The 227,124-nt window shown below is 47.1% G+C and overlaps 3 protein-coding genes and 3 long non-coding RNA genes across 27 annotated transcripts; 2 read left to right on the top strand and 4 right to left on the bottom strand.

Annotated features, from left to right (window-relative positions):
• Window positions 1-4,332: 4,332 nt before the first annotated feature.
• On the bottom strand, window positions 4,333-20,172 carry KCTD11 (potassium channel tetramerization domain containing 11). The gene is made up of 3 exons (XM_080979938.1): window positions 20,092-20,172; window positions 11,905-12,999; window positions 4,333-5,374 (listed from the first exon to the last, which is right to left on the bottom strand). Exon 2 carries the CDS (start codon window positions 12,975-12,977, stop codon window positions 11,994-11,996), a length of 984 nt encoding a protein of 327 aa, XP_080836064.1. The 5' UTR covers window positions 12,978-12,999; window positions 20,092-20,172; the 3' UTR covers window positions 4,333-5,374; window positions 11,905-11,993.
• A 13,713-nt stretch (window positions 20,173-33,885) lies between these two features.
• On the bottom strand, window positions 33,886-79,379 carry LOC308462437. The gene is made up of 2 exons (XR_013979162.1): window positions 79,066-79,379; window positions 33,886-34,002 (listed from the first exon to the last, which is right to left on the bottom strand). It is a non-coding gene; the product is annotated as an uncharacterized lncRNA (long non-coding RNA).
• Window positions 34,162-71,928, bottom strand: LOC308462325 (asialoglycoprotein receptor 1-like). 4 transcript variants are annotated; one of them, XM_080979978.1, is made up of 10 exons: window positions 71,780-71,851; window positions 52,765-52,873; window positions 47,859-47,963; window positions 45,898-46,023; window positions 44,670-44,765; window positions 42,641-42,712; window positions 41,374-41,466; window positions 38,689-38,831; window positions 37,322-37,428; window positions 34,162-34,770 (listed from the first exon to the last, which is right to left on the bottom strand). In XM_080979978.1, the coding sequence occupies exons 3-10, from the start codon at window positions 47,929-47,931 to the stop codon at window positions 34,620-34,622; spliced, it is 861 nt and encodes a 286-aa protein (XP_080836104.1). In that variant the 5' UTR covers window positions 47,932-47,963; window positions 52,765-52,873; window positions 71,780-71,851; the 3' UTR covers window positions 34,162-34,619. The 4 variants fall into 4 exon arrangements, with proteins under 4 accessions (XP_080836104.1, XP_080836106.1, XP_080836105.1 ...); XM_080979980.1 differs by lacking the exon at window positions 52,765-52,873 and having other exon boundaries at window positions 71,780-71,884; XM_080979979.1 differs by lacking the exon at window positions 71,780-71,851 and having other exon boundaries at window positions 52,759-52,970.
• LOC308462435 lies at window positions 44,083-44,584 on the top strand. Its single transcript, XR_013979160.1, has 3 exons — window positions 44,083-44,102; window positions 44,190-44,302; window positions 44,572-44,584. It is a non-coding gene; the product is annotated as an uncharacterized lncRNA (long non-coding RNA).
• Window positions 79,380-83,179: 3,800 nt separating the features above from the next.
• DLG4 (discs large MAGUK scaffold protein 4) lies at window positions 83,180-213,532 on the bottom strand (the record flags this gene model as incomplete). 19 transcript variants are annotated; one of them, XM_080979686.1, is made up of 22 exons in its annotated part: window positions 83,180-85,881; window positions 87,883-87,974; window positions 89,933-90,042; window positions 90,682-90,854; window positions 91,001-91,102; window positions 91,312-91,359; window positions 92,141-92,168; window positions 93,876-93,912; window positions 94,015-94,191; window positions 95,452-95,566; window positions 96,537-96,639; window positions 98,001-98,157; window positions 98,923-99,061; window positions 99,454-99,598; window positions 100,805-100,941; window positions 102,461-102,630; window positions 103,739-103,863; window positions 104,858-104,908; window positions 105,068-105,121; window positions 130,489-130,653; window positions 210,769-210,839; window positions 213,416-213,532. In XM_080979686.1, 22 exons carry the CDS (start codon window positions 213,507-213,509, stop codon window positions 85,775-85,777), a joined length of 2,400 nt encoding a protein of 799 aa, XP_080835812.1. In that variant the 3' UTR covers window positions 83,180-85,774. The 19 variants fall into 19 exon arrangements, with proteins under 19 accessions (XP_080835812.1, XP_080835816.1, XP_080835818.1 ...); XM_080979690.1 differs by having other exon boundaries at window positions 103,739-103,889; window positions 104,860-104,908; XM_080979692.1 differs by having other exon boundaries at window positions 103,739-103,889; window positions 104,860-104,908; window positions 130,588-130,653.
• Window positions 213,533-216,452: 2,920 nt separating this feature from the next.
• Window positions 216,453-223,453, top strand: LOC308462405. Its single transcript, XR_013979120.1, has 2 exons — window positions 216,453-220,668; window positions 222,227-223,453. It is a non-coding gene; the product is annotated as an uncharacterized lncRNA (long non-coding RNA).
• The last annotated feature ends 3,671 nt before the right edge of the window (window positions 223,454-227,124 follow it).

Genomic DNA, 227,124 nt, shown 5'->3' with positions numbered 1-227,124 from the left:
AAGCTTTGCTGTGCGTTACGCATGAAAAGTGTGCCGGCGTGACAGGCCTGCTTTGAAGAAGATTCAATATTGAAGCAGTGCGTGTTGGGGCCTGTTGCCGAGAGCTTAAGATGGGCCACATCAGAGCTTGCGCATAGATCCACAGAGGAGGAGGGGGAATGTGTGGGCGTTGAGAGCCTGAACAGGTTTAGCAGGTACATGATGACACGCAGGTCTGTAAATAAGTCTAATGTAATGCCTCTTTTGTGCTTTGACCTGCCAAGAGAGAGAGAGAGAGAGATTTTTCTCCCTCTACCGGTCAGTTCCCAGAGCTGCAAGCAGCTCCTAAAGGACACAGCAATTGAAAAAGCTGGCCAGGAGAGCCCTTTGCTGGACATGATCTAGCCCAGTACAGCGGTACCTTGGTTCTCAAATAATAATAATAATAATTTATTATTTATACCCCACCCATCTGGCTGAGTTTCCCCAGCCACTCTGGGCGGCTTTCAATCGAGTGTTAAAACAATACAGCATTAAATATTAAAAACTTCCCTAAACAGGGCTGCCTTCAGATGTCTTTTAAAGAGAGGATAGCTGCTTATTTCCTTCACATCTGAAGGGAGGGCGTTCCACAGGACGGGTGCCACCACCGAGAAGGCCCTCTGCCTGGTTCCGTGGAGCTTCACTTCTCGCAATGAGGGAACCGCCAGAAGGCCCTCGGAGCTGGATCTCAGTGTCCGGGCAGAACGATGGGGGTGGAGACGCTCCTTCAGGTCTACTGGGCCTTTGAGGCCGTTTAGGGCTTTCAAGGTCAGCACCAACACTTTGAATTGTGCTCGGAAACATACTGGGAGCCAATGCAGATCTCTCAGGACTGGTGTTATGTGGTCCCGGCGGCCGCTCCCAGTCCCCAGTCTAGCTGCCGCATTCTGGATTAGTTGTAGTTTCCGGGTCACCTCCAAACGTAGCCCCACGTGGAGCGCATGGCAGTAGTCCAAGCGGGAGATAACCAGAGCATGCACCACTCTGGCGAGACAGTCTGCAGGCAGGTAGGGTCTCAGCCAACTTAATCCATTCCGGAAGTCCACTCCAAAACCAAAGCATTCCAAAACCAAGGCGTGCTTTCCCATAGAAAGTAACACGAAACGGATTGATCCGTTCCAGACTTTTAAAAACAACCCCTTAAAAAACAGCAATTGAACATGAATTTTACTCTCCGATGAGACCACTGATCCATAACATGAAAGCAATAAACAATGTATGGCAGTCACACAATCAATTCATCAGTAGCTGAACTGCGTTCCACACAGCCGCAAAAACAGAAATGCAAAATAAATAGCAAAAACAGACAGACCTCGGCGTAACACTCAAAATGAAAGTGTGGCACTCAAATCGGAAGCGTAACACTCAAAACGGAGTACGTTCGGCTTCCGAAAAATGTTCACAAACCGGAACACTTACTTCCGGGTTTGCAGTGTTTGGGTTCCAAGTTGTTTGGGTACCAAGGCGTTTGAGAACCAAGGGACCCCTGTATATGGCTCCCAAGAGGGGACAGCCGCATTTCTCTGGGAGAGCCTGTGAAGACGGCTTAAAAGGAAACACATAAGCTCGTGGAAGAGATGTGGGATTATAAATAAGCAGAGCCTTCACGATGAGGTTTCAGCTTTTCACTTGAAGACGTTTTTTAAAAGTGCAGGTTGCGAAATGAGGAGGGCGAAATGGATATATTGAGGAACACGTGCATTTCTGGGAAGGCAGAGAAAGGGAAGCAGGGCTTCCCACTGGGCCAGGATGTCGGCCTAGCTGAGCCCCTTGGCCTGATCCTGTACAGGGGTCTTCTCATTTGACCACCACTCCCCTTTCATCCATGAGGGTGGAGCTCTGCAATCAAGTCAACCGCGCCAAACCTTGGCCATTGGGGGAACCTCTAAAGCAGGCATAGGCAAACTCGGCCCCTCCAGATGTTTTTGGGACTACAACTCCCATCATCCCTGACCACTGGTCCTGCTAGCTAGGGATGATGGGAATTGTAGTTCCAAAACACCTGGAGGGCTAGAGCTTGCCTGTACCTGCTCTAAAGCTACTCAATAAACACACAAGACGTAACCGGTGTAAGGTAAAGGTAAAGGGACCCCTCACCATTAGGTCCAGTCGTGACCGACTCTGGGGTTGCGGCGCTCATCTCGCTTTATTGGCCGGGGGAGCCGGCGTACAGCTTCCGGGTCATGTGGCCAGCATGACTAAGCCGCTTCTGGCGAACCAGAGCAGCGCACGGAAACGCCGTTGACCTTCCCGCCGGAGCGGTACCTATTGATCTACTTGCACTTTGACGTGCTTTCGAACTGCTAGGTGGGCAGGAGCAGGGACCGAGCAACGGGAGCTCACCCCACTGCGGGGATTCGAACCGCCGACCTTCTGATCGGCAAGTTCTTGGCTCTGTGGTTTAACCCACAGTGCCACCCGCATGCCTATACTTTTGAATAAATAAGGCATACTATTCATAGTATCAAATTGTAGATTTCAACGGAAGTCTCATAAAGTTCAACGAAGAAAGCCGAAGACCCAGTGGATCAGTTCATTCTCTAGTCAGTTCATGCATAAGGTCCATACATATATAAGTGTCTATTCCACCTATTCATAAGAATCCAATAATCCAAATGAAGGATTGTTACAGTTCCACAGAATCCTTTCACAGAGTCTAAGACAAGGATTTCTGGAATATTAGCCTTGTTTCGCCATCCTAGGCTTCATCAGTAGAACAGGCTCATACAGGTGAAACTCGAAAAAATAGAATATCGTGGAAAAGTTCCTTTATTTCAGGAATTCAACTTCAAAGGTGAAACTAATATATGAGATCGACTCATGACATGCAAAGCGAGATATGCTTCTACTTCTCAGAGGTCCAATCTTGCTCGATTTGCAATCCTTGTTTTGCTGATTTCCTTGAATATTCTAATTTTATGAGATTGTTAATTTGGTGTTTTCATAAGCTGTAACGCCATGACCATCGCAATGATAACAAATCAAGGCTTGACATATCTTGCTTTGCATGTCACGAGTCAATCTCATATATTAGTTTCACCTTTCAAGTTGAATTAGTGAAATACAGTGGTGCCCCGCAAGACGAATGCCTCGCAAGACGGAAAACCCGCTAGACGAAAGGGTTTTCCGTTTTGGAGGCGCTTCGCAAAACGAATTTCCTATGTGCTTGCTTCGCAAGACGAAAATGTCTTGCGAGTTCCTGCGGGTTTTTCCCCCTTCCCCCCCCTTTTTCCCAAGCCGCTAAACCGCTTATCAGCTGATCAGCTAAGCCGCTTAACAGCTGATCGCTAAGCCGCTTATCAGCTGATCGTTAAGCCGCTTAACAGCTGATCGCTAAGCCGCTTATCAGCTGATCCGCTAAGCCCGCTAAACCGCTAATACTGTAGCGCTAATCCGCTAAACCGCTAATGGGCTTGCTTCGCAAGACGAAAAAACCCGCAAGACGAAGAGACTCGCGGAACGGATTCTTTTCATCTTGCGAGGCACCACTGTAAAGGAACTTTTCCACGATATTCTAATTTTTCGAGTTTCACCTGTACGTAGTATTACAGGATAGTGGATCATATAGCATAGTAGTGGTTAGACAGGTGGAATACAGTGGTGCCCCGCAAGACGAATGCCTCGCAAGACGGAAAACCCGCTAGACGAAAGGGTTTTCCGTTTTTCAATGCGCTTCACAGGACGAATTTCCCTATGGGCTTGCTTCGCAAGACGAAAATGTCTTGCGAGTCTTGAGATATTTTTTCGCTCCCCCCTCCTTTTTCCAAGCTGCTAAGCCTTTAATAGCCTTTTAGCAGCTAAGCCGCTAAACCGCTAAGCCTTTAATAGCTGCTAAACCGCTAATACCGCTAATCCGCTAATAGGGTTGCTTCACAAGATGAAAAAACCGCTAGACGAAGATACTCGCGGAACGGATTTATTTCGTCTTGCGAGGCACCACTGTAGATACTTATACATGTACGGACCTTATGCATGAACTGACTAGAGAATGAACTGATCCACTGGGTCTTCTGCTTTTTTCGTTGAACTTTGCGAGACTTCCGTTGAAATCTACAATTTGATACTATGAATAGTATACCTTACTTATTCAAAAGTACAGCCTGTTACGTCTTGTGTGTTTATTATGTTTCACGTAACCATCGGTTTGTTGTTGTTTTGCTCTAAAGCTACTGCAAGGGTGCTGAGATATATGGCAGGAATTTATTTTTATGTTTGCTTCTCCGCACATCCACAAACAAAGGTGTGCATTTTCTGGGAATTCCCAATTCCCTCCATTCCCACCCCCCAATATCCTCACCAAAGTCTGTATACTTTTATTAAAAAGCAAGCTTTATTCTACTGCGACACCGCGGTCAACCTCCGAGGCCGACACACCTGCTCACCGTCAGCGGCGGGAGGAGGATGGTAGTGACTCTTATCCCGAAACAGATGTTTGGCTCTCTAACCGAGGAGAATACAGACCACACAAAGGGCACTAAGAATAATGGGGCATCTCCAGGTGTGCTGAGAACCACCGTGGCAAATGGAATATTTTTCTTCCAACAGGCCCAGGCCGTTTCCGAAGGAGGGGGTGCGCATCTCCACCACCACCACCGAAACACAGCTTCGAAAAGCAACTATCTAGATGTTCTCGTGTCGAGGGAATGATGTGAGGAAAATGTGAAGTTTTTACCCACTTAGCAACCAGGAAGTCTGCTAGACCAGCCTTAGCCAACATGGCGGCCTGCCGATGGGACTACAACTCCCATCATGCCCCGCCAACGCGACGCTGAGGATGATGGGAGTTGTAGTCCGGAGGCCGCCAGTTTGGCGAAGGCTCGCCTAGGCAGTGGCCAACATTCCCACCACCTGAGAAGTGTTTATGTGCCTAAAAAAAATATAAGGTAGTCAGAAACAAGACAACAGGTCTAAATCCAAAAAGCCACAGTGCTCCTTGCAAAACCAAACCAGATTGAAACCGGTTTCATCATTAAGACTCCAGGCGCACCCAAGAAACCCTCAAAGGTTCCATTTTGTGAGTGTTAAAAAAAAAAATGCTTTTTGGGTTTTCCAAAAGGCACACGATTGCTAAAGCCAGGAGGCAGCCCGTTTCACCCTAACGTCGAAGTGTCCTCAGTGAAAAGCGTTAACAAATGTCTGTTTGCATGGCGATGAATCTTCCCCCTAAAAATGCACTTGTGTGTTTCAAAACCCATCCATCCATCTGCAGCCCATTCTCCCCTTTGTAGGGCTTTTGGTTGCTGTGGTTCTAAGGTGGAAGATTTGGGTGAGGTGAGGCAGGACGAAGAACCCCAGAAATTCAGTTCAACTGTGGGAACTGGAAGCCGAAGGCACAGGAGACTTTAATAAAAACCTAGAAGAAAAATAAAAAAGAGACTGTTAAACTTTGGGAATCATAGAGCTGTAGAGCTGATCTAGCCCAGTGATGGCCACACTTGGCCTTCCAGCTGTTTTGGGACTACAATTCCCATCATCCCTGACCACTGGTCCTGTTAGCAAGGGATGATGGGAGTTGTAGTCCAAAGACAGCGGGATGGAACAACGACCCTTAAAATCCGTTTCCAGTTGCCTTAGGAAAAACTCCTTGAAATTACCACACAGATGGCATTGCACTCCTTTGGAAAAGTCTAAAATGTTTTCTTCCGTTGCTGCTGGAGGGGTTGCGTTAAACTTGGCACATATCATCACTTTAATTTTGACAGATATGATCAATATTACAGTGGTACCTCGGGTTACATATGCTTCAGGTTGCATAAGCTTCAGGTTACAGAGTCCGCTAACCCAGAAATAGTGCTTCAGGTTAAGAACTTTGCTTCAGGATGAGAACAGAAATCGTGCTCCAGCGGCAGCAGGAGGCCCCATTAGCTAAAGTGGTGCTTCAGGTTAAGAACAGTTTCAGATTAAGAACAGACCTCCAGAATGAATTAAGTACTTAACCTGAGGTACCACTGTACTAAAGAAAAAGATTGTTTGCTGCCCAAAATTAACATTACTGATGATTTTTTGATGACACAGATGTAGATATGTTGTCAAAAATATATATAATGGTCTTATGTGCGACCGGTGCAGCACAAATAGGAATTGCAACTCAACAGAAAACAGTCCCAAATCTTATCCCAGAGACTTGATAACACTCCCTCTGGAATATGGCTATCATAACAGGGAAAAAATAGGGATAATTTGAGATTTCAGAAAGGACTGGAGCCTGTCTCTCAGGTCTCCCGATGTTCTGGGACTACAACTCCCATCATCTCTGGCTAGGAATGATAGGATTTATAGTCTGTCTGGGAACCCAAAGCTGAGGCTGGCACTTTTCATATAACTGAATTTGATAATTGGACAACACGGATATTCTTCACTTTGTTATTCAAAACCATGCGCCACGATACTCATTCCGCGTGCCTATTTTATAGCTGGAACGCTTTTCACCTTTCAATTTCCATCTGTTGTCATGGCTGTTACAAAATGAAATAAATCTCAACCAGAACAGAAGGGAGAGAGACTGTGAGCCCCATTGAACTGAGCTCCCCACAGGACAGACCCATAACAAAGGCTGGCATTCTGGGAGCAGGCAACCCATAATACAATAGCCTGCTTGTCAGCCCAGAAAGACAAAGATCAACCTCCCCACCAGCCATCTGGCCTGCCCGAGGTACCACTCTGAAACGAACCCGAGTTCTAAAGACGCCAATAGGAGAGCCAGAATGGCTCAGTGTTCGCCTTGACACACCTCAACCCATCTCTCCCCCTGTTTGGAACAAGACATGCACAGTTCTGGTTGCCTCGCCTCAAAACGGAGATTGTTAAGAGTTGGAAAAGGTCCAACCCAAACAGTCAAGGGGAGGGAGCAACTCTCCGATGAAGAAAGGCAGTTTCCCTGTTTGTTGTTGTTGTTTAGTCGTTTAGTCGTGTCCGCCTCTTCATGACCCCCTGGACCAGAGCACGCCAGGCCCTCCTGTCTTCCACTGCCTCCCACAGTTTGGTCAGACTCATGCTGGTAGCTTCGAGAACACTGTCCCACCATCTCAAAAGCAATGACAAACCCAGACAGCATCTTAAAAAGCAGAGACATCACCTTGCCAACAAAGGTCCGTATAGTTAAAGCTCTGGTTTTCCCAGTAGTGATGCATGGAAGTGAGAGCAGGACCATAAAGAAGGCTGATCGCCGAAGAATGGATGCTTTTGAATTCTGGTGCTGGAGGAGACTCTGGAGAGTCCCATGGACTGCAAGAAGATCAAACCTCTCCATTCTGAAGGAAATCAGCCCTGAGTGCTCACTGGAAGGACAGATCCTGAAGCTGAGGCTCCAAGACTTTGGCCCCTCATGAGAAGAGAAGACTCCCTGGAAAAGACTCTGATGTTGGGAAAGATGGAGGGCACAAGGAGAAGGGGACGACGGAGGGCGAGATGGTGGGACAGTGTTCTCGAAGCTACCAGCATGAGTTTGACCAAACTGCGGGAGGCAGTGGAAGACAGGAGGGCCTGGCGTGCTCTGGTCCAGGGGGTCACGAAGAGGCGGACATGACTAAACAACAACAACAACAACAAACAAGCTATAGCTTAGGGCCTCACTCTCTTGGGGGCCCCCAAAAACTTTAAAGGGAAAAAACCTGGATGTACATTTCCCAAATATAAGATAAAAAGCAAATAAAATAAAACCTGCCTGCAGCAACAGGGTTTTGTGTTGTATAGGCTCCTAGGATGTAAGTCATGGGCCCCGCCTGCTCCCTAAAATATCACTGGTTTGCTCCTTTCTATATATAGGGTGCCTACATTCTGCATGGACTGGTTGCAGGGCAACATGGGCAAATGGCTTGAGATACCTATGAGGTCCATCAATGACCATATAGCATATAGTCCAACACAAAAAACAGTGACAATTTGTTGTTGACAAAGGACAGCTGGACGTATAAAGGGCCCCGTTACCTTCAGTAGCTTAAGGCCTCATCAAACCTAAATCTGGCCCTGTGGGTGGGGTATAAATTTATTATTATTATTATTATTGAGAAGAGGCATGTTTGAACAACCATGGCAGGAGTTTATAAGATTTTGCCTGGCGCGGGAAAAGAGAAAAGTTCTCCTCCCTCCCTCTCATAATGCTAGATCTCGCGGACATCGCGCGAGGCTGAAGGCTGGCCGATGCAGGGCAGATAAAAGGAAGTCCTCCTCCATAGTTGACCTGTGGAACTCCCTGCCACAGGAAGCGGCGAGGGGCAGCTTTCAAAGACAATCAGAGAAATTCACAGAGGAGAGGACTCTCGTTTGGGAGGCAGCAAATGCTTCTGAATATGAGCCGCTGGGAATCGCAAGAGGGGAGAGGGATCTTGGGTTCAAATCCTGCGTGTGAGTTTCCCTATTGGTTGACCACTCTGAGAACAGGAGCCTGGACTAGATGGGCCTTGGCCTGACCTGGCAGGCTCTCCCTATGTAATAAATAAATAAATAATAATAATAATAATGGAACCACAATTCAGGTGGAAGTCCTACTCTATCGCCCAGACTCCCCACCCCCATCCTTGCTGCTAAACCCACTAAACACAACCAGCTCATCTTGCTTGGGCTTGGGAGGGGCCCAGGTGACCGGCCCCCTCCTTCCCTTTTGTAAAGACAGGTTGGCCGACTTTGGAGGAAGCGACGCCCAGATCCTAGCAACACTCTCGCCCAGGTGAGTCAGCGCTCCCTGGTATCCGGCCTCTGAGACAAGCCAGAAATTTATCTCGAACACTTTCAGGAACAACAAGGGTACCACTGCACACGTGCAAAGTTCCTTTCCCTCTTAAGGGAAGAGCCGTGTCGACAACATTAAGCTCAATTGGTGTGACTCCATATGAGGTCGCTTTGAGCATTCCAACCCAGCCAAATGGGCAGGGTATAAATAAATTTATTATTATTATTATTATTATTCCTTTCATTCCCTTACTATACTTATGCTATCTGAAAAAGTGTGCATGCACACGAAAGCTTATACAGTGGCACCTCGGGTTAAGTACTTAATTCGTTCTGGAGGTCCGTTCTTATCCTGAAACTGTTCTTAACCTGAAGCACCACTTTAGCTCATGGGGCCTCCTGCTGCTGCTGCTCCGCCGGAGCCCGATTTCTGTTCTGAAGCAAAGTTCTTAACCTGAAGCACTATTTCTGGGTTAGCGGAGTCTGTAACCTGAAGTGTATGTAACCTGAGGTACCACTGTACCAAGAACAAACTTAGTTGGTCTCTAAGGTGGGACGCGGGTGGCGCTGTGGTCAAAACCACAGAGCCTAGGACTTGCTGATCAAAAGGTCGGCGGTTCGAATCCCCGTGACGGGGTGAGCTCCCGTTGCTCGGTCCCTGCTCCTGCCAACCTAGCAGTTCAAAAGCACGTCAAAGTGCAAGTAGATAAATAGGTACCACTCCGGCAGGAAGGTAAACGGCGTTTCCGTGCGCTGCTCTGGTTCGCCAGAAGCGGCTTATTCCTGCTGGCCACATGACGCGGAAGCTGTACGCCGGCTCCCTCGGCCAATAAAACGAGATGAGTGCCGCAACTCCGGAGTCGGCCACGCCTGGACCTAATGGTCAGGGGTCCCTTTACTTTTAAGGTGCTACTGGACAATTTTTAATTTTTAAAAATATATTTACAGTCATACCTTGGGTTACAGACGTTTCAGGTTGCGTTTTTTCAGGTTGCGGACTGCCGAAACCCGGAAGTACCGGAACGGGTTACTTATGGGTTTCGGCAGTCGCACATGCGCAAAAGCGCTAAATCGTGCTTTGCGCATGCACAGAAGCCCCAAATCGCAACCCGCACATGCGTAGACGCAGCGCTGCAGGTTGCGGGCGTACATCCTGTATGGATCACGTTCGCAACCCGAGTGTCCACAGTATTCTTATGCAAACATTGTTCAGCAGGGAGAACGCTTGGCTTGCTGCTCTGACTTTTGACTTCCGATATTTTGAACTCTGAACCTAGATCCAAGTCCTGACGAAAGTTACTGATTTGCCGCATGGCCTCTTAGTTTTTCTGTCCAAATTTGCCTCCGTCTCTCTTCCGTCTAACTGTTCTGAAACATCCACCACAGGTTGAGGAAGTGGGATGTTGGCGTCCAAATTCAGAAATATTTTCCCCAGACTTGAGAGGACCCTGCCTTGCAGAGACCATCTCTGATTTAAGAGGAAGGAAATATTATATACGGTATACCCATAGAGGGACCACGGATAGTTCTTAAAAAACAATTAGTATTCTTTATATATTTTGCCTTTCTCACACACACACACCGCCGAGACCGCGACTCAAGTTGGCCAAGGAGGGAGCAAGTCTTTCTTCTCTCGGAAGGGAGTTCCAAAGTTGTTTGGGGGCAGTCACCACCGAGAAGGCCCTGTCCCACGTCCCTGGGAGGGTCGAGAGACTGAAAAAAGGGTATCCCCCAAGAATCTCAAGAATCCAGGCAGGTTCACTGGGGAGAATGGCAAAAAGTTCATTTTGCATTTCATAAACCGCTTTGAGGTTTGTTTGGAAAAAATAAAAATAAATGGTGCGTACATTTCATGAATTTTAATTTATTTCATAAAACCTATACACCACTTAATTGGTTGTTGTTGTGGTTTTCTTTTTACAAACACACTTCTAGGCAGTTTATGAAATACAAAATACAGTGGAACCTTGGTTGTCTAACACTTCAGAAACCAAACAATTCGGAACCCAAACGCCAGCAACCCGGAAGTGAATGCTTCCTTTTTCGAACAATTTTTGGAAGCCAAAAGCTGCGTTTTTCATTTTTTCCCCCCATTGACTTTGCAGCCAGCCCATTGATCCTTGGTTTCTGAACTTTTCGGAAGCTGAACGGTCTTCTGGAACAAATTAAGTTCAAAAACCGAGGTTCCACTGTACGTTTATAATTTCATAAGGTTTAGGATTTTAAATCCACCTCATTCCTCCTTAAGCCACCCAGGGTGGTTGGGGAGGCCCAGCCAAATGGGCAGGGTATAAGGAATATTATTATTATTAGTAGTAGTAACTTGTCAGGACTTTGAGGTCAGGACTTTCCACTTCCGAGTTCAGAACAGAATTTTACACTGCTGGTTTTGCTGGGTGAAGGTTGACAAGCGTTTAAACATTGAAAAAGTCCTGCCAATGGCCTACTTAGTCCAGAATCCTCTTCTCAACAGATGCCTCCATGGGAAACCTGCAAGCAGGATTCGAACACAGGCCTCTCCCCTCATGCGGTGTTGAGAAGCACTGCTGCTTCCTGCAGAAGAGAGTTTGACCGTTCAGCGCTATGGAACTCGCCCAGCAGATGAAACTGACGGACTATGCAGAATTAGATAAACTAACAGGAAGGATTTGAAACCTGCGGAACCAGAGATTCTCAGAGGACTGGAGTAAATTTACGGACTATTTGAAAAGTGATTGTGATGAGCAGATTACGCTAGTAGGTTTGCAAGAAGTTTTGTAAGGTGAATTATTAGAAATAATAATGGCCGACTCTGGGGTTGCGGCGCTCATCTCGCTTTATTGGCCGAGGGAGCCGGCGTACAGCTTCCGAGTCATGTGGCCAGCATGACTAAGCCACTTCTGGCCAACCAGAGCAGTGCACGGAAATGCCGTTTACCTTCCCGCCGGAGCGGTACCTATTTATCTACTTGCACTGGTGTGCTTTCGAACTGCTAGGTTGGCAGGAGCAGGGACCGAGCAACGGGAGCTCACCCCGTCGCGGGGATTCGAGTCGCCGACCTTCTGATCAGCAAGTCCTAGGCTCTGTGGTTTAACCCACAGCGCCACCCGCGTCTCAATAAAAATGTGTGTGTATATATATATATATATATATATATAAAGGAACTTGCCCATCAAGCTGAATTCAACAAGCACCAACCTTCCCTCCTCTTCCATCATGTCCCCTCCAGTTTCTTACCATCTCCATCTTCCTTTAAGACGGCGCTGATCCTCGCGCGGCGCTGCTACTCTCCCCATTCCCGCCCCCGGCATTTGGTCACATAAGGCTCAGTGCCGGACGAACCGCAAAGAGCGGGCGTTCAGGATATCCGCCGGGTCGGGGAAGACGGAATCCACGCGGAAGCCTTGCGCCAGCGCCACCTTCAGCACCTCCTCTAGGAATTCATGGCCCGTACGGACCTCCCGCCCGCCAACCGCCAGAGGCTGCAACTTCTGCTTGGCGTACTCGGCTACCGGAAGTTCGGCTGGGCGCGGCGCCCACTCCAGGCAAAGGTGGTGGCATGTCTTGGTGTCCACAGGGGAGTAGTCCCACGCCTCCTCGTCCGATTCGTCTTCGTCCGTGGAGTCGCCCGGCCAAATCCCCAGCTCGCCGCCGGTCTCCGAACCGCCCAGCCGCCCCTTCTGCCCTCCGAAATCTCCGTTGCCGACGACGGAATCCCTCACGGAATTCCTCGGGAATTGTCCCACACCCTTCCCAGAATGCCCCTCTTCCACACCACCGCCAGACTGGCCCAGCCGCCTCCGCAGCAAAGCCAGGAAGTGTTTATCGGTGCAGAAAACGTTGGCCGTGAAGATGTGCAGGCAGCTGGAGCTCAGCTCGTAGTTTTGCGGCCCTCGGCGGACGTTGAAGTGCACAAGGCGTTTCCGCACGTCCACGTCGGCGTGCAGCACCGCGTTCCTCCTCTGCCGCCAGCGCTCCGCCTCCACCCGCCGGAGCTCCTCCAGGAGCGGCCGGATCTGGTAGAAGTCCGCCTCGGCCCGCAGGAGGGAGAGCTCAGCGTAGCCCTCGGGCAGGTCCAGCCGGCCGAAACGGAGGAAGTTGAGGATGTGGCGGAAGGCTTTGCCGTCGCGGTCGATGAAGTAGTTGCCGCAGCTGTCGGTGAGGGCCGGCTGGGGGCCGCGGAACATGGCGCCCAGCATGGAGTCGGGAAAGCGGGTCAGGGTGTCCAGGGTGGTGCTGTAGAGCTTGCCGCCGACGTTCAAGGTCACCAGGCCGGGCGTCCGCCCCGGGGCCTCACAGGTGCCTGGCATCGTTGCGAAGGAGGGATTTCACCTGGCGAAAGAAGCATTTGTGATCAAGGTGGCTCACCTGCCAGGTAAATATCAGTAATATCCAAAGGCAACACGATGACCGAGTACAACAATACGATGTCAATATACCGTATTTTTTGCTCTATAAGACTCACTTTTTCCCTCCTAAAAAGTAAGGGGAAATGTGTGTGCGTCTTATGGAGCGAATGCAGGCTGCGCAGCTATCCCAGAAGCCAGACCAGCAAGAGGGATCGCTGCTTTCACTGCACAGCGATCCCTCTTGCTGTTCTGGCTTCTGAGATTCAGAATATTTTTTTCCTTGTTTTCCTCCTCCAAAAACTAGGTGCGTCTTGTGGTCTGGTGTGTCTTACAGAGCGAAAAATACGGTGATCTCTTTATATAATCTATTCAGAACATTAAACAATATAAAATATATACTCTCTGGAAAGCCAAATGAACAGAAATCTTATAAATCTCTGAAAGTCACAAAATGTGTACTCTTGATGGATTCTCTTGAAAACGTAGAACCAAATAAACAGAAGTCTTTTAAGTCTCTGAAAATCTTAAGCAATAGGTCAGAATCGTATCTGGTGAAAACAAGCCGAAAAGCTTTGTTTTATGATGTCCAACGCTGCCAAAGTGGTCCGCAAACAGACGTGGTGAACAGTGATTCCGGATATAACCACTGTTTCGTGGAATTCTTCTTCAGCACAGCAGAAGGATACAGAAATGCTTCAAAAACCCATCTATATGGTCAAAATAAAAAAAATTCTTCCAGTAGCACCTTTAAGAAGAATTTTTCAGTAGCACCTTTAAGAAGAATTCTTACTACTGGAAGAATTTTTTTTATTTTGACTATGGCAGACCAACACGGCTACCTATCTGTAACCCATCTATATGGTGAATGTATAACAACAATTGCTATGGAGCAGTGGTCATAAAGTATGTAAGGAAAGTTGCGAAGGAGGGATTTCACCTGGCAAAAGAAGCATTTGTGATCAAGGGGTCTCGCCTGCCAGGTAAGCATGTCAGCTGCCAGAACGCTTGCAGCCCAGAGATTGAAAGACGCCGAGGTCCCTACCAGAGAGGAATGGCAGACCAAACTGCCAGGCTTCCTCAACCTCAGCCCTCCAGATGTTTTGAGACTACAGTTCCCATCATCCCTGACCACTGGTCCTGCTAGCTAGGGATCATGGGAGTTGTAGTCCCAAAAACATCTGGAGGGCCAAGGTTGAGGAAGCCTGGACTATTAGAGACGACAAAAAAGGCCGCAAAAAATAAATAGATCAGAAACCAGGAAGGGCAAAACTTTAATAAAGAATAGGGGGAAATTCTATCGTACTAGGAAGAACACTGTAAACAACTGAACTCTTTAACAGGACTCAAATAACACTTGCAATATAACAAAGACTTTCGATGTACAGTAATGGATAATTAACTGGATGATGTAAAATATGCAGCAGAAGTCTATAGATTCGAAAGAATCTTGCATTTGTTTTTTATCTATACAGTGGACGCGCGGGTTGCCAATGTGATCCGTGTGGAATGCACGTTCGCAACCTGAAGCATTCGGAACCCGCATCTGCGCATGTGCAAAGCGCGATTTAGCACTTCTGCGCATGCGCAACAGCCAAAACCTGGAAGTAACCCGTTCCGGTACTTCCGGGTTTCGGCGGTCCGCAACCTGACAAAACACAACCTGAAGTGTCTGTAACCCAAGGTATGACTGTATGCGAGTCTGAATGTAAACATTAATTGGAAAAACTGAATAAAAATAATTTAAAACAAGAAAGAATGAAGAATTTGTGGACTGAGTTGTACGCATCGGAGCGGAACAACAGCCTGCTGGGATCAGGCCGGTGGCCCACCGTCCTGTTCACAGGGGGCAACCACACGCCCAGAAGGGAAACCATCTATCAGGATTTGAACACGAGGGCAACTCTTCCCTCCTGCAGGAATCTAGAAGCAGGAAGAACTTTCTGACAGCAAGAGGCGTTTGACAGTGGAACAGACACCCTCACGAGGCGTTGGAGTCTCCTTCCTTGGAAGTTTTGACGCAGAGGTCGGATGTCCATCTGCCATGGATGCTTTAGCTAAGATTCCTGCATTGAAGGGGGTTGGGATGGATGACCTTTGGGGGTCCCTTGCACCTCTACAATTCTGCCTGCAACTGTGAAGTCAGACCACAGCCATCACGTCAAGTAGCCATAAATAGCCACGGCTGGTTGGCGACAGGAGCAGAGACTGTTTGCCCACAAACGCCGAAGGATGTGGAGACAGCAGGAGACTTTGGGTTTAGTAAACAGGGAGTCGTCTTTGTCTATGGAGTTTTCTTGGCAGGGATACTGGAGTGGCTTGCCGGTTCCTGCTCCAGGTGGATCGCGTTTGGTCAAAACTCTCCACTATGACCTGTCCATCTTGGGTGGCCCTGCATGGCATACCTCATAGCTTCTCTGAGTTATTCAAGACCTAGACAGCATCTTGAAAAGCAGAGACATCACCTTGCCAACAAAGGTCCATATAGTTAAAGCTCTGGTTTTCCCAGTAGTGATGTATGGAAGTGAGAGCTGGACCATAAAGAAGGCTGATCGCCGAAGAATGGATGCTTTTGAATTCTGGTGCTGGAGGAGACTCTGGAGAGTCCCATGGACTGCAAGAAGATCAAACCTCTCCATTCTGAAGGGAATCAGCCCTGAGTGCTCACTGGAAGGACAGATCCTGAAGCTGAGGCTCCAAGACTTTGGCCACCTCATGAGAAGAGAAGACTCTCTGGAAAAGACCCTGATGTTGGGAAAGATGGAGGGCGCAAGGAGAAGGGGACGACGGAGGACGAGATGGTGGGACAGCGTTCTCGAAGCTACGGACATGAGTTTGACCAAACTGCGGGAGGCAGTGGAAGACAGGAGGGCCTGGCGTGCTCTGGTCCAGGGGGTCACGAAGAGGCGGACACGACTGAACAACAACAACAACAAAAAAAAACAAAAAACAGGGAGTCTGGTGGCACCCAAAACAACCCCCGGTGCATTGGGTGGGTCCCAGTCTTGTGCCCATGACCACCTCTCTGGGAGAGGCCGAGGACGGGTCGAGGGGCGGAGGGAGGAGAAGGAGCCGATTCTATATCAAGGAGAGGTGCTGCTGGAACAGAGTGCCAAACAACATGTTGACTGGTGTGCGCACACCATCTCCCAGGAAGGAAGAGGGAGAAAGACGCAGAGGTTTGGGCACATGGATGCGTACAGGATTTCTGGAGCAGGGCCTAGAGCCTTGTTCCCTCGCTGCCTTTGCTTTTCCCGTCTGTCTAAGCACATCAACGCACCACCAAGCAGCCGTCCCCAAGGAGCTGCCCTCCAGGCGCCGCTGAGCTACAACTCCCAATGGCCCTTGACTCTCCCCTCCTGCAGTTTCCAACAACTGGGATCCAGAAACATTGCTGCCTCTATTCATGGAGGCACAGAACAGCCATCGTGGTTGACAGCCATCCATCACCCTCTCCTCCTTCGTGAATTTCTCCAATCCTCTTTTAAAGCCATCTAATTTGGTGGGACGCGGGTGGCGCTGTGGGTTAAACCACAGAGCCTAGGGCTTGCCGATCAGAAGGTCAGCGGTTCGAATCCCCGCGACAGGGTGAGCTCCCATTATTTAGTCCCTGCTCCTGCCAACCTAGCAGTTCAAAAGCACATCAAAGTGCAAGTAGATAAATAGGTACTGCTCCGGCGGGAAGGTAAACGGCGTTTCTGTGCGCTGCTCTGGTTCGCCAGAAGTGGCTTAGTCATGCTGGCCACATGACCCGGAAGCTGTACGCCAGCTCCCTCGGCCAATAAAGCGAGAGGAGCATCGCAACCCCAGAGTCAGCCACGACTGGACCTAATGGTCAGGGGTCCTTTTACCTTTAATTTGGTCTCTGCCTGCTGTGGCAGGGAGTTCCACAGTTTAAACCATGCGCCGTGTGAAGAAGGACTTTGTTGTATCTGTCCCGGCTTTGCCGACGTTCACGTTCCTCAGATGTCCGCATATTCTATTGTTATGAGGGAGGGGGAAAAGCTTTCCTCTGTTCTCTTGCTCCCCATCATTCGTTTTATCAACTTCCATCCCGCTGCCTATGACCTTTTCTCTAAACTAAAATCTCAAACGCTGCAAACTTTCTATCCAGTCAGTAGTTTTGCTTGCCTTCTTCTGAGCCTTTGCGTATGAGTAAGCAACTATTCTGACGCATTAAACATGTTGTTAAAGGAGGGGGTGGGAGCCTGTCTGGGGCCCTCCCAATGTTATTGGACTACAACTCCCATAATCCCTGGCTCCCGCCTGTCTGGGGCTGATGGGAGTTGGAGTCCAACAACATCTTGAGTTCCCAGCCCTGCCCCGCAGATTCTTTTCTACAAATAGACCAGAAGAAGCTGAGGTCAAGGCAGTGATTAAGAGCTGAATGCATTTATTTTCCCCGTCCTTTTTGACACCTCGCTATGACACATGCGTGTTTCATCTCAAGACAGGTACTGTATTTTTTGCTCTATAAGACTCACTTTTTCCCTCCTAAAAAGTAAGGGGAAATGTGTGTGCGTCTTATGGAGCGAATGCAGGCTGCGCAGCTATCCCAGAAGCCACAACAGCAAGAGGGATTGCTGCTTTCACTGCGCAGCGATCCTTCTTGCTGTTCTGGCTTCTGAGATTCAGAATATTTTTTTTCTTGTTTTCCTCCTCCAAAAACTAGGTGTGTCTTGTGGTCTGGTGCGTCTTATAGAGCGAAAAATACGGTAATTACTTTTTGCGGCTCGGGCCTCCAAGCAGCAAACATTTAAAAACATAAATACATTACGCCGCTGAAAATTCATAGGGAACTTTTCGCATTCCTCACACAAACACCGACAATGTCCGGGCCTCAGAATCAGGCTTCTGGGAAAGCTTGCTTGGTTGTTTTGCTGTTGTTTTCTCTTTTTTTTTTCAGAGGGGGAAAATGTTTCTAGACCTCAAGGTTGGAAATATGTGACAGGAAGTTGCACAGGTAATCTCAGAGCCCAGGCAGGGGTGGAAGCTCTGCCCCAGAAAACTTGCAATTTTATTTAATTCAATTTCAACAAAGGGAAAGGGGGGAAACTGAAGCAAGTGTGTAAGGAAAATATAATAATAGGGCATTCACTAGAGCTACACACTGGAGGGTTTTTAATCTTCACTGGAAGTTTTTAAACAGAGGTTGGATAGCCATCTGTCAGATTCTTTAGCTCAGGGTTGAACTAGAAGACCCTACAATTCTATTTTATAGATAATAATAATATATTTATACCCCGCCCATCTGGCTGGGCTTCCCCCGCCACTCTGGGCGGCTTCCAACAAAATATTAAAATACTGTAATACAACAAACAATAGATAGATAGATAGATAGACAGATAGATGTGTATATATACACACTTTGTATCATTTTAACACTGTCAATTTTGGCTTCTCCTTTTTTGAATAAATTTTACATCTCCTTGTTTGTAAAGTTTTGATTTTACCAGCATTTTCTTGTGCACATATTACGGGATTTCATGTACAGATTTTCATTGATTAAGTGGCATGTATAAATACCGTAAAATAAAAAGAAGGGGTTTCCTTTGTGTGACTTCCTTCCCAGAGAGCCCTTACAGTTGACTAATCACCTTTCCCCCAAAATAAATTGACTTTCCCTTCTCAAAGATTTCAAAGTTTTGAAGACAATTCATCTAGGCAACCGACCAATTTAAACGTTGAAGTTCTGTAAGGCTGGAGGAATCCTATTTTCAGTCCCTCGGCTTGGAATATGTTTTTTTATTTGGACAGGAGGCGGAGCGAAATATGGGTTCCAATACAATACAACTAGCTTGGGGTCCGAACAGGAAACCTGCAATAAAATTGGGAGTTTTGACAAGGAGCTCAGGGTGTAACTTTCGTGGGGCAGTTCCACAACAATTGAACCAAGCTGAGTCAGCGTATTGGGCGTTGTAGTCCAAAACATCTGGGGAGGGGCGCCATGTTGGCAAACGCCGCACTCAGCTGAGGAAGGGGAAGAAGGTCTGATCAGTTTAATATCGGGGTTGTGGGTTTGAACCCCATGTTTGGCATTGAAAGGGGGTTGGACTAGATGACCCATGAGGTTCCCCTTCCTAACTCTACCCAGTATACCTGAAGGAGCGTCTCCACCCCCATCGTTTGGCCCGGACACTGAGGTCCAGCGCCGAGAGCCTTCTGGTGGTTCCCTCATTGCGAGAAGCAAAGCTACAGGGAACCAGGAGAGGGCCTTCTCGGTGGTGGCGCCCGCCCTGTGGAACGCCCTCCCATCAGATGTCAAAGCAATAAACAACTACCTGACATTCAGAAGACATCTTAAGGCAGCCCTGTTCAGGGAAGTTTTTAATGTGTGACATCTTAGTGTATTTTTGGTCTCTGTGGAAGCCGCCAAGAGTGGCTGGGGAAACCCAGCCAGATGGGCGGGGTACAAATAATAAATTATTATTATTATTATTACAAACTTGTGAAACTTCTTTTAAAAAAAAAAATTCCCCAAGCCAGGAGAGACCCCCCCCCCAAACTTACGGTCAAAAACAACCTTTTCAAAAAGAGATTTTTTCATGGCATACTCTGTAAGCTTTGTGTATAGGTTTTACATGAGTTGAACTTCTAAAGGTCACATGAACAAGGTTTTGAAATTGGATTAAGATATAAGATTATAAGGACGTGAATAAGTATAAAATAATGGAACCAGGAGGGAGAGTGGAGCGAAGCCAATTAAGATATATGATGTGGATTTCTGAATGTGTGTGGTTTTGTTTGGGTTATATAAAATGAATACACTGTATCTAAAACGACAACAACAACAACCCGAAGGGAATGAGATCAAAGCACAATAAGTTGTTAAAACAGAATTAAAAACCTGATCTTCCAGAAAGAGGCTGGCTGTACCAGGAAAAGACTTCAGGGATGGTTGGTGGACTAGAAATATTTCAGCCCAGGAAAAGGCCCCCACCTATCCAACCCAAAAGGGCCTGGGAGTGCCTGGGGGGCGGGATCCTTTGGAGGGGGGTGTCCTAAGGGGGGGGGGAAGGACCACCCAAGAGGAAAACAGGACAGGGGGCCCCGATCCTGCCCGGAGGGGTCGCTGTACCTGGAGCAGAGGCGAGGTCTCTGGGCGGCTCCCGGTGCCGGCGCAGGAAGTGGAGCGCAGCGCTGCGCGCAGCTGAGCTTATCTCGGCGCCGGCCGCGCTTTATAAGGGAGGGACCGGCCGGGGGGGCGGGCAGGCGCCGGTCTCCGCCCCGACGGACGCCCGGGAAGGAGGGAGGGAAGGGACCCAGGCGTCCAGGGCGGGCGTTTTCTCCGCCCCCGCCCCGCGAGTCGCGTCTCACAGGTCTCCCCAGAACAGGTATGGGGGATCCGGGAGCGAGGAGGGGACCCAGGCGTCCTGGCACCCCCCCGACCCTCCAGGACCCCCCCCCCCGTTTCTGCAAGAGGGGGGGAAATGGAGGGGAGGGAATGGGATGGGAAATCTGCAAAACAAAAGAAAAAGCTATCATGTCTTGGGTTGTTTATGTGAACTTTTTGGAATGTCAATCAATGTTTAATAGGTTGTGTTTTAGTGTTTTGTTGGAAGCCGCCCAGAGTGGCTGGGGAAACCCAGCCAGATGGGCGGGGTATAAATAATAAATTATTATTATAATAATCAAATATATGTTTCGAAAAATGGAGGGGAGGTCTTCCAGCGCTCAGGTAGGGGAGATCCAGGAGCCCCGCCGCTTCTGACGTCTCCCCGCTTGCAGGAGCCTCTTAGAAGCGAGGAGGGGACCCAGGCGTCCTGGCACACAACCCCCCTCCCCCACGATTTTCCAGATACCCCTGCTTTTGCGAGGAAAACAATGGAAGAGGAAACATCACAGGAAATGGGATGGGAAGTCGAAAAAAAGAAAAGAAAAATCTATCATGTCTTTGGTTATGTGAACTTTTTGGAAATTTAATAAAATATGTATTTGAAAAATGGAGGGCAAGTTTCCCAGCGGCCAATTCTGTGAGCCGCTAGCCGTGGAAATAAAAAACTCCCTCCTGGATCTCCGCAGTTGGTTTAACCCCCCCTTCTCCAAGCATAATACTTCACTTTCTGCTTTCCATGAAGTTAGAAAGCAGTGTTTCTGAGCATGTGAAGAGTGCCTTTGCCAGAAGCCCGGAGTCTGGACAGGTTGGATAGCCACCTGCCGTCGATGCCTTAGTTGAGATTCCTGCATTGCAGGGGGTTGGACTGGATGACCCTGTTAACGGAGAAATCTGAGGGCTCCCTTGGGCAAGAAACAAGGACACCAGCCAGGAATACCAGAGCAAAACAGCAGCCAGTAGGCTTGGTCTTGATTGAAGACTGTTGCGACAGGACTCCCACCTGCCACCAGGTGGAACAAGATGGAAGCCCCGAACATGAGAGAACCCAAACTTTTATTAGCTGCTAATCCCCATATTAAAGGTAAAGGGGTAAAGGGACCCCTGACCATTAGGTCCAGTCATGGCCGACTCTGGGGTTGCGGAGCTCATCTCGCTTTACTGGCCGAGGGAGCCAGCATACAGCATCCGGGTCATGTGGCCAGCATGACTAAGCCGCTTCTGGCGAACCAGAGCAACGCACGGAAACGCCGTTTACCTTCCCGCCGGAGCGGTACCTATATATCTACTTGCATGTTGACATGCTTTCGAACTGCTAGGATGGCAGGAGCAGGGACCGAGCAACAGGAGCTCACCCCGTCACGGGGATTCGAACCTCCGACCTTCCGATCAAGTCCTAGGCTCTGTGGTTTAACCCACAGCGCTACCCGCATCCCAATCCCCATGTTACACCCCCCCCCAAACTACATCATAGTTACATCATGAAAGGGGAGGTCTGGTGGCAGTAATCTGAGCATCCTGGACCCTGCCCCATGGTTCCCCTTGCCCTCCACCAAACACCCATCAAGTGAAACAAAAAATATATTCACATTTCCCTGTTTCCCAGCCAAGTTAATCACATCCTTTTGTCTTCATCTGGGTTTGTTATTTCTGGAATGGCTACCTGTCTGGCAATCAGGTATCAGGATGCCAGGGATTATCACTTAGGCAGAGGGGCTGCTGAGTAGCTGAGCTCACATGTCTATATGAATTTCTGAAGTTTTCCCAGTGAGTCAGTAATATAGATACATTGATCAGTGAATTCTACATTTGGTATCGTGCAGCAAAGGCCCTTTGAATAGATAGAAAGAAACTGTGATGAAGTGTTTAGTGGGGACAAATCACCAAAGTCACAAAAGCGATTGTGCTGGTTTTGGTAGTGGGCTGCATGTGCATGATATCTGCTGGAGGGGCAACCCCCCCCCCCAACCGATACATAAATTCCTGCAACAACCCTCAGGGTCTCCTCCAACTATGATTCTATGAATGGATTGGGAATAGGAAAGGACCGGCAGGTCAGGCGATGCAATGACCCAAGCAGGATTCAGGCCCAACAGCGCACCTCCTGTCAGAAGCACAAGGAAAGGGGAAAAGGTCTTGTTTTTTCCTCTGCCCTCCGCGAGCCCCACTCCTCTCCTGCTGACGCCGCCCAATATGACCTCTTTCTCGCCTAAGATGCCAGAAGATTAAAGGAGGCCACTCTTCCCGCAGGCTGCTTGGGATCTAAAAGACTGCAGCAAAGCATTGTTTGCAGAATCTAATTATATCTTCTCCCACATTCCTTGCTTATCTTCTGTTGCATCAGTTTGGGAGCCCAGAATATGAATTATTCCCTTCGCAGCAAAACCTGAAGGGAAGTGGCGTCAGGAGTGACTGAGATTTCTGAGTCCTGTTTCTTGGCTATCAAAAATATTCTTCTGGATTGAAAAAAGGGGAAGATCCCTTTTCGTCAGCTTGAGGGCGGAGGTTGTGAATCATGTCCTGTACAAACTCAGGAAGGCCCATTTACTCCCTGAGTAAACAGGTGGCGTCAGATCACCTTTAAAATCCAGAACAACGGGGGCGGGGATTATTTTTAAATGATCCTCAATGCTTTAGTTGATTTTCCTTCTAAATTGAAACGCCTGCTTCTTGGGAGAAAAGCAACGACAAACCTAGACAGCATCTTAAAAAGCAGAGACATCACCTTGCCAACAAAGGTCCATATAGTTAAAGCTCTGGTTTTCCCAGTAGTGATGTATGGAAGTGAGAGCTGGACCATAAAGAAGGCTGATCGCCAAAGAATGGATGCTTTTGAATTCTGGTGCTGGAGGAGACTCTTGAGAGTCCCATGGACTGCAAGAAGATCAAACCTCTCCATTCTGAAGGAAATCAGCCCTGAGTGCTCCCTGGAAGGACAGATCCTGAAGCTGAGGCTCCAAGACTTTGCCCCCCTCATGAGATGAGAAGACTCCCTGGAAAACACCCTGATGTTGGGAAAGATGGAGGGCACAAGGAGAAGGGGACGACGGAGGACGAGATGGTTGGACAGTGTTCTCGAAGCTACCAGCATGAGTTTGACCAAAGTGCGGGAGGCAGCGGAAGACAGGAGTGCCTGGCGTGCTCTGGTCCAGGGGGTCACAAAGAGGCGGACACAACTAAACAACTCAACAACAACAACAATAGTGGTTAGAGCAGTGGTTCTCAAACTCTCTTTTTTCCTGGGCCGCACTTTCAGAATAAAAATTTGCTCGCTCCACGCTCAATTTTTTGATTGATAAGAAATACAAAAATAAACAACTCCAAGTAGTGCTTGATTTGTAACATCCAACACAACTCCTTTATAATATGATCAGAAAATATAAGACAAAGCAGCTACATGGTAACATTAACCGTTCCAAAAATATAATTATAAACGAGTCTTCTCTAGCACTCTGTTCGAACGGTGATTCTGGATCAGAACTAGAATTGTCCTAATGATCACTTAGAAGCACAGAATCGTAGAACTGTAGAGCTGGAAGGGAACCCAGCGGTCATCTAGTCCAACCCCTTGCGATGCAGGAATCTCAACTAAAGCATCCATGACAGATGGGCAGACAACTTCTGCTTAAAAACCTCCAAGGAAGGAGAGTTCACAACCTCCCGCAACTTGATGCTCTTGCTCTCATTTTGAAAAGCTCTCCATCCATATTCTGCAAATAAATACAATTATTTTGATACAATGCTCTGCTAAGCTGAAATCTTTAAATGTTCCTTTGGTTGTCCTCGAACCTTTCCGCCACCCTTGCCGTCCTCTCCTGACACACCAGGGCAGAACTTCCCTCACGCCATTTGAGATCCCTTGGGTTGGAGCGTAAGACTAGAACCAGGGACAGGTCTGGGTTCAAATCCCGTCTCGGGAGTGAAGCTCACTGGGTGACCTCACTGAGCCAGTCGTTCACTCTGGCCTGACCTGTCTCACAAGGTTGTTGCTGTTGCGGGCATTAAATGAGAATCATATAAGCTGCCTTGAGCTCCGTGGAGGAAAAAGAGTGAAATATTAATGCAATAAATAAATAAATAAATAGAGGTTGCAGGCCTTGTTCTGGCTTGCTTTTATCTTGTACGCCAGGGATGGGGAATATTTTTTCAGAGCCCAGGGGCTGCGCCATCTCCTTCTAGGTGTGTACAGGGCAGAAGCAAAAGGCTGCGGCGTAATAAATGCAGATGTTTGCCTCTGGACGGAAGCCTAGTTTCTCCACCCACACTCTCACCCAACCCTCCCTGCCCTACATCCGAGGGAGCAAGCGCAGAGGTGTTATCGGAATTCAATGTCACACTCAAAGCAGGCCCAAAATAAAAAACCCTCAAGGAATGTTGGGAGGAGGGATGGCTTTTGGGTGTGTGTGATTACGCAAGGGGAAGGGTTGTGTGATGAAAGTTTTGAGGGCCACGTAGAAAAACCTGTGGGGGCCGCGTTCAGCTCCTGGAAGTAGGGTCCCCCTGTTCTAAGCAAGGGCATTTTTGTGGGTTTGCTGTAGGGTCAGTCTGTTTTTTTAAAAAAATATAAATGCTTTATTGAAATAACAAACAAAGGGCTTAGCCAGAAAAAAGAGAAGTAAATGGTAATATTTGTTATTTCACATCACAATACCTAAGTAGGCATGCCAGCCATAACAGTTGTCATGTCCTTCCAGGTCTAGGTGGTCTGTATTTTGAAGTGTACACCATTCCCTGATCCAGGAGAGACAGTCTGCCTCGTAATAGAGTTTCAAACCTGACAGTGAAAATCCCCCTCTTTCTTTGATATCAATTAATAGTTTGTGACAAACCTACACAGCTTCTTAAAAAATAGCGACATCACCTTGCCAACAAAGGTCCGTATAGTAAAAGCTCTGGTTTTCCCAGTAGTGATGTATGGAAGTGAGAGCTGGACCATAAAGAAGGCTGATCGCCGAAGAATGGATGCTTTTGAATTCTGGTGCTGGAGGAGGCTCTTGAGAGTCCCATGGACTGCAAGAAGATCCAACCTCTCCATTCTGAAGGAAATCAGCCCTGAGTGCTCACTGGAAGGACAGATCCTGAAGCTGAGGCTCCAAGACTTTGGCCTCCTCATGAGAAGAGAAGACTCCCTGGAAAAGACCCTGATGTTGGGAAAGATGGAGGGCACAAGGAGAAGGGGACGACGGAGGATGAGAATGGTGGGACAGTGTTCTAGAAGCTACCAGCATGAGTTTGACCAAACTGCAGGAGGCAGTGGAAGACAGGAGTGCCTGGCGTGCTCTGGTCCAGGGGGTCACGAAGAGGCGGACACGACTAAACGACTCAGCAACAACAACAAAAATAGTTTGTGTTAATTGGGATTTTCCCCTGCCAGATATATTTAGAGATGCCTCGCTGCCAATTTTTGAGGCAGCCTGTCCCTCCAATCACAGGGATTGTCTGAAACAGGAAAAGCATTTTTGGTAAAACGTTCGTTTTGATGGTGGGTATTCTCTGCTGAGCCTGGAACGCTTGGGGTCTGTCGTCAGTGGTTGGGATGGCATGAAAAACTATCAATGGCTCCCAGCCGCAGTGGCTCAGCTCGGCCTCCACACTTGCGAGGCATCAGTGCTTCTGAATGCCAGTGGCTGGGAGCCGCAAGAGGGTAGAGGGCTCTTGCACTCGGGTCCCGCTTGCAGGTTTCCCATCTGGTTGGCCCCTGTGGGAAGAGGATACTGGAATCAAAGCGCCACTGGCCTTATCCTGCAGGCTCTTCCTTGCGTGCTTCAAGGGAGTGCCATTCCATCTTTGCCCACTGACTTCCTTCGAGCGGTTTCGCCAGGGTGCCGTGTGTTGCCACGACAAGTCCGGGCAAAGCCAGGGCTGTGGCATCGTGGGTGGAACCAAGCTTCCGAAAGACCTCGCTTTCCATTCGGTAATATCAACAACAGATATTCCATTTAATAATACAGTGGTACATCGGGTTACAGACGCTTCAGGTTACAGACTCCGCTAACCCAGAAATGGTAGCTCGGGTTAAGAACTTTGCCTCAGGATGAGAACAGAAATGGCATGGCGGCAGCAGCGGGAGGCCCCATTAGCTAAAGTGGTACCTCAGGTTAAGAACAGTTTCAGGTTAAGAACAGACCTCTGGAACGAATTAAGTTCTTAACCCGAGGTACCACTGCAGTAATAATAAAAGCAAGTTTCTGGGTGCATGAGTGGGTGGTCAAGGCCTGCTGAGGATGGGGTGGGGGCTGTGCCAGATTTACGTATAAACTAAACAAGCTATAGCTTAGGGCCCCACTCTCTTAAAGGTAAAAGTACCCCTGACCGTTAGGTCTAGTCATGAACGTCTCTGGGGTTGCCCATTCATCTCGCTCTATAGGCCGAGGGAGCCGGCGTACAGCTTCCAGGTCATGTGGCCAGCAGGACTGAGCCGCTTCTAGCGAACCAGAGCAGCGCACGGAAACGCCGTTTACTTTCCTGCTGGAGCGGTACCTATTTATCTACTTGCACTTTTGACGTGCTTTTGAACTGCTAGGTTGGCAGGAGCAGGGACCGAGCAACGGGAGCTCACCCCGTCACGGGGATTCGAACCGCCAACCTTCTGATCAGCAAGCCCTAGGCTCTGTGGTTTAGACCACAGCGCCACCCGCGTCCCTATATGTATAATCTTAGACAGTTTTTCCGGGTAGTGTGGCCAGCATGACTAAGCTGCTTCTGGCGAACCAGAGCAGTGCATGGAAACGCTGTTTACCTTCCTATTTATCTACTTGCACTTTGACGTGCTTTCGAACTGCTAGGTTGGCAGGAGCAGGGACCGAGCAACGGGAGCTCACCCTGTCGTGGGGATTCAAACCGCCGACCTTCTGATCAGCAAGTCCTAGGCTCTGTGGTTTAACCCACAGCGCCACCCGCATCCCTATATGTATAATCTTAGACAGTTTTTCCGGGTAGTGTGGCCAGCATGACTAAGCTGCTTCTGGTGAACCAGAGCAGCGCATGGAAACGCTGTTTACCTTCCTATTTATCTACTTGCACTTTGACGTGCTTTCAAACTGCTAGGTTGGCAGGAGCAGGGACCGAGCAACAGGAGCTCACCCCGTCACGGGGATTCGAACCGCCGACCTTCTGATCGGCAAGTCCTAGGCTCTGTGGTTTAGACCACAGCGCCACCCGCGTCCCTCCCACTCTCTTGGGGGCCCCCCCCAAAAAAATTAAAGGGGAAAAAATTGGAAGTACATTTCCAAAATATAAGATAAAAGGTGAATAAAATAAAACCTACATACGGCAACAGTGTTTTGTGTCGTGTAGGCTCCTAGGATGTAAGTCATGGGCCCCGCCTGCTCCCTAAAATATCACTGCTTTGCTCCTTTCTATATATAGGGTGCCTACATTCTGTATGGACTGGTTCCATGGCAACATGAGCAAATGGCTTGAGATACCTATTAGGTCCATAAATGACCATATATTCAACCCAAAAAACAGCGACAATTTGTTGTTGACAAAGGAAAGCTGGACATAGAAAGGGCCCCATTGCCTTCAGTGGCTTAGGGGCTCATCAAACCTAAATCTGGCCCTGTGTATATGGTGGTCTTGTAGTAAGGTTAAAATTTACTGGGAAATAAACAAGTACCTGACTTTTAGAAGACATCTGAAGGCAGCCCTGTTTAGGAAAGGTTTTAATGACTGATATTAATATATTAATACCCAACCCATCTGGCTGGGTTTCCCCAGCCACTCTGGGTGGGCGGCTTCCAACAAAATATTAAAAATACATTAAAACATCAGTCATTAAAACTGTCGGAGACGATTGGCTTGTGCTTCCTGCACAAGTCCCTCCCTCCTATGCGCAAGTCCCTCTACCATCCTATGATTTTAAGCAATGCACCTGAATACCAGTTGCCAGAAGAATGGGTGAATGGTCTTGTGTTCGAATCCTGATCACTGGTTTCCCACTGGGGCACTTGTTTGGCAACTGTGGGAACAGGATGGTGGCTCAGACGGGCCCTGGGCCTGATCCACCAGGGCTTTTCTAATGTTAATAATAATAATAATAATAATTTGTTATTTGTACCCCGCCCATCTGACTGGGTTTCCCCAGCCACTCTGGGCGGCTTCCAACAAAGACCAAAAATACACTAAGGACCAAGGCCTTCACGTCCTGCTTTGTAGCTCCAAACCAGCCTTCCCAAAAGCACTGACGAGGAATCTTGATTGCTCTCCTACGTGCCCCTTTGTGCAAACTCCACCGAAACCAATGCCAGGAGCTGCCTCGTTTGGCTGTGTCTCCTCCTCCTCCCAAGGCAGCATTCCACACTCCTTGCTGTTATTAAACAACACGCGCCAATTACTCACCAACCTGGTTTCCCAGGCAGGAGACAAAACATAACAAACTGGATCGAGGGTGGAAACAAGTCCCAGGTGAGCAGAAAAACAGGATCGGGGTGGCAGTGGAGGAAAAAGTTTTCTCTTCCATCATCACAGGTTCGTTTCCTGCAGCACGTACTCGGGATTTGAACTCGTACCCTCGGCGGCTAGCCACAGATTTGCCGCCACTTGCCACGGCCCGGGTTGATTTGGGCAGGTTTGCTCACACCCACAACGTGAGTTATCATTTTGCGGCTTGGCAGCAGGTAAAATCTGAGGCTGGTGCGGCTATTTTTAAGATGTCGGCCAACTGCGACACTTGAATTTCCAGATCTGCACACTCAAGGTGGAGGCGACTGCAAAATGCACAGCCCTAAATACTGCTGCAATTACTAAGACAGACATCATTTTCCAGCCCACGATCCCTCAGACATTCGTGGGGCCGTCCTTTTTGAAAATAATAATCAATAATAGTCAATAATAATAATAATAGTAGTAATACCCTGCCCATCTGGCTGGGCTTCCCCAGCCACTCTGGGCGGCTTCCAACAAAGTATTAAAATACCGTAATACATCAAACATTAAAATCTTCCCTAAACAGGGCTGCCTTCAGATGTCTTCTAAAAGTTTGGTAGTTATTTTTCTCTTTTAGATCTGGAGGGAGGGCGTTCCACAGGGAGGGTGCCACTACCGAGAAGGCCCTCTGCCTGGTTCCCTGTAACTTGGCTTCTTGCAGTGAGGGAACCACCAGAAGGCCCTCGGTGCTGGACCTCAGTGTCCAGGTAGAACGATGGGGGTGGAGACACTCCTTCAGATATACTGGACCAAAGCCGTTTAGGGCTTTCAAGGTCAGCACCAACACTTTGAATTGTGCTCGGAAACGTACTGGGAGCCAATGGAGGTCTTTCAAGACTGGTGTTATATGGTCTTGGCGGCCGCTCCCAGTCCCCAGTCTAGCTGCCACATTCTGGATTAGTTGTGGGTCACCTTCAAAGGTAGCCCCACGTAGAGCGCATTGCAGTAGTCCAAGCAGGAGATAACTAGAGCATGCGCCACTCTGGCCCAACAGTCTGCAGGCAGGGAGGGTCTCATCCTGCGCACCAGATGGTGCTGGTAGACAGCTGCCCTGGACACAGAATTGACCTGCGCCTCCATGAACTCCCAGGCTGTGCACCTGGTCCTTCAGGGGCACAGTTACCCCATTCAGGACCAGGGAATCCTCCACACCTGCCCGCCTCCTGTCCCCAAAAAACAGTACTTCTGTCTTGTCAGGATTCCACCTCAATCTGTTAGCCGCCATCCATCCTCCAACAGCCTCCAGACACTCACACAGATCTTTGCGTCTCACCGTTTTTCTTCCATTGCCTCGTCCTCTCCTCTCTCCTCCAACTCCCAGCATTCACGGAATTGTAGAGTCGAAAGGGACCCGAGGGTCATCTAGTCCAACCCCCCGCAATTCCATCTCCTCCCAAGGCACTGCCACCTCTGCTCCTGTTATGGGAGGGTTAGATTCCAGCAGAGCCACTCTCCCCTTCTCAGACTTCCCTCTCCATCCCTGGCAGGAATTCTGACATCCTAGCTGACTATAGGAAGGAAGTTGAGCAGTTGGGGGAGTGGTGCAGGAAAAACAACTTATTCCTTAACTAAAAGAGATTATTGTGGACTTTAGGAAATGTAAATTGAATATTCAGCCACTTATTATCAAGGGGAAGTGCGTGGAACAGGTCTCAGCGTTTCGATTTCTGGGAATGGGGTTGAGAGATGACCTAACCTGGGGAGAAAACAGCAAAGACCCGATGAAGAGAGCACAGCAGAGGTTATATTTTCTTTTTCTTTTTTAAAATAATTTTTATTAACCGGCCAATCAAATCAAATTAAATCACATCACATAAATTCCGAATTACAAAGCCGAATTTTAAATTTTGTTGGGGGGACCCCATATTTCAAGATCCGAAGGGGGATTCTGATCATCTTCTTGCTACTGCGTTAATGTCCAAATCAGTCCAAACAGAGTTCATAATTCTATCCAGTCTTATCTTGCTGTTTCAACATCACATCTTGTTCATATATTTTCTCTTTTTTCTTTATGATCTCTTCTGATAGTCTCCTTAAGCCGATAAACACCAATAATAATCCTGTGTGAATTTTTCCGTTCTTCCAATCCTCAAATCGAGATGGTTTCCATATATCATCGCCTTCATAGATAACATCGCTCTTTCCATCTCACAAAACTGTCGCTTTTAAGTCCCTCTGAGGAGTTTCACCCACAATATATAAACAGCTCTGTTTCTCTCTTTCTCCTCCCAGACTCAAGACCTCCGACAGAACTTCCCAATATAGCGACGGCATTTTTAACTGCATCATTCCAAAGCTCTTATACATTCCACGCTCTTCTTAGAGGTTATATTTTCTGAGAATCCTCCAGAAAAACAATCTCTGTTGATGGCATTTTACCAATGTACTGCTGAGAGTGTATTAACTTATGGTCTCTGTGTGTGGTTTGGGAGCTGCAGGGTCAGGGGAAAAACAATGCTGTCCAGGGTTGTAAAGACTGCAGAGAGAATAACTGGGTGCACTCTTCCCACCTTGGATCAAATCTACGCTTCCAGGTGCCATAAGAAAGCTGCAGAGATAGTGCAGGATAGTGTGCACCCCAGAAATGATCTCTTTCAGCTTCTGCCTTCTGGAAGAAGGTAAAGGTAAAGGTAAAGGGACCCCTGACCATTAGGTCCAGGCGTGGCCGACTCTGGGGTTGCGGCGCTCATCTCGCTTTATTGGCCGAGGGAGCCGGCGTACAGCTTCCGGGTCATGTGGCCAGCATGACTAAGCCGCTTCTGGCGAACCAGAGCAGCGCACGGAAATGCCGTTTACCTTCCCGCCGGAGCGGTAACTATTTATCTACTTGCACTTGACGTGCTTTTGAACTGCTAGGTTGGCAGGAGCTGGGGCAGAGCAACGGGAGCTCACCCCGTCACGGGGATTCGAACTGCCGACCTTATGATCGGCAAGTACTAGGCTCTGTGGTTTAACCCAGAGCACCACCCGCGTCCCTTTCTGGAAGAAGGAATAGCTGCCTGAGAAACAGTGTCTATCCAAATGCAATTTTGGTTTTAAACGCAGTGTGAGGTAGTCTCTATGGGAGTATATTGTATTCAATATACTAAACGGCCTCGGCCCAGTATACCTGAAGGAGCGTCTCCACCCCCATCATTCTGCCCGGACACTGAGGTCCAGCGCCGAGGGCCTTCTGGCGGTTCCCTCATTGCGAGAAGCAAAGCTACAGGGAACCAGGCAGAGGGCCTTCTCCGTAGTGGCGCCCGCTCTGTGGAACGCCCTCCCATCAGATGTCAAAGCGATAAATAACTACCTGACATTTAGAAGGCATCTTAAGGCAGCCCTGTTCAGGGAAGCTTTTAATCTGTGATATTTTACTGTATTTTTTGTTTCTATGGAAGCCGCCCAGAGTGGCTGGGAAAACCCAGCCAGATGGGCGGGGTACAAATAATAAATAATAATAATAATAATAATTATTATTATTATTATTATTATTCAATTATGGGGTATGAGAGTTTTTAGGGGGCTAACCAGGCTGGGATAGTTGGCATAGCAGGCTTGTTGGTTTCTGAATGTCTGGTGTAGATTTTTTCAATTTTGTTGTTCTGTATGGGACAATGACAATAAACGTTATCATACTGTATCGTATCGACACCTGAGGAAGATTTGAGAGGCCTGGCTGCATGCCAGGTCACCTGGCTGGGCTCCACCTGAAACCATGAGGCAGTTGGAGCAGAGAGCTGGGTGCTCCTTGGGTGAGACAAACCAGTAATTTAGCACAGCCCTCATTAGCAACAAGGGCTTCACTCTGACAAGCCTGCCAGCCAAGCCGATCGCTCCAGGTGAGGAGGCACGCACATGCAAGCACACCGTGTCTGTTGGGATATTCCGTTCCACATTAAGGAACAGGCATGTCTGTTTACACTCCAGCACAGTTTGCTGGGAACTTCTGTTTGTGTATAGCTTTTGCTTATGCTGTTTTGCTTTGGACATGAAAGGGATCGGGGCATGTTTTCCTTTTGTCCTGATATACACTGAATAAAAGGGACGCGGGTGGCGCTGTGGGTTAAACCACAGAGCCTAGGACCTGCTGATAAGAAGGTTGGTGGTTCGAATCCCTGCAACGGGGTGAGCTCCCGTTACTCGGTCCCTGCTCCTCCCAACCTAGCAGTTCGAAAGCGCGTCAAAGTGCAAGTAGATAAATAGGTACCACTCCGGCGGGAAGGTAAATGGCGTTTCCGTGCGCTGCTCTGGTTCGCCAGAAGCGGCTTAGTCCTGCTGGCCACATGACCCGGAAGCTGTACGCCGGCTCCCTTGGCCAGTAAAGCGAGATGAGCGCCTCAACCCCAGAGTCAGGCACGACTGGACCTAATGGTCAGGGGTCCCTTTACCTTTACCCTTTTACGCTGAATAAACTGCTTGTAAATATGCTCACACAACTTCTCCTGCTACTTCTGTTTGTGTGGCATTTACTCTGCTGAGTAGTGTGCCCAGCTTCTGAAGCTGTGGGTCGCAGATGCTGCAACAAGGACTGGAGATCGCCTGGCACACCGGCCGGTGGGCTGGAGCCAGCTGGGGGCCTGCCAATTGCCCCCATTCCTTGGTTGTATGCCAACAGTGGTGTAACCCAGGATTTTATTCCGTTTCCCTGATTTATTATTATTATTATTATTATTGCCAAGAAGCCCTGTGCCCATACTCGGAAGTTTCCCCAGCCAATTTGCAAGCACAGAGAGAAATGGGGCATCGCTCCCCCCCCCAATAAAACACACACACCTTCCCTGTTCCACGTTTCAGAAACCGTACGTTAATTGCTAAAAGCCACACAGTCAGATCTTTTGCCTGATGAATATAAGCTCAGCTTGCCCAGGGACCTAAATGATAATGTGCGTTCCCAGGGCGATGAGGGAAAAGGACAGCAGCAGAATGTTCACAGACAGAGCAACTTCTGTGAGGGAAGTGAAAGGCCGGAAGGAGAGCCCAGGAAACGAGGAAAGTAATAAAGGAGAAAGAGATGTTGGGGGAATCTCACATACAGCCAAGGGGCAGAAGGGTTTGTGTTCAGGGCTGGGTCAACCATTAAGCAAAATAAGCCCGTGCTTAGGGCGTCAAGGGAAGTGGGGGCAGCACAGAAATGTTGCATTGCCAGATTTTTAATATTAATGGTCACAAACTGCTCAGCCAAGCTTTCATTTTCTCAGCTGAAGTCCAACCGAGCAACTGTGCAACGAGGCAGGCTGGATTCCTTATCTCTACCAAGTATAGAAGCAGATGTGTTACGTAAGTTTAGTTTTGAGGATCTGATCAGGGACTTTGTAATCGGAAAAAGCAGGATAATTTTTTCCCAAATGCAGATAAAGTCGAAGTATGCAAAAGTAAACATTATTTCCCACCCTACTGTAGGCTTGGTTTCATTTCGAAAAATAAAATTTTATTTTGTGGTTTATTCTTGTTTGCATTCTGAATTAGATATCCGTGGGGGCACCAAAATCTTTTAAGTGCTTAGGGGCCTCTAAAGGTATCAATCCGGCCCTGGCTGTGTTGTTAATGGTTGGAGCCAGAGTCACAACAGGGGAATCGAGGCTCCGCGCTGAGGTTCTGGGTGCCTATTGCCAGTGTAGAAAATTAAAATTTGGGTTAAAAAAAATGTGAAATAAAGCAGTCAGGTACGGAGGGCTTTGTATGCCTGGCTATGTTTTAGGACACAGTAGGCAAGAGGGGTTGTTTGAGAGGAAACTGAAGACCCTCCCCAGGGGTGAAGGCAGCAAAATTGCTTCCGTTGCCCCAGGATCCCTAGATCCTTCAGCAACTGGTGAGAACTCAGTTTCATGGAGCCAGGGGTCAAAGGGAAGCCTCTCCCCCCCCCCTTAATCCACTGCCTCCATCTCGCAGACCCAGCCATAGTTGCGAGAGCAGTGGTCGTCGTTCCAGGTGCCGTCGCGATGGAGGTGGGCGCAATCCTCTCCTCCCCCAAGTCCGTGGCCGTACCAGTTATCTGGTTGCCCTGGGGCCCAGTCCCTGGAAGGCAAAAAAGAGAAACCGCAGGTTATGACGTTCAAACACCTCCAGGTTCAAGCACGGAAAGGAAGGGTGAAAAATGCACGTAGGTTATTTTTCTTATATTCAACAACAGCGGCAAGAGTATTGTTAGCCCAGAAATGGAAGCAAGAAGAAATTCCGATGAAAGAAGAACGGCAGACGAAATTAATGGACTCTGCAGAATTGGGCAAAATGACAGGAAGGATTTGAAACCTGCGGGACCAGAGATTCACAGAAGATTGGAAGAAGTATATGAATTATTTGAAGAGCGACTGTAACCAACAAATTACCCTAGTAGGACTGCAAGAAGTTTTGTAAGGATAAATATACGAAGTGCTACAAAGTAGAAAAAGTAAAAAAATTCCTTCCTGTAGCACCTTAAAGACCAACTAAGTTAGTTCTTAACTTAGTTGGTCTTTAAGGTGCTACAGGAAGGAATTTTTTTACTTCGACTATGGCAGACCAACACGGCTACCCATCTGTAAAGTAGAAAAAGATAGTGATATTGGTTATGAGTTTGAAATGTAATAGGGAAGATAAGGAATGCATACTAAGAGATTAGATTGGAAAATTTTCAGACAGGACTGATGGCAGCCAAAAAAAATTGAATAAGATGTAAAAGTATGTTTAATTACTGTTGAAAATGATATGTTAAAAAACTAATAAAAATTTATATAAAAAGAAAAATGCACTTAGATTCTTAGCGAATGGGCACAGAGGTTGAATTCTAGGTCAAGAGGGACAGGTGTTGGGGTTAGGTTCTTATAACAAGGCTAAAGCACATACTTTGATGACCACCTCCCCACGCCCTTGTTATAAGAAAAACTGCTTCTTTTTCCCTTACGGGGTATCCAAGAGCCCATATAGAGTCCTCATGTAGGTTCTCTATCAGTAGGAGAAAATAACAGAGGCCAACCAGAGAATATTGAGAAGCAAAGCAGCTAGCAAGCCTGATCTTTATTAAATTGTTGCAACAGGGTCCCCACTCACCCCACCCAGGGAGGGTGGAGAGGAACCTAGAACAAGCTCTTATATAGACCTTTGAAACTGTCTCCCCTGTAGCTCAAGACCGCCCGCCAAAACATCATACATAGATCACAGAAGGAGGTGGTCCCCAGCAATAAATCCTCCGTTAATTGCCTCTTGCGTACAGTTTTCTCAAGCTGGCAGCTGGCCAGCTCCTGACAACTATGGTGCCATGGCTTCCCCCAAAGGATTCTGGGAGCTGTGGCTGGTTAAGGGGGCTGAGAGTTGCCAGCAGACCCACTCCTCACCCCAATTCCCTTCATAGAGCTTTATAGAGCTACAATGCGCAGAGTAGTTTAACAGTCAATTCCTCTTCCCAGGGAATTCTGGGAATTGTGGTTCTATGAGGGGAACAGGCTGTTGGGATACTGCCAGGGAGACAAAGTCCATCATGGCCCCCAAGCCGCCTCCGGACGTCCATCGATCTCCCGTAGACACGCAGTATCATTCAATTAGCGACACGAGCTTCCAGAAATAGCTTGCCACATTCCAGAGCTGATGCACGCTCTATCAGCAGATAATGCACAGCGAAAGATGCACGCAGGAGAGCATTATTTACAAGTTTATTCAGCGTTGATCAGAACAAAGAAAACATGACTGCCTGCTTCAGTGTCTCTGGCACAGAGAGAGAAACGAAATCATAGACACAACAGAAACATCCTGTGAACAGGAAATACGCAGGCTGTGACACAAACATCCTGCTCCCTTTTAAGGTGGAACGGAAATATCCTAACACAGGCATCTCTTCAGAAGTCTCACCGCTCTGAACAAGCTCCCAGAATCCTTTGGGGGAAGCCATGACCATTGAAAGTGGCATGATAGCGGAAGCTTTTTTGCTGGGCTTGACGGGAGAGGAAATTGCAAAGGTAGATCAGAGACTATTTATGTACGCAACAACTGCGGCGAGAACTCGATTAGCTCCAAAGTGGAAGTTGCAGGAATTATCAGCGATGGAGGAGTGGCAGACAAAGATGATGGATTATGTGGAATTGGCAAAGCTGACCTGCAAGGTTCGAAACCAGGACGATAGAAAATTCCAAAGAGCCTGGAGTAAATCCATTGACTACATAAATAATAACTGTAGAAGTGTGAAGACACTAGCAGGATTGAAATAAACCCTATGACGTGGACTTTATAATATAAGATTCAACTGTGAGATATAGATTTGAAAAGGGAAATCTTGTTGGTGAGATGGAGGGAAGTCATAAACTCAGCAGGGAATGAGAGTTGTAGACGAATATTTGAAATTACTGTTTAAAGTGAAAATTTAATAAAAATTATATTTTTTAAAAAAGGAATTGGCATCTTAGGGGGCTCTGTGGGGGGGAAATAGGTGTCTTTGCTCACATCTCTCAGCGCCCTTAACAAGCCACAGCTCCCAGAATCCTCTGGGGGAAGCCAGGCTCTTTAAAGTTGTATCACAGGGCCTTGAATTTATGGTGTGAATGTGGCCGAAACCCCACATTGCATTATGGGCTGGCCGCACTGCCGTCTGCGAACTTACGATCGGCGAACGGTGTAGGGCGTTCCGTCCACCCACTTCCAGCTCCCTGAAGCATCACTCAAGCCGATCCACGTATACTGGGGGTGCACACGGACGGCCACAAATCGCTGGCGTGAGAAAAAAAACACAAAAAGTAGAAAATGCAAAGAGAGGTAGCACTAGGATTGGTCAGCTCTGTTTCTCATTTTTTAAATCTTAAACCCAGTTCTCAACATTTTGCAATTAAAAACAACAGCAGCAACTATGAAATTCCGTCAGGATTTTAGGGCAAATTTGTCCTGCTAGACTAGTTATTTTTTGTATGCCATTGTGACTAACAGACACATTTTTGCAACAACAACAAAAATCCCTAATATTATGGTGATGATAACCTACCTTTTAATATGCATTCTTATGCACACCTTACCCTAGTGTATGTATTTTTGCAGATCACACTTGCACTGAAAATTGCAGGATTTGTCAGCAAAAAATTTGCAAAATTCACCAGCATATTAGATTTCACCTAATATTTTTGGTACATTTGCATCAGATGCCCATTTTTGCAAAGCAATGTTCTGCAATAGAATGGATTCTTTGGTATGTTATTATCACTAATACAGTCAAACCTCGGTTCTCGAACGCCTTCGTTTTTGAATGTTTTGGCTCCCAAACGCCGAAAAACCGGAAGTAAATGCTCTGGTTTTCAAATGTTTTTCGAAAGTCCGACACGGCTTCTGTTTGAGTGCAAGAAGCTCCTGCAATCAATCGGAAGCCACGCCTCGGTTATGATTATGTCGATTATGATTGTCGTTTCAGATTATGTTTGACAACCAAGGTTTGACTGTACACACAACTATGACCATCAGGTTCCCTTCCAATTTTACCATTCTGTGATTTTAAGAGGGCCTCCACTGCTGATCTTAGCACCCGGTAAGGTCTGCAAGGACGGAGGCGACATTTTACCCCCCCTACCACCAAACCCGGGATGCAGGTGGCGCTGTGGGTTAAACCACAGAGCCTAGAACTTGCCGATAAGAAGGTCGGTGGTTCGAATCCCCGCGACGGGGTGAGCTCCCATTGCTCGGTCCCTGCTCCTGCCAACCTAGCAGTTTGAAAGCATGTCAAAGTGCAAGTAGATAAATAGGTACCGCTCCGGCGGGAAGGTAAACGGCGCTTCCGTGCGCTGCTCTGGTTCGCCAGAAGCGGCTTAGTCCTGCTGGCCACATGCCCCGGAAGCTGTACACCAGCTCCCTCGGCCAGTAAAGCGAGATGAGCGCCGCAACCCCAGAGTCGGCCATGACTGGGCCTAATGGTCAGGGGTCCCTTTACCTTTTAGCACCAAACCCACAGCGCAGGGAGCAGACCTGCAAACTCCCCAGGGCCCCTACCTGTTCCTCATAGGAGTTGATGATCACCAGGTGAGCGTCTCGGGCTTCGCAGTCAGCCTTGGCTTCCTCCCAGGGCCTCCCGAGTCTGGACTCCCAGTAACAGCTTTTCCGAAATATGTCCCACCCTTTGGGGCAGCAGGCCTCTGGGGGGGGCCAGGCGACAGAAAGGAAAGAGGGATATTCAGTGTTAGTCAGACTCCGAGCAGTACCAATGAAACAACCAAGGTCCACTGATTTCATTTTTTAATTTTCTTTTATTGGAAATTTTATTTACAACATAACATAACCCCCCCCCCCATACAGAAATCCACCCTCATTAAACATGAACATAACATACAACAATACAAACAGCCAAATAAAAGATTTCCTTTATCCTATATCTGGCCTCCTTATTTACTTCATATAAGCTGTTTCCTTTATGAATAATTATTAAGATTTTTCTAATTGTAACTTAAATATCCACAAAAGTCTCCTCTTCATCCTGGAGAAGGGCTCTGTCTTGGGCCCGGTCTTATTCAGCATCTTTATCAACGACTTGGATGATGGACTCAAGGGCATCCTGATCAAATTTGCAGATGACACCAAATTGGGAGGGGTTGCTAACACCCCAGAGGACAGGATCACACTTCAAAACGACCTTGACAGATTAGAGAACTGGGCCAAAACAAACAAGATGAATTTTAACAGGGAGAAATGTAAAGTATTGCACTTGGGCAAAAAAAAGGAGAGGCACAAATACAAGATGGGGGACACCTGGCTTGAGAGCAGTACATGTGAAAAGGATCTAGGAGTCTTGGTTGACCACAAACTGGACATGAGCCAACAGTGTGACGCGGCAGCTAAAAAAGCCAATGCAATTCTGGGCTGCATCAATAGGAGTATAGCATCTAGATCAAGGGAAGTAATAGTGCCACTGTATTCTGCTCTGGTCAGACCTCACCTGGAGTACTGTGTCCAGTTCTGGACACCACAGTTCAAGAAGGACACTGACAAACTGGAACGTGTCCAGAGGAGGGCAACCAAAATGGTCAAAGGCCTGGAAACGATGCCTTATGAGGAACGGCTAAGGGAGCTGGGCATGTTTAGCCTGGAGAAGAGGAGGTTAAGTGGTGATATGATAGCCAGGTTCAAATATATAAAAGGATGTCACATAGAGGAGGGAGAAAGGTTGTTTTCTGCTGCTCCAGAGAAGCGGACACGGAGCAATGGATCCAAACTACAAGAAAGAAGATTCCACCTAAACATTAGGAAGAACTTCCTGACAGTAAGAGCTGTTCAACAGTGGAATTTGCTGCCAAGGAGTGTGGTGGAGTCTCCTTCTTTGGAGGTCTTTAAGCAGAGGCTTGACAACCATATGTCAGGAGTGCTCTGATGGTGTTTCCTGCTTGGCAGGGGGTTGGACTCGATGGCCCTTGTGGTCTCTTCCAACTCTATGATTCTATGACATTAATCGAAACAAGTCCAGGTATATATTTTAGGGCACTGTTTTGTGAGGTCCACCGATTTCAGTGGGACTTCTCTGACTAACGTTGGATCAAACCAGGGTTGTGTAGTGGTTAGGGTTAGGGGGTTCGTGGTTCGGGTTTCCTATATACATGTTTAGCTTACCCAGTTGTTTAGAAAACTCACGCGAGCTTTCATCTGTTTTTAGCCGACTGTTATTTTCGACTTTTCGATGTTGAAATCCCTTTTCAAGAGCCTCAAATTGCTGTTGTTAATTCTTCTTAGTCACAATATTACCCTTTCGTCTTTTTTGTAAACCGCTTTGTGTGTGGTTTTTACAGACAAGGGATGCCTTAATCTTATGAATTGATGTATAAATCTTAGGAATCAATCATCCCATCATCCCTGACCTCTGGTCCTGCTAGGTAGGGATGATGGGAGTTGTAGTCCAAAAATAGCTGGAGGGCCAAGTTTGGCCATCGCTGGCCTCAAGCCCGCCTTCAGGGATCACACTGTGCTCTGCCTGATCTTGAGTAAACTTCCTTTTTATTGCTTATGAATAAGACTGTGGTGTCTTTATTCTTTTAGGAGGGATTCAAGGGGAAATGTTAGAACGCATTTCAGCGTATTGTCTTAAGAAATTGCGTATTGTCTTAAGAAACTCACATGAGTTTGCAACAAGTTTTCTGCTCTGTAAAGGGAAATGAACTCTGCTAAGTAAATGATGCTTTTGATGCTTTTGAATTCTGGTGCTGGAGGAGACTCTGGAGAGTCCCATGGACTGCAAGAAGAACAAACCTCTCCATTCTCAAGGAAATCAGCCCTGAGTGCTCACTGGAAGGACAGATCGTGAAGCTGAGGCTCCAAGACTTTGGCCACCTCCTGAGAAGAGAAGACTCCCTGGAAAAGACCCTGATGTTGGGAAAGATGGAGGGCACAAGGAGAAGGGGACGACAGAGGACGAGATGGTGGGACAGTGTTCTCGAAGAGACCAGCATGAGTCTGACCAAACTGCGGGAGGCAGTGGAAGATAGGAGTGCCTGGCGTGCTCTGGTCCAGGGGGTCACAAAGAGGCGGACACGACTAAACGACTAAACAACAAACAAGTAAAGGAACTTGCTAGTGCAAGTTAGGAATGATATGAATAAACAATATATCCTCTCCTGCCACCCTGAACATTCCCAAGTGCCTTGAACACTCAGGCACTCTGCTTTCCAGACCCCGACTCCCCGCACTCCTGACCTGTCCGGTTGTTTTTGAAGTTCTGCAAGTCGCAATTCATGCCTCTAAAACTCCTTTGCAAGGTTGTCATCTGGGACAGGAGTCGTGTCTTGGCTGGCAAAGGCGAGAAGAGAGGGAGGGGAGAGAAAGGGAGCAGCAGCTGAATGAGGAAACCGGTAAATAAAAGGAGACCCACACAAGCAGCTCCAAATTCACACTAAAGTCCGGTGCAGATGAAACCTCCCCTCTCCAATTTGGGACCGCTTGAAAAATAGCAATTGCACCAGTTCTCAGTGGACTTTTTTTTTAATTGCATCCTGTTTTGGTTTTTTTTAATTTATTTAATCATTTTTTCAATATAAACAACAACCACAAAAAACACGTACAACAAAAACCGCAATAACACTAATAACACAATTTAACATTTCAGATTTGAGTTCTGATATACCTAAGACTACACCTTTTTAAACAATATTTCCCCACCTCTCTCCTCTCCCTATTTCCCACCACCGTCCGCCTTATTGCTTAAATATTCCTTCCAGATTTCTTCATATTTATCCATTCTTAATTTGTAGCGATATGCAATTTGTTCGTATGTAACTAGTCTGTCCATATTGTCAATCCATGTGCTCAATGGGATCTTTTTGCGGCTCTTCCAATTCATCAGAACAAGTTTTTTTGCTTCTAATATGGCACAGTACATCCATTTTTTTTGACCCCTTGTAATCTCCCACGTTTCCGGTATATAATCTAGAATTAAATTCAGTTCCCCTAAATAACAATTTCTTTTTATTACTCCTGCTATATATATCTTCACCTCGCACCAAAATGATCTTATCATCGGGCAGTTAATCATCCTATGTACTAAGTTCGCATTTTTACTTCCACATCTCCAGCAGTTGTCTGCATTTGTTATTTTCTTCTGGTAAGGTTTTGCTGGAGTCCAGTGGACTCTGAATATTATGTTCTGCTGAATAAGTCTTAGTCTTAGATCCATAGAGGCTATTTCTGTTGATTTTATACTCGACTCCCATATAATATTTGTTATCTGTACCCCTAACTCTCCACTCCATTTTTGTCTATCATATTCTAAATCACATTTCTTCCTGTTGAGAAGGGTTTTATAGAGTGCAAGTGTAGAGTTTTTTGTTTTTGCTGCAGAAATTAAATCTTGTAGCAGCAAGGGTGTTTCCGATGGTGCTATAGCGTCAGGACCAAACTTCCTTTCCAACATATGTTTCAATTGGATGTATTGCCAATTGCATCCTGTTTTCCCTCCCCAACTTACCTGCTTCTGCTTCCTCCGTAAGCTTTTTCACCTTCGCCTCCAGCTGTGTGATCTTCGCGGCCGTGTCCGTCCCTGCAATGCACAAAGTGGGGTTGGGTGGCAACGTGGTCCGAGCTGGAGTCTTCTCTTGCGGCCCCCCCACCCCGCCAAAGCCTTCCCTGTCGCCTGCCTTAGCCCTTGGGGACTGATCGTGGCGCATTCAGCATCATTCTCTCCTTTTTTAAAATCATTTTTATTAAATTTTCCACTTTAACAATCCAATCAAATCACATTAAATATTCCACCTTATACATATACAGTGGTACCTCGGGTTACATACGCTTCAGGTTACAGACTCCGCTAACCCAGAAATAGTACCTCGGGTTAGGAACTTTGCTTCAGGATGAGAACGGAAATCGTGCTCCGGCGGCAGCAGGAGGCACCATAGGCTAAAGTGGTGCTTCAGGTTAAGAACAGTTTCAGGTTAAGAACGGACCTCCAGAACGAATTAAGTGCTTAACCCAAGGTACCACTGTACATATCAAATAATCTGAATATTCTGCCAAATTATAATTTTTAAAATAGGACTTCCCATGCTTCAAGTTTGGAGGGCTCTGATCATCTCAAACTTCTACTGCTTTTCATAGTCACTTCCGATGATTCCTCTAATTCTTTCTGCTGTTAACCTTCCTTCTTCACAGCCTCTGCGTTGTTCCCACAAGCGTGTTAAAACAAGCAATGATGTGTTTCTGTGTGGGTTTTATGTCTATGATTCCCCTCTATACGTTCGCAGCATCTCCTGCGTTCAGCATCATTCTCCGGCAACACTGCCATCGCCCTGAACGGGGAGCGATGAAAGGAGCGAAAAGGAGTGGGAAGCTTCTAATTAACATGGTAGGGGACCTTTGCCAAATGGGGCTTCGGTGGGAGAGAAACATTGCAGGAGGACTTGGGCTGTGGTGTAATACTGCAAGAGCCACCTTATGCCGAATTGGAGACCCTTGCTCCACCTAGCTTAGTGCTGCTGACACAGACTGGCAGCAGCGATTCTCCAATACAGGAATCACGACTCAGAGAGGCTGCAGTTGCTGCCTGCAGTTTTTAACACACACTTAAAAAACAACAACACTCAATTTTTAAAAAACCACGTCACCCAAATAACCAGGGATGCTATTCCCGGTTGTTGCTAAAAGTTTTTAATTGATTCACCTAACCAACTACAGTGGTACCTTGGTTCTGAAACGCCTTGGTACTCAAACAACTTGGAACCCAAACACTGCAAACCCGGAAGTAAGTGTTCCGGTTTGCGAACTGTTTTTCGGAAGCTGAACATGCTCTGTTTTGAGTGCCGCGCTTCCGTTTTGAGTGATATGCTGAGGTCTGTCTGTTTTTGCTATTTATTTTGTGTTTGTGTTCTTGTGGCTCTTTTTTCTTTTGTGACTGTGTGGAACCCAGTTCAGCTACTAATTGATGGATTGATTGTGTGAGTGCAGTACATTGTTTATTGCTTTCATTTTATGGATCAACCGTCTCGTTAGATAGTAAAATTCATGTTAAATTGCTGTTTTAGGGAGTGTTTTTAAAAGTCTGGAACGGATTAATCCATTTTGCATTACTTTCTATGGGAAAGCACACCTTCATTTTGGAACAGACTTCCGGAACGGATGAAGTTTGTGAACCAAGGTACCACTCTAGTGATTTTAACTGTTTACAGGGGTCTTTAACAGGCTTCCTCAACCTCAGCCCTCCAGATGTTTTTGGACTACAACTCCCATGATCCCTAGCTAGCAGGACCAGTGGTCAGGGATGCTGGGAATTGTAGTCTCCAAACATCTGGAGGGCAGAGGTTGGGGAAGCCTGGTTTTTAAGATAAGTTATAAATTCTCCCCATTCCTTATTAAAATTTTGGTCTTCCTGATTTCTGACTCTTCTGGTCCTTTTAGCCGTTTCAGCATATTATAGCCCATCAGCCTCACCTGCCATTCTTCTCTGGACGTCCCTATTTCCATCGGAGAAATGTTGGAGGGTACGCAAGGCGTCCTTTACTTACCCTTCTGCTGGAGGGAGACGATCCCGTCACCAATACTTTGATTCAGGCCCGTGAGCGTATCGCGTATTCCCGATAGCTGAGAGCTGCGTTGACTGCCTGCGGTGGAGGTAAGAATGCAATAACATAGTAAGAGGTTTGCTGGATCCAGCCAATGGTTCGTCCAGTCCAGCACCCTGTTCTCACTGTGGTCCAGCAGGTGCGGCTTAGAAGAAGCCCACAAGCTGGACATCAGCTCAGCAACACTCTGCCAACTGGCGAATTCCGGTGTTATAAGAAAAACTGCTCCTTTGTCCCTTATGGGGTCTCCAAGAGCCCATAGAGAGTCCTTATGTAGGTTCTCTATCGGTAGGAGGAAATAACAGAGGCCAGCCAGAGAATATTGAGAAGCAAAGCAGCTAGTAAGCCTGGTCTTTATTAAACTGTTGCAACAGGGTCCCCACTCCCCACATGCAGGAGGGAGGAGAGGAACCCAGAACATTCCACAGGGCAGGTGCCACTACCGAGAAGGCCCTGTGCCTGGTTCCCTGAAACCTCACTTCTCTCTGGGAGGGAACTGCCAGAAGGCCCTTGGAGCTGGACCTCAGTGTCTGGCTGAACGACGGGGGTGGAGACGCTCCTTCAGGTCTGCTGGGCCTTTGAGGCCATTTAGGGCTTTCAAGGTCAGCACCAACACTTTGAATTGTGCTCGGAAACATCCTGGGAGCCAATGGAGGTCTTTCAAGACTGGTGTTATGTGGTCTCAGCGGCCGCTCCCAGTCACCAGCCTGGCTGCCGCATTCTGGATTAGTTGTAGTTTCCGGGTCACCTTCAAAGCTAGCCCCACGTAGAGCGCATTGCAGTAGTCCAAGCGGGAGATAACTAGAGCATGCACCACTGTGGCGAGACAGTTCGCGGGCAGGGGGGGTCACCGTCAAAGGTAGCCCCACTTCAAAGGGCAGTCACAACATGTGGGGGAAGAAGAGAGGGAGGTGTAGGTGGGGCGCCCCACAGCTGCCACCCCCATATTCTCCCTTCCTGTGTCTGCATAGGACTCCAGCTGTTCACACAGACCCTTCATTGCGCTCCTCAACCTCTGCCTGAGGCCTTTTCACTGAACACGCATCCCTTCCTTGGACATCCACCCACCCCCTTGATCTTCAATATTCTCCCACTGCACCCCGCCCTTTTCTCATTATTATTTTCTTAATGTCATTCCCCCACATCATCCCTCAATCCTTGAAGCACTCACCTTTGGCGCCAAAGACAATGATTGCGATGGTGAGGATGGCACTGACTCCCAGCAGGATCAGGACCAGGCGACGGCTGGGGCAGATTCGTTGCCTCCATGATAGTCCCGGGGAGCGTTTCTGGGAAGCTGAGGAGAAGGTATATCGGTCAGGAATCCACCCTCAACTTCAGCTTGCGTTTTAGATCTTCTCCAGTAATTTATCTCTCAACGTTGCTTGACACTTCTGACACCACTTGGCTGCAACGCTGTGATGTTTATGAGCATTCCTAGCAACCAGGCAGCAAAAACAGTCAGGATGTTTGCAGGCCAGCTTCTTTGAGGGAAGGGGAAATTGTCACCCGGGGGGAAATGGTTTCACAGAAGCCCTAAAGGAAAGGAGGAGTTTTGTAGGGAAGGTCAGGGAGTGAGCAGAGTTCATAGATGGAGGGGAAGCTCAGAAAGAGGGTGACTGAAGGAAGGGTGGAAAGCAGGCCAACGTTTGAGAGGAAGAGGAGGTAGAGAAGTGACAGGGATCAGAGACAGAAAGATTATGAGACAGGGGAAAGTGTGGGCTGAATTTGCCATACTGATTTGTTGATTTACAATTCCTAGTACGGTATGGTCCGAAGTAGCCCATAATTACATGGCCACAGAGCTATTCCCGTAGGCTCTTTAGGAATGCGGAGACATGACTTTGCCACAATAAGCTGGAAGTGGACTTAAAACATATCGCACATTTTATCCAGCAGCGTTTTTCCACAACTCTTTGAAATGTTTCCTCCCCAGTAATTACAAGGTCCCCTGTAATCTTAATTATCGGCTTTCTCCTTACAGCTTCTGCCTCTTTTACTGCTGACTAATCACATGACAAGTCATGACTAATTTCCCAGTGTCACTGAGCAGGAAGCACTAAAAGGCAGAGCAGGTGCAGAGGGAGGAAGGAAGGAAGGAAGGAAGGAAGGAAGGAAGGAAGGAAGGAAGGAATATTTTAACTGAAGGCACAGTAGCCCCAAGGAACCCCAATCCCAATCCCAGAGAAAAGGACTAGTGGAAAGTCAACCTAAGTTTTATGGAGTTACAATAGGAGTTAGATCTGACCGTATGGTGTGCTTATTTCTTGGAAGGAATCAATCTCGAATTAGTCCTTGCTCTTTTGGAAAAGTGGACACTAGTCAACATAGCATTGCTAACTGTCACGATCCTGATCCATCTCGCGAGGACCCCATTAGTACAGTGGTACCTCAGGTTACAGACGCTTCAGGTTACATACGCTTCAGGTTACAGACTCCGCTAACCCAGAAATAGTACCACAGGTTAAGAACTTTGCTTCAGAATGAAAACAGAAATCGGGCTGTGGCGGTGTGGCGGCAGCAGAAGGCCCCATTAGCTAAAGTGGTGCTTCAGGTTAAGAACAGTTTCAGGTTAAGAACAGACCTCCGGAACGAATTAAGTTCTTAACCCGAGGTACCACTGTATTGTCTTGCAGCAGGTCGAACAAGGTATATAAAACAGGTAAAGGACCCCTGGACGGTTAGGTCCAGTCAAAGGCAACTATTGGGTTGCGGCGGTCATCTCGCTTTCAGGCCGAGGAAACCGGCGTTTGTCCTCAGACAGCTTCCCAGGTCATTTGGCCAGCAGGACTAAACTGCTTCTGGCGCAACGGAACACAGTGATAGAAACCAGAGCGCACGGAAACACCATTTACCTTCCCGCCGGAGCGGTACCTATTTATCTACTTGCACTGGTGTGCTTTTGAACTGCTAGGTTGGCAGGAGCTGGGACAGAGCAACGGGAGTTCGCCCCGTCGCGGGGATTCGAACCACCGACCTTCTGATCAGCAAGCCCAAGAGACCTGGGTCCCTTCCACCTCTACAATTCTACGATTCTTCGCAAGCATGCCAGAAGGAGACTTCTTACGAGCCTTTACCTACGCGGACCTCGTTCCCCACACATCTTTTCGAAGTCCCGTCTGGACTACACACCTTTTCGGAGCTGTATTTCGTCGTCGTCATCCTCCACCTCCACAGCTGTGAGATCTCGGTAGTCCTGACTCATCGTGACTCTGGCTCCAGAACGAGACCAGGCTCCTGGAAAGACACGGAACAGTGATGCCTGCATGTCAGAATCAGGCGAGGAGGCAGAACACGGTGCTAAAGGATTGGTTAAGCTAGGCTTCTCAACCTGGTGACCTCCAGCTCAGTTGTTGTGAATTACAGCTCTCATCGAACCTTGCATGGAGGGAAGGAGCTTTTAACTGAAGGCACAGTAGCCCCACAAAAGGTAGATAGATAGATAGATAGATAGATAGATAGATAGATAGACAGATGATAGATGATAGATGATAGATAGAAAGATTTCAATCACACTTTCCCAGTCCACACTGCACAAGACACTTGGACCAGGGGTCAGCAAACTTTTTCAGCAGGGGGCCAGTCCGCTCTCCCTCAGACCTTGTGAGGGGCTGGACTATATTTTGAAAAAAATAAAAAAGAACACATTCCTATGCCCCACAAATAACCCAGAGATGCATTTTAAATAACAGGACACATACTACTCATGTAAAAACACGCTGATTCCCGGAGCGTCCGGAGGCCGGATTTAGAAGGTGATTGGGCCGGATCCGGCCCCCGGGCCTTACTTTGCCTATCCATGACTTAGAGGTACCAGGCTGATAAAGCCTGAATTAAACACACATTAATGTCTGATGCTGTATTGTTTTTAATATTCAGTTGGAAGCCACCCAGAGTGGCTGGGGAAACCCAGCCAGATGGGCGGGGTATAAATAATAAATTATTATTATTATTATTATTATTATTATTATTGAGGATCTTTCCAATGAGACACAGGAGACAAAGGGGAGAGGAAATCCAAAAAAATTATTGGTTTGCACAAAGCAACTGATTCAGTGTGGGACGTTTCCCAAAAGATGAACCATGAGATGTTATCCACCTGGACTTTTTACAGGGGTTTTTTCAGACAAAGAATTCGTATAAAGTCCCCCCCAAAAAAACAACTCCAGACTTCTTCAGAGGGTGGCTTGCAAAAATACTCATTGGCTACAATGACAGCATTTTGAGAGCCCCTCGCTTCTAAAGTTCTGAGGACTACCTAGACGCAAGCCCAGTGCCGGATTTACATATAAGCTAAACAAGCTATAGCTTAGGGCCCCACTCTCTTGGGGGCCCCAAAAAAATTAAAGGGGAAAAACTGAATGTACATTTCCAAAGAAGGCTGATCACCGAGGAACTGATGCTTTTGAATTCTGGTGCTGGAGGAGACTCTTGAGAGTCCCATGGACTGCAAGAAGATCAAACCTCTCCATTCGGAAGGAAATCAGCCCTGAGTACTCACTGGAAGGACAGATCCTGAAGCTGAGGCTCCAAGACTTTGGCCACCTCATGAGAAGAGAAGACTCCCTGGAAAAGACCCTGATGTTGGGAAAGATGGAGGGCACAAGGAGAAGGGAACGACAGAGGACGAGATGGTTGGACAGTGTTCTCGAAGCGACCAGCATGAGTTTGACCAAACTGTGGGAGGCAGTGGAAGACAGGAGTGCCTGGCGTGCTCTGGTCCAGGGGGCCACGAAGAGGCGGACACGACTAAACGACTCAACAACAACAACATTTTCAAAATATAAGATAAAAAACAAATTAAATAAAACCTACCTACAGCAACAGTGCTTTGTGTTGTGTAGGCTCCTAGGGTGTAAGTGATGGGCCCCGCCTGCTCGCCTGCTCCCTAAAATATCCCTGGTTTGCTCCTTTCTATATATAGGGTGCCTACATTCTGCATGGACTGATTGCAGGGCAACATGGGCAAATGGCTTGAGATACCTATGAGGTCCATAAATGACCATAGGGCATATATTCAACGCAAAAAACAGAGACAATTTGTTGTTGATGAAGGACAGCTGGACATAGAAAGGGCCCCGTTACCTTCAGTAGCTTTGGGCCTCATCAAACCTAAATCCGGCCCTGTACAAGCCTACATGGGGAAAGGGAGAATTGTAGCCTCAGATTTATGCCTACACAGATAACAAGTCTACGTAAGGGAGTCGCCCTTGGGAAGCTGGCACAGCCGGACTCACGGCCAGACGCCCATAAGTTGTCTACTTCAGAAATTCACTCGCCCCCAAAATGCCATTCTCCTCTGGTGTCTGGGCTGTGTGTCTTTTGTGAATAACAGCAAACTATTACAAACCAAGGATTTCAACAGAACTCCAATGTCTCATTCAGTGGGGGCTTTTACAGACCCCAGACCCCCAGTGCCTCAGTTGGATTCCCTGTAAGGGAGATCTCTGACACATGACCCAAGAGGGTGGGACTCCTGGAACCAGTGGATCCAAGTCCCGAGAAAGGTAAAGGGACCCCTGACCATTAGGTCCAGTCGCGAATGACTCTGGGGTTGAGGCGCTCATCTCGCTTTACTGGTCGAGGGAGCCGGCGTACAGCTTCCAGGTCATGTGGTCAGCATGACTAAGCCGCTTCTGGCGAACCAGAGCAGCGCACGGAAACGCCGTTTACCTTCCCGTCGGAGTGGTACCTATTTATCTACTTGCACTTTGATGTGCTTTCAAACTGCTAGGTTGGCAGGAGCAGGGACCGAGCAACGGGAGCTGACCCCATCACGGGGATTCGAACCGCTGACCTTCTGATCAGCAAGCCCTAGGCTCTGTGGTTTAACCCACAGTGCCACCCGTGTCCCACTCTGAACATACAGTAGGCAGGAGTAAATCCCATAAACATTTCCGCCCGATGATTATGATGATTAAAATCTGTTATCTGTCCTTCCGCAGCAAGTCACAGGACTCAAGAAGGCCTCCATTTGCTGATCTCAACACTAGGGGGGGTCTGTCAGAAAAGAGGCAGCCTCTCTGATTTTATTCCTTTCCGACATCAAACATGTAGTGCAGGAGGAAGACCTGCAAAATCCCCAGGGCCCCTACCTGTTCCTTCTTTACCTTCCCCCCCGGAGCGGTACCTATTTATCTACTTGCACTTCGTGCTTTCGAATTGCTAGGTTGGCAGGAGCAGGGACCAAGCAACGGGAGCTCACCCCATCGTGGGGGTTCGAACAGCCGACCTTCTGATCGGCAAGTCCTAGGCTCTGTGGTTTAACCCACAGCGCCACCCGCATCCCTAGACCCTGACAAAACTTCAGGGAGAGCTTTCTGACGGTAAGAGCTGTCCAGCAGTGGAACGGACTCCCTCCAGAGGCGGGTTGAGCTGGATGACCCTCAGGGTCCCCATTCCGACCCCACAGCTTGTTCTCCGACCACGGAAGGCGGTGGTCAGCAGAGCCTCAGACGGCTGTCTGTCAGGGACTCTCCAGCTGCAATTCCTGTGTTGTGGGGGGCGGGGTTAGACTAGATGACCCTGGGACCCCCTTCCAACTCTACCATTCTAGGATTCCATGACTTCAAAATGCAGCGAGAAGCCCGCTGGGAGAAGATTTATAATGAATTGGAAAAAATGTTGAAATATACATTTATTAAGAAACCAGAAGCCTTTCTTCTTGGAATAACAGGTTTGGAATTGCCCAAGAAAGATGTCAGATTGTTTTTGTATGCCACAATTGCAGCTAGAATTTTGTTAGCCAAGAATTGGAAAACACAAGAAGTCCCAACAATGGAGGAATAGCAGATAAAGATGATGGACTTTTCGGAGCTAGCCGACCTGACGGGAAGAGTCTGCGACCAGAAGGAGGAGGAGTACCAGGAGGAATGGAGGAAATTCAAAGACTATGTACCGTATTTTTCGCTCTATAAGATGCACCAGACCATAAGACGCACCTAGTTTTTGGAGGAGGAAAACAAGAAAAAAAATATTCTGAATCTCAGAAGCCAGAACAGCAAGAGGGATCGCTGCGCAGTGAAAGCAGCAATCCCTCTTGCTGTTCTGGCTTCTGGGATAGCTGCGCAGCCTGCATTCGCTCCATAAGACGCACACACATTTCCCCTTACTTTTTAGGAGGGAAAAAGTGAGTCTTATAGAGCAAAAAATACGGTAGTTAAATATGCTAAGATAATTTAAATAGAAATACTTGCAAACTCTAGATAGGCTTAGGATTTAAATATGTGATGTTATAGAATAACATGTTTAAATTTTAATTGAAGAGAAAGAAAGACGTTAATTGATTACCGGTAAGTAAATTTTATGAGAAATTTGTTTTGGAAAACCGTTATAATGATATATATTAAAACTCACCCAGGGGGATTCGAGGTAGTAATATAACAATGTTATTAAGAGTGGAATAATTAACAATATAAAAAATTAGAAATCACTTGAAAGAAACAAATAGGCCTAGGATTAAACTAAGTTATAATTAAATAAATGGGATTTAGAATGTTAAGAAAAGTGAGTAAGATGGACTATAATTGGAAATTGTTTTAGTTTAATAATGATATTGGAACGCTGTTACTTTTAACTACAAGGAAACTCAGAAGGGAGGGACTTGAGGAAGTCAACCAAGATCTTTAAAAGGTTGGATTTGTGAAGAATTAAGTTTGTTGTTATTATCTGTTTATTGTTCCTTTCCCCCCTGTTTTTGTGTATCGTTCTGCTTTGTGGCTTGTGTTATCATTGTGGAAAATCTAATAATTTTTTTTTAAAAAATAGTGGAATAATTACAGTTAGGATTTATGTTTGTTTGTTTATAAATTTTGGAAAATCAATTAAAAAATTGAAAAGAGAAGCCGGGTCCGGTGAGCAGGGACCCGGCCGCCTGCCCTGAAACCCTGTCATCAAAATGGCACCTTTGTCCTTCTCGCCACGAGAATGCCACCCAGCCAAATTCCAATTCCTGGGTGGGTGATACCAGGCAGCCCTTTTCCCAGCAAGCAGCCCCAAACCCAAACTGGGATTAGGATTCCCCCAGTCCTACCTTTACCTTTTTCCTGGTCTCCCGGGGGTGGGGGGAGGGTGTTCAGGGGCGCCTGACGTCTCCCAATCTGGCCTGGCGCTGGCTGGTGATCTTTGCCCTGTCAACACGCCGCCTTCTGCAGGGAACGGTCAAATCTGAGAGCTTTCCAAAATCACAGAGCAGTGCCAGCAGCATCACGGGGGCACCCAGTTTCCGGGGTTTGCCCCCTCCCTCCCTGATAGCCAACTTTACCCTCTGGCTTCCTTTTAAAAGTGGAAGTTTAGCCAACAGAGGAGGACCAGGGAGAGAACAAAACGTACCGAGTTAAACCCATTTCCCCACCCACAAAGATACAAAAATGAGGAAATGTTTTATTATAGATTATATATATATATATATATATATACACACACACACACACACACACACACACACACACACATAAACACACACACACACAAATACAGTGGTACCTCGGGTTACATACACCAGGTTACACACTCCGCTGACCCAGAAATAGTGCTTCAGGTTAAGAACTTTGCTTCAGGATAAGAACAGAAATCGTGCTCTGGCAGCGCGGCGGCAGCAGGAGGCCCCATTAGCTAAAGTGGTGCTTCAGGTTAAGAACAGTTTCAGGTTAAGAACGGACCTCCAGAACAAATTAAGTACTTAACCCGAGGTACCACTGTATTTGGAATAGGTTTTATTAAAGTTTTTTTTAAAAAAATCTTTGATAAAAAGATCTTGGATTTTTTTTTTATTCAAAATTAAAACAAGACATATTATCCAAAAACATATCATCCTTGTTTCCCCCCCCCCATATTGTCGTACGTTGTTTTTAAATTGTACAATGCTTTTAAATTTATTGTTGTACATTGTTTTGATTGATTGTTTTCCTTCTGTGACAGTACCCCCAAGTGTGTTTGATAAGCTGGTCTCCAACCGTAATAAATTATCTATCTCATCTAAATAGAAACACAAACTAAAAGGAAGAAAATAAAGGGGAAAGGAAAAAAAGAGAGAGAATTTCCAAATCTTCGTTTGTCAGCTATACATCGAAAATTGTTCAAAACATCCGTTCCAAGATAGCACCCGTTTTCTATAAACCAATACTTCCTTCAGTTCTTAAACCCAGATATCATAATTTTTGTTTTATTTTTCTCTCAAAAAGTCTACAAGGAGTTTCCAGTCTTTAGTAAATATTGACAATGGTTTTTCTCTGATTAAACACCTCAGCTAAGACCAATCATTTTAACAATAATTCCTCCATGGTGGGTAATGGTGAATCGTTCGATCTTTGTGCATATAAAAGCCCCGCCGCTGTGCTCATGTATTGAAATAATGTTCTATAGTCTTTTTCCAATTACATATCCATTATTCCTAACAGGAAAAGTCTTGGCTTCAACTGAATGCTAAGCTTTAAAATCGTCTGCATTGGTGTATGTATTTGTATCCAAGATCTCTTAGCTTTTTTGCAAGTCTACCAAGCATGATAAAACATCTCTTCCTATTTTTCACACTTCCAGCAAACATTTGGAACATTCTTGATAATTTCGCCAGAGTTGGGTACCATGGATACACTGTTTTATTTTAAAAGTTATTTAAGATCACAACACAATGTGAATTTTAACCCTGTAATCCATCTGCAATTTCTTTGCCCATTTAATCAAATTCCCACATGAAAGACATTTGGAGAACTGCCGGATGAATTATTTAGTTTGTGTGTGTTATTAAATTTTCTGTTTTACAGTTTAAAATACTCATTTCACATCCTTAAGATATCAATGACTTCCCATCTTCTCTTTCCATGGATAAATTTAAATATCACAAATCCCTGCATATTTTACAAAAACTATACCATTCAGTATTTCACTACAGTCGTACCTCGGAAGTAGAATGGAATCCGTTCCGGAAGTCAGTTCGACTTCCAAAACGTTCGAAAACCAAGGCACGGCTTCTGATTGGCTGCAGGAAGTTCCTGCTGCCAATTGGAAGCTGCGGAATCCGTGTCAGACGTTCGGGTTCCAAAGAACGTTCGCAAACTGGAACAATCACTTCCGGGTTTGCGGCACTCGGGAGCCAAAACGTTAGAGTCACAAGGTGCTTGGGATCCAAGTTGCACCTATCAAAACTTGTTTACACTGTTGAATTTATCAGAATGCTGCCAGAGTTTTCACTGGATGAATTATTTGCGTTTCTCCCTATTTATCTGTTATTTATTTAACGTACTTCTTTACCACTTAAGGCAGTCTCTAAGTGTTTTAACAAGTGGGCTTGGGGTAAAAGGACATAAGAACATAACGAGATGGTGGGACAGTGTTCTCGAAGCTACCAGCATGAGTTTGACCAAACTGTGGGAGGCAGTGGAAGACAGGAGTGCCTGGCATGCTCTGGTCCAGGGGGTCACGAAGAGTCAGACACGACTAAACGACTAAACAACAACAACAAATCCTTGAACTCTGATCATTCTTGCCTAGATAGGGGCTAGAGATGCACGCTTGAGTGTGTGTAGAAGCCAACCTACTGTACAAAGGTAAAAATAAATAAAAGTTGCTTCACCCACTTTGGCTCCTGGCTCCACCAATCCTGTCACCCCACGGGCTGAGAAACCTTACCCACCCCTGCTCTACAGCAAGGACAGGGGACTTGTGGCCCTCCAGATGTTGCTGGACTGCAACTCCCAACATTTCCTGAGCGTTGACCATGCTGTCGGGGGCTGATGGGAGCTGGAGTCCAGCAATATCCAGAGGACCACAGGTTTTTCAACAATAATTTCTGATGCAGAGTAATGGTGTCTCCCAACTACTTAAGCTACAATGCTTGCTGTTGGGGGAATGGAATTCTGCTCCTTCTCCCAGACGGCCTTGTACTGAAGTGTGTGGTACGTACAGGACACCAAACCAGTACAGCCACGCATTGGCCAGTGTCCATAATGTCACTGGTAAAGAGAAGCATAACTTTTCTTCTCTGCTGGGGAAGGGTGCTAGCTCAGTGGTAGAGCACTTGCCTTGTATGCAGAAAGTCTCGCATCCGATCTGTGACTGCCTCTCTAGATAGGACTGGGAGAGATCCTGAAATCTTGGATAGCCATTGCTGCCAGTCAGTCTCAACAATATTGAGGTAGAAGAACCCCATTATCTGATTTGATACAAGGCAGCATCCTATGTTCCCACATAAGTTGTTAAAAAGAATTACAGTGGTACCTCGGGTTACATACGCTTCACGTTACAGACTCTGCTAACCCAGAAATAGTGCTTCAGGTTAAGAACTTTGCTTCAGAATAAGAACAGAAATCATGCTCCGGTGGCGCGGCAGCAGCAGGAGGCCCCATTAGCTAAAGTGGTGCTTCAGGTTAAGAACAGTTTCAGGTTAATGACGGACCTCTGGAACGAATTAAGTACTTAACCCAAGGTACCACTGTAATAGCTTGCTCCATCAGGCCAACGACCCATCTAGTCTAGCGTCCTGTCCTTGCGGAGGCCAACCAGACATCCATTATGGGAAAGAGGCTGGATCTGACCCCCAGAGCCACTCTCAGCTCCTGCAATTTCCAGCAGCTGATTTAGAAGCATCGCATCCTCCAACCGTGGAGGCAGACCAGAACCATCATGGCTAGTTGCTGTCAATAGCCTTCCTTTCCATGAATTTGTCCAGCCCTCTTTTAAAACATTAAAAGCTTCCCTAAACAGGGCTACCTTCAGATGTCTTCTAAAAGTGAAGTAGTTGTTTATTTCCTTGACATCTGATGGGAGGGCATTCCACAGAACAGGCGCCACCACCGAGAAGGCCCTCTGCCTGGTTCCCTGTAACCTCACTTCTCGCAGGGAGGGAACTGCCAGGAGGCCCTCGGAGCTGGACCTCAGTGTCTGGGCAGAACGATGGGGGTGGAGACGCTCCTTCAGGTCTACTGGGCCTTTGAGGCCGTTTAGGGCTTTCAAGGTCAGCACTAACACTTTGAATTCTGCTCGGAAACGTACTGGGAGCCAATGCAGATCTCTCAGGTCCGGTGATATGTGGTCTCGGTGGCCACTCCCAGTCCTCAGTCTGGCTGCCGTATTCTGGATTAGTTGCAGTTTCCGGGTCACCTTCAAAGGTAGCCCCACATAGAGCGCATGGCAGTAGTCCAAGCGGGAGATAACCAGAGCATGCACCACTCTGGCCAGACAGACAGCGGGCAGGGAGGGTCTCATCCTGCGTACCAGATGGAGCTGGTAGACAGGCCGCCCTGGACACAGAACTGACCTGCGCCTCCATGGACAGCGGTGAGTCCAGAATGACTCCCAGGCTGCGCACCTGGTCCTTTGGGGGCACAGTTGCCCCATACAGGACCAGGGAGTCCCCCACACCTGGCAAGAGGGGGAGAAGAGAATGTTCCTGTGCCCACTTCCTCCAACCAGGCTCAGCTTCATAAACTCCCATCCCCTTTTCCCCAAACCCTGTGACCTCAGCAGTGGAACAAGCTGGAAGTGGAATTATTTATGCCACATTTTATCTGGCAATGTTTCTCCATGTGGCCAAGAAGCTTTGTTCCAGCTTCCTCTTTTGCGCTGAGCTGGTAGGGGAAAGCTGCTGACGGAGACACGTTTGGGGTTTGTCATTTCCCTAGAATTCAGGGGCGCACCTACAGAAGTCATTCTAGGTCATGTAGGACAGCCGGGTCATGATTCACAACAACACAGAATTAACTTATGAGGTTCATTCCTGCAAGACGTGACTGTGGCTTGGGGAGTAATGGTGCATTTTGTATAGCGTGCGCACGCTCAGAGGATGACCTCCAAACCATCCTAAATATCTTCTCAGAAGCTTACAGAAAGCTTGGCCTATTGCTCAACATCCAAAAAACCAAAGTGCTGCACCAACAAGCAGAAAACAACCCCTCTGCAGCGCCACAAATCCAACTCAATGGTGTAACGTTGGAAAATGTAAATCGCTTCTCCTACCGGGGCAGTTATCTTTCCACAAGGGCCGACACTGATGCCGAAATCCAGCATCGCCTGAGCTCTGCGAGTGCGGCTTTTTCCCAATTGAAGTGCAATGTGTTTGAGAACTGGGACCTTCGCAGGGAAACCAAAATGCTCGTTTACAAAGCTGTTGTACTGGCAACCTTACTGTCTGCTTGTGAAACATGGACCACTTATAAACGCCATCTCCAACTCCTCGAAAGATTCCATCAAAGGAGTCTCCGGAAATTTTTACACATCGCTTGGGAAGACAGGCGAACTAATGCCAGGGGACTGGAAGAAGCAAAATTCAACAGTGTTGAAGCAATGATTCTTCAACAACAACTTTGTTGAACCGGTCATGTTATTGAGATGCCTGATTATCGTCTTCCAAAGCAACTACTCTATTCCGAACTTAAAAATAGAAAGCGTAATACTGGTGGTCAACAAAAGAGGTTTAAGGATCCCCCAAGGAAAATCTTTAAAATATGTAGTATAAACACCAACAACTGGGAAACACTGGCCTGCAATCGCTCCAATTGGAGAACAGCCTTTACCAAAGATGTCGTGGGCTTTGAAGACACTCGAACTCAGGACGCAAGGGAGAAACGTGCTAAGAGGAAGGCACGCTTGGCAAATCCATACCGTGATCAACTCCCGCCTGGGAACCAATGTCCCCACTGTGGAAGGACGTGTGGATCCAGAATTGGCCTCCACAGTCACTTACGGACTCACTGTTAAAACCGTGTTTATGAAAGACAATCTTACTCAGCTACGAGGGGTCGCCGAAGAAGAAGAAGAAGAAGAAGAAGAAGAAGAAGGGGGGGAAATGGAATTTTTAAGTGGAGGTGCTCATCAGGATGGCTCACCCTTCCACATTCTCAAGGAGCACCCCAAAATGTAGTGGGGAGGAGAGGGGAGAGAGAGATTTGTGACTGAGATTTGCCCTAAAAAGCACCTGCAACTTCTTCCTTCTGACTTCATATGCTGTGACCATCTGTAAATGATTACAGTTGCATTTTAATGCCGTTACAGTATAAGAATTCATAGGTGTCATAAATAAAATGAATGCTCCTAAGTGCACACGGAAACACCTATGCAGAAGTACATAAACCACATGTGTGTACGAGTACAGGAGAGCAATCCTGAAGCCATTTTGACTCTGAATGACCCCAAATAGTTCCTCTGCAGAGGGAAATATCTTGGGGAAACCTCTCCCAATGATTCTTTTCCTTTTCAAATCCTTCAAATCTTGCTTTAAGGGCATATTCTGTATATGCACAGGGCAGGCCTCTGACATGGATTCAAGAACTAAAATATTTACCATCTCAAAAAACTGGCTCAGACTGGCCAGGTAACTGGTGGCCATTATCAGGTCTCTTGGCAGACAGGAGAGAAGCCATGCACTCAAATTTCTGTCGTAGACCGCCTCTTTCTGTGGCATGTGTGGCTAGGGGTTTGGGCAATTTCTAAAGTCTTTAAATGTTCTTGCACATCTTTGTTCTGGGTCCTCACCTGCTTGCACGGTGCAAGGTGTGGCACTCTGTTGCAACAGAAAAATAAAAATCTGCTTTGCTTTGACCAAATCCTGCCTCCATCCATTCTTCTCTGACTGATAATAGGCTTAGGGGACACAAAGCTCCTCGATAGAGCGTTGGGCTGTAAAAGCCAACCCCAAATTTTTCTATAACAGCGCGAAGGTTTACCATAGCATATGCATTTGTGAGCATATTCCTTGGGCGGAGAACTTCAAAAATAATGTAATATTGACAGATAGCTGTATTTGTTTCATGTACAACTTTGGCAGACTTGTCTTTAGATGAGAACTGAATCGAATTTATTCAACCAACGTGTAATATATATTTTTTAATTACAAAGTTTTATTTATATTACATGCAAACAATAACCAATGGAAAGAGACAACACCAAAAGCTGGGAAATCATCAGTGAGACAGTTACACGACGGTAGTGAATACCGTACTACATTTTAAACAAGGCATGTCCAAAGTCCGTTTCCGGGGCCTAATCCAGCCCATGTGGCAGTTTATTTGCAGGGGTAAAATCCTAAAAAAAAACCCTCAACAACTTCAATCCTAAAAAAACCTCCACAACCACAGTTGGCCCTTTGGTCGGCCCTCACGGCCCTTCACTTCATCAAATCTGGCCCTCTTTGAAAAAAGTTTGGAACGAACTCATGGGTTTGGAGAGCCAAACTTCATTTTTGGGTGCCAGGGAGGATTCAAGCAGATCTGAAACGTAGGATACGAAACCCCACCAAATTGCACAAAACGGTCCTCTTTATTGCTTGCCTTTTATCACCCGAATCTTGTGGGTTATCTCCTCAGCAATTGCAACCATTTTTGTACCACCGTTCCAAAACCAGGTCTGTTAATTCTCTCTCCCCATTTTGGGCAATAGAAAGTCTGGCAGCTACTAAGAACCATGTTGAGAGGGGTTGGTTGGGGTCTGAGTTTCTTTCCCCCCCAATTTTTAAAATTTATTTTCCACATTTATAACAGACATAACATATAAAACACACAAAAGAAAACACATTCCAATACTAACGAATGTATTTTTCGACATTTTTTTCAACTCATTATAAATCTTTTCCCAGAAGTCCTTCACCTTGGGACACGTCCACCACATATGATCAAAGGTGCCTTCTTTTTCTAACATAAATTATCGTTCGCATGGTAAATCTTTACTAATTTTACTGGAGTTAAGTACCATCTATACATCATTTTCATACTGTTTTCTTTTAATGCAGTACATGCAGTGAACTTAACCCCTTTCTTCCGCAACCTTTCCCAATCTTCTAACATTATATTGTGTCCAACATCTCTTGCCTAATCTATCATTACAGATTTAACTTGTTCATCCTTTGTATGCCACTCCAACAATAAATTATACATTTTGGATAGGTTTTTAACATTGGTATCTAACAACTCTGTTTCCAATTTGGATTTTTCCGTTGCAAAACCTGCTGGGGTCTGAGTTTCTGCTGGAGGTCAGATTTCTGTCGTATGGGCATAGCTGGGGGGTCAGGGGGGCAGCTGCCCTCCAATCAAGTAAATAAATAAAAATACTTAACTAACTGACCAATTGCATTGTATGTAACTCGGTTCTGAGCCCCACTAACTTAAAGCCTGCCCCCCTAAAATAAATCCTGGTTACACCCAATTTCCGCCGCCTTAATCGGTCATCTCCATCTCGCAGATCCAGCCAAAGTCGAGAGAGCAGTGGTCGTCGGTCCAGCGGCCGTCGCTGTGGAAGTGGACGCAGTTCTCTCCTCCCAAAAGTCCATGGCTGGAAGAGTTATCTGGCTGACCTGGAACCCAGTCCCTAGACGGGGGCACGGGGGGGGGGGGAAGGAGAGTTGAAGACACAGGTCGCGATCCTCAAAACCACCTGCAGGTTCAGGCCCGGGAAGCAGGAGCGCGGAATCTACTTGGTTACTTAGCAAAGGGGTTGAGAGGTTGAAATTCTAGGTCCAGAGAGACAGGGGCTCAGGCTGAGGCTAAAACCACATGCTTTGATGAACCATTGCCCTCAAATTAGGGTTCCCAAATCAGGAGCACCCCACATCCTGAGACTGCAGGGCCTATATCTGAGTCTTAGGGGTGGCCCCTGGTGAAGTCCTGGAGTGATGTCACAGGGGGTGGGGCCTAGAGAATCTATGCAGTAATTTGGTTCAGAAGCTTCAGCTGGTGCAGAATTCAGATTGCTCACTGGAGCAGACGGTTTGAGCATATTTCACCGATCTTGGTCCGAATGCACTGGCTACCGATTAGTTTCCAGGCCCAATTCAAAGTGTTGGTTTTGATCTATAAAGCCTTAAATGGCTCAGGATCGCAGTACCTCAAGAACCAACCCAGACCCTAAGATCATCTTCTGAGGCCCTTCTTCATGTGCCACCTCCTCAAGGGGTCCGGAGGGTGGCAACACAAGAACGGGGCCTTTTCTGTGGTGGCTCCCCTTCTGAGGGATGCTCTCGCCAGGGAAGTTCGCCTGGTGCCTTCATTATACACCTTTAGGTGCCAGGCAAAAACGTTCCTTTTTCACCAGGCCTTTGGTTGATCTTATTGACATCCAACATCCTTTTAGAATGTGGCTTGGGGGGGGGTTATTGGGTTACTGCTTGTGGTTTGATTTTCTATGTTGTGCTCTTGTTGTGAACTGCCCTGAGACCTCCGGGCATAGGGCGGTGTATAAATTGAATTAATAATAATAATAACAACAACAATAATAATTTGCAACAACAGAGGTGAATTTTGGTTTGATTTTCTATGTTGTGGTCTTGTTGCGAACCACCCTGAGACCTCCATGTATATGGCGGTGTATAAATTGAAATAATAATAATAATAAAAATAAAAATAAAAATTTGCAAGAGGAAAGAGGGAGGAGAGGAGGCAGACCCCGCTGACCCCTATTCTGCAATTCCCAGAGTGGTTTAACAATCAATCCCTCCTCCCAGGGAAATCTGGGAATTGTAGTTCTGTGAGAGGAACAGACATTTCCTCGGAAGTCTCCCGAACATGCCACAGCTCCCAGAATCCTCTGGAGGGAAGCCAGGACTGTTTAAAGCTGTACCCCAGGGCTTTGAACGTATGGTGTGAAGGTGGCCAAAGTCTTCGCTCCAGAAGGACTGTGGCGGGGCCTGCTACTTTACGGCACCAGCCCCTAGCGTGCCCCGCATTGCATTATGGGTTGGCCACACTGCCGCCCGCGAACTTACCCTTGGCTAAATGTATAGGGCCTTCCGTCCACCCACTTCCAGCTCCCGCCGGTGTAAGTCAAGCCGATCCACATATACTGCGGGCGCACACGGACGGCCACAAATTGCTGGCGTGGAAAAAAAGCACAGAGGGGAGGGAAACAGAAGGATCTCTTAACTTGCTCTCAGTTTCCCCCATCTTAAATTCAGTTCTTTACATTTCCACATCGATTTTTTTATTTTTGGAGAACCCCAATGAAAACTCATTAGCACCCTAGCGCTAATGACACATTTTCAACGCCATTTTGCAAGGGGGAATCTTTTTCTTCTTTGCTTTACTGCCAACAGATTTGCTTTACTGCCAACAGATTGTGACTTGTTGGCTGTTATGCCTGGAACTCTGTGAGTAAAACCTTCACCTATTTGCAAAGCCAAGCGCCTGTGATTTATTCTAGCCTAGGTATTTTTGTGGGGAACATCTGTTTAAAGGTGGAAGTGGGCAGATGTAAATCTAACCAAGTTTCAATGTGCTTGGAGCAATCTTCTTTGGCGATCTCTCGTAGCCGAGTAAGATTGTCTTCCATAAACACGGTTTTAACAATGAGTGCATAAGTGACTGTGGAGGCCAATTCTGGACCCACACGTCCTTCCACAGTGGGAACATTGGTTCCCAGGCGGGAGTTGATCACGGTGTGGATTTGCCTGGCGTGCCTTCCTCTTAGCATGTTTCTCCCTTGCGTTCTGAGTTCAAGTGTCTTCAAAGCCCACGACACCTTTGGTCAAGGCTGTTCTCCAACTGGAGCGCTCGCAGGCCAGTGTTTCCCAGTTGTCGGTGTTTATACTACTTTTTTTAGTGCTAACTCTGCTACACATCTCTTCCAAACCGCTCTCTCCAACACAAAACCTACTGGGCACCTACCTGTTCCTCAATGGAGTCGATGATCACCAGGTGGGCATTTTGGACTTCACAGTTGACCTTGGCCTCCTCCCAGGATTTACTCTTTCCAGACTCCCAGTAACAGCTTTTACGAAAGAAGTCCCACCCTTTCGGACAACATTCCTTTGGGTTAGCTGGAAGATCAGACAACACAAAGGGAGGAAGATAAAGGGAGCAATAGTCAAACTCTGTATAGACCCAATGAAACAGCGGAAGTCCACTGATTTCAGCCAGAAGGCAGACTATCAGGTCATGTGTCCCCAGCAGTGACCAGAGGAGGAATGACCGCAGGGAGGAGCACAAAGAGAAGAAATGCCACGGTACATTTGCAGCAGCAGAACCTGACACCTTCGGTCGCCCCAGCTGCAACAAAACACATCTCTCCCATATCAGTCTCTACAGCCACAACAGGCGCTGTAATTCTCCAACATCTTCAGCCCAGTAGACCTGAAGGAGCGTCTCCACCCCCATCGTTCTGCCTGGACACTGAGGTCCAGCTCCGAGGGCCTTCTGGCGGTTCCCTCGCTGCGAGAAGTGAGGTTGCAGGGAACCAGGCAGAGGGCCTTCTCGGTGGTGGTGCCCGCCCTGTGGAATGCCCTCCCACCAGATGTCAAAGAGAACAACAACTACCAGACTTTTAGAAGACATCTGAAGGCAGCCCTGTTTAGGGAAGTTTTTAATGTCTGACGTCGTATTATTTATTATTATTATTATTATTATTATTATTATTATTATTATCCCATGCCCTTGTAAAATGTGGCTTTGGGGGGGGCTTATTGGGTTGTTGTTTTTATTTTGATTATATATTTTGTGGTTTTATATTTTAATTTTGTTCTGTGCACCGCCCTGAGACCTCCAGGTACAGGGCGGTATATAAATTCTATTATTATTATTATTATTATTATTATTATTATTAATATTAATATTATACCGCCCTTCATTGTAAGATCTCAGGGCAGTACACAGGATAAAAACCATGAATACAGGATAAAAACATGAAGCTAAATGAAAGAAAACAGCAAAATGATACACCCCCCCCCAAAAAAGGCACATTTAAAAGGCTGTAGAATATTAATCAGTCAAAGGCCTGAGGAACTTTTTTGCCGCGCGTCCCTGGGGAGAACATCCCACCTCTTTCGCCCCCCACCCGCTTTCCGGCTGCCCCCCTCCTGACCTGTTCGGTTGTTCTTGAAATCCTCCAGCTCGCAATACATGAGTCGGAAGCTCTTTTGCATGTCTTTCAGCCGGGTCAGGAGTTGCGTCTTGGCTGGTGAGAGCGAAGAGAGAGAGGAAAAAAACATAAAAGAAGAAGAAGAAGAGTTTGGATTTGATATCCCGCTTTATCACTACCCAAAGGAGTCTCAAAGGGGCTCACATTCTCCTTTCCCTTCCTGCCCCACAACAAACACTCTGTGAGGTGAGTGGGGCTGAGAGACTTCAGAGAAGTGTGACTGGCCCAAGGTCACCCAGCAGCTGCAGGTGGAGGAGCGGAGACTCGAACCCGGTTCCCCAGATTACGAGACTACCGCTCTTAATCACTGCACCACACTGGGGGAGGTGGCTAGTTAGGCAGCCACATTTGACTTTCAGAGGGGGGAAATGCACACAGACCAGGAACATTTGCAAAAACGTCGAAAGCTCCACGGAGGAGCAGGAATACCCATTCCATCTCGGAAGCAGGAAAACGGTTTCTATCGGGACCTCCTGTTTGTCTGCCATGGCGAATGGCTGTACCCATTCCTTTTCGTGCTAATCGAGGATAATATGGGAGTAATTATCCTCCCAACTCTTCACCCACAGATCGTCCGATACCTGCCGCCCACTCTGAAGGAATGTGGGGGGCAGGAGGCGCTGCGTGCATTTTACCGTGTGTTTTGGCAACTCTCCAAAGCTGTCGCCATGAGCAGCGGACACCTGCTTTTTTAAGATAAAATTCGGGCTTAACTAAAAGACATGCTCTGAACTAGGGGAGATAAAGTACTCTGCTGATTCAGCCACTGGGTGCCAAGGATTCGACCTGGAGAAGGACTTTCCTTGTAACTATCGGTATGTTGGAGGAAGCGAGCCTCCATTACGTTCTCTTGATATATTTCGCATTTGCTGTTTTTTCGGCAAATCTTCCCCGAAGGATGGTTTGAAATAAGCAAGCGGGACTGAAAGAGTGTCTTGCTAACGTTATTGTTATGGTTTAGCTACAAAATTGACTGTGTGAAATCTGGACTATGATTCTGGCAAAGACCTTTAATGGAATGATAAAAAGAATTCATGATGGGAACTGTGGCGTGTTTTTTACAGAAACATCAACTCGCTAGCAGCTGGAAAAAGATGACAGGAGGGAATTTTGGATATCTGCCCAGCGCCAATGGCAAAAAAGGCGACATCTCTCTCAGTCTTGGCTGTGACGCATTAAGAAAGTGAAAGTGAACGTTGGATTACAGGACAATATTTCACACAGAACTACAAAGGACTGACCCGCTTGTTTAAACGAACTGTTAAAAATAAATGAAGGATCAACATCAGAAATGTTTATCGGGACTATCTTTTTTTTTAATCATTTTTATTGATTGTCCAATAAAAACACCCAATCAAGATATCCGAATCATAATCCAATTAAAAATAAAAAAAACCCACCAAATTATAGTCCAAATTGTAATTATTAATTTTTTCCGGGCTCCCCATAGTCTGGACCTCTGAAGCATATCTCCAAATCTTCATTCCTGCCTCTTCCGTTTATCAGGTCTATCTGACTAATTAAGGATGCATTAACAATATTAGATCATCACTCCCTGAACTTCAGAGCGTGGGAAGTCACCCAAAGATTTATAATTTGGCATGCTTCTTTGGCCGTTTTGTTGTATTTTAATTTGGAATGATTGAATGTGGTTTTTACTGGATTGTCAAATTGGCAAACTTAATAAATATCATTTATAAAAAGAAAAAAGTTTCTATCCCCTGCTCTCCTCCCTCCTGAAACTTCCCCACATGATGCAGCAAATGAAATTATTTAACACCCGCCTAGCATACATTCCACTAGCTATAAACTAGGATTGCAACGCTCTCCCATCAGAGTCAGAGGAAGCGATGCTTCTGAACACCAGTTGCTGGAAACCCCAGGACGAGAGATTTGCTCTTGTGCTCGGATCCTGCTCGCAGGTTCCCATAATAAAACATCTACAGGGGCTTCAGGCTGCTGCTTTATTACATCCTGAAGGTGGAGGATTGTCAGCACTGGGAGAGGACATGTAGTTGTTGTTGTTTAGTCGTTTAGTCGTGTCCGCCTCTTCGTGACCCCCTGGACCAGAGCACGCCAGGCACTCCAGCCAGTGTGGTGTAGTGGTTAAGAGCGGTAGTCTCGTAATCTGGGAAACCGGGTTCGCATCTCCGCTCCTCCACATGCAGCTGGTGGGTGACCTTGGGTCAGTCACGCTCTCTCAGCCCCACTCACCTCACAGAGTATTTGTTGTGGGGGAGGAAGGGAAAGGAGATTGTTAGCCACTTTGAGACTTCTGAAGGGGAGTGAAAGGCGGGATATCAAATCCAAACTCTTCTTCTTCTTCTTCCTGTCTTCCACTGCCTCCCACAGTTTGGTCAAACTCATGCTGGCAGCTTCGAGAACACTGTCCCACCATCTCGTCCTCCGTCGTCCCCTTCTCCTTGTGCCCTCCGTCTTTCCCAACATCAGGGTCTTTTCCAGGGAGTCTTCTCTTCTCATGAGCTGGCCAAAGTCTTGGAGCCTCAGCTTCAGGATCTGTCCTTCCAGGGAGCACTCAGGGCTGATTTCCTTCAGAATGGAGAGGTTGGATCTTCTTGCAGTCCATGGGACTCTCCAGAGTCTCCTCCAGCACCAGAATTCAAAAGCATCCATTCTTCGGCGATCAGCCTTCTTTATGGTCCAGCTCTCACTTCCATACATCACTACTGGGAAAACCAGAGCTTTTACTATACGGACCTTTGTTGGCAAGGTGATGTCTCTGCTTTTTAAGATGCTGGGGAGTGGGCATAGGAAGAGCCTTTAGCTGGATCAGGCCAATGACCCACCTAGTCCAGCATCCTGTTCTCACAGTGGCCGCCCAGTTGCCTCAATAGGGAAACCCACAAACACGATCCGAGCACGAGAGTGATTCAGAAGTATTGCTGCCTTCAAAAGTGATTGCCCAAGTTCTCCGTGGAGACATTTTGCACCAGGTGGTGCCTCCTCAACTCACCTGCTTCCTCTTTCTCTGCTAGCTCTTTGACCTTCCCCTCCAGGTCCTTCATTTTCGCTTCCGTGTCTGCCTCTGCAAATGCACAAATTGGGGTTGGTAGCTGTTGTAAAAAGGTAGCTATTGTTGGAGGCTATTGTAAAAAGCTGAAGACACCAGCAGACCTGACATAAATTCTGCAACACAGTACAGTGGTACCTCTGGTTGCAAACAGGATCTATTCCAGAGGCCTGTTCACAACATGAAAAGCCTGCAACCTGAAGCGCCGTATCTGCGCAGGTGCGCGGTGCGATTTGGCGCTTGTGCACATGCGTGAGCAGTGAAACCCGGAAGTAACCCTTTCCGGTACTTCCGGGTCACCGCGGGACGCAACCTGAAAAAACGTAACATGAAGCAAACATAACATGAGGTATGACTGTATAGTAGTAGTATCTGACCATAGACAATAGAAGGATTGGATATGTATTAAAGGACAGAAACGGACAATAGAAAGGTGTGTACAATTTATGAGGAAGAAGGAAACCAGTTGAAGGGAGGGAGGGAAGTCATGAACTCAGCGGAGCAAATGCATTTGATTGATTATTGTAATGTTGTTATATTTTATGTTTTATTAATGAAAATAATAAAAATATATTGAAAAAGAAAAGAAAAGAACAGGTTTCACTTTCCTTTGAACCCACAGTGCTGCCTTCACTTACCCTTGTGCTGGGAAGCAACCATCCCTTCACCAACACTTTGATTCATGCTTGTGATTTCATCCTTCAACCCCAATAACTGAGAGATGTGGTCACTGCCTGGGGTGGGGGTAAGAACATAAGAACATATGACATGTCCTTCTGGATCTACACAGTCCTCTTTTAAAGCAATCCAGACTGGAGGCTACGACAGGCTTAAACGTTCTCCCTTCAAATGATGAAGAACTCACCTTTGGCGCCAAAGACAATGATTGCGATGGTGAGGATGGCGCCCACTCCCAGCAGGATCAGGACCAGGCGACGGCTGGGGCAGATTCGTTGCCTCCATGATAGGCCCGGGGAGCGTTTCTGGGCGGCTGAGGAGAAGGGACATCGGTCAGGAATCCACCCTCAACTCCAGCTTGCGTTTTAGATCTTCTCCAGTAATTTATCTCTCAACGTTGCTTGACACTTCTGACACCACTTGGCTGCAACGCTGTGATGTTTATGAGCATTCCAAACAACCAGGCAGCAAAAACAGTCAGGATGTTTGCAGGCCAGCTTCTTTGAGGGAAGGGGAAATTGTCACCCAGGGGGAAAGTGATTTCACACAGGCCCTAAAGGAAAGGAGGAGTTTTGTAGGGAAGGCCAGGGAGTGAGCAGAGTTCATAGATGGAGGGGAAGCTCAGAAAGAGGGTGACTGAAGGAAGGGTGGAAAGCAGGCCACAGTTTGAGAGGAAGAGGAGGTAGAGAAGTGACAGGGATCAGAGGCAGAAAGATTATGAGACAGGGGAAAGTATGGGCTGAATTTGTCATACTGATTTGTTGAATTACAAATTTTAGTTATAGCGTGATCAGTAATAGTTCATAATTATATGGCATAAGGATGGGACACGGGTGGCGCTGTGGGTTAAACCACAGAGTCTAGGACTTGCCGATCAGAAGGTCGGCGGTTCAAAACCCCGTGACGGGGTGAGCGCCCGTTGCTCGGTCCCTGCTCCTGCCAACCTAGCAAGTCAAAGTGCAAGTAGATAAATAGGTACCACTCCGGCAGGAAGGTAAATGGCGTTTCCGTGCGCTGCTCTGGTTCGCCAGAAGCGGCTTAGTCCTGCTGGCCACATGACCCGGAAGCTGGACGCCGGCTCCCTCGGCCAATAAAGCGAGATGAGCGCCACAACCCCAGAGTCGGCCATGACTGGACCTAATGGTCAGGGGTCCCTTTACCTTAATCACTATAATCCCTCAGCAACACTCAGCAGGAAGTGCCAAAAGACCTCACAGCTACTATGGCATGTGGTGGAGAGAAGGAAGGAATATTTTAACTGAAGGCACAGTAGCCCCAAGGAACCCCTATCCCAATTCCAGAGAAAAAGGCTAGTGGGGAGTCCGCCTACATTTTATAGAGTTGCAGTGGATTTGTAGGTGTCGGATGTGACTGTATGGTATGCTCATTTCTTGGAAGTAATCAATCTTGAACTAGTCCTTGCTCTTTCGGGAAGGTAGGCATGGGTCAACAGAGCTAGCTTCACTAACTTCCTTGGTCCTCACCCATCGCACAAGGACCCCATGGCTATTCTTAGCTGACAGGCCAGAAGGAGACAGGCCAGACTGGTGACTGGGAGCAGCTGCCGAGACCATATCACACCGGTCTTGAAAGACCTACATTGGCTCCCAGTATGTTTCTGAGCACAATTCAAAGTGTCTTTGCTGACCTTGAAAGCCCTAAATGGCCCCAAAGGCCCAGTATACCTGAAGGAGCGTCTCCACCCCCATCATTCTGCCCGGACACTGAGGTCCAGCACCAAGGGCCTTCTGGCGGTTCCCTCATTGCGAGAAGCAAAGCTACAGGGAACCAGGCAGAGGGCCTTCTTGGTAGTGGCGCCCACCCTGTGGAACACCCTCCCACCAGATGTCAAAGAAAACAACAACTACCAGACTTTTAGAAGACATCTGAAGGCAGCCCTGTTTAGGGAAGCTTTTAATGTTTGATGTATTACAGTATTTTAATATTTTTTTGGAAGCAGCCCAGAGTGGCTGGGGAAGCCCAGCCAGATGGGCAGGGTACAAATAATAAGTTATTATTATTATTATTATTATTATTATTAGCCTTTCCCTATGTAGACCTGCTTCCCCATATCCCTCTTTGCCCACGTCAAAATCCCACCTAGCCGACATACCATTTCGGAGCTGAATTTCACAGTCACCCTCCTCACTCATAGTCGCAAGGTCGTTGTAGTCCCGGCTCATTGTGAATCGGGCTCCAGAACTGGGTCAGAGATGCCTGTGTGGAGGGCAGAAGGAGGTGAGAAGTAAACGAAGAGGCAGGATGAAGTTAAAGGATTGGTGGAGCTAGCCTTCCCCATCCTGGTGCCCTCCAACTGTTTTGGACCACGACTCCCATCCGACTCAGCCAGCTGAAAGAGGGCAAGCTTTTAATTGAAGGTACAGTAGCCCTGAAAAACAGTCAACACCCCAAAACATCTAGAGGTAGCCCTGGCACACGGAGAGGCCAGACCAGGGGCCACCAAAGAGATTTGGGTCTGCCTGGTGTGGGTCATCTCTGCTACCCCTGAGTTCTACTCCATTCCCATAAACTCCTTTGTAATGTCAACAAGACTGGCTTTAAAGGTCTTTGTGGAGTCCCCAGTCGTCTCACGGACTATTGACCCGTACACCACTAATCCGCTGCCACCAACCAGGTCCTCCCTGGTAAAATCACTTAATCTCAGTCAGGTTCTCAAGGTAACAAAGAAGAGTAGACGCAAACAAAGTTTAACTGCATTCCAAAAGTTGTTACTCTTTACCTTCTTAAAGGTAAAGGGACCCCTGACCATTAGGTCCAGTCATGGCCGACTCTGGGGTTGCGGCGCTCATCTCGCTTTACTGGCCGAGGGAGCCGGCAAACAGCTTCCGGGTCATGTGGCCAGCAGGACTAAGCCGCTTCTGGCGAACCAGAGCAGCGCACGGAAACGCCGTTTACCTTCCCGTCGGAGTGGTACCTATTTATCTACTTGCACTTTGACGTGCTTTCGAACTGCTAGGTTGGCAGGAGCAGGGACCGAGCAATGGAAGCTCACTCCATTGCGGGGATTCGAACCGCCAACCTTCTGATCGGCAAGTCCTAGGCTCTGTGGTTTAACCCACAGCGCCACCCGCGTCCCATGTATAGTATAGGTAGGTATTATATAGAGTAATGTAGGTATGTTTTACATTATGAAAATTAAGTAGTGTGTTGTGTATGTGTATTGTGTAAATGCATGTGTATGTGTTTTATATGTTATAAAATAAAAAAATTAAATAAAAAGCGCTATGAGACCACTTTGAACAGAACCGGCTTCCCCCAAAGGATTCTGGGAGCTGTCTTTTTCTTCAGGTGCGGACAGTTGTGAGGAGACCCCCTTATTCCCCTCACAGAGCTCCCCCCTGCTCGTCTTGAAGTCTTTTTCAAAGTCCTGCCCCAAAAGGCACCCTCTGCGCATGAGAATTTGCGAGGACATCGCCCACCCAATCCCAGTTCCCTAGAGTGCTACCCAGCAGGTCCAAACTGGGATTAGGAGCCCCCCCCCCAGTCCTACCTTTGCTTCTTTATTTGTCTCCCAGGCAGGGGTGGGTCAGGGTTTCTGTCCGTCTGCCTGACACTCATGGGTTATCTTGGCTCATGTGCTTCCTTCTCCCAGGGGACGGTCATATTTAGAGCTTTCCAAAACCGCAAAGCGGTGACAGCAGGGGAAGCCCAACCTCTGGGTTGGCCCTCCCCCCCCCCCCCATAGTTGAACTGGGGCTAAGTTCCCTCTCAGGCATTCCTTGAAAAGTGGAAGTTGAGCTGAAAGAGGGGAACCAGAAAGCAAACAAAGCATAGAAGCCAAGATCACGTTTCCTCTTTTGAAACAATTTGGTGTCTCCAGTGGGAATGAGTTCCAGAGTCTGCGTGAAGAGGCCCTTTCTTTTATATACCCTAAATCTTCCAAGGCTCAGCTTCATTGGGTGTCTGTAAGTTCTGGAGTTATGAAAGAGGAAAACTTTTTACTGCAGAAGCTCATCCCCTCCAACGTTCCTCGGTTCACATAGACGTCGTATACACATCACATTGAGCAGAAAAAAATTGTTGTTGAGTCCTTTAGTCGTGTCCACCTCTTCGTGACCCCCTGGACCAGAGCACGCCAGGCCCTCCTGTCTTCCACTGCCTCCCGCAATTTGGTCAAACTCATGCTGGTAGCTTTGAGAACACTGTCCCACCATCTCGTCCTCCGTCGTCCCCTTCTCCTTGTGCCCTCCATCTTTCCCAACATCAACGTCTTTTCCAGGGAGTCTTCTCTTCTCATGAGGTGGCCAAAGTCTTGGAGCCTCAGCTTCAGGATCTGTCCTTCCAGGGAGCACTCAGGGCTGATTTCCTTCAGAATGGAGAGGTTTGATCTTCTTGCAGTCCATGGGACTCTCAAGAGTCTCCCCCAGCACCAGAATTCAAAAGCATCCATTCTTCAGCGATGAGCCTTCTTTATGGTCCAGCTCTCACTTCCATACACCACTACTGGGAAAACCATAGCTTTCACTATATGGACCTTTGTTGGCAAGGTGATGCAGAAAAATGGAGTGAAATAAACCTGCCTTGAGTCCTTGTCAGGGAAAAAGGCGGGTAATACTACTACTACTACTACTACTACTACTAATAATAATAATAATAGAAACATAGAGAATGATGAGGAACATACCAGAGAGTAAATCCTATTGAACTCAGTGGGATTTAGTTCCCAGTAAAAATGCTTAGGATCGCAGTGTAAGGCCGCCCAGTCTTTACCCAGTTACCTGGGAGTAAGCTCCATCGAATACAGTGGTGCTTACTTCTGAGTAGACAGTGCAAGGCTCCATTTACAATAAAGGAATCAACACGTCACGTGTTTCTTAAAAAAACTTCTAGCTGCTGAAGCGTTGCAGTGAAAGAACTGGTGACATTTTCCTTCAAAATTATACATGGGAAGCGCTTCACCATTTCCTTCCTTTGGCGCATGGATTTTATTTTCAGTATGGACAGGACCCTGCGCTAAAAGAAAAAGTAAGATATTCTAGGCTCTGAATAAGAAAGCAGAAGCTGATGGAGGAAAATGAGGTTGAGGAGAGCATATTTTGATCACGACGCCATGCAGGGGTCTGTAAAAAGCGGGTGAACGAAGACTGCTTATTCTGCAGGAAAACATCCATTGTGGAACTATCCTGAGGCTATTTAGTGTCATGAGGGAAGTCATCTAGGCAAAGGTAGGGCACGGTAGAGTTTTATAGAACTGTAGAGTTGCAAGGGACACCCAGGGGTTATCTAGCTCAACCCCCGCAATGCAGGAATCACAGCTACAGAATCCCTGAAAGTTGGCCATCTACCCTCTGCTCAGAAACTTCCAATAATAACATGGTGCCTGGTAAGAGGCAAGACAGGGGGTGAGGAGTTTCTCCCTCTTCCATGGTGTGATAGGAGTTTTATGGTCTTAGATATATGGTAATGTTCATAACCGCACATACATAGGTCAGCACACGAAGACCAACCTGGAACCATTTTGATTCCTAAACTGACCAAATGTTTTCTCTGCAAGGTCAAACTGGAAAAGTCTCCCCATTGTCTATTTCCTCACAAATCCTGTCTTAAGGACACATTAAGGACCTGGCCCAGGAAATAAGTATTTATCATTACAAAAGACTGGCCAGGCTCCCCAGGAAATCCAATCAAGTAACCTGGTAGACGGAGATAAACAAGGACAAGAGATAAACAACATTTAAATTTCTGTTTAGACCGCCTATTAGACCACCTTTTTTGTGATGTATGCATGGTGTATCTGAGGGGTGGTCTTAGGTTACACCCCTTCTGTGATGTATGTATAATGTTTCTGGGGGTGGTCTTGATCTACAGGATGGGAATTTCAAAAGTCTTTATAAGCCCTTGCACAGCATTTTTCTGGGTCCTCCTCTTTTCCTGCGTGTGAGGGGAGCACCCTGTTGCAACAGATCAATAAAGATCAAGCTTACTAGCTGCTTTGCTTCTCAGTATTCTCTGGTTGGCCTCTGTTATTTTCTCCTACCAATAGGGAAACTATGTAAGGACTCTATATGGGCTCTTGGATACCCCATAAGGGAAAAGGGCATAATTTTATTTACAACAATGGTACTAAAAGTTGAAATTCTTGGGTGGTGGATTCAGGACAGCCAGGGCCAGATTTAGGTTGGATGAGGCCCTAAGCTACTGAAGGTATTGGGGCCCTTGATATGTCCAGCTGTCCTTTGGCAACAACAAATTGTCCCTGTTTTTTGTGTTGGATATATGCTATATGGTATATTTATGGACCTCATAGGTATCTCAAGCCATTTGCGCATAACAAAATATGCATTTTATCAAAGTACCACATTTTTCTGTGTATAAGACTATATTTTCCCCCTAAATTTTTGAAGTTTAAAATAAAGGGTCATCTTCTACACAGATAGTGCATAGTTCATTTTCTTAATTTTGAGTCCCCCCAAATAGGGGGCATCTTAAACATGGAAAAATACGGTAATTGTTGAACTGAAATACAATTAAGAAGTATATTAATAGTGAAATAATTACCAGTGATATTTGAGGGAGCAGGCTAGCAGGCGGGGCCCATTACTTACATTGTAGGAGCCTACACAACACAAAACACTGTTGCTGTAGGTGGGTTTTGTTTTATTTGATTTTTATCTTATACAGTGGTACCTCGGGTTACAAATACTTTGGGTTACAAACTCTGCTAACCCAGAAATAGTACCTCGGGTTACAAACTTTGCCCCAGGATGAGAACGGAAATTGCACGGCAGCAGCAGGAGGCCCCATTAGTGAAAGCACACCTCAGGTTAAGAATGGTTTCGGGTTAAGAACGGACCTCTGGAACGAATTAAGTTCGTAATGCGAGGTACCGCTGGAAACGTACATCCAGTTGTTTTTTTCCCTTTAAATTTTTTTGGGGAGGGCCCCAAGAGAGTGGGGCCCTAAGCTATAGCTTGTTTAGCTTATACGTAAATCCGGCACTGGGACAGCCAAAAACAAAGTGACTTTTCTTCAGACAATGGATTACTACATTACGCAATTTGGTGTCAGAAGATGGAAGGAGGACGGCAGCCACAGACTTAAAAAATGTTGACTTTCAATTTGTCTGACAGGTTTATCCATGTTTGTATCCAGCAATTCACAGCTACTGTAAGTGGACCCTCCATCTTCAGGGACAGTCTACCTCTGAATAGCAGTTGCCAGCAGGATGAAAAGCAAGTGGTTAGGTCAGTTGTCTTCTTACTCTCCAGGGAGCTTCCTAGAAGTACGGTATCTCTCATTGCCTGGGAGGAGGCTGCGGTCCTGATTCATCCGGCCTCTTCCAATGCCCTTACTTTGCAACGGCAGGATAAATCACAGCTCTTTTTCACAACAGGAAAGGCCTGCAAAATGCCACCAAATTTTACTGGAATGGCATGTGCCACGATGGCATTGAGTCCATGAAAACCACAAAGGGGAGTGTTTTGCTCTAGCTTCCCCTTTCCCCCAAGCTGGAAGGAGAAAGTTGCTGATATAAAAACAATTTCTTGTGTGTGTGTTTCTGTGTATAATCTTCTCAGAATTCAGAGTTCCACCTACTGTACAGAAGTCATTTTCGGTCACATAGAACAGCAGGATAAAGGTAAAGGGACCCCTGACCATGAGGTCCAGTCGTGGCTGACTCTGGGGTTGCGGCGCTCATCTCGCTTTACTGGCCAAGGGAGCTGGCGTACAGCTTCCGGGTCATGTGGCCAGCAGGACTAATCCGCTTCTGGCGAACCAGAGCAGCGCACGGAAACGCTGTTTACCTTCCTGCCAGAGCGGTACCTATTTATCTACTTGCACTTTGACGTGCTTTTGAACTGCTAGGTTGGCAGGAGCAGGGACCGAGCAACGGGAGCTCACCCCGTAATGGGGATTCGAACCGCCGACCTTCTGGTCAGCAAGTCCTAGGCTCTATGGTTTAGACCACAGCGCCACCTGCATCCCAGAACAGCAGGATAATGATGCACAAAAGAGGGGGGGTCTCTTCTCCCCACAACACAGAATTCACTTTTGGGTTTCGTTCCTGCAAGACCTTCCAGTTTCCCCATTTTAAGCAGGGTGACTCTGCTTTCTTTGAAGGTGCCCCAGGTTCTGCAATTGTTCCAGGGCTGTGACTATCATTTTTTGCCACGGGGCATAGGAAATCTGTCCCTGATAGACCACCACTGTGGTCTATGTGATACACCACTGTGATACTTGGAGGCTGTAGGGTAACGCCACATTCAGAAGTGCAGGTTCCCTTCATGGTAGTAGTAGTAATAATAATTTATTATTTATACCCCACCCACCTGGCTTTGTTTCCCCAGACACTCTGGGCGGCTCCCAACAGAATATTAAAAACACAATAAAACATCAAACATTTAAAACTTCCTTAAACAGGGTTGCCTTCAGATGTCTTCTAAAAGTCAAATACTGTAGTTATTTATTTCCTTGAAATCTGATGGGAGGGCATTCCACAGGGCGGGCGTAACCACCAAGAAGACCCTCAGCCTTGTTCTCTGCAACCTCACTTCACGCAGGGAGGGAACCACCAGAAGGCCCTCAGTGTCCGGGCAGAACGATGGGGGTGGAGACGCTCCTTCAGGTCTACTGGGCCTTTGAGGCCGTTTAGGGCTTTCAAGGTCAGCACCAACACTTTGAATTGTGCTCGGAAACGTACTAGGAGCCAATTAAGGTCTTTCAAGACCAGTGTTACATGGTCTCGGTGGCCACTCCCAGTCACCAGTCTACCTACCACATTCTGGATTAGTTGTAGTTTCCAGGTCACCTTCAAAGGTAGCCCCACGTACAGCACATTGCAGTAGTCCAAGTGAGAGATAACCAGAGCATGCACCACTGTGATGAGACAGTCTGTGGACAGGGAGGGTCTCATCCTGTGTCCCAGATGGAGCTGGTAGACAGCTGCCCTGGACACAGAACTGACCTGCGCCTCCATGGACAGCTGTGATTCCAAAATGACTCCCAGGCTGTGCACCTGGTCCTTTGGGGGCACAGTTGCCCCATTCAGGACCAGGGAGTCCCACACATACACCCTTATAAGATTATACACCCATCTAAGATTATACATATAGGGACACAGGTGGAGCTGTGGGTTAAACCACAGAGCCTAGGACTTGCCAATCAGAAGGTCGGTGGTTCGAATCCCCGCGACGGGGTGAGTTCCCGTTGCTCGGTCCCTGCTCCTGCCAACCTAGCAGTTCGAAAGCACGTCAAAGAGCAAGTAGATAAATAGGTACCACTCTGGCAGGAAGGTAAACGGCATTTCTGTGCACTGCTCTAGTTCGCCAGAAGCGGCTTAGTCATGCTGGCCACATGACCCGGAAGCTGTATGCCGGCTCCCTCGGCCAATAAAGCGAGATGAGCGCCGCAACCCCAGAGTCGGCCACGACTGGACCTAACAGTCAGGGGTCCCTTTACCTTTACCTTCAAGATTATACATTGCAGAAACAATGCCAATTTTGAAAGAGGGCTGTATGCTGGCTGGTGTATTGCTTTGGAAAGTGCAAATCTGTAAGATTTGCCTTTAAATGAGAAGGGAATCAAATTCCACTCCTCTCCACTGGGTGATCGGGAAACCCAGCTGTTTCTTCATGTAACTTGGCTTATGACACTCACTGCTGAGAGGTGTACTTAAAATCCAATAGCTTAAAAGGCTCTGTTGTTCCCCCCTCCCCCCCAAAACCCCTTCCTTGCTTACTTCCATTATACTGTTTACACTCTCTCCAATTCTCCAAGGCAGTGAGATGTTTCTGGTGTGGAGCACTCACCTGAGTGCGTTTTCCTTTAGAACGCAGTCGCTGGAGGCTTTGGACGTCTTGCAATATTAGTGCTTCACCTACAAATATTCAGGCTCAGAATGGGTGGAAATGGTTGTCCGCCGCTGAATGCCAAACTGCAGAACTGGCACTTTTACAACCGGTTGCAGAACATTCGTTCCTCACTTGGGAGATAATTGATCTTTTAGCGTGGCGGCACCTAAACCTTGGAACTCCCTGCCTATTGATACGAGACAGCTGCTTTCTCTGTACTGTTTTCAACCCCTTGTGGAAAACCGTTTTGTTTGTTTCTTTAGGCAACTAAAGAGTCGGAGGGGACCTCAAGTTTCATCTCGTCTAACCCCCTGGAATGCAAGAATTGCAGCTAGAAAATCCTTGACAGATGGCCTCTGCTTTTTTAAAAATGTTTTTATTTATTTTCCACAGTACAGAAGATGCATTTTGAGAAAACAGTAAGCAACAAGATGGCCTCAGCTTAAAGACCCACCATCTTCCAAGGAAGTCCATTTCACTGTCAAACAGCCCTTCCCATCAGAAAGTTCTTCCTCATGTTTAATAGGAATCTCGTTTCTTGTAATTTGAATGCACCGTAATCTTGTTTCTTAGAAGTGTCTACTATTTTTAAAGTCTGCTTTGATGGCTAATTTAAATGAACATTTTGCAAGCTGCATAGAGATTTTCCGATTCAGCAGCGTATAAATCTTGCTAAATGAACGAAGCGCTCAGCGGAAAACCAGAGTGCAGAGTCATGCTTCTGGGGGTCACTAAGAGCGCCACCAGTCTGTGGGCATCTCAGGGGTCCAGGACTGCTTGGGCGCCTTCAAATCTAAGTCACCCACTGCAATGCCCTCTCAATTGAAATAAAAAAAATAAGGTCTTATGTATATAATAAAGGTTTATAAATGTACCAAGCAAACACGTACAGTCATAACTCAGGTTAAATATGTTTCGGGATGAATATTTTCAGGTTGCGCTCCATGGCGTCCGCATCCAGAGGTACCACTGTACATAAATATACAGTGGTGCCTCGCAAGACGAAAATAATCCGTTCCGCGAGTCTCTTCGTCTAGCGGTCTTTTCGTCTTGCGAAGCAACCCTATTAGCGGCTTAGCGGATTAGGGCTATTAGCGGTTTAGCGGTTTAGCGGCTATTAAAGGCTTAGCGGCTTAGAAAAAGGGGGGGGGAGCGAAAAAAATTGCAAGACTCGCAAGACGTTTTTGTCTTGCGAAGCAAGCCCATAGGGAAATTCGTCTTGCGAAGCGCATCGAAAAACGGAAAACCCTTTCGTCTAGCGGGTTTTTCCCCTTGCGAGGCATTCGTCTTGCGGGGCACCACTGTATAAACCACATGTCTGAAGCAGCACAGGAGAACACCCATGAATCCATTTTGACTCCCAAACTGACCAGGTGTTTTCTCTGCAAAGTCAAATGGAAAAGCCTCCCCATTGTCTTTTCCTTCAAAAATCCTGTCTTAAGGGTATGTCTGTGTATGAATAGGGTGAGCCCGGGACCTGGCTCAGGAACTAAGTATTTATCATTACAAAACACTGGTCAGGCCCCCCAGGGTATCCAATCAAGTGACCATTAACAGGTAACCTGCCAGACAGGAGGTAAACAACACACTCAGATTTCTGTTGTAGACCACCCTTTCTGTGATGTAGGTATGATGTGTCTGGGGGTGGTCTTCGACTCCAGGGCAGGCAATTTAAAATGTCTATATGAGGGCGGGCATACCTTGGTTCGGGGTCTCACTCCTTCTCCTGCGTGTATAGGGGGCACCCTGTTGTAACAGATCAATAAAGATCAGGCTTACTAGCTGCGTTGCTTCTCAATATTCTCTGGCTGGCCTCTGTTATTTTCTCCGACCGATGGAGAACCTGCAAAGGACTCTATAGGGGCTCTCGTGTCCCCCACAAGGGAATAAGGGCAGATTTTCGTTTATTACACAAAGCACCTTTCTTTTTGTGCTACCTACACCTCCGCTCTGCCTTGGGCTGGGTCAGGGCTTCAGAGAAGCCATTGGCAGTGCAGGATGATCTTTGTCTCAGATGCTAGAGAGGTCCTGATCTGAGCTGTGGTCCCTGGGATGTCCTGCTAGGGCGGTGGTGGCTGGTGCCCATTTGCAACTGGTAGGGTGGGAGGCTGGGAGGCCAACAGCAGGTGGCGCCAGAGGCAATGACAAGCAGAAACACGCAACTCTAGCCTGCTACTGATGAATTCCACAAAGGCAACGTTGAGACAGAGGAGGAGGAAGGTTCCCAGTGAGGAAAGGGAGCTTTCAGTCTCGAGAAAAGGCGGGTAAGACATGACACGATGGAAGTTTATAAAATTATGCGTGGGGTGCAGAAAGCAAAGAGAGAAAAGCTTTTCTGTCTTGCCAGAGTGGCACATGCTCTAGTTATCTCTCGCTTGGACTACTGCAATGCGCTCTAGGTGAGGCTACTTTGGAAGGCGACTTGGAAACTACAACTAATCCAGAATGCGGCAGCTAGACTGGTAACTGGGAGCGGCCGTTGAGACTGTATAACACCCGTCTTGAAAGACCTACACTGGCTCCCAGTTGTTTCTGAGCACAATTCAAAGTATTGGTGCTGACCTTGAAAGCCCTAAACGGCCTCAGTCCAGTATATCTGAAGGCAGCCCATTTTAGGGAAGCTTTTAATGTTTAATTGGTTATTGTATTTTAATATTCCGTTGTAAGGCACCCAGAGTGAATGGAGAAACCCATCCAGGTGGCTGGGGTATAAATAATAATAATAATAATAATAATAATAATAATAATAATTTTCTCCCTCTCGTAATAGTCGAATTTGTGGACATCCCATGTAGCTGAATGTTGGAAGATTCAGGGCAGATGGAAGAAAGTGCTTCTGCACAGAGTTAAACTATGGAACTCCCTGCCACTGGAGGCAGTTATGACCACCAGCTTGGATGGCTTAAAAGAGGAATAGACAAATAGACACCCTGGGGGTGCCTTGAATGATGGTGAGGGGTGCCACAGGCCACAATGGCCTCCGTCCCTCTTTCCTTCCCTCCTTCTTCTGATGCCCTCTTGTGTCTCTATTGGGCCACTAATCCTGTGAGAGGCTGTCGGCTCTGCAGGCAACGGGTGACCTTTCCGGGCTTTTGAAGCTTGGAAGGTGTTTCCCCAGTGGGGAGTTGATCAAGGGAGCCGTGGACTGGAAAAGGTTGAAAACAGCTATCACCACCACCTGGACTGTTCTGTAAGCAGGCAGGTGAGAAGCTACCTGAAAGCAACACGAGTGGATCAGACTGCTCCCCAGCGACCGTGGGATCATTGCACCCTTCGTGTCCACAGCTACAAGCCAATCGCTTTAGAGAACGGCTGCAAAAGAGCTGGCCTCTCCTGACAAGGTTTGGCAAGGATCCTTATCACGAGTTTCCAGAAATATGGAAGTACATGGCTCCTATGGAGGTTTGTGGAACAGACCCTACAAAGCGGGTCCTTCCATTTCCTTTTTTCAGCTGTCCAGTGTCTCCCTCGGCCCTCTTCCGCCAACCTTCCCCAGGCCCCCTCAAGTGATCTTTGCACTGTCAACATACTTTTGTTCTCTCTCCAGGGAAGGACTGCATTTTCAGCTTTCAAAACAGCCGATCAGGGTCAGGAACGAAGTTTTTCCCCCCCATTTTCTTCAAAATAAGTGAAATTAAGTGCACAAAACAAGTGACCGTTTATTTGGATCCTACCGCCTTCTTTGTTTGGCATGCAAAAGGGCCCAGCTTTCATTTTTAAGTGAGAGAAGTCAAATACGGTTATTTATTGATCTTTGTAGACACCAACCATTCCAAACCTGGGCACCCCAGATGTTTTGGAATACAATTTCCAGCAGCACACACGCCCCTGACACCTGTCTCACACCTCCTCAAAAGCTGCATCCCTCTGAATACCTGGAACACCTGGTTGGCCACCATGAGAAGATGCATCATCTGTGGCCTGATCCAACTGCAGGGCTCTTCCTATGTTCTTGTTTTCCAGAGGTCCCACTGGGATGACAGTAGCCATTGGCACTGAGAACTTGAGGTTGCTATCATTGTACGTGTCACACTGCACAGAGCTGCTTGCTAAACGACTGCGTGAAGGGCCTTTCCCTACCCCCAATTAAATCTCATTGCAGGCACTGAGGTGGGAGGAGGCGAGGTGCTCCACACAGCAGCTTGCAAAACTATGGTGTAAATTAAACCCACCCCTCAACATTGCTGCAGGCCCATTTAATGGAGGGAGCTTCCCTGGACCAGCCTGCTATCCCGCATGCTGCAGTTGGTGTGGCCACCTAGTGGCAGCCATGCAAATTGCAGAGCGTGATGACACCTTACATTCTTATGTATATAGCAGGCACATCCAATAGGTAGATCGTGATGTACCAGTAGATGGGTAGATCACTGGTTACCCCAGCTCAACACTTTTGCCATGAACCCCCCCCAAAAAAATGGGGTTTAAAAAGGTAAAGGGACCCCTGACCATTAGGTCCAGTTGTAGCCAACTCTGGGGTTGCAGCGCTCATCTCGCTTTACTGGCCGAGGGAGCCGGCGTACAGCTTCCGGGTCATGTGGCCAGCATGACTAAGCCGCTTCTGGTGAACCAGAGCAGCGCACGGAAACGCCGTTTACCTTCCCGCCGCACTGGTGTGCTTTCAAACTGCTAGGCTGGCAGGAGCAGGGACCGAGCAACGGGAGCTCACCCCATCACGGAGATTCGAACTGCCGGCCTTCCGATCGGCAAGCCCTAGGCTCTGTGATTTAGACCACAGTGCCAACCGTGTCCTCCCTAAAAAATGCTCAACCACTTTGACCTGAACCTCCAAAAAGGGAGTAGATAACTGCCAGTCTTTAACTCTGTGAGTAGATCGCAGTCCCTTGGGAGTTGGCCACCCCTGGTATTTAGGAAGAAAACAGAAGTGATTCTGAAGTTAACACAACTATTTCTCCTCTTCCCCAGCCGAAGCAAATCACACAGCCACACAAGCACATGGGTTTTTCATTGGTTTTTAATTATTCGTTGCCGAAGGCGATAATATTTCTATGCAAAATACTCTTATATCTCCCCACCCACCCGCCCACCCCAAACAAACTTCACGTGCCCCCCAGCAAGAAACAACCTCCAATTACATCCTGTTTTGTTTTTTTTAAATAATGCCCCAGGGGAGGGGGAAGAACCTTTTGCGTCTGACCAACCCCTTCCATGCCAACACACTGGTGTTTTTTTGGGGGGGGGAGGGGGTTGGCACCAGGAACCCCATTCCCTTGGGAGGAAAGCCCTTAACAAATCAGTGTGACGGGAGGCACCCATTGTGTTCAGCGAGCGTTACTGGGAGGGGAGGGGGGGCAAGGAGAAGAGACGCAAAGTGTCCGATCCCTTCTGGGCCCTCTTAGAAAACCCAGGGAGTTCAGGAGTCTGGGCTGCCCTGCTTGAAACGGCACACTTTTTAGAAGGGCCTGAAGAGGGGGCGCAGAGGGCCAGATCAAACTGTTTAAATCAGGATCAGAGGCCACATCTGCCAGCCGCCATCTTGCCATGGATGGGCATTTTCCCCAGGGTAAACTCCCCCCTCCAGCTTTACCCCACTGGCCTGTGGGTGAATTGGCATATTTAGTCGTGTGAGCTGGGGCGACTTTGGGGGAGGGGGGGGCAAACACAGCCCTGGGATGCCCCACCCCCCTCCAAGCACACTGGTATCCTTGTGCTCTGTCCCTCCATTCCAGCTGCATCTTTCCCTTTGTTTTCTGTAGATTATCCTTGTTTTTTGCCTCAATTCAGCGGTTGTTAAAAAAAAAGACATTTGCGCTCCTTGGGCGGGGTGGGGGTGGGGTGGTAGCCAGCCTTCGGAGCTTTTGGACCAGGTCCAAAATATGCTTTTCAGGCATAATTAAAATGTCAGATTCAACCCCTGTCATTTTAAAAATTATTCCTATGAACGGTCAGGGTGAGGCTTGCTTTTGGAGGGTGGGGCAGGGGAGAACCCAGTCCGAGCAGAAGCTTACGTAGTTCAGGCATTTGGAGAAGAATCTGTGTTGCTTAACTTCCCGGCAGCTACAGAAATAAACTTCTCCACTGACACACCAGCAGCTCTTCCTTCCTAGAGTACAAGTGTGACCAGGCACCTTCCTCCTACCCCCGACAGGCTAACTTTTGGAGAGTTTTGTGTCTTGCCAGGGGCCAGCAGTGGCTGGAGCAGTGGGGTTGGGGGCTAAATATCTCCAACTCCCCCAACCCCCAAGTCCAATCTCTGTTTTTTTCTTTATATACAAAAAATAATAATTAATCCATTAGATTTGGAAATTAAAATCTTCAAAGTGAACTTAAAACAGCCCTCCGAAATATATCTCCCACCCACTAAAACTGTTCTCCTCTGTGTATTTTTTTTTCATACATCACGCACAGCCGCACCAAAATACTTGATATGACCCCAAAAAATAGTCACAGGACATCAAAAAAACTCTATTTCCCTTTTTTCCCCAACCTTTCTCTTCTTTTTTTCTCTCTCCTCTCCCTCCCCCAGAAAGAAAAATATAGATTGCTGGATTAGCAAAAATGGTTCCATGATTATTGTTATTATTATTTTTTGTTATCCTTTTTCTGCTAAATTTTGAAGCCACAAAAGTAAACTTCATGCACTGAAGAGGAAAAAAACAAAACAAAATGAAAGAGAAAATCAAAAACAGAGAAAAAGTCAACTGAAAATAATATATATCTATCTATATAGAGATATATAGATATAGATATATTATATCCCAAAGTCATCGTCATCATCAGGCCATTCTTGCAAGCGAGGATTATCTTGGATTCATCAGTCCTGGGTCTGTGCTTGTTTCAATCGTAGAATATTATTCAGCCAAAACAAAAGAGGGAAGGAACGGAAAAAGGTATCTTGTTTCCTTCCAAGGGGAAAATAGTCAGGTTTTTTATTTTTTAAAACAGCAGAAAACTTAGCTTGGTAAATTTGTTTTGATTCTTTTAACAAGTGTGCAGTGTTGCTCCTCCTTCCAAAATTAAAAAAACCCTCCGGAATCCCCATCCCTCTTCTCTGCCCTAATGATCAAACCACAACCAGGGAACTTTAAAACTCCTCAGCAACAATGCCTTCTTTTCTTCTGAATCACTGGGGAAAAAAGGGGTGGAAGTCCTGGAAAGTAAACTCATCAAAAGTGGCTTCCATTTGCAGAAAGTTTTTCTTAAAAAATATCTCTCTCTTCTCTCCCACAATAAGTTTGTTTCAGTCTTTCTCTCTCCGAGTTCAGAGTCTGTGTGTGCCTCCCCTCCACCTTGCTGCTTGTAAAACGAAACAGACCAGAATCTAAGAACCCCCCCCATTCTTCCCCTGTGCCACCACCTGCCCCCCCAAATGACAGCATGCATGCGCTAGCGCTGTTGGGGATGGAAGAAAGCCCCACATTTGCTGCAGAAATTAAAACGGGAGCGGTTTTGAATCAGGATTAGGGGTGGGGGAGCCGGATCACGCAAGAAGAAGAAAAGAAAAAAGAAAGGAAAAAGGAAAACAAAAATTGAGAATATTAAAGAGTCAACGGAAGAAACGAAAGAAGCCTGTCCCAAGACATCCCCACCCATCCCCAAAATATTAACCAAACAGCTAAGTTCAGTGGCAAGAGACAAGAGTCGGTCCCCCTCTCCAGAGAGGACAGCTCTGTCGCAGATTCGGTGGTGGTTGGTTTTGCCATCCCTTCCGGGAAATATCAGTTCACATTAAGCTCCTAAAGTCTCTCACGAGCCGGGATCCAAATGTACGGGCCGGAGAGCTCCTCAATGATTCTTTTGATCTTGTGGTAGATCTCTTCGAAGCTGTCTCCTTCTACAATGGCTGGGGGTAAAGAGGGAGAAGAGTGTCAAAGAGAGAGAGAGTCTGGGGTTGCTTTTAGAACCCGAGAGATCAGCTAGTAAGAACACTGAGAAGAGGCTGGCTGCTGAACCCGGCCAGGGGCTCATTCCGGGATCTTGAGGATATTTCCGGGATCTAAGAGCCCTGCTGGATCAGGCCAATGGCACATCGAGTCCAGCATTCTGTTCTTACAGTGGCCAATCAGATGCCTCAATAATAATAATAATAATAATAATATAATAATAATTTATTATTTATACCCCGCCCATCTGGCTGAGTTTCCCCAGCCACTCTGGGCGGCTACCAATCAAATGTTAAAAACAGTACAGAATTAAATATTAAAAACTTCCCTAAACAGGGCTGCCTTCAGATGTCTTTTAAAGATAGGATAGCTGCTTATTTCCTTCACATCTGAAGGGAGGGCGTTCCACAGGGTGGGCGCCACTACCGAGAAGGCCCTCTGTCTGGTTCCCTGTAACCTCACTTCTCGCAATGAGGGAACCGCCAGAAGGCCCTCGGAGCTGGACCTCAGTGTCCGGGCAGAGCGATGGGGGTGGAGACGCTCCTTCAGATGTACTGAACTGAGGCCGTTTAGGGCTTTAAAGGTCAGCAGCAACACTATGAATTGTGCTTGGAAATGTACTGGGAGCCAGTGGGAAGAACGGAGGCAGAACCTGAGCAAAACACCACTCTCTCATCTCCTGTGGCTCTCAGCAGCTGATATTCAGCTCCTGGCAAGAGAGGATTCCCAGAATGCCTGTTGTAGCAGATGCATCCAGGGCTGGGCAGACCTGGTCAGAGGCCCACCATATGGGAAATGTAGGCCAAAGGGTCCCCCTTTGCCTCTACCAGGGGACTCGGATTAGGCCTCATGCCCATTGGCCCCACCATCTCTGCTCTGGCCTGGATACATCAAGAGTCTTGTGGCACCTTAAAGACTAACAAAACTGTTGTGGCATAAGCTTTCGTGGGCTACAGCCCACTTTGTCAGATGTAGGCTCCTGCCCATCCACTGAGGCCTACACAGTGGCCTTGGTTAAGGGACAAACCTGGATTATGCAAGTCAAGCCCACCTGCATGAATTGTATGCCCACAAATCCTGCGGCGGGAAGGAACTGGATAGCTGCTGAAGCTCCTTCCAATAGGAGGAAATCATAGGTATACTGGAGGATGAGGCCGCTAAAAGGTAAAGGTAAAGGACCCCCTCACAGTTAAGTCCAGTCGAGAACGACTCTGGGGTTGCAGCACTCATCTCGCTTTACTGGCCGAGGGAGCGGGTGTTTGTCCGCAGACAGTTTTTCCGGGTCATGTGGCCAGCAGGACTAAGCCGCTTCTGGTGAACCAGAGCAGTGCACGGAAAAGCCATTTACCTTCCCGCCAGAGTGGTACCTATTTATCTACTTGCTCTTTGACGTGCTTTCGAACTGCTAGGTTGGCAGGAGCAGGGATCAAGCAACGGGAGCTCACCCCGTGGCAGGGATTCGAACTGCCAACCTTCTGATCGGCAAGCCCTAGGCTCAGTGGTTTAGACCACAGCGGCCACTACTAGTTACTAATCACAATGACTATGCACGCTGGCAATCAAAGGTAAGGAGGGTGCTGTTGTGCTCAGGTCCTGCTTGTGGTTTTCCCATGGTTGGCCACTTTTGAGAACTGAGTGCTGGACTAAATGGTTCCCCTTTGAGCTGTTCCAGCTGCAGGGTTCTTCCCATGTTCTGATGTGCCCAGTGACTGGCAGCAATGGCACTCCGGACTTCCAGGCAATGGACATTCCCAACTCTTACCTGGAGATACTGTCAGGGATTAAATCTGGGACTTTCAGCACACAAGGCAGATGCTTTCACCAATGAGCCACTTCCCTTCTCTGAAAACTCCAAAAGCAGCCTGAGGCTGCCCCTCCCCCACCTCCACCAACTTAAGCCTTCTGTGAATTGTGCCCAGGGCTGATGTACGGAAAGCAAGAGGGGGCAGGAGGTGACCTACCCGAAAAGCACTCTGTAAATTCCTGCTCCAGTTTTGTAGCTCTGTCGAAGGCTTTCCGTGCCTGCTCCTCCGTTATCCGCTTGTTAATTTCTCTGGAGAAGAAGGAAGGGGGGGGGGAAAGGAGGACACAAAGTGATTATGAAGATTGTGCAGCCCCAAAGCTGTCTCTTCCACATGCCTGTATTCTGCTGGGTTTCCCCCCTGTGCTTTGGGTGTGCACTGTGTGTGTGTGTGTGTGTGTGTGTGTGTGTGTACACACATGCTTCTGCTATTTGGGGAACCAGCTTGGGACAGCCTGGTTCCCACCCTGTGGCCAACCAGATGCTTCTGTAAATCTCACTAAATAGGACATGAAGGGAAAAACCCTCTCTAGTGGCTGCTCCCCAGCAACTGGTGTTCACAGGATATATCTGGAGGTTCTCTTTAGACATCACAACAGCTATCCCTTGCCTGCTTCCATTAATGCATCCATTCCGGCCTTTCCCAAGGTGGTGCCCTCCAGCAGTTTGGGACTACAACTCCCATCAGCCCCAGCCAGCTGCTGCCAAGACTGACCGGCAGCAGCGGCTCTCCAGGGTTTCAAGCAGGGAGTCTCTCCTGGCCCTACTTGGAAATGCTGTTGGGGATTCGACTTTCCGCATCCAAAGCAAATGCTCTATCACGGAGCCTTTCCTTTTGAATGAGCATTCCTTCTGATTTGTTTTCAGGGAGGTTGTTTCAAAGCACCCACCACATCCCCTATAGAAAAACGCCTATATATTTTTGGAGGGAGGGAGGGAGGGGTAGAGGAGAGCAGGTTTGTTGCACAAGACCTTGCCAATAATTGTGCAACCTGAATTTGCTGGTCTGTGATTGAATCCCACCCGAAAATAGTGACAGCATGGGAGTACCCTTTGTTGCCTTCTCTTTTTAAAACAAAGACTTAAAAGCCCCTGAACAATTTTGTCTTTCTTCAACGGCGCGGAGGAGATTGTCTTGCTAGGTGCTGCTTAGAAATGCTAAGGATTAATCTTGTTTATTTATAGCATTTATATCCCACTTTTCCTCTAAGGAGCTCAGTGTGGTGTACATGGTTTTCCCTCTCCTACTCATTTAATCTCCACAACAACCCTGTGAGGCAGGGAAACACCAAGAGGCAGTGGCTGACCCAGGGTCACCCAGCGAGCTTCATGGTTAATCAGCATATACTGTATTTTCTGGCGTATAAGACTACTTTTTAACCCAGGAAAATCTTCTCAAAAGTTGGGGGTCGTCTTATACGCTGACTACAGCAGCAGCTCCTGTAGCAACTCCCTACCAAAGGATAAAACGACAGCAAATTAAATTAGAGGACACCAAGCTCTCTAGATGAAGCAGAAATACGCTTGAAAATTGGCCCCAGAAGCCCCTGGCCATTGGGAAGTGGAGCGGATTTCCGAGCCGGACTGGAGACTGTTTTTTAAATTTTTATTTGGTGTGCATTGGAAGAGGGGTAGTCTTATATGGCGAGTATATCCCAAACTCTATATTTTAACTGGAAAAGTTGGGGGGTCGTCTTATACTTCCAGTCGTCTTATACGCCGGAAAATACAATAAATGCCTTAAGTAAATAAATGGTGAATGATAAATGAAAGCTTTGGCTGATCTCAGGCCACATCCCATCCCCTTGCACACTCCAACCTTTGTGCAATATCTTACACCCTTCTGGCCCTTGCAGACCAAAAAACCAAGGCAAAGATGGCAACAGAGGGCTCATCCACCACTTCTGCTTGTCACACCACTTTTCCCTGGGAAAACCTGCTTTTTACCATTGAGTTGGAACAAAACTCTATCGGGTTTTCCACAGATTAATGTCGTCTCTGATTCAGTGGTCAAGAGTGGGGTGTCCTTGGTGAAAGCAGCGGGGCAAATGGAAAACTGCTCGGAGCACCCGTACCCAGGAAGCACAGGGGCAGGCAGAAAACCTCTCAGCCCCCTCGTGCTTCCTAGGTGTGGGACAAGTGACGTGTGGACACCCTCCTGCCCCCGCCCCCCATTCCACAGCCCCTGTCCACCCCGGGGGGCCACTCACAGAACATTCTCGAGGGAGCGTGGCCGGATAAAAACGGCGATGGGGTGAAGTTGAGCTGCCTGCAGCCTCCGCACGGCATTGGCCGAAACGTCCAAAATGCAGTGCTTGCCCTGGGCGGGGAGAGAGAAATGTGGTCAAGAGGTTTCAACACCAATTTGTATTCCACTTCCACTGGTCACGCAAAGCCACAGCTAACCCATGGCCTCCCCAATCGCTTCCGCCTGCCAAAAATTTCCACTCCACTGGCAGGACAATCGCCTATTCTGTCCCCTGCCCTGCCCATACACAATTGAGGGGATATACACAGCATATTGTGGATGTCAACCTTCAGGGATCCTCTGCTACCCCCCCCCATAACAACCAGCCCCCAGAGACCCAGTCAAACAGGGGAAGGGGATAATTTGAGTCTGGTGCGTTAGCACTGAGCGAGACCCTGGCTGCGTGCTGCTGGAGAGCATCTAAATATCAATGGACTCTTGAGTTTTTGTAACCTCTCCCTGCTTGCTTTGTCCATACCTTTCTGTGAGGGGGAGGAAGACCCAGGAAGTTGCCTATTCAGTCAATGGTCTATCTAGTTCAATATTGTCTATGCTGAGTTGCTTTCCTCAGTATCAGGTAGGAGTCTCTCACAGTCCCTGCTGGGGACTGAACTTTGGACATTCTGCATGCAATGCAGGTGCTCTACCATGGAATGATTTCTCAGAAACTCTGGCATTTGTTTGATTCTTCGACTCTGCATTTCAGCCTACCTGCTCAGCCACCTCGCGCACTGACTGGACGCTCGTCCCGTACAGGTGGCTGTTGTACTGCCCGGCCTCAATGAACTTGTGGCTCTGAATGTCCTTCTCCATCTTCTCCCGTGAGGCAACAAAATGGTAGTCCCGCCCATCCACTTCGTACTCCCGTTTCGGCCGAGTGGTGTCTGCAGAAGCGGGAGTGGGGAGTCTCCGTCAAGCACAGGGGAGCAAGAGTAGCCCAAGCCAAGGCTTCCTCCTGAAGCAGAAATCCTTCCCATCCACCACCCATAATTTTATCTTGGGGCAGGGATAGGGACCCCGTCAGACTCACGTGGGACACAGGAGCCAAATTTGTCAGGGAACTCCGAGAGGAGGTCATCGTTGACTCGGTCCTTAGTGGGGCCCAGGATAATGATGGGTCGAGCGTAGTGAACTAGGGGTGGAAAAACCCAAAGAAATGGGAAATGGTCTGTGCTAGTGGAGAACACAACTCAAAAAAGGGAAATTGAAACAATCAGTTGGTTACAACCAACCACAAAGCAATGGGTGAGCTTCTGAGCCTTCCTCATTGTACAAACAACAACAACATCAATAATAATAACGTAATTCAGGGCTGAGGAAGGGAAGGGTTAGGGTTCTCACCTTCCATTTGTACAACGGTTTCATAGCTCAAGACAGCATCTTCTCGACCTGGAAGGGAAAGAAGGAGGCTGTTAAGTACAACCTGTTCAACCCAAGCCCCAGAACAACTGCTCCTTAACAGGGAAAACAGCAAACTACAAAGGGCCTTCCCCAAACTGTGCCCTCCAAATGTTTGGGGTTCAATTTTCAGCAGACCCCAGCCAGCACAGCCAAATGATGTTGGGGGCTGATAGGAATTGTAGGCCAAAACCCATCTGGAGGGTGTCAGGTTTGGGAAGGCTGCTCTAGAGCAACAGGGAACTAGGGGAAAGTTTAGAGGCAGTGTGGCGTAGAGTGTCAGTTTAAGACCTAGGAGAACCATGGTTGAAATCCCCTCGGCCATGAAGCTGACTGGGTGGCTTTGGGCCACTCACTGTCTCTCAGTCAAATCTACCTCACAGGGTTGTTGTGAGGATCATATGGGAAAGGGGAAAGAACTGCACATGTCACTTCAAGTTCCTTGGAGGAAAGGTAGGATATATAAAAGCAGAAATAAATAAAATGGTGTGGAGAGAGAAGGGAGAAAGGAAAGGGGGGAAAGCTCCCACTCTTGTGGATTTCAAAGCATGGAAATATTTCTCAAAGGACAGGTTGGGGGGGGGGGAGAGTGAAGAGGAAGGCCTGAAGCATCCTTCCTCAACCTGGTGCCCTACAGCTGTTTTGGACTACAATTCCCATCAGTCCCCAGTCAGTATGGGCAGATGATGGTGCTAGGGCCCAATGGAAGTAGTAGGGCAAAACATCCAAGGGACCCAAGTTGGGGATGGGCAGCCAAGAGACAGACACCCACCTTGAGAGCCTGATCCCGGCACCCGATCCTGGAAGGAGAAGAAAGAAAGAAAGAAAGAAAGAAAGAAAGAAAGAAAGAAAGAAAGAAGAGACAGTGGGAAGAACCAATTAGTCTTGGAATTTCTGTCAGTATGGGGGGCACCAGCAGAAGCACCCCCACCCCTGTGTTTAAATGCAAGAGTTACCAAACAGGGAGATGGTGTGGGACTCTTATCTCAGGCTCCAGAGGGATGCCAGGAAATTTTAGGGTCAGAACAAACACTACAAAAGTAGCTCACATTGACTCTGGGGACCATCCCCAGGATGAACAGGAGTGGGAAAGCAAGGCCCTTGTAACTTAGACGAAATAAACAAATGGCATTTGTAAGCTGCCCTGGGAGCTTTTGGGGGGGCTGAGAAGCAGGGGGATATTGAAATAACTATTGCATTTCCATAATTCATGCAAGTGCTGAATCTCTATTTTTGTTATGTAACACACAAACACAGGAACCCCACAATGGAGCTCAAGGTTATCTGAAGAGACTGGCAGCAGATTCAGGACAAAGAAAAAGAAACACGTCCCTCACACTATGCCTTAACTTGCTTATGGGATCCGCTCCTAAAAGAGGCATCCACGGCCCCCAAATTGGACAGCTTGAAAACTGGATTAAACCAGTTGATGGAGGAAACGTACTTCCTGCAGGATCACAGAGTTGGAAGGGTCCTCGAGGGTCATCTAGCCCAACCTCTCTACTCGAGCCTCTCTTTGAAAACTTCTTCACAAAGGAGAGTCTGCCACCTTGTGAGGCAGTCTGTTTCACTGTCATACCGGTCATATAGCCAAGAAGTTCTGCCCAATGTTTAGCCAAAATCCCTTTCCTAAGAGGCTGATTCAGGTCCTACAATCTGGAGCCATAGAAAAAGATGCGTGGAAAAAAGATTTCTACTGAATCTGACCGCTGGTCCATCTAGCTCAGCACTGTCCACACTGACTGGCAGAGGCCCTCCAGCATTTCAGGCCAAGGGCATTCTCAGGCCCTACCTGGAGATGCTATCGGGGCCTGAACCTGGCACCTTTTGCAGGCAAAGCAGATTCTCCACTCCTGAGCTATGATCCTTCCAAGATGTGCCCCTCAAACGTGTGGTCATCATGACGCCTCTTAATCCACTCTTCTCCAGGCAAAACACACACCACTCTTCTGAATGCCAGTCATTTGGGTACAACAGTGGGAGGGGAAGGGAATTTGGTTAGCCCAGTCTTCTCTAACCTGGAACCTTCCAGCTGCTTTGGATTACAACTTCCATCCTGAACAGCCAGTGCAGCCGTAGGATGGTGGGGCTAAAATGGGAGCTGTACTCCAAAATATGTGTAAGGCATGGGCGTAGCCGGTGGGGGGCAGGGGTTAGCTGCCCCTCCTAAATCAATACAAATCAATACAAATCTGAGGTTCTACTCCCCCTCTAACAAAAATCCTGGCTATGCCCATGGCGGAGGGTGAGAAATTGTGGAAGGCTGGCCTAGAGGCTAGGGATGGAGACAAGCGAGTTGATCGGCAGGTCCAGTTCCCTGCATGTGGGGATCTGCCTTGTGTTCAAATGGCGCCCGCTGCGTGTGTGAGAAGGCGAAGCATACTTGCACACTGGGGTGCAAGTGGGAACCTTTTTCATCAGGATGAAGTTCTCCGTCTTTCACACACGCACACAAGAGTGCCTTTTTTCATCTTCCACAAACAAGAGAGGGATGGAGCGTGAGTTACCTTTGCTTTTAGCCGTGTCCATTCCCGTCGCTCGACCCTGCGAGAGAGAGAGACAAACAGAGGGCGGAGGCTTAGGGCAGTGACACAAACAGCTTCCCTCTGATCCCACCCCCAGTTGCCAAGACCCCTTCACACATACCGCCTTTTGCTGGGGATGAAGCCAATCTCATCACTGTCGCCATCCGGATGGACGCGCCGTGCCTGCCACCACTCCTCGTCGGAAGCGTCGATCACGTGCAGGACGTCGCCAAAATGGAAGCTCAGCGCTTGGCTCAGGAAACCGCAGTCCTTGGTCTTATCATAGTCAAAGAGCGCCCTGGGAGTGGGGAGGGAGAGGAGGTTGGCCGGGGGTGAACACAGGAGCAGTGGGAGCTGGTGCCCATTGGAAATGGTGGGGCAGAAGGCAGGGAGACCCAACAGCAGGTGCAGCCAGAGCCTTCTGGGCTGGGGTCACAGTTATACCATGCATTTAATGCAGTCTAAAGCTACTTTAAACAGTCATGGCAGTCCTCGACAAATTATGAGCGCTTTGGTTCTTTGAGGCTGATGAGAATTGTTAGGAGATTCCCCACCTACCCCCCTCTTCAGATTCAAAGTGGTTTGACAGTCAGTCTCTCTTCATGGGGAACTCTGGGAATTGCTGCTATTGGAGGAGAATAGGGGTCTCCTTACATCCCTCACCACCTTTAACAAACCGCACTTCCCAGGATGCTTTGGAGCAAACCATGAGGGTTTAAAGAGGTATTATATTGTTTTAAGTGTCGACAATCAGGACATAGCTGATTCCTGCATAAGGTTGTCTGGGGTGGTTGTTGTCTCTCTAATTCTGCATTATGCCACGTTCTCAATGGCAGCCATTTTGTGTTATGTCATACCCCCTGGAAGCCACTTTGTGACTGGCACCCCCAGCACTCTCCCAAAATTCTAAATGTGCCCACTAGTCCAAAAGGGTGGGCAACAGCTGATCCAGAGGGAACACGGTATGTAAATTCTGAAAGGGAACATTTTCTGCATTGACAGAATTGCTCGGATGGCCTGGGGATATTTGCAGTACTTACTTTAGGGAGGGCTAATCTGTGGTCACTCAGAAGTTGTTGGAAGACTCCAACTCCCATCAGCACAGACCAGGTTCAGGAAAGATGGGAGTTGTAGTCCAGCAACATCAGCAGGGCTATACTATTTTCCAACCCTGGACATAAAGAGACACTAAGTCTGGTTATAGGTGTCAGACTCAGAAACAACATAAAACGGATGGTTTTAGTTAAAATGCCTCTCTGTTTCAAAGGAAAGAGGTTATCATAATTCATAATTGCTTATATGGAACTCTAGCTGAACAGAGCCCTTTATCATTCTTATCCAGCCGTAAGACAACCCTGACATGCTCCCATTTTGCAGGTGGGAGAAAGTGAGCCCAAGGAAGAAAATGGCTTTTGAACCCAGCCCCCATAGATCAAACTCAAAGGGACCTGCAGTATTATGGATTCTGGTGGTGCTCAGATGCTAAAATCTAGTAGTAATTCAGGAACGGGGGCGGGGGATGGCCAAGGTATTGAGGAGAAGGCAGCTGTGATCTCACCGGATGTAGAAACCCCTCTTGGGGTTGCTCCGCAGCGATGCTGTCCCTGAGCCCAAGCTGCTGTTCATCAGCTGCTCCCGGAGGTCGTGGATCTTGGCCTCAAAGCGGCTGTACTCTGCAGTGGGTGGTTACAGACAGGGTCAGGGTCAGTATGACTCAACTTCCCTCACAGAATCATCTAGTTCATTCAGCTACACAACTGCCCAAATGCCCACCCAACTCCACAACCCAGTCTTCCAAACCTTCCACCAGTCTCCACAGATCAAACCATCAATTTAAAGCACTATGATACCTCTTTAAGCAATCATTGCTTCTCCCAAAGAATTCTGGCAGCTGTGATTTGTTAAGGGTGCTAAAAATAGTTAGGAGACACCCCATCCATTCCCCTCAAAGAGCTACAGTTGCCAGAGGGGTTATACAATCCCTCTCTCTTCCCAAGGTAGCCTTGTGAGGGGAAAAGAGGTCTCCCAACACCTTTTAGCACCCATAACAAACTACAGCTCCCAGGGTTCTTTGGTGGGTGAAGGAAGCCATGACAACTTAAAAGTGGCATGATACCGCTTTAAATGCACAGTGTGAATGTGGCCCCAGCCCCCCCACAAACCTCTGAACAGACCCCATTGCACAGTTTCCCTCTCACCTCAACCATATTGGGCTCACCTGGGCCATGCAACTTCCAGCACCTCTTTAGTCTTCTCAACCCCATTGAATCCTACCCATCTACCTACAGACTGCCCCCTCCCTTGGACACACATGGCCTTGCCCTACATGTGCCTGCAACCAACCTACCCAACTTCCCACCCTCCTGTCTTTCCATTTTCCCATCAACAGGCACCAATCGTCTCTCATGTGGTTCCTTGACCACCTTTCCTTGCAACCTTGCAACCTCTCCATTCATTCATCCCTGAAGGTGAAAATGCTGAGGATTCTCCCCTAGGACATCCTCATCGCCCCTTATATTGCTCCTTGGATAACAGGCACCACTGCCCCACCCCACTTGGCAGCGACAGGACCATTTCCCAGGCAGTTCACACACACACAAATCTCTTCCCACTCAGGAGGGGCTTCTGCAGAACAGAACTCACCATCCGGTTTGTACTGAGCAATGATGGTGACCGTCTGGCCGGCGTTTTTCAGAGCAATGGCTGCTTGTTCGTGTGTGGCGTTCCTGAGGTCCACACCGTTGACCTGGGAAGGAAAAGGCAACCAAAATGTTCAAGAGGCTGGGCCAACTCTCCTGTGAGATGACAACATCTGAGGCTATTTGCCTTAGAAAAAGAGGAAAGTAAAGGAGGGAACATAATAGAGGTGTATGACATTATTCAGAGTGTGGGAAAGAAGTCCCATCAGGCTGGTGGTGGCTTTTTGCGGGGGGTGGAGCTCCTGCAACAAGTCATGGCTGTGATAATAGAGAATTAGCAGTGGATTTATAGCAGGCTACCAACACATCATTCCACTTTATTACTGCCATCTGGAGTGCTTTAACTTTAGAGTGCTTTAACAACCACATCTCTGGGAATTGTAGTTCTGCAAGGGGTATAGGGGCCTCCTAACAACTCTCAGCACCCTTAACAAACTACAGCTCCCACAATTCTTTGGGGGATGCTATCACTGTGGTATCATGGTGCTTTCAATGTATGGTGTGAACATGACCAAACATGGGACAAAAAAACCCAAAAAAGCCAGAACATTTGTGGTATAAAAATATACAGAATTTCAGGAGGAAGTTATGGAACATGAACTAATTAGAAAGAAAGCAGCATGTCCACGCCAAAATATTTGCAGGAGCATACCATGCTGAAAGTGGGATTGAGTATAAAAATCACCCCAATACAATCATGAGCACAAATAATCATGAATGCAGAATAAAAAGGAAGTCCAGAGGGGACCAAAGTGGACAGAGAGAAATTTTTCCCTTTTGTAATACAGGAACCCAGCAGGATCATAAAACAAAGTTGAATGTTGGATGATTCAAGACAGACAAAAGGAAAGATGTCTCCATAGAGCACAGAGTTAAAACTCTGGCTTCTGCTACCACAAGATGTAGAGATTGCTTTAGAAGACAAATTCATGGAGGAAGAAAACCCTGGGATAACTCAGTTGGCAGAGGATGAGACTCTTAACCTCAAGGTCGTGGGTTAGAGCCCCACAAAGGGCAAAAGATTCCTGCATTAAAGGAGGCTGGACTAAACGACCCTCGTGGTCCCTTCCAGCACTACAGATCTCTGATTCTATCAACAGCTACTAACCAGGGTGGCAATGAGATGCATCCAGGATAAGAGGGAGCTGGTCTCTGAATAACCATTTGCTTGGGGTTGTGAGAAGGGGATGGGTACTGCGCTCATGGCCTGGTTAGGGACTTCCCTTTGGGGCACCCGATTGTCCATTATGGGAAACTGGACTAGATGGGCCTTTGATCTGATCCAGCAGGGCTAATCTTAATTCTTATGAAGGGAGGTGGGCATCATTTAGGTTTAATCGTAGGGTACCAGCCGATTGCCTCTTCCAACCAGGCACCTGCCAATGCAGGGATAAGGAACGGTTCTTACCGAGAGGATCTGGTCCCCTTTCCGGAGCTCCCCACTGAGGTCGGCCGGCCCCCCAGCCAGGATGAAAGAGATGAAGATTCCCTCGCCATCTTCACCCCCAACAATGTTGAAGCCCAGCCCTGTTGAGCCACGGTGAATGACAATGCGACGCGGTTCCCTGCAGAAGGAAGGAGAGAAACAGGGGGAAGCTGGAAGCAGCTTGCTGACTGCGGATGCAGCGGCAGGCAGCAACGAGCCACCAACTCCAAATGCCCGACAGGACTGTGACCTACACAACCCCCACAGGAAAGAGGAAGTTTGGGGCTGGCTGCATTACTAGGTAAGGGGTTTAAATGGGGTTTAAAAAGGTAAAGGGACCCCTGACCATTAGGTCCAGTCGTGACCGACTCTGGGGTTGCGCGCTCATCTCGCTTTATTGGCCGAGGGAGCCAGCGTACAGCTTCCGGGTCACGTGGCCAGCAGGACTAAGCCGCTTCTGGCAAACCAGAGCAGCACACGGAAACGCCGTTTCCCTTCCTGTCGGAGCGGTACCTATTGATCTACTTGCACTTTGAGGTGCTTTCAAACTGCTAGGTTGGCAGGAGCAGGGACAGAGCAATGGAAGCTCACTCCATTGCGGGGATTCGAACCGCCGACCTTCTGATCGGCAAGTCCTAGGCTCTGTGGTTTAACCCACAGCGCCACCCGCATCTGGCTGCATTACCACCCTGTGCCAAAATATTCACAACTCTGGCAGCCTTGAGTAGCTGGATATAGGATGGATGAGATGCACACAAGGTGATGGGGGAAGAAGGGTGCAGCTTTATACTGGGCAACAGAGAGAAACTCTTCAGGACCACGGACAGCAACTGCTGCTTGGTGGTGCTATGGGAAACCAGAACAGCCACACCAAGAGGGAGGAGCCAGAAAGGGCACAGCTTACCTGGGTATATCCTCCTCACCCATCAGCTCCTTAGGGATGGGGGAGTACCTCCGAGGGGAGGTGGGGGTCATGGCTTGTGGATAGTCTGTGCCCAGGTAGCTCTGGTGACCAATTTCATTGTCGAGATGCTGGGAATAGGCTGTCAGAATGCATGAAAAAAGGAAAAGATAAAAGCTTTAACAGCACAGTGGAAGGCAGTGAAACCAAAGTTATGAACGCAACATTGAGAAATGCTCTTAAATCAGGCTGGACAACAACAGATCGTGTCCCACATTGTACGTTAAACACTTTGCTAACTTTCTAAATCACCCAAAATCCAGCAGTATTTATAACTGCAAATGTGGCAATAAAAATGAGAAATGTGTGGAACACAAAAATCTACAGTTTTTCAAGCATCTTCGGTTTAGGATAATCTTCCACCATCAAATCCAGTTGTGTCCCAGACAGTGTCTGAACTGACACTCCCTTTTAACCGGTTCTCCACAAGACAGTGGAACACAGACACAGTAGGGAGAACAGGAAACCACTCACAGGAAGTGATGTCAGGCGGGGCGTAAGAATCATTCAGGTAAACATTTGTGGGTTTGGCCACCTTCAAGTACACGACATCGTATGTGTTCTTCAGGGCTGCAACGGCATCTTCGTGCATAACATCTTCAAGGCTCACATTGTTTACCTGGCAAGGTGTGGGCATGGGAAAGCATATATAACAATAATCCCTGCTTATAGAAAAGTAGCATTTCAAGGAGAAGGGTGGGCTTTCAGTCCTCTGATTCCTAGTTGCAGGCTGGAGTGATGCTCAGTGATCTGGGGAAGTTCTCTGCTTCCAAACCTGCACAAGGTCCGGCTGATCACATGCCTTGCGTCTGCCTTTGCCAAACTGGTGTCCTCCAGATGTTTTGGACTGCAACTCCCATCAGCCCCAGACTGGGAGCTGTAGTCCAGAACATCTGGAAGGGACCAGATTAGCAAAGGCTGCTTTATTCACTGCACGTCTCCTCTCCCAAAAATCAACCTACCCACCCAACACCCAGTCTCTAGTTACTAGTGTGGGGTATTGTGCAGAGGTTTAGGCCGAGGAAAAATAACACCTTCATGACTCCAATGGGATAAGGCGGAGCAGCCGTTTTTACTTAGGTTGGTAAAAATAAATAAAAATAGACACTACAAGAAGAGAATTAAGCATTTCTGTGAGATGCAGAATTGGGGCAGTCAAACATTCACAGGGCCAAAGAAACTCAAGACACAGGACAGCTGGGAATGAGCCACAAAATGGCCATCCAGCTTACCAAGGTTTTGGTCTTCAATGAATTCTGTGGGTTTCCAGGGCTAACAAATCAAATTACCCAGATTTGTGCAGAGAGGTAGTTTGTTTTGCATTGTATACCATTTTCAACAGTCTAATATTTTAGGCCCCTTTTGACAAGCCCCAAGGCTGCACCCCACTTGAATACTTAGAACCACTGGCCATCTCTGTTGTGTTTTTCACTTTTGGGGGTTGGAGTTCTTGCGAGACCCCCCTCCCCCCCTCATTTTCTGTTTACCCTCAGAAAAACCCCAGGAAACCACTCAGTCCATTTAAATTATTTTTGCTATTTATTCCATTTATTCAAATCCCACCTTCCTCCAAGTAGCTCAACGTGGTGTACATGGTTCTCCCCTCTTTCCATTTTATCCTTACGACAACCCTGTGCAGTAGATTAGGCTGAGAGGAGACTGTGACTGGCCCAAGGTCACCCAGCAAGCTTTATGACTGAGCGGGGATTTGAACGCTGGTCTCCCAGATTTCCCTCCCCTTCTTCCCTTCCCTGAAGTCTGGGTATGGACCAGACCAAGAGGCCCAGCTGCTCTCTGGCATCAGGCCTTCTCCACCTATCCTTACCGCCAGGATCTTGTCCCCAATCTGCAGGCGCCCATCCTTGTGGGCTGCACCCCCCTCTATGATTTTGGTGACGTAGATACTATTGTCGCCGGGGATGTGCTGGTTGCCAACGCCACCTGCAATGCTGAAGCCGAGACCTGTGGGGAAGGAAGGAAGGAAGGTGGGAAGAGAAAGAATAAAAGAAGAAGAAAATCAACAGGTAAGGAAGAAGGTGGCATCAGCAGAGGCGGAGACTTTTGAAGAGGGTGAGGTTTACTCCCCCATGGGAGGAGCCTTTTTAGAAAGATGATAATTCTCCATAGTGCAAGGGGACAGAGTCATTGAGACAAGGTGGAATTCTCCATAGTAGGTTGTTTCCAGTTTTCCTAGAGCAGTCTCCTCCAGCTGAATGGGAGTTGTAGTACAAAATATCTGGAGGGCATCAGGCTGCATGGAATAGATCAGTATATGTCCATTCACGTGCGGCAATTCATCCCCAAGAGGGGGATGAAGTGGGAGAATTTATTCCCCCGCCAGGCTTGAGTTCCTTGCAGATATGCAAACAATGTCCATGCATTTTGCAACTGCATACATCCAATTTTGGATGCAATTCCATTTTGAAGTTGGAGGCTTTGAATACTTGAAAAGCAGAGCTTGCAGTTCGGCTGAGCATGGATTTTATTTGCATTATGCTCCTGTGGTTTACTAAGCTCTTTTTGCCTTTTGCACAGTAAGGAAAAATAAGGAGTGCTTGTTTTTAAACAAACTTTTAAAAGTCCACGGAGAAAATGGGAAGTGAAACTGGAATTAAGTTATTTAGGGTTGTATCTAATGCTAGCCCTACTCAGAGCAGACCCACTGAAATTAATGAGCATGACTACACTAGTTTCATTAATCTCAATGGGTCTACTCTAAGTAGGACTTGAATTGGATACAACTGAATATTGGTCTCTGTTTCCACAGGAAATAGCTGTGTGTGTGTGTGTGTGTGTGTGTGTGTGTGTGTGTGTGTCTGGCCCCACCTACTACTGTTTTCAACCAGGATAAAGTGCTGCTTAGTCCACAAAGGTGGTATAGATATTTGATAAATAAATAAATGAACTAACCTGGACCCTGTAATCACCTTCTGAGGCTGTTCTTAGTGTGTTTCCTCCACGAAAGGTCTGGAGGGCGGCAACACAAGAACGGATCTTTTCTGTAGTGGCTCCCCATTTGTGGGATGATCTCCCCAGGGAGGCTCGCCTAGCACCTTCGTTACATATCTTTATGTAATATTCCTCTTCTCCCAGACCTTTGGCTAATTAAACAATCTATGGCCTTTAAAACTGCAGCGGGCGGCTTATTGTTTTTGTGTGTTACTAAGTTATGCATTTTTGTGTTTTTATATTGTAAACTGCCCTGTGATCCTCAGATGAAAGGCGGTATAGAAATTTAAATTAATAAAGATAATAAATAAAGATAATAATAATAATAATAATAATAATAATAATAATAATAATAGGTTGCCCATCGTTGATTGAGGATTATGGCTCTTCCCCTGAAATAAGGAGGGAGGATGCTTCTAAGGGGAAAAGCCTCTGCAAAACAGCTTTCTGCAGTCCCTTCTCATGCACCTGAAGGGTTGGGTGCTCTTTAAGGAGTTGTCGGGGGGGGGGAGGCAGAGCTAGGTTCCCTCACCTTTGGGGCCTTTGATCAGCTTGATCTCCATGACCTTCTCGGCCAGGGGCTTCCTGCGCATGACATACAGACGCACAATGGAGCCGGCCTCCTTCAGGGCCTCAACAGCCGTGCTGTGCGTTACCTCCCGCACGTCCACATCATTGACGAAGAGGATGCTGTCGTTCACCCTGTGTCACAGCCAGATCAGAAAGACACGTTTAGCGCCAAGATACTGAGAGCTACTGAAACATGTGGGGGCACTGCCCCAGGGTAAAAGCTTCTGGACAAAAGTCTTATGAGATCTCATTGATAACCAGACAAACAATTCACCCACCCCCTCTCTTGAAACTGGCTCGTTGATCCTCATCCCCTTTTCTTTTTTGAAATGTGAGATGATAAGGACTGAACCTCAGAACCTTCTACACGGCAAAGAAACTGTTCCAACAGAAGCCCCTGCAGGCACATAAGGGGCTGAAGACACCTTTGTATTGACTGAGCCAATGAAGGAACATAGGATGCTACCTTGTACTGAGTCAAATCAATATTCCCCACGCAGACAGGCAACAGTGGCTCTCCAAAATTTCAGGCAGAAGTCTCTCCCAGCCCTACCAGGAGATGCCATTGGTGACTGAACCTGGGACCTTCTGCATGCAAAGCAGGTGCTCGATCCCTGAGCTGTGTCCCTTTCTTCAAAACATAGGAATACAGAAAGCTGCCTTATATTGAACCAGACAAATGGTCCATCTAATTCAGTATTGTTCACACTGACAGAGTGGCTCGCCAGGATTTCAGGCTGCGTTCTCTCCCAGCTCCCCTTGGAGATGCCATTTATGCTGTGAACCACCCTGAGATCTACAGATAAAGGGTGGTATACACATTTAATTACTTATTTATAATACCAGGGGATTGAAACTGGGACCTTTTGCAGATGTTCTATGATCTCTGAGCCCTTTCCCAAACTCCCATAGGACCAGCTTATGGAGCATTCATCCTGATTTGCTTTTGCAGGGAGTTTATGGGCAATGTGGGCTATTTAATGGGCATTCATTTTCATTTGCATCAGAGCAAGCGTTATCCCACAATTTCCAATGCATCTCTCCTTCACTTTCCTTATGGGGGAAAGCAAGTTTGCTGCAAAAGAGGACAAGCCCACTTTCCCCGTGCAGCCTGAAATTGCTGAGATGAATCCCACGTGGGACTAACGGCCATCTGGAAGTGCCTTAGAAAAAGACTCACTGTCTCCAGCCCAGTCAGCATCCTCCCTACAAAAAAAGCTTTCCCCAAAGCCATTGGTACCTTAGCCTGCCATCTTGTGCTGCTGCCCCACCAGGGATGATCTTAGTGATGAAGATGCTGGGGTCATCGCCAACATGGGGGTTGTCAGTACCACCGGCGATGCTGAATCCCAAACCGGAGTTACCCTGGAGGAAAAAGTCATGCCCCACCCAAAGGAAGAGGCCAGAATTTAATTAGAGCATGAACAAAGGCTTGGGACCCCCATTTTAAAAAATACATACTCTTCCCACTCTGGAGTAACTTCCAAATAACCTGTTTATTGTTCATTCATCCTGATTAAGGCTGCAATCACATAGGTTATTCAATTTCCCTGATGTTTCTCTATGTGTTAATTGCTGCATTATATTTGAGGTTCCACATAACGTAAGAGTCATTTCTAGAAAACCGACAGAATATAATTCCACATTTAATGCTGATTTCCATGTTATCTGATTCCAGAAAAAAAAACACCTCACAGTTTGCAGCCCACTTAACCCAGAAAGTGGCGGGAGTAAAGTAGTGAAATTTGGGGTGGCATATGGTAGGTACACTGGCATATGGTTCTTTCCTGCTGTTTTCATGGGGTAATCATGGAGAGAAGAGAAGCAGACATGTGCGGAAAGGGTGGGGGAGCAGCGATGTTGCCTAATGACGTTCCCTGGTGTGAATGAAATTTAGCGCGGCATGTCGGTACCTTGGTCAAAAAGCCACAGTCCCATAACGCAACAGGTACTGCAGCATAAAACGGAATATTAGAAAACAGGATGGAAGCACGAGCATTATAATCAGGAAAACTAACACAATATTCCCCACATTGAAATGCACCTTAGATGATGCTGGTTATTTAACAAACATTCACTCCAATTTCTTTGAGGGGAGGTTAGATGACGCTGCATCAAAGCAAGCATCACCCACACTTTCCGGTGCTTTTCCCCATCACTTCCATTAATTGCAAAAAAGTCTGATCTTGGGGGGGGGGGCGGGAAGCAGGTTTGTTGCACAAGACCTCCCAATCAACTGTAACTGTGGATTTGTTGTTAAGTGATCAAATCCTTCCTGGAAAAAGTGACCGTCTAGGTTCCCTGGCCTAAGTAAAAAAATCCCCACCCACCCAGAATCAACGATGTCTATAAGAATTACCCGCTCTAGAGTTATTTCTTCGTATTCCATTTCTCCTTCCGTTCCATTTACCTGAAAGAGAGGGGACAGAGAGGAATTGTGTTAATGCAGCAATGCAAAAAAAGAAGAAGAAGCGAACAAAATAGGGAGGGGGGTGTTTTGGAATATGTTAAAAGTGTGAAAGGTTGTGGGGAGGGGGAAAGAAAAGGAAGAATTCATCCAGTAACTCACATAAGCTGGTGCTTCTAAGGTATCTGTGTTGACAATTACCGGTGGGGAGTTGGCCTAGGAAGAGAAACAGACAGAAAAGAATGATATGGACAACTGTCCCTAAAGCAATATGGTCCCTAATTGTGGTTGTGGGGCTGTTTCACACAGGTAGGAGAGGCCATAGGTAGCAAATTGAGGGTGGAGGCCGAAGCTCCCAAAACCCTCAACCTGCCTTTTGCTTGGCTTGCAGACAGCAGAAGCCCTTGGTGAGGCTTTGAAACCACACCCCAAAGATGGCTGTTATCTTCGAAGGTTTTAAGCTGAAAGATGAACCTTCTTCCCCTGCCCCTAAATTTGTGCTCTTTCTTCCACACCACTGTGGTTTGGCAAAACTCCTGGGTCATTTCAGTGCGGCTTAGGGAAGGAGAATGAGTTTTGCTGGCAGACATGAAGAACTTGCATGACTGTTCTCAGCCAGAATAGCTTGCTGTGAATTTTTAAAAATCCCTTTAAACTCCTTCCACCCTGCTAGCATATGAAAACCCCAAATAAGCCAGGCAGCACCCGAACATTTTCTGTATGGATAACCAAATCCACTTTGAATTACAGACTGAAAAATTGAGTTCCACCAACACCACACACACAAACACACATTTCACCCTCACAGTTTCATTTCCGTATATTTTAATGCATAGATAACAGCAGAAAAGGTAGGGGCTAAAATTATGCATTTAAGGACAGCTAGCTGGATGAGCTGGGGTGAAACCGAGGTCACCAGATATCTGGTGAAAAGAGATCCAAAATCCACAAATCACCATTTCAAATTTTGACATTAGGGGGCAGTGTGCTTCTAGGAGGAGACTGGCTTACCTCCTGGCTCTGAAAAGGGTATTTCTGACCCCCCAAACCAGGAGTGTTAAAATGCCCAAGAAGGACCCAACCTCTCTCCCCCACCCCCATCCTCTTTCATTCTCTTTTCCTCTCTCCCCACCACCCAAAGAATGATTCCTCCACCTCCACTGTCCGCTGCTGACTACGGTAACCACGGCAATGCCATGGAAACAGCATCTGCCTCAGGGGGAGAAGGTTACTGTGGCAACGCGGGTTTCGCCATAGTTCAGGATGTTCTGGGGTGGGACTAGCACCCACCCCAATCAACCCCACACCCCATTCCTAGTGGTGGGAATGTGGGGTGGGTGTTTATTCACAGGGGATATTTGAAGTAATGTGTTTCCTTGGCCTTTACGCATCAGAACAACTCCACTTGAGGCTGCATAGCACAACCGCTTGCATTAAAAAAATCAAGAAATATATTTAAGATTGGCAGGGGGTGGAGAAACCAATTTTGGGGGTGAGCATGGGGTTTATTGTTATTATGGTCCACATTTACAGAGAGAGGAAATAGCTAAGGCTTTTAATAACAGCATCCAATTTTTATATATAGATTTCATCGCCAGCTCTAGGCTAGGGGTTGTAGGATGGGCTGTCCTCCAATTTGATTGCCAGGGGTGTGTTTGTGTGTGGAGGGAGAGAATCCCAGAGCAAAAGTTTCATTGCATAGCTGATCAGGGGTATGCCTGAAATTCAAGAAAGGTGCAACAAGAGTCTTCATGGTTTCATTTCTGCAATTTGTGGAAATCAGGATGGGTGTGGTAGTGTCTGCGCTGAGGACCAGCAGAAGATTTAAGAAGAGTAGAGAAGCCCTCGTGATCCCCTCGCAGTCGCCAAAAGGCACCTAGCATCTGATCCTAGGAACACTATACATTGCCACCATGACTGACAGCCACTGATAGCAAGAATTCCCTGTGAAACCCTTAGCAAGACATTATGAAGCTGCAGTATGCACAAGGCAAAGACGTGACTAAGATTGATTTATTTACTCATCGTGAGAGCTAGAAACTTATTTGAATGTAAAAACCACACCCACAGAACTCTGAGACCCTGAACTTGTAAAAGAGGCTGTTTGTGTATCTGGGTATTGCATCTGGACAGATATCTACATTTTTTAACATGGTTGGTGTTGGTTTGCTTTTTAGGGTACCCTAAAAGCTGACCCCCCAAAAAACACACAAATGGGGCCAGGACTGCAGTACCGCAAAGACCACCTCTTCTTGTGATGATCACCTGAGGCCCTTCTTTGGGTGCCTCCCCCACAAGAGGAGTCACAAGGGTGGAAGCAAAGGAACTGGCCTTTTATGCAGTGGCTCCCCGTTTGTGGAATGCTCTCCCCAAGAAGGCTCGCCTGGTGCCTTCATTACATATCTTTAGGCACCAAGCGAAAACATTTCTCTCCAACCAGATAAATGTTTGGCTGATTAACATTCTATGGCCTTCCAAATGTGGGAGGGGGGTATTGGTTTGTTTTGCTTTTGTTTCATTATGTATTTTGCATTTTATGTTGTGAACCACCCTCTGATCTTCAGATGAAGGGCGGTAAACAAATAATAATAATAATAATAATAATAATAATAATAATAATAATTAATAATAATAATATGCCCCGTGACTAGTTGCAAATGGGATAAAGGTTCAAGGCTGTTCCACTGCAGCAATTGTTTATTTTTATTCCATTCCTCCTTGTGTGTCCCAGCTGCTCCAAAAAGCCTGAAATATTCAACTCAGTGTGGGGGGTAGGGGCAAGATGAGCAGCTGAGGGAAAGAGGGTGGGCAAAGTCCTGGGGGCTAGGGATGGCAAAGCCACTCACCTGTCCTAGGTTGAAGCCCTCCTCTTCTAAGGCCTGGCTCCCTAAACTGAAGCTTCTCAATCTAAAAAGATGACAGGCTCTCTCCTCTCTCCATCAGTCAAACAACGCTTGCCCTTTTGCTGGCTCAGGTCCTCTCCCCCCCCCCCCCACCGCTGACTGCCAGTTCTCTTCCTCCACGCTTGACTGCAATCGGGTTTCCCTGGCACATTTTAATCTCAGGCTCTTCAAATTTTCATGACCCCCAATGCTCAGCCAGCAAGGCATCCTGGGAAACGGGCACACTTAACTAAGAGGCGCATGCTCGCACGTGTACACACACACCACACACACACACCACTCACACACACATTGCTCTCTCACCCTAAGCCCCCACTTTCTCACAAATTTCCTGGGGAGACCCTCCATTCATCCACCAGGCAAGCAATGAGGGCATCTGCAGGAATTTTTCTGGTGGGTGAGAGGGACATATATACCACTTATATATAACTAGCGTCAGAGAACAGGTCTATAGTTTCTTGTATACGTACTGATCAAGGGGGTAGCCAAAGCCTGAGCCCCAGAAGGATACACAAAGTTGGTTTACACCTTGGTCCTTTCCACCAGCAGCTGAGGAAAAACAACAACCCTACGTTTTTTTCCTCTGGATCCCTTCACTCCCTCCAGCCCTTAATTAATTGCATTGCTGCTACAAATCAACAATTAATCACACTGCTGGTACAATCAACTTCACAGCATGCCCTCCCTGGAGGAAAAAAAACTTTAAAACCCCAGTCTGTCAGGATGCGGATGCCAGACTACACTGCAAGGTTATTGTACATTACTCCAAGTCTGTCCTTGTTGTTGTTGTCCCCACCCAGCAAAATGGGTGCAACATACCGGCTGACTGTGCCAGACTCAGGTACCATTCAGCCCTGCCCTCTGCAATAATGGTGTAATAACGATGGATAGTTTTTACACGCTTTCAAACCTGGGGGTGGGGTTGCCATATGGGTGGGGGGTGTTATGAAGTAAGACCTGGAGCCAACTCCTGTCCTTGTGGCTATCTTTCTATCGTTTTTGTGAAGACTGCAGTTGAATTAATTCTTGGATTTCTGAATGGTTTTAAATGAAACACAAATCTCCTCTCCACCAGAGGGAAGAAGGTGGGGGAAAAGCTTGGGAAACGAACCATGAAGTTGATGGGGTGCATCACTTCTAACCTTCTTTTTGACTAATGGGCTAGCTCTGGCTTTCCCAAATGTCAGTCACTGCTATGACTTGCATTGCTGGTTAAGCACTATAAGGTGGGGGTGGGCCAGTTTCTCACAAGGCAATTGGGCAGAATGGCACTTTCACATTTTGCAAAGACCTAGAGGTTGAAAGGGCCAGGGGGAAAGACATTTAGCAGGGCAGGGGAATAATTAGGAACTATGAACCTCAGAAATAATGGTCCTGGGCATGTACAGAGCGCAGTTCCTTTACCAGTGAGGAATCTCTTCACTGAATAAGAGGATTCCACAGGACAAAAGCATTCTGTGGCAAGGCTTCTTTTTATTGCTTATTGCTAAAATATTCACTTGATTTACTTCCTTGTTATGATTCCTAATAATGGTGACTGGTGATTTCTAAATACTGATTATTTCTTTACTTTATGTCATTTACATTCCTGCAAATTTGGGTTGGGGTCAGTGGCAATTTTATAAGATTATCAACAAACGCAGATGTTTGAGGAACCCTGACCTAAACCAAGAGACTCCTGGCAGCTGGTTCAGTTGCATCCTGAACTGCTTACACTCCACTCCTTGTCCAGGGAATCCAGGATCCAGGCCCCATCACCCTTTCCCCATTTGACTGCTTTTTGCAGAACAGAAGCTTCTGTCAAAGAAGAGAAAATATAGATTTTTAAAAAAAATTAAAAGGAAGAGGCAATTTTTAAAAATGATTTGCTCCAAGTGGAGAGTGAAGCTTAGTGAGTTGATGAGGAAAGAATAGGTGGTCGCTGAGAGCAAACCCCCTGGGTTTTCTCCCCACCTTGAGGAGGGGTGGAACCAGGTGGGGGAATTTGAAGCCAGTTGAAATAATTAGGGTGTTGCAGGCTAGATGTAAGGAATTCCGGGGCCCTGGGCTCCTGGGACCCTCTGGGAAGGAAAGTGGCTGTGTCTAGCAGGTGAGGGCAGAGAGGATGCCAGGACGTCTGGGTCCCCTTGGGGCCTGTGGCATTACAGGAGGAGTGGGAGGAAGGAGGGGGGAACTTCCTGTACTGTGGGCTCTGCCAGGTTGGCAGCTGCATGTGGGTGGCTGGGTAGAGGGAACTGTGTGGGAGAAGGCTTGTGGAAGAGCTGGAAATGTTCACACACGTGTGTGTGTGTGTGTGTGTGTGTGTGTGGCGTTGGATGATCTTTGCATGTGTTTGTCTCAGAGCATTAATGGCGTACATGTGCATGAATCTGCGAGTGTTAGGAGAGGGGGAGAGAGAGAGAGGCTATGGCGTGGGGTTGAGCACAGTGATGCATGTTTGCAACAAGCGTCTGTGCTGGAGAGGGCAACGTGTGTGTGCATTTAGCTGCAGCTTGCTCAATTTGTATACAAGTGAGAGAGAAGGAGAGAGAGAGAGAGAAAGAGAGAGAGAGAGAGAGAGGGGGGGGGGGGGCTGTATTCAGCAGTGCAGTTAGGTAATTTTAGACTTAATGGTACATAAGGAAACTGCCTTGTGTGGAGCCAGACCATTGGAGTCCATCTAGCCTACATTGAGTGGCAAAGTCTCTCCAGAATTTCACGAAGAGCTTCTCTAACCCATACCCAAAGATGATGATAATAATAAAAATACTTTTATTATTTGTACCCCACCCATCTTACTGGGCTGCCCCAGCCACTCTGGGCAGCTTCCAACATATATAAAAACATAATGAAACATTAAACATTTTTTTAAAACTTCCTGAATATGCCATCAAGATTGAACTTGGGACCCCTTGCGTGCCGAACAGATGCTCTGCCACTGAGCTAAGGCGCTTCCCCTCCAGAAGCGTGCACTTTGGCTTGCTTTAATGACTACAGAACATGTCTAGTGAAGCTTGAGTCAGACCACCTGGTCAATCAAACTCTGCACTGTCTGCTCTGACTGGCAGCAACTCTCCACGATTTCAGATGGGGAACATTCCCAGCCTAACCTGGTATGCTAGCAATCCAACCTTGGATCCACTGCATGCAAAAGTGAGGCACCACCTCCTTTAGGTGATGATATGCAGTAACTTCAACATGTGATATGGAAACCTGCACTGCTCATTCTGCTCCATGGGGCCCTGGACTTCTGACCCCAAAGCCCCACCTTAATAGCACCACCATATGCATTTATGTGACAAGACATCTGCATTTTCGCTATGTTTAATTTCCTCCAAGAAGCCCAAGGTGGCAAACACGGTTCTCATTTTATCCTCACAACTATCCTGTGAGGTAGGCTGAACTGAGAGGCAGTGACTGGCCCAAGGTCACCCAGTGAGCTTCATGTGGCTGAATGGGGGATTTGAACCCTGGTCTCCTAGGTCCTAGCCTGATAACGCACTAACCGCTACACCACACTGGCCCACATTGAAATGTATGTCACGCAGCAAGTATGTCTGATCACCTATGTCATGAAAGGGGGGTTATCTACAAAATGCAGCGAGCTCCCCAATCAAGCTGCACAGATGGAGAATCTGGCACCGGGAACAGAGCTCTTTAACTCTGAAATTACAGGTTTCTTTTCTTTTTTTAAAAAAGCAAGTTCCTAGCCCCTAAGAATAGGTTTCTTTGCTACATCTGAAAACTTGGGGGCTGAGGAGGATCGGGGGGGGGGGTCTGAGAACACTTCAGCACCTTGGATAGCACTTTGCTCCTTCCCATGATCTGCAGTAATAGAATAAATTATGCACAAACATGCACACACAGACTTAATCGGCATACATTATACAGGACATTTAGCTGTGAATGGCGCAGAATAACGCAGAGACGGAAGATACGCAGTCTTGGATACCAGGGTACTGCTGATGTTGAACTGTCTACAGTGTGTGTGTATGTGGGTTCAGGAATGTAGACATCTAAACAGACACAAACAATCCACATGCAAAACCAGGAGACACATAAGCCACAAAACAGGAAGCCCACAGGTGTTTGGCTCATACAAGGAGCATGCAAATGGCACAGATCCTCAAGCAAAGCACGGCCCCCAGGGCATTGAACATGAAATACACATCGCCTGTAAATTACTGCAACCAGGCAACACAGCACACACTTACTCCAAAGAAGAGTTGCGGTGCTGCACAAGAGGCCACGTCTCCCTGCTCCACACCAGCACACGATCAGTGACGCACACTGCACCAGCACAGCACACTGGGCCACAAGGTGCACTACAAACGCATGGCCCTGAGAACGAGAGGCATTGTGTGGCTCCCCGACCGACAGCTGCAAAGAGGCTGAGCGCACAAGAGGCTAAGAACGCCCACACACACAGTCCCAAGGAACACCGGCCATGCCACAAGAAGCTGCGGGCACAGAGCTGAACAAACATGGTGGCGATATCAGGAGAAGATGGCGTCAACACAAGGACACCTAGGTCTCCAAAGCTCTGTGTACAGGAATCTTGTCCATCCCTAAGTCACACACGCCTGCGAGGCCTATGCTGCAAATCTTATATCAACCTTCACTGCTGCCCAGCTTTTTTGGGGACTATGAATCCCATCAGCCCTGGCCAGCACAGTTTGAAGATTTGTTTTCATGAATCTCAGGGTGAGGAGAGAGATGAGCTATGCTAGATATTATGTATAAGCGGAGGCTGTGCTGGATGTCACATGTAGGCCAAGACTAGGAAGTGCAAAGCATACTAGTATTGCTCTCCAGATGTTGCAAGACTACAACTCCCATCACCCCTGATTATCCCTGCTGTAGAGTGACAAAAGAAGGGCTAAAGGGCATTTAAGGCAACCTGCTGGCTGAAGCTGATGGGAGTTGTGGTCCAAAGCAAAAGGAGAATGCTGTCTCAAGCAAAAAATAAAAAATAAAATCAGTTTGGTCTAGATCCTCTGGAAGGGATAAACCTGTATCTAATTAATACCACTTTCAACCTGCAAATGGGGAGTTTCACAACTGAATATTCTGAATATTTCACAACAGAAAGTTCCTGCTGTGTAAAGGTAACTTGCATCTTAGGGGAAGGCTATGCTGGAATACTTTTCCCTGACATGCTAAGCTTCTGCATGCAGGGATTTGCTGATAGGTTTGTTTGTTTTTACACAGAGGCGTTCAGCTGCATGTGAGATGCCGCACACAGTTTAACCATCTCCCTGAGAACTGGAAGCTTAGATGCAGCACTCTCTGCAGCTCACAGATGCGCATGATATATATATAATTGGAGGATGCACCAGCACAAGATAACCAGCCTCTTAGGGAAGGGCTACGCTGGAACCCTTCTCCCTGACACACTAAGTTTCTACATGCCAGGATTTGCTGTTATTTGTCTACACAGAGAAGTTTTCTACTGTGTTTGAGATGCCACTGGTGACACACAGGTTAGCCACACACACACAAAGATATACCAGGAGGGTGCACCAGCACAACACACAGACGGTACACGCATATATTATAGTTCAATTACACCAACAGCTTAAAAGTACCAGAAGAGAAAAGAGATTTAATGCCTCTTAATGCAGACCACAGGAGCTAATCACAATGAAGTCAGTATTGAGGTCAGCGGTGGGTGAAGGAAACCCCTTTATGTAAAAAAAAAAACCTGCCCAAGGAACTGACAAAAAGCCATATAGATATCCCTGGCAGTTACCTTCAGCTGACCAGAACCATTAACCATTCTACGGTCAATACCCACAGCCTTTAATCCTCACATTCAATTTCTCTTTTTTAAAAAATGAAAGTAGGTAAAAGCCAGCCAGAAATCCCTTCTCACCTCACCTGTACATTCCCGAAGATGGACGGGGAGCTCTGCAGCGTCACAGGAGAAAAAGCATTCTGAACATGCTCAGAAGTATCCTACTGTGCAATCACATTTTCTAGGGCTTTCATTTTAAAACCAGGGCAGGCAGGAAGAGAGCAAACAGGGGGAATCAGGGCTGCAGGGTCTGCCATGCGGAAGGAAAGCTGACCATGTGGAGATCAGGGGCAGGGCGGCTGACACCCTTCCCCCCATGTGGCTGTGCTTTTTGGGCCACGGGAAGGCCCAGATTTTAAGGAGTTACATCACTCTCGCAGCATCCAAGGTCGGAGAAGAAAACTCAAGAGGGACCTTTCGTTCCCAGCCTCCTCTCCCCCTCTCCCCGGCTGCACCGCCCTCTAGAAACACCGCCCCCTGGATCTCCTGGGGGTGTATTTTTAAAAAGTCTTTCTGCCCGCAACCCACTTTTTCCTTCTTCGGAGAGGAGAACAGCAGGGAGGGGTGGGGAGGCAGTAAATCCGCTTCGCTCCAAACGGAGCCTTGGCATGAATTATTTACAGCTGCTAATGAGGGCTGCCTTGTTCTGTTCTGAAGACATGACAAGTTTCATTTCATTTCATTAACTTTCTTTTTTTAAAATGGTAGCCTCCCCCCCCCTCTGGTTACCCCTCCACCCACCCGTCTATGCCAGCAGCAGCAGCTGCATCAAAAGCTTTGTATAAAACGGCTACCTCCACCCCAGAGGAGACCTGCGTGGCAGCTGCAGATTCTCTTACGAGGACCCAACGTAAAGTGGATTGGGAAAGGGTTTTTTTCTTATTTTCTCCCGGCACTAGAACTTGTGGACATCCAACGAGGCTGAACGCTGGAAGATTTGGGACAGATAAAAGGAAGTCTTTCTTCGTGCAACGCATGGTAAAAACTGCGGAACTCACTCATGCAGTAGGCAGTGGTGGTCACCAACCTTTAAAAGAGGATTGGACACAAAAGCTCTGCTCTGGAGGAAGCCACACTTTTGAATACCAGTTGCTGGAAACCACAGGAGGGTTCAAATCCTGCTTCCAGGTTTCCCATGGGCATCTGGCTGGCCAGTGTGAGAACAAGACGCTGGACTAGATGGCCACTGGCCTGATCCAGCAGGATTAACTTACTGAACAAATAAATCCAAAGCCTTCTGCTCTCACCTCTGAAATGTTGCATATCAGAATTCCAAATAAACCAACACTCCAGCACTGACTGTCACTAAAGTTCTAGTTCTCATTAAGGCAGCTAGTCAACTTCAGTCTCAGCATCTGGTTCTCATGATGGTAAGTCCTTGCATGATGGCTCCTTTGTCCCAAAAAATAAAAACCAGAAAAATAGGCAGGAATTCTCCCCCTCCCTGCCCAACGTCATTTTTCTGCGAAGGGACTTTGAGGAGACAGAGGTATAGCCCACACACAAGTTGACTGTCTCCAAGCAAACTATCATTCATTCATTCATTTGGTCACTTATGCTGCTGTTACTTATGCCACCTTTCCTCCAAGGCGCTTAGGATGGAATACAGCTCTGCTCCATTTTTATCCTCAAAAACAACCCTGTAAGGTAGGCTAGTAGGGTAAAAGAGAGAGAGAGCACACCTGGCCCAAGGTTGCTTTATGGCTGAGTGAGGAATGGAACCTACATCTCTCCAGTTCTAACTCGATACTATCCAGTGTTCCACGACATGGACACCCTTAAGATGTTCACAGACTACAGGCCCCACCAGCCCCAGCCTCAGGGTGGCCAAGGATGATGGGAGTTGAGACCCTTAGAGAAATAGTGAGTTTGTGTCGGAAACACACACAAAATCTTCAGCCACAACTTCCTGTACTAGGCCCTCATGGCTGCTTTCCTGTTCACAAATGTAACTGATGCAATCTCAGGAAAGGTATAAAGTAGGAATAACTGTGATTCATCTCTGAATGGAAGCCCTTCTGAGCCCTGAAGGGTCTCTGGCAGAGAGAGGGGGGAGAGCTTTTCCCCATCACCTCCTACTTGATGCTTTTATTATTCAAACAACAACAGCAACCCTGGAGATGCAGGGGATTTTTTTAGAAAAGCATCTCTTTATTAAGAAAATGGATAAACCGTTTGAACTAAAAAGCTCTCCAAACTACGTGCAGATAAAATTATAGGTAAAAATATAGCTGAAACCCACAAACCAGTTAAATATATATAAAGAACTACCACTGTTAAAACAAACAAACAAAATCAATTTATATTTATAAAAATATAAGTAACAGAATCATGGGTCCAGATTAAACCTTGGAATCAGTGTTCAAAACTCCCGTTGTTCTAGGCACATTTTGTGACAGGGAATTTCATTAGAGTGAGCAGTTTCTGAGCTCTGGGCGCAGTACTGCACCTAAGATTTCAGATTAAAACTGCAGAGTGGAAGGAAAGGAGGACCTTTTTCTGCCTCCCCACTTCCAGCTACACTCTGAAGAATGGAGAAGAGACCCTCTTAAGAATATTAGCGGGATAGGCAGGGGAAGGACTAGACCAAATGAAAAACGAACATAATATTTTAGCTGCCGTTCATTCGTTTTCAGCTTTGTATTCTTGTTATAAAAAAAGTGCGCCTAGACATTCTGTTGTTGTGCCCAGAACCTAGGTTTAAGGTGCCATTGAGCTCCTAGCTTTCATATCCCAGTTTCTAACACCGCTTGGAATATCAGAAGGTGCCTTATACAAAGTCAGAACCTCTCGTCCGTCCAGCGCAGCATTGCAAACTCTCATTGGCAGTAGCTCTTCAGGGTTTCAGACAGGGGACGTTCCCAGCCCATACTTGGAGACACTGCCGGGAACTGAACCTGGGACCTTCTGCATGCAAAGCAGCTGCTCTACCACTGAGCTACAGCCCCACCAGCACTGTAAGTGCAAAGCTCTAGGATACCAGTTTAAAAAGACATGGCTTCCTGTGAATATTTCCGGGAGCTGTGGTTTGTTAAGAGTGCTGAGAATGGGTATGAGACCTCTATTCCCCTCCCAAAGCTACAATCCTCAGCGTTCCCAGGGAAGTGGGATGGACGGTGAAGCCACTCTGGGATTTGTAGTTCTGTGAGCGGAACAGGGGTCTCCCAACAACTCTCGGCACCCTTCACAAAGTTTCCAGGATTTTGCGGGGGAAGCCATGACTGTTTAAAGAAGAATGACACTGCTTTAAAGGTATAGTGCAGAAGTAATAGGAATCTAAGAAGCTGCCTTATACTGAGTCAGACCCTTGGGGTCCATCTAAGGCTGTATAGTCTACGCTGACAAGCTGTGGCTCTCCAGAGTCTTGGGCAGGGGACCTTCATTCACAGCTCACCCAGGAAATGCCAAGAACTGAACCTGCAAGCAAGGCAGCTTATCTGCCAGAGTTCTGACCCCTCCTTCCTTCCACATTTCCCCAGTCCTCCGATTACTCTGCAATTGCCACAGGAGAGGGGAGCATTATCCACATGTCACAACATCAGCACCAGCTCTCAGACTCAGAAAGAGAACGTAGGGTTAGCTATCTAAAACAGGGTGGGGTGAGAGGTTGCATCCCGAACAAGGGTCTCCTATGTCAAGATGGCTGCATTTTAAAGTGGCATTCAGAGGGCACCAATACCCCCCCAAAAAACCCCTCACAGCTCTCCCTGCACCCCATAAACAAGCAGGTAGACCCCTGAATTCTGCTCAAGTCATGGGCAACAGTTGTGCCAAGGACCAAATTCCTAGCTCCAGCAGGCAAAAGGCCTCCTTTAAGGACGGCTGCCCTTCTCCCCCCACCGCACACACACATCTCCACAGAGCAGGCCTTCCGCAGCTGCGTCCATCCCCCTGCCAGGCAATGCAGCAATCCCAGGGAAGGTCTGCCAAGGCAAATTGGGGGCCTTTAATCTTCTAAATGCACCCTCCTTCGGGATCCAGAGCCGGCCCTGCCAGCTGGGCATGGAGGGATCTAGAAAAGGCCACGACAACAGGAGGCAATGCCGTTTCCAGAAGGAACATGGTGGTGCTGGCCGCTGCAGTCTTGCTAGGAGCCTTGGGGGGGGGGAAGCCTGGATAGGGAGGATCTAAATTAAGTTGGGATGGGGTGACACAACTGGCTGTAGTCCTGATAGGCAGGGTCAAGCTGGGGCAGCAGAGCCTAGTTTGGGGGGTGGCAGCCCAAGGATGAGTGTAGCACACAGGGATCAGACGCTAGGATTCATTCACCTTTTTTTTAACAACTGCAATGCTTCTACAAAAAGGGAATGGAGGGGAAGGGAAGGGTGGCTCTCTCTCCCCCCCCCCCTTTATTAAAAAGCAAAGCACATAAAAAACAAACTGAACTGATCAGGAACCCAAGTCATGAAAGTCCTTCTTCACTCTCCCATTCATAACTCAGGAAAATTTACAGTATAAACACTGACGCCATCTGTCTATAAAGCTGACGCACAACCTCCCCCCTCCCCTGCTCCCCCAACACACTCATATATATACACACACTGCTTACTTCACATAGATCCCAAAGGGAACTGAAAGGGCTGACAGCCCTCTAATCCTGACCCTCCAATATTCCTGGCCAAAGGACTACTCCCCACCCCCACCCCAAATCATCCACCCCTAGATAATTATCTAGGAGATGACCTGTGCTTTTCCTGGGGGTATCCCTTGCAACCCATCCACATCCAGTCAGACGCACATATAAATACCCTGCACCCCAATATTCTGTTGTCCAGGTCACAAATTTTCATCTTCTATCCTTTCCAGAAAAATCCCAGTCATGGTTAGTTTATTCACAGACCCTCACACCCCACTTTGAGTTCCAGATGAGATGGGCCTTCTGAAGAACATCTACAGCCCCTCCTGACCCACACCCCCAATGCCCTGACTATCATGAAGCCCCCTAACCCCACTATTTCAGCCCCTCTTAATCTCCTTGCATTCCAACTCAACCACAGGGACACCCCTCCAATACAGACTTTCCAGAACCCTAAGGCTCTGCTAAGACCCTCAAATGCTGCCCCACTCCTGACTTTTATCTCCTTCCCAGCCATCTTATCCTGCACCCCTGGGAATCCTTGTATCATTTATTAGTTGGGGGGGTTAAGGACAAGGCCATCTATGGGCCTGGGCCCAGAGCGAAGAGCCAGATGGGCTGAGAGGAAAAGGACGTTCTGCCTTGTGTCTGTTCCCACCCACCCACGCAGACAGAAAACCATTTGTTTACCACCATTACCCCAAAGCCACCCCCATCCCGCCCCATGGAGCTCAGACCTCCCAGAGAACCCAGGAGTCCGGGTTACCTCCCACTCACTCGCTGTCTTGCAACCCAATCAACCCCAGGAGAAAATAAAAAATTCACCTCCCCTCATTAGCCTTGGAGTCCTGGCTCCCTTCCCATAGGCATACCTCCCCCTCAGCCCCCCCCCAACCCAGGAGTCCTAGGTCCCACCATTGCCCCTTTTCACTGTCCTCTGAAGTCCCTATCATGTCACACCCTGTCTCTCCCCCTTGCGCCTAGAACTCTGTCTCCCCCCCCCCAAAAAAAGTACCCTGTTCCTTCCTCCAACCAATTTCTTACTTTCCCCCACCCCAAACTATCTGGCTTGTACACCCCCCCCAAAAAAATACAAGCTGCAGCCCTAGTGGCTTTGAACCATGCCCCACTTTTTAACCCCAAACTCCACAGAGACCCCTAACTCCACCCTTTCCCCTCCTCCAGCCCCCTCACTATTCCTCCCTGCTGCTGATACGCCCCTCCCAAGCAAAACTGAGATTTCTCTCCCTCCCCATGTTCACCCATCCCACCCACTCCAATGCCATGACAGGGGTGCTCCCCCTCCAGCCCGCTCCCCCCCCAAACCCCGTACCGTGAGCAGGTGCCTTTGCCTCTTCGCCTTCCGGACGTTGCTAATAAACCTTCGCCCCATTTTCTTGGCATACCACACGGACACAAACATGATGCCCCCTGGGGCGACGCTCCAGAGGGTGGCAGGAGGGTGGAGAAACAGGGAGAATGCCCCCTTCAAGTTCTTTGTATACCTCCCCCAATATTTTCCTTTTAAGACCACCTAAACTGGCAGAGCAAGACCAAAATATATTTTAGGGGACGGGGAAGGGGTTTTAAATTCACCAGGCAAATATTAGGGGAAAGGGGGCATTGTTCCCCCCTGTGCCCCCTTTCTCTCGGCTCCCCTCTGCCGGGATGCAGACCCGCCTCTCTCTCTGGATGGGGTGGGGGGCACAATGTCCCCCTCTGGCAGAAGGAGGTGGAAGGAGCAAGCAGGCTGCTTAGGACCCTGCCGTCCTCACCACCATCATCATGCCACCCTCACGCTCTCTGCCTCCTTCGCTTGCTCCCCGTCAGGTGGACGGAAAAGATGCAGGGAGGGAAGCCAAACAATCTCCCTCTCTCTGTGTGCTCAATGGGCCAGAAAGAATTCAATGAGAAGGGGGGGGGGGTGGAGAAGAAGAAAAAAGAGGGAGGGGGAAGGAGGAGGGGGAGGGAAGGAAAAGAAAAACAGGTGGAATAGGAAATTTCCACCGAGGGAGGAATAGATTTGGAGGCCAGCGGATGGATGGATGCCGGCGATCCCTCTCCGCTCACCTCTGGGGGGACCACCGATGGGCAAGGGGCCCGATCCACCCCGGCGAGAAAGCACTGTTTGCACCCCCTCCCTTCGGGGCTAAAGGCTGTTTGTGACTCCCAGCATCCCTGAGCTTCTCTCTGCCCCCCCCCCCCGTTCCACACACACACACACTCACGCAGACTGCCTCCCCCCTCTCTCCTTCGCTCGCAGCGGATGGCGAGGCAGACGGCTGCCCAGATGGAGCCGGGTTCGGGTTCTACGTGCCTGATGGGGCCAAGGAGGCACGGCGGCGAAGAAAGGAGGTTTTTCCCTCTGGAAAGGATGGAGTCTTGCTATTCCTGCCTTGCTAGAAGGCAATGATCCCCCGCTCTCTGGTCCCGGGTGGTTGGGCTCAGGTTTGGCTTTTGGAGCGGGGGGAGGGAGGGAAAGCTAGCGGGGTTGAGGGGCTCCATCCCTCTTGAGCATCCTTCATCAGGCAGGCAGAAAACGGGAAAGGGGGAGGCACCTGGACTTCCGGTGTGTGTTTTTGTGTATGTGTGTGTGTGTGTGTGTGTGTGTGTGTGGAGGTTGGGGGGCGGCGCTGGGGAAGGACGCCAGGACGCCTGGGTTCTCAAGAGAGCAGAGGAGGTTAGGGCAGAGGGGAGCAGGGAGGAGTTGGGGGAGAGCTGGGAGCTTGGGCTCTTAGGGAAGAGGGGGAGGCATATTATTATTATTCTAGGAGCAAGGTCTCCTGGATTCTTTGGGAAGGGAGAGCAAAGAGGCGAAAGGGCGAGGAGCAGGGAAAATCCGGTAATCTGGAGGAAGAACGGGGCACAATGGGTTAACAAAAGAGATGTTCCAGAACCCCGGGCGCCTTGTTTCTCTGGGGCAGTATGGGGTTGGAGAGAGCCCAACCCCAGGTTTTCCGGATACAAAGTGGAGTTCTGCTTAGATTAGGACACATGGGGAGGTGTGGGGGAGGGGATGGGGCAGAACTCCTGAGTCCTGGAACAGAACGAGACCATGTCCTTGTGGAGCTGCAGGTGTCATGAGCAGGCACCAGGTGGCGCCCTTATCACGCGGAAAGGAGGCACTTTGGGGTGCTAAGCGACAATGGGGCTTTTCCTGGAGGCAGGGAGAAAGGAAGAAGAATAAGGGGCAGAAGGTGAAGGAAGCGGGGGAAAAGAAGAGGCCTCCTAGTTATTAGGGGAAAGGGTTTTGAAGGGGCCAGACACCTGCTTAAAAAGTGCAGGGATGGCGGAAACCTCGCCGCAGTGAGCTTTGCACAACCACGGCAGGCTCTCACTGAGCCCCAACGATGCAGCTCTGCCGAAAAGACGCTGCTAAATATCCCTTGCTCAGGCCTGCAGCACAGCACCCCCTAGTGGCTCCTTCTCCCTCCTCCTCCTCACGCCCTCTATCAGCCCTTGGTCTGGCGCTCAGGTTAATTGGATTGGGAGGAGGCGGCTTGTGTCAGGACAGGCCTCTTAGGTCACCTCTCTGATGGGATTAGAAGCACCACAGCAGTCCCCTGCAGAAAGGTGAGGGCGGGTGATCCGATGAGCCCCAGGAGATCTGCGCCCACCACACCACATGCCAGGCCCGGCTCTGTCCCGGGAGGAACTCTCCCCACTCCAAAGAGAAGATGCGTTAGCAACCTTAAAAAATCACAATCCGACAGTTTAGGATAGGGCATGTGTTGAACTACCGTATTTTTTGCTCTATAAGACTCACTTTTTCCCTCCTAAAAAGTAAGGGGAAATGTGTGTGCGTCTTACGGAGCGAATGCAGGCTGCACCGCTATCCCAGAAGCCAGAACAGCAAGAGGGATTGCTGCTTTCACTGCGCAGCGATCCCTCTTGCTGTTCTGGCTTCTGAGATTCAGAATATATTTTTTTTCTAGTTTTGCTCCTCCACAAACTAGGTGCGTCTTGTGGTCTGGTGCGTCTTATGGAGCGGAAAATACGGTAAATAGTGCAGTGAGCTCCAGCCAACAGCTGTGGACACTGTGACTTTGGTGGGGAACCCACACGTCCAGGACCCCATGTTCCTATATTCTCTATAGGCCTCTTGAAGGGTCAAACAAGACAAGGGGTTTCTAAGGCTTAAAGCCAGCTGCAAGGACTAAATCAGGCCAGGGTTACAGTCCTGTGGGGTGGGGAAGGGAATACACACACACACACACACACACAGCCTTTATGTTGTTTCCATGGTTTAAAATGAAAGAAGCTGATATTGAGTCAGACCACTGGAGTCCATCTAGCTCAGAATTTCCCACTCTGACTGCCAGCAACGGCTCTCCAGGGTTTCAGATAGGGGGTCTCTCCTACCCCAACCCGGAGATGCTGTCGGGGATTGAACCTGGCACCTGCACGCGAAGCAGATGCTCTGTCACTGAGCTGCAGCCAAATCCCCTAAGAATAAAGCAAGATTCTAGCCCTCATCATTCAGAATGAAGGGCTGGAATAGAGAAGAACATGGGAAGCTAGGTCTGTCTAGCTCAGTCTTGTTTACACGGACTGGCAGTAGTGGCTCTCCAGAGATTCAGGCAGGGAGTCTCTCCCAACCCTACCTGGAGGTGACAATGGGGATTGAACCCAGGACCTTCTGCACACAAGGCAGCTGCTCTGTCACGGATCTTACAGCCCTCCCCACACCACCGCAAGGCTACCATGAGGCCCGCTTATTGGGGTGGCGTATGGTGAGGGCAGGGAGCCCCATTGCAACAAGATGAAGTGTGGATGAACCCCCCCCCCCCATCTCTTCTGACAAGTCATCCATGCTTGGCTCTCACACACACAGCTGTTAGGGGGTGGCTGAGCCCCATGGATTCTGCACCAGACCCAGATCTCCTTCACCTTCTCTCCTTTATAAACTTTTTTTTTAAAGAACCTTTGCTTACAGGGGAGCTGAGCCCCCAACAAAAGGTGAGACTCCAGCCCCTTAGTTTGCAGAGAGGGGCCAATACACAGAGTCCTGGGACCAGAGAATCTTATTTCCTTCAAATGTGTGTGATTGCATACATACATTTGAATTAGCAAATGCAAGTAATTTGTGCCATGGACCTGGGCTTAGAGTCTTTGAAAGACCTAGCAGCACTTCCTACCCTCACCCTGCCCCAAACCTCTTGGATTCTGGTGTATCCTCTTCCAACCTCCTGCAAGAAATTCTGCCCCACACCCAAGTGCCTCAGCTCCCGCTGGCCTCTGCTAGGAGGCTTCCTCTTCCTGCACCCAGAAGAGTTTGACTAACAAAAGGATCTTGAATTCTCCATTGAAGGTTTATTGGTTGCCATTATCATTACTAGAATTAATTTATTAATTGTCTTCTAACCCACCGTCTCAAAGCAATTTACATATAAGGGAATTAAAATCGTTCATAGTAAAGATTTATCCAGCTGTGAGAGACAGTTTTAGGGTTTTATACCACAACTAAAGGCATTATCGTGTCTGTAGGAAGTACAAAATCGGTATATTTTAGAGCAAGGGACAGGTTCTCGAAAAGTTCTACTCTGCCCCACTGCTCCCTGGGTCTGCTTGTGCCCAGTCACAAAATGGTGGTGCAAGGGGCAGAGTCAACCACAAAATGGCGACATCTGGAGAATAGGTACAATATAGGCTGGTAAACACTGATAGCATTTCCTGCGGCTGTCTAATCCCTCTGCGGAAATGGCTTAATTCTTTGGTGCAGCAGTTTCCTTGTGGCAGGGAGTTCCACAATCCAGCTAGAGACTTTAACTCTGGAGGCATTGGGGAAACAGCTTCCACATTTTAGGCACAATTTCCTGACCCTGAGTCTTTCAGACTGGGCATGCCTTCCCATTTAATCTGCATCTCATTTGATCGCACCAAAGGTTGGGGAAGCTGTGGACACATTACATTAAACACAATCCATATCTGTCCCGTACCTATCCTGTCATTTTTTGGAAATACTGCATTTTGACACATATCCCTCCAAACCATTTTCAATCTGAATTGAGAAAAGGACCTAGCTGAATTTTAAGAGAGTAACCAGTGCACAGTTGTAGAATGGAGGAATGGGACCCTGTGGCCTTCTAGACATTGCTGGTCTCCCACCTCCCAGCATCCCCAGAAGTCAGCATGGCCACGGGCCAGGGATGGTGGGAGCTAACAGTCCAACAACACGTGGGAAATCACAGGTTTGGCTTGAAAGGATCAGCATCTAATGGACCCTTTTTGGTTTTACACTTTCCCTCCCTGCCAGCTGACACCAGTGCTTATCAGCCATCGCTGCAGTTAACTTGCACCTTACTCCCATCCCGAAGTGCCTGTTTCTTTCATCGCTCATCCCTGCCCATTTTACTGTCATAAGAACATAACAGCATTAGAAGAGTCCTGCTGGATCAGGCCAATGGCCCGCCTAGTCCAACATCCTTTTCTCACAGTGGTCAGCCTGTGAGAAACTTGCAAGCGGGATCCAAGCACAAGAGTACTCTCCAGCTCCTGCAGTTTCCAGCGACTGGCATTCAGAAGCACAGTTACCTCCAACTGCGGAGGCAAAGCAGAACCGTCATGGCTAGTAGCCATCAACAGCGCTCTCTTCCACGAATTTGGGGATACGGTATAGGGGATTCACTCCATTCCTTTGATCATTGTGGTTGCCCTTTTCTTCCTCTTATAGCACCTTCCTTTTCTTATACCCTTCTTCTCTATTCCCAGTTTGGTATTACAGTAAGCCCACAATTTATGAGTTTGTTACGTTCCAGGGATCACACCTAAAGCCCAAACTGTGTATAGTCAAAACCCATTGAGTTCAATGGAGGGAGGGGGGGATTGCCAAAGTCATTTTTCCCGGAACCCCAACCCCTTTCCGCCTCTTTTTATTTTTAAATTTGCCACATGCATAAAGTCGAGGGTGAACAAGTTAAATGCACGCAAATTGTGGGCTGGCTCACTGTATTACTTTAAAAAAAAATAATTTACACTGTTATCTCTCTTCATCGTCCATCTTTGCCTGCTACAGATCCACTCTCACCTCATGCTCTAACTGTCCTCTCCCGTGCGCCTATGCGCTGTGCATGTGAGGAGCTGCTGCTGCTGCTGCTGCTGCTAGCGTCCCTCCTGTCAAAAGACTACTGCATGACCATGGGGCGGACTGCAGTGCAGAGGCTCAATGGTGGTGGCCTTTGACGCACAGTCTGAGAAATGTTGATTTTTGTGGATCTGCAAGGAGCAAGTTCTGCATATATGCTACATCAAGCAAAAATAAATAAATCTGGGTGTTATATAACCGGGGGGGGGGCTTTAAAATTTGCATACTTACTCCTACACCAACCTAAATTGGTCACAAGAACACCAGAATATGTATATAATACCTCTCTGTTCAGATATCTGTACTGGTTGCGCCCATTTGCTATGGGACCAAATTCAAGGTGTAACTACTATTATATAAAGCCTTTAACAGCTTGGGACCAGTATACTTGCAGGATCACCACACCCCATATATGCCCACTTGACTGATTTGATCAGTGGAACTGGCACTGCTACACATAACACCTGCTAAGCACTTGTAGAAAATCTATTTTTTAGCATGGCAGCACCCACACTTTGGAACTACCTGTCTATTGAGATGAGGCAGGTGCATTCGCTGTACTCTCTTCAGCACCGGCTTAAAACATTTTAGTTTAGGCAAGCCTATCCAGGGCCAGGCACCGAGAAGTTACACCTGTTTTATCTCCTGTTGATTTTAACTCATCTTTCCAGTGCTTTGATATGCTTGCTTTTAACTGCTTTTTTGCTGAGATTTTTAATGTTTTCACATTTTTGCAAACTGCTTAGAGGGTTGGTTGTTTTTCCTACAATCAAAAGGTATATAAATTTGGTTAAGTAAGTAAAATAATAATTGAGCCCTGCTGGATCAGATCTACTGAAGTATGAAGGTAACCCGAAAGGTACAATGCTTCTGAACACAGAGGATCCACCTAGCTACCATGATTACTGACCTACCCATCCACCATGTCCAAAAGAAGGTAACATTTCCTGTGCTATTAAAAAATATATATGCACACATACATTTTAGAATAAAAGGAGGGGAATACAAACTGACAAAGACCAGAAATTCATCCCTAGAAAGATGGGGGAGAGGGGATTCTGCAAGGCCTAGAGCAGCCATTTGATTAGATCTGTCAAGCGGTCCTTATTCACCCTTTGTCAAAAATTATTATTCCAATAATTCACAGGAAGGGGCCAGTTGTTAGAAAAATGGCCCTCTCCCAGCCTGTCTTCCCTCATTCCTCGTAAGGAAGGTAATTCATTGAATTGCACGCCAGTCCAGGCCCTAAATCAGCCAATGCACCAAAGCCCATACACAAACACCAGTTGAGAAGGAGGTTTCGATTAACCAGGATGCTCTCCTACACAAGTTTCACTGAACAGAAGATGCACACCAATTCACTTCTTCGAGAGTCCATCTTTCCCTTAAGCGTAAATTTCCCAGTACCACATTTCCCAGTACCACATTTCTCTCCTCAAATGTGTTTCCTGGCCTTGCACAGTTATGCCCCCACCTCTAGTCTGACCTCTCTCCCTCTCTCACACAGAAATGGTGCTGTACGTAAGCATTCTCTGACCTCTTCTTCCTCCTAGAGCAGTTATGGGAGCATTCTAGGGAGCACAAGACTGCGGTGAATGGGGATGGGGTCAAGCGGCAGGCTGAGTCTTTTATATCCTTACAGCATTTGATGTTGGGGGGAGAAAGCTCACTCACAACAGAGACAGGACCGCTTGTAAATTTTTGACAGTGTCAACCACACAGATGACACTATATAAATAATACACAGCAAGAGGGATGACAACGGTTTTTAAAACTGGTTAACTCGCCAGTATTTCAGCAGCAAATTAAATTTAAATATATTTGCATACCGCCTATCCCCAGTGGAAAAATCCCTGCCGAGGTTTTCAAGAGAGATGCCCATTATGTAACTGTAGATGTAACTTACAATTTCTGCCAACTCTGCACAAGCCATCTCAGCATCTTCTAATCCTGACTATGCCAACCTGGCGCCCTCCAGATGTTGTTGGGCTGCAACTACTGCCAGCCCCTGGGGCTGATGGGGAATTTCAGTCCATAACATGTTGGGTGAGGGTGGGCACCAGGCTGGCAAAAGCTGTTGTACTGGAATACAGTGAAGACTGAGTGAAACATCAACATGGCCCTGACAGTGACACAACCTTCAACAGCCCAAATCCCAGAGTTTTTGCTCTTTACTAAACTCAAGCTACCAGCATGAGTTTGTCCAAACTGTGGGAGGCAGTGGAAGACAGGAGTGCCTGGCGTGCTCTGGTCCAGGGGGTCACGAAGAGTTGGACACGACTAAACGACTCAACAACAACAACAAGAAGAAACCCATTGATTAAGTGGGGTGGGGAATGTCACCCAGTTAATCAGCTGGTGATTAGTCACACCAGACTGAAGTCTGCAGTCCTCAGAAAGAAGGACAATTTGCTGTATGGTTGCAACTTGCTGGCACATTTCCCCTGACTTAGCCTGTGCTGTTCCACATCAGAAACAGGAGTTTGGGTAGGAGAGGCGAAAATTATCCAATCCCAACATGCTCTCCTTTCAAGCATGGCAACGCTCACCAACCTTCTGCCCCTGTCCCATTCCATCCCTACCCACCCCCTTTGTACAACGGCACACTGTGCCACATCCCCTGCCCACCCCATGCTATCTTGAAAAGGTTCCACAGCGGATGGGGGTAATACATGTCTTCTTTTAGGTTCTTCAATGACATGGGCAATGTGGATATTTTAATACTGTCCTACCATACAGGGCTGTTGTGAAGAACAACCAGAGACCACTTCAAAGAGTAAAAGCAGCAGCAAGTAAGCAACAACCCAAGAAAACCCACACCACCCATCAGCAGCTTTAAAAGTGTTTCTAAAATGTTTTTCAAAACTTTGGAGAGAAAGAAATCCCGGTGCCAAAGGATGATAACAAACCGGCAATTTTCCCTGAGGAAAGCATTCTGCAACTAGGGCCCCACCCTCCTCTGAAAATCTTAACAAACAAGGAGGTGCATCTAGAGAACGGCAGCCCTTCCAGTATGCATAATACTCCTATTTATTACAACAATTGATCAAAAACCACCACTTCACTCTGCACAGCGCTGACTAATTAATTTCAGGATAATTGGCCTTTCTGGATTTGAACCCACCAACACTTAGGATGAATCACGTTCTGCAGGCCACACACCATCAGGCTTTGAAACAGGGTGGATCTGAGGTGTGAGGGGGGGTGAGGCCTTCCTCCAATTCTTCATTCCTCTCCTGTTCACCAAAATCACATGTGCTGCTGATTCACAGATTGTTTTGCCGGTCACCCTCCACTGTGAGGGGCTACTCCCTCACAACAACGTCCCACAAAAAAAACTTTTTGTCCAAGAGACAACTCCATATCCGTAACCCACACCCCACCCCGCCACCCATCGCAGCCCTCCCCACCACTTCTCACAATGATAAATACCTCTCAGTAGGGTAGAGCGGAGGCTACGTGTGATGTGAGGTTCTGGTGTCTCTGTGTGAGGGTCAGCTTCCAATATGGTGGATACAGAAGCCATGCACCACAGCAGACAAAGACACAGCAGGCACACAGACTAGGGCTTAGCCTGAGCCCAAGTAACATGCCACAAACCACAGAATTTAAATGCTGGTGTTATATCCTGGAGACAGGGTGGTACACATTCAGCAGTGTGAAGCTCACTGGGTGACACCTCAGGCCAGTCACTTATTTTGCTTATAGGGACCTGAAATTTAGACGGGTTCCAAAATTTGGCTATTGCTGAATTTGAAATAGCAAGCTTCTTTTCTGGGAAGGGTTGGTTGGTGCAGGTGTGAGTGTGTTTGTATTCTAGGGAGCAGCCGAGACACTGTCAAATGCCAATGGTGCTGAACGACAGGATCCTCGTGCAAATGCTTCAACACAGTGGGAGGAATGCCCAAGAGCCTGGCGGCTGGATCAGGCAAAGGGGGCCCATCCCGGTCTCACAGTGGCCAACCAGATGCCCATTATGGGAATCCCACAAGCAGCTCCTGAGATTCCCAGCAAGACCTGCTTAAATGAGTCTCGCACCCGTGCTCGTTTTAAGGAAGCAAAAAATAAAGAAACAAAGGTTTCCATTTCAGGGGAAGAGCTCCAGTCGAGGGAGCATGATCCTTTCAGGTCTAGCAAAGACACAAACCATAAGCTAATACGCCACGAACTCTCACAGTGATAAACGGACACACTAAAAAAAGCACCCTTGAATGTAGCACACGTGTAACTGTAGCATGCCCAAAAATATGCAAAGATGCCCAAGTTACACCCTGTACACTAAGATGTCACACCCACCAGCGCTTGTGAAAGACCACAAGTGCTTCAATGAACGTAGGCAGATGTCTCCAGTGCCACTGATGTTATGATAACAATATTCCTCCTGCCCAGGGAGCAAAGCACGCTTTCAAAAGCATTTTATATGCTCAGGCACACCCTGCTGTTCCAGAGATGCTTTATATTGTTAAGGAAGACCCGCAAAAAATGTGTCTATGTTTTAAAAAGTGATGTGTGGTGATGCACAGGGAAGGAAGCATTTGTGTCTCTTTCAGTCTTTCCCAACCTAGTGCCCTCCAGATGCTTGAACTACAACTCCCATGTGCTGTCTGGGGCCGATGGGAATTGTAGTCCAAAACAGCTGAAGGGTGCCAGGTTGGCACAGGTGATTCTATTTGCTAAGGCACTGGCACTCCCCCCTCCAGAAGCATACAGTTGGCGGCAAACACTCATTAGCTACCACATATTATAGGAAGGCACACACTCCTTCCAAGAGCTCCCTCCATACAGAGCAGCACACAGACACATTCGCAGTCATGACAACCCTGTGCTGAGTCACTGTGCTTTGAAAAAACAAAAGGGTTGTACAGTTGCACTTGCCGTGAAATACACACACACACATGTGCATGGAGAGCTTTACGTGGACGAATAACAACCCCACACAGAGAAGCGAAAACAGCGCCACACACTCCCTCACTCGCACACCTATCAAAACGCCAAAGTCTAAATCTTACCACCACCAAAAAATCACACATACGGCCTACTACAGAGACAGCAACAGCCAAACGCCACCTGACACACGAAACACACACATGCTGCCACGTGGACGGTGGTGTCCACGAGCTCCAGTGCAGGCCACAGGTGGGTGTGGGTGTGGCGGAGTGCGGGTGTGGCAGGGGTGGGCAGGGCCGGGTGTGGCAGGATGGTGTCCCCTCTCCTGGCCGGGGCACCCGCGCCCCCCCTTCCTACCTTCATGGGGGAGATGTGCGAGTGAGACACATAGCCGTGGACGCTCTCGATCTGGGACAGGTTCTTCTCCGCCACGTGGACCAGCTCAGGGGCCTTTACCTGGTTGGGGAGGTGGGCGGGGCTGTGCTCCAACGGGGGGCTGTCTTCATCTTGGTAACGATATTTCTGAAAGGGAAGAGGCAGAGCGTCAGTGCCACGGCACGCCATGGAAGCAGAACACTGCTGGGTCGGCATAACAGTGCCATGTCAGGATGCGCACCCAAGCCTCGTCACCTGAAACCGGGGCGGGGAGCAGCAGAGACCACTCTGCTCACTTGGCCCTGCGCCTCCCCTCCCAGAAGCCTTTGCAAAAGGAAGCAGCCACTGGCAGGCTTTCACCCCCTTTCTTTTGCCCTGTGCCCCTAAAGAGCTGTGTGGCAGGCTGAGATACAACAGGTACTGAACCCCTTGAGATGTGGGGATAGGAAAACTTTTACCTGTGCCCCTAACAGCTTCATGGCAGGGTAAAATCCACGGCAGACTACAGAATCCCTTGGGGAGACTTTTACCTGTACCCCTAAAGAGCTGCACACTGGCCTTGAGAATAATAGAATTGTAGGGACCACAAGGGTCATCTAGTCCAGCCCCCTGCAATGCAGGACTGTTTTTACCCAACGTGGGGCTTGGACCCACAACCCTGAGATTAGGAGTCTCATAATCTACAAACAAGGGAGGTGGGTGGCGCTGTGGGTTAAACCACAGAGCCTGGGACTTGCCGATCAGAAGGTCGGCGGTTCGAATCCCCGTGACGGGGTGAGCTTCCATTGCTCGGTCCCTGCTCCTGCCAACCTAGCAGTTCGAAAGCACGTCAAAGTGCAAGTAGATAAATAGGTACCACTCCGGCGGGAAAGTAAACGGCGTTTCCGTGCGCTGCTCTGGTTCGCCAGAAGCGGCTTAGTCATGCTGGCCACATGACCTGGAAGCTGTACGCCGGCTCCCTCGGCCAGTAAAGCGAGATGAGTGTCGCAACCCCAGAGTCAGTCACGACTGGACCTAACGGTCAGGGGTCCCTTTACCTTTACCTTTACCTTTAATCTACTGAGCTATGGTAGTGGGGCTTTTACCTGTTGAATCTCCATCTGCCATGCAGTTCAAGGCTTGGCAGAAGAGGCAGAAGGAGGCCACCTGCCCATCTGTCCTCCCTGTATTGTATTCCACCTTTACGGCTACCATTTCCTCTCCTGTACTAGCAGTGGCCAGTGCTTCAAGCAGCAGTCTCTCCCAGCTGTATTGGGCAGCTGAGCTTGGAACCTTCTGCATGGCAAGCAGATGCTTAGCCACTGAGTGACAGCCCTTCCCCCACGTTCTCATGGGCTGTTTGCCATGCATCCCATCCCCAATAAAGGCTGGCTATGGTGCAATAAAGGGACGTGGGTGGCGCTGTGGGTTAAACCACAGAGCCTAGGACTTGCCGATCAGAAGGTTGGCGGTTCGAATCCCCGTGACGGGGTGAGCTCCCGTTGCTCGGTCCCAGCTCCTGCCAACCTAGCAGTTCGAAAGCACGTCAAAGTGCAAGTAGATAAATAGGTACCGCTCTGTCGGGAAGGTAAACGGCGTTTCCGTGCGCTGCTCTGGTTCACCAGAAGCGGCTTAGTCCTGCTGGCCACATGACCCGGAAGCTGTACGCCGGCTCCCTTGGCCAATAAAGCGAGATGAGTGCCGCAACTCCGGAGTCGGTCACGACTGGACCTAATGGTCAGGGGTCCCTTTACCTTTTTATGGTGCAATAAATCCAACTGCACAGAGCAAAAACTGTGCAGACCCAGTGCAGTTCATGTTTCATTGATTTATCTATTGAGCAAGGAACTGAAGACTGACCATGGGCCAGTCACTAACTCTCAGCCTAACCCACCTCACAAGGTAGTTGTGAGAATAAGCGGAGGGGGACGGCTGGACCATGTTCACCACCTTCAGCTCCTTGCAGGAATATTGGGATTTGAACAGAATAAATAAGTACCGTACAATAAAATGTTTGGGATTCCCAAGTCTCCCCCTCAATCTGAGATCCTCTGAAGGGGCATCTGGTGGTTCCCTGTACCTCTGAAGTTTAATTGAGCTTTCAGTGTGGCAGACCTTGCTTGCCCTTTCCAACTCCCTGCCTGTAGAGGCAGGAACAATACCTGCCTTCTTTCATAAGTCTTCTGAAAATTGTGCTTTTTAAGACAGGCCTTAACAGTATGTTTTTCCCCCCTTTTTACCAAATGTATCTATTGGTGTTTTATTAGCTGTTTTTTTTTTTTCACTTTTTACTGATGTTTTTAGTTCTGTTTTATATGTATACAATGATTTTTTATTGTGCTCTATGTTGTAAGCTGCTTTGATGTATTTTATGAAAGTGCAGATCATAAACATTTAAATAAATAAATCATCCCTGAATATAGGCTAAAGCTGGCTGGGGCTTCTGTGAACTGGGATTCCACCCACAGGTGGTGGGCGGGGGGCTCCTATGGTGGCTCCCCGCCTCCCCTATTGACTAAGGGTTGCATTTATTATTTTAAAAAACCACTTTCACACACAAAAAGCATCTCAATTTAAAATTCACTTCTCCCACCCCCCATAAGACCACTTCATACACAAGAGCTCAGCACCTGAAACTGCAGGATCCAAGAGTACCTGTGTAAGTGTAAAGTTCCTTCCTCTCACTAGAAAGCAGCCGTTCACATCAGGCCTGAGATTAGTCCATGCCTCAGCAGCCTTGCATGAGAGGTGTTAACACAAGGGGAGAGACACCATCCGGAGCCAAACCACCTGCCTCCTCCTTTTCCTTCCTTTCTGTGCTTTTCTACAGATAAACCACATTCAGGGGAGAGGATGGGGAGGGACTTCATCCAAATCGCTTCTCTCTCGTGCTCAGCTGATATTTCTCCAGCTCTGGAGTTTCTTTTCTAGACAGACATTGGGGTGTTTTCGTTCTACCACTAAGCACTTTCAACTGCTCAACTGTCATGTTTTAATTTGTCTGGGTACCCGCTCAGGATGTGGCACCTGTGGGATAGATGCTAAAATCACCCAAGAGTATACATAAACACATAGCAGCACATTATGCGTATATAAACTATGGAACTCCCTCCCTCAGGAGGCAGTGATGGCCACAAACTCAGATGTCTTTAAAAGAGGATTGGAGGATATGGCTACAAGCCTCCATGGCAATGCACTAGCTCAAGTGCTGGAGGCAGTATGCCTCTGAATATCAGTTGCCAGGAATTGCAAGTGGGGAACCTGGAACCTTCTGCATGCGAAGCATCTATCCACTGAGCTATGATCAGTGGGTAGAGCAGGTAAATATCTATCCTTGCCTTCCATTGAGAATGCTTTAACAATCAACCCCTCTTCCCAGGCAGCTTCGTGAGGGGAACAGGGATCCCCTAACAACTCTAAACACACTTAACAAACTACAGCTCCCATGATTATTTGCGGCAAAGACAGGGTGAGCTCCCATTGCTTGGTCCCTGCTCCTGCCAACCTAGCAGTTCGAAAGCACATTGAAGTGCAAGTAGATAAATAGGTACCACTCCGGCGGGAAGGTAAACGGTGTTTCCGAGCGCTGCTATGGTTTCCCAGAAGCGGCTTAGTCCTGCTGGCCACATGACCCGGAAGCTGGACGCCGGCTCCCTCTGTCAGTAAAGCGAGATGAGAGCCGCAACCCCAGAGTCGGCCACAACTGGACCTAACGGTCAGGGGTCCCTTTACCCTTTACCTTAGCTTTTAAGTGGTGCATGCTTGTCATCCACCAAAAGTGAATTATGAGTAGCGGACGTATCTTTTCCTCCCACCCACATAAATAATAATAATAAAATTGGTATCTTGCTGTAATTAAAAAACTAACAATTTTGTTGAGATCAAAAATCTTGGATGGCTTTAAAACAGAATGAGTTAAATTCCTATTGGAGAGGGCTAGGGATGGTTACTAACCACCATGGCTATCTGCTGCTACAGTTGGAGGCAGCAGTGGTTCTGAATATTGGTTGCTGAGAGTCACGGGATGGGAGAGGGCTCTTGTGCTCGAATCCCGCTTGCTGGTTTCCCACAGGCATCTGGTTGGTCACTGCGAGAAGAGTATGCTGGACTAGATGGACCACTGGCCTGATCCAGCAGGCTCTTATGTTATTATGCTGCAGCTGGCAGGCATGAACATTGGAGCCTGAATTGCAGCGCCCAAGAGAGAAGCAACATTGTGCACAAATATAAACAGGCAATCTAAGCTTCAGGTCACCATTCTAGCACACACACACACACACACACACACCCCTAGATGCAATGAACATTCACAGCAAGCCTCTCTCGATACGCACATGCACACATTTGCCTCTGCACTGCCTCCGCATCAGATTCCTTCAGATCCTAGGCAGTGAAGGAGAAATCAGTGTGGGCTGGGAGTGGGTGTTTAGGAACAGGCCCCTCCCCTCCTCATCCCAACAAGATGCCCCAAAGCAGAAGAAAATAATTAAGGCGGATGCCTCACCACTGCTCAATCCTCTGGAGCCACCAAAGCCTTTAAGAACACAGGACGGCTGGGAGTTTTAAAAATGCACATTTGCCAGGAATCACGGATGAATGGGGAAGCAGAGAGCTGTGGAGGAAGGATTTAATTGGAGGGGGGCAAGTTCCTGGGCCCTGGGGAGATGAATCTCCAGCAAGAGAGTGAGTGTCACCTACTGGGGATGATTCACACATACATGCAACACCAACGTGACATTGAATTAACTGGGAATTGTCAGCTGTCCTTGCAAGAAAAGTATTTGGATCGGGATAACACAAGAGAATGGAATTGTGGGATCTGACCGGCAATGGATGCTTCACATGTGCAAAATATCAAGCAATGATATAGGAATGTGGTCAAGTGATATTAGATCTTACAACTTTCAGCTAATAACAATGATGATGAGGATGATGATAATTCTTTTTAACAACTTATGTGGGAACATAGGATGCTGCCTCGTATCAAATCAGATAATGGGGTTCTTCTACCTCAGTATTGTTGAGAATGACTGGCAGCAATGGCTATCCAAGATTTCAGGATCTCTCCCAGTCCTATCTAGAGAGGCAGTCACAGATCGGATGCGAGACTTTCTGCATACAAGGCAAGTGCTCTACCACTGAGCTAGCACCCTTCCCCAGCAGAGAAGAAAAGTTATGCTTCTCTTTACCAGTGACATTATGGACACTGGCCAATGCGTGGCTGTACTGGTTTGGTGTCCTGTACATACCACACTTCAGTACAAGGTAGTCTGGGAGAAGGAGCAGAATTCCATTCCCCCAACAGCAAGCATTGTAGCTTAAGTTCTTGGGAGACACCACTAGTCTGCATCAGAAATTATTCTTGAAAAACCTGTGGTCCTCTAGAAATTGTTGGACTCCAGCTCCCATCAGCCCCCGACAGCATGGTCAACGCTCAGGAAATGTTGGGAGTTGCAGTCCAACAACATCTGGAGGGCCACAAGTCCCCTGTCTTTGCTGTAGAGCAGGGGTGGGTAAGGTTTCTCAGCCCGTGGGGTGACAGGATTGGTGGAGCCAGGAGCCAAAGTGGGTGAAGCAACTTTTATTTATTTTTACCTTTGTACAGTAGGTTGGCTTCTACACACACTCAAGCGTGCATCTCTAGTCCCTATGCAGGCAAGAATGATCAGAGTTCAAGGATACATTCTAGCTAGGCAAATACATTCCAGAAATGTCCCAAGCAATGCTGCTGAAATGTGTAGTCTGCGGAGCATTCGAAGGGCCAGATAGGGAACCGAGGAGGGCCACATTCACCTCCTGGAACAGAGGTTCTCCCACTCCCGATTTAGAGGAAGCTGCCTTGATTCACTGTGACAACCGACTAAGGACTGAGATTAATTATATAAAAATACCACACAGGAAATGGTGGAAGAGCTGTGTGAAACTCAGACGCTTGCACCATTCTTAAGCTTCTGGATGAATCTTTCTGTGGACTGGCCAGACAAAATTGGTCCAGGGTTATGTCCTGTACAGTACTTAGCATGCACATACCGCTGGCCCCAGATAATTGTCAAACAGTGGCAGTAATGCATTGTATAAACGGAAGGGTTAAAAGAAAAAGAGATTATAGGGTTCTTCCTGCTCAACACTCTTCAAAGCCTCTTTTTTTCTCTTTCAAGTACTAGGAGTTTCACAGGAAGCAAAAATTCTTGCCTGTTAACAGGAATAGAACATCCTCACTGGAGTTGGGTCGTTATCGTGTTGATTAACAAAAAAAAAAATCAACTGAGGAGAGGGGACTAATTAGCTCTGTTCCTGACATGCGGTGGGCATGTAGAGTACAGGAACAAAGCCTCTGTGAAACGAATCCCAAATGGAAAGGAAGATGAAGATGGAGAGAGAGAGTTGATTTCAGCAGATTTTCAGATTCCAGCAGCATAAACACCAATACGTATATACAGTACTGGATATGTTTTCCAGGATGTCAAAATGGTCTAGAGAAGCAGTGTGTACAAGAACTACAGGCCTTACTTTTAATGGTTAGTTGGCAAACCAACTCCACCCATTTCCTCTGCCATCTTGCAGTTTTCCAGGGCCTGACTGGTTCCCTCCCAGTCTGCTTTGCTGACTGGCTGGGTGCTATCATAACCCTACAGGCAACTGTTCACTCTCAACTTGACGCTTAACACTTCACCTGAGTACAGGTGACATGGCTGTGAGGGCTGGGGCTCAAGGGAGTTGTAGTATGAAACACTTGGAGGGTACCAGGTTGGGTGGGGAAAGGTGTGATTTACTTTTGCCATGACTCTAAACCAGGCTTCCTTAACCTCGGCCCTCCAGATGTTTTTTTGGCCTACAACTCCCATGATCCCTAGCTAGCAGGACCAGTGGTCAGGGATGATGGGAACTGTAGTCTCCAAACATCTGGAGGGCCGAGGTTGAGGAAGCCTGTTCTAAACAGAACTCTGCTGTTCTGTTGGGTGGGTCCAGCCGGTCCAATCAGATGCCTCCAGGAAGCAGGTGTCTGAAGGCAACATTCCTCCCCTGGTTTGGATCCACTGCAAATGGCACTCATGGGTAGAATGCCACTGAACATGGATATTCCATTTAGTCATATCACAGCTATAAGGATGAATATAGACTTCCCTTCCTCCTCAAATTTTGTCTAATCCCCCTTTGAAGCCATCTAAGCCAGCGGCAGCCTCCACACTTCGGAGGAAGCAAATTCCTTAAACAAATTATGCATCATGCAAAAAACACTTTCCTGTTGTCGGTCTTGAATCGTCTCCTATTCGATTTCACTGGACGGTGTCCGAGTTCCGTTCTTATAGGAGAGAAACAGGGAAAAAAGCTTATTCTGTTTTTCTCTACCCTACACATAAGTTTTACAGACCTATGGGAGGGATGGATTGAACCCTGGCTCAGTGGTGGAGCATCTTCTTGGCACGCAAAACCCCAAGGTCCAATCCTTGGCATCTAAGGGAGCAGGCACTAGGAGAGGCGTCTGTCTGGGTGAGACAATATAAGCTAGGTTAGATTTTGATGGTGCCCCACCCTGGGCTCCTTTGGAGGAAGGGCAGAGTATAAATTCAATAAATAAAATGAGTGATAAATAAATGTCAGGAATTCCACATTTCTTTTTCTTTTAAAATCGTCTCCCCATAGGCGGGTCAGATATGCAAGATGGTCAAAGAGCTGGCATCCATCACCATGTGGTTAGTTTCTTGATGAACAGAGCAGACGGTCCACTCCCCACTCCTGCCCTCCCATCACAAAAAAGCCTCTCATCATTTTGCTTGGAAACTGGTCAAAACCGACATACTCCTTGCAGGGGTTGGTGATGGTTTGAATTCAGTTAGGATTTTTCAACAAGACACTCCTGTTATACACACACAACTTGACAGCCTGCTTGTGTGTTAATTTTGCATTAACAGAGCAACTTTGGAAAGGAACAGCTAAATTTTCCAGGCATTTGGGGTTGGTATCTCCATGAATTTTACAGGCAAATTTGAAATGGATATATTAAAAGGACAGCATATTTATTTGTCTGTTTGTTTTAAAGGGAGGGATGAATTGCAAGATACACACACTTCTCCAACATGGCTATTTTTCTCCCACAATCTTTCGCATGAACACAAGTAGTCCACTCTCATTCCACCATCTCTGAAAAAGAACTTGGGGGAGCATCACAAAGTTTAACATGTATCAGAAAAAATCTCTCACAGGTCATAGGAAGCTGATTTGTACTGAGTCAGACAAGCCTCACAGAGCTCACATTTCCCAGCACCCTATTATTGTTGTTGTTGTTGTTAAGATTTAGTTCTTAACAATACTACAATGATGTGTTCAAAAATATATAAACCATCCTTTAGCAATTTAACATTACATTCAACATACATATATCCAAATATTATTATTTATTTTCACCTTTTTCCCCAGTGGCTTCCCTCCACCCATGCTTGGAATTATTAGCTCTATTACGGTATCTTTTAGGTTGTATTAAGCGGTATATTATTGCTATTGACCATGAAACCGTGTACCTTTTACCTCTTAACTTTGTGGGTTTCAGTCTAAACATATCAATAGATCACTTTTGGAACATCGTTTTACCATACTTTCATCTACGCTTAACCATTCTTTCTTTAAATTTTGATTAGATTGTAATCTGATTGCCGCCGTCATTTTAGCCAATTCAATAAATTCACAAAAATTAATTTGCCATTCTGATACTGTTTTCCCCAGCACCCTTAACTAACAGCAGCTTCCAGGATTCTTTGAGGGGGAGTCCCGTGCTTTAAATGTGTGTTAAATGTCCTTTAAATGTAGGGTGTTACTGTTCCCACTGACTGAAGTGCTCTAGGGTTTCAGACAGATCATCCCCAGTCCTACCCTGAGATGCTAGGCGCAGGGGTAGGCAACCTAAGGCCCGGGGGCTGGATCCGGCCCAATCGCCTTCTAAATCCAGCCTGTGGACAGTCCAGGAATCAGCTTGTTTTCACATGAGCAGAATGTGTGCTTTTATTTAAAATGCATCTCTGGGTTATTTATGGGGCATAGGAATTCATTCATTTTCCCCCCCAAAATATAGTCCGGCCCCCCACAAGGTCTGAGGGACAGTGGACCGGCCCACGGCTGAAAAAGGTTGCTGACCCCTGTGCTAGGGATTGAACCTGGGACCTTCTGCCTACCCCCTGAGCTACAGTACTTGAAACCTGAAGTCCTGAAGTTAGATTCAGCTCTTGAAACCTGAAGTCCATCCATTCAGAATCATTTCTATGGTGATTTACCACAGTCTGCATCTAACAGAGCCCTGACCCCACTGGATGAACTTATGTGACGTCATCAGAGCTTCAGCCACACAACAGCAACAAGTGCTGCTTCCAGAGAGGGAAGCAAAGGTTAGCTTGACTGGGCAGAGGGGGGAAATCTCACAAAGGGAAAGCATGGAAAGCTTTGGAGTCGAGGGGACAGGGAAGTCAAGGAGGCACCTCATGGAAGGAAAAGGTACATGCCTGAAAGTCACATCGTGATTGAACCATCATATAGTTTGACCCTAGCTCTTTGTCTTGTTAACTGCAGCCAACAAAAATTGGCTACAGGTAGCAAGGAAAGTAAGCATTCATAAAATGGAAGATTCTGTATTTCAGGATGTCAATGTATCTCTGTGACTAAACACAGGATGTCAGGGCCAGTAACTTTTGTAGACTCCTCTGGAAGGATGAACCGTACTACTAATTAAAATCAGACTCAAATACTGCAAGAAGCACCATACAACTAAAATCTAGCAATGATTTCCAGAGGTTTAGTAGTCGTGTTAGCATGTCATGGATTGTACAAAGCTGATGCCATAATACTGCTTTTTTAAAAAAATGTATTTAAGATGCCACAACAGTCTCCCTTGTTTAAAATACACACAAAATAAGTTGAATAGCACATGGAGCAGATGGCAATTAAACCTCTGTTTTAAACCAATATTTTGCTTTATTAGAACATGAAAAATCACCAGCTCTGCAAAACACGGGGACAAAAAGTAGTCACTCGCTGTCTCACCACTGTAAAAGTCTCTAAGAAGATAATTTTGTTCAAACTGTAGGAAATTGTATTCAAACATAACTATGCATGAGTACTAGTTAATGCACAAAGAGGTTAAGACCACAGAGCTGTGTTCCTAGACTCAGTTTAAGTCAGGCCCCCACACCGCTGGTGAGGGAGGAAGTGAAGCTTCTTCTCTTCCTTTCCTCACTCTCTCGTTGCACCATGTAACCAACCAGGACATGTTTGAAATGAAATGCTGTATTTTGCACCTGTTATGTACTGAGTTGAATAGGATCCAAACTGCAGCAGTCTGATTGGTCCTAGAACAATAGGATCCAAATTGCAGCAGTCTGATTGGCCCTAGAACAATAGGATCCAAATTGCAGCAGTCTGATTGGTCCTAGAACAATAGGATTCAGAATGCAGCAGTCTGATTGGTCCTAGAACAATGCAGCAGTATGATTGGTTGGCAGGAACCACCCAATCATGCTCCAGATATAAGTGAATCCACAACCTGATTGGCTTACAGTAGAATTCCAGAATTAGCCAATCATGTGCAGCCCATTGTGTAAATAATGTATATAAAGCAGATACTTTGAGGGGACTTTCATTTATTCCTCCTCACCACTATGAGCTGAATAAAGAGCATGAAATCACTTTGCGACTCTGAGTATATTTCACTGGCGACGAAGGTGGGATCCCGCTGAGCTGACTGCCACACACAGCACCGCAGCACCGCCACCTGCCGCACCGCTGCCTCGCACCGTGTATCCAGGCTTCAGCTCCGGAACACAAGCGACAGCAGCTTCTCGCCGTTCAACCCAGCATCTGGAGACTGGGAAGCGTACGCCTCCCATTTCACCGTCCTCCTAGAAGCCAAAGGGGTCACCGATGAAGAAGACGCCAAGAAGAGGGCGATATTCTTCAGCATCTGCGGAGAGGAGACGTTTGAAATCGCCCGGGCTCTCCTTGCACCTGAAGACGTCGCTACTGTTCCATACAAAACAATAATGGAACAGCTGAAGGGGCACTTTTCGCCGCAGCCCTCAGTGGTGGCTCGTTGAAATGCCTTCTACGCAAAGCGGCAAGCCCCTGGGGAAACCATAACTGGGTTTGTGACCTCTCCCCGGTTCTGCAACTTCTCAGAGCTGGAGAACATGCTTCGGGACCACCTCATCAGTGGCCTGAAGGATGAGAAGCTGCAACGACGCCTCTACGCTAAGAAGGACCTAACGTTCCAGGTTGCTCTGGAGGAGGCCCTGGAAACAGAAGCTGCCAAGAGGTCGACGCAAGAGGCATGGCCGAGCCTGCCATCCCAACCGAGGGTCCACCACGAAGACCTCACCGACGACTCAGGATCTGACAGGGAGGAGGTGCACCGAGTACAGCAGCGCACTCAAGCAGCCCACATACCACAGCTGCCTCGACGAGAAGAAGGGAACTGCGCAAGCTGCGGGGAAAGTCACGAGAGGAGGACCTGCCGTTTCCGCAACGCAGAGTGCAGGCAGTGCAGAAAATCGGGACACATCGCCCGGGTGTGTCGAGCTTGGCCCACCCAACACCAGGCATCAGATGACCAATCCAAGAGCCCCAGGTCCCGGGGCCCAACGCACCAAGGCAACTCGACGGAGCTCACGGACTTCCAGGTATACCAGTTGCCCCACCCCAACGTACAGAAAATTTATGTAGAGGTACAGATAGAGGGGGCCCCATGCCGCATGGAGCTTGACACGGGTTCAACTCTATCCATAATCTCGGCAAGGACCTTAAGGAAACTGTGTCCTACTGGGGGTCCCAAACTCAGGCCGGCCCCATTCACCCTCCGGGACTTCCAGAAACGTAAGGTCCCCACAATAGGGGTGGGGACCTTCAGGGTGCAATATTGAGGGCGGACACGGCAACTGGACTTGCTTGTGGTCAAGGGCCCCTACATTAGCTTACTGGGATTGGCATGGTTTGGACCACTGGGGGTAGCCATCACCGGGGTGAACCACACTACCTTACAAGTGGACGTGGACGCCATATGCAAGGAATTTCCAGGGGTTTTCGATGGGAAATTGGGACAGTATACGGGGCCCCCCATTGCTCTACAGCTTGACCCCACAGTACGACCAGTCAGGCTCAAGGCCCGCCGGGTCCCGTTCGCCCTGAAACCCCGTATAGACGAGGAATTGGACCGGCTCGTGGAGCAAGGAGTGCTGGAGCCGGTGCCTAATGCCCCCTGGGAAACCCCAATCGTCACACCCGTCAAGCCTAATGGTTCGGTCCGCATCTGCGCAGACTACAAATGTACCATAAACAAGGCCCTCACGGCCCATGCATACCCAGTGCCAGTGGTCAGCTATGTCCTTGCCACCCTGGCTGGGTCGAAAATTTTTGGCAAGCTGGACTTGGCCCAAGCATATCAACAGCTGCCAGTAGATGAGGCCACAGCAGAGGCACAGACGATTGTGACGCACAGAGGAGCGTTCAGGGTAAAGCGGCTGCAATTCGGTGTCAGTGTGGCACCAGGCATATTCCAGAATCTAATGGACTCCCTCCTTAAAGGGATTCCTGGCGTCGCCCCCTTCTTCGATGATGTGTTGATTGCCGGGCCCACACCAGAGGAGTTTGAGGACCGCCTCCGCACCGTTCTGCACCGTTTCCAGACGGCGGGTCTCAAGGTGAAGCGGGAAAAATGTCTACTAGGAGTGCCTCAGGTGGACTTTCTGGGATTTATGGTGGACGCAGAAGGGGTCCACCCGACTGGGGACAAGGTACGGGCCATTTGTGATGCCCCAGCGCCCAAGAGCAAGACTGAACTTCAGGCCTTCTTGGGACTATTGAACTTTTACCATTCCTTCCTTCCCCACAAGGCGGCGGTAGCGGAGCCCCTACACAGACTCCTGGACAAGCGGGCCCCTTGGGTGTGGGGCCAGCGCCAGGAGGCTGCATTCCAGGCAGTCAAGGACTTGCTTGTCTCAAATTCGGTCTTGGCACACTTCGACGAGAGGCTGCCGGTGGTGCTAGCATGCGACGCCTCACCCTATGGCATTGGCGCTGTCCTGGGACACCAACTCCCGGATGGAAGAGAGGTACGGGTGGCATACTTTTCCCAGACACTCAACGCAACCGAGCGGAACTACTCGCAAATCGACAAGGAGGGGCTGGCAATCGTGAAGGGAGTAAAAAAATTCCATGATTTCTTGTACGGGCGGCCCTTCACCGTGGTGACTGACAACAAGCTGTTGCTTGGCTTGTTTGCCCCCGAAAAGCATACCCCCCAAGTGCTGTCTCCTCGCATCCTCAGGTGGTCAATTTTCCTTGCCAGCTACCAGTATGCACTGATTCACCGCCCGGGGAAGGCGATGGGCCATGCGGACACCCTCAGCAGGCTACCACTACCAGAAACAGGCCCCAACCCAGCACCTGCACAAGAGGTTATGAGCCTGGAGCTGCTTCCCGACCGCCCCATTCAGGCACAAGAAGTTGCACACCATTCCAAGAAAGATAGGGTCATCTCCCGGGTCCTGGACTGGGTGTGGAGGGGATGGCCCAGCAGCAGCCCTGGGCCAGAATTTGCTGGCTACACAACCCGCAAACATGAACTGTCGGCCCACAAGGGGTGCCTGTTATGGGGAAGCAGGGTCATTGTTCCCCAGCCCCTCCGCAAAAGGGTCCTCACAGCCCTACATGAGACACACCCAGGGGTAGTAAGAATGAAGGCCCTGGCCAGGAGTTATGTGTGGTGGCCGGGGATCGACGGAGAGATAGAGGCCTGGGTCAAACACTGCCAGGCCTGCCAAGAATCCTGCCCAGATCCCCCAAGGGCCCCAGTCCAGTCCTGGGAGTCCGCCCGAGCACCATGGTCACGCCTGCATGTGGACTTCGCTGGCCCCTTTCAGGGGAAAACATTCTTCATAGTGGTGGACTCCTACACCAAATGGCTGGAAGTCGCACTGGTACCGTCCACTCCAAATCCGCAGCCATCCGGGTACTACGCAGGCTGTTTGCAACCCACGGGCTCCCTGACACTCTCATCTCAGACAACGGGACTGCATTTACGTCAGGAGAATTCCAAACCTTCACAGCGCAGAATGCCATCCGCCACATCCGTTTGGCACCATTCCACCCTGCCACCAATGGCCAAGCAGAACGCATGGTGCGGACCACCAAGGGCACCCTTCGCCGCATGACGCAAGGGGATTGGGAGTACCGCCTTGCCACATTCCTCCTAGCACAGCACAGCACCCCCAGCTCAACGACTGGCCGGAGCCCCGCTGAACTACTAATGGGTCGGCGCCTTGCAATCAGATTGGACCGCCTTCACCCCAATAGAGCTCAGAATGAGGTAGTAGTGGGGGGGGAGGCAGGAACCCCCGGACCTTCGAGGCCCAGGACCCAGTGTACGCAAAGAATTTTGGGGCAGGCCCAGCATGGGTACCCGCCACAGTCACCAGGGTCACTGGCCCCGTGTCGTACGAGGTGCTAACGGATGGGGGGCAATGCTGGCGCCGCCACTGCGACCAGATACGGCGACGATTCCCAGGAGAAAACCAGGAGGAGGAAAGGTCAGAGGAGTCCCAAGGGAAAAGAGGGGCAGTGAGGCCCATAGAGCAGGAGGGGCCAGCGGGAGAGGCAGAATCAGTAAATACAGAGAGGACCCGCGAGGCCGAAAGGACACCGGAACCAGAACCACGACTGAGCGAGCCGGTTGCGCCAGACCAAACAGGCCCATCACAGCCAGCATCCTTGGAACACGAGCCAGAACCTGAACCCCGGACCAGGGAACACCACAGGCCGCAACGCACATGTAGGCCGCCGGCGTACCTCGAGGACTATGAATGCGACCTCCCGGGCAGGACTGGAACTTAGAGGGGAAGGGTGTTATGTACTGAGTTGAATAGGATCCAAACTGCAGCAGCCTGATTGGTCGTAGAACAATAGGATCCAAATTGCAGCAGTCTGATTGGTCCTAGAACAATGCAGCAGTATGATTGGTTGGCAGGAACCACCCAATCATGCTCCAGATATAAGTGACTCCACAACCTGATTGGCTTACAGTAGAATTCCAGAATTAGCCAATCATGTGCAGCCCATTGTGTAAATAATGTATATAAAGCAGATACTTTGAGGGGACTTTCATTCATTCCTCCTCACCACTATGAGCTGAATAAAGAGCATGAAATCACTTTGCAACTCTGAGTATATTTCAGCACCCAACAGTAATCTACCTGTGTTCTCCTTGCTGCTGCATGGAATAACACATGAACTGGACAGTGAGTGGTGGTCTTTTCATTGCTAGAGGGGTAGAGAGAGGTAGCAAGTGTTTTCAGGCAGACAAAAGGAGATATGTAAAAGGGTTTAACAACCTATATTCCACACTATGCTGCTGGTCAACTCTGAGAGTGTTTTTAACTCTGCTGGGGGTTCTCTCCTGCGGGAGAATGTGCAAAGCCAATTCTTTTTCTTGCTTACCCACACATTGGTCAGATCTATATTTCCACCTCCACATACAACATGCAGCACGTAAAAGCAGCACGTACATAATGCTTGATTATAATAAATCCTTTAAGTGGTTTTCAATAAATATTAAAATTAAAAACAATTACAGATGTTTAAAATTAAAAGATTAAATTAAAAGATTAAAACACATCAACATCAATAAATCTGGATAGGTTTCCTAAACAACGTTTTAAGTAGATACTGAAAGGCGTATACATCATGAGGCCATGGTCCAGATTATTCAATAAAATGAAATGTGGCTCTTGCTCAGAGGTTCCAGAATATTTTTATGGAATACAGGTGTATCAAAGAGAGGAGGGGAAGCAGCATGGGAGTTTGCAGGTGGAATTGATCAGCAGATCCCACACAGCACATGAAACCCTGTGAAACTGCTTAGCACAGAGGTTCTTCTCTTCCCCAAGCCCTGAGCACCAGAGCTGTAGGAAGCTAATGCAAGCAGAAATGTTCATGATCACGCCAGCACACAGAAATACACCTCTCTCTGATACAAAATACATGCTGAGACCCACAGAAAACCAACCATCCCCAAAACCCAATAATCAGTGTTTACTGGACATGGAGGACATTTTCATGCTAACAAAGACAACAGGGAGCATTACATACTCCTGAAGAGGGTTATTCAGGGAACTGAGGCTCACTTTACTGCGTCACCATTTGCACAAACTTAAAGAATGGGAGTACATTACATTGGTTTGTATTTCTCACTTCCCCAAATGGTCCCGTGTTTTGGGGAGCAACCGACGAAGCAAGAGCCCTAGAGATTGTTATAGGGGGGAAACTGCTCGTTTGAAGTATTTCTAATGTATTTTTATTTATTGATGTAGAAGCTGAGTAGGGGGAGGCAAGCAAAAACTGCTGAGAATCAGCAGGCTACCCCAAAAGCAAACATCAAATTCTATACGGAGCTCAAAGGCTGCTTCTAACTCCCACCTACAAAAATTCAGATAGTTACAAAGCCTTCTTCCAGTCCTTTGCTGGGCAGTGGCTAATCATAAGCTTCTCCTGGGAAGACCAGAAGCAGGACATGAGCACAATAGCCCTCTCCCACATGTGATCCCCAGAAAATGGTAATCAGGGGCATTTACTACCTCTGATCCTCAAGGTACCATACAATCAATATATGACTAGCAGCCATTCTGGGCCTTATCCTCCATGAATCCATCCAGCTCCCATAGCTGACGGCCTCCACACTTTGTGGCAGGGATTTCCATAAGAGCATAAGATGAGCCCTGCTGGATGAGGCCAACAGCCCATCTAGTCCAGCATCCTGTTCTCACAGCAGCCAACCAGATGCCTGTAGGAAATCTGCAAGCAGGACCCAAGCGCAAGAGTACTGTCCTGCGGTTTCCACAAACTGGTATTCAGAAGCATCACTGCCTCCAACCATGGTGGCAGAACACAGCCATTGTGGCTAGTACCCTTTGATCACTTTCTCCCCCATGAATTTGTCTGATCCTCTTTTAAAGTCACCCAAGTTGGCGGCCAACACTGCCTCTCGTGGAAGGGGGTTCCACAGTTTAACTATGCACTGTGTGAATAATTCCTTCTTTTTGCTGCTCCTAAATCTACCGCCCATCCATTTCAGTGGATTACCTCAATTAATTTATCACTTATCCACTTTTGCCATCCATGCCTTGCAAGTTTCTGTCACAGTTTCCTCCCCTCGCCCCCCACCCCGCTGGTGACCTTGAGATGTTCTGAATTACAATGGCAGTGCTGACTGGGGCTGATGGGAGTTGTAGTCCGAAACACCTGGAGGGAACCAGATTGGCTCTATCATTCCCTGCTCCCCTCCAGTTAGCCTCCCCACCCCTCTCAAGCTAATGAGTGAAGAAGAAGAAGAGTTTGGATTTGATATCCCGCCTTTCACTCCCTTTAAGGAGTCTCAAAGCGGCTAACATTCTCCTTTCCCTTCCTCCCCCACAGCAAACACTCTGTGAGGTGAGTGGGGCTGAGAGACTTCAAAGAAGTGTGACTGGCCCAAGGTCACCCAGCAGCTGCAGGTGGAGGAGCGAGGAAGCGAACCCAGTTCCCCAGATTACGAGACTACCGCTCTTAACCACTACACCACACTGGCTTTAAGGTGAGGATTTAAAACAATGTATTTGTAGATCATTCCTCCAAAGGGACTGTGAAAACATCTATGGGGTGGAGTCCACTTTATCTTCATAACAACTCTTTAAGGCAGGGCAAAGGCCAATGAATAGGTCTGCTAGGTGAGCAGCAACCTGAGTATTTCATGCTCTACGCTGGAAACCCCACTCTGCTTTTTAGCCAGGAAATGGTTGCTGCCTCTAGAACACTGGCTCCCAAACTCTGCCCTCCCCGCCTTCCCAGGCAATGGACCACTTGAAAATTGCTGAGAGTCTTGGCAAACCACTTAATGCTTTTTCTGCCCCACTGTAGCAACGGTAATGAGCTAAGCTAGATGCTCTATGGCTTTTAATTGTGTTTTGCATTCCTTCTTTTACTCCTTAAATTGTATTTGATTGAATTACAATTTGCATTTCATAGAGTTCAAATTGCAATACAGTAAAATATAATTTAAGAAATAAAATAAGCAATAAAAATGCAATTATAAATCCATGTGAATACTTAATGCAGGCCTGCTGCGGACCACTTGAATGAAGCTCGCAGGCTGCTAGGGGGTCCATGGACCACAGATATGGAGCCTCTGTTCTAGGATGGTCTGCCCACCAAGGAATGGCAAAGCATCATAAAGAAATCAGTCCAGCAGGAATGACACTCAGAGAAGAACCAAATTTTCAACGCCAGGTTACCAATCATGTGCACTGGGCCACACTAGATTTATGGTGTTTACATGTTAACACAAAAACCACAACAACAATGCACATCTGTTTTGCATATATTATAACACAATTCCATTCCACATATGTTCTTACGTACTATTGCCATAATATATAGTGCTGTCATAGCTCTCAACTACATTGATTGCTTCATACTATTTATGGGCCCTACTGACTCAGTTTGTGGCTTCTGTGTTGCTGTTTTTTAAGGGGACCTTCCTAAGCATTTGTGCTTCCATTTCAAAACCACATCCTTGAGAGTCTCACACCAGAGGATGAACCTTTTCCACTTGTGGGCTTAGAAACTGTAAGCAAAACGGCATTTTCTGCTGCGGTATACTCTTGGGATAACCTCTTCTCCACACGGTTTGCCACTAGACCATAAGGGAAAGCAGCCACAACACAACACCCTCTCCTATGTTGGCTGGGCTGATGGGAATTGTAGTCCAAAACAGCTGGAAGACAGCTCCCCTTGGACTCCTATCAGTTTATTGACTATTATGTTTTACCATTTAAAACATTCTCCCCCTCCCCCCTAGATACTCCCAGAGTCCTTTGGGACGGAAGAGCAAGGTATTAAACATCCTAAGGCTGCAATCCTCTCTCCACTTACAAGGGAGTAAGCCCCACTGAATTCAATTAAACTACTTCTGCGTATTAATGGTTTAGACTGCAGCCTAAATAAAGGGAAATTTTTAAAAGCCAGACAGCAGACAGTATAATCAACTCTAACAAAGTGTCCAGCCCAGAGACACAGACCAGCAGCCACAGACTTGAGGGGGAAACAGCTCTCTAGCTAAATTTGGTGTGGTGGAGAATTTAACACTCAAATCGTCACAAAGCTCTCCCAGTTCCTAAAATCATTTATACACATGCATAGACACAGCACTGTACAATTATGAAATCTACAAAATTCTTGCAACTCACAACCTGGTGGGAGAACCTAATATACAGGCATAAGCCACACCCATGGTTTCTGGTTGGCTGGTGGCACAGCCTGGATAGCTATTGGCTGGCTGCTCTCTACCTATATAAAGCTATGGAAGAACTTCATCTCTGTAGAAGAAAATTTGAGCTGGGATGAAATAAATAAATCCATAAATTTTATTGGGTGATAAGAAATCCATGTGGTGGCTGGTGGTAGTATTAGTATTTAGATGAACTGTATAAATGACAGCTCTATTTGACACCTAAAATAGAAATGAAGTTCAGAAGCAGGATGTTTTAATATCTGTCAAATCTGCATGCAAAGTTTATGTAAAGCAGTATTCAAATAATTGGAGAGTTAAAAAATGTCTTAGAAATGAAAGTGAATAAGTGAAGGGGCTGGAAGCCAGCGGTCCTGAACCTTATGAAAGGTTGAGGAGGGAAGAATAGTGGCCACGGCGATGTGTGTGATTTGCAGTGGCGGGCAGGCTGTAGAGCGATTGGCAGCCGAATAGGTAGCGTCTTATACATGGGGGTGTCTTATACACAGAAAAATACAGTCGTTAAACCATGGAAGATGCTCCCACATGAGATTAGCAATGGCCACCAACTTGGATGGCTTTAAGACAAATTAACAGAAGAAAAGGTTATCAATGCCTTCTGGCCATGATTACTATGGTCTGCCTCTACTGTCAGAGGCAGTAATGCCTCCGAACAGCACCGGATTTAGGGCGGTGTGGGCCCATGTGGTCCAAAATCCTTTTCTCACAAGAATTGAAGCCCACAAGTAGGAACTGGTATCCAGAGGCAGGGGCAGACTTTGGTAATCTTTTGTAATATGGCACCCTGTGCAAGGCCAAATTTTGGCACCCCCAAATGAATCTTCCCAGTTATGGATCTTCTCTATTTTGTGGCCCCTTGGCTTGGCCCCTTGGGAAAACCACCAGCACCGCCCTAAATCCGATGCTGTTCAGAGGCATTTTTAGTTCTGACAGTAGAGGCAGAATGTGGTTGTCATGGCTAGAAGCCATTGATAGCCCTCTCTCCTCCATGAATTTGTCTCATCTGCTTTTAAAGCCATCTAGCTTGACGGCCATCACTGCCTCCTGTGGCAGGGAGTTTCATAGTTTAACTGTGTGCTGTGTGAATGACTTTCTTTTATCTCTCTTGAATCTTCCAACATTCAGCTTCATTGGATGTCCACAAGTTATGAGAGGAGGAAAAGCTTTCTGTCCTTGGAGATTTTTCAGTTTTTACCTTTGCAGATAGACAGTACTTCATTACAGCAGCTTCCTTAAGTATACAGTGGTACCTCGGGTTACATACGCTTCAGGTTACAGACGCTTCAGGTTACGGACCCAGAAATTGTACCTCGAGTTAAGAACTTTGCTTCAGGATGAGAACAGAAATCGTGCGGCGGCAGCACAGCGGCAGCGGGAGGCCCCATTAGCTAAAGTGGTACCTCAGGTTAAGAACAGTTTCAGGTTAAGAACAGACCTCAAGAACAAATTAAGTTCTTAACCCGAGGTGGGTCGGGTGGGCAGGAGAGATACGAGGCTCAAATGATTATTGGGTTGGTATTTTTCTTAATTTTGCATGAGTGTGAGTGCAAAATATTTCTTCCTCCCTCCCACCCCCAATCCTCCGCAGGCCTCCCCACTTCTACCTGGGCTCTCTGATGTGTTTCATGCTTGGTACAACACCAAGTCCAACCTCCCACAACCATGCGCCTGGAAGGGGGGGGCACCCAATCCATCTTTCGCTCCCTTCTTTGATCTTTCCTTTTAAGCTTTGACAAGGAAGCTTTGAAAAGGGACAAAAGACAAGATTGAGAAGGAGGGGTGCAGTGTAGAGAAAAGAAGAAAGAAAATCTCTAAGACCAGCCTTTGCCAACCTGGTGCTCTCCTGAGGTTTTAGACTACAACTCCCATCAGCCTTAGCCAGCATGGCCAATTGTCAGAGGTCAATACAGTGGTACCTCTGGTTGCGTACGGTACTTAATTCGTTCCAGAGGTCCGTTCTTAACCTGAAGCACCACTTTAGCTAATGGGGCCTCCCGCTGCTGCTGCGCCGCCGCGCGATTTCTGTTCTCATCCTGAAGCAAAGTTCTTAACTCGAGGTACTATTTCTGGGTTAGCGGAGTCTGTAACCTGAAGCGTATGTAACCTGAGGTACCACTGTAGTGGTTTCTCTGGCGGAAGGCAGGGAAATTCTTGAACAGATCTACTAAGCCAGTCTTTGCCAAACGGGCACCCTTCATATGGTTTGGGTTAAAACTGACGGGAGTTGTAGTTCAAAACATCTGGAGGATGTCAGGTTGGCAAGGGCTGCCTCCTGCGAGACTTGGGTCTCAAATAGGGGATAAGCTTGGGGTGGAAATGCTGGGCTTATTCTCTGGAGGGGTGACTGGGAAGTTTTCTCCCTCCTCCCTCTTACTTCCCACTTTACCTCCTCCTCCTCCCCCCACTTGGCTTGTCACTGCATTATTACAACCCTCCTTCACTCAGTGTCAGAAGATTAAAAAGCATAATCCCCAGGTTCACAAGCACAGCCAGGACTTTACGAGGAGACAAGCCTCAGGCTGGTGAAGATTAAAGCCAGCTCAGAAAAATATCCCCCCTTCCTTGCCCTGACAAAAGCTCCTCCTTGCACACTGAAAACTGTAACGAGAAGACTCCCACGACCCCAGCCCACCCCTGTCCCAATTCCCCAGCATACATAGGGCACCACTTATGTCACCCCACACTCACCCAAATCCCTGGATTCAAGAGTTCTCAACCCTAGGAGTGATTGAAGAACCTCTGGGGAAGAAAATGGAAGTGGGGCCAGATTCTAGGACCCAGGGTCTAGTCATCGGCTCCCTACCCCATGTTTGCACACCATCTTTTAAAAAAGAGGTGAAGGGAGCAGAAATCTCAGCATCAGGACCAGGCGCAATATGGGAAACTCATCGAAGCAGGCACCACTGTGCAAGCGGGGCCTAGAAGCTGGCGCTCACGGTCCTTTCCACAACCATGTCCCCACAGAAGTGTGGAGGCACCCCCACCCCCACCCCTGGACGCTCGCCGGAGAGGTCAGGCGCCTCCCTCCCGAGAGAGACGCTTGCACGCCAGTCGCTTCTCGCCCCCACCTTCGCGCCTTCCCCGATGGAGCAGGCCACACAACCTTGCACGCCGCTCAACCTTGCACTTTGCTCAAGCGCACATCCTGAATTCCGCTGGGCCAGCTTTCCCAACACCGCCAGCCCGCCCCCCCCCCCAAAAAGATGCATCCCTGAACAAACTCCCTGCGCCTTATCCAGGCGCTTGCACGTTTGCACAGCGGGCTGTCACAGTCGGATTGCCAGCTTTGCACGGATCGTCTCGCCTCTTCTCCCGACCTCGGATGCCCGCCTCCCACCCGCGCCACGCTCCTTCCTTACCTTGCAGCCGAAGACGAGCGAGAGGGTCCGGTTGCTGCAGGTGACCTTGCACTGGCACAGGACGGGCGAGAAGCAGCCCAGCTTGCGGAACGGGGGGGACACGCCGTTCAGGCCCATCCCCCTCGCGCCCCCCCGCCTGCCCCCATCGGCTACGCGCCGCCGCCGCGGCCAGGGGGCGCCCCCCGACTCTGCCCCATCGCCCGCCGCACCTGCCGCCCGCCCGCCGCCAGCTGCTGCCGCTGCCCGCCAGGCCGGCCTGCCTGCCCTAATCCCCTCCCCTCCCTCCTCCCCTCCCTCGCCAGGCCAGCCTCCTCCCCGCCAGAGCCCAGGAGGAGCGACGCCCACTAGGCCGCACGTGCACGGATCCCGGGACGGGACCCGGGTCCAGTCGGTCAGCCCAGTATCCCGTTTCCAAGGGCGGACGGCCCCAAAAGCTCACAAGTCGGCAGGGCAGGAAGGCACCAGCCCTTTCCCCCTTGCAGCTCCCTAGCCGCAGGCACTGAGAAGTAACACTGCCCCTGAACATGGGGGCTCTGCTCTCAGTCTCCACGCGCCCCCACTTAAGGGTCTCCGCATATTAGCCTTTCTGGCAGCGTGTGGGAAACATGGGTTTGTACGCGAGAAGCCCCACTGTAGTGGACAGACACATTGATTCCAGTGGGTCTACTCTGAGTAGGATTTAGCTGACAACAAGCATTCTTGGGCTGCCAGTAACCTGTGTTTTCAGAGATTATTATGCGAGTTGGAACTTGAGGTCTCTCATCTCCCCTTTATGGAACAATCTTAACTAGCAGTCATAGGAAGCTGACTTATTTCCAGCAGTGTCTGTACCTACAATGACTGGCAGCGGTTACCCCAAGTTTCAGACCAGTCTTTCTCAGCCCTACCTGAAAAATGGCTTGTCGCCATTGGGGATTGACCCTGCAACCTTCTGCATTCAAAGCAGTTCTCCCAGTGACCTGTGACCCCTTCCCTAAAGTCATCCTGCTCTTCACCCTCCCTAGTCCGTATCTGCTTGGGTGTCCATTTGTACAGCCCAAAGTCGCTCTGTTGCTTCTTTCTCCCAACCCTGGTTTCCAAGAATACACACACAGTACTATTAGAGATTTGGGGTAAACCCTAGAAATTAATAAATGCCAGGATTTGGGGTTCTTTGTGATATGCAGGGAGAATATAAGCTGCAAGGGGATTCCTGGTCTGCCTTACGCTAGATCAGTTGTGTCCAAACTCTTTTCAAAGAGGGCCAGATTTGATGAAGTCAACGGCCATGGGGGCCGACCAAAGGGCCAGCCAAAGTTGCTGACCTTTTTTTAGGATTGAAGTTAGGACTGAAGCTTTTTTTAGGGTTGGAGTTGTTGAGCTTCTTTTAGGATTGAAGTTGTTGAGGTTTTTTTAGGATTTTACCCCAGGAAATAAACTGCCTCAGGGGCCGGATTAAACCGACAGGCGGGCCGGATTAGGCCCCAAAACGGACTTTGGACATGCCTGCACTAGATAGTCTGGCTGGCTGAAGGAAGAGCAGAGCTGTTAGCATTACAATAGAGAGCTATTGAGGGTCCTCAACAACTTGTCCCAGGTGTGACCAGAGACTGGAGATTTGGAAGGCTGTCAGGGTAACTGCTCTGGGAAAGGGCAAGGGGCTTCTGGGAAGAAGAAAGGGGAGTTTGTTCTTGGCAAGGGTGAAGGACAGACTGCCTGCACTGCTGTGCACAAGATGTTACTTAACCGGCAAAGAGACAGGACCCTGCCTGCAAGTAACTTACACTCTACATTTGCTCAGTCTGCAATCTCATTCCCTAAACAAGCCACCTGTGCTTCCTGTGGCTGATAGGAGTTCAAAACATCTGAAGGGTGACAGAATGGCAAAGCCTGGCCTAAAGTTACCTGCAAGTAAGCCTAAGCATGTGCAACCAAAGGCATCTCCAGAAAACATATTCACTGAGTATTCATCCTGATTTGCTTGCACAAACTTATACTGTAGTTAGATGGTATCTGGACTTAACTGAGCATTTGTTATTACTTCTTTGCAAACAGGTTATATGACAAGGAGCACTTGTGCTGACTGGGGTGTTGGGACATCTTCCCGTTAAGTCATTTGTGCACCCCAGCCTTTTCAATGCATTTTCCTTTCACTTTCCAAAACTGCAACAAGTTCCAATTCTTTTTAAAAGTCGATTTGCCATGCTGGGTCAAGAGAGCCTTTGAGTCCACTTTAAGATATGCAATCCTAAACTTCTGGTATGCACTTGAATCCCTCCTGTGAAATACTGACACCCTGGAGGCACCCTGAGACAACTGTGTATTCCTTCCCTGTTCATCCCCTGCCTCCTCACCAGCTGTTTATTTTCCCTACAGTGAATTTTCTTTTGTAGGCTCCGTTGGACAGAGACTTGATGTCTTGGGACACTGCAAAGTGTCATGGGAACAGCTGGCATAAAATAAATAAATCCCAGCATACTAAGCCTTTATTCTGTGCCCCACCATGACCACCTTCAATGCCAGCTGACAGCAGTTACCCCAAATGAATTAATAGGAACACCAGGCTGGGGGAAAAAACAGTGTGGTGTAGTGGTTAGAGCATCAGACACAGTTCCAATCCCCACTCAGCCATGCAGCTGACCTTGGGCCAGCCACAGTCTCTCAGTCTAACTTACAGGATTGTCGTGAGGATAAAATGGAGGGGTGGAGGAGAACTGTGTATGCAGCCTTGAGCTCCTTGGATGAAAGGTGAGATATAAATGTAATAAATAGGAAATCAAATAACCACACATCACATTTGGGTCCCAATTTAGCCTCATACCCTATGGAACTACCTTTCCCCTCCCCTGCAGATTAGCCAGGCGTACAAACCTGAAGCCTCACCCCCAGTTCCCAAATGAGGGAATTCTGCAAGAAAAGGATGAAGGTGGGAGGTAACTGGGTTTCAAATATTGTGAAATGGGAATTGTAACCTGTCCAAGATTTTACTAGTCCGGCTGGAGTGTATATATATGTTCAACACATTTGCTTTTTCAGTTATTTAGCACTGCAGCTATTATGTATACCACTGATTTTTTGGTATTATGTTTATTGTTTGGAAATGGGTATTATATTGATTTGAATTTCTTGTTCATCATTTTCTTAGATGGCTGTTACAGGGACTTTTTAAAGAAAATGCATAGAGAATATGCATTGATGTTAGGATTGATGTTATATGCTCAAACCGCCTTGCTCTGGTGCGCAACCTGGTCACTGAATTCTGTACCAGCTGATGTTTCCAAACCATCTTCAGAGGCAACCCTATGTATAATGAACACATTGCAGTAATCTAACCTAAATGATACCACAGCATAGACAACAGAAGTTAGACTAACCCAGTCCAGATAGGGGTACAGTTGGGCCACCAGCCATAGTGGATGGAAGGCATTCTGTGCCACCAGAAGATCAAATGACAGCAAAGGATCTAGAAGGACCCCCAAGCTGCATACTTGCTCCTTCAGAGAGAGTGTAACCCCCCTCAAGAGCAGGCCACCTCCCATCTATCCAGTCTAGGAAACAGCCCACTAATAGTACCTCAGTCTGGATTGAGCTTCAGTTTATTGGCTCTCCTCCAGTCCATTACTGAGGCAAGACATCAGTCCAGCACATCCACTCCCACACCTGCAGATGTAAAGGAGAAGCAGAGCTGTGTGTCTGCAGAATATTTCTGGCAACATACTCCAAAACTCTGGAAGACTCCACTCAGCAGTTTCATGTAGATGTTAAATAGCATGTGGGATAAGATTAAACCCTGAGGAATACCACATTGAAGGCTCCACAGGGTCAAAGAGCACTCCTCAAGCATCATCCTCTGGAAATGACCATCCAAGTAGGACCGGAACTGCTGCAAAGCAGTGCTGCCCATCTCCAACTCAGACAGCCAGTCCAGAAGGTTACCATGATCAATGCTACCTAAGCTGCTGAGAGGTTGAGGAGAATTAAGAGGGACACAATTCCCCTGTCTCTCCTCTGACATAAGTCATCGTTCAGAGCGACCAAAGTAGTTTCTGTGCCAAAACCGGGCCTGAACTCTGATTAAAATGGATCTAGAAAACCAGTTTCCTCTGAGAGCACCTGGATGAGGTTTGCAACCAGCCACTAAAGAACCTTGCCCAAGAAGGGGAGAATGGCAACTGACCAGTAATTACTTGTATTTTCCAAACCCAGGGAAGGTTTCTTAAGGAGTGGTTTAACCATTGCCTCCTTCAGGCAGTCAGGGACCATCATCTCTCACAAGGAGGCATTAACCACCTCCCTGGCCCAGCTCTCCCCTCCCTGCTAGTTTTTATCAGCTGGCAAAAGCCAGAGTGCAAGCAGTCATCCTGACTGATCCAAGCACGTTGTCTAGATCCTTGAGCCTTACAAACTGAAACTCATCTAACAGAACAGAACTAGATAGTACTCTGGACACCCCTATTTAAATTCACTCTGTCAGTCTTAAAGCAGCTAATGAAATGCCTGGTTTTATTTGAGGTGTTCAGATGAGTGTTTCCAGCTCCCCCCCCCCCCATTTTAAAATTGTTTATGCAGATAACTGATATCACTGTGTATTGTACTTTAATAATGTGTCAGGTGCTAAGGGAGTTCATAGATCAGCAAAGCGGGGTGTTGAAAATGTTAGAACACATAATTTAAAAGAAAAAAAACCCGAACAAGCAGCAAAGCATTTTCACCACTATCTGCCCCTTGCTCCTTCCTATCAAGCAACCCCCTCCTTCTCAAACAGCCAGCTGGCCTTGCCTGCAGATAAAACCTTGCAGACAACGCCTTGACCAGTTTAATCAGAAATATTCGCATCCACAATAGGATTAGAACAGCAGATGCCACCGAAAGGAGAAAAAAGAGACAATGTGTGTGTGTAAGACAGCAAAATTTAATGCTAACTGGACAAGTGCCAAGTGCCAATGTAAATTCTCCTTACCCTATTCTCTTATTGCCTACCAATCTCTAGTAATGTTATTTTTTTCAAATAGAAGATTATTGTGTTCTTATCTTTTTAGTATTTTCCATTATGGAGAAGGTAAGTAGCTCCCTCAAACAATCACCTATTTTTGGAAAACCAAAAGTGCTTCTTGTACATTCACACACACAATCAAATTCTGATGAAAATAATTAAAATCCAATTTCCCCCCTCAAAGTGAACATATGAAGCTGTGTTAGACTGAATCAGGCCAACTGGTCCAGCCAGCTCAATATTCTCTACTCTGACTAGCAATTCATGAAGGTACTGCAAGGGTGATCTAATCCAACTGCCTGCAATGCAAGAATCTCAACTAAAGCATCCATGACAGATGGCCATCCAACCTCTGCTTAAAAACCTCCAAGGAAGGAGAGTCCACAACCTCCTAAGGGAGTCAAAACAGCTCTTACCATCAGAAAGTTCACCTAACAGTTACCTTGTACAACCCACTTTTTACAGGCTTCCTCGCAAGAATATCATGGTGGACTATGTTGAAAGTTTTAATGAAGTCAAGATAAACTATGTCCACAGCATTCCCCTGATCCACAAAGCTTGTAACTCCATCAAAAAAAGAAAAAAAGAAATGAGATTGGTCTGGCATGACTTGTTTTTGAGAAACCCACGCTGGCTCTTAGTAATCACAGCATCCTTTTCTTAGTGCTCACACAGTTGAATTATCTGTTCTAGGACCTTTCCTGGTATCAAAGTCAAGCTCACCAGTTGCTAGTTACCTGGATCTTCTTTTTCCCTCTTTTTGAAGATGGAGAACATTTGCGTGTCTCCAGTCTGCAGGGACCTCCCCTGTTCTCGAAGAATTGATTACATCTGCAAGCTTCATTAATACCCTTGGGTGCAGCTCATCAGGCCTGGAGATTTGAATTAATTTAAAATAGCTAGGTGTTCCCTTACCACCTCTTTTCCTATCTTGGGCTGCAGTTCCCGCCTTACATCATTCATTCTGTTATCACCAGGTTGGGCATTGGTTTCCTTTTGGGTAAAAACAAAGGCAAAGTAGGTGTTGAGCAGCTCTGCTTTTCCACATTTCTCCATCTTCTCCACTTAGGGAACCTACCACTTGCTTGTTCCTCCTCTTGCTTTGAACATAGCCGAAGAAACCTTTTATTATTATTTTTAATCTCTCTTGCAAGTCTGAGCTCATTCTGAGCTTTAGCCCGCCTGACATTCACCCTGCAACTGTTGGCTACTCATGTATACTCCTCCTTTGTGATTTCCCCTTTCTTCCATTTCTTATACATGCCCTTCTTAAATCTCAGCTCATCTGTAAGCTCCTTATACAGCCACACTGGTTTCTTTAGATGCCTCCCACTTTTCTTTCTTGTTGGAACTGTATGCATTTGGGCCTTCAATATTTCACCCTTAATAAACTCTCATCCATCTTGGACTCCCTTCTCTTTGAGAATTTCTGACCATGGGATCTCACTCAGTATCTACTTAAACTTTTTGAAATTGGCTTTCTTAAAGTCCAGAGTGCATGTCTGACTACACTCAGCTTACTTCTGTATCTTGAAACCCAGGAGAACATGACCACTTTCTTCCATGTTTCTGAGTACTTCCACTTCGTTGATCAGTTCCTCTCTGTTGGTGAAGACCAGGTTCAAGACAGATGGTCCCCTTGTTGCTTCTTCCACCTTCTGGGAAATGAAATTGTCAGCAAGGCAATGGAGGAATTTGTTGGACCTTACATTCTTGGCAGAGTTTGAGTTCCACCAGATATCAGGGAAGTTGAGTCTCCCATGAGTGCTGTATCTCTCCTTTTAGAATGTTTGGTAATCTGCTCTAGGAGGGAGTCATCCAAGTCTTCAGTTTGGCTTGGTGGTCTATAGAGACACCCACAGCAAGGTCACTGTTGCTTTTCTCTCCTACAATTTTGACCCATATACTCTTAATCTGCCTTCCATGCTCCAGGTCATGGATTTCTTCACAAGTGTACACATCCTTTACATATAATCCTCCACCCTTCCTACTTCGTCTGTTCCTTTTGAACTCCTTTTCGAACCCTCAATTCCTACATTCCAGTCATGAGTCTCATCCCACCAGGTTTCAGTAATGTCTACCAGGTTATATTTGCCATCCTGTATTAAAAGCTCCAATTCATCTTGCTTGTTTCCCATACTCTGTGCATTTGCATAGAGACAACTGAAACCATGAGTCATTTCCTCCAGCTGCTTCCTTCTTGTAGTTTCTTGCCCTTTAGCAGGTTTCTGGGGCACCACCTCAGTTTCCTCTTCATTAATGAAGCTATCCCCAGTACCAGGTGTTCTTCTGTCATCTGTAATGTTGTTTCCCTCCCCATCAGCATCTAGTTTAAAGTTCTCCTGATCAGGTTCACAAGACTCTTAGCAAACACATTCTTGCCAACTGCTGTGAGCTGTAGCCCATCTTTTGCTTCCTTGAGGAAGGAGACCATGATCCAAGAAGCCACCCCTTCCTGACACCACCACCTGTGCAGCCAGTGGTTTACTTCCAGTATTTTCCTCTCTCCTTGGGCCATGACCTTCAACAGTAAGGAGTGATGAAAAGATTACCTGTGACCCAAGGCTCTTCAGCTTCCTGCCCAGAGTCTCATAGTCCCTAGCTATATGTTGAAGGCTGTGTGGGGCAGTATTGTTTGTACCCACATGAATCAAAAGGAAGGGGCTGCAGTCAGTGGGCTTTATAAGACTGGGCAACTGCACTATCACACTGTGAATCTTTGGCACCTGGAAGGCAGGGTCTTAAAGGGAGAGAGTTAACCTGGGATCTTTTGAGTACAAAGTTGGTGCTCTTACATGTAGGCCACTTTCACACCATACATTTAAAGCACTATGATGCCGCTTCATTGCTTCCCCCAAGGAATTCTGGGAACTTTAGCTTGTTGTGGGTCCTGAGAGTTGTTAGGAGACCCCTATACCCACTCCCACTGTTACAATTGCAAGAGTTCCCTGCAGGAGGCATTAACTGTTGAATCACTTTGAAAATTGTAGCTTTGTGAGGGGGGAAACTCTCAGTACCATAGCAAACTACAGGTCCCAGAATGCTTTGGGGGAAAGCTGTGACTGTTGAAAGTGGAATCATAGTGCTTTAAATGTATCATCTGAATGGGGCCAGCCTGTCCCCAAATCTGGGAATAGCATAACCCAATCACCCCACAAAGATGACAGAAAATCCCAAATCTTTCCTCTGATTCACATTCTCTGTGGTTTGAGTATACAAACGCGCACACACACACACACACACACACACACAGAGTAACTGTGTGGTCCTTTACTGAAAATGGTTTTTTCAAAACTGGGGAGGGAAAAGGGCATGGAGACGGAGGTAGGATGGATGAAATAAGGGCATTGCTGCTTTGCAGTGTGAAAGTCTTAATATATTCTTTCAAAAACATTTGAGGAGTGGGGACTCCCCATTCAGAATTATACATTTCAGCCTCTCCAAAGTGCCAGACTATGTCTCCCTAATTAGAAGATTGTTAAAAGATGCAGCTGTCACATATAAAGACAAAGGGGTTCTTTCTGTGTGTGATGGCAGGACATACATATTGATTGAACGCCTGTGGGGTGATTTGGGAGGGGACATTGGTAGTGGTCCTTTGTCATTGAAGCATCTCAAAAAGAGCTTTGATAAACAGTGTGGATGAATCTGTCTGGCCAAGATGTCCTAGCAATGGTCCTGCAGGGGGCACCAGATGCCCAGTTTCAACAAGATTCTGTCCTCCTGTGATGACAGATCAGACTACAAATTCGCAGGGGTTCTTACAGGCCTGGAAAAGCAGCAAAGATTTCACTGGTGCCAACTGTCTCCTAGGCCAGCTTTCTGGTTGGCTTGGAGCCCTCTACAAGCTCAGCCCCTCTGTGCTCAAACCAGTTTGACCTTCTTTCATAGGAACATACTAGGCAGTTGCCTGATCCTGAGTCTCAGACCATGCAAACATTCACATATATTTAAAGTACTATGATACCACTTTAAATAGTCATGGCTTCCCCCAATGAATTCTGGGAGCTGCAGTTTGTTAAAGGTGCAGAAAGTTGTTAGGAGACCCCTTGTTTCCACAGAGCTACAATTTCCAGAGTTGCCTAGGAAGAGAGACTGTTAAACCATTCTGCGAATTGTAGCTCCGTGAGGGGATTCAAAAGGAGTGGTGGTCTCCTAACAACTCTCAGCATCTTTAACGAACTGCAGCTCCCACAATTGATTGGGGCAAGCCATGACTATGTAAAGTGGTATCATAGTGCTTTACATGTATGGTGTGAACGTGGCCCATTGTTACTCATATATATTGTCTACACCAGGGGTAGGCAACTTAAGGCCCGCAGGCCAGATGCGGCCCAATTGCCTTCTCAATCCGGCCCACGGATGGTCCAGGAATCAGCGTGTCCTTTTATTTAAAATGCATCTCTGGGTTATTTGTGGGGCATAGGAATTTGTTCATTCCCCCCCCCCAATACAATCCACCAAATGGTCTGAGGGACGGTGGACCGGCCCACAGCTGAAAAAGGTTGCTGACCCCTGGGTCTACATGGACAGGCAGCACCTGTTCAGGGTTCCAGGTAGGGGACAGTCAGGTACACTTGCCCCGGTCTCAGAGGGCTAAGCCAGCCAGGGGGCCCCACCAGGGACCGGCTGCCTTTTTGTTTTAGTTGATAACTTTATTCTAACAAGACTCCTGCCCCAGGCTTCAGATGTGATCTGCATTGCCCTGGCTCCATATGAACAGTAGCTAAGCATGTGTCAGTTGGTTGACACAATCTGCCCTCTCAAGCCACAGAACATCCCATACACCAGGGGGCGCTATGTAGTAGAAATCAGAACAGAGTAGTGGTGCTGGAGTAATGGTAAATCCTGCGTGATTAGCACCCTCTAGTGGGCATCCTATGGCTTTCAAGAGCTTATCTCAGCACTGGTGATTCTAAGAAGATTCTCCACACACACACACACACACACACACACACACACACACAGATTTACTTCATAAAGTTACCATTTGTAGTGCAGAATCAAGGAGGATCACAGCAGCTACTATCCTGATTTTAAAAAACCCGAAGCGTATGCTCAGTCAGTAGAGCATGAGACTCTTAATCTCAGGTAGGGCTGCCATACGTCCAGGATTTCAAAGGTGGAATTGACGTCCAGGGGGAATTTCCAAAATGTGGCGCTTTGTCCTGGATCTTAGTCTTGGTTTTTACTTTTTGAAACATGGCAAACCTATCTCAAGGTCATGGGATCAAAACCCACTTTGGGCCAAATATTATTGCATTACAGGGGCTTGGACTAGACGACCCTGGTTGTCCTTTTCAACTCTACAATTTCTATGATTACAGAACTGAGTCCAGACCCTATAAACAGGCTGTTTTCAGAGGAAGGAGGGAGGCCCTGATTAGGCCTTGGCCTTTATATTTCAGAAACTTTCATCTCCCACATCAGACTGGTTTTCTTCTTTTTCTATTACGTTTTATTGTAGTTTATATTCCCCATGAGCCCGGCCCTGGCCAGGGAGGGCAGGATATAAATAAAAATTTATTATTATTGTTATTATTATTATTATTATTCTGTTTCCTGCTGTTTTATTCACTTTGCACCTTGCAGGGCAGTAGGAGAGAACAGTGATTCTGAGAATGTGCAAAGAGTCTTCAGCTTATCAATGGGTAAATACTGCCAACTGTATACCAGGCTACAATTCCAAAACATCTTGAGGGCAACAAGTTGGGGAAGGGTGCTCCATAGCTATGGAATTTGGGCAGCCAGGGTATTTAAATTAAGAGCAGGGAGAAGGGAGAATTAGCAACCTATTCACTCCTTCCAGTGTCCTTCCTCCCTGCAGCTGAAATGGCTGGACGTGGTCTGCGTGGGCTATGCTAAGATCATTAATCCTTGGTGTTAATCAGAGATTCTCCCCAGCCCTTTCCTTGTATAGATGAGAGAAGGCTACACCCCCCTCCTCCAGCTGAGTAGGCCACAGAGACACAGCTGTTTCTCCTACACACACACACACACACCAGACCCAAAGTACACTGTCCTGGTATCAAACGCACAATCTGTCACACATTACGATTTAAAGGATCTTTTCTTCTATGTACAAACAGAGTCCCACAATAAGTACATAAGAAGAGCCTAGCTGCTGGATCAGGCCAACGGTCCAACTAATCCAGCATCCTGTTCTCACAGTGGCCAACCGGATGCCTGTGGGAAGCTTTCATTCAAAACCTGTGCAACAGCAACACTCTTCCCACTTGTGATCCTAAAATACTGGTATTCAAAGGTGTAGTGCCTCCGACAGTGAAGGGAGGACACAGCCATCGTGGCTAGTAGCCACTGTAGCCAGCATAACTTAATCAGTAATCATGTTAGGAACGTAAGAAGAGCCAAAGGGGGACCCATCTAGTCCAGCATCCTTGTCTCACAGTGGCCAATCAGATGCCCCCAAAGGGAAGCCTGCAAGCAGGACCTGAGGGCAACAGCGGCACTCTCCCCACTTGTGATCCCCAGCAACTGGCATACTGCATATCAAAGCAAGACAAAGCAACACAGAAAAACAAAAACAAAAACCCCATCAGCTGTCAACATGTTGCATGAGCATCCCAAAACATTCAAATTAAGACTATAGGAAGCTGCCTTATACCAGGCGAAACAATTCATCCATCTAGCCCAGTACTCTCTGCTCTCTGACCAGTAGTGGCTTCCCAGAATCTCATGCAGTAAGACAGCCAGCATGGCATTGTGGTTAGAGTGTTCCAATCCCCACTCAGCCATGAAGCTCACCGGGTGACCTTGGGCCAGTCACATACTCCCAGTCACATACTGGAAAAGAAGAACTCTCCCATTATTTGCAACCTGATCCTTTTAATGAGAAGTGCTGCCGGGATTGAACCTGAGGTCTTCTCTTGCATGCAAAACACTTGTTCTGCCATGGAACTATGGGGTTTCCCCCTAAGAATTCACAAAGACACATCCCCACAGATGATAACACTAGGCCCCAAGGGAGTGCATTTGCCTATTTGGGTCTCCGGCACCAAGTGTTGTTGAGTGGCTCAAAAAGAGACACAATGAGGTTCAGAGACCTTAACTACTAGGCTTCAAGCTCAGCCTGATGAGGTAGGCCGACCTTTATCAGCCTGGTGCTCTCAAGATGTTTTGGACAACAACTCCCAACAGCCCCAGTCAGCTGATAGGAGCTTAAGTCCCAAACATCTGAAGGGCACCATGCTGGTGAAGTCTCAGGTAGGCTGTTAATAAAGTACTGTACATAATTTAAGGTCAAAGTCCCTTGACTTGACATGAGGCGAGCCCTCTGGCCAAAGGTAACGGGGGGACGGCCGCATGGCGGAAGGGGATAAGCAAGCCCCCACGTGTCATGGTTTGGGTCAGCCTCGTCATCCGTGCAAGAGAGTCAGGTTAAGCTCGGTTGTCCTTGTTAGTGGATTTGGGATTAAAGCGAGAACATAAAACAGCATTTAAGCTGCATGGAAGGAAAACAATCCTGAGCTGGAAGCAAAAATGGAGGTGTTGATGTTTATTTGAAAACAGAAGTCCACTCTGGGCTCACGTAGGAGGACTTTGCAATGAGTCAGGCCCACAAAGGCCCTAACTCAGTTTGGCCTACACTGGAAGGCAGTTGTTTTCCAGGATTTCAGGCATGAGTTTTGCTCAGTGCTACCAGGAGATCCTGCCAGGGACTGAACCTTGCAAAACGGGTGCCCTCCCATGAAGACACAGTCTCTCCCTGCCGGGTCTCCCTTAATGCAGATTTGATGAGCTTGTGCCCTTCCAAATGTTCACAGATTACAATTCTCACAATCCCTGACAACTGGCCATGCTGGATGGGGCTGATGGGAGTTGTAATCCAACAACATCAGGAGTGCCACAGGTCCCTTGCCACTTAAATAAAAGAAGGGGCAGGAAAGTGTGAGGAAGGGCATACACATGAAACGCTGAACATTAATGGCCCTCCAGAGGAAAAGAGACTCATACATGCACTATATGCAACAGGTCTAAATTCTAATGACTAGGCCAGACTTCCTCAACCTGGTGCCACCCAGATGTTTTGGACTACAACTTCCATCAGTAGCGCTGGTTAGGGCTGATGGGAGTTGTAGCACAAAATATCTGGATGGTACCAGGCTGGCCTGATCATGCAGTAGGCCGAAGAGCCTCCTCAAGTGAACTGGGAACATACTGGGAACACACCCTCCATTAAAGGTAAAGGTAAAGGTACCCCTGCCTGTACGGGCCAGTCTTGCCAGACTCTAGGGTTGTGCGCTCATCTCACTCTATAGGCTGGGAGCCAGCGCTGTCCGCAGACACTTCCGGGTCACGTGGCCAGCGTGACAAGCTGCATCTGGCGAGCCAGCGCAGCACACGGAACGCCGTTTACCTTCCCGCTGGTAAGCGGTCCCTATTTATCTACTTGCACGCGGGGGTGCTTTCGAACTGCTAGGTTGGCAGGCGCTGGGACCGAACGACGGGAGCGCACCCCGCCGCGGGGATTCGAACCGCCGACCATGCGATCGGCAAGTCCTAGGCGCTGAGGTTTTACCCACAGCGCCACCCGCATCCCTACACCCTCCATTAGTGTACAGTACTTTAAAACTGGGGCAGGGGAATCTGTGGCCCTCTAGATATTGCAGGACTACAACTCCCATAACCTCTGATCATTGGCCATGCTGACTGGGGCTGATGGAATCCAACAATATTGAGTGGAGCACAGGTTCTTCACCTGGCTTTAAAAAGGACAAGATACTGATAGGATTGTACATACACAGAGGCATCAGATTTGAAAAGCAGCAGATCAGGTGTCCTTCAAAACCAAGTATGTAAAAAAGAAGGATAAAAGGTGGTTTATGTCATTTAACACTGGAGCATTCTGAACATTTTATAGAAGTGAAGCAAAATCTACCATCTGAGGAAAAATTACTTTTGCATTTTTAAAAGATGTCCCAGTCAGGAGGGTTAAAATATTTGCATATTATTGCAAACTATTATAACTCTCGTTAGAATGAGAAAAACTTAGTTGCCCTTCCTCTGGAAGGCAAAAAAAATTAAGCACCCATTATAAGAAGACAGAACCCCTACAAAAAAAAAATATTCACACACACTCACCCCACTTGTATATATACACTTTTATGATTATTATATGTTATGTATTTGGGCATTCAGAAAATTTTCTTTCAAGCAAAAGCATACATGTACCACTTATTTGAAAAAATCTCATGCAGTTTTAAAAAGAAAGTTCAGAGAGAGGACTTTGAATATCCTCTGAAATGAGTAAGGAATGGACAATAGAAAACAAACTGATATTTGTATGTGATTAGTCTATCCATCACTTGAGACTATTCAGAATTTTTTTCTGGAAAAAAAGAATCAACATTTTTCACATCTGGAAGGAAAGGTTCACATTCATTAGCTTTGGAGCAAGTACTAAGGGAAGGGTGGGGAGCAGACACTTTATATCATCTATGCACTAGCATCTATCATAACTGTAACATTTGCACCATTCATGAGGACTAGAAAATTGAGTAACACTGGAAGCAAAACAGAGAGGTGATAAAAAGAGCTGAAACACTAGCAAGGAAAAAGGGACAACCCCTCCCCAATTAACACCATCCAAAAGCAACTGATTCTTGTAGCAAATATTCATAAAAAAACCAAGAGCTTCTAACAGGATGTGAATAACTGCATTTACACTGTGAATGAATGGGGATTAATAATAAATATTAATGTAACGTATTAGACAGATAACAATAATTTAAAGGGTTTGAGTTACAGCACAGCATTTGCACCAAATGTCTACTGTAGGGGTTTCCCTTGACTTAGTCCAGAAAAAGACGTGTACATGAGCCAATGGGGAAACTGATGCATCCCATACCTATGGTTGTAAGGAAATTTAGTTTAGAGGGCTGTTTTGGTGAAAGGATTGGGGTGTAATGGAGGCTTGGGGGTCCCAGAGTTTCCAGGTATCCTGTGGGGGGGAGGGGGTGTTCTACTGTTGGGGGGCAGTCATGGTAAGAGTAAACAGGTGATTCTAGAGGAAGGGATAAAATCCACTGTAACTCTCCCCCTCCCCAGACTTTTTCTCCAGGGGTAGGGTAAGAGAGATCATTGTGTTGTTACTGAGCAGGAGATTTTAAGACGTCATGATGGTTTGAATGGGGTGGGGAGAGGGAAGAGCTGTACCACTATGTTGGGAGCCTCCAACATTTGGGGGGGGGGGGTGTCAGAGAATTTGGCAATATCCTTGAGTGGGCGAGTACTATATTGGTGTAGGAGGGATGTGAAGGCCAAGGATTTATAATAAACGGAAGGGGACAAGACCAGAATTTGCTATTTTTGGGGGGGTGTACCCCAGGAGGAAATAGCAGAGCTTAGGGAAACAAATGGGGAGGGCAATCAGATGGTGTTTGGGTGTCAGGAGACAAACAGAGCAATACTCTGGAATTTGAGGGGGCCAAAGTGGCTGGGATATGGGGAAGATTGTGCCATTAATTATGTCAGGGGCTGCTGTTTTTTGGGGGGGCACATGAAGCCTTGAATATTTGGGGTGGGGATGGGGTCAGTATTTGGATTTGTGCCTAGCAACAAACCCACCCACCCACCATCTCGCTACACAAACACAAACACAAACACACACACCTTTTCAGGTTAAGGACCAGAGAAAATATATTTTGGGGAAAGATCTGTCTCTTGGCAGTCTCCTGCATGTTGAATAAGAAAGACATCTGTGTCACACACACACACACCCCGGCACACACACACACCCCGCAATGCATTCCCTCTCTCTTCTGAACCTGTTGCTGTGGGGCTGGAGGAAAAGAAGGGGTTAAAGATAGGGGTGGCTCTGACTTGCTTAGGGGCTGGTGGAAGGAGGGGGGGTTTCATAAAGATAGAAGAGGTGACACCTACCACACAGAGACACATGGAAGAGAGCCTGTTCTTCGTCTTCATGGGGGTGTGGGGGTGTGGAGATGGGGGAGCTGAGTGTGGGGGCTGCCAGAGAGAGGAGGTGGGGGCTTGATCCTCACGACTAGACGGAGGGAGGAAACTGAAAGGGCGAAGGAGGGAGGAGAGGATGTGCAGGGGGGGGGATATAAGCAGAATGGTAAAAAGAGGGCTGTGATTAGAGGATTGATGCAGTGAGCAAGGAGAGAGAGAGAGAGAGAGAGAGAGAGAGAGAGAGAGAGAGAGAGAGAGAGGAGTGTGCAAGAAAAGGATGTGGGGAGTCTGAGTGAGGGATGCGGTGTGGGTGTGAGACAGTCGCAGGATTTGTGTGTGTGAGAGAGAGTGTGTGTCCAGGATGCTGCGTTTTGCGGGGGTGGGGGGGTGTTGAAGGAAAAGGATGCTCCAGTTGTGAGTGTCCAATTGATGCAGAAGGAGATGGGGAGGGCTGGATGGAAGAAGGATGTTCTGGTGTGTGCAATGCAAAAGTGTGGTGTGTGTGTGTGTGTGTGTGTGTGTGAGAGAGAGAGAGAGAGAGAGAGATACCCCATTGCAGTATTCCCAGAAGGGGAATGCAGGGGTGTTGATGTGGGGGTGATGCATGTGTGCGCGCCAGGACTTTGCATGGGGATGTGGGAAGCAAAGTGACTGCTACGAGTGTGTCACCAAAAAGTCAATGCAGTTGTTAGGAGAATGCAGCTGAAATAGTGTGTGTGTGCAAGGCAGGGAAGGAGGGAGGGAAGGAGGAAGAAAGACCATTGCAGTGTTCAGAATGCTCAAGCACTATGCAAGGAATGCTCACAGACTGAATCATCAAAGCTATGAGTGTGGAGCTGAAACAGAAACACCCTGAGAAATGATGTGTGTGTGGGTGTGAGAGAGAGAGAGAAAGAGAGAGAGCACATGTGCAAGAGAAGGACAAGGAAGTGCAGAGTTGAGATATGCCACACGGCTGGGTAGGTGCACGTGTATATTTTGCACATATCATTATCACTCAGTGGTTGACTTGCAGTCGAATGTGTGAACAGCCAAAAACTCCTTGTGGCGGGGGCCATAAGGATGCAAATACACACACCATCTGTGACATCTGAGTTGTGACAACCGCTTCACACGTGCCAGTCCTCTCTCAACGTGTCAGTCACACAGTTGATCAACATGCATGTGCTCTCATGGAGAAAGCGTGAAAGAGCATGTGAATGAATGAGAATCATACACACAGTGCAATGGTAAAGTACTACTGAATATCTCATGTATGTGCAAGCACATGTCTGAGAGGGACAGCTGACTGCAAATACAATGATGCAGTGCAAAGGTGTTCAATAACATTCTTGTGAGCATACACATACGTAGCACTTATGCACCAATTCTGCATTTTACTGTCTCCACAGAGCACAAGACTGCCCCTATTTCTAATCGGTGCAAACTGCTAAACCAGAGTTTAGAGAAAAGGTGACTGAGAGGTGACATGATAGAAGCTTGTAAAATTCTGCCTGACCTGGAGAAAGTGTAGAGAGAAAAGTCCCTCCCCTCTCATAACACTAGAACCCCGGAATATCCAATGAAGCCAAATGTTGGAAGATTCAGGATGGGCAAAAGTACTTTTTCATGCAGCACTATGAACTCACTCCCACAGGAGGTAGTGATGGCCACCAACTTGGATGGCTTTAAGAGAAGATTGAACAAATTAATGGAGACAGCAATTGATGGCTACTAGTCATGATGGCTGTGCTCTGCCTCACTGGTCAGAGGCAGTAATGATTATTTAATTTCTATACCACTTAATGGGGTGCATTGGGTGTTAGTGGAGGGGTAGGACCTCTGATGAGGAACATGTCATGCTCCTTCTGGGGTAGTCTGACCACCTTTGGTCTCCACGCTGCACTCGGTTCTCACCTGTGGCTCCTAGAAGCTGTCAGCATGCAACAGTGGCTACATCCTAGGAATGGTTTGACTGGCTAGCTAAACCATGTGAGGGTAGCCAACGGGATTCAAGCCCTTAGGGACTTCCCCTGCATGTGAAGACAGGCTCTGGCAGATTGAGCAGATGAGACCAAGAGTGAGTCTCAATGGTCAAGAAGAAAGAAAACACTGATCCTCAACCTCTGCTGCCTTACAGTACAGTGGTACCTCGGGTTACATAGGCTTCAGGTTACATACACTTCAGGTTATAGACTCCGCTAACCCAGAAATAGTACCTCGGGTTAAGAACTTTGCTTCAGGATGAGAACAGAAATTGTGCTCCAGTGGCGCAGCAGCAGCAGGAGGCCCCATTAGCTAAAGTGGTCCTTCAGGTTAAGAACAGTTTCAGGTTAAGAACAGACCTCCGGAACGAATTAAGTACTTAACCTGAGGTACCACTGTATAGCTTCAGGAAAAGAAAATGTTCAGAAGTAAACCCTACACAAATCTACACATTTGGGTGGCAGTTGGATGGTGCCTTGTATGCCTTCATCCAGCAACTCCTGCAGCTAAGCTGGCACCATATGTCTTGCTCTCTTTTCCTTTGGATCACATAAGAGGCCCAGAGCGGTCAGCCCAGGACTTCCTTACACATTGCCCGGGCTTGCGCCCCAGGGAGGTCACTTAAATGCTGCTAATGCAGTTTGACTTCACCCTCAGAGGTGCACTCCATTGTCTCTGGAGACAGGTGCCAATTAAAAAATATGCCTTAGTATAGTTAAAATATCTCTAAGCAGTATACAGAAAACTGAAGCAACAACAGACAACTTGAACAAAATATTACAAAAATATACAGTTACATATAAAAACGCTACATTCAAACCAAGTTACTAATATATAAATCTATATGCTTCCAAATACCAGTTGCTAGAAACCCCAGGAGGGGAGAGTGTTCTGGTACTCAGGTCCTGCTTGCGGATTTCCTGCAGGTATCATGTTGGCCACTCTGAGAAGAGGATGGTAGACTAGATGGGCCATTGGTCTGATACAGTAGCAGGACATGCCATTTTAGGGCGTGAAACTAAATTTTTGCAAATTTCTTCAGTGAAGGGTCTTAAAAAATATGTTTTTGAGTGTGAGGAATTCAAACCTGCTATTATTTTTGACTGGACAACATTTAGCTTGTTAAGTCTATGCTTGATGAAAAACACATAAATTGCTTTTGGAAAACCAAATAATTTAGTTTTACCTTCTGAAAATGTTGGGTATAAATAAAATAATAAGAAGAAGAATGTATAACTGCAAATACTTGGCAATCATTTTAAATGATGTCTATGTAATTTTACACACATTTTACTTACCAAGCAAAACTAAATTATATTCATTTAATCAAAATATCTTTTGACTTCCCAAGTCGTGTTGCAAGTTTTTAGCACCCTTCATTTTTGGAATTTGAAGGTTGAACAATTCAACACACCCTAATGTAGCAGTCTTTTCTTATGTTCAAAGCAGTGCAGCCCATGAACATAGCCCAGGGGCCTCTTCCTGTTGCCTGCTGGGTACAAGAGCATCCTATTTTTGTAGGCTCAAACAATGTAAGCAAAACCATGCAGTTTCTGGCTCCCTTGGAGGGCTACTGCGCCCGACTGCTGGCAGACAATATTTGGCCCACTCTGCATAAAAGGGAGGAGTGTTAAATCAACACATAATGCACACCATTATTCTAGCAACACGCCAGTTGCTAGAAAAGACCATATCAAAAAACCTCTTGCTCTCTCTCTCTCTCACACACACACACACACACATAGAGTGAAGCATGTTCTTCTGTGATGAAATTTTATTCTGTGAACTGCCTTGAGATCTTATGATGAAGGGCAGTATATAAATTTAATAAATAAATCAGTCCCCTGCACTGATAAATTCTACTGGTAGCACTATGTCTCTGAATACCAGTTGCTGGGGATTCCAAGGGGTGGGATACTGATGTCATGCAAAGGTCCTTCCTGGAACCATCCCCACCTCTCTAAGAAGGCATCCTCACCCACCACATCACCCACTAAGAGGGCTTGGAAAAGTAGCCTCAACACCCCAACATTCCTGTCCTAGGAACATAGGAAGCTGTGTTTATACTGAGACAGGCACGAGTCCATTTAACTCAGTACTGTCTACACTGACTCGCAGCAGCTCTCCAGGGTTTTGGATGGGACATTCCCAGCCCTTCTTGGAGATGCCATTGGAGACAGAACCTGGGGACTTCCACATGCAAAGCAGATGGTCTCAGAGAGACCTTAAAAGATACAGGGAGAGGTGAAGGATGCGTAAGGATACCCCCATGCTCTTCAAATCTCCCCATCCCAAAGTCACTCAAAGGGGCGGAACCATCATTTTTTGCCTCCCCCATCTGCATTGATGTATTTCCTCCATCCATCCTGGCCTCCCTGTCTCTTAGTCGCTTAGCAACCAAGCCACTGGGGCTCTGGGGTTGTCATGGCGACAGGCTCCTGCTCCCGCATGGCGCTGAGAGGTTTTTTTGTGGGGAGGGGGGTAGGATGCAGTTCTTTTTTTAAAAAGGCAAAAAAAATAATTAGTGGCTTCCTATATTTTTTTTAAAAAATACAACTCCCAACATTTGGGGCCAAAGGCCATGGGGAAAGATCTTAAAGAGGGAGGTCAGACAGAAGGGTTCAACAGAGAGATCAAGGGGATAGGGGGGAATTATATGGAAGTATAGCATCAACCTTCCCGCATTACTCAGATTCAGGAGCAAATGAAAATCTTCTTTCCTCCTCTGTAATTCTTACCCCTCCATTCTACACAGCTGCAGAGCAACTCCCCCCCCACAACCCCAGAACCAGCTGCATTTAAGAAGGCGGTGAAGGAGGGATCCCTAGTATAAGTAATCTATACACTCAAGGAGGCCGCTGCAAGTCAGCATAAGATGAGGGAGCCCACTGGGAACGCAGCTGCCTCACTTCAGATTACACAGTTATCTTCTCTACTCCAATAGGCAATTCAGTGCATGCGCGCACGCACACACACACACACACACATATTCAACATACATGCTAAGGGGATCAGTGTCAATTCTGGTCAGCTTCAGAGTTCCCCCTAGTTACTGCAAAAAAAAAAAAAAAAAGTTTTCTGCAAAGTGGTTCTATATTATACTGCTTCCCTGATCAGGAATGTTGGTTAAAATGTGTGTTTTCTGTACTACACAGAACTCCTCTTCAACAATGCAGGAAACAGAGCTGATGCAACATTCTGTGCATAACAAAAGGGGGCTGGCCCAACTCCTTTTGTTTGTGTGCTCTTCTCCCTTCAAACTGTTGCTTTTATTTATTATGTACAGTGGTACCTTGGGTTAAGTACTTAATTCGTTCTGGAGGTCCGTTCTTAACCTGAAACTGTTCTTAACCTGAAGAACCACTTTAGCTAATGGGGCCTCCCACTGCCACCGCACCGCCGGAGCACGATTTCTGTTCTCATCCTGAAGCAAAGTTCTTAACCCGAGGTACTATTTCTGGGTTAGAGGAGTCTGTAACCTGAAGCGTCTGTAACCTGAAGCGTATGTAACCCGAGGTACCACAGTATTTGTTTATTACAAACACACACAAACAACATTTATATATACAGTTCTTCCCTCCTCACAGCAATCCTGTGAGGTAGATTAGGCCGAGAGACAGTGACTGGCCCAAGGTCACTTAGTGAGCTTCATGGCTGAGTGAGGATTTGAACCCTGGTCTCCCAGATCCTATTCTGACAATCTAACCCCAACTATACAAACCTGTAAAACAGTGTCTTCCCAGTAAGCATCCTGCTTGGAGATGCACTGTCAACAAGTGAGTGGGCCTATGCTCATCCAGCCTTCCCCAACCTGGTGCCCTCCAGATGTTTAGAACTACAACTCCCATCAGCCCCAAGAGAAAGCTCCAAAACATCTGGTGCACACCAGGCTGGGGAAGGCTGGCCTAGAGCTCATCCAGACTTCCTTTTGCACTACACTTTCCAGGCACAGGTCCGCACTTTAAAGCTCCACATCTGTTTTGTTGTTGTTCTGGCGCTTTCCCCAGGAAAACCTGCATTTTACTGCTGAATGAGAGCAAACAGCAAACTGCAGAAAATCTGATTATTGCCACTTGCTCTGATTCAGTGGTAAAATGCGGATTTTTCCTGGGGAAAGTGCAGGGACAAAAAAATACCCTGCTTGGACATAGGGATTTAAAACCAGACCTGTGCCCAGAAATGCAGCACCAAAGGAAGTATTGATGAACCTCTAGTGTGCTTCATCGGTTTAACACAACATACAAAAAACTCTACTGTATGAACCTAAGTGATTCCATCTAGTTCTGCTCCCAGCTTCCCAAAGTGGCCGGTCAGATGTTCTTTGGAACTCGCCGGAAGTTTTGTGAGTCCAATAACTCTTCAATTTTACAACTTTTTCTTTCTGAAGGAAGCTTTCCAGGCATATATTTCCTATAAAGACAACTTAAGAGCCTTTTGGATCGGGCCAAGAGCCCATCTAGTCCAGCATCCTGTTCTCACAGTAGCCAACTAGATGTCTCTATAGGAAGCCCACAAGCAGGATTCAAGCAGGAGAGCACTCTGCTGCAGTGGTTTCCAGCAACTGGTATTCAGAAGCATTACTGCTTCCAGCTGTGGAGGCAGAACATAGCCATCATGGTTAGCAATCATTAATAGCCTTATTTTCTTGTCTAATCCTTTTAAAACCATCCATGTTGGTGGCCATTATTGCTTCCTACAGGAGTGAGTTCCATATACACTATGTGAAGGACTTTCTTTTATCCGTCCTGAATCTCCCAACATTCAGCTTCATTGGATATCCACAAGTTCTAATGTTATAAGGGGGATGGGACTTTTCTATCTACTTCCTCCTTATAAACTTCTATCATGTCACCGCTTACTCACCTTTTCTCTAAACTAAAAGTCCCAAACACGGCCATCTTTCTTTGTAATGGAGTTGTTCCATCTGCTTAATACTTTTGATCCCAACGACAGCAGATCTAAAAACATCCGTATGTGCTAAGCATCCACACATAGCAAAAAGAGGCATTTCTCCCAATAAACTACAACCATCAGCATCCCCTTTGAGATGAGCTTGAACATTAATTACCACCCTGTATGAACATTTTTTATGGGGACGCGGGCGGCACTGTGGGTTAAACCACAGAGCCTGGGACTTGCTGATCAGAAGGTCAGCGGTTCGAATCCCCGTGACAGGGTGAGCTCCCGTTGCTCGGTCCCTGCTCCTGCCCACCTAGCAGTTCGAAAGCACGTCAAAGTACAAGTAGATAAATAGGCACCGCTCTGGCAGGAAGGTAAATGGCATTTCCGTGTGCTGCTCTGGTTCACCAGAAGCGGCTTAGTCCTGCTGGCCACATGACCCGGAAGCTGTACGCCGGCTCCCTCAGCCAATAAAGCGAGATGAGCGCTGCAACCCCAGAGTCGGTCACGACTGGACCTAATGGTCAGGGGTCCCTTTACTTTTACTTTATGAAAAAAAAATTTAGACAATTAGCAAAAGGTCTAGAAGGTGTTCGTAGGTTTGCACAAACCATATAATGCTGTTTGGGGACAGTTCTCTAAACAAGGATGATTTTCTTGCATGTTTTTTTAATAGGGTTAGAAAAATACACAAACACAGCAAACCATTAACACTGGTTTTCAATTGAAATACAGCTTTATCTAGACTGTTACAATATTTTTATAACATTTTTACGTTAAAAGATAGATTTTGTTGTTTGCAATTGTTGTGGGGGGGAGGGGAATCATAGCTTATTAAAGGAACTGAAATTGTGAGAAAAGGAGGCATGAATTCCTAAAAAAATTAATTTCTGCTGGAACTCATGCATACTCAAAGGTCATGCACTCCTGAATGAGAGCAGTGGTGAAGGTTGCTTGGTGGACAAGGAAGGACAGTGCAGACATGCTTAGTGGCACCTCCTTGTTAATTCCTACAAACAACCCCAAATCAAAGCAGATTGTGGGCATTCAACACACGTGGTCCCCCAGCTTTAATGAAGCCCCAAACAAGACAAGATTAAGGCAAAGGATGAAAATGTCATGCTGGTTTGGGCTGATGGCGTTGTAGTCCAAAACAGGACACCCTGTTGAGGAAAGGTTGACATAGCACATGTAGAAATGGGAAGTAGTTTTACAGTGGAGGGTTTCTTCGCAGCCATGTGCCAATATAACAGCAACCTGACAATTCATTCTGAAAGCACACTCTTCTGCCCCTCAATTGGTCTTCATTATGTTACTCAGATGAGACAGATGGAGGAAGCTTAACATTTAGATTGGTGGGTGCGGAGAGGAGAATGGAAAGACCTAACTAGAAGAATGCAAAGAGAACACATTTTCAATTAAAGGCCCCAGGCATAATTGCACATACATGTCTCCTGATTTCAGTGGCGGTGCATTGTGGACTGTGTAGTCTTTGAGCTTCATAAAAGCTTATCATTGTGCTTATGTATTTCAGATGCCAGAATAAAAACATAAAAGGGGTTGAAGGACTGCAATTAGTTTAAGGGAAATTAGGGACTGAATAAGTTGCCTTACACTGAGTCAGCCCATTGGGGTCCATCTAGTTTAGTACTGCCTACACTGACCGGCAGTGAATCTCTAGGGTTTTAGGGAGGAAGTCTCTCCCAGCCTTACCTGGCGATGCCATTGGGGACTGAGCCTGGGAACTTCTGCAAGCAAAGCAGATACTGTACCACCCAAAAGTAACATTTTACAGGTTTAGAAAATGCAGAGAAACTGAATAGAGAAGTTCTGCGCCGCCCCCCTTTCATAATACCAGCATGAATCTGAATGGTGGGGCATTCATGACAGACAAAAGGAAACACTTCACACAGAGAATTGTTAAATTATAGAACTTGCTCCCACGTGATGCAGTGATGGCTGCCAATGTGGACAGCTTTAAAATGACAAAAGACAAATTCATAGAGGATAGGACTACCTATGGCTACTAGTTGTTATGCCTATTTATTTATTTCATAAAATTTATATACAGCTTGATAGTAGAAAAAACCCTCAAAATTGTTTACAAAGCAGATAAACAATAAAGTTATCACTAAAAAGTTTGCAACCATAATTTAAAACATACAGAATGTTAAAACTGCAATAAAATAGACTAAGTTTAAATGCCTACAAACTTTGTAACCAACTGGGTAGCCTTGTCTAAATAAGAATATCTTCAGCAGGCGCCAAAAGAAATAGTGGAAGTGCCTGCCTGATAGGTGCCTGCCAATAGGTTCCCAAGTGTTGGTGACACCACCCTAAAGGATCCAAGATCTTACAGATACAGTGTGGATATTATATGGCACTTGTAAAAGTACCAAATCCACATATCTAAGTAGTCAACTGTGCACAGATGGAGTAAGGCAATTTCATTAGTAAACTGGTCCCAAGTTGTTAAGTTGTATTTTCTCCAAGGCCAAATCAGTCTGCCCGTCTACCAATCACTGGAAAACAAGAGCATGGGTAGGCCATGAGCCTCATGTCCTCTTGGTGGACTTCTTGGAATCATATGATTGGCTACTGTGAGCAACAGGAGGCAGGACTAGATGGGCCTTTGGTGACCACATAATGTCACAGATGCTCAGAGTACAGGGGGTACTGATGTACCAGGCCTTCAGCCAGCAGGAGCCCCAGACTCTGAGCTTTCATTTTTAAAAATGTAAGTCTCTAGCCCCCCAGAAGGAAGGCAACCATTGAGACAATTTTTGTGAGATGCACCAACCTGGTTGCTCTCACCTTTCAGTGTTTTTAGCCAATGAGTGAAGTCAGAGATCCTCTGTGCTCCAGATGATGGTAATCCCCAGGATCCCAAAAAGCTATTTCATCCTCCCCTTTAGTGCATTTTTCCTGTTTCTGCCTCATTTTCCAGTTTTTGGAATCTCCATAGTTTTTGCCCTTCCTTTTCCCCTAGTAATCAGGGTGCATCTTTACTGTGGGGTAGGGGGTTATCTGAGATCAGGTATTCCGTAAAAGTTATTTTCTGCAAGTATCACGGCACAATAAGAGCAGGTAGATGTTAAAAGCCCGTCCCAGAACTGGAAAATGCAAAATATGAAAACTTTACAAAGAGGCTTAGGCATTTCTCCTGCTGTGCTTGAGCTAAAGGCAAAGCATTAATTAAGAATCCACTATATAATTAACTTACAGTACAATGGTATACATGTCTACTCAGAAGTACGTCACTTTGTGTTTAGTAGGGCTTAGTCGCAGGTACATGGGTACAGGATTGCAGCCCAGGCTTTAATTTAGGGTCATCGTTGTGGGAAAGCAGATTTCTTGTGCCTTTAACAGTTACGTGTCAAGCATAAATTCAACAGGTTAAACCTTTTCTAGCGTGGAAAAATAATTATGGGGGGAAAGCTTCACCTGTCTGCATTCTGTCAGACATTTTATTACATGTGCAGCCACCGATTTATTTTTCCGCATGCCACTCCAATCGCAAAAGAGGAAACAACTTTGCATGCAACACAGCATATGCAAATTTTATGCAAGTCTGCGCCTGCTTTTGTGAGTAGGTCATAGGACCCAATCTGCATACAGGATTCTGGACCCAGAAAATTCTGTTAGCATCACAGTGTACTATACAGTGGTACCTCTGGTCACATACTCAATTTGTTCCGGAGGTCTGTTCTTAACCTGAAACTGTTCTTAACCTGAAGCACCACTTTAGCTAATGGGGCCTCCTGCTGCCGCTGCACCGCCGGAGCACGATTTCTGTTCTCATCCTGAAGCAAAGTTCTTAACCTGAGGTAATATTTCTGGGTTAGTGGAGTCTGTAACCTGAAATGTATGTAACCTGAAGTGTATGTAACCCGAGGTACCACTGTATGTTCATATTAACAGTTAGGCTGTGGGCACACCCTATATTTAATACACATGCCTCCTCCTTCCCCAAAAGAATCCTGGGAATTTTAGTTTGTTGTGGATCCTGGGAATTGTAGCTCTATGAGGGATAAACTTCAGTTCCCAGGATTCTTTGGGGAAAGTCATGTGTTTTTAAATGTATGGTGTGTACACACAGTCTAGTGTACAGACATATTTTCCAGGATTCAGCACAGACCTTTAGCCTGAACCAGCAGGATTCTTATCTTATGGTCTGAGCTACAGCCCCTCTCTTACGTTACGTTTGGCTCTCACACATTTCGATCATAAGAATAATGACCATTTGGTGCCAGAAAAAGAGAAATGTTTCAAAATGTGAGCATGCTGACCGTTTGGCACGGAAACGAACTGCGAAAAAAACTGAGATGCCACAAGAATATATAATGTCCATTGACATATGCATGAGTCGATCCGGCAGGAACAAAGCAGATTCCACGACGCGCCATTAGCCACAAGACTAGGAATGGAACCTCCATAATCAGAGGCAGGTTAGCTTTGATTAGCACACACTGGAGAAAACAAAAGGGAGGGTTGTGGCTCTCAGGCCCTGCTCACAAGCTTACCAAGAACAGCACGTGGCTGTGAAACTGTTAAAAACTGGATGACTCTGTAGTCATGACTGTGAAAAAATGTTCAAGGCCAATGCACTGAAACTAAGCAACTAAAAATGCACTAAGTTTCCATTTTTATTTTTTGCAACAGACAGTGGGTTCTAACTACCCTGAGATGGGCCACAAAAGGTGCAAAATTGCCACACATTCCCAGTTGTTACCATGCAGGCATGAACCACCCAAACCAGCATTTTCGTTTCTCTGACAGATACAAGCTCAATGGTGGTGTGAGTTTGCAAGGAAGTAATTTCAAGCGGGTTGTCAGTGCAGAGATGGGGGGGGGGGGAGCAAAAGGATTGGTTTTATTGTCAAAGTTGTCACCCTGAATGAAAGGCATTCAACAGGGCTGAATTCCAAAGATTTATGTATTTTTAAAAAGCAGCCAATCTTGAAATACAAAATTTACTTTTCTACTCACACATGCACACTCTACATCTGTGAGCTTTTAATGCTCTCCTTTGACAGAACCCCTTCCACAGTCTCTGTTGCATAACTGGCATGCATCATGGGAGATTCTGGGGCATGGTCTAGGTCAGTTAGCAAGTACTGTGGACTTAGTTTTTCAAAAGCCAAGCCAGAGACCCGACTTTTGAAAATTTTGTTATCTCTATAGTAGTTTTTGTTATGTGAATGGTGCCACGGACCCACCTGGCTGGGTTTCTACCACCACTGTCTCCTGTGGGAGGGAGTTCCATAACTTAACTATGCACTGCATGGAGAAGGACTTTCTTTTATCTAACCTGAATCTTCCAACATTCCGCTTCAGTGGATGTCCATGAGCAGTGTTAGAAACTGAGCAATGAAAGTTAGGAGATAAATGGCACCTTGAACCTAGGTTATGGGAACAACAACAGAATGTCTAGGTGCGCTTTTTCTTTACAACAAGAATACAAAGCTGAAAATGAATGAACAGCAGCTAAAATATTATGTTTGTTTTTCACATGGACTAATCCTTCCCCTGCTCACCCCCCCTAATATTGTTAAAAGGGTCTCTTCCCCAGTCTTCAGAGAGTAGCTGGACGTGGGGAGGCAGAAAAAGGTCCTCCTTTCCTTCCACTCTGCAGTTTTAATCTTAGGTGCAGTACTGCGCCCAGAACTCAGAAACGGCTCTAATGCAATTCCCTGTCGCAAAATGTGCCTAGAACAATGGGAGTTACAAACACTGTTCATGGGTCCTAGTGTTTTGAGAAAGGGGAAAAACCTTTCTCTAGACACTTTCTTCATGCCATGAACCTTTATATAGCCTTCTATCATGTCATCTCTTACTCGCCTTTTTAGTTTAGAGAAGTCCCAAATGTTGCAACATTTCTTCATAGGGAAGTTACTCCATTCTACTGGATCTTTTTGGTTGCCCTTTTCTGAACTTTTTCCAACTCTACAATATCCTTTCTGAAGTGAGGCAACCAGAGCACTTATAAGAACTTTGTAACTAAGGCCTCCTCCTGACCAATGACTTTTGGTGAGTGTATTCTGCAACATGTCATTTATTTACTTGTTAAACTTATACCCCTCCGAAAGGAGCCCAGGGCAGCAAACACTTTTGCGATTAAAACATGTAATAAAAAATAAACAAAAAATATCTTTCAAATATTTTTTAAATGTTTTAAAAAAACTAAAAACAATAAAACATTTTAGAAAAATTAAAATCAGATACAACCAAATCATGTATGCCTGCTGAAACAGAAAAAAATTCAGCAGATGTGTCTAAAAGAGTACAATGATGGTACCTGCATAAGGTCAAGAGGCAGAGAGTAATAGTGCTTTAGCGGGCGCATTGATACTAGGTAAAAGGTAAAGGTAAAGGACCCTTGGACGGTTAAGTCCAATCAAAGGCAACCATGGGGTTGCGGTGCTCATCTCGCTTTCAGGCCAAGGGAGCCGGCGTTTGTTCACAGACAGCTTTCCAGGTCATGTGGCCGGCATGACTAAACCACTACTGGCGCATGGAGGACCGTGATGAGTGCCAGAGCACACAGAAACGTTGTTTACCTTCCTGCCGCAAGTAGACGTATTTATCTACTTGCACTGGTGTGCTTTCGAACTGCTAGGTTGGCAGGAGCTGGGACCAAGCAACAGGAGCTCACCCCGTCGTGGAGATTTGAACCGCCGACCTTCCGATCAGCAAGCCCAAGAGGCTCAGTGGTTTAGACCACAGTGCCACTAGACCATCCACACATCATTCCGCTTCATTAGTTGCTGTGTGAAGCTTCCCCAATGCATTATTGCTATCTGGAGGGACACTTCTGTCTGCCACAGAGGCTGGACAAAAAATAAACTTGAACATTTGTGGTATAAAAAGGTATAGGATTTCAGCAGGCAGTTATGGGACCTGAATCAACTGGAAATGAAGCCGTCTATCTGCCCCAACATTTTGCAGGTGCAAACCATATTGAGAATGGGATCATACTGAATCACATCAATATCACCATGTACAAAAACAATCAAGGAAACACAAAGCATATCACTTGGATAAACTAGGGGAAGGGAAGCACATTCCACAATGCAGCTTTCATCCCCAAACTGGAGCCCTCCAGATGTTTTGGACTATAATTCTGTACTGGATGGAGGGTGATTGGGGGGGGGAGAGAATCTAGTCCAATACAAGTAAGTCATCAGATTGGAGAAGCTGGCCATAATGTCTAACTGCTGCAACTGTCTCTCAGGGTTGCCAGTATGCTGCTGGGCTTAAATTCGAGGTGTTATAAAGCCTTCAATAGCTTGGGACCAGATTACCTGAAGTATTGCCTCAACCCATATGTGCCCACTTGACCGCACAGCAATCTGTGGAACTGGCACCTTTACCAGTGCCACAAAATGTTCATCCCATGCTTGTGAGACATCAAACTTTTAGTGCGGCAGGAACTATGCTATACAACTCGCTTGCTTCTTTGTGTCAGGCAAGCACCTTTGTTGCCTTGCTTTTTAATGCTTGCTAAAATCTTGTTTGTTTAGGCAAACATAAACAGAGCCTGCTGGATCAGGTCAGTAGCCCAGCTAGTCCAGCATCCTGTTCTCACGGTAGCCCACCAGATGCCTGTGCAAAACTTACAAGCAGAACCTGAGCACATGAGCACTCCCCTCCTGGGTTTTCCAGCAACTGGTAGTTGGGAAAATTGCTGCCCCTATCTTTGGAGGCAGAGCTAGCCATCATTGCTAGTAGCCATCAACAGACTTCTCCTTTATTAAACCAACCCAGACACATAATTTTATGATGTGTGGTTCTTCTTAAACTCTGTTGAGTTTACAATTTTTTTTATTTTTTAAAAAAGCCTTTTGAAATAAAGTTTCATAATTTTTTTTAGTGAATATCACCTCATTCTTTAACTACAACCTCCAGGAGGGAAGCACTCACAATCACAGCAGTCTCCCCGTCACCGGAGCAAGGTGGAGGAAGACTGTGGCAGGAGGGCTGGCAGAGCATCCACAAACACCATATGCACATCCAGCTCTAGGGCCTACATGTCCTCCAAGAAGCTGCCTCTTTCTTGTTCCTCTATGTCTTGCCTTGATCCACACAGGCTACTCTCCCACAGGTACAGATTCCTTTCCAAATAAATGTTATTAGTTTTCCAATATTCCCCCAATAGCCAAATTATAACAATATCAATTAACTCCCAATTAACACAATCATTCAAATGCCAATCAACTTCCAATTAATACAATTTAGATAAAGGGGCTCCCCGCATTTCTGAGTTCCATAATCTTATTAATGTCAGTTACATTTCAGTTAATATAATAATCCCTTAATCAACAGCTGCATAATTAATGATTTCCATTTGTGTTGTCATACTATATAAATTTATTAAACTTCAAGTGAGGAACTCAAACTATTATCTTTGTTTTGTCCTGTGAAAAACTGTTCTGCCCATGGAGATTCCTTCTGACCACACAGGTACAGATTCCCCCCCCCCACGCCCTGTCTTGCGCAGGCCAGAAGGGAGGTCCACCCCATGTGACAGCAACAGTGTCCAGCATGCTTCCTGCATAGGGCTGTCAACCTATTTGCTCCAGCAGACTCCTATATCCTTCCTGGTGCCACAGTGGGCACTGCACCTGCTACCTGTCTAGCCACCTATCCAAGGCTGAGTGGTGAATGGCCTCCTTCATGCTTTCTTAGTTTGGAGCTGTCCCATTGGGAAGCTCTAGCAAAGAGGTAGCCCTCTGGGTGTTTTTAAACTACAGTTCCTCTCATTTCTGACCACTGTCCATACTGTCTGGAGATGATGGGAGTTGAGGTCCACAACATCTGGAGGTTATCATAGTGGCTACCCCTACTGTAGCGTGTAAAAAAACTAAGTGTAAGTGTGTATGGGGAGTGGGGTGGGGTGCTAGTCCTCATTGCCATAAGTTCACTGGCTCCCTTCATTTGCAGGCAGCATATGGATGTTGTTACCAGCAGTCCTTGATTGGTGGACATTGGTGAAGTTTCTAGGGATGGTGTGGGCTAGCCGGTCTTTCCTCCATTTTTGTATTTTCTACCTATGAGCTTGCCCCTCACGCTAGGCACTAGATGTAGTGGCTGTACTGCCAGAGCAGCAGCAGCATATATCTAGTCCCAGCATAATTTAAATATAAAGGTAAAGGTAAAGGGACCCCTGACCATTAGGTCCAGTCGGGGCCGACTCTGGGGTTGTGGTGCTCATCTCACTTTACTGGCCGAGGGAGCTGGCGTACAGCTTCTGGGTCATGTGGCCAGCATGACTAAGATGCTTCTGGCGAACCAGAGCAGCACACGGAAATGCCGTTTACCTTCCCGCTGGAGCGGTACCTATTTATCTACTTGCACTCTGATGTGCTTTTGAACTGCTAGGTTGGCAGGAGCAGGGACCGAGCAACGGGAGCTCACCCCGTCATGGGGATTCGAACCACCGACCTTCTGATCAGCAAGTCCTAGGCGCCACAGCGCCTGAATGCCTAAAATTAAGCCTGAATGCCTAAAATATGGTGACTGGGTTAGTGGAAGAACCTTATGAAAGGTGGAATGAAAAATGTGGGCACTGTAAATGCTAAGTACTAATTATTTGGTGCAGAAGTCCCTGTTTGACGTCACAAGCTGGCCCTTCAGCCAGTCTCCCACCCCAAGCCCAGCATCAGTCATCTCATCCACAACTTTACAGGGTTGTTGTAACAATGACTAGGAGACTGGAGAGGAATCACAGCAAAAAAAAGGACAGTCTGCTGCAAGGGTCATTAAGATGGGTGGGTCACGGCCAAGAAGAATCAGGAGACAGTCCCCACACAACTCTGAAGTTATCTGCTGCATTCACACATGATATTCTCCCACAGGAACCCCTGCAGTTCTTAGTATCCTCAGGAGAGGCCTCAATCTAGAATTTGATCTAGTGCTTTTGAAAGCAGGGCCTTCCCTGGAGCAGCACCACAACATAGGCTTATACAGTCAAGCCATATGGTCTATCTAGCTCAGTATTGTGTACATTGACTGGCAGAAGTTCACTGGAATTTCAGACAAGGGGTCTTTCCCAGCACTGCCTAGAGTGCTCCTAGGAAGCCTCTCATCAGGGAGCTGCTGCATGCAAAACAGGTAATTTACCTGCTGTGCTACTGTTAAATGTAAAGCAGGTGTCTTTGTTGCTGAGTTTCAAGGCAGTTTGAGATGCTGCTGCCTCTGCCTCCGCCTCCTTCTCCTCAGAAGCATTTGTAAGATCTTAATAAGAAGTTGAGACTTTTCCAACTGATTCACCTCCTTTAACTTTCTTCCCTGCCCTGCTAGTGCAACATAACACGACACCCTTACTTTTGTGGGAAGACAGGACAGGACTAATATATATATAGCAATAAAAATCTAAGCTTCTGAACTCTATATGTGCCCAGGGACTAGGAATGGGGGAGAAAGGGTGCTAAATCTAGTTCTGTGACAGGAGGTGGTGTCCTCAGTGGCTAGGAGTGCCCTTTACCAACCAGTTATTGGCTGTTCCTGGATCAGGATAGCTTGAGCCCAGTTGTCCATGCATTGGTAACCTCATGACTGGATTACTGCAGTGTGCTGTATGTGGGGCTACCCTTGGGGTTGATTTTGAGGGTGCAGGTGGTGCAGAACACAGTGGCTATATTGCTTCAGGAAGCAAACTATCACCAGCATAGAACACCCTGCTTGCATGATTTGCACTCACAGCCAATCTGCTTACCAGGACAAGTTCAAGGTGTTGGTACTAAGTCCCTGTGCAGTTCAGGACCAAGTTACCTGAGAGATCACGGTACCCCTTATACACCCAGTTGATTACTTCAATCTGCACAAAAGTCTCTCCTGCAAGTTGAGTCTGTGGTAGTGTTCAAATCCCCACTTGCAATGAAGCTCCCTGGGTGACCTTAGGCAAGTCACTGCCTTCTTTCAGCGTAACCTACCTCACAGGGTTGTTGTGAGAATAATTTTGTTAATAAATTGCTAAATTTACTGTTTTATTTGTAAATCACCTTGAGACAGTGGATTAGAAGGTGATTAATAAATTAAGTGCAATAATAGTACTAATAATTAATTTTGCCTTACATTTGAATCAGAAACCACTTAATTCACACTCCTCAAACCAAAACACAAACTGAAACACTACTATTCTTTGAAATATTTGCTTCTCCAAATTTTGCATGCAGTTCTCCAGCAAATGTGTACAAAAACATGGTAGGGCATAAAAAATGCATAATGTTGGTGAAAATGCATTGTAGTAGGAAAAACACTTGCAAAAATGTGCATGTTAGTCCAAACTGTATGCAAAAATATGTACGGTATATTCTAAGAAATTTTAAATTGTTGTAACCCACCCTGGGACCTGAAGGATAGGTAATAATAATAATAATAATAATAATAATAATAATAATAATAATATATGGGCTGAGTCTACCTGCTTCCAGGATTCATCTTGGGCACTGGAAACAGGATTTATCTGTGACCTGGAAGTTAAGCAAGCCCTTAACCTCTTCCCCATATTGCGCCCCCCATGCCAAATTAATAGCATGTGTGTCCCCCCATCTCTTTGGGAGTCCTTGGGGTGGGTAGAAAGGGAACTGGATGGAACTGGGCATGAAGGGCCTACACAGGAAAATGGAGGGGGGTGTTGCTGTACGTTGCCTGAAATAATCCCCCCCTACGCATTCATGATCCAGTTATCCCTGGTTGCCATGGCATCCAAGAGGCAGCCGAGGCTGATAGGAGGGGGGGGAGGGTGCTGGGATGAGGCGGCCAAGGATTGAGAAGAGAGATAAAAGTGGGGGAGGGAGGAAGAAACTGGATAGAGCAGCCTCCCCCAATGTGGCACCTTCCAGATGTTTCGAACTACAGCTCCCATCATCCCTCAGCTGGCTAGTGGATGATGGGAGCTGTAGTCCAAAACTTCTAGAGGGAACCTGTGTGGTGCAGACTGCTTTCGAAATCAGGAGTGGGTTGAGCATTGCCTTAGGAAGCTTTCGTCCATCTCACCCCTTGGCCTGAGGTGTTTTAGTTACCTCGCAATTGTCAAAAAACAGTTGCACAACCCTCTACCACCCCGAACCAAAATTTGGGTGGTTTCAAAAACACACATCTTCATGCCTGTGGGTATCACCACCTCTGCCTTAAAACAGCAAACAGCTGTGATGCGGGGACATCCCACCACCATCCACCCCAACCTCTGCTGGCAGCACCGGGGGTTTGGGTGAGAGAGAGTGGCCTGTATTGACCCCTGCCTTGTTCTGTAAGCCATAACAGCTCTTCACATATGAAACCTCCTTGAGAGACTTCATAATATAAAGGGCTGGTGTGGGCAGGAACTGGAGGTACAGAAAGGTGAATGCCTTGGAGGAGGATCGGGGGCCACTCAGGGTGGCAGACAGATCTGAAGCAGAATTCATGTGGACAGTCTCCTGAGCAAGCTAAACTATGGAACTCACATGGATACAGGATTGGGAAGGGCTATCAGTGGCTAGTAGCCAGGATGGCCATGCTCTGCCTCCAGTCAGAGGCAGCAATGTTTCTGAATACTAGTTGCTGGAAGCCACAGGAGGGGCAAGTGCTCTTGTGCTTGGATCCCACTTGAGGATTTCCAGATGGCAACTGTGAGAACAGGATGCTGTACTAGATGGGCCATTGGCCTGATCCAGTAGGGCTCTCCCAGCAATCTTATGAGCTCCACTGGGATAAATAGGCGTGGGTCCCATTCATTTCAATTGATCTTATTTTGGAGAAAGTTTCCCCCAGGAGCTGGGTAGATCTGGCTCATCTCCAGCACTAGCGGCGGCATCCCCTTAAATATCTTAAAGCCACCTTCTCCAAACTGGTGCAGTCCTTGGCCATGGTAGTCACTGGAAGTTGGACTCCAGCAACATCTAGAGGGCCTTGCATGGAGGAAGACTCTCTTAAAGCTACCCCCTCTGTCTGCTGCTTCTGTTCATGAATACAGCTTCACAGATCCTTGGTCTGCACTGTTACAATCCCATCCATGCCAATGACTTCCTGGGGCAGCCACCATTTTTTGCAGGCCCAGGGAGGAAATTCATTCATAATGTGCCCTCCATCTCAGGTATGTGTGTATATTTGGGGGGGGGGCTGGGGGGGAGGACAGCACTGCACAGCACAGCACAATAAAAACTGGCTTCACATTGCAGGCCATCTTCAACACACACCAGGGCTGCTGGGGAGACAGAGATATTTCCATCACTTCCCTGAGCGCTTCCCATAACTTCAGAAAAGCATTTGTCAGGAGAAGACACAGAACGTACTCCTGTCAGTGGAGTGCATGTAAGTAGCACAGAGATATAAGGCACATACTTCCTTGCAAAACACCATTAGCTTTAGTTCACACAAATGCAGCCCAAGCTTCCAGTCCTCTTTGAGGCCACCACAACTTTTTGTACAAAAACTCAGGGCCCATAGCAGCTGCATAGTACGGTAAGTAGAAACCAGCTGACAAAGTGTTTCCCCCAACACTGCAACGCTCACCTGTTGATCCCCGACTATCATGGTGGATGTAAAAGGATACAGAGGCCCTGCCTTCCTGCCTGCATGGAAACCTTTGAAAACAACGCAATAACACAACAGGACTGCAAACATGTCCTCTGCAGTCTAAGTCCCTTTCCATCATCCACCTCACTATCACCTAACCCAGCACTGTTCTCATCCACCATCACTCCAGACAAACACAAAATGTCTGGTGAAACTCTAATGGCTGCAACAGAAATACTCTATTCAAGACCCCTGAACACTTAGTTTGCATATTTTCAATCATATTTGGGGGGCATTAATGCCAAATTTGCATTATTATTATTATTATTATTATTATTGACAAACAAAAGCCCATCAACCAATTAAACATCACAAACATCCACTTATGGAATAGAAATCTCTTAAAATCATTGGCCTCCCAAGGATTTGCCACCCCAAACCACCCTGTTGGCAAAAACAGCTCCTTTTGGTTCAAAGGCCAGTCGCTATCTTATACCAAACACAGCTCATTGAAGAAGACTCCAGGACAAACCAAAAGCTTGCAGTCCTAACCAGTGAAGTTTATTTTTATTTTTATTTTTATTTTTATTTTTATTTATAGCCTTCATATCAAGGAGCCCAGGATGGCAAACAATTAGTAATAAAATGATTAAAACATCTTTAAAACTTTTCCAGTACAGATGTAGACTGGGATGAAGAGCTCAACTTAGAAGGCTTGTCAAAACTTGTCTGAGGAGATATGCAAACAGCTAGCCAAAGCATTTGCTGCATCTCTAAAGCTTGCTACCTAGCCAGAGGAAACTCAGTGGTAGAATGCAGGAGGGTCCTAGGATCAATCCCCAACGGCATCTGCAGGTAGGGCTGGGAAAGACCTCTTGCTTGAAACCCTGGAGAGCCACTGCCAGTCAACAATACTGAACAAGTGTCTGAATCAGTAGAAGGCAGCTTCCTGTGTGACCTTTCCATTCTTATAAAAATCTGAGATTTAGTCACCCTCTTTCCCTTTAGAGCAAACCTCACAGCTATAATCCTATATCCACCACCCATACAAGAGCAACTAAATGGGTCATGGTATATGTAACACACTCACTAGATAAGCAAAAACTGGATTGATTGCTGCCAGCATTCCCTTGGTTTTTCCTAAGCTATGAAGCTGCCTTGTCCCAAAACTCAGGCAATCCCTCCATCCCTCCATCCGCCAAGCTAAGCAGTTGGCTCCTTACCTCTCTCGCCCTGACCTAGCCACTGTGATCCACGCGACGGTCACCTCCAGACTGGATTATTGTAACTCGCTCTACGTGGGGCTGCCCCTGAGACTGACCCAGAAACTCCAGCAGGTGCAGAATGCCGCAGCGAGACTCCTTACGGGGTCTTCGCTGCGGGATCACATTCATCCGGTGCTATACCAGCTGCACTGGCTCCCGGTGGAGTACAGGATCAGGTTTAAGGTGCTGGTTTTAACCTTCAAAGCCCTATACGGCCTAGGACCCTCGTATCTACGGGACCGCCTCTCCTGGTATGCCCCACAGAGGAACTTACGGTCTTCAAATAAAAACATCTTGAAGGTCCCAGGCCTCAGAGAGGTTAGGCTGGCCTCAACTAGAGCCAGGGCTTTTTCGGCTGCGGCTCCAACCTGGTGGAACGCTCTGTCACAAGAGACAAGGGCCCTCCAGGACTTGACATCTTTCCGCAGGGCCTGCAAGACAGAGCTGTTCCACCAGGCCTTTGGTCAGGGCGCAGCCTGACTCCCTCCTTTGGCAATCTTTACAATACTTTAGTTTATGGTTGCCATCAATTTTGATTTTAATTAATTCTTTGATGTTTTTATAATGTTGCACTATTTTAGTGTTGTTAGCCGCCCTGAGCCCGGCTTCGGCTGGGGAGGGCGGGATATAAATAAAATTTATTATTATTATTATTATTATTATTATTATTATTATTATTATTATCTACTCTAGTTTTGCCTATGCAGATCTACACCATATATTTAAAAGAAATTAAAGGCACAAGGGAGGCGGGTGGCGCTGTGGTCTAAACCACAGAGCCTAGGACTTGCCGATCAGAAGGTTGGCGGTTCAAATCCCCGCGACGGGGTGAGCTCTCATTGCTCGGTTCCTGCTCCTGCCAACCTAGCAGTTCGAAGGCACCTCAAAGTGCAAGTAGATAAATAGGTATCACTCCGGCGGGAAGGTAAACGCCATTTCCGTGCGCTGCTCTGGTTCACCAGAAGCGGCTCAGTCATGCTGGCCACATGACCCGGAAGCTGTACGCCGGCTCCCTCGGCCAATAAAGTGGGATGAGCGCCGCAACCCCAGAGTCAGCCACAACTGGACCTAATGGTCAGGGGTCCCTTTACCTTTAAAGACACATTAAAATCACATGGCTTCTCCCAAAGAAACATGAGCACTCGTTTGTTAAAAGTGCTGGGAACTGCAGCTCTGTGAGGGCAAAACTACAGTCCCCAAGATTCTTTGGGGAAGTCATATGCTTTGAACATGCTTTCAATGTATGGTGTGGATAGAGGGAGGGTGGCTAGTAGTTGTTCTTCAGGGTCTCAGGGAGAGGAGAGTCTCTCTTCTTATTGCCTGCCCCTGCCCCTTTCATCTGAAGAGGCTGTTGGCGATTAAACCAAGGACTTCTGACATGCAAAGCCAATGCTCCACCACTGAGCTCTGGACCACCCACCCCATTGAGGATGCCAGATCTTCAGACAGGCTCAAGGCATTTTCAGACAAGATGCTGAAAGTGACATTGACCCTCTCCACCACAACCACCATGGACACTGTCACTGACCAGCCCTTCGCACCATTCACACCTCCAAATGTAGGACAGAGAGCAGGAAAAGTCAGTTAAAACAAGTATCTTCCACCTTTTCAGACCCAGGACCCACTTTTAACTCCAACATGCATTTGGATGACCCTTTTCTTGGATCATGCTGCAACCCACTAGTGGGTCCTGACCCACCAGTTGAAGACAAGAGAGTTAAAAAAATGTCAAATATATGTTCCCAGCAAATGCTTTTTTAAAAAGCAAGTGAGTTTGAATACTATTTCTAACGGTATACATTTTTAAAGCATCAGTGGAGTGGAAAGTATGTTGGACTGCGGGGGCCAGGCAGGAGAGGACACCTAGGTCCAAATTCCTACAAATCAATGAAATGCAGTGGGTGAAATTGATGGGCTCAGCTCTTCCAACTAATCTACCTCACAGGGTTGCTGAGATGGGAGGGGACAGATGATTCACGTAAACTGTCCAGAGTTCCTTAGGTGGGGGAAAAGGATAAAAAATAGACAGCATGAGCAAAAATGGAAGATTTTTACAAGGTCTATTTGGGCTGCATAAGTTGTTTTCTCTAAAACATCCACATCCCACCTTTTCCAAAATAGCTTTAAGGCCAATTAAAAGATTATTAAAATAAAACAGTACAATATACAATTAAAAATCATAAATACATCCAGCTTTTCTTGATATCAAGAAAAAAATATGTGTGTGCCAGATTGCCTATGTGGTTATTAGCATACGTGTTTGAAAGGCATCTACTCTGGACCAGATGTGCCAATCTCACTGACTGATACCCAAGATCTACCTGCTGGGATGCAACACGTGTGTTGTGTGGGTGTGTACACATGTGTATAAAGTTTCCGGTGGATTCTGGGGTGTTTTGCATCCACAACCACAACCTTCCCTAAATGCCCTTAGGAGGACTTTTGTTCCAACACCAAATGCTTGAAAACAGGTCCTGTGGCTGAATTCTCACTGAGACTGAGCCTTTCCAAATTGCCTCATTTACGGTACTTCCCTCCCCCTCTCACATACGGCTGCATGATACCTCCCACCCACCTTCTGCCAGCTCAAGGGCCTTTTCTAAATTTCAGCAAAGCCCCCCTTTCAGCAAATCTTGGACCAAATCATTTATAAACCTTTGGGGGGCAGTGGTCACAGGTCAGTCCCAGTTCACTCACCCATCCTCAGAAGCATTTCTCTTTTTTGGAATCTCTCTTCTGCTGTGAGTTTCTCTCTCCTTGTCACACACACACACACACACACACACACACACACACACACACAATGACTCATTCCCAATCCAGATTATCAATGGCAAGAGCCACACAGGCATGTAACACACACACACAAAATGTCACCAACCAACCGGATGCCCTATCCCACCCCCATTTTCTTACAGCTGCTAAAGAACACCACACTCTCACAAATAATCCATGCCTGGAGAGACAGAGAACAGGAAAAAAGGGTGAAGGTAAAGGCAGTGCTATTCTAGGCTATCTAGCAGCTTTCTGGAGTCACATTTCGGATGCCTTGATGAGGACTGATCTGCAAGACTGCCACTTTTTAAATAAATCTCTTCCCACCACCAACCCCAAGAAATTTTAGCACATACATGGAAAGAGCTCAGTAGAGGCAAGCAGATCATATTGGACACCATGAAGAAGGACCAACAAACCATCAGGCCATAATAGTCATGATCCATTGGGACGCTGTCTCACAAAGACCCCAGAAAAATGAACTGTAACTGCACCTTGCATGGAAAAATGTCCAGATGGATCATGCCCTGTGCTAATTATCTGAAGAAGTGAACATAGGAAGCTGCCTTATTCCAAATCATGCTCTTTGCCCATCCAGGTAGATATTTTCTGCACTAGCAGCAGCTCTCCAGGGTTTCAGGCAAGGGATATCCCCGGTCTTACCTGGATATGCCATTGGAGATTGAGCAGGATCCTTCACAGCACCCCTAGAAGCCTCTTAATGTGTCTATCCCCATCTAGATGGGGAACCAGCAGCCCTCTAGATGTTGCTGGACTGCAACTCCCATCATCCCTGATTATTGCTGTTGTTGGCTGAGGCTTATGGGAACTGGAGCCCAACAATATATGAAGGGCCACAGGTTCCCCTCCTACCCCAATCTACAAGTTACCCTCCAAAGTCTAGGGGAGGTAGAGGGTCCTCCCCCTCTGCCTTTTTTTGATTCCCTAGCTTGAAACAAACAATAGCCATGGCTAGATACTTTCAAGTCCAATCTCTGCCCAAAGCATTCAGAATAGCCCAGCAAGGATTCCGTGCCCAACACCTAGTCATCTAAAAAAACATACTTTCCATCCTGGTCATTGACAAGTGGTATAATCAAATCCCCCATGTGATTTACCTGAAGCACCTTGGTACTAATGCACCCACCTCCCTAATAAATTAATACCCCTGTATTGTGACATTAGATGAGGAATGGGAGACCTCTGCACCCTTCCAAATGCTGCTTGACTCAATTCCCATCAGCCTCAGCCAAGCATGTTCAGGAATGATGGGAGCTGTAACTCTGGCAACTACACAGATTTCCCCACTCCTGCATTAAATCCAAGGCCTTCTAGAAAGGAAAGCTGAACCTGTTCACACTTTTACATCCACCCCAAATGCTCTACTTGGATCAATCAGTCTCCACCAATATGCATTCAAGACAGATGCAAAAATCTTGAAACTCAGTAGCTGGGATTGGGCCCAAACTCAGTGGTAGAACAGCTGATTTTCATGCAGAAGGCCCCAGGGTTCAATCCCATATGGCATTTCCAGGTACAGGTGAGAAAGGATTCCTGTCTGCAACCTGGAGAGCCACTGTCAGTGTACCATTGGTGATAATAGTCTGACTTAGTATAACGACAGTTTCCTATATTCCTAACCAAGTGACTAGAAAAGATGGCTGATTGATATCAAACACCTTTGCACTCCTGATTCTAGGCATTTGTCTACATCTAGATGATTCCAAGTTGCCATCTTCACAGGCCTCATGGCAAATTTCTACTCCAGTTGTTAAAATGAAGTGTGGGAGGGGGGACTTTCCTGGCGCCTCTAGAATACACATACAAACTGGGCAGGATCCAGACACCACTGTTAACACACTCTGATGCCAACTTAGAGGACCAATACAGAGCATCTACTTTACCTGCAGAAGGATCCAGGTTCAGTCCCTAAAGGCATCACTAGGTAAGAATCAGAATGTCCTCTGTCTGAAACCCTGGACAGCCACTGCTGCCAGTCTTTGTTGACAATACTGTGCTTTATGGACCATAGAGCTATATAGACTGAACTATTTGGACAATACTGATCTAGATAATCTGAATCAGTATAAGGTAGCTTCCTATGTTCCTAGGAGGGGGAACGGCAAGCCCAGGGGCCGATTGCTGCCCTCTAAGCCTCTGTATGTGGCTCTTGGGACTCTCCTCAGGACACACCCAAGGCCTCATCCCTCACCAGCCTTGCCCTGTCCCCATCTCAAGTGTTTTTGCTTGTCTGAAAAAGACTTTTTGCCCCCCCGAAAGTTACCTATGAGGAGATGTGGCCTTTGGGCAAAAAATGTTTCCCCACATTTGTCCTAGAACTCTGACCAGATTGTCCACAGGAAATGCCTCTAAAAAATTCTCCCCTAGGAAAAAAGAAAAAAGAAACTACCTGCCTTTAAATCTCCTGACGTCACCTGCTCTTGACACTTTAAGAACTCTTCATGGATCAAAACTATGAATGGGAAGGCAGGCAAGAACACTCCCACACAGCTCACTGTGGGTGGCTTAACTCAACCCAACTTTCTCCCTGGATTCTATTTTTAATACCTGCTGGTCAACTCTGAAGAGTGGATTTCCAAGCTTAGCCAAGCCCCTGAAGACCCCAAATGACAGACAAATACCATGAAGCCATCAAATGTTGATCAGGCCCTTAGCCTGGAACATAAGGAAGCAAAGACCAATCTAATAAATCTCAGGGGACCTTCTCTCCCACCACTCCTCAACACATTCATCACCCCTCCACACGCACTTAACCAGCAAAGAATCCAAGGCCAGTCCTTAGAAGATCTGATAAGAGTAGAGATGGATGAAGCCTCAGGAAGCAAAGCCCCAGCCAATCACTCCCAGTGCCCGCATCCATTATTAATGGACCATTGTCAATTTATGGAAAGTGGGGGGAGGCTATTTTCAGTGGAAGTCCAATTCCCTCTCCCCCAGAAAACCTATTGTTCACTCTTGCCAGTGACTTATAAAATTTATTATAATTTTATTACTTATACCCCACCCATCTGACTGGGTTGTCCCTCTCGTGATGGGCCAGGGCCTCCTGCTGCTATGCTGAGAGCCCTCCCTCTCCACAATCACCAGACTCCCCCTCCCCAAAACCTTTTTAAAAAAAGAAAAAGAAAAAAGAATGCACTATATTCTTATGCCTCACAGTGTTCAGACACACTTACAGATGTGTCGTGTGTCTGCACAAACTAATGTAGATATACCCTCACATTCAGGGCTAAGAAATAACTTACAGTCTCTGTAGAATTGATTTCCCCAACCCAACACCCTCCAGATCTTGGGACTACAACTCCCATCAACCCCAGTCAGTACTGGTTAGGGCTGATGGGAGTTGTAGTCCCAACATCTGGAGGGCATCCGACTGGGAAAAGCTGCCCCAGATTGTGTCTCCCCTCCTCACACACCCAACCCTATTAACGCCATTCCCCACCCACTCCACTGCCTGCTTTACATTCCGCAGCAAAATCAATCTAGGCACCCATCATACAGAGCCCCTTACCCTGATTTTCAATTATGCGGCCTAGAGACACTTCTCAAATACACCATATCACTTTCCCTAATACCAAGAAAATTTGTTGGGGTTTTTTGTGGGGGGGGGGGAGAACCCCAGACATTCTCTCATCCTCCTATTTGCACTTACACCTTTCAACCACCACCACCCCAAATTCCTCTTCTGCCTGGAAGCGGACAGCCACTGCAGTTTCTACTACTGGTTCCTATCAGACGCTCGAACCACTCAACCTCTCTCTCTTCTACCACCCCACCCTCCTCACTCACACCCCAAAATCAGCATTCATGTACAGTTGGAGTGTGGTATTTAGCGCAAGCAGTGTGTGTGTGTGTGTGTGTGTGTGTGTGACGGGTGGAACGAAATGGCTCCTTTTGATGCTATTTCTGTCTCTCTCCCCCTCCCCCCACTCACACTTATATACACCCCGGGTGATGCGCTCTCAACACCCCACTCTTTTTTCAAAAAAAACCCCAATAAGCCAGCTACACTTTAAGCCATCTCAGCCAAAAGCAACACCTGTTCACTGTGCTCCCCTGGAGCCTGGCCACCCCCACCCCACAGACTCATTCACTCTCCCCCCACCCACCCACCTCAATGCCTTATTTTATAATTAAATGTTCACCCCGCCCTGACTAATCAGGACTGAATCATTCCATTCTCCAAAGGCCTGATGGGATCTTGGATTGCTCTGCGTTTCCATGGAGGGGCAGAAAACCCAATGCGGAATGCTTTTCTTTTTTTCTTTTTTTGTTAAGAAAGGTTTCTTGATCTTGCTTTGTCAAGACACTGCATTCCACAGCTTCCCCCCACCCTCCCTCTTAGGTGGTGCATTCTTATGCTTCCTCCATCTGCTGTTCTCTGAAGTAACATGAGTTTGCTAAGAGACAAATACTTTCGGATGAGCATCAGAAGATGTCAGACTTTTATCCTTACCTCACTCCCCAACACTGCTCTCCCTCCTGCTGCCCATTTTGGCACATGCAGGCCTTCCTCTCTTGCCCCCACCCCACTGGCAACCTCCATCACACACCTGTGGGAAACCCTTTTATTCCAACAGCCAAGAGCAGGGGCAGCTCTCAATCCTAGTCCAGTGGAGAAAGGGAGAGTTCAGTTCCCAATACCCACTCAGAACCAGGCCCTGAATGAGGCCTGGAAATCTCAATGACCACCACCACTACCCACCCACCCACAGCACCAGGAAAAGAAGTCAGGAAAGGGAGGTAGAGGGACTAGGAAAGCAAGGCCAGAAATTGCTGAGCACCAAGGTCCATGGAGAGCACTAAGGAAATGGATGGGTCCCCTTGCTACCTTATATAGGACTCGAGTGGCTCTCAGACTGGACAGAGAAGCACCTACTCCTCAATTCTCAATACTGTAGCTATTGACAAGTTTTCCCAAGACCAGTAGCCCAAATCTAGAATTCCCAGCACCCCGACACACACACACACACACACACACACACACACCATTTCAACAATTGAAAGTCTCCTAGTTATTAAAACAACCACCACCCAACCTTTCCAGGCACACAGATACATAACGCAGTGCTATGAGTTGTTTTGGGGAAGGACCCCAACCTCCCCACACACACACCAAATGAAACTGCATAGGAAAAGCATCTCTCTCTCTCTTACACACACACACACACACACACACACTTTTATGGCAAAACCCTAGAGCCCCCATTAACAAGACAGCTAAAACAGAGAAGGACCTCAACCCTTGACCTGTACTTCCCCACTAACCCTAATCTTAGAACCATTCCAGCCCTAAGACATTTCAAAGTGGAATTGGGAACGGGTCCATTCCACCCCCTCCGCACACACAAACCTCCCAGCAACCTCTGGACCTGTACAATGTGTGTGTGTGTGTGCATGCACAAACATGCACACACCTGCACCCAATGTCAGCCTAGTAGTGTGTTGTGTTCCCAGTGCTCCGCCACCGTCACCATCATGGGCACGTTCCTTTAGCTGCAAGCTCTTTAAGACACAAGCCTTGTGGCATCCACTTTCAGCACCACGGAGAGCACCAAAGATTCAGCACCAGGGCCAGCATCCTCACATTCCAGCAGTCAAGATGCCACCTTTTGCCGCTGCAACACCCCATTTCTCTTCCTCCTGCCTCTTTATAGGGACGATTCCACCTCCCCAATCTCACCACCACTACCCCACATCACCCTATAGAGCCTTATCCCACGCAGCCATCGGCTCCATGGAAACTGCTCATGGGAGAGACAGAAGGCTTCTGGAGACCTCCTCCCACCACTTCAAGCAATGGAGGAGTCTCTTCCATTGCTTACCACAACCATCATAACCACCCCTATCACCAGCGACCACCTTGGCACCCAGTAGCATTGCCAAGCTGTTCCATGCCACCCATCAGCAACTGCCCCTGCTCCCTCGCTTGACACACAGACAAATACACATGGCTTTCTAGAGCTCTCTTACCCCCCCCTCCCTTTCCCACCCTTTGCAGAGGTGAGCAAACTACCCCACAGTTAACAAGAAGCACAAAAGATGGCACAAATATACCCCCTCCAGAGGCAAATCTTACCTTGGTAGTGACTATGCACAAGCAGTCCATCCCTTTCTTGACTCAAGCACCTAGCTGGGAAAGGTCTGTAGAACATCAGATATTCCGGGGCTCAGGGTTACCGCTTGCCCCCCCCTCAACTATGGTTCTTGGGTAGCTCACCCTGACTGATGAGGGGTACCAGGGGTGTTACGTCCCACCCGCCCCTGAGCTACGCTTTGGTGTATCCTAGGGGTGCCAATGCTGGCATCTGGGTGGTGTGTGTGTGTGTGTGTTAGGGTGGGGGGATGCCAGTTGGGAGTATGCGAGAGATGAAAGGCAGCGTGTGTGAAAGGAGAGGCGAGAGATCCAAAAGGAAGGGGGGGAGAGAGAGAGCTTACAGTGAGGGGGGGGGGAGTGACAGAATGTAAGGAAGGAAGGGGAGGGTGGAAAAAGGAAGGAGGCTCTGCCTGTTCTCAGAGAAACAGAGTCCTTTGCTCCCTTCGCTCAAGATGGGCAGCTGGAAAGAGGTGCAGAGGTGGAAAAGAAGGTGGAGGGGTGGGAAAAGAGGGGAGGAAGAGAGATAGAGAGAAGGGGGGAAGAAGGGGGAAATGGGGGGAAGGCCAGGAGCAGGGGGGGGTCCCGCTAAGATGTAGGGGCTGAATTGGAGAGAGGAAGAGCCCTCTTGCTGCTCCCCATCAGAGGGAGGGGAGAGGGACCTGGAATATGGAGCAGTGAGAGAGGGGGGCACAAAGAAAAAGGGGGGAGGGAGAGGAGGTTAACCTTTTGAGTGCCAGAAAGGATCCAGCCCAGCAAGGGAGGTGGGCGGTGTGTGGAGGCAGCAGCGTCACCGGGAGTTAACTCTCCCAGTGCCAGAGAGACTGAAGGTAGTAGAATGAGAGGCTGGCGGGAGGGAGATTGAATTTCAATTGTGGGTGAAAGTGAAAGGCACAGACAGCCTCTTCCCAGCACCAAAGTCCAGAAAGGATCAGGAAGGGAGAGATCAGGAACTTTGGTGGGGTGTGTGTGTTTGTTTGTATGTGTGTGTGTGAGACTGCAGATGTACATTTTTGTCATATGAGACCACCCAGTATGGGTCATGCATGTAACTGACAGAAAGTGGTGGTGACAAAGTGGGATCCAAAAGGCGTCGGGAGACCCTGGGAACCCAGTGCTTATGCACAAGCGTTGAGTGTGATATTTCAGGGCAGGGTATTGATCCTCATCTAATTTGGGAAGATTTTTCTTCCTTTGTATAATGGTTGGGAGGGAGAAGATAAACACAAGTATATGTATATGTGAGTGTGTGTGACACACACACAGTCTCACTCACACACACACACACACACACACACTTGAGACCAATTTAATTTTACACCTAACAGGAAATATCTCATATAAAATGGTGGGGGACTGCCTGGGAGCCAAGAGAGGGGGTAAAAAAAGAAAAATAATGCCACCCCCACAAATCTGACCTTTACACACACAGGATCTCCAGGAATTCATTAACATTCTCTCCCTCAAACCCCTGAAGAAAAACAACCCCAAAACAGACTGCAATAGGTTAAATTTGGAGTTGAAGACAGGAGGGCTAAAAAGAAAAGATCAGATCCAACTGCCAGGAAAATATATGCCCATGAAAAGAGAGATAGAAATATATGGTCAAACGGATGTTGGGGTGGGAGGGAGGAGAGTTTTAAAAACTGCAGCTAAAATGCCTTGATCACAGAAGTGAGGGGGAGGCAGAAAACAGAAGATCTGCTGGAAATGGTGAGAGAGAGAATATCAGGGAGTATGTGCCAGTAGATATACATAGGTATAGATGCATGAGACAGACAGACAGACAGAAAATGGGAAATGTGTGTGTGTGCTTTTATATGTGTGCCTATGTGTGTACATAGAATAATAATAAATAAAAATAATAATAATAATAATAATAATAATAATAATAATAATAATATATTTGATTTCTTACCCACCCTTCACCATAAGGTCTCAGTGTGGGTTTCAGCTATCTTGAAATACAATACGAAAAGCAGTTTAAAACAGGAAGAAAGGAAGCTGCTTCATACTGAGTCAGACCATTTGATCCATCTAGCTCAGTACTGTCTACACTGACTGGCAGTAGCTCTAAGGGTTTCAGTCTCTGGGTCTCTCCTAGCCCTACTTGGAGTTGCAGTCAGGGATTGAACCTAAGACATTCTGCATGCCAAACAAACGCTCTACCACTATGGTCCTTCCCAAATTACAGTCACAAGGTAGGTCCTAAATATATCATTCTCGGGTCACAATGGTCAGGATAAAGAGGTGCGTTTTCACCATATGAGGAGAAACCTGGTGTGAAGGTTGCAGGTGCACCTCTGTAGGGAAGGAATTCCACAACTTAGGGACTGATTGTCCCTCAGTGGTGGAGCATCTGCTTTGCATGCAGAAGGTCCTAGGTTCAATCCGCAATGGCATCTCAAGGGGGGCTGGGGAAAAACCCTGCCTGAAGAACCGCTGCCAGACAGTATAGACAATACTGGGCTAGACAGATTTACGGCCCAGCTCAGAATAAGGTACAGCTTCCCATGATCCTAACTTAGGGGTTGTCCCAGAGAACCACCACCCCAAAGCTCTGATGCCAGAGGAACTACCAAGAGTTGATCATTCTCTGCTGATCTTAACACCTGAGAGGATCTGTGGGAAAAGAAGAGGAGTCCTTTCAGCTATTTGAGGCCCTGAGTCCTATTTGGCAGCCTATACTCTTCTTTTCGGTTCTTATAGGTGGCCCACCACCCCACAGTGGCTTTCAGGCCCTTCCCAAATGTCCCACATGTTATTAAAATTTATCTTTTCAGGTGAACACTTCCAACAGGAACCCTAAAACAGTCACTGATTTGACTTCAGCCCTTCCCACTTACTGCAAGACAAAGCGAGTACAAGGCCAGCCAGATTAGAGACACCATGAGCAGCAGATGAGGGGGCCGAAATTTGAGGAGCACTTGCTTTGGCCCTGCAAGCTGTCTTGGGAGACAAGACATTCTGGCTGTGCTTTTGAGGAGGCAAGCTTGAGAGACTCTTCAGCTGCTAGGCATTATGTCTCGCATTCTAGGAAGGGTTTTTAAATTTCTCTAAGGCAGGCGGAGCAAGAGATCTAACCCAAGAGGTTCCCCTGCACAAGCAGTGAGTTGTACCCCATCTTAATTCATAGGAGGAGGGACACCAAGATGCCTCCCTTCCCCATTACAGCCAGGATACTTTCATTAGCATTCTTCCATAACAGGTGTTTGGCTGGCCTTCATATATACCAGGGATGGGAACCTTTGACCCTCCAGATGTTGCTGGACTACAACTCCCATCATCCCAGGCCATTGGCTGGGGGTGATGGGAGTGGGGACTCCAACAGCTTCTGGAAAGCCAAAGGTTCCTCATTCTGGAGCTAAACACAGAATGAACCCTTCTGGATTGCCTGAACTACTGTTAATATTATAAAGCCTAACATGGTTCAGGGCCCCAATCCCCTTAGGGACCACCTTTCCTCACATGAACCTACCTCATCACCAGAGGCCCTTCTTCTTGCCCCCCCCCTCCAAGAGAGGCACAGAAGTTGGCAGCATGAAAGAAGGCATTCTCAGTGGTGGCTCCCTGATTGTGGAGTGCTCTCCCCAGAGCGTTGGACGCACCTAATTCCATCAATATCAGCCATTGAGCACCAGTCAAAGACATTCCTGTTTCCCCATGCATTTGGCTCAATGTGGAGGTCACAGGGTATGATGATCCCCATGCCTGTATTTGTGTTCATCTTTCAGCAGGGTGGGGTAGGATTTATCACTTTCTTTGTTACAACAGGATGAGCACGTTCCACCAATTAATGGTATTTTATCTTAGTGATGTACTTTAAGTTTTGTATCATGCAGGTTTTTATAACTGTAAGTAGCTTTGAGACAGTTTAGTAGTAAATGACAAATAAATGCAATAATGATAATGATAATCCAGCTCACCAAATCAGACAGTCTGGCACTGAAATTCATCATCATCATCATCTAACTAAATAATAGCACTGATATTATTATTATTCAGGCTCCTAAGACCAGACAGTCTGCAGGATGCCAGGTTAGCAAAGGCTGCCCTAGGACTTCATAGCCAGAGCTTGAAGTCTGCAGCATTCCCTTGGTACATATGGAAAGGTAGACTGCCCCAGCACACTGAGGAACCCTCTGAAACCCTCCAAGAATTTTCTGGCACCTTGCCCTCCAGCCAGCTTTAGCCCACACTAAACTGCTTCGGCTCTTGGGAGGGAGAGAATCTGTTCCTAGAAAAAGGACTTCCTTCCTGTCACATTGAATCTGGCGGCTGCTGCTCCTTCCTCTTATCCTCTCTCCGTCTCAGCAGACAGGATAAACAAACTCTGTGAAGTCACTCTCACAGTCATTTACACCAGCAACTAAAATTATGAAGTTGTGGGGAGGGGGGGCTGAATAATCTCTCTTCTGGAGCGAGGTTCAGTTGGGGAAGGAGATGAGAGAGGGCTTATGAGATCATGAGCGCTGAGAGGAAATTGACAAAGCAGGACAAGGGGGTGCAGAGACAAATAAAAATCATGGCCCACAAAAACCACGTCATCCTCAGAAACTAACAGAGAGAACATAAGAAGAGCTTTGTTGGATCAGGTAAAAAGGTCTACCCGGGTCAGCCTCGAGCTTCCAACAGGTGCCCTAATGGGAAGCCCTCAAGCAGAACACAAGGGCAACAGGGTCCTTATACCTGCTGTGGCTCTAAAAGCAACTGGTGTTCAGTGCTAGACTGCCCTTGGCCATGGAAGTTCCATATAAAGCTATCTCATGCCATCAGGCATCTCATTTAGCACACTTCCAAAGTCTTTTTAAAGTGATGGTAGAGAAAACTGAATTTGAGGCCTTCTGTGAGCAAATAATGTATTCTGTCACCAAGCTGAAGCCCCTTCCAAAAGCCAGTGGTGGATCTCTCCATCTCCATAAATCTGTCTTACCCTTAAGCTACTGACCACCACTCCATGGCAGAGAGTTCAATTCCACACTACTGTCAATCAATTGCAGAGAATAAGCTAGGGCAGGGATGTTCAACTGGTCGATCATGATCTAATGGTCAATTGCGGGGCCCTGATCACGCCCCCCCCAAAAAAGCTTAACAACTCTGGTCAATACAATGGGTCACTGCCAGTTTTTTTATAGATCACAGTCTCTTGGAAGCAGGACGTGCCTGAGCTACAGTATTACTGCAGGGGGACACCTACCCATACCATTAATAATTGCATTAATTTCAGTCATCTCCCTCTTATGCCGACATCTCCTTGGCCCAGCCAACTGTCCCCCTCCCTGCTAGTTTTTCGCAGCCAAGAGGTGCTTACTGAGGGGTTATGCTGTAGGTATAGAGAATGGATCTTTTACCCCCTTCCAGTGGAACCAGCATATAAGATTGTTCTGCACAAAACCCCAAACACTTGAGCTCTGCACAAAATCCCAAACACTCCAACCTGCTGATCATTTCAGTTGACCTTTTCAGCAGGTCTGGCGCCAGCTGTCAACCATTTGACAAGGGGCCCAGAGTCTCAACAGAGCCCCTCACTTGCCTGACCAGGTTCTGCTGCCATTCACTGCTAAACAGACCTCAGAGGCTTTTCAGCAACAGGAAACGGTCCCACTTTGGAACAGGAACCAAACTTGAGACCCATCTGTGCTAGCTTTCCTCCATTTTTATGTCACTCAAAAGTATTATTAATGAACTTATGTAATGCCCTGGTCCACAGATCTATAAAATTTACTAATTTCATATGTCTATAGTTCAAGCAGGATTATAAATATATTAAATCTGTAGATTTAACAGATGTATGGAGCAAGGGATTGCATTTTGGATATTGTAAGATGGCAAGTGGTCACAATGGCTGGGAGCAGAGTTTAGCTCCCACTCAAAAGTGGTGGTGCCCATCCATCAATGAAGTGAATCCAGAAGCCCAGTGGAGGGGCAGTGAGTGGTGCCAACGCAGCCACCACCAAAGCAGCAGAAGCAGAAGCAGAAGCAGAAGCAGAGAAAGCATGTGGTGGCCGTGGCAGAGCTGAGCCAAGATCTGCTTAGCTCATCAGCACTGTGCCAAGGGCAACTCTAGTTCTGGTGTTTGTCCTGCTTCTCTGCACCTTTCCCTGCTCTATGCTAGCCATTTTGAGATGAGACAGGCAGAACTGTACCCAGGATTCAAAGTGTGGCTGCCCTATAGATTTGTATAAAACCCATGAGGAAACAGGCTAGCCTTATCTTCTGTCCCTTTCTTAACCCACCCTTGAACAGGAGGGTCATTGGTGAGAAACAGAGAGAAGGCAGATCTAAATTCCAGGCCTTCCAGGATCTGCCCCTCTTTGAGCAACTGCATCTGTGCAGAAAAGCACACTTTCATGCCCCCCCAGCCATGCTCTGCCCTTCCCCCACTGGGACTGCTCATTCTCCTTTACTCAGTCCCTATATATGCTTCCCCATCTTCTTAGCAAGGACCATGCTTGTAACATCAATAAATAATCATTCTCAGCATTTATACATAGATTTATGAGTGTTCAAACATTGCTTTAACATGTAATGCATCAGAAATCCTTATAAAGGCAGGTCCCTATTATTCTTCCCAAAGCCATGCAGTTAATCAAGAGAGCCAGTATGGTGCAGTGGTTAGAGGTATTGGATTAGAACCTGGGAGACTAGAGTTCAAATCCCTACATAGCCTTGAAACTCATTGCATGGCCTTGGGCCAGTCATAGTCTCTCAACCTAACCTACATTGCAGGGTTGTTGTGAAGATAAAACAGGGAGTAAGTGAACAATGTATGCCACCTTCAGCTCCTTTGAGGACATATGCAATTTAAACGTGTTGAATAAAAAAATAAAAGAATTGCACTTCGAAGGACACACTCCAACCATGCAAAAACACATGGAAAATGACCCATAAGGGGCATTGTCTGGGGACAGACAAAGGGCCATATAGAGAGTTTTAGAGGGCTGCTTCCAGACTGTTATAACTAACCCCATTCAGCAGCCACTCCACTGCAACATTCTGAACCAGCTGTAAGTTTCTGGACATTCTTCAAAGGCAACCATATGCAAAGCCCATGGTAGTAATTCAAATGAGTTTTAATACAGACATGGCCAGATCTGACACATCTAGGAAAAAGTGTAGTTAGTACATCAGCCTTGGTCATGCAGAGACTCTCGGTCACTGCAGAAGGTGGGGTCTCCAGGAGTGAACCTCACCTCATAGATTCTACTTGTTCCTGTTTCACATCCTTATCCTGCCACTCTGTCCTCAGAAATTGCTTCTATATCCACCCCTGCCCTGTCAACCTCCATTTGACTATTTTGGTGCTGGAGGGAAAAGAAACCTGAGCTCGAAACAATGAAGTTATGCTCAGAATAGGCCCACTGAAAACAATGGACCTAAGTTAGTCACATTCATTCATTTCAATGGGACCGCTCTGAGAACAACTAATGTTGGATAGAACCCTGTCACTGTAAAGGCCCTGATGGAGCAGGTTTCAGCTCCATAGTGGGGTGAAGGTGGGAGAAGAGAAAGGGAGCATAAGAAGAGTACCGCAGCAGCAGCTGAATCAAGCCAAAGACCCACCTAGTTCAGCATCTTGTTCTCATAGTGGCCAACTAGATGCCCCAATGAGAAACCCACAAGCAAGACATCTCCAGTGTGTGACAAACAGAACAGAGGTGTTGGTGAATAAGTATTTCCCCCCCCCCTCTCTCTCTCTCTCTCTCTCTCTCTCTCACACACACACACACACACACACACACAATTAACCTGTGGAACTCACTGCTACAGGAAGCTGTAACAGGCAGCAGCAAGAGAAATAGATAATCATAGAATAGTTGGAAGGGACCAGCGGCATAGTGTGGGTTGTCAGCACCCGGGGCAAGGCAAGTACGGTAATTTGCGCCCCCTAACCCCTAACCTGCCGCTGCTGCCAGCTTCTTCTTGCTGCTGCCTGGGCTGGTCTGGTGTGGTTCTCTCCCGCGCTCAGCGCTGCGCTGGGCGGCCGCTGCACTGTCCCTCCCCCAGATAGTCCCTCGCTCTCTCTCCACACCGCACGCCTGGCACCCACCCCCTCCACAGTGGGCGGCGACCCAGCGGCTCGGATCGGATTCGCACAGCCAGCACTGCAGTGAGAGAGAGTGAGTGAGCCAGGTAGGGGCAGAGAGCTGCGAGTGCGCCCCCCCCCCGATGTTGCACCCGGTGCGGCCGGCCCCCCCTGCACCCCCCACGCTACGCCACTGGAAGGGACCCATGGGCCATCTAGTCCAACTGCCTGCAATCTCAGCTAAAGCATCCATGACAGATGGCCATCCAATCTCTGTTTAAAAACCTCCAAGGAAGGAGAGTCCACCACCCCTCGTGGGAGTCTGTTCCACTGCTGAACAGCTCTTACTGTCAGAAAGTTTTTCCGAATGTTTAGTTGGAATCTCCTTTCTTGCAACTTGAAGCCATTGGTTTGAGTCCTACCCTCCAGAGCAGGAGAAAACAAGCTTGCTCCCTCCTCTATGTGACAGCCCTTCAGATAATTGAAGATGGCTATCATATATACTCTCACTCTCCTCTTTTCCAGTCTAAACATACCCAGCTCCTCCAAGTGCTCCTTATAAGGTTTAATTTCCATACCCTTGATCATCTTGGTTGCCCTCCTCTGCATACATTCCAACTAGTCAACATCCTTCTTAAATTGTGATGCCCAGAACTGGACACAGTATTCCAAGTGTGGTCTGACTAAGTCAGAATAGAGTGGTACTATTACTTCCCTTGATCTGGACACTATACTTCTGTTGATGCAGCCTAAAACAGCATTAGCTCTTTTTTTGCTGCTGAATCACACTGTGGACTCATGTTAAGCCTGTGGTCCTCCAAGACCCCTAGATCCTTTTCACATGTACTGCTAGTAAGCCAGGTGTCCCCCATCCTATATTTGTGCATCTGTTCCTCCTGCCTAAGTGCAGAATCTTACATTTGTCCCTACTGAAATTCATTTTGTTAGCTACCGCCCAGTTCTCCAATCTGTTGAGGTCATTTTGAATTCTGATTCTGTCTTCTGCGGCACTAGCTACCCCTCCCAGTTTGGTGTCACCTACAAATCTGATGAGCATCCCCTCAATTCCTTCATCCAAGTCATTTATAAAAACACTGAACAACAACAGGCCCAGGACAAAACCCTACAGCACCCCACTTGTCACTTTTTCCAGGATGATGAGGAGCCATTAATGAGTACTCTTTTGGGTAATGACACAGATGAGAGGGTTGTGGAGGCTACTACAGGCTGTGAAGTCCAGGACAAACTAAGTGAGGAACATGCCACTGACAAAGTAGGTAAAGGTAAAGGGACCCCTGACCATTAGGTCCAGTCATGGACGACTCTGGGGTTGCAGTGCTCATCTCGCTTTATTGGCCGAAGGAGCCGGCGTACAGCTTCTGGGTCATGTGGCCAGCATGACTAAGCCGCTTCTGGCGAACCAGAGCAGCGCATGGAAATGGCATTTACCTTCCCACCGGAGTGGTACCTATTTATCTACTTGCACTTTGACGTGCTTTCGAACTGCTAGGTTGGCAGGAGCAGGGACCGAGCAACGGGAGCTCACCCCATCGCAGGGATTCGAACCACCAACCTTCTGATCAGCAAGTCCTAGGCTCTGTGGTTTAACCCACAGCGCCACCCGCGTCGGTACTGAAGCTCAAAGTCAATGAATCCATGTCTCCATCGTTTCAGGGCACGGGAAAGCACCTGTGGCCTCTAATTGGCCAGATTCATAGAAGCAGATCCACCATGTGTGCGTGTGTGTGTGTGTGTGTGAGAGAGAGAGAGAGAGAGAGAGAGAGAGAAAGAGAAAGAAAGAGAGCCCACAGTTCTTTTCTCCGCTTCTCCTCCGTGTCTATTTCCCTTTTTCCATTTTCCCAGAAGAGAAGCAGTGAGATTAATTAACCAGAAGTTCACTCAATTAGAAAGAACATCCCCCAACAGTCCCTTAGAGTGCTCCCTCCAACCCATCCGATCCGAACAGTCTGTACTGCTCTGCATACAACATCAAGGAGTCTGGACAGTTTAACCTTCAACTTCCTGTTGCCATGTCGCTTGCTTAAATCATATGTAAAGCTGCCTTATATTGTTGGACCGGCACCAGGATCTTAACCACACTAGCCCAGATCCATTCCCAATGGTGATATGGAAGACTGGATTTGGGATCCCCACTCGTGCAAGAGCTGGGTTACACCACAGAGCCACAGCTCTTCCCCAAAAACATTTAGCTGTGTTCTGCCTCTCCCTGGCACCCATTTTCCAGTATTCATGTCCTCAAGGGAGAGAAACCTTCAGAAAAGGGCTTGAAATGAAAAGGGCTTTTGGGACTTCAGGTGTACAAAGATACTGCTTTGAGGGCCCCAGGAGGGCCCCAAGGTCTGGTCTAAAGGCACATGAAGCCATCACCTTGCTGAAGTTAAGCAAGTCTAGGTCAGAACAGTACTTGGATTGGTGACTGCCTAGGAACCACATGTATGTTGCCTTCGGTTTCATGTCAAAAGAAATAAGAGAGATATAAATGTAAAGAAATTTCTAAATTAAATAAATAAGATGATGTTAACTAGCTAGCTAACAATCCACTCAGGGACCACAGAATCACTTCAAATTTACATTGGATTTTTTTCCCATTGGTGCACAATAAGAACATTAGAAAAGCCCTGCTGGATCAGGCCAAAGCAGGCCCATGTAGTCCAGCATCCTGTTCTCACAGTGGCCAGCCAGATGCCTGTGAGAAACCCACTAACAGGATCCAAGCACAAGAGCCTCCTCCCCTCCTGCGATTTCCAGCAGCTGGCATACAAAAGCACTGCTGCCTTGGACTGTGGAGGCAAAGCATAACTATTGTGGCTGGTAGCCATTATTATTATTATTATTATTATTATTATTATTATTAACAACTGCCCTTCATCAAAAGATATCAGGGCTCCTCACAAGATAAAAATACAAATAAGTAGCTAAAACAAAAGCAACAAACAATAGCCCTATCCTCCTCCATGAACTTATCTAATCCTCTTTTGAAGACATTCAGTTTGGTGGCGGCCATCATGGCCTCCAGTGGCAGCAAATTCTGTAATTCCACTGAGGCAGAATCCAAGGTTGGAGGAGTTGGGCTCAGGAGTACTAAGAAAGCAAACAGCTATAGGAAGAGGAAGGAAATCACTGATAAAAGAGCACCTACCTTAGGCCGAGACCTCCGTGAAGTTGTGGGGCGAGTGTCTGAAATGGTCACTTCATAAAACTCCTGGATATCTAAACCAAGAGCATGGATGGAAAGTTTAATATTAGATAAAAAGGGGGGGATCCCCAATATTTCTTTTTCTTCTTTTGTCTGAAAAATAAAAGCCACTATCTGGGAGGCACATTTTCACAAAACAGGCCTTGGAGGAGCCTCCTCTGCAAAGAACATCCTCCTGCAAGGTAGGCCAAGGGGAGCAGCTGGCCACACAGGTGTGGGAAGAAAAGGACTTAGGACTCCCCAGGTGCACACCAAGCGCCTTACAGCTGAGCTCCTAGATGCTTCCGGGCATCCCATCCCTACCTCCCTTCAGCCCAGCTCAGAAGTAATTATGAAACTCAGATTAAAGCCTATATTTAGACCCACGAGCTGAGCCAAACCCCTCCCTGGCTGGCTGGCTGAGTCTCTGCAGGTGCAGCTCTGGCATCAGGAAGAGGAGGAGGAGGAAGATAAGGAGGCTGCTGCCTCCTAGCATTAGGGAGACTCAGCTCCTGGGCCCTGAAGCAAGGGTGAGAGATGAGAGGGCTGAGTGGTTGGAGGAAAGCAGCCCCCAAACCCATACATCTGGGCGCCCTCCATGGTGAAAGCTCAACAAGGCTCACCACAAGCTTCATCTTCCGCCTCCTCCCTCCCCTTCAAAGCTCAGGCCTGGTATTCAGGAGATAATGCCTAATTCCCCTCTGATTCCCTAATTCCCAAAGAAGAAGAAAGTCTTCCCTAACTTTGGCCATTCTCTTTCCCCTACAATTCCCCTTCTAAACCCCAGCCAACCAACAAGCTCCTCCCACTTTTAAGCTTCACCCACTTCTCCCCCCACCCCCGTTGCTTCATTGCTTTAAGACCCTCCTCAGTTTATCAAGTTCAGATAAGCAACTGCCGCAGCCAGATCCTCTTCCCTTTCCTCAGGGAATTATGCTTCATAGACCCCAGCCTGGAGCCTTCCAGATGTTTTGGACTACTATCAGCTGAGGCTGATGGGTGTTGTAGTCCAAAGCATCTAGAAGGCTCAGGTACCCATTTCAAAAAGTATTTGTACCCCGTGATAAAGCTAACCGCACTGGGTTGGCTATTTGAACCCGTGTGCAACCCGCCCACCTGCAAAACAAATTAAACACAGTTGCTTCATTTCCCCCCTTGGCCTTCTGCATTTTTAGCTCCTCTAAACAGTGTTTTGAAATCTTGGGAAATTACAGGACTTGAGATCCCTGCTCAAAAATAACTTAAGATCTTTTAATCTAAAAATATAGTCAGGAACTATTTTTCAAAAACTTCTCTCCTGGGAAACGGCGGTCACTGAAAATTTTAGTGGGAATTCTCCCTGCCCTGCCCCCTCCAATATGCGATGTCTGCTTGCCCATTTACACCACTATTTAGGAGAGGGATGCAGCTCAGTGGCAGAGCCTCTACAGAAGATCCTAGGTCCAATCCTTGATGCATCTGCTCATAGGACTGGGAGACACTCCCTGTCTGAAACCCTGGGGAGCTTTCCCAGTCAGTGTAGAGAATATTGAGCCACATGGACGAATAGTCTCAGCATAAGGCAGCTTCCTCTTATTTCTGCCTCTCCAAGAAGCTTTCAGGTTCTTTTTCGCTTCCTGCACACTTTCTCAGTAGCCCTCCTTCACAACGCCACACTTCATTGGCTTCTGAACCTAGTTCTCTAGCTTATCTATACATATGGGGCAGGCAGGGCTTATTAACTTCAAGGCCTCAGGCTGCATCAACAGAAGTCTAGGATCCAGATCAAGGGAAGTCATAGTCACACTCGATTCTGTCTTGGTCAGACCACATCTGGAGTACTGTGTCCAGTTCTGGGCACCACAATTTAAGACGGATATTTACAAGCTGGAGTGTGGGCAGAGGAGGGTGACAAAGATGATCAAGGGTCTGGAAACCAAATTGTATGAAGAATGGTTGAGGGAACTGGGTATGTTTAGCCTGGTAAAGAGGAGACTGGGAGGAGATATGTTAGCATCTTCAAATATCTCAAGGGCAGTCACATGGAAGATGAGGGATAGGACCCAAACCAGTAGATTTAAGTTACAAGAAAGGAGATTCCAACTAAATATCAGGAATAAATTTCTGATGGTAAGAACTGCTTGACAGTGGAACAGACTCCCTCGGGAGGTGGTGGACTCTCCTTCACTGGAGGTTTTTAAGCAAAAGTTGGATGGCCGCCTGTCTTGTATGATCTCATAGAGATTCCTGCATTGCAAAAAGTTGGACTAGATGACCCTTGGGGTCCCTTCCAACTCTACAATTCTTTTGTTAATCAAGATGAGTGTGGCTCTGAGCACATTCAGAGTACATTCCCTGCCCTGCACCTCATACTCCACATTTGGGAGTTGGGCTGTTAGGAGGGAAATGACTCATGCATTGACTTTCAGAAACTAAACTACTTTTTCCTAACCTGGAGCCCTCTAGCTGTTTTGGACTACAACATCTGGTGGGCCCCAGGCTTGGGAAAGCTGGACTGAGTACTGCATGTAAGCCCTGCCCCTTGCCCATTAGGATTCTCCTCAATTTCTTCAAGCAGCACCCTGGCTTGCTCCCCCCATCAGTCCTGGTGTCAGCTACCTCCCATACGCACCCAGGAGAGCCTGAAACAATTCACTTTGGAAAATCCCAAGGAGTTTTTCTGCCTTGTGTCGGAAATTCTGGTCCAGCAACAATGACTCTTCCATGAGGCGCAGGGCCGCCGTCGTGTCTGGAACAGAGGAGAAGAGAAAGAGGGAAGGGGGTTCAACACCAGTCCCATACCCACAAACAAACACACATAAAAGGGAAGATTTGGTTTCCCCCCTCACTTGGAGAGGAGGAGGTAATGAGGCAACAGGACAGGGGCCCTGGGGTTAACCCCCCACTCTAGAAAGGGAAGATGCCATTTTTTTCATCCCCAGCCTCAGTTTGCTCAGCTGTAAAATGGACATCCGTGCTATGGCCTGTCTCAAGTGCATGCATTTAGGTAGGTAGGTAGGTAGATAATTGTTGTGCATACCCGGTAATTCTATTTTATTTATTTAATAGAATTTGTTTGCCAATTAATTGTAAAAACCTCTAAGTAGTTTATATAAAATATACATTAAAATTATTGCTAAAAACTAGTTGACCTACCCCCCCCCAAAAAAAAAGAGTGATAAAATCACCAGTTAACAATATACAGTATAGAAGAAACTTACATCTAAAAATATTAACTTGACCAGTCTGGATTGGCTTGCCTACGCAGAAGTGTTTTTAGCAGGCACCAAACACAATACCGTAAGGTGCCTGCCTGGAAAGAACATAAGAAGAGTCCTGCTGGATCAGGCCAATGGTTCATCTAGTCTAGCATCCTGTCCTCACGGGGGCCACACAGGTGCCTCTGGGAAGCCTGCAAACAGAACCCAAGTGTAGCAGCAATGCTCTCCCCACCTGCACTTCCTACCAACTGGTGTTCTGAAAGCATGTTGCCTCTGACAGTGGAGGGAGACTGCAGCCATCATGGCTAATAGCCATTGATAGTGTAGCCTTATTGGACTTTACTAATTGGTAGGGTGAGCGTTGCTCCCGGACGGGAGGAAGGAAGTCAAATGACACCGAGGGTTGGTTCAGAGAAAGAGTTCATTCTGCTCTCTAGATAGCAGAAGGCACTTGTGTGGTCAGCTCACAGCAAGTCCAAAGAAATGAGAAATTTCATGCAGTATATATATCCTCCAGGCACCCTCTCCCCCCTTCCCCAGGAATTCAAGCACGTCAGCTTATACACATAAGTTGACATCCATGACCATAAACAGTTATTCCTGTTCCGGCGCTCTTGACATGCCAAATTCTCCATGAATTTGTCTAAACTTCTTTTAATACTATCCAAGTTCGTGGCCATCACTGCTTCCTGTGAGAGTAAGTCCCATAGTTTCAACAAGGCACTATGTGAAGAAGTACTTTTTTAATCTGTCCTGAATCTCCCAACATTCAGCTTCACTGGATGTCCATGAGTTCTAGGAGTTATGATCAAGGGATGAAAACTTTTCTCTTTCCACCTTTTCCATGCCATTCTCTACTTTCTTCACATAAAAGGTAAAGGTAAAGGGACCCCTGACCATTAGGTCCAGTCGTTGCCGACTCTGGGGTTGCGGCGCTCATCTCGCTTTACTGGCCGAGGGAGCCGGCGTACAACTTCCGGGTCACGTGGCCAGCATGACTAAGCCGCTTCTGGAGAGCCAGGGCAGTGCACAGAAACGCCGTTTACCTTCCCGCCGGAGCGGTACCTCTTTATCTACTTGCACTTGGACATGCTTTTGAACTGCTAGGTTGGCAGGAGCTGGAACAGAGCAACAGGAGCTCACCCCTTCGTGGGGATTCAAACCGCTGACCTTCTGATCGGCAAGTCCTAGGCTCTGTGGTTTAACCCACAGCACCACCCGCCTCCCTTCTTCACATAGCACATAGTTAAACTATGAAACTCGCATGAGACTGTGAAGGCCACCAACTTGGGATGTTTTAATAGAAGATTGGACAAATTCATGGATGGCTGCCAGCCATGTTGGCTATGCTCTGTCTCCACTGATACTTCTGATACCAGTTTCTGGAAGCCACAGGAGAGGCAGTGCTCAGGTCCTGCTTGTGTGTTTCCCACATGGAACCGGTTGGCCACTGTGGGAACAGGATGCTGGACTAGATGGGCTACTGACCTGATTCCATCAGGGTCTTCTAATGCTTTTAAGCCATGCTGGCTCTGCTTCAGCAAGGCTTGTTCTTCTATATGCTTGCTTATTTTTTCTTCCATCATATTTTCTACCAGTTTTCTTGGGAAAGAGACATTAAGCCTATGATTTTCAGGATTCCCTTAGATTCCTTTTTTAAAAATCGGTGTTACATTGGCTATGGAAGCTGATCTGGGAGACAAGTTCTATATTTTTGTTAGAAGATCAGCAATTTAACATTTGAGTTCTTTCAGAATTCTTGGGTGGGTGGATGTCAACCAGATTTGACTATTTGTCAGTTGTTAATTTGTCTATTAGGCCTAGACTTCATCTCTCATCACTACTACCTGCCTCAGTTCCTCAGTTCCTCAGTCTCCCTTCCTGAAAAAGCTAGTTCAGGCACCAAGATATGCCCTATATCGTCCTCTGTGAAGATATTCAGCTTCTCCACAATCTTCTTATCCTCCTTTAGGACATCTTTGACTACCTTGTCATCCAATGGTCTAAACTCCCCACCCCCACCCCCACCCCCCGCTGTTAATGTATTTAAGCAACTTCTTGTTTGTCTTAATAGTTTTAACAATGTGCTCCTCATAATCTTTTTTTTTAGCATCCCTTACTGTCTGCTTGCATTTTATTTTTTTTGCCAAAGCTTGTGTTCCTTTTTGTTTTATCAATTTGATGACTTCATTTTTTTTCTGAATGAAGCCTTCTTATCTCTAATAGCTTCTTTGATTCTGCTTGTTAACCACATGGGCGACCTCTTAGCCGTCATGGTACCTTTCCTGACCTGCAGTATACACTCCACTTGAGCTTTAACACTGTTTTTAAACAATTCCCCAGCATTCTGGAGTGATTTTAACCTCTTAATAATATGTTCTTACGATGTTCTTATGAATTTTCAACACATATCAATGGGCAAGGAGATCCGGAGTGTAGATGCTGCCATGGTGAAAGATAGCTTCATTTTTAAATTATAAACTGCCTTGAATATTTTATAGAAAGCTGGGGTTTAAGTGTTGGAAAATAACAAAATAAATGGTGCTGAGCCAGCCGCCTATGGAGAGCAGCGTACATAAAGAATCATCTGTTAATTGTTTCAGAAACATTTGTCTGAAGACATGTCCTTTTACTAGCCTTTCCCTGACCCACAAGATTGCACTCTCTTTATTACTGAATTTCTGTTTATTATAATGCAGTTTTATTGGTTTTGTGTTGCATTTTGTCTGGGTATAGCTGGGGAGGCTACTGCATCTGAATGCTTCAAAGGGACGAGCCTTACTTAAAAAAAAAAATCAAATATGTGAAAAATTCAGAGGGAGATACCCGATAGAGACTGTCCCGTTCGTTGTGCATTGGAAATGTGGGAACAAAATTGACAAAACGATAGGAAAGATTCAAAACCTGCGGGACCAGAGATTTACAGAAGATTGGAATAAGTATATGAATTATCTGAAGAGCAACTGTAATCAACAAATTACCCTAGTAGGACTACAAGAAGTTTTGTAAGGAGAAATATACGAAGTGTTACAAAGTATAAAAAGATAGAGATATTGGTTATGAGTTTGAAATGTAATAGGGAAGATAAGGAATGCATACTAAGAGATTAGATTGGAAAATTTTCAGACAGGATTGATGGAAGTAAAAAAAATTTGAATAAGATGTAAAAGTATGTTTAATTACTGTTGAAAACGATATGTTAAAAAACTAATAAAAAATTTATATATATAAAAAAGGAAATGTTGTGGAACGTTATCTTAAATTAGAACGATGATAGTCCATAAGAAGTGTGAGGTAACATAATCTTGCAGTCTTCACCCACACAAAATTTATGGCGTGTGGAGAATGAGCAAAAAGGGGATGGAGGTGACCTCTCTCTCTTCAGTCTAAGACATGGAGGGTGGGGGGACGGGACTTTGTGCTTTCAAGTGAATGTATGAAGATACAGGAACCACAAAATGGTGTCCCTTCCCCGCCAGGGGAGTGAAGATCAACACGAGGAACAATGGGGGAATAAAGATCTACACCGGGAACTGCTGTCTCAGTGGATCCTGCCCCCTGAGGCAGTCACCCCACCTTGCCTCATGGGTGGCAAAAGGGTGCTTTAATTCAAATTACCCATCCTACTTTGCTTGATGAATAGTTCTCTCAACTCCCCATGGCTCCTTTTTGCCTCATGGGGCTGCCCGCTCTGGGCTTATAGAACATCTCAAATCATCTCACTATTGGAATTCCACTGCCACTATGTAAGATACGATTATTTCTGAGTGACAATCAATCAATCAATCAATCAATCCAAACTATCTCTGACTGTCTTTGTCACAGCCCAGATAGCCTGGCCAAACATGAGGCAGTTTGAGCAAGAAATCTTCATTATTGCCATAAAATCTTGTCTCAGGTATACCAACCAATGGTCTCAGGTGTATCAAGAAATATATAAAATAATTAAATCCCCTGTTTAAGCCTCCCCACAACTGTCATGGCTGACTGTGCGGACTGATAACATGAAAGCTTTCCGCTCTAAAGGACGTTTGACATGGATGTTTGCTGCAGCTAGGGTTTCAATAGCCCAGCAATAGAAAGCCTTCAAAAAAATCTACATTTAATTTATTTATGAAATTTATACAGTGCTTGACTGGAGGAAAAAACAAAACCCCTCAAAGCAGATTACATTTGTCTTTGGGGGGGGGTGTAGAAATATACAATTTATGTGTTGCCTCTAGAGGGATGGACGATCCAGAACAATTTTAAGTCATCTGGTGATATTTTATTTCCTGTGCTTCTGACTTAAGAGGCTTGACATTCACCATCCACTCCAGCTCGGGAAATATGGATGTCTTGGTTTATATAGGTGTGTTGCCATGCCTTTCTCTCATAATTTATTGTTTGCGTGTGGTATGAGGTAAGACGCTTTTTGGGTTGTTGGCAATGCTCACTATGTAACAATAAAAAATAAAAGCATAAATAAAAGCTGGATATAACAGGGTCCTACATGATGCTTTTAATAAATGTCTGGATACTTAGCATTTTATAACATGTGCTTAAATTTCTATTCCTATCCTGCCTCCTCTACCCCCTTCTCCTTTTCCCGCCAAAAACCCAACTGCCGTTAACTGTCACACACACCTGTTCCAACTGTCACCCGTCACCCTCAGCCAATCAGCACACAGCACACTCCAACATTCCATCCCTCTCACCCTCTTACACTCATCTTCTTTCTGGTCTATCTAATATATATCTAATATATCTGATATATATTTTGGAAAGTGGTTTCGACACCGGCCACCATTTTGATTCAGCACACCGACTTTTGACCTGACTTTGCCCTTCTTTTTTGGGGGTGGGGGGGTGTAGATCCGGCCGCCTCTCGAGATTGCCATTGCCAAACTTGCCACAAGGTTTCCTGAGGTGGGCATGGCAGACGCTGTAGACGCTTTGATGCGGGTGCCATTTTGAATCAAGATGGCTGACCATATGAACCCTAGTTAAGCACCACCCAATAAAAAGAATGGTGCAGGTCTGGGTCAGGTTGAAGCCCTAGCTTGGTGGGTGGGTGTCTCCTTTGTAGGCTCAGACACCCCTCCTCACCAAACTCAGCATGAGGGTTCCTGTCGTCTGAAGGCTGGGAGCCATTTTGAATCAAGAGGGCAGAGCAAAATGAGACTTTGGCATTCCCAGTTCCTGAGACCCTGTGAAGTCGCTGAGAGAAAGAACTCTTTCATTTAGCCTATAAGCTCATTTATTTTCTTTTGTTTTAAGTATACGATATATACGATATCTTTATTGTCATTGTCCCATGCAGAACAATGAAATTGAAAAACTACATAAAACTACCACAAAACTACATAAAACTACCACAAAACTACATAAAACTACATTAAAACTACATAAAACATTCAGAAACCCCATTTTAAAATACACTATACTAATGGAAGCAAGGCCTTTTTGGGAAAGGGTTGTAGCCTAGTGAGAGCACGCCTGTGTTTTGCATGCAGAAGGTTCTCAATAGCATCTTCAGATAGGGTTGGGGAAAATGCCCCAGAGAGGCAGTGCTGCCAGTCAGTGTTGACAATACTGACCCCAATGACCTGACTCGGTATAAGGCAACTTCCTGTGTTCCCAAGCTTCTAGGTTACACAGAACTCTAGGGTTGCCATATGTCCAACATAGCCAGGATTTGACCGTCACAAACAGTGTCTGGGCAGAATTCGCTTTTTAAAAAATGCCGGGGGAAATCCGGACGTATGGCAATCTAAGTCGGAAGTGCAGATTTTAGCTACCGGTAACAATATGGACTCTAACACTATAGCAATCCAAAGAGGCACAAACAGGGAAGCCTGCTGCCTCCCTTCCTATTCATCGTGGCCCTGTGGCCCTAGGACCTCTAGCAATCCAACACCGGGCAGCCCCGAATATCAAGGGAGTGGAAATAAAAGGTAAAACATATAAACTAGGGCTCTTTGCAGGCCTAATGGTCGCAACACCATACCCTATTAATACAGCAATCACCTAGCCAAAGAACTCAACACTTTTGCAGTGGTGTCAGGCCAACAAGTGAAGTTTGCCAAATCTGAGGCAATGTGTTTCAACACTCTCTCATATCCAAAAATGTATAAAATAAAGATAAAACTCTGTTGTACCAAATTCAGATACCTAGGGGTTTAAATATCCAGAAACCTCAACAAATTATACCTCCATAATTAAAAATCCCCGTAGCGACAAATTAACAAAGACCTGAGGTGATGGAAAAATACTAACTTCACTCTCTCAGATAAAATAGCCACGATCAAAATGATCACCCTTCCAAAATTAACCTACCCATTCTCAACCCTTTCATTCCACCATCTACCAAACCATCTTAGTATGTGGCCGAACAAATTACAACCACTCATTTTATCGTACAAAACTTAAAGAACAGATCTCAACTACTTGCTCTTCTCAACCTCAGACTGAGGATGGGGAATTCACAATATAGAATACTACTACCTTGGCGACCAAACACGCATCATAACATACATTCTAGGAGACAGTTGGATCAGTTGGAGTTAGATACAATTTAAAACACGCCTGCTGCATATCCCTTCCTCCAAAACAAGCTGAAAAAAACCTCCCCACAACACTAAATAGGTTCACACTATCCATTTTTAAGGCATGGAAAGAAAAAGTAGGCATATTGTCCCCAACCCCACTAATAAACCAGTCTCCTTGGTTTATCACCCATTATTCCATCACATCACGCAGCACAAAGGCTAAATCACCTAGCAGACATTTACAAGAATAATAAACTCTTATTGACACAGGAAATACAGGACGAACTAGGGGATACCCAAATACCCTGGCAAACACACCATCAACTACATATCTTGCGTGGCGGGGCCCCGGACCCCCCAGCTCCCTCCAAAATAAATACACCAACACAAGTATATTGGGAACTCCCGCTGCGCTCCGAAGGCTTGCAGATAGCTGCCTGAAGCCTGGAGAGCGAGAGGGGTCGGTGCACACTGATCCCTCTTGCTCTCCAGGCTTCGCTTCGCTGGAGAGGCGCTGCAGTTTCCCCTCTCTGCGCAGCGCCCCTTCAGCAAAGCGGGAGGAAAAATGGAAGGGGCTCCGTTTCTCCTGCCGCTTCGCTGAAGGGGCACTGAGCAGAGAGGGGGAGAATATTTTTTCCCCTGTTCTCCCCCTCCTATGGTTGCGTGTGTCCTATAGAGCGAAAAATACGGTAATTTCCTTAAGAATAGCTCAAAAATGTATTCCCCCCCCCCGAGATTTTGCAAAAAAAGTTCGACGACTTTGGTCAAAACTGAAAAAAAAGCTCAATGAAAAGGATTTTCACTTTTTAAAATGCGGCAACCCTACAGAACTCTGAGGAGCGAAGGAAATGCTCTGCACCGTTTTCTGTAACCTTTCTTATAAACATCCTGTTCACCAACTCTTGGGCTAAGAGTTTTTTAGAGTTTGTTCTGGTAACAATGCTACAAACTAAGCTGTTAACTTCATGAGGAACCACCCACCAGCTACGTCCTTTCTCCAGTGTTTTTAATATTGCTTTTTATTTTAAAAAATGTGTTGTTATTTCATTGCTTGTCACTAGGGCTCCTTGGAGAAGAAAAGCAGGACAGAAATAGATCAAACAACACAATTGCTCTCCTCACCATAAGCAACAGGTCACACTAATGGCAGGACTAGTCTTTTCCACTATCGGAGGATGTTTGGACTACAGTGGTGCCTCGCAAGACGAAATTAATTCGTTCCGCGAGTTTTTTCGTCTAGCGAATTTTTCGTCTTGCGAAGCACGGTGTCGGAAAAGTTTTGGAAAAGCTTCAAAAATCACCAAAAACCTCAAAAAAGGCTACCACACCGCGTTCTATGAGTTGCTCCTCGAAGTCAAGTCGCAACTGTATTAACGGTGTTAAGAAAAAGGAAACAAACTTGCAAAAAACGCAAGAGGTTTTCGTCTTGCGAAGCAAGCCCATAGGGAAATTCGTCTTGCGAAGCAGCTCAAAAACCGCAAAACCCTTTCGTCTAGCGAGTTTTTCGTCTTGCAGGGCACCACTGTACAAATCCCATCAGCCCCAGCCAGCATGGGAGACGTAGTCCAAAACATCTGGAGGGGACCAGCTTGGGGTATAAAGTCTGGTAAGAAACATGACACATTATGTGCATATATGCCACTGCTAGTTAACTGCAAAATCACACAACATTTTCACCAATCTTCATTACAGGCAGAACATTTCGTATCATCTCAAGCACAGATGTTTTTAAATGGAACCAGTTTGCGCACATTCAGATGTTGCTGAGAGTCACCGCAGGCACAATCCACAAGGGAGGGCAGCGACTCCATCAGTCCTGCAAGGATGTCACCCAGTCCTTTTTTCTAATAAAAAATCTTTAGGAGTACTCTCATTTTGACTCAAGAAAATCACCATTTTATAGTTCAAATCGGGGGAAATAAATACAGCAAATGGACAAAAGTACAAAATGTTTAGGGGTATGCATACCCCTGCATCCCCCCCGAAAAAAGCAGTGATTTCACCTGCCACCAGATCAGCTGTCTGAGCGAAGGTATCTGATGTTGTGGCAGCCCTGCCCTCATGCCCCCCCCCAATAGATCAGCACCCGCTGTTTCCCCAGATTTCACTAGGGGTGGGGTGTGAAGGAATTCTTTAAGGGAGGATTTGCTCTTCAAGATGCCCAGAATCTGCATAGCCAGAACTACTGGTATATGACCCCATTATAAGAACCAGGACTGCTATCTGAGCTTGCTTTTCCCTTCCTCCCTCCCCAACTTTTTTGCCTTGTGTGTTGTGTCTTGCAGATTGCAAGCTTGCAGACAGGAAGTGCCTTTCTTTTGGTTTTGTATACTACTGTAGGAACCTTTTGGCGGAAGGTTTATAAATGCTCTACAGAAATATGGAAGTCTCAATTTCTCACGGCTTACCAAGGTCAGGGATGCACCATGCACCTGGCAATAGCCGCAAAGACACTGCAGCACGTGGACTTATTCCTGTTCATCCTGAGGCCCCTAAAGCTGTATCCAGTGTTGGAGACAGAGCACTGGGGGGACAAGGCTCCTTTAGCCTACTCCAAAGCAGTGGCTGTTTTAAAAATTATAAATATGCTCCCTCCTACTGCATTTAGGCCTATACAAATTATTAATTGGCTAGGTATGTAAGAAGCTGACTAGCAGTGACTCTCCAGAGTTTCAGACATGGAATTTTTCCCTGCCCTACCTGGAGGTGTTGCTGGGGATTGAATCTGGGATCTTCTGCATGCAAAGTGGATGTTCTGCCATTGAGCTACAGCCCTTTGGGATGTTTTGAGTTAGCCCAGAGTCCTGGGACAAGTTCCTATTGTCATGGTTGAGCCTCAGGACATGCAAAGTAATACAGAAGGGCATCTCTGCACATGTGCAGTTTGTATTCTTTTGGTCCTGGTTAAGGGATTCCCTACTCCTCTCAGCAAGGAGGTACACAAGCCTCCTTGTTTAAAATAAATAGATTAGGGATAGGAAATAGGCATATATTCATGCATATTCTGGAAATGCATTGCATCAGCCTGGAAGGAGGTCCCTTCCAAATCTACAATTCTATGAAATGTGGCTGCATTGCTTTGCTGCACAATGCGTAACACAGAGACACACTTCACCTGTTCTGGTCACACAGTGTTCCCAAGTCAATTGGATCAGAGTCTCACTTCTGTCTGATCCTTGTTGGATCAGTCCAATAGATCCTGTTCCATCATCCTGTTCTCACAGCAGCCAACCAGATGCCTGGAGGGAAACCCGCAAGCAGGATCCAAGCACAAGAGCTCTCTCTCCTCCTGAGGCTTCCGGCAACTGCTATTCAGAAGCCTCAGAAAATAAATTGACAATGTGGCCAGTGTAAGAATGCCTCTGTTCCTCATTCCATGTACAGTCTTGCACGGTGCACAACAGCACCTCAGCGCTATCCAAATTATGGATCCCTGCAACACAAACATACTCAAAACAAGTGCTCAGACACCCCAATGCACATGCACACACAGGGAAACGTAAGAAGCTGGTCTAAACAGACTATTTGCCTATCTAACTCAGTATTCATCTTAAAAAGCAGAGGTCAACAAAGGTCCGTATAGTAAAAGCCGTGGTTTTCCCAGTAGTGATGTATGGAAGTGAGAGCTGGACCATCAAGAAGGCTGATCGCCGAAGAATGGATGCTTTTGAATTATGGTGCTGGAGGAGACTCTTGAGAGTCCCATGGACTGCAAGAAGATCAAACCTCTCCATTCGGAAGGAAATCAGCCCTGAGTGCTCACTGGAAGGACAGATTCTGAAGCTGAGGCTCCAAGACTTTGGCCACCTCATGAGAAGAGAAGACTCCCTGGAAAAGACCCTGATGTTGGGAAAGATGGAGGGCCCAAGGAGAAGGGGACGACAGAGGATGAGATGGTGGGACAGCGTTCTCGAAGCTACCAGCATGAGTTTGACCAAACTGCGGGAGGCAGTGGAAGACAGGAGTGCCTGGCGTGCTCTGGTCCAGGGGGCCACGAAGAGTCAGACACAACTAAACAACAACAACTCAGTATTGTCTACACTGACGGGCAGTGCATCTCCAGGGTTTCAGGCAGGGGAAGATCCCAGCCCTATCTGGGATGCTTTGCATGCACTACAGATACTCTACCACTCGGCTATGACCCCTTCCCAGAAGTGATACCATTTTCACGGGGCAAACACCTCTCAGTTGCAAACATCCCAGAAGACACAGACTCAACCCCTCGCCCACTCTTCAGTGAATTAACTGAGTGCAAGAGAATATAAAACTGTATCATGCAAAGTCCTTGGACCATGCAGTACTGCCTACAGACTCAGTGACAGTGGTTTCAAACAGGAGCTTTCCCTAGCCCTACCTGAAGATGCCTGGGACGTTCTGCATACAGAGCAGGAGCTCTACCACTCAGCTACAGCATTTCCCAATATATTTTTCTGTATGGCTTTTCAACGACATGTTGCCAAGGCAAACTTCATACGGTTATTCATAATTCATCTCATAGGAACACCAAAATTTGCTTTATACCACATCAGATCACAGAAGTCTATCTAGCTCCATATTGTCCACACTGACTAGCAGAGGCTCCCCTGGACTTCAGCCCTAACTGGAAACACCATTTGGGACTGAACCTGGGACCTTCCGGCAATCCGGCATGCAAAGGGGATGCTCTACCACGGAGTAACTCCGCCACCAGCCTGCTCCATACCCCTTACGATAAGAGGCGGCTTAGGGTTGCTGTTGCAATCAACAAACCCGCAGTGCCAAAATGGGCAGCGGAATGACCAGCCACACTCTCGCCCCAGACTAAGAGCAGTGAAATAGCGCGTCCACCCTGCATTAGCTGATCACCCTTGGGCAGGATTTCTCCCTGCACCTTTTAGCCTAAGAGGAAGTGTGTGCGTAACCGTGCACAAAACAGGAACTGGAAAACGGATTAAAGATTTATAGCCCTAGAATGGAGCAACCACCCTTCCCCTCAAGCCAGCACCCTGAATACGTTCCACGGGAGAGGGGAGCATTCACCAAAAGGAATAAAAACAAATGACGGGACGGCCCTCTTACCTTGCCTTTTCACTGGCATCTTGGAGGCAGTTTGTACATGTACAACCTTAATCTCCTAATCTCTCTCCCAAACAGCTGCCAGCTTAAAAGATTTGCAGGACAGATTGCAAACTCTACCCCCTCCCCAAGGGCATTCTGGGAGATGTAGTATTGGTCAGGCCCCTTTTGAAGCCTGCAGCTCGACACATCCCAGATCATAAAAAGTCAGGCGAAAGTTTCACGAAAGGCTTGACATCCAGCAAAATACTCAGGCTCTGGAATTGTTTTCAAAAGGGAGGTTGTTTTAAAAATGTCACGGCCGAGAGTTCCTTTTAGAAATGTTTGTAACGTGACAAGTTACATCAAGCATACACCAGCTCAGTTTCACATGTTTAATAACACTGTTCATAAAACACTTACAATCAGATGGCATCCATAAGTGGGAATGTTGACAACAATCATTAGTACAGCAGATCCAAAAGGGGGAAAAGTTGCTTGGGATGGCCCACTCCCCCAACATTGCATTTCAACTGTGACAACTTTCCCCCCTTTAAATGACATGGGCAACATCAGACTTAAATTCCAAGACTCTTACTTCCAACAAGTGCCAAACTCCAACCCAATTTTGGCTGAGAAAATAAAAAAAAATCCTTCCAGTAGCACCTTTAAGACCAACTAAGTTAGTTCTTGGTATGAGCTTTCGTGTGCAAGCACACTTCTTGCACACGAAAGCTCATACCAAGAACTAACTTAGTTGGTCTTAAAGGTGCTACTGGAAGGATTTTTTTTATTTTGACTATGGCAGACCAACACGGCTACCTATCTGTAATTGGCTGAGAAAGAGAGGTAAGAAGTTAACATGAGCGCTGGGAGGCCAAGATGTGTATATTATACAACCAAAAACGCAAGCGTTGGCATTCTGGGTGGGATGAGGGCACTTCTGCTACTTATTTTACAATCCTTTCCCCCAATGGCTCAAATCCCTTCCACCCCAGGAACGTCACAGAAACTGCCCAGTTGGCAAGACGTGTTTTCCTCTGCCACTATAAACGTCCCCCAGCCCCCTTTTTCTGTAAAAAGCCTTGCAGACTGGGTATTAAAAACCCATGCTCTGCTATCCGATGTGCTGCCTTCCACTTTCTCTTAATTTGCTGCGTGTGTGTCAGCGGCTATTTTTAAATCAACACTTGGAAGATAAAAGGAAATTCTCATTTAACATAAGTTAAACTGCAGAGTTCGTTCCCACAAGGAGGTATCGGGTGGCCACCAACTACAATGGCTTTACAGGAGGACAAGACAAACTCCTGGAGGTAAAGGCTATCAAACGGCTGCTAGCCACAATGGTTTATGTTCTATCTACATGCATGGTTGGAGGCGGTTGCTGGGAGTCACAAAATGGGGCCAGCACTGCTGTTGCGTTCAGGCCCTGCCTGCTGGGGCACCTGGTTGGCCACCGTGAGAAAAGGATGCTGGACAAGATGGGCCATTGGCCTGATCCAGCAACCAGGCTCTTATTATGGTTTAACTGCACCGTCGGAGGCAGTATTGCTTTG

This window comes from Podarcis pityusensis, assembly GCF_964106645.2.
Source record: "Podarcis pityusensis genome assembly, chromosome: 13".
Taxonomy (NCBI): Eukaryota; Metazoa; Chordata; class Lepidosauria; order Squamata; family Lacertidae; genus Podarcis; species Podarcis pityusensis.
The sequence above is the reverse complement of the archived record's forward strand: the minus strand, read 5'-3'. Positions and strand labels throughout refer to the sequence as shown.

Excerpts from the sequence above, each read along its gene's own strand:
- KCTD11 (XM_080979938.1), bottom strand. The coding sequence starts at position 12,977 with ATGCCAGGCACCTGTGAGGCCCCGGGGCGGACGCCCGGCCTGGTGACC.
- LOC308462325 (XM_080979977.1), bottom strand. The coding sequence starts at position 70,451 with ATGAGCCGGGACTACAACGACCTTGCGACTATGAGTGAGGAGGGTGAC. Across the intron at positions 68,582-70,381 it reads TGAAATTCAGCTCCGAAATG|CCGCCCAGAAACGCTCCCCG; the intron begins GTATGTCGGCTA and ends CCTTCTCCTCAG. Across the intron at positions 61,020-62,412 it reads CCCTATACATTTAGCCAAGG|GGACTGGGTTCCAGGTCAGC; the intron begins GTAAGTTCGCGG and ends GCCCCCGTCTAG.